We start from the raw sequence: 274,787 nt of genomic DNA on the forward strand, positions 1-274,787 counted from the left end.
GTGCACCAAAAGCCCCGCTTTGCAACAGGCATTTCACTACATCTCTTTCATGACTGATCACCCTGTAAAGTCCTGCTGCTTTCTCCCTTGCATTACTGCTGGGTACTGAGACAGAAACGGCCGTGTGCCGCACCAGGCAGGAATCATACAAGAAAGCCCAGCACTTTTCCTTCCTCAGAAATGGGCAGTACGTGAATCAAGAGCAAAATGTCTCATTTTTCATATGACACATGCCTGCATTTTGTTGATCTGGAGTGTGCTAGAAGATGAAGAGAGTAGTGTGCTCTTAGCAGGAGTTTTGCTGTTTCCCAGCCAGTACCGCTACACTCAGGTGCTCTGGACCACTGAGAATGAGGAGTGTAATGAGTGCCATTATTCCCGGAGGAAGGTGACCAACAGGATCCTGGGCATGCAGTGGCCACTGCCACCTCACTGGGACAAAGGCACCCACCAGGCATCTCACTGGGACATGGGCACCCCCTGGGAAGCTCAGTAGGACATGGGCACCCTGCTGGATGCGGGGCACTCCTCCTGGATTATGAGGGCCTTTGTGACATCTCACAGCCACGGATGCCCGTTCTCTCCCACGCCAGCTCTCCTGCTAGTCCCGCAGCGCACGTTGCGCAAGCTTGCGTGCAGCAGCCTGGCTCGCACCACTGCCCTTCATGTTGCTGCTTCCCTGGACCCCCTCAGTAGAGCAGTGACACGAGCTACAGGAACAATAAGATTTATTGATATGAAAAGTGCTAGAAGCCTGAGAAAGTAGGCTGCTCCTAGCAAGAGTTTTGCTGAGTTTCCCAGATGTCTCTGCTGCATGGGCATTGTCTGGCTGTCCCCTGCTGAGGGGTGGCTGGGGCCGCCCTGCAGGAACATGATCATTTGGGCGATAATGGCCTTCTGCCAGCAGACGAGGTTATAGTCAGCAGAAAAGCCATTAACCCAGGAGCCTTTGGCGGGCTGAAGCAAGTCTTGGCACACCAGCTGGCTGCAACCCTGAAGTGCATTCACTGGTACCTGGATGAAAATAAAATCATAGCATCATAAAATCATAGAATGGCTTGGGTTGGAAGGGACCTTAAAGATCATCTAGACTCAACCCCCTTGCTGCAGGCAGGGACAACCTTCCTCGAGGGGAGGTTGCTCAAAGCCCCGTCCAACCTGGCCTTAAACACTTCCAAGAATGGGGCATACACAAATTCTCTGGGCAACTGGATGTTCCAGCTGGAGTTGCCGTCCACCCTCTTCCATCCCTCTTTGTGATGTCACGAAACCCTTTCCTGGGCACCCAGCAGGTGATGATGGCTGAGGCAGAGCTGGGGAGGACCCATGTGGGTGGAGTTTGAAGCCAGCTGCTTTCGCTGCTGTGCCTGCTGGCAGACACTGAGCCCAGCAGTGGAGCAGTGGAGTTGCCATCCACCCTCTTCCTAACACCTGCCCCTCTTCCTGCTGTGATGCCCTCACACCAGCCTTGGACATCCTAAGACCCAGGGAACCGAATGGGTCATGGGCAGGCACTGGCCACTTCTCCCTTATGGGACATGGGAAGGAAGCACCAGAGACCTCACGGGACATGGGCACCACATACCAAGTACCTTTGTGGGACATGGAACGTCACGGGACAAGGGTAACCTGCCAGGACATGGGCCCCTCTACCTGGGATTGGACACCCATGGGGCACCTCACAGCCACAGATGCCTGTTCTCGCCTGCCTCACATCCCACCTCACATGGACAGCAGCAGTCACTTGTACCACTGCCTTGCATGTTGCCAGTCTGCCTGGAACACATGCTGGCTGGAGCTGCATGGGGAGCTAGAGAAGGCGCTCCAATTCTTACCGTTTCCTCGTGCCTTCTTCAAGTTTTGTACTCAATCACTTCCTGGGATAGGTGGGAGATACGCCGCAGGTACATGAGCAGCATGGCCTTGACGATTTTCAGCCGGCAGAGGAGCCTGTAGTTTTTCAGGCTTCTTTTTCTACAGCAGCATCTCCCCATGAGAGATGAGGCCGTCTGTCTCCTTGCCTGGAAACAAGAGGGCTGGGGCACAAAGAAGCAGGTTAGGCCTGGTGGAGCTAAAAAGTGCCCTGCTGGGCTTGGCTTCCTCTGGAAGAGGTCCAGCCTTGCAGGACTGCACAGGGTAATACGTTGAGCTGAGGAAACCTCCACGGGGACTGGGTTGTGCTGGGGTCTCTTGGAGGGTTTTGGCCCTGTGCTTTGGCATGTCCTTTGTGAACAGACAGAGGACCTCTCGGGGCCTCCTGAAGATTTCTTGCCCAGCATGGATTTTGTTTGTTCACTGCAAGCCTTCCTGGCCAAGGCTGTTGCGTTTTTTTTGCTCCCCACAACCTGTCCCCTTTGGTGTGACTGACCTCAACTGCTTACCAGTCCTTTGCGTATCCTCACATTTCTCCAGAGGCCAAGTACAGTCCCAGCTATAGAGAGCAGCCACACGGTTATCCAGAGGCAGGAAAGCAGCCAGGTCATCTTCCCCTGCTGGCCCAGAGAGTGGGGCAGCTGAGGGGCCATGATATTCAGGCCCTCAGGAATGACGTCTGTTCTAACCCGGACCCTGCCATGGGGGCTGCGAAGACCAGTGCTGCTGCTCCATTCAGCAGCCATGCTCTCTGCAACAATGGGCTTCTGCTGGCTCCAACGAATGGCGGCCATCCTGAACCGGACCCTGCCGTGGGGGCTGCAAAGACCAATGCTGCTGCTCCATTCAGCAGCCCAGGTCTCAGGGACAAGAGGCAGTTGCTTCAGGTAATCAGCAAAGTCTTTCCCCCCGCCTATGATGAAGTAGTCTTGGTAGAAAAGGTTAAGGCCGACACCGAACAGAACCAGCATGCAGAGTGCCGTGGTCAGGAAGAGAACCGTGCGGAGCTTCATCTTGGTTCCTCCCAAGGGAAAATAGTCTCAGTGCGCGAGCTGGCTTTTGTCTGTCAGGCAGTGTCAAGCAAGACTGAGTGTCTGCACTTGTAAAGGCTGCTGATGTGACGGGGCTTCGTGATGTCACCCAAGGCTTTGTGATGTCACGAAACCCTTTCCTGGGCACCCAGCAGGTGATGATGGCTGAGGCAGAGCTGGGGAGGACCCGTGTGGGTGGAGTTTGAAGCCAGCTGCTTTCGCTGCTGTGCCTGCTGGCAGACACTGAGCCCAGCAGTGGAGCAGTGGAGTTGCCATCCACCCTCTTCCTAACACCTGCCCCTCTTCCTGCTGTGATGCCCTCACACCAGCCTTGGACATCCTAAGACCCAGGGAACCGAATGGGTCATGGGCAGGCACTGGCCACTTCTCCCTTATGGGACATGGGAAGGAAGCACCAGAGACCTCACGGGACATGGGCACCACATACCAAGTACCTTTGTGGGACATGGAACGTCACGGGACAAGGATAACCTGCCAGGACATGGGCCCCTCTACCTGGGATTGGACACCCATGGGGCACCTCACAGCCACAGATGCCTGTTCTCGCCTGCCTCACATCCCACCTCACATGGACAGCAGCAGTCACTTGTACCACTGCCTTGCATGTTGCCAGTCTGCCCGGAACACATGCTGGCTGGAGCTGCATGGGGAGCTAGAGAAGGCGCTCCAATTCTTACCGTTTCCTCGTGCCTTCTTCAAGTGTTGCACTCAATCACTTCTTGGGATAGGTGGGAGATACGCCGCAGGTACGTGAGCAGCACGGCCTTGACGATTTTCAGCCGGCAGAGGAGCCTGTAGTTTTTCAGGCTTCTTTTTCTACAGCAGCATCTCCCCATGAGAGATGAGGCCGTCTGTCTCCTTGCCTGGAAACAAGAGGGCTGGGGCACAAAGAAGCAGGTTAGGCCTGGTGGAGCTAAAAAGTGCCCTGCTGGGCTTGGCTTCCTCTGGAAGAGGTCCAGCCTTGCAGGACTGCACAGGGTAATACGTTGAGCTGAGGAAACCTCCACGGGGACTGTGTTGTGCTGGGGTCTCTTGGAGGGTTTTGGCCCTGTGCTTTGGCATGTCCTTTGTGAACAGACAGAGGACCTCTCGGGGCCTCCTGAAGATTTCTTGCCCAGTATGGATTTTGTTTGTTCACTGCAAGCCTTCCTGGCCAAGGCTGTTGTGTTTTTTTTGCTCCCCACAACCTGTCCCCTTTGGTGTGACTGATCTCGACTGCTTACCAGTCCTTTGCGTATCCTCACATTTCTCCAGAGGCCAAGTACAGTCCCAGCTATAGAGAGCAGCCACACGGTTATCCAGAGGCAGGAAAGCAGCCAGGTCATCTTCCCCTGCTGGCCCAGAGAGTGGGGCAGCTGAGGGGCCATGATATTCAGGCCCTCAGGAATGACGTCTGTTCTAACCCGGACCCGGCCATGGGGGCTGCGAAGACCAGTGCTGCTGCTCCATTCAGCAGCCATGCTCTCTGCAACAATGGGCTGCTGCTGGCTCCAAGGAATGGCGGCCATCCTGAACCGGACCCTGCCGTGGGGGCTGCGAAGACCAATGCTGCTGCTCCATTCAGCAGCCATGCTCTCTGCAACAATGGGTTGCTGCTGGCTCCCAGGAATGCTGGCCATCCTGAAACGGACCCTGCCATGGGGGCTGCGAAGACCAATGCTGCTGCTGCATTCAGTAGCCATGCACTCTGCAATAATGCTTTGCTGCTGCTGGCTCCCAGGAATGGCGGCCAGCCTGAACCGGACCCTGCCGTGGGGGCTGCAAAGACCAATGCTGCTGCTCCATTCAGCAGCCCAGGTCTCAGGGACAACAGGCAGTTGCTTCAGGTAATCAGCAAAGTCTTTCCCCCCGCCTATGATGCAGTGGTCTTGGTAGAAAAGGTTAAGGCCGACACCAAACAGAACCAGCATGCAGAGCGCCGTGGTCAGGAAGAGAACCGTGCGGAGCTTCATCTTGGTTCCTCCCAAGGGAAAAAAGTCTCAGTGCGCAAGCTGGCTTTTGTCTGTCAGGCAGTGTCAAGCAAGACTGAGTGTCTGCACTTGTAAAGGCTGCTGATGTGACGGGGCTTCGTGATGTCACCCAAGGCTTTGTGATGTCACGAAACCCTTTCCTGGGCACCCAGCAGGTGATGATGGCTGAGGCAGAGCTGGGGAGGACCCGTGTGGGTGGAGTTTGAAGCCAGCTGCTTTCGCTGCTGTGCCTGCTGGCAGACACTGAGCCCAGCAGTGGAGCAGGGCTCTGTCCCACGTGTCCCAGGGCTGTGCTCGCTACTTCTCTTCGAGAAGGAGCTGTGCTCACACTCCATGCAAGGCTGTGGTCAGCAGTGGGGCAGTCATGACATGGTTCAGCTTGAAATCCGCTTGGGGACCAAGCGGCAGCCCACGTTTAAGAGGAAAGCCAAAAATCCACACGCTTGGAACATAGCCTGAACCCTTCCTGAACAGAGCATTGGACAACCTGTCATCCAGAGCAGCCTGTTATAAAAATCTAGCCAATCTGTTTTAATTATTATCGAGAGACAATAAGCAAGCAGTGCTGGGTGTGCCAGGGAGTCTCCGCTCCGCCCGAGACGCACACCGGGAACTTCTGGGGATAGTCTCTTATACTTCTTGGTTTCCTGGGCTTCTTGGGTTTCAGCCAATCCTGTTGTCTTCTTTTCCCAGGCTTCTCCACCTGTTGTTGGGGTCTTGTCTCTGGGTGAAGAAATATTATGTCTATCACAAGTCTGACCGCCATCTTAGCCCCCATAAATTCCACTCCTTATGTGTTTATTTGTTCAGCGCACAGATTTCACAACGTTCTGTAACAGGACATACCTCTAAGTTACCTAACCCCCCCCCCCCTTTTCTAAGAACATTCATGCAATTTAAACAATGAACAAAACATTTCTTTGCACAATATTGCAGTTGACCCAGGGGAATTATTCCCTTGTTTCTTCTTCCTCCTCACTGTGGTATTGACAGGGACACTTATCATACCCTTTGCACATAGCACAATGATCACATGATCACAAGGGATTCCATCTCCACACAAAGTGCAATGATCACTAGGACCCCTGAGTTGCTGACACGAATCACTCTGATGTAACTCACAAGCCGCCTAAGCTCACCTATTCCATGAATTTTAAAGTGGTTTCAGCATTAAGAAGTTGTCCTTCGTTCAGCAGTAGCAGTCATTTTTCTCCTTCTTGGTAGCTGGTGCAGTGCAGTGTTTTGACTTTCGGCCTGGGAACAGAGCTGATAGCGACGTTTTGGTTTGGCCAAGGACTTTGTGAGCCTCATGCTCTGCCAGGGAGGAGGGGAAGCCAGGAGGAAGCAGAGACAGGACACCTGACCCAAACTGACCAAAGAGGTATTCCATACCACAGCACGTCATGCCCAGGATGTAACTGGGAGTTAGCCGGAAGGGCTGGGGGACTGCAGGGTTGGAGGAGGTATCCGTCGGTGCTTGGTTGGGCTGGGGGGCGAGTTATCGGTCGGCTGGTGCTGAGGTGTTGTAGTCTCTTCTCTTGTTATTTCCTTTATCATTATTATCATTGGCGGTAGCAGTAGTGATCTGTGTTATACCTTAGTTACTAAACTGTTCTTATCTCAACCCGTGGGAGCTGCATTCTTTTTGACTCTCCTTTCCGTCCCTCCGGGAGCAGGGGGAGGGAAAGAAGCAGGGGGGAAGTGAGTGAACGAGTTGTCTGACTGGGTTTAAACCACGACAGAAGTGCGAAGGCTTTCCCTGCTCTCGGCCTCCTTAGTCACAAGCACGACCCTCCTGTGCCCACATGAGGCTCCTGGAAGACCCCAGCAATTGGCACTGGTGGGAAGCTGCGCTCCAGCTTCAGCTGGGAGAGGAGCTGGTGCCAGTTTGCTTCCTTCTCGAGTGTCCCTGAGCTTGGCTGTAAGACGTACCCTTGTCCCTCCTCACTGGGACTTCCCGCACAGCTCCCCGTGAAGTTTCACCTTAGGCGATGCCTGAACTGTACAACATGGCGGCAAAAGAGCAGCGTGCACGGGCAGGGGAAGGAGCGTGCACCAGAGGGAGCGGCCAAACGGTCTGGAACAGGGTTTAACGGCCGCTGCCACCGGCAGGCACAGGAGGGAACTGTCCCTCCCCAGCAGCGCAGCCAGCGGGAACACGCTGGCTGGCCGTGGGGGACCTGGGGCTGCTGGGAGAGCAGCGCAGCGGTGAGACAGGGGTGCGTGGCTGTGTTCAGGCACACTGTAGGCTCAGGTCTCCACAGCCACTGGTCTGTGGACACAGGGGTTTGTCTGAGGTAGCTGCTGCGCCTCCACAGAGGTCTGTTCTAACCCGGACCCTGCCATGGGGGCTGCGAAGACCAATGCTGCTGCTCCATTCAGCAGCCATGCTCTCTGCAACAATGCGTTGCGGCAGGCGCAATGGGAACTGTCCCTCCCCAGCAGGCGGCTTGGTGGCTGCCGGTGGAGGAGCTGAGGGAGTAGTAAGTGGCGAAGCGAAGTCACTGGTGCGTGGATGAATATTGGAAGAGTGGGGTTGGTTGAAGAATAGGGTTGTAAATAACCTCAAGAACGTTAGGCTTTGTTAGCAACTATAGAGAAAACGAAAATTACTAAGATAAGCTTTGCCAGAACCTCCTGGTGGTTACTGATATGACAATGATCCTAAAACAAAGTGATGAAGAAATAACCACCGGGGGTCCGAAAGCCCACTACCACATCTTTGTATGCATACAGGAGGCATTTTCTAAGAAGTATGATGTAATGTATGTGATCTAATGAATATGCATGTTTAAGGACAATATAATCACAGCCTGGTTGATGCCTGAGGGAGACACGCTTGGAGGAGCTATCCCCCGTGTCTCCCGGCGCCGCAATAAAGAATACCTGCTTGTCAACTTAAAACTTTGTTGGCGAGTTCCTGGAGATTTCTCCGATTCAATTTACTACATCTGGAGGTGCCATCCTCCTAACACCTGCTCCTCGTGTCATGTTTCCCGTCGCACTACCTCTGGAGATCGATTAGTTCGTAACTACTCGTGGAGAGAAACGACCTGTGGTAGCCTGGCATGTATCGTTTGCTGCCGCCTCACCGGTACCTGGGCTTGTATTTGGAACCTCCAAGGTGTGGGTGCATCTCTGGGGCACCGATTACCCGGCGGGATAGGGGTAGCCACCGGGGCCCTCGGCACAGTGCGTGCCGCATGACGCCGGCCGCCACGGACACACCGGCTGGCACGGACCCTGCCTACAAAGGACCAGCTCTGCGGGAAGTCGCAGCCAGCGGCGGGCTGCAGCAGCCCCCGCCTTCACGGGGCCGAGCCCGCGACCGCGGGGTGGGGACGGAAGGGGCGGGCACGGGCCGTCGCGCGGCAGCAGCGGTTGGCGGGGCAGTTGAGCGGGGTCGGATCATTTCCTGCCGGTAGGGAGGGGCTCGCTGGGTGCGCTGTGTTCGGCGCGGCTGTTGCGGGACCGTAGTTCGGTGGCGGATCCCGCGCCCAGCGTGAGTGAGAGCCGCTCGTGCTGTCCGGCGGTGTTGGGCTGGGGGCTGGTTCTCGCTGGAGCCCGCAGCTGCTGAGGGCCCCTTTGCCGCCGCGGTGCGGGGCCGGGCGAGCTGCCTTCTGCCGGTGCTGTTGGCATGGCGGGGCAAGACTGGCAGCCGTGCGTGTCGCGCTGTCTCGGCAGGCCGCCGTTGCAGCGTGGCCTGGGCCATTCGCTCCCGGGCCGGTGGGGGAGCGGCGGCCTGGAGGAGCGTGCCCGCCTCGGCTCGGGTCGGCTTCTTCTGCGGGCCTGGGTCCGCTCCCTTGCGCGCCGCTTACTGTCATTTGCCGGCTTGCTCTATCTCTGCGGGGGAAGGGGCAGGAGGGAGCCGTGTTCGTGAGGGAGGAGCAGCAGCCGCACGTCCCGGGAAACCTACTTGCGCCTGCGGGTGACCGAAAGCCAGGGCTACGCATTGCTGAGGAGGTTGTCATTTCGTCCCGTTGCTGCCCCGCGGAGAGCACCAAATCGAGAATCCCGAAATAAATGTGGTGGTTTTGGTTTTGTGTTTTTTTTTTTTTTTGGTTGGTTTGTTGGTTGTTTTTTCCCTCTCATGACTTTTAATGTGTATTTTAAGGGGTTTAAATCTGATGCAATCAGGCGTGTAAGAATAGCATCGTCTGTACTTCCTAGCGTGTGCAGAATGCTCTGAACAGCCTTTGAATATGTTACGGCACGCGGGCAGTTGTGGAGATGCTACTTTGCAGTGGGGCAGCTGGTGTTCCCTATGGGTGCATGCAGTGAGGCTCGCTTTTCCGGGAACCCCTCGATGCTGGCGAGAGGACGGATAGCAGAGTCTGGTGGGAGTGAGGTCGAGCAGTCATAGTTTGGATTTAAATGGGTATGCAGTGCCCTAACCAGGATGAATCGGCTGACTTTATTTGCAGGAAACGATGAACCTGAGTAATTTGCAACTGTGGAAGACAGCAAGGCTGAGCTTATTCTTCATTAGCTGGCAAACTGCTGTGTTTGTGTTTCTGAGATAATGTACTTACAGAATGCTGCATATAAAATAATGTGCTTCTTCATATAGCTAAATATTTATTTTGTAGTTAAATTGTGCCAAAAATTTTTTTGTTACTGTTGGGTGCAGGACTCCAATGAGACAATTTCAGTCTTCCAAAAATTATTTTTTCTTCCAGAATTTGTTTTTCTATTTGAATTGTTACTTCTGTTTATTGTCAGAGTTATTCAGTCTCATTCTGTCATTGCTTTTCCTATAGTTTCACTAGGTTCTGATTTCTCACCTCATTTATGAACGAGAAGAAGTCACCCTTCTGGTTTTTTTTTTTAGTATATGACTTAAGTTAGCCTTATTGCTTTAAATAATGATTGAATTAAGTGTACTCCTAATTGAGTCTACATTAAAAGAAAATTTAGATGGTTGATACCTTTGTAAAAAGGGTTAATCTACATTAGAACTGAAGTTAGTGGTTGAACATGGAAGACCTGTGGAGTTTGCAACTGTTATTCCCCTCAGAAAATGGATATTTGGAGTGGATATGTAGTGAGCATTAGGCAGCATCATTAATCTTTGCAGATGTAGTACCATTATTAGCATCCCTTTTACCTCTGGGGAACATAGTTATCTTCAGTTTCCAGACACAAGTTCTATCTTGCGTCAAATACTGTTTCCTCGGTGTAGCTGTTCAGCAGTGCAGTGCTGTTTGTGAGGTGTTTGTTAGGTGCCAGCCTGCCTTAAATCTGGTAAATGTATGAAGGAGAGATACCTCCTGGCTCTGGGGAAGGAGTGAGAGTAAACACCCTGTTACATGAGGTATTTTTTTCCTTTGGTAGGACAGTTTTAAGGATTCAGGGAGGCAGATGGTGTATTGACTTTATGATGTGTGCGTTCCATTTGCCTAAAGAATCGTTATGCAGCTGTGATGAAATGTAATGTTGATGTTATTTTCTTCTGTTTTATTCTCTGCAGTCCAAGACATCATTAATTTAGGCTGTGAATTCTAGCTGGTTAAGAGCTTGAAGGCGTAGTAGTCTGTGGATGTGGTCAGTTCTGTTGTCCTAGAGCCAGGATGAAGAGAGGAAAGAAGGTTCTCTTCCTTCAGAATATGACCCTTTTTTGTTCTTTTTTTTTCTTTTGGATCAGGTCTTGAAGAATAGTGTGAAGGTTTCTCCGCACAGTGCATGGACGGAAAGCCAATGCGCAGGTAAGACTATGAAGAACAATTGTCCTCTTACACAGATATGATAAATAACACAAATTGGTTTCTTAAGTGACTAGACAATTTCTTTTTATTTTTATTTTTATTTTGTTGTTGTTGTTGTTAAGCCCTGGCTAAGAGAATTATAATATAAAGTGTTCACTCTTAGTCTTTACTTAAATGTATTTATCTTTCTATATTTACAACACCGGAAGTCTCTAAATGAATGTGCTGTTGGAAAGAGTACAGCAGACAAGTTATCATGATTCTCCATACCCTGTTTACTATCCTATTTAAAATTCAGTATTTGACTACTGATTTAAGTGTGTGAAATAATCTGCCTGGGAATAAATTTAAGGGGCATTGTTTTTCCCCTTAACTGAAGAAGTTTAGTTGCTTTGCTGGGGTAAGGTCTTGGGTGAAAAGGAGATTTTGTTTTCAAATTATGAATGCCAGCTGCCTCAGTTCGAATGAGTTCAAGATGAAGCTGAAGTTTGATTCAGGGGAGTTTTTGCAGTGATTATGTTAAAAACATATCTGTTATATAGAGAAACAATTACCACAGTAAATCAGCTTGATGACAGGTTGGTGAACAGGGTTGTCTGCTAGTACTAGTTGCATTTCACTATCCAGTGGCAATCCCATGGAAAAACTTAACAGCAGATACATTTTTGTATTTGTGTGTGATACAAGCTGTGTGGAAGCTAAGTTTCCTGAAGTTCTATACCTCTAAATGAAGTAAAGACAACTCACACAAATTGCTCAGTCTGTCAGCACTCTTCAGGATGTTGAAAGCAAGGAAACTTTTATTAACAATAATTCTGTAAACAGTCATGTAGAAGTAGAAAATGAATTTTAATCATAGAAGAAATACTCTACGTATTAAATCTACAGCATTTGCGGAAACCATTAGCCCAGGTTCTATGTAAGAAGGCAATAAATGAATAAGTCATTTAAACCCTTAAAGAATGACACTGTATTGTTTAATTAAATGAACCTGTCAAGCACAACAAAAAAAAGGCTGTGCTGCTGTAGTTAAGCTAATGAGTAAACCTTGGGACATCACTGCTGTGAGGTTGTGTATTATTCAGTATTTTTGCCAAGATAAAAAATGTGGTTTAGAAAATGAGCTGTATGTGACTTTTACAGTGAGTTCCTTCTTTTAAGACGGATTAAGTAGCAGGTGAACTTTCTTCCATTTTAGTCTTCTACAATGTAGACTGTTTAAACATTAACCAGTGTAAAACCACAACTTTTCAGGTTCTTGTGTTGTACTCCATTTATCAAAATCTTTTTGCAAGATTACATAAAATAGGTGACTGGCTTGGCTTGTTTTCTTGTTTTCTATTTTTTTGTGTTCCTAATGGAAAAATGGAGGTTCTCAATTTTTTTTTTTTTTTTTGTCTGCTGTTTTCTGCATGTTGCATTGAGGAAGAGAATTGAAGTGCTGAAGTTCATGTCTTTTGTGGCTTTGTGGCCTTGGACTTGCTAGCATGGAAGTTGTGTCTGCTACTCAGGCTAGGTAGTTTTAGTGGTGAGCAGCAGCTGGGTGCTAAAATAATAGATGTTTTCTATTGTGGTGCTGATCCTGGCACTTCAGGCTTTGGGGGATTTTTTTAGATTTTATTTGGATAATGAGTGCAGAAAAGACCTTTGAGTACTTTTTGTTTTCTCTTCCTCTCTGGCAAAACAGGGTAAAGCGTAGATAACAAGTTTGACATATTTACATGCTTTTACTTCTGACCTAACTAGCTGATTACTGTACCTCAACATATTGTACTGCTGCAGTCTAGGCTTGTCAAGCAGAGATCTATCATAAGCTGTGGACTTCAGTTCTTGAATATGCTTGCATATTTTAAGGGCCTCTGTGTTGATTGTTAAAATTTGTTTGTTATTCTCCCACGTGTCTTAGCAGAAAATGATAAAAGATTCCTGATTGAATTTTAGGCTCCCAAATCTTCCTATAAAGTCCAGCTAAGCAAATGGTGGAGCACTTCCTTTTATCGTTTTATTCAGAGCTTTGCAGCCATTTAATATCACATGCAAGAGTCCTGTTAGATACTGCAAGAAGAGGGAAGTGAGACTTCGTCTGTACTCATTAGTAAGCATGGTGGCTTGGTATCAAATATGTACAGCATTCAGAGGATGGGAAGTACAATTTGAACAGAAAAGGAGTTGCAGATACTTCGGTCAAGGGTATAGTGGAGAAAACGCATTGATGTTGAAACAGGATTTATGTTGCTGTCCTGATTTCAGCTGGGACACAGTTAATTTTCTTCCTAATAGCTGGTGCAGTGCAGTGTTTCGGCTTTAGCGTGAGAATAATGCTGAACCCTGACTATTCTATGATTCTGTGTTCTAGCTGTTGCTAAAGTAGTGCTTACCCTGATCAAGGACTTTTCAGTTTCCCTTGCCTTGCCAGTGTGGAGGAGCACAAGAAGGCAGGAGGGAGCAGAGACAGAACACCTGACCCAACTAGCCAAAGGGGTATTCCATACCACAGCATATCATGCTCAGTATATAATATGGGGGAGTTGGCTAGAAGGGTCTGATTGCTGCTTAGGGATGGGCTGGGTATCGATCAGTGACTGGTGAGCAATTGTATTGCGAATTGCTTGTGTTTGCTGGCTTGGGGGGTGGGGTCCCCCTTTTAGTTTTATAACTCTCTCCTTGTTATTTCCCTTATTATTATGAGATTGTACTTTATTTTAGTTATTAAACTGTTCTTATCTTAACCTGCAGGTTTTGCATTCTTTTGATTCTCTTCCTCATCCTGCCTGGGGAGGGAAAAGTGGAGGGTGTGAGTGAGTAGTACCTGGTGCTATGTTTCCAGCTGGTCTGAACAATGACGCTTGCATTGAGAATGCAGTGACAGTTGGGGTAGGCTATACTTTCTCACTGTCAGGGAGCTGCAAGAGAGCATTGTTCTTCTGAAGGAAAAAGCAAGGCAGAGGGGACCTCTCAGTGAAGGGCGTAGTCCCACAGTACCTGAGTAAGGAGGGCAGGGCAAATCTGATGATCAGGGTCAGTCAGGAGTCTGGTGCTCATCAGGCAAGTCTGCAGTGATGAAGAAGGGCTTGAGGTCAAGCCAGGAAGCCTACTCAGCAGGTCAGTATCAGTGGAGTACAAGGTCAGGTGCAGATGTGCTCAGGCCAAGCACGAGGGCTTGAGCAGCTCCCAAGCAAAGTGGGGCGGTCCTCCTACCTCTTTCCTCTTCCTTGCAGCCTGATTCCAGGTTACAGCAGTGCTGTAGTGGAGGGGCCTTGAGCGCAGGCGAACAGACCATGCTGAGGGAGAGTTTTCAGACCCCAGCAGTGCGTTTGGGACCCTCGTGTGCACTTGAAGTTAACCAGTAGCTTGGACATAGCTCTTTCCCAAGATAAAATACAAAAGTCTTAGGAAGGTTTGGAAAGACTGCAGCAATAACTTCATCTTTCAGAGTATGGACATCCTCATTCTTGGTGAAACTGAGTTTTCTAGGATTGGTAAGTGGAAATCAAACTAAACAATGGAATAGGGACATATCATAGAAGCATAGAATGGTGTGATTTGGGTTGGAAGGGACCTTAAAGCTCATGTAGTTCCAATCCCCCCTGCCTTGGGCAGGGACACCCTCCAGTAGACCAGGTTTCTCAAAGCCCCATCCAACATTGCCTTGGATGCTTTTAGGTATGGGACATCCACAACATTTCTGGGCAACCTGTTCCAGTGCTTCACCACCCTCATAGTATAAATACGCAGCAGATCTTTGCTGCTCTCCTGTTGAGTAATGTAAAATACTGTTGCAGTCAGGTTTATCTGCTTGTTTGGGTGACTTGGTCTCATTGATAATGTGTATCTAGAACTTGCTGGCTAGGTAAGAAGAGGAATTGGTGGTATTTTTAATGATAACAGACTTTTAGCTAACTAATTCTTAGAGTATCAATTGTCACAGTAAAGCACTTCCATTTATATAGTTGCCAGTGGTGTTGTCACTTTTGTCACCAAAGGTATTGCATTTGGCCAGGCCAAATCAAAGGTCTTTGTTTTGGCAGTTTTGTAATCAGTATAGGAAATAATATATTCTTTGTGTATGTGTTAAATTCAAATCAAAGCGCTGACAGAAATTGCTACTGGTTTGGTTTGAATTTTCATTTGCTACTAGAATCTGTTGCTACTGAAATCCAGTAGTGATGTATGGTTTTGGATTTTAGTTGATGTTTTCAGTCTGAGACTTGTTCTGTTGCATAGGTCAGCCTATATTTTTTTTTTTTTTTTCTGAAGAGTGTGAAAGCTTGCTTATAATCTTATGCTAAACCAAAAACATATGTTAACCTAAACAAAACAAAAAAAACCCACAACAAAAAAAAGGCAGTCCAGTGACTTGGCAGTTAAGGAGCTCTAGGTCAGTATTAGAGAGAATTTTTTTTAGTTATGTTACTAGATATTTTTCTGAACTTTGGATGGATCTGCTATAAGCCCCTAGGACAGATGTTTTATAGATGTCTGTGTTAGTAAATAAAGTTTTGGCAAGTGGTGTAGCCTAGTAAAATGGAGGCAGAGCAGCGTGTTTATCTAGCTCACTTAGTGCTGCAGACTGCCTGTGTTCCCATTTGTACTTTGCAGCAGTGCGCTACAAAAACTGATCCTTTGTCAGCCCTTTCTTAATCCCATTGTATTTGCTGATTTCCCGAGCCCTGCATTTTGATGGAAGCTAATCCCACAATATCTGCATAGCTGGGTGTGAATCTTTTATCCTTGCATACACATTTCCTCTCTGATCCTCAACCCTTCTTAATCACCCTGAGTTCAGGAGCAGCTCTTAGCTTTGTGTGTGTGAGGCAGCTAGCCTGCCATGTGAGAATCAAGTGTTGCCTTCTGTCTTTCACACCTCTAAGCTACTGACTCATCATTTCATTCTCTATGCATATATATGCATAATGCATGCATAATGCAGTTCAATTATTATACCTGTGGACATGCTTGCTGTCAGTGTCCTTCTAATTCATGCTTTCATGCCTGTGTAAGCAGCAACCCACAGTGCTTAACATCAGGTATCTGATTTGATCCGGTATGAAAATTCCCAAGCTGTTGCATTACCCAGAGATAAGTTATGGATGAATGTGCTAATTTGTTTATTACTCTTTTTTTCCATCCTTTCAGTTTTCTTTAGTTATTAACCAGGACTTTCCTGAAGGAAGGAAGCTGGATGCAATGCAGGCGCCCAGATGAATGCTGATGGGAACAATGCAGGAACACCTCCAGATCTTACTAACCAGACTCTCTTTCAGTCAGTTTAAAGACTTGTTAAGCAGTCTCATTTGGGCAGAAGAATCCTGTTCTGTCCAGTCTTGGCTAGGAAGGACTACTGCCTAAATCTGGCCAGTCATGTGGCATAAGATGGTCTACCCCATTGCTTTGTGTCAACAGAGTCTTATGTGGTGGGATTGACAAGGTACACTGTATTCCTTGTGGCAGCATAGCCTTAATCTAATCTTTCTGTACTTAGAATCTGTGCCAGTCTAGAAAGTTCTGAGATATACTTTAGGGCTGTTTTTAGTGGGAGTTCTCTTTGAGGAAAGCCTACAGGTGTAGTAGAGGGATTTTGCTTTCTGGAAGCAGGTATCGTCTTGGACATAGGTCATCTCTTGTGGTATGTTAGTTACGTGGAATTTTTTTTTATTTGAAGAATGCTTGTTCTGTACTATTGTGATTTGACTGACCAAAAATTATTACAGTAAGTGTCTTAATAGGGCTCGTATTTTTCTTTTTTTCTCCCAGGGGTTGGTTTGACATAGCTTGAAGGCCCTGATGCACAGTAAAAATCTGTTTGTCTTGCTTGGCAAGAGCTAGATTCTGCAGGTGGATTTTTGTCACTAACTTTCTCCATCTCTCGGTAGAGGGTTTAAATTACTTGCCTTAGCTGCTGAGGCCATGAATGTAAGCTAATTAGGTAAATTGATCTTTATTCAATGTCTTGGGGGTGGGGGTGTAGGGGTACCATTAAACTTACTTTGTCTATGTTGCTGTGAGGAGAGCTTTGCACATTTTTCATGAGGAACTTGGCAGAGCTTTGAAAATGATTGTCAAACCCTACTAGGTGAATTTGGGTTGTGAGGGACAAGAGTGAGTGGAGGAGGGTGAGAGGCAGTATAACAGCAGAAGGCTTTGTTAGAGGTGTCAGAAAAGGAGAATGGTGATGGATATAAAAAAGATGGAATTGAGGTGAAACCCAAGGCATTTAAGGTGCAGAGGCTGAACGAGAGCAAGGAACAAAACCGGGAGGGGAGATCCAGCTGGTAATGGTCTGAAACATCGGAATATGATGACAGAGTGTATGGGGGGAATGAGAAAACAGGCTAAGATGCAAGTGAATAATTTGAACTGCTTCAAAGAGACTGGTTTCCCTGTGGTTAGAAAGTGCATTTGACATAATAATGAGAGGAAAAGATGTGAGTTACTTATTTTTAATTCTATCCTTCAAGCATGCTGCAAAATGCATTCAGCAATTGCAATGCAAAGTTAGATTTCTTTTTAACTCTTAATATGAACCAAGTGAGGTAGTGACAGCTCACAAAGGAGGTGGTAATGGATAGCATGTATTGGGTCTTTCAGTATATCTTCAAAGCTAGTGTACTAACTGTATAATTCATAACTATCAGTATTCTGATATTTTGTGCAGTATGCTTTAATTGATCTAAGTGGTGGTTTTCCTTTGAAGTGGGAAGAGGAAATAGTTTCCTTCATTTTCTTGATTTTCATAGTAATTGATATGTTACTGATGTTGATGCATCTTTTTTAATAATTGTGCATATGATATGTGGCAGAAATTCACATATGGTATGCTTGGAACATACAAAATGCCACCTCAGTTTTGTGTGTACTGATCTGCTTATTTAGTCTGATTGCTGAAAATAGAGTTGGGTTTAGTTCTTGTTTAGCACTGATTTCAGTCATAACATGTTGTGAAGCCTGGGGTGTAGGCAGATGTCTCTGCAAAGTGAGGTTTGAGATGTGTCATCTTGGTTCATCCCTGCAGAACTGCAGAAGGGTTTGAGGCAATACTGCATTCCCATTTGCTTCGGTTAGTGGAATATGTGGTGTGAAGTCTGATCTGTTGGTGCAGAGGCTGAACAGTGTTGTCATGTTGCTGTGCAGAGGGGTACTGCACCTGGGCTGTGGCAGAGCTGACATCTGCTCAGGGATGTGAGAGATAAAGGAAAGGTACCTGAACTTTCATAATGAAGAAGATCAACTAGTTAACACATTGCATGTGGAACTTGTAAGATAGTATGTTGTTCCTACTGTTTGCCAGAAACTTGGTTTATATATTCTCAAGTCATTCCTCATCTCTAAAGTCATCATCTTGACGTTATTTTCTTCCTTTTTCACTAGGCCGATAGTTGTAGATACTTTGATTGTTTTGACTTTTTCCTGATCAGTCTGATAATCCTGATTGCTTTCTGCAGTTCTTAGTATACCATTCTTGGGAAAGATTAACCTTCTTTTGAAATGTGTCAGGGAAGGTGGATTGAGTCAGAAGCCTCCATAATTCAAAAATAACTGAAGAGGTGATGATTAAATTGGTATTCTGTGAACCCAGAACACTCATGGTAGGCTGCAGGATATGTAAGTTACTGAAGTTTGTGTGACAGTTTAATATGTTCAGATATCACTGATGGGTGACCCTCTAAAAAACTGTAGGTAGAAGAACAGAAAAGTTTGGTTAAATCATGCAGCTGGAATTCTTCGCATTGGAAATCCATCTCCAGCTCTGTTAAAGAAAACTCAGGTGACAATGGGCAAGTGGGCTGATCTTTTCTGCTTTGAGTCACTCTCTGTGAAATGGGGATATTGCTTCTCTACCACACAAGGCTATTATGAGGTTCAGTTAATGAATATGTATGTGTACTTGGGTATTACAGCCATGTGTCATAGAAAGCATATAAAAGTAGGTATAAATATAAGCCTGTTGCAAGTTGACATTTGTTTACTTCTAGGTATGCTTTGGTTAGAGACAGATTCCTCTTTCACGTGATTGTGTGCTTGTTTCTGTGTTACAACAAGGAGCTACAAGCACTGCTGGTTTTGTGCTTGTAATCAATGAGAGCTGTAGAGCTTTGGCTTACAGTTGGTGGTAGATTAGTTGATGATGGTCCTGTCTTATGACTTCCTCTGCTGCAGGTGTAGCAGTACTCGACCAGGAGAGACCGGAATGGATGTGACTAGCCGCTGCACACTTGGAGATCCTAACAAACTGCCAGAAGGGGTGCCGCAGCCTGCTCGCATGCCCTACATTTCTGACAAGCACCCTCGACAAACCTTGGAAGTCATCAATCTTCTGAGGAAGCACCGGGAGTTGTGTGATGTGGTGCTAGTAGTTGGTGCAAAGAAGATCTACGCCCACAGGGTGATTCTGTCAGCCTGCAGCCCTTACTTCCGAGCCATGTTCACTGGGGAGCTGGCAGAGTCTCGACAGACAGAGGTAGTAATTAGAGACATTGATGAAAGGGCCATGGAACTGCTGATAGACTTTGCATACACCTCTCAGATCACTGTAGAAGAGGGAAATGTCCAGACCTTGTTGCCAGCTGCTTGCCTTCTCCAGTTGGCTGAGATCCAGGAGGCCTGCTGCGAATTCCTTAAGAGACAGTTGGACCCTTCCAATTGCCTGGGCATCCGAGCTTTTGCTGACACCCACTCATGCCGTGAACTATTGAGGATTGCTGACAAGTTCACACAGCATAACTTCCAGGAGGTAAGAAGCTAGTGTGTTGTAGTTAAGGTGTAAAATGTATGAATGTGTCCTGTGACAACTTTGAGCAGCTCTCATCTTGTGCTTCTTTCTAAATTCTGCCTTTACATTTGCTGTGTGCCCTAATAGTGGTGAGTACCAGTCATTAGGTAGGGAAGAAAGAGGAAAGAAGTACTTGTAAGACTGTGTTGTACTGATGGTTTGTATAAGATCCATAGTATTTCTTAAGTTGGGTGACAAGTGCTATGTGGAAGGCAAGGTTGCAGGTGTAGCTGGAGTTTGGCAGTGAATCTGACAGGACTGCATAATGGTATGACATTTCGTTCATATTTCAGAAATGTTCTGGATTCTATGTGATTGGAGGGGAGCCAGGTATTAAACGAAGGACAGCACATCAATAGAACCAAAGAAGTTTGATGTCGAGTTTAGGGATTGGAAAGGTGGGTGTATGGAAGAGCATACACCTACTTCAGTGGAGTCTTCAACTCCCTTGCTGTAGCAGAACTGGGGATTTGCATCTATTATTCAGCAGAAACTGTTTAGATTTTGTAGCTTGCCTTTCTAAACTCAAGTCTCTCTTCCTATGTTAATTCTGCCTAGATGATTTTTTTTTTTTTTCTGGGCTGGGGAATTGCCAGCAACGGGTTCAAGGAAGGATCAGCATAGTAGTTAAGAATTTTGGGAGCAGTAGTCTGAAAGAGTGGGTCTTTACTTTACTATTACACCCAGATGCAGAAAGGAGCCTAGTGCTTTTAAGTGGTGCCTTTCCTGAGCCCTTATTGGAAGGGTAAAAATTTGTGTGTGTTTGGGAACGAGCTGCTCTCTAGGAGTGCGCTTAGCATGGATGTCTTTTCCCCTGCTAAAAGAGATTAGCCTCTTGCCTCTTCTAGAAACTGCACTCTTCGATCCCTTGTAACATGTAGCCTGCTGTGGAGAAATCTCCTCTTTCTACCTTCTTCACAGGTAGATCTTTTCCAAAGGGGCTAACTCCGGTATCAATTCCTCATGCTCATTTAGTGTCCCCAGAGAAGCTGCAGTATGTAAATGCTGTGATTGATTGCAGCTTGCTGACTTTTCTTCCCCTGCAGGAAACAGATTGGAATTGTATTAATTTCAGTCAGTACTTAAGAAAAATATGAGCAGAAGCAAACACAATCAAACTTGACTGTTTGACACATTGAAGACAATACTTGGTATCTAACTGTAGGCACGACATCAGTTTACTCTAAAAGTTGCAGTTAAATACATCTTTCCTATCTGTAAAGGCTAGAAAATAGAATTTGCTGTTTAAGATGAGAGTTTGTGTTCTGCAGAATTTGGTGATTTCCCAAAAGCCCTACATGTTAGCTCCATTTCATGTGCTCAGTGCTTGCTCTGCATTTCGTTTCTTGCGCATTTTTTCAGGGGGGAGGAACAGGATGGTATAGCTATTTTATTTTTTTTTTCAGTGCTTGGTTGTTTTAATGGTTAGATCTGTGCTGCTTTTGTTATTACATGAGTAGGGCATGCTTACAAGTCTCTAAATAACTTTATAACAGCATAACAATTTTTGTTTAAAATGTTTTAGCATTAATACATGTAGCTGGCTATTAAGGGCTGCTTGCGATGGGGTTCTTTTCTTTTGTAGTCCCTCAAAAACAGCTTTCTGTCTGTCTTATCCCTGTTAAAACACAAAGCAAAAGTTTTGGACTCAAAACACTCCTCCTCAAAGATGATGCAAATTAAAATTGGCTTAACTGAATCACGGCTTCTGGAAAATAATTGCTTAGGTTAGAGCACTACTTTTTTTTTGGCCTGGGCAGGTTTTGATGTCCCTTTCAGTGACCTGGGAATTTTGCAGCTCTTCATCCTTAATGATAATTTCTTTGCTCCCACTGTTTCTCTGCAGACAATCTTAGTGATGCTGCTTGTTGGGATTGTGTTATATTCTGCCATTATTTTCCTTATGGAGGGTGGATTGATAATGTCTGATGGAAGCCAGTGATCTAGCTACTTAATCATCCTCTACTGTGGAGGCTGAGAACTGATAAAAATGTGCCTGCCTCTGCAGAGGCTGTACGCTCATCATTCCTTTGAGCTGGGCAGAAATGTGAGATGGGAATTTTCTGAATGACAATGTAAAATGTTAAGCACTAGGCATCAGGCCAATCCATGCAGTTACCCTGAATGCGGTTTGTATTGCTTAGTGTCCTCTGCTGCACTGACCTTTAGTTCTATTAATGTTTATGTGTATGTACCTGCATTATGTCATTAACTTCTTGGTAAAATATTTTTCCAAGTTTTCCATTCCCCTTAATTTAATTTGTTGCCTAAACCCCCTAGTTAATCTTGTAGACATAATGTGAAATGGTTCTGTTAACAACTCTGCTGTATATGAACAACTTTTGTATTTTTTTGTTTGGTCTCTGACACCTTTGTGAAGGGAAAAATATACTTGGGGATGAACAACATGTGCTTTGTATCAACAAACAAAAAATGCACTCTATATTGTATACTTTGACATCTGTTCTATTTGTAAAAGCAGCAGTGCACATGAATACTGTAGAGAAAATGAAGCCCATCCTATTCTTGTTTAGTAAGAAGTCAGTCTAGTAGACCACTAGTATTAATCAGGTAATTATTAGTGGCCTGATAATTAAGCCAAAATAAGCCAAAGCATTTAAAGTAATTTACTGTATAAACTAACAAGTTGCATAGAAGTAATGATTTGGTTTGCAGAAGTGCTTCCAGTACTTTGAGTTTTGTGAGGTTATCAATGGAGCTGAGTTTTCCGAGGGAGGATGGGAGTGTCTAGATGACTATCCTTAACTCGTAAATTTCCAGAGCCTCTGTTTTCAGGCTGCTTCATTTACAAACTGTCAGAGTGAAGTTCAGACATAAGCTAGTCAATGTAGAAAGGAGGGAGACTATGGAAAAATGCTGATAAAGATCTTTAATGACCAACCCAGTTCTTACTCTAAGGCTGAAGAAGTGTGGGTTAACCTGTTCCTGAAAGCCCATGGAATCCAAGAACAGTCTGGTAACTGATCTCATAGTTGTAGTCTTTTTTAACTGTATTTTCTGTTGTCAGTAACTTGCCAATTTTTATGTATCTGTTGAGTGCTTTTAAGTCATTTCTTTAGGTAGTTAAAAGGATTGCACAGCTGACTCCTGTTGAGATGGTTGTGTCAAGATATTTTTCTTTAATTTGTGCTTCAAATCGTGAAATAAGTCATGGAATTCTAATGTGCTCACAAATGATAAGAACAAGCCAATATTAAGTTACTTTTTGTCACTGAACCTCTTGGAGATTACAGTCTACAAACTGGGAATGCTTGTAGGGAGGCCAAGCTGGCAATTGTCAATCAAACCATTTCTGCAGTTCTCTTTATTTTGATTCTTGCATCTTTCCCATGCTACCTGTGTGGAAGGCATGGCTGTGCATGAGCTCTGTAACTTCTCAAGGCAGTCACAGACTGACTCACGTGTGCTCTGCAGTGTGTTGTGTTGAGCAGTCCTCAGTGACAGGTAAAGCATCCTGAGAAACTTGGTTGCTATCTTGCGTGCTGAAGGAATTATGTGTTTGGAGATTGTCAGTGGCTTGACTTTCACAAGAGATCAGTCTTTAGAGCCTTAGGAGGCTCAGATTCCCTCTTTAGTGCATCTGGACTTGTACATATATATTAAGAACGAATGAAAGAGGGAGGGGAGGATCAAATGAGTTCATCTCCTTTTCCTGAAATACTTTTGTTCTGCCACAAATCGGCACTCGGGAAGACTTTCCATGTTCTCTACAATGCCTCTGGTAACTTTTTTCTGAGACTTTTATTTTGTTCTCTGATTTGAATTTCTTGTGAATAGAGCCTCCCTATTCTGATAGTGCTTTTCAGTCACATATTTATCACCTATGCAACATTTTTATTTCTGCTTTGTGTTAGACATGCCAAACAAGGAGACTGATTTTAAAGAAGGGGTTTGTTTTTTTTCCTATATTTTGAAATCCAGTCAGTGCGTTCTGGGGTTTAGAAGTGTCCTACAAAAAAAAAATTTGTGTAAAGGTCCCTTTCACTTGCATTCTCATCTAAAAGTGTCTTTGTGTTGCAAGGGGCTGCATTCTGCTCTGTATAGGAAACCCGTCACATGGGTTGATGTCAAAACTGACAGTTATTTGGCATTTTACTGGATCTGTCCATTAGACTGTAATTCAGGTGGACTGTATCCTCTTTAGAGTTGCGCTGAAGTGCTGGTGTGGTGAATGCTCTGGTGCTTTGACCATTGTCCTTACTTTTTTTTTTCCCTCTCCCCTTCCCTTTCTGTTTAACCAGGTAATGGAAAGTGAGGAGTTCATGCTACTTCCTGCCAATCAGCTCATAGACATTATATCCAGTGATGAGTTAAATGTTCGCAGTGAAGAGCAGGTGTTCAATGCAGTGATGGCCTGGGTGAAATACAGCATTCAGGAAAGAAGACCCCAGCTGCCACAGGTAATCTTGAGCGCAGTAGCTTTTGAAGCTGCTTTACCCAGAAGAAGAGTAATGAGGGCTGAAACTGTGGTGCCACAGCAGTGTCAGTTCTGAATGTATGAAAAGCTCTAGTAAATATTTCTGACTTCCACCTACGTTAGGTGTCTTGCACTCTCCGTTCATCTAGGTTGGAAGGTGCACTGTCTGGAGCCATCAACAGGGGCTTTGTTGAATGGTTTCCAGGCAGGACTTGCTAAACTAGATCACTCCAGTGGTCTGTCCAGACAAACTTGTCTGCATTGCTTTGAGTGTTTATAAAAAACATAGTGAATAAAAGAAAAAAGCACTCATCTTCATTTATGATGTATCTTTAAGTTCTGCTGCTTGATGCCTTGGCCCTCGTGATCCTATACTGGAGCTTGTCAGAATGGTTTTGTTGAAATATGATGCTTCATCTAAGCCAAGCCATTTCACAGAGAATTAGCCATTCTGACAAAGCTCATCAGCCAGAAAGCCTCTGAAGTCTCAGGCTTTCTGATCAAAAGAAGTGAGAGTCTGCCTGCCTCAGTGTTTCTGCTTTGGAAATAGACATTAAGTGCAACTTTATTTAGTTGAAAGCTTTGGAAAACAATTTACAAGTATAAAATATTAACTAAACCAAGCCAGAAAAACCTGCTGTTCTCTTGGTATCTCTTAACACTCATATAAATGTTTGTCTTTTTAGGCCTCTCTGTCTATACCTGCTTTCACCTCTAAATTCTAAATGAATGTGAAAGGCATGTTGCTTGTTATTGTTCCTTTACTACACAATACCACTGTTGTGGTTTAAACCCAGTCAGGCAGCTTGTTCACTCACTCCCCCCCCCACTTCTTTCCCTCCCCCTGCTCCCAGAGGAGAGGAGAGGAGGGAGAGGAGAATTGAAAAGAATGCAACTCCCATGGGTTGAGATAAGAACAGTTTAGTAACTAAGGTATAACACAAATCACTATTGCTACCATCAATAATAACAATGATAAAGGAAATAACAAGGGAAGAGAGTACAACACCTCACCACCAGCTGACCGATAACTCGCCCCCCAGCCTGACCAAGCACCGACCGATACCTCCTCCAACCCTGCAGTCCCCCAGCCCTTCCGGGTAACTCCCAGTTACATCCTGGGCATGACGTGCTGTGGTATGGAATACCTCTTTGGCTAGCTTGGGTCAGGTGTCCTGTCTCTGCTTCCTCCCAGCTTCCCCTCCTCCCTGGCAGAGCATGAGGCTCACAAAGTCCTTGGCCAAACCAAAACATCATTGTTACCAGCTCTGTTCCCGAGCCGAAAGTCAAAACACTGCACTGCACCAGCTACCAAGAAGGAGAAAAATGACTGCTACTGCAGAACCCAGGACAACCGCTCACATTTAAGAGAGCTAAATGGTTGATAGAACTTCTAAGTTGTCTTGGGTTCAGCAGTAGCAGTCTATTCTTAGTAGCTGGTGTTTTTGACTTTCGGCCTGGGAACAGCACTGATAACACCAATGTTTTTAGTTACTGCTCAAATGTTTAGTCTGACCAAGGACTTTCTGAGTCTCATGCTCTGCCAGGGTGGAGGGGAAGCTGGGAGGAAGCAGAGACAGGACACCAACTAGCCAAAGAGGTATTCCATACCACAGCACGTCATGCCCAGTATATAAACTGGGAGTTACCCAGAAGGGCTAGTTCACTGCTTGATTGGGCTGGGTATCGCTCAGCTGGTGGTACTGTATTCTCTTCCCTTGTTATTTCCCTTATTATTGGTGGTAACAGTAGTGGTTTGTGTTATACCTTAGTTACTAAACTGTTCTTATCTCAACCCGTGGGAGTTACATTCTTTTGATTCTCTTCCGCATCCCTCTGGGAGCAGGGGAACAGAAAAAGCGGGGGGGAGTGAGAGAGTGACTGTGTGGCTAATTTACGGCTGAGCTTAAACCCCAACATAAGTAAACTAGTGTTTCAGGCAAATGTATTGACATCTGTAATTTTGTAAAGGTTTTTGATTGTGACCTTGTTTTCAGCTGTTAATAAATCAAGTGGGTTGTTCCCTTTCAAAGACTAATATTTTGCTGGGTATATAAATGAGTGTACTGAAAAGGTAAAGGTGCTGTAAGAGGAGCTAAAATGCCAGGATTAGGCTGTGTAAATGACTGTGTATGTTTGCCAGAGGAATTATTAACTCTTTATCAAAATCTGTTGGCCATTATTTTCTACTTTGCTTCTTGCATCTCTGTGGGTGTATGTGGTTTACCATATATGTTCTGTTTTGTGTTTTAGGTCCTGCAGCATGTCCGTCTACCACTGCTGAGTCCCAAGTTTCTTGTGGGTACAGTGGGTTCTGATCCACTTATTAAGAGTGATGAGGAATGCCGGTAAATATCCTCATTGGTTTACACAATGGGATTTCATTGCATTGCATCTGTTCTCTAAAATTGTGCTGATTTGTCAGTGGTAAATAGGTAATATCTCACAGTTTCCTCTCTTGCAACTGGGAGAAGAAGGCAAGAAAAAGTGTTTTCTGTTTGCATAGTAGTCAGTGGTGTGCCCTAGAAATGTTTTTGTTCTCTCAAGTTTCCAGTGAAATAGTAAACTTTAAGAGTGCAGTTTTACTGTTGGTAAAATACCTTTCAGTGTACTGTTTTCCACTTCATGTTTTTTGGTTTTCTAGTTATGGTCTTTCATTACAGCTTACGACTTGCATGGCATTGATGATCTCCTTAGGACTTAAAGTAGCTTTTCTGTGTAAAAAGTCTGCACTTTGATAACTTAATTGGATTCTGGGATTCGTCTGTTATTTCCCACAATGGCAGTGAAGTGATGAGTTTATGTTTTGACTTGATCTATTCATGCACTTACATAACTTGTGAATATGTGAAGTGTGTGACTATTGCTGGCTTCTACTGTCATCAGTTTTGATTTGTATCTTCTCCCAAGACTGGTATCAGGTGAACTTTGGGGATTAATATTCTCCTGTCTTGCACAGGGATCTAGTGGATGAAGCTAAGAACTATCTCCTGTTGCCCCAAGAGCGGCCACTAATGCAAGGACCAAGAACTAGGCCACGCAAACCCATCCGCTGTGGAGAAGTGCTCTTTGCAGGTATGTATAGCTCCTGCTGTCTTCGATCAGAAGAATCTGTTCTGGGTTTTCTGGTGGTAGTGTTCTTGGAAGGCCAGTCCTCACAACATGTTTCTGAAGTGACCTGTGCATTAATATTTGGAGGTTTGAGTTAATTTTCACATTCTTGCTTGTTTCTTTGGTGCTATGAGCACCACAGTACTTCCAAACTTACATTAATACTCTTGAAAATCACATTCTGTCTTCTAATTGTAATTCTTAGAATGAGTAACTTGAGGATGGTAAGTGGATTAAGACTCACAAAGTCCAGAGGGATAATTTGTACCAGGCACACACAGAGTACATGAGCTCAGTGCATTGTTATGATGCTGTTTCTTGTGCTTGTTTCTTACAGTGGGGGGCTGGTGTAGCGGGGATGCAATTTCCAGCGTTGAGCGCTACGACCCTCAAACCAATGAGTGGCGGATGGTGGCTTCCATGAGCAAAAGACGCTGTGGTGTTGGAGTCAGTGTTTTGGATGATCTTCTTTATGCTGTGGGAGGCCATGATGGTTCTTCTTATCTTAACAGTGTAGAAAGGTAGGTCTCCAGAAGGCCAGTGTACAAGATGTTAACTCTGAATGCCTAAATCTGGGTGAAGCCTCTTAAAAATGAATTCATTTTGCCAGCTCTGTTGTTGTTCTGTTGAAAACCTGAAATTTATACTATGTTATATACGTTTCTTCCTCCCTTGTGTACCCTTTCAATATTGTGTTGGTTTACTGCTGAACTGTGACTTAATGCGTAACAGCTTGTGTCAAGTTGTCCCCAGCTTAATGAGACAATACGTAGCCTTTGGTATAAGGAAAGTATATATAAGAGGTGGGTTCTCGGTATAATTGGTGGGAGGAGTGCTGATCCTGGTCAACCTTCTTTGCAATTGTGGCCTTGTTTTTAGCATTATTGAGGAAGGTGAGGTTACAGTAAGCATTTCTTAGATGTTGAGGGAAAGATCCTGGAATTTTATTGTGGAGTGAAAACTGAAGATTTAAGGAATCTTGGCACTTACACAGAAGAAGGAAAATAGGTCAGTTTTAGACCTGTGAAAGACTTAAGTCAGAAAAGCTTTACCAGGCTTCATATGGCAATCCCCATACCTAGAAGCTGTAAGACTCAAGCACTCCTAATACTATAAATCTTGGTCCTGTAACAAATACAGTGAACTATACTATACACATATGAATCTGTTTTCTCCTTGAGCCTTTCCTTCCCATCTCCTTGCATACTCCCAGGTTCCCAAATCATAACCCTAGCCTTACATCTCCTGTGTCCTGCACTTTTCTTCTATGCACCATATTTTCTTGTCTGTGGATTCCCAGGTCCATCTTGCTCTTTCATCCTTTTATCTTGAAATGCAGGTCCTAGTGCAGGCTGAGTTCTTGTGTGAACCTCAGAAGACATACAGCAGAGTAATTCAGGCTGCTGCTCTTTGCATAGAAGCAAGTTACCACATGTCAGCCAGTGTCTGGTAACCTGCTCCCTTATGGACCTGAACCTTTGATCTTCAGTTTGAATCATCTCACGCAGCAGTTTGAACATTCCTGGAATAACATGTATTGGATGCATTATATGACTCAGAGATTTTGCCTATCTTACAAATAGCTGCATTGCAGTCTAAGTTCAAGATAGGCAAGTTTGATTGCCTTAGTAGTTCCCAAAGCATGAGAGAGTCTGAAACATACCTAGACAAGCAGTTTACCCTGTTTGGTATGTTTTCTCTAGGTATGATCCGAAGACCAATCAGTGGAGCAGTGATGTGGCCCCCACCAGTACCTGCAGGACCAGCGTTGGAGTAGCAGTTCTTGGAGGCTACCTCTATGCTGTGGGTGGCCAGGATGGTGTCTCTTGTCTAAACATTGTAGAAAGGTACTTTCTGATTTAAAAAAAGCGGGGCTCAGGGAGAAGAAGGTCTCTTAGAAGGTGCAATTGATGCAGATGAGCTGGAGAGAGAGCAATTGCTGGACAGATCTCACAGGGATTTTTGTTTGAACAGAATAAGGTTCCTGTCCGTTTGTGAAGATGTAGACACTTCGCTAAGCTTTGTTGTTTATTCTTCTGCCAGGTATGATCCCAAAGAAAACAAGTGGACTCGAGTAGCTTCTATGAGCACCAGGCGCCTGGGAGTTGCAGTAGCTGTGCTGGGGGGCTTCCTTTATGCTGTGGGAGGCTCTGATGGAACTTCTCCTCTCAATACTGGTATGCCTATTGCTGTCCCTTAACTGCAATCAGCACTTGTCGTGGTCCTGTTTGTCCTTTATGTCACCAGATGGCTTTTGATTGTCTTAGTGATCAGTTTGTAGTGTTTTTTCTTCTTAAAATACAATTCTTGCCATACAGTAATTTACTCTGCAGGCTTGTGAGCTCCTATGGCCTGCTTGTATCTTGCTTTTTTTTTTCTTGTTGCTGCATTTGGCAGTGTGTCCTGAATACAATACTTTGATCATTTGCATAATAGTTGCAAGCATGTTTTTTTTGGTTCCCCCCCCCCCTCCCCCGCAGTAACCCTTTTCTGCTGTAGGAAGGAAATTGCTAAAGGTAAAACTACTGCAAGATGGTTATGCAGGTCAGTTTGCAGCATTGCCAGCTCCCTCTTGAGTGAAGATGCTGAATGTGATTGACTGTAGGGCTGGAGATAGGAGAGATAATAGCAAGAGTTCTGTAGAACAAAAGCACTAGAGTGAGAGATAACAAACTGGTTCGTCATATTTTTGGTGTGTGGAAATTGTAGCGTCTTTAAAGATTGAATGCAGGTTCAAAAGTGCTAACCCCCACTGTGCCATTTCCTTGGCAGTGGAACGCTACAATCCCCAGGAGAACCGCTGGCACACAATTGCACCTATGGGGACAAGGAGGAAGCACCTGGGCTGTGCAGTATACCAAGACATGATATATGCTGTGGGAGGCAGAGATGATACAACAGAGCTCAGTAGTGCTGAAAGATACAACCCTCGAACCAACCAGTGGTCTCCTGTTGTGGCCATGACATCCCGCCGGAGTGGAGTGAGTTTGGCTTGGTTTTCCTGTCTGTACTATACATAATCATGTAGTGAGAACATAGTATAGTGTCATCTTGTGAGGGTTTTCTCTTGCTTTCTCTGTACCTTCATCTCTCATCTGTGAGAGGAAAGGGGAAAAGCTTTGCAGAAAGTCAAAGCTCTTTAGCAAGACTGGAGAATGAAGTGGTAGTCGTATCATTCCATAAACAGCTGTTTAACGTGCCTGAGGATGGGGAAATGGAGTCATTTAGGGATCTTTTTAGTAGTTTTGGTCCCTTGTATGGAGTCATCTACTTAGGTCTGAAACAGAAGAGTTCTTCAGTTTTTTACTTGGTGATGTAGCCATACTTGGTATGAGATACTTTTAGAGAACAGTATCAAAACCAGTACCGGACTCTCTTTGGGTGAATTAGGAGATGAACATACTTGCATAGAAGAGCAAGCTAGGAAATCAGGCAAGCAGGTTTTCAGATACAGACTTCATCAGAGTCTTTTACTTGCCTTGAGATGTGTGTGGAAAGAAGGTTTCTGGTCTTTTGGTTAGTATGTTGCCTTTCTTCACTGAATCCTGTGAATATTGGCAGTTGCAGCATGTCATCAACTGCTAATCTTAGTGCTTTCTGTAGACTTATTTAAAAAAGAAGAAAAGTGGTTTAAGTAGTCATGGGGTTTAGGCACATGCAAATGCCATGAATATTTATCATTGGATAGAATCATAGGATGGTTTGGGTTGCAAAGGACCTCAAGATCATCTTCTTTCCAACCCCCTGCCATGGGCAGGGACACCTTCCATTTGACCAGGTCACTCAAGGCCCTGACCAGCCTGGCCTTGAACACTGCCAGGGAGGGAGCATCCAAAACTTGGGCAGCCTGTTCCAGTGCCTCACCCCCTTCACAGTAAACAATTTCTTCCTTATAGCTAAGCTAGATCTCCCCTGTTTAAATTTGCACCCATTGCCCCTGGTTGTAGCACTACAGTCCCTCATGAAGAGTACTGAATTCTGTAGTAAAGAGTGGACTAATTCTTTCTGTAAATTAGCATTTCTTTGTCTGATGAGGCAAGTATGAATCATAATTTGAGCAGCTACTGGTTTTGGAGGCAGAGAACACGTATTTATTTCCATCAAGAAATATAGTTTGCTGTCCTTTTTAGTTAATGATCAGGCATTGACTTTTCATGAGCTGCTTCTCTATGTGCTTTCTGTAAGCTGCTAAACAGATGCATCTGTATCTGCAGCCCTCCTGAGTTTTCTAACTTTCTCAGAGCCAAAACAAGCACTTTATATTGTGTTCTTGTACTTTCTCTGTTATGCCACAAGATGTTTTCACTGAAATGATCTTCCTAAACCACAGAACTATTGGAGATTTCAGTGATTTTTTTTGTGCTTCGGCAGAAAAAAGAGAAATGCTGGAATCCAAGATGCTTACAGATGGTCCAAGCCCCAGCCTGAGAGGAGCAAGCCAGGGGCTTACATATGGGTCCCTAGTTCAAGCAAGTGTTCCAGGCTGTAGGCTGGTAGATATTCTGGTGCATGCATGTCACACTTGAAGAATTTCAGTCCAGGACATAGTAAGTTTTGTCTGACAAAGGCTTAGATTCTCATGTATCTGTTATAATTCTGGCAGTTCTAGTTCTTTTAGCTGGTAATAAGGGGAACCTTCTGCTTCTCCTCTAAGAGACTCTCTGTTTTGAGATAACTTTTCATGTCTCATTATTTTTAGGCTATTTTATTTGCCCTTCCCCCAACCAAAAAACCTCTTCTGCAGACTGCCTTTCACCAAACATGATTATTAAATCCTTTTAATTCTAACCCTGCTTTTCAGGACCTGTCTTTGCAGGACATCCCAGCTAAGTAGCTGTTATCTGTGGTGCTTGTTTTGCAGGTTGGCCTTGCTGTGGTGAATGGACAGCTGATGGCAGTAGGGGGTTTTGATGGCACAACATACTTGAAGACCATTGAGGTGTTTGATCCAGATGCTAACACATGGAGGTAACTGTTAAGTTTGTAGAACAATCAAAAAGCAATCTTCAGCTGTACCTGCTGCCACCCAGCTGGAGGTGTCCCAGACAGATCAGAAGTGTGATGTACACTGTAGTGAAGAGCTCATGTGTGGTAGCCAGCATAACATTGACACTGTGTCTTGTTGGCTTGCATGGAAGTGTAAGAAAGAGAATTGCACTTTGAAAAATATCACAGTATGTCATTTACCTACAGCATCCCCATGTCTATGACTGTGGCAGTTGAGAAACATTTTCTTGCAGGTTTCTGCTTGAATTCCAGTCATTGACAGCATTTTAAGTAAAAACTGGAGTGAGATTTTGACAGTTTTCCCATCTAAGTATCCAACAGATTTAACCAACACCTGATGAATAAAGTTGCATTGCATCCTTTGCAGGTGGGAACATGTACAGGTTATTGAGACCCAGAGAAAATAAATGATTTGGCAGGCTTGTTGGGTAGCAAGCAAAAGGTCATACTAAAACCTAGTTTGTTTTTAAGTGCTGCTTTTGAGTGTAACACAAATGGACCACACTGAGAGATGCCCCTTCTGTTTATTTTGGGCTGAATCTCTTCCGCTGCTCAATAAAACTAAGCTTGCCCTTAACAGAAAGAGCTCACAGTCATGATGCAAAATTAAGCCTACTCATTTTTTTCTTTCAAGCTGAGGCTCTGATTTCCAAACCCTTTTGAAGGAGCTGAAACGGAACACTTCAAGCATATGATGCTCTTCCCCTTTAAATCTGCAAGACAGCAATTAGAAGAATGTCATCAGATTTATAAGCTGAGAGAAATAATATGAAATTGCTGATCAAAAATACATACTGAGTGGAAAAGAAACAGGAAAGATAGCCTTTTTAGTAATAACTACCTTGAAATCAATTGCTTGTGTATTTATTCCCAAATCTAATTAGTACAAAATTTCAAGCTCCCATGGGTATTCTTGCTGCTTTAGTAATCTGGCAGGAGTGGGGAATAGAAGTTAATGTCTTTATTGCTTCCAGCCTAGTACTACTAGTAGTCTAACTCTTTCCTGTTGAGATAAGCTGTCATAAGAAGCGGTGGAGAAATTTCCCCTTGTTTGTTGAGCTTTGGACAGTGCTTTTTGAACTGCTGAGAAAACAGTTGAGTAGAGAGCAATATGTACTTCATATTCCTTAGCTTGAATGGCTTCAGCTCTTCCCAGTGACAGTAATAACATGTCTAGAGTTAGGAGTTACTGCTTGGGCTAGCATTCACAGAAAGTTAGGAGGTTGTTCAATGTATTTGCTTGTGGTTATCTCCCACTAAATTCAGTATAGCTGATAACATCTGCAGTCCTTTCTTTTGTTTGCTGAACTTCTTGCTCTATGAAGGTTATTTTTTGCATCACCCAACTGAGAAATGCTTCTGATGCAATCTGGATTTAGCAAATTGCATTGGTAGGAGTTGTTTAAAAACTTGCTTCTCCCACTTCTGCCAGCAGACTTCAGTGGCACAGAGGGGGATATGCAGCTGAAGTGACTAGGGATCAGATTTCCATATGAAACGTAGGTACCATTCCGGTAACATATTTCAGAGAAACACAGATGGTGCTTCAGATGTGTTGTACCTTGGTTGGATCAGCTGAATTTTTGGTATTAGAAATATAAAAAAATATTAGTTGAATTGTGAATAGCTAAACCTGTTCTTGCTCCTGTGTTACCCAAAATGTAGCCCAAGGTCAGCTATAGTCTAGAGTTCTATCTTGTACATTACCAGATGGGGAAAGCAAGTGATTATTTGAGAAAAGTGCAGTGTCAAAATGAGAAGCAGTTTCTGCTTTGAGAAAGGAATGAGCAAATACTGCTGTTTACCTCGGAAGTACGCAAGTTGACTGCTACCCAGCCTCTTACTTGTCATGGTCCCCTTTAACCAGAGGTTAACAATGGTGTAATTGTGCTCACAATGGATGGTTCAGTCTTTCCCATGATGGCTCCATGAAGGACATAAACCAGTGACCACTGAAACCTTGTCTTTGCAGGTTGTATGGTGGTATGAATTATCGGCGGCTGGGAGGAGGAGTAGGTGTTATCAAAATGACACACTGTGAATCCCATATATGGTAAGCATCAAGAGGGAGGGAGACCCCATGCTTCTCATTCCAAGAAAAACTGAAGAGACTTGTTGACACTGGACCTCTTTGCAGCTCTAGTATGCACAGTCTAGATCCAGTATAACTCTTTGCCAGTGACTCTTTCTGTGGAATCGTAAAAATGACTTCTGTGAGAGCGTGCCCGATGGGAGACCATGTTGTCAGACCCCAGGAAACCACTGGACAAAAGCAGAGGTGTTGCTTATGTCCGTATTTTTTTCTAAAGAGTCTACATTTTTGAATAAACCAAACTGTAAAAGTTACTGTAATGTAAACAGTGCTGATGTAGAAACTATATGCTACACTGGGAGTCTGGCAAGGAGGAGGGTTTCCTGCCTTCCCTCCTGTTGTGTGAGCAGTGGATGTGGCAGCTGTGTGGTGTGCGAAAGAGGAAAGTGATACAGAAAACTTTGCTTTTGCCTTATTTACAGAGAGCTTCAAAAAAGTACTTGACCTGCAAGGTGCCACCTTTGCACGGAAGCTTTTCTGTGCACAGAGTATATTTATTTTTTCATTTCATTTGTATCATGTATTTTCTTTGTACTGCTCACAGTGATAATTCCAGCTTTTTATATACATATATGTGCATATATATATGTATTTTATATATATGTATATGTACATGTGCAATTTGAGTTCTGATAAACTGGCAGTTAGGGCAGGGCTATGTCCTGCCAGCTATTGTGGTTCCAGCCCTTGTGGTATGTTTTAGGGTCTCTTAAGAGAGTACAGGAGAGCTGTGAGGATGGGTGCCCCGAGTATCTTTTCAGTCTTGCTGGAGGCAAGAAGTAGAACTGGAACTCTCATCTATCAACTGAATCAGTGAAGTGCCCAAAAAGGGTGAGAGTGAAAAGGATTTCAAATTAATGCCTTTTTACTGTACAGTGTATGGTACAAAAGTTCAGCTTTTGTCTCTCCCCTCCCCTGTGTAAACCTAGAAACAACTAGTTGTTGCTTACTTATAAGAAAACATTTTCTCACATTGGCTGCTAGATATCAATTCTTGTCTGAAGCTGGGATGCAGGTGTCATCTGTTAATTTTGACTAGCTTAGATCAATGTTCACCTCTCAGGTTCTTGCTAGAATGCCAGACACACAGTCAGTTCCTGCTAAACAAAGTTTAGACCAGCATCTTAGCTGCCCTTCAGCCTGTTATCTGTGTCTTTAGAATTCCTGTTGTAAAACACTGGCCATGATGAGATGGTACCCTCCCTATTAGTGATTTTTATTATTTTTATGCACTTTGCCTGTGTGTGTTTAGAGCAGGAAAATGTAGGAAACTCATTACAGAGTTTGGAGGGGATGGACTCTTTGCTGGCACTACGAGTAACTCATGTTTCAGTGACTGTGAAGGCACCTGGGAAGAGAGGAAGGAGAAACTCTATAGACTCAAAGGTTCTGATACATTTGTACTGTAATTTCTGTCTAGTATGAAAGAATGATTTTCTGCACCTGATAAAAATTTGGACCTTACTAAGGCTGATTTTAAAAGAGTAAGAGGATTGCAAATTTTTGAGGTGGAAAAGGCAGTGCTGACATCTTAAGTTCTTTAACTTCATAGTTTGATTCATGTAACTCAAATTTTAATGTGCTTGAATATAGTAAAAAATACACTACAGTAATAAATGGGCCATTTAAAACTTTTTTAAAAGTCCCTCTTCCCTTAAGGATCGGTATTCTTGTGTTTACATATGAAGATCATTTGCACCTTTACAAGGAAAACAAGTATTCTGTAAACAAATGTTTACATGTATCATTTATGCTTTTTTCTAGCATGAGTAACTTGTATAAATAGCACTATCTTAATAAATTTCTTCTATGCTGTTCTTGGTTTGTTCCCTTGGGTGAAAGCAGTGGACTATGCTTTTGTATAGTTTGTGTGAACACAGATGCTGGTTTGTTTTTGGTGTTTTTTGTTTTTTTCCAGGTACTAGTCCAAGTAAAACTGGCTTAAAACTCTGCTGTTTATTGCTACCCTCAATTGCTTAGAAGCACATCATTCAGAAACAGCTTTTTCTCGAAGAAAGCAGCTGTACTACCTGGATGAATCTAGCTCTGGTCATTTTATTGCAGTTATTGAGGGCTATACTCCAAGTTGTAGATGTTAAATTGGAGAAAGTAGGTTTTCATTTTAGCACTACCTTAAAGCTAGGCTATAGTAGAGGTATGTATACATAGCAAAGCATCAGTTTTGAAAGCTGAGTGTGGCCATAGTTGATATATGCACTCCACTGGAGTTTCCCATGCTATTAGACTGGGTTCTTAAGGCAAAGAACTAGTTAAAAGAGGCTATATAGAATTTAGGTTTTTAGAGATTTATGCAAATTTCTTGGAAAGAGCTGAGCATTAGATTTAAAACTAAGCCATGGGTCTAACAGTCTTGTTTTCAAATCAAATACAGGTGCCAGTTATATCAGACCTCCTACTGCTTTGCCCAGTGAATCAAGATAGCAAAGTTTGTCTAAGACCTTTAATAAAAGGAAACTAAAGTTTAAATAGCTGCTGTGCTGTCAAAGCCTTCAGGAAATTGCTTAGCTGCTTCTATCAGGGTAAGAGCACTTTACAGACAGCAACCTCTACAAAAATAATCCAACTAGTAAACAAAAACTAGTTTTTGCACGTTTGTTTTAATAATCTATTTATAGAATTAGCTAAAGTAGATTAGGAACTAGTTGTGCAGTTATGTCACATTAGGTAGTTAATTATTTGCATGGCTGGTTCATCTCCCTGTGTGGGGAGAAGGAAGAATGTTTTTAGTGACAGCTGACAAATCCTAAAATTACATGGTTGGGCAAAGAAGGGAAACTTGTCCCTGTTTAGGGGGAATATCACAGCGCAAACTCATCAGACCTCAGAGATGGTGCACAAGTGTGAAGGTATTACAAGTGAGTTGTAGAAGAAACTAGACTTTAAATTTTGCTGCTCACAGAATTACTTAATAGGTAACAATGTGTAGTTAAATCAGGTAAGCACCATACAAGTATATATTTAAGCAGGCATATTTGGCCTTGTCTTAGCTCAAGACCAATGTGTTGGTAAAAAATGGCAAATAAAATTTAGTACTATAACACAAACTTATAACACTTGACATGTATTTGCTTACTTTCTGCTTGTTTAAGCTATGATTAGGGCACTGTCCGCTAGCTGTCTGAAATCCTACCTACTGAAGTATGGAGAGATCTAGTATAAAATTTTAGCACCTATAGCTCCGACCCCAAGAGCTCTGGAGCCTACAAGATTACATCCAAGATAACAACCATCAGGCATAGCACAGTAAATATCTAGCTTATCCACAGCCCTTAATTTCTGATGTATTAACTAACTCATCTAAGACAGCCAACAGGCTGGATACAAAAGGCAGTTGTCAGTCTCATGCTGTTCAACTTAGCCCAACAGGACACAGATGAATACTTTTAACTATTACCAACTGGCCTTAGCAAGCTAAAAAGGAAGTTAGAAACCTGGATTTTTCTGTCCTGGGTTGTAGAGCATGCACCCTTTCTCAGGGGTGTTTGATTCTGTGTTTAGATTGGCCCAAGAGTAGTCACAGTTGAGCCAAGGTTAAGGTCGGTATAGCTTAGGCTACCTACTTAAGTGAAAACCAACTTGCTATTTGAAACAACAGAAGTGTCTGACAGCAAGCTGCATCCAAGAATTTGCAAATTTTATCTCCTAGCCCCTGGCTGATACAGGTATCTCTGAATATAATACACATAATCTGATGTAATACACATAAATGAAGAGAATGACTATGATAAAAACAAAGGTGCTTAAAAAGCTACTAGTAGTTTGTAATGTAGCCCTTCTTTAGGGCAAAAATGTCTTCTTGTCTTTACTGTGCAGGACACTGAATTACATCTAGAGTTGAGTGCAGGAGTTAAGAGTCCAGTTTCTGACAGCATGAAAGCAAAGAAGATGCTGCAGGAATGACTTTCCACTTGATTTCTCAGGATGTATCTTCCAGCAGTAGCCTCTTCATGATTTGCTGAAGTGACTCTCACTGTATCTGAGAGATTGCTAGTTCTGTCAGTAGCATCAGCACTTCAATTACATATTGGCTTTGTAGAAACTGCAAGAAAGGAGAAAAAAAAAAAAAGCATGTAAAAAAATTACAGTTGCCAGATTTCCACACCTTTAAATGGCTGAAAACCAACTACATGTTCCATGTGTCTAGTCAGCTTCTCTGTTGTTTGTGCAGTACCTTTGTTACTGTTTTGACCCTGGATGTGGAGAAGATACGCTTGCCTACATGCTCTCCTTTCTGCTCCTGTCCCATGTGAAGCAGGGTATCTAAGAAATGTCCTGCTCCTACTCCAACTTTTTTGGAAGCTGAGCATCCTAGCACTTCTGCTCCTTCAGCTACCTCCCTTCTTTCGGAAGGCCAGGAAGGACATTGCCAATTTCCTTGAACATCCCTATTTTCCTATACCACATATATTCCTATTATGGAAGAGCCATAACTGAGTTTACACCACAGACATTCCAGAAGAGAATTTTCTTCAGAAAGCATATTCAGTTGAATACCATTTGTGTTTATTTAACTGCAAAGTGTTTCAGCCACTTTTAAACTGCTGCAGATAAAAAGAAGCAACGTAACACTAACATTTAGCATTTGCAGTTCTGCTGAAGGCCAAAATTGTTAAGAGATGCTTCCCAGCAAAGTTTATTATCTCTCATTTGATGAGCACATGCTCCAGGAAAGAGGTCCATGAGGGGGGTCCCAGTTACAGCCTCTAACAGCCTGTACCCAGAACTATAAGGGCAATGTGTCATAGACTAAATTTAAGCAATTGCATTTACACAAACTGTTCTTTAACTCAGACTGAAGAAACTTCAGAAAGGATTAATCCTCCATGATTTTAAAAGACATCGTAGAGACCTCTATAGGAAGACCAGTGCACCTTTATGAAAAGAGTTACAAGTGAAGTAGTTTTAAGCAAAACATTTCAACTCTTAAAATCATCTTGTCTTTTGGTTCACACACCAGTTACTTTTATATAGTAGGTTAATTATATTTGTCCTCTGCCTGTCTTAATAACTGCAGTACTAGAAAGCTAATAATTTTTTTTTTAAAGGTTTTTTTATTAAGTTGGGGATCATTTTAAGCTTCAGTACTGGGCAATGGGCAAAGAAATTTTCCTGTTGATACCACAGCTAACACACCTATTTCTGGCCCAAGACTAGGGTTAGTAGCTTCTGTTGCAATACAACAGTAAAATACTGTATTGATAGCCTGAACTACAGAACCAGTTATGACTAATAAAACGTGAGGGCTTAACAATTTCTTAAAGGAAATAATGCATAAGAAACATGAAACCTTCATTTTTAAGAGTAAGGCATTTCTAGAGAGGTACAACTATTTTTTTTTGTCACACATTAGTTAGGACAATGTGCTACTTTAAACCTCACCTTTATAATCCCATCACAGTGTGCTGAGGCAACTGCTGTAGAAACTTTCACCAGTTTTGTAGCTGACAAGTGGATCTTAAAGTGTCTGTGGAAGTGAGAGTAAAGGCAATCCATAAAGACATCCACCTCTTCTTGTGTTATCTCCCCTGGAGTTTTTTGGACTGTGTCCCACAGAGCTTTTGCATCCTCTGGATGAATGGCATATGAAATTTCCAGAGACTGGGATAGACTGGGGACAGAGAAAACAAGTTCCATAGCAGATGCATTTTCTTCCAACTTGGATCCAGTCCACATAGCTGCCATCCAACCGAGACTGAGAGGGCTAATGGCTAAACGGTGGAAGCAGCAATCAAAAGTCTTCTGAAACCAACTTCCAACAATGGATGTGTAACTCTCTGCCCCATTAGCAAGAAACACAGGTAAACAAGTGAAGTCTGCTGGCATGTTCTTGGAAAGATCATCTCCACTCACAGAACAGAACCAGCCCGACCATACCAGTTTCTCTTCTGACTTTTTTTGGGAAGCTTGTGATTCCAAAGAAAGCTGGGATAGGGAAGAGAAGCATTTGAATGCTACAGAAGAAGTTAAGACTTTTTTTAGCCATTTTTTTTGTTTGTTTTATAATCTCAAGCATTTGGTACAACATTTTTTCCTCAGGAGCCTCACATACAACATTATTTTCTGCAAAGCTCATACAGTTATTCAGTCTGTTACATCCCTAAAAGAAACGTGAAATTCTGTTGAAAACAGCAGGAAAAGCACTTAATTAGGAATGGTACTGAGATCCAAGCTTATGTTGCTTAATTCAGAAGAGCCAACCCATGGTACACACTGATCATTGCCATACTGAACTTGGCATTTCAACAGCATCTTTCACTTGAGGCAGGGCATTTCAGAAATGCTGATTAGACTTGAGCTAGGGCCACAAGGTAGGATTATGCCAACTTTACCCAGGAAGCTAAATAACTGGAGTTCTTGAAGTTAATTGACTGCTCACTAAAAAAATAGATGAGGATTGCGCCTTGTAGTCTTACTCTGATCTTATAAAAAAGTTTATAACTCAAAATTGCATTACGTGTGTTCCAGTTAAAAATAGACCAGGTTCACTTATATTAAATTTCAAGAGACACTACAGTAGTTGCCACACACAGCTAGGGTTTAATTGTGTTTTGTTTTTTTTTTTTTAGGAGTGGTGGTGGTTTTGTTTTGTTTTGTCTGTTTTTTTTTGTAAGAGGTAGAGCATTTTATGACGTCAAAAGCAACTTGTAAAATGCAAATCTCAATTACAGTTATCAATACTGCCAGGAAGACTCCTTACCTGCACGAGAACTGCAGCCTCGTCTTGGTCACTACCTTTCAGGTCTGGAAGGCTGGAGATAGCCACACTGATGTCCAGCTCAACCCCTACTTCCACCGCCAGCCCCTTCTGCTTCTCGGCAGCCATATATGCACTCAGCAGCTTAGCGTAGGCCTTCAGATGAGCGCAGGAGAACTTATACAGAGGGCTCACGCTATATAAGGCCCACGACTTGCGCAGTAGAAACGCTGGTGCCTGGGAATCTAAGTTTCTCTAAAGAAAAAAAAAATAAATAAAAATAAGAACACACCCCCCCCCTTCCCCCAGCAGAGGAACAGCTTCCTCAGCCTGGGCTTGCAGGAGGACCCCCAGCTGGCCCGGCCCGGCCCGGCTCGGCTCGGCCGCCGCTCGCAGTCTCTCTGCCCGGACACGCGCAGATTTCCCGCCTGGCAGCACCACGGCAGCGGTGCCGAGCGGGAGACGGCAGCACTGAGACAAGTCTCACATACAGGGGGAACAGCGGAGGAGCGAGCTCGGCCGAGAGCCGAAAGGGCAAGTAGGACCCACCGCATCCACCACCCGGCCCTACCTGCAGGAGCAGCCGACCGCTGGGGCTGAGCCCGCACCGCCCGTCCGCTCGCCCAAACGGCGGCCCCCACGACAGCCGCCCCATGCTGGGCAGCGTCCGCGCCGCCCCGTCCAGCGCTTCCATGACTCCAACGACCCGCAGCACCACTCCCCGCCAGGCACTGTTTGAACTGCCTTCCCGTCAGCCCCGCGGCGTGCTAGGTCGCCATATTTGTGGCGGCCGGAAGTGGAGAAGGACCCAGTCTTCTTCGATGCTGCTGGGCCTGAGGGCGAGAAGGGCATTCCTGGTGAGCTGGCGGTAGCAGGCCTTACCATGAGGTGACCTGCCTGCTGCAGCTGGGCCCCGCCTGGCCCTGGCTGGAGGGTCTTTGTTCCCCGCTGGTGCCCCAGCCTCCTTCCCGGGAGGTGGCGTCCCGGCGCAGGGCTCCCCTGGGAGGGAGAGGTTGAAGCTGGTGGGCTGGAGCTTTTCCTTCTGTGTCTGTATTCGTAACGACTCGCAGGTTTGTGACTGTCCCCTTTTGTCTATGGTTCAGGTGCAGCTGTAGGATGGCACTGTCGTGGGTGCTGCCCGAGCTGGCCCGAGGGCTTACCCGGGCGGGCTACGGGCGGGCTCTCCTCAGAGCGGCCTCGGCCTCTGCCTCAGCGTCGGTAGCTCCAGGTGAGACAGAAGCGTTTTATTTCCACCGGCGTCTCTGGGCTTTAGTTATCGCTTTGTCCCTGGGATCCAGGTCAGGGTAGTCTGCACGCACAGTTAAGGGCATACTTACGACAAATTGTCTTCCTTGGCTCGGTTTTTAAGCGTAATTTCTAAATCATGTTTTTATTTAACCTTTGTTTTCTCTTAATGAATTGTGATTTAAAGTATACCAAGACCATGTTTTTTTCTTTGAGCATTTACTTTATTTTTTGACCCTCTTTCTTACATAGCACACTATCTGTAAACAGGGGTAGTGGAAGACCCTAATGAAATAGTTGGAAACCAAACCTTTCTGCCCTTTACTTTAATCTTTTAACTGTAAAGCCTGTGATGTAGCAAGGAAGATCAGTTCACATAGTTACATATATGTTTAGGGAATAGTTTCTTTCAAATTTTTCTTTGTGAGCTGAATTTCTTGAACATTTTGTAAATGGTGTGCTTGGTTTTCTAAGTTGTGATGTCAGGCACACAGGTCTGTGGAAAGGCTTCTGTAGTAATGGTTCAGGCCTTTTACCAGTAGTTGCAGGCAGGAAACTTTAGCTTGCTCCCACATGGTTGGTGTATGTATGTTTCTGTCTTGGCTTGTCTGTTGTATTTTCTAGATTTGAATACGGAATTGTCAGTATGTCTCAGGACTGATTTGCAGCTTTCCTTTTTTTTTGCCCCTGAAATATTTAGGGCAACAGTTTGCAGCAAGACTGTTCAGATTTCTTTGTGAAAGTTTGATTGAGACATATAAATTAATTCCTTTTAAAAACTTGATTAGAATAATTTCGTATCATATGTCCTCATGCCTTATAGTAGTCCTGTTTGGGATATATAAAATAATTTGTGTACATCTAAACTGTATTTGGATTGGGGAGCAAAACTATCACTGCTTTGTCTTGCTTGTCTCCAAAAGCCACAAAAGGTTTTATTATTTTTATTCAAGACTTCAATAGTTTTGTCACTCGGACAAATACTTGTGGAGAGCTGCGTTCTGCTCATGTGGGACAAGAGGTCACACTGTATGGATGGATTCAGTATCAAAGGTAAATGCAAATGAAGGTGAAAATGGAGATGCTTGTTTTCCAGATTCAGTATCTGATGTAGGCCTGGATTCAAACACTTCTTTCTATGCTTCAGGCTGTAGAATCATGAAATGGTTTGGTTGGAAATAACCTTAAATAGCGTCTAGTTCAAACACCCCTGCCATGGACAGGAACACCTTCCACTAGACCATATTGCTCAAAGCCCTGTCCAGCGTGGCCTTGAACACTGCCAGGAATGGAGCATCAACAGCTTCTCTGGGCAACCTGTTCCAGTGTCTCCCTGCTCCCATAGTGAATAAATTCTTCCTAATGTCTCATCTAAATACCCCCTTTTTCATCTTAAAGTCATTCCCCCTTGTTGTGTCACTACGTGTGCTTGTAAAAAGCCCTTCTCCAGTTTTCTGTATACCCCCTTTAGGTACTGAAAGGCTGTTACAAAGTCTCCCCTGAGCCTTCTGTTCTCCAGCCTGAACAAGACCAACTCTCAGCCTGTCTTCATAGCGAGTGTACCATCCCTCTGATTGTTTTTTGGCCCTCCTCTGGACCCTCTCCAGCAGGTCCATATCTTTCCTGTACTGGGGACTCCAGAGCTAGATAGAGTACTGCAGGTGAGGTCTTATGAGAGCAAAGTATAGGGGCAGAATCCCCTCCCTCGACCTGCTGGTCACAGTCCTTTTGATACAGCCCAAAACATGGTTGGTTTCCTGGCTGTGAGCACACACTGCTGGCTCATGTTGAGCTTCTTGTCAACCAGCACCCCTGGGAAGGTCACTTGTTTTCTTCTGGAGAGGACCCATGTTTTCCCTTGTCTTCCTTTTATCCCCAGGTGTACCTGTAGAAGTTTTACTTGTTGCCCTTAATGTCCTTGGCCAGATTCAATTGTGTCATGGCTTTAGCTTTCCTAAGCTAATCCCTGGCTGCTCTGACTATATTCTGCCCAGGTTACCCGTTCTTGCTTCCACCCTCTGTAAGCCTCCTTTTTTTTTTTTTTTCTCCCTGGGGTTGATTCAGGAGCAATTTCATCCACATAGGCCTCCTGGTGGTCTTGCCTGGCATCTTCTTTGTTGGGTTGCATCACTTCTGCACTTGAAGGAGGTGATCCCTGAATATTAACCAGCTTTCCTAGACCCCTTTTCCCTCCAGGGCTTTATCCTGTGGTACTCCTCCAAGCAGATCCCTCAGGAGGCTGAAGTCTGCCCTCCTGAAGTCCAGGGTAATGAGCTTGCTATGTGCCCTCCTCGCCATCCTAAGAATCTCAAACTCCACCATTTCGTAGTCCCCTCAAGCTTCACATTCCCCATCAGCCCCTCCCTCTTGGTGAGGATAAGGTCCAGCATTGTCAACTCTCCTTGTTGGTTCCTTCCATCGCTTGGAGAAGGAAGGTATTGTCAAGGTGTTCCAGAAACCTCCTGGGTTGATTGTGCCCTGCTGCGTTGTCCCTTCAAGGGATACGGGTGTGGTTGAAGTCCCCCATGAGAACCAGGGCTGGTGAACATGAGGTGACACCTGTCTGACTATAGAGGACCTCATCCACTTTGTCTTCCTGGTTGGGTGGCCTGTAGCAAACACTGTAGTGTCCCGTCCCTGGCCTCCCTTTAATCCTGACTGATAAGCTCTCAGTTGGCTTCTCATCCATCACCAGACAGAGCTCTGTGCACTCCAGCTGAGCATTTGCTGTCACTGGCAGTCATTGCTGTTTCTCCTTCCTCGTCTCCGCAGCTTGCTTTTCCTGCAGGGCCTATATCCTTCAATTCCAACACTCCGTCTCCATGATGCCAGTGAGATTGTAACCCTTCAGGTGTATGCACACTTCTTACTCCTCTTGCTTGTTCCCCATGCGATGTACATTGGCATAGAGGTGTTTAAATTGGGCCCCTGATGATGCTGGCTTATTGGCTGAAGTGACTGAAGTCCTGTCTTTTCATGTCCTGCTGTAGTTGCTTCTGAAGTGAGTAAACCAGTTGAGAACTGTGCCAGATCAGTATTTAAGATTTCAGAGCTTTATACAAATCTTTATTGATCCTCATTACAGCACTTTAAAGCAGTTAAATATTATTACCCTTGTTGTATAGGAGAAAAAACAAATAATAGCATATTTATAGCAATTCTAACAGCTGTGAGCAAATAATGTCTTTTATGTAACATCCTTAAATTTTAAGCAAGTGATGTTTGTCTCTTCAACTACAGCATCTAATCATGCATATTTAAAGAATGCAAGTTTTGCTTAAGGAAATATTAAGGTAATGAAGCTTTTAAGAAGAGCAGCTGGTGAAATGTTAGTTCCAGTAGTTTGCTATAGGTGGCATGATATAATCACTCCCACTGAAGTTGAATGTTCTGTAAATATTGGGTGAAAAGCATGTCTGCATACAACATGGAGTTTCAGGAAGCAGGATTATTGCAGTGCAATTGTTGCAGTCTTGCTTTTAAAGATGGGCAAAGCATGTTCGATTTGACAGCTTCTTGATGGATGAAGTACAGTGGTGGTTGTCTCTGCTGCAGCTGAAGAGGTCAAGTTTTATAATTCTGGATCTAGGACTGTGGATTGTTCTTGTGAAACTTTTAATGGGACTAGTGTTCTTATTTTGTAGTTGGAGATTTTTTGGAGGTTTTGTATCCATGTGAACTTTAGTTTTATTGCTCGGCTAAATGTGATGTTTCCTAGGAGGAAATCACACATGTTCAGAATTCCTGCTGTACATGGATTTACGTTCAAGTTAAAATCCTGCCTCTCCTGGTTATTTGCACATGTTTGTGGCTGGCAAAATCTGAAATAAATTATTCAGTTTAGATTCAGGTGTGGAAAAAGTATCTGCATGTACATTGCTTGGAAGTGCTTTGAGGTTAGTCAAGAGCTACAGAAAGTAGCTAGTTGCTATGTGCTTTGGCTTAAAAAGCAGAAGACTGCTGCATTCTCAGAAAAAACTGTTTTTCCTGTTGTGTTTTTCATGGATCAGACAAAGCCTGTTTCTGGTTTTGAGGGATTTCCAGGGACTGATCCAGGTCATCATTCCACAAGATGAGGTAAGTGCTACCAAAATATGAGTGCCTCTCTTATTTTTACTTTTCCTTTGACAGCGTGGGTACAGCAGACACAGAGTACAGAATGAAGCACTTTGTCAGACTGAGTGCTCTGAGTCACAAGTAGGTTTAAGTGTTATAAGAGCCCTGATCTGAGATAGTAATGAAAACATCAGTGCTCTCCTCTGGCTTATGAGGAGTGATCCTGAAATCAAATGGGCTGTTAAGAAAAGAGGCTCTTGAACATGGTGTATTTGTCCTGTTTGAATTTCTGTGAGACATTGTCATCTTCTTGCAGGCACATTCCCATGTGAAAAATCTTTTGTCTAATGCCCCGGTGGAGTCTGTTGTTCGAGTGACTGGAATTGTGTCACCTCGACCCCCAGGGCAGGAGAATCCGGTGAGGATGCTGGGAACACTGGGGTTTTATTCCTTAGGGAAAAGAGCACTGGACAACAGAATTATGGTGGGTTTTGTGTCGTAGCTTTGCCATAGTTTCTGGGTGTGTGACAGCCTGTCCTCAGATAATGTGAGGTGAGAGAACTGCTATGACATGTAACTTAGAAGAATTTCAAAGCACACTACAGATACCGAAAAATTAAATTCTGTTCCAGCCCTTTGGAAGAATAATGGCTAGCTTCTTCAGGCTTTCAAAGTGTGGTTGAGAATTTCTTTTTTCTTGAAAGTGTTGTCATCACAAATTCCGCAGCATGCAGTGATCTGTTTTTCACTCAGAATAGATTTTGCTTTTTTCATTGTGCAGGAAACAGAGGTTAAATACTTTTTAAAATATTATGCATTCCTCAGCTCTCACTGTAATCAGCTGTAGATTAATCTGTCGGGATTGTATGTATCCTCTCACTGGCAGGCTTAAAAAGAGAACCTCGATTTATGACCATAACTTCTTTTTTTGCTCTGACCACTTACAGATGTGCATAAAGAATGCAGGCTTCAAACAATGCTTTTATTTCTTTTAACCGTTTATCATTTTATTGGAAGGTTGTATATACTTTCCTGTGGTAAACAGAGTTCTGTAGGATCAGGAGAACTTTGATGTGGCACAGTGCTGAGTGAGGGAGGCTGGCTGTTCTCCCATGGGATCTAAGAAAAAGAAGACTAGTTCTGAGAACTGGTATTCAGAACCAGAAGTTACTTACAAGTTATCTTTTTGGACTTGTATTAAGGTCTGATGGTGATGCTGCTAATCTGTTCTAAAATATATACTGCATGGTTTCCCTGAAGCAGAAGGTCCTTCAAGAAGAAGGTGAAGTAAATATATTTCTTGTAGAGATCAGTATGCTACTGGGAAAGAGCATGCTGTCTTTGGTGAGGCAACTTACGTTTTTCTCAACAGTTGGGAAATCTAGGAGGAATCTCTCCTTGAGAGAAGTTCTCTGAGTTAACACTGTATTAGAAGGCAGGGAGGATAATCACATCACATGGGTATTTTGGTGTCCCTGCCGTCTCCCCCCTACCCCATCTGTGAAACACCTTTGTCCAACTGATTTCCTTAAGTTTTGAGCCTAATTTTTTTTGTTTGTCTTTTTGCTCCAGAAAATGCCAACAGGGGATATTGAAGTGAAGGCAGAGACTGCAGAGATCCTAAACTCCTGCAAGAAGCTGCCTTTTGAAATCAAGGATTTCATCAAGGTGTCCATATTTGTTTCTTTGTTGTTTTTTGTTTGTTTGTTTGTTTGTTTGCTTTTCTCCAAAGTAGTGGCTTTTCAGTAAATCGGAAATTTGCCCAGCATGATGGCAAAACCTGTGAGCTGCATCTGATTCTCCCAGCTCTGCGTTGGGGGAAGAACAGTATTTAAAACAGGCGTTCTTCTTGTTAGCTGTGAGGATGCGTTTCTAATTAAAGTTAAGCAGAAAACAAGGCTTGAATGATTCCAGTGCATAGGTTGTTCAGATGTCACTGTAAGAATGGATGATAAAGGGAGGGTAAAAGAAATCAGACTATGCTAGCTTTTTTGAGTGTGAAACAGAACCTGCCAGTGCACTGCTGTGTTTTAAGGCAAGGGTGCTTAGTCTTGCCTGGACAAGTAGAATCATAGAATTCGTTAGGGTTGGAAAGGACCTTAAGATCATCAAGTTCCAACCCCCCTGCCGTGGGCAGGGACACCTTACGCTAAATCATATCACCCAAGGCCTCGTCCAGCCTGGCCTTGAACACTGCCAGGGATGGAGCATTCACAACCTCCCTGGGCAACCTGTTCCAGTGCCTCACCACCCTAACAGGAAAAAACTTCCTTCTTACATCCAACCTAAAAAGTAGGTAGTCTGGCAGACTTTCTTTGTAAGTAGAGTCTTACAAGAGTTTAGTTTTAGTACAGGCTTCATGGTGAAGGGGTGGCATCTCTGTTAACTTTGCCATTGAAACCATAGCTGATGCACAGGTGTTGGAATTGGAAGAACAGGGTCCTGTTCCTTCCAGCTGTGGGTCCTGGGCAATTCCCATCATCTGCACTACTTTAGTTTTCCTGTCTGTAACAAGGATGTTTCACCATTTAGTTGTTCCTTTAGATCTGTGCATGATACCACTCCTCTGATTAAAAGTTGTAAGGAGGTGCTACATGCTGTTGCAGTGGACTAAGAATAAGGAGGGCTGAAATTCTCAAGTGTATTCAACTTTACTGAAGCAGCTTTTGTCTCAGTAAATGTATTTTTTCTTTATTTGTTTTACTTTTTTAATTTTTTTTTCAGATTATGTCTTTTTTAGTAATTGTCATGCATGGAAACACTCTTAGTTTCATATTTGTAGGTTGGTGGGCTCTGGTAATGGAGCAGCATTGTTTTCTTCCTTACGCCTTTTGTTCTGTAGCTTCAAGAGCAGATTCATTTGAGGTGTAGTTTAAATTTTGTCTCTTAATCCTAATTAACTCATCCTCAGAAATCAGAGGCCTTACGGATGCAGTATCGCTACTTGGACTTGCGTAGCTTCCAGTTACAGTATAACCTGAGGCTGAGATCACGCATTGTGATGAAGATGCGGGAATATCTATGTAACCTCCATGGTAAGGAAAGTGCTTGAAGAACAACTGGTAGCAAACAACATTTTGGGTCTCCCAGCCTCTTTTTCGTATTGCTGAGAGAGATTGCCAATCAGGTTGCTATTCCAGCTGGTCCTACTTAATAAGGAGGAAGGATATGTCTACTTGTAGTGTGGTCTTTAGAGATGTTGTCAGACCTGAAGAACAAGTATGTTGAAATCTTACCCTGTGTTACAGACCAGTTATTTCAAATGAGCTATATCCAGTGAGAAAAGGCCTTTTGCAGATAGTTTTCCCTTCTGGTCAGCCAGCCTGAGGCATATCAAAGGGATGAGTTTCTTGTAGGGCTTCTGGTTGTCTTAAAATCAGGAAGTGCTTTGTGGAAAATCAAAGCCTGGTTTGAAATAGAAAGCTAGTAATTTTTCAGTCTGTATGGAGTCCTGTCATTAACAATTCTGGCAGGCCAGCAGGGTAACTCAGAGCCTTTAAATCTTTTATTACACAAGTTATTCTTGGAAGCAGTGAAATCTGTGCATTTTGGAGAGGCTACATGGTGTGCTAGATTACCTGTTTTGCTGACTGACCCTACTCTATCCTAGTCTGTGTCATGCTAGTTCTCCCTGATTTCTGCATATTCTGTGTCTGAAGCATGTGTTTATCCCTCAGGGTTTGTGGATGTAGAAACTCCAACACTCTTTAAAAGAACTCCAGGGGTATGTATTCTGTTAGTAGAGCCTTTTATCCTCCTGCAATTCCATAGGCAGTTCAGTTGAAGTATTGTCAATTTCCCCTCAGCCTTCATTGCTGTTTCCTCACTAAGTAACAGCTTCTGCAAATTTCTGATACAATACATGGATCCTTTTAAAAGTAGAGGGTGTGAAAAGGAAGAGGTGATACCATGGGTCTTGCTTTATTCATTTGAAGGTTCAAAATTATCTGTCTTGTAGAGCGCATGTTGAATGAAAGTCCTGTCTTGGGACAGGCAGATTATTATTTGGCAAAACCAAAAATCTTCCTCTAAGCACTGTTTCCCCAGCATTTTTCTTTTAATGAGTAGGTTACTGCAGTGGCATTACTCAATTTTAATTTCTGAGTCTATATTCTGTTCTTTCATTTAAAAAATAATCACAGAGAACTGTGGTCCAGGAATTGTTGATGCAGCTAATACTTGGAATTCTTGCATTTAAGCCCCTGCCTTGGATGGTGTATTGTTACGCATTAGTCTCTCAGAATAAAAGATGGAAAAATCCTCCTTTGGGATATTTTGGACTAAGCTGGTTAACAGATTTGAGTGTAATGTACAAACAGCCATTTCCTCATAAGTGAGATTTTATTATTGGGAAAATAGGTCCTTTCCTCTTGTGCTTTTGGTCTGTGCTCTCTGTCAGGAATTGAGGCCACTTGTTTGCCGAACTGTGTAAGCTTTTCTTTCTGATGCTAGGGAGCAAAAGAATTCCTTGTACCCTCAAGGGAAGCGGGCAAGTTCTACTCTCTACCGCAGAGTCCTCAGCAGTTCAAGCAGCTCCTCATGGTTGGAGGCCTGGACAGGTAATTGTTTCTTGGATTCCTGTTCTCCACATGTCACATCTAGGGTGTGCTTGCTCTGGTCTGAGGTTTTAAATACTTCCCCAAAAACATACAGCCAAGGGTTTTGTGTTTTGAAGAGGAATCCTTTATTCCTTCAGATCTTCCAGGCAGACCATGCTCTTTGCCTCCCCACCCAGCAATAGGATCTCCCAGTAAGAGGAAATGTATCCTGTTTGAAGGTTGAAACCTTCTGGGTTGTTTTAAATGGAAACCTGATCTGAAGCACAATCTGCCTGAAGAGCAGAAAAACTAGTGTGTGATAAAAGCCTCTCCACGAGCAACCTGTAGAACTAATTGAGATGAGTGGGCAGCTGAGCATGACTGAGACAAGGAACATATACTTTCAGGGTGCACAAGTACAAAGCTTTTAATTTGTCTTGTTCTCCAAATAGAATTGAAGGAGAGGATGACAATTGTTCACACAGTGAACTGCAGGCCAGGTCTGAACATGGGTGAATTTTGCATGGTTGTTAGTGGAGTCCAGGTTTGGAGCGGAACCTGGGAAAAGGGATTGTGTATGTCCCTGCTGGGAGGCAGCCTCCACATGCCTCTGGAAGATATGCCTGGAAATGGATACAGCTGCTGGCACAGTTGCTTCCACACAGAATTTCATGCCTTTGAAGGGATGGGAACAATCAGGGCTATGATCCTCTGCTGCAAAGAAAACAGAGGAACAGAGTTCTCTCTCTGCCCCCACTCCCTTCTTCTTTACATTATGATCAATTCTATAGCCACAATTTGATTCAGGGTACTTAAATTGTTACCTGAGTAAAAGTACTATTGCAGGTACTTTCAGGTTGCTCGCTGCTACCGAGATGAAGGTTCACGGCCTGACAGGCAGCCTGAATTCACTCAGGTAACCAACTCACACTGCCTTTCACCTTCCTCCTCGATCCAAATAGCAAATAGCTTGAAGCTGTTTTCCCTTCTGAAGGCTTAATTTCTCTTTGCTCTTGTGCTTCTTGTGGGGGGGGGTGGTGGAGGTGTATACAGTGTTGCTTGCTGCATGCTTCACAGACATGTCCCATACTAGCTTCAAAGGGCTGTGTACAGAATGGCTATTGTCCTTGGCTGACTGATCCCATGTACATTAGATGATCAGATGTGGGAATTGTGTTGCAGCAGTGATTGTGCTTGATGATGCAATCTCTTCCTGTCCTGCTGGGTCAGGCATCTCATTCCTCAGCCTTGAGATCCCAGGCAGAGTTAGCCTGGTTCATTCAAGGCTTCTCCATCTGTACTTGTCATCATTACCTCATTCAGTTGTCCGAGGAGAATGTTGCCTGAGTCATCATGGTGTAGGGAGACCATAGCATGTCCCCAGCCTAATGCAGTCATGCTATAATTTCACGTAGCATATTGGTTCTTGTTATGCTAGCTTCATAGTCAAGAGCTTCTGCAAGTAGCAGTGGAAAGGCAAAATCTAGCTAATGTGGAATCCACCCTCTTGTTTTCTGTTTTAAGATAGATATAGAGATGTCATTTGTAGATAAAGCTGGGATCCAGAAACTGGTGGAAGGCCTCCTGCAGTATTCCTGGCCTGAGGAAAGAGCCTCCATTTCAACTCCTTTCCCTTCCATGACTTACGAGGAGGCACTGGCTGACTATGGGACTGATAAACCAGACACTCGTTTTGGGATGAAGGTGAGGGTTTGCCCACTGGAAACTTGCATCTGTTCCTTTCTGTTAGTTTTGTGTTTGGATCATACATACATGATTGTTTGGGGTTCTTAATGCTGTACTTTTCCCAAGGTGTTTATCTCATCGTTGCTGCTTTGTACAGGTAATCGCTTGGAGAAGAGAGGGTTTGATTAGTTGGCTGTGGAAAATGTATGTTTTAAGAAAATGTTATGTTGAAGATAATGTAGTGTTAGGAACTGAAGCCCATAAGGAGTTCACAGGTAACTCATCAAATGCTTTTACCTACTGTACTCCATGGCATACTCCTGGTAAGCATGCTTCATGAGACAGGCTTCTCCACCCTTTTAATGACCTGAAGGTATTTTCAAGATAACCAGCTGTGGTTGTGTGTATACACTTTCTATATGAAATAAGAGTATGAAAGTATAAAATCAGAATATTGACAAATATATTGAGAGAACAGTGCTGAAAAGTACGAAAGCATCTTATTTTTCCTCAGGAATTAATTTGGGGGGTTTCTTTCTCAGTCTGCAGCTCCCTTCTCTGTGGTAAGATGTCACCATCTCAGCCTTGGATTTTTTCTGCCTGCCTTGTATTTCTGTTCCTGCAGTGTTCAGCCTCCTATTGGTTATTCCAGCTTGGCCTTGTTAATTTCTTTCTGTGAACCATTTGATTTCTCTGAGAAAAGAAATTATATCCCAGGGAATGATGTTGGAGGCTTTGACATAGGTACTGGATTTTTGTTTCATGTTCCTGAAGCAAACTGCTTTTTCCTGCGCTCTCTCCTTTCTTAGATAGTGGATATCGGTGATTTTCTACAAAGATCGGACATTCCGTTTGTACAGAATGCACTCAGTTACCCACATGGCACTGTCAAAGCCATTTGTATCCCTCAGGGAGTGGTAAGCGATGCATTTACATACTGCTTATGGTTTATATGAAATAAATAAAATGTCAATTTGAATTCCTTTACTGATATGGAAATGTTCCTTGCTATTACTGGGGTTTTGGTATCCTTTGGGATTGGCTGTAGTTGATGTCAGATTGGTCTGAGAGGTGTTGGAATGGAGGTGATCAGCTGACACGAAGAATATATCATCTTAGGAAGGGGAGGAAAATAACAGCTGCAAGATCCCTTGAGGACAGGGAAGCTTCCCAGGGCTTCAGCTTGCTTTTGTCAAGGGTTGCTTCTGATGTGCATCTCAATAATAAATCTTGCTCTGTGGCAAGAGATGGAAATTGAGCCAGATATGGTGCAGCTCTGTTCTGGACTACTGAGAGAAAGTTCAGATTGTTACATGCCCTTATGTTTGCTTTTGCTGCATTTGTGGGCACAGCTCATCTTGTGTAATGAGAATGTCACAGACCAAATCCAAGGCTCACAATAGGTGTAAATGATTATTTGACACAGCCATATATTTTGGAAGGGAAGCAGATTTAATTCTGGCTGTGTTTATATTTTAAGCTGGGACAGTATGGAAAAAATTAATCCACTAAGCCCTGACTATTATTTGGGGAATAGGACTTTCTGACCATGATTCTCTTGGGATTCTTTTAATTTTGGTACAAAGTGCAAGTTACTGGCTTCCCACGAGAGGGCACTAGGGTGTGTGTTTGAGCTGAAAAAACTGGAATCTTGAGCCTCTAAACATTAGAGTAGATGAAGAAGTCAAGATCCTGACACAGGTCCTCACTGTATTTCTTAACGTGTGAGAATGAGCCAAGTCCTCTGTTGTTACTCCAAATTGAGCTATGCCTTCTCCTTCAACAATGTAATGCTATAACCTTGTTTGTTTGGTTGAGGCAATTAGTTGTCATGATCTGACTCTCGTGAGCAGCTGTATCTGATTTGTGAGTCAGGAGAGAAAACTGCAGCTAGATGTAAAACCTAGAGAGGTCTCTTCCTGAAAGGAGCCCTTGGAGAAGATTCCCAGCTGCTGCCTAGTGCTGTGGGCCCTGTCCTGTTCCATAGCCCTCATAAGAACTTGTATTAAAAACAAAAGAGCTTGGGAAGTTTGGAAACAGCTCAGACAGTAGATTTGAATCCTGGTCAGGTTTTCCATAGGCTTTTCTGATGTTTAATGTGTCTTGTCTTGCTCTTTCCCCAGAGATACTTTAAAAATAAAAATTTGGAGTCACTAAAGGAGTCTGCAAAATCCCAGTTTAACCAGGTGAGACCAAAACACTGGTGAGGCATTGGAAATGGTAAATGACAAAGTATGTGTAAGGGCAATTGAAGGCAGAGGAAAGTAGAAGAGCAGTTTTTAATAGCAGTCAGTGCCTGAGCGTGTGATTCTTCAAGACAAGAGGGGGCAGCACTGAACTGAACATACTCATTTTTCTTTAGGAAATCGTGGAAATTATCTGCAGGCCTGATGGAAGCTTGAAGTCTCTGCTCACAAGGTTTCTTGGTGAGAAGCAGCAGTCACAACTTGTCCAAGCACTGAACATGCAGGCGGATGATGTGGTGCTGCTGGCTGCTGGTGAAGAAAAGCAAGTGGTAGGAAGCATTTCTTGGGTGGCTACGTGAGTTGACTGTTGCTGATGATGAATTTGTTATCTAATTCTAGTCTAAATCTATTATGTTATCTAAATCTAGTCTTAATTCTTCTTGGTGTTAAAATAGGTAATAATCTAATTCTAGTTTTTTTTGGAGCTGAGCTGTAGCAACAGCAAATAATGCATGTAATGTACCTATTGCTTTTATTTCTGTTAGTCATATTGTGGGTAGAACTTGTACCTGTAATGAAAGCTGGATTATAAAACAGGAACAAATTAGTGCCTTCTTTTCTCTCACCTTAGCTTAAGTTTTAAAGCATCAAATAGAGATTGGAAAACATGGTCAACTAAGTAATTTCATCTCCCATAGGCAGGTGACAAAGTGAAGCAGAGCTGTTTATTAGCAGCAGTGATAGGAGATTCTGTCCATACTCTTCTCTGTATTCTTGCCAGCAGATACTGCTTTCCAGGCATTGGTTTATGACAAGGTGTTATGCTTTGCGTGATTGTCAAAATGTTGTCATATTCTTCCTATGTCTTCATTTGTCTGTCTATAAAGTGCAGATGAGTGCTTCCTCAGTTAATCCACATTTGTTGTGTGGAGCTTGTGGTTAGTCTAGACAAGTTCTATGAAGGTGGAACAGTTGGAAGAAAATGGACTTTCTAGCTCCTTACTTGGTCTTTGTCAAACCCTGGAGTTGATGCTGCCTCAGCAGGAAGGTGGTATATTTCAGGATACAAGGCAAAAGTGTTCAAGGCAATAGTGCATTGACAGCTGATGCTGTCTGTGGTATAGAATCTCTCTATGAAACACTCTTTCCCTGGTCAGTGCTTGAGTCACAGTAGATTGCGTCATCTCATTCGCTCCATTCTGTTTTGCAGTGCTCTGCATTAGGAAGCCTCCGGTTGGAGAGTGCTGACCTCCTTGAGGCGGCTGGGCTGGTACTCCGTGATCCTGCAGCTTTTCACTTTCTGTGGGTGGTGGATTTTCCCCTTTTCCTCTCAAAAGAAGACAATCCCACTGAACTGGAATCTGCTCATCACCCTTTCACTGCCCCTCATCCTTCAGATACCAGCCTCCTCTATTCTGATCCCACAAAGGTAACTAAATTACAGCTGTGTGTTATGGAAAGCTAGGCAAGAAAAAGAGATGTTGTTTTATGGAACTGACTGCATATTGTATGTGTCTGTCTGGAAGAGATGACTTTGAAATTATTCCAAGTGGCAAATATCCATGTGTGCCCCTGATAAAAGGGATTTATGGGAAGCAGTTGCTTAAGGTGGAGTCTTGTATTCTGACCCATCTCATTTTGCTTCGTGTTTTGATAAACTTTGCAAAAGGATTTGTACTGTTCCTGTATCTCTCAGCAGCAGTCCATGCGTTGGATAAGACTGGTAGCTGAACTGCAAGATACTTTTGAGGGCAGTGTTGTAGTATGGCATGGCTTTGTTCCCAATGTCTTTGACATCTGGATGCAGGTCGCTGTTACATCCAGCTGTGCCCCAGCCTTGCTAAGGTGCTTGTTCATGTCTTTCTGCAGGTCCGTAGCCAGCACTATGACCTTGTGTTAAATGGCAATGAAATCGGAGGTGGTTCCATCAGAATTCATAGTGCAGAGCAACAGCGTTTTGTGCTGGAGAAAGTGTTGAAGGTAACACCTACCTAGAGATGTCTCTGACATTCTCCTGAAGTTTTAAAGGGCTAATTAAATATCCATTTCAAATTCTGAAAGAAACACTTGTGTGTTTCTCAGATAAAGACATGTAACTCCTAGCCCTGAGTGATGGATGACTTCATCATACCTTCCTCTTACATTGCTGATAGGAAGAGCATTGCTTGTCCAGTGACACTTGCATAATTTTACAGGAGGATTCTGAGGTGCTTTCCCATCTGCTTGAGGCTTTGGAGCTTGGAGCTCCACCTCATGGAGGAATTGCTTTAGGTAAGTGCTCTGTAGCTTACTAGATGCGGGTGTCTTGTGATTTTCTGGCATGTTAGATTTCAGGAACAAGTTTCATGCTGGTTAGCAAAACCCATGTCTCCTTCTGACAGAGATAGCTGTCCTGGTGTTGCTGTTTGGTACACCAATATGGTAACACTGTGTAGGCTTACACAGTGCTTACATCTCTGTAGCTGTTTTGTAGAAGGAAATGGGTCTCGTCACCATGTGCAGAATGTTTTGGTGTTCCTTCCCAGCATCAGTGTGATTTAGTTCTTATGCAATGACCAAATCATATGTTGGTGTGTCTAAGAGTGATCCTTATCTGCTGTTCTACAGTGTATTCATTAAGATTAGGTCACCTTTATTCTCATTCCTGTGCAGCCAGAGCAGCATTCCTCTACTGCATGCCTAGAGGCCTGGGACACCATGATACTTTGTTTTCCATGAGCTGGTTCATTGACTCGGTCTTGCCATCTCCATCAGTCTTGCTTCCATTCTTCCTTATCTGTTTTGCGTACTAACGTGGTGTCAGATTTTTTTTGTGGTTTTATAAAAGGAAAAAAACAAAATACCCGCACATCAACCAAAACAAAAGAAACCGCCAAAACTAGCAACCCCCTCCCCAAAAACCTACAAATAACAAAGGCAGCATTTTAACCTGTGGCCTTCCAGTGTGATTTCTTTCCATCTAATTACCCAGAGGCTCTTGTTCTTCTTTAATTCCTCCTAGTTGCTGTAATCCTTCAGAACTGGATGATCAAAATCTTTGAGCAGTTAAGCAGAACCCTAAAGCCCTCAGTCTTCTTGCCATTTAGCTTCCCTCATTTTGTCATGCTGCCTTTCTGTAGGCCTGTTTTTTTCTGTAGGCCTGTTTTTTTCTGTAGGCCTGTTTTTTTCTGTAGGCCTGGTTTTTTTTGTAGGCTTTTTTTTTTTTTTTTTTTTTTGTAGGACTTGATGTGTTGCAGAACTTTGTGTAATATTGAAAAGCTTTATTTTGCTAGGCATTTCTGGTCTTCAGGCAAATCTGTTTCTCTGCTACTAGTTAATATTGATTTATTTTTAGATTATTTTTTTGCCCCCTTGCTTCACTTTCATCTTCAGGCTCAGTAGTATTATCTACTACATCTTTCTGATCTTTCTGAATTGGAGGAAGTAACACAGGGCCATAACTCAAGTGGTTCACCAATTTGTTTTGTGCTTCTAGGACTTGACAGACTGATCTCTCTCATTGTTGATGCTCCAAGTATCCGAGATGTTATTGCTTTCCCTAAATCCTTCAGGGGACGAGACCTGATGGGCAATGCTCCAGACTATGTCACTCCAGAAGAACTAAAGCCATATCACATCCAGGTTTCCTGGCCTCTAGAGGAAAAAGAGGCAAAGAAAAAACTGACTTAAAGACAGTGATGTAAGCTGATCTGTATAACTAGAGGTGCTTCTGAATTAAGTTCAGAAGACATGAATGGGAGGGTGAGGGACAGTACAACTCACTGTACTATGACAGTTTCAGGATTGAATGGGAAATAGGGCTCCCTGATAGGAGTTCACCTTTAGTTGGTAATAGAAAGGAGAGCTAGAAATTAGCTAATTCTAACATAGGATATTGAGACTGTTGCCTTTGTGGTGTCATTGATGAGATCTGTATATTTTATCTCCCCCCCCCCCCCAGTTTTTACATGTTCCTTTCAAAGCATTTCTACTCCCATCTGGAGGAGATAATGTTAGCTTCCATGGAAGGATGGTTTATATTCCTGATGATCATTGAATCTGTTAGTTGAGGACTGTCACAATAAAGCAGTGCCGTGCTGGGCCAAAAGCTCTGGACACTTCACAGCAAAACTCTTATTATAGCCGGAAGCTTGTCTAATGTTGGGGAATACAAGATCCTCCAGAACTTGCCACATGGAGTTCATGTTCTGCTGTGTTCCCCCTTTAAAAAGGGGAAGTGTTCATAACATTGGCAACAATTGTCCTTGTAATACTTGTCTAAGAGGTGATGATCTGTGTTTGGGGCCTGTGGTCCTTGTGCTTTTCAGCACGTTAATTCTGAAGTTTGTATATTTCTAAATAAAGTTCATCTGGCAAAAGTGTTTTTGACTGAGCTTGGCTTTGGGCTTCCTTTACAAGATCAAGGTGTCAGTTTTTCTTTGTGACCCTCGATCACTCCAGGAGATGACAAGAAATCTGTGACAGCAGAGCAGGGTTGCAGCAGCAAGTTCTGCACAAGTGACTGTTCATTGCTGTCCCATGCCAGAAGAGCCGCAGTGCAGAGTGTGGGCTCTACGAGCATTGTACCACACCAGCTCTGCTCTGTAGTGTGTAGTGAGCCCTCTGCAGAGGCACTCCAGTAGATGTTCTTAACTCTGTGTTTAGGTTGAAGAAAGCAGAGAATTGGTGGGAGGAAATGAGGGAGGTGAAGAAGCTGTGGAAAAAAGAAGAGGTTACCTGAACAAGCTAGGAAGATGATGCAAAGGAAGAAGTGCAGAGCTACTGTGTCCCAGCTGGGAAGGACAGAAGGAAGACTGCAGTTCTTGGCTGAGCTGATGCTGAAAGACAGCCTTAGGGTCTCCTGACAGATCCTAATGAATTCTGGGCTGCTGTAAGCATTATCAGCTAATTCAGACCCCCCATTGTGGGGTAACATTGCATGGTGGTGTACACTGTTCCTTTTTATTAAACACTGGGCTGTTGTGATGATAAGAAACAGTAAGGGAGGTGGCTCTTCTTAAGATTGTTTTAGGTTGTGGTTTTTTTGGTTGGTTGGTTTGGATCATCTGTGTTCCTAAAGCAGGGGTGTCAGAGGCTTGACTGGGGACATAGCATCACAGAAAATAACAGTTACTCTGAGCAGCTCTTCATTCCCCCCCATTATTTATAGTAACTGTAAGCATAATGTGCTGAACTTATTTAATTGTGAAATAAGGAGTACTGTATTGCTTGGTTAGTAACCCTTTGCAAACGCAAATGTTTACATCTGAAGAGTCCCAGTTCTTTAAATTAGGATTATCATCGAATGTTCAAGGGGTAACTGATGCTCTAAGAGGCTTATGCAGGAATGTAAGACTGCCTGGAATGTTCTTGAGAGCACTTGTGAAAACGTGAGTAAGCTGTCTCTGAGGCATATGCATCTGCTGTCTTGTGCAAGTTATTCTGTGTGATTTTCGTTTACCCACTGCTATATTAAGGACTCACTGCCGTTGTAAGTGTGTGACACAGTTACAATTAGAGTGAAAAAAATGATGCAGCAAGTCATGTCATCTGAGCTGCTTCAGTCCTGCTGCAAGTAGGTCAGTGGAAAAAATGTATCCCAAATTTGTAGACCATCTGTGCTTGGATTTGTGAATGAAGGTGGCTTACTAGCATGTGAATTTGTGGTTGTGTGAATATTGCCACAGAGAAGACATTAATTGTTTGGGATTTTTTTATAGGTGTCCTGATTTAGGACAATCTACTTGGTATACTTAGCTGCATATTTTGGTAGAAGACACAATAGACAGGTATTACAATGAAATATGTATAAATAAGGGGTGGTCATATTGCAAACTAGTATCTTGTGTTTGCTGGAGAAAAGTTGCTGCCCTGTGATTCTGAAAATGAATGTTAAAAGCACAGCACAAAGTCCATCAGAAAGTCCTACTGAAAATAAGCTACAGCGTAACGGCAAACCAGAGTCTTTCACAGAGCCCTTGTTACTTCTATTCTCCTTTCTTTTTCTTTTCCCTGTTTGAGATAAGCCTATGGAGAAATGTTGCTATGTCCACTATGCTAGAAGGTGCAAAGTTCTGGATTCTTTTGCTGAGAGTTAATCTTTAAGTGATCTTTTCATTAGAGGTGTGATGTGTAAGAAAAGGTTGGTGGGTTTGTATTGCTGTATGGTTTGGGTTGGTTGGGTTTTTTTTTCCCTTCCTCATGCAGCAGAAGTCTCCAGGCCCAAGTCAAACTAGCAGTGTAACTCTGCTCATCAATGAGAGTTCAAAATCCTTGAGGGTGCCTTTATGCTATGCTTTTTTGTCCAAAGAGCAATAAATAATACAATTAATATGTGCAGGCTTCTCCCTGTGTTGGAAGTACTAAGACTGTTGGCTGTTGCCAGAAATGCTGCTCCTGCCCTGGCAGACAGAGTATCGCAGCGTGCTCCAGTATGCACGCATGTAAAATTGCTAACAAAACCCCATACCATTACTATCTGTGGATTCCTGCAGTGATCTCCATGTGTCATTGTGACTCTTCTGCTCTTTCTTCAATCTCTTTTCAGTATGTGTGTGTATGATGGACAAGATAACTGCCAAGCCTCTAGGCACTCTATCTGGAGAGCTGGATTTGTTGGAAGTAAGAATCACCAGCTGGATAGAGATGCTGCCTGAGGATTTGGTTTGGGTCTCTGCAGGTACAGATCAGCTTGTGATGGTTGAGTGTATTCTCTGATGTAGTCTACTCAACTCCAGAGAACTTAATGACTAGCATACGCAGAATTGTACAAGGAATGCTCTTGCGGGAGCCAGAGTTGTATGTCAGGTTTTTGTACCAGCTTGCTGATTTTCTGTTGGAACTGAAATAAACACTGGTAAAATGGAGAGACAGTTTATCCTCCACCTGTAGGGGACCTGGCTCTGCATATTTCAAAAGATTTAACTGGAACAATCATCTAGTAAGTTTATACCACCCATTTGTAACATCAGAGATGTTTCTGGTTTGTTTCAGTATTTTTTTCCCTGCCTTTCCAGAATAGAAATATAGCATGCTGGTGGGATTCTCAGCAGCTGAAGTGTGTTCTTTTTCTTTTCTTTTTGAAAAGTTTCCAAGCCTACCCAGAATATTTCAGATTGGGCCAAGCTGGGGGGAGATTGCAGTGCTGAATTTCAGCCGTCTCAGATGGCTTGGGTGAATTTGGCTGCAAGGGTTTTGTACAACTGCCACAAAGACAGGAACTGTTTTCAGAACTGAAGCTGAAGTTTAATCCTATACTGTGCTGGTAGCTCTCTAAGGTTAGCTAAATTATAATACAACTTCACAGCAGCTTTGTGTGATCCCAGGCTGCAGATACCTGGAGGTTCAGGGTGCTGAATAAATCCCACTTCTGGGATTTAATCAGACCACTGTTATGTAACAATGTTATAATTTGTTACAAATCAGAATAAATTTTCAAAGAATGATTTCAGCTGTTTAGTCACTCTTCTATAGCCCAAGTCTGATAGGAGGGCACATGTATAATTTTCCTCTGTCTTGGAGAGTATGGAGACCTTAGCTCAGACATGATATAAGGACACTCAGTGCGGTGGAAGCCAGAGAACATTACTTGGCTGTACTCCTAGAGCTAGACTGAATGCTAGAACCAGTGTTGTTTTATGTGAGCAGGAGTTGGTGGTTTGAATGGTGAATCTTCTCCCCAGGAAGGCATGACTCTACTGCTCTATTTCACTGGGGTCTGTCCCATTGAGAGGGATGGAGAAAGCACGCTGTCAGGTGATGCTGCACTGGTATCCAGCATCTGGTGAATACAGGCAGCCTCAGAAAAAAGTCCATAACGGTAAGAGTAGAAGGATAAAGAGAGCTTAAGTAAGGGTTTCTGCTTTTTCTCTGCTTACTTTATGCCTTTAGTTGCTTGCAAAATGATTTGTTTTGACCACACATTCTGGCTATTTTCAGTGTCAGTAACCAGCTGTCTTGTGAGGATACCTGGTACACTCTTTGGCCTGTGTGTTAATAGCAGCAGAAAAAGCATAGATAACTGACAGCCACCTTAATGGTAGCAGATGGAAATTCCTCGTGTAAGCCTCACATGACTTCATCTCTAAATGTCTGGATTCTTATTTTAGGCTTCTGTTCTAGTTTGTTGCTTTTTTTTCCAAAGCATTGTTTTATGTAATTAAAAAATGTTGATTACCTGCAGTCACCAGCTGTGCCAGCCAAAATTTTACATCAGGCAGAACTTTGTGACAGATACATTTAAAGGGATTGGTCACATTTGCCTTTAATAATCCATCAGGCTCCAGCTGTCTTGTTCTGCTTTCATAGCCTTTATGTCTCCTTTAATGCTGGACTTCAAGAAAAGCATTATAGACAGCTCTCCCGTTAATTTAGTCATATTTTAAATGTATTTGTATTTCTACAGCCATGAGTTCTGTTAAATTGTGTGTTATTCTAGAAAGTAATTCCTCTTGCTTAATTTAAATCTCTCATCCTTTCACGAGGTACCTTCCCATGCAGGTTATTAGAAGGAGTGAATACTCAAATTTTTTGTGTTTTCAATTCTGCCCATTACTTCATGAATTAATCTGTTTTTCAGTCACATCCATTTTAAGCTGTACAGTTTTAGGGTGATTTCACCTGCCTGCATGCCTCCTGTGCTACCAGCAGTGACTTTCCCTACACACATCAGCAGCTAAAGTGGCCAAAAGCTGATGCTGTTTTATGCTGTTTGGAGGGTGTTTCCCCTTATGTGCTACTGTTTGTATTTATCAACGTTCACTTTCTGGTCTGTACTGTGTAGAGGTACTAAATAACTTTTTTGGTACAAAACCTAGTATTAACTATGTACTTCAGGTAATACTTAAAAAAAAAAAAATAAAATGAATTACCAGAAAGATCACAATGTACCTGAAAAAGAAAAGTAAGTTTTGGCAATGCTCTGTGCTTTCCCAAGTACCAGATGTATACCAAAGTGAATGATATAAAAACATTTCTGAGAACGGTTAGTACAAGGGGCGGATACAGTGGTGGGTTTCTCTGGAGCAACAGTCACAGTTACTATTGGATTTTTTTATATTATCCTTTATTTGGAGAATGCTAGACTTAACACACTTCCAATCCTGAAGATTTTACTTGTTTACTTAGCAGTTTGAAGAGAACTGTACTTGAAGGTTTCAGCAATTTGATGGTGTCCCTTGAAATGTAGGCTCAGTTGTCATCAGTTCGATTTTTCTTGTCATTATATATGTATAAAGAAACAGATGTCCAGTATGGTTCTGTAAAAAAAAGCCTTAAATATGTTTTTTCTTGTAGCATGAACAGAACTAATTTGACAACAATTACAGTGCCAGGGCTGTGAGTAGGGTGGTACAGAGCAACGCTAATCCTTTCAAACAGCATCACTTCACTTTGGCAAAACAACAGCGTCTAGATCAAAACGGATGTGATATTTCCTCTGTGTGATACAGCCCCTGCTAACTGTAGAATGGCATTTTTTCGCAGCTCTGCACAAGCATATTGTAGAACCAGTAGGAGAGGTGGGTGCATGACAGGCTGACTAGCTCAAGGTCACACAGGGTATTTTCCAGATGGAACATCCCAGGAGCACTGTAACAGTTCACAAAGAAAGCTTACTCATCTTTAACCTCGCATGCTTCTTCACAAAGGAAAATGCTGGAGTTTAAATAAAAGAAGTACTGTTTCATATTTACTATAAAAATTTAAAAAAACAATTATGGAAGGCAAGAGCTTAATTTGGATATTTAGGATGTCTTGTAAAAATCCCAAGAATAATTTACATAGATTTTTGAAGTGAAAGCGTGAATTCTTATTACATATTTTCGATGTTAAAATTGTATAGCTAAAGCCAGATCCAGAAAAAAAACACAGATTCTTTTAATGGGAAGAGCGTAATTTTAGCACAGTTGCCACAGAAATACAAAAGACCAAGCTCTGCCCACAGTTGCCTTTGGAGATAGATTGCTGGTTTTAATGCATTTGCAGGAGCCACATGAAGATATCTGGCATGCTATTGGTAATTGCATTTGTGGAAGATGAGATAAATATTGATGAATATAAACATCCATTAAATGTAAGTTCACTAGTTAAATAACTACACTGATTAATATGAAGTACTTTGCAGTCATGAGGACATTAAGATGGAATGATGCAGAAATTGACTTTCAGAAAGTAAGTTTATAACTTTATTAATGCTATCTGAAAAACCTATTTAAATCCAAGCTGTGAGCTTGCAGACCATTTTTTATGTCAAGGACATTTCCATCCCTCTCTTCTGTTCTTCACTATTTCCTTGGCAGCACCAATCTAAGCGTTTGAGGGATGCCCGGTAACCAGCATTATTTCAGCTAGGACCAGTTTCTGGATCCAGCACACTGCATGGCCTCTTAAACAGCTGCTGCAGCTCAGGTGAGCAATAGGAGTAGGTGGCTGACGTTTGGAGAAAACGGGAATGAGCTGATGCTGAAGTAAAATAACGTGCGGTTAAATCATGCTGCCACCTTGTGGCTCCTGTTTAAAAAGATTTAAAAATACTGAAAAGCGTTAATCAGAATCTATCATGCAACAGGAGGAAACACCGAAGCTGTTCTTTAAATAGCCAGTGACACAGACAGAAGATTTTTGTGTGTTTTCCTAGGTGTTACTGTTCCCTTTGAAACCATAAAGTACGTTGCTGTCTTATTCCTTAGCCTTTCACAATAGTGTGAACTAAAAACCTGGAGGTGCACAGCGTGTAATATATGTATCTTCTGTGATACTATCCATCTTATTGTGGAGAACAGACATCACATAATATGCTGTTATAGAAACTTGAATGCATTTATGCATTTAATAAATTCATAAACCAAAAATAGAGTTTAATATGGAAGTTGATTGGTAGTGTTATTTATTAAGTATACCTGGAGGATAAGTAAAATTGGGGCTGAGAAGTCTCTCCAAAGTTTGTTGAAAGCTGTGTCCACCCTGGTTTCATAAAAGAAGAAACAATGAGGGTGAGTTACCTTAACTTGCCTTGCTTTCAACAGTCAGGACTTGAACATGATTCTACGTTCCTACATGAACAGTAGGATGTTTCTAATTAAGCTTAATACTTCTATGACCTCTTTGGCAGCTCTTGTTTCACTTGACCTTACTTTTGAACTGCTGTAGGTTTGTTCTGGATTTTTTTCTCTCCGTGGATCTAGGATTGCTCTTGCTAGTGTCTCAGATTTCTTCTCTGTCTGTAGATGACTCAGATTCCCTTAGTCACTGTGGTCCCTGTTCCAGGCACAGGGGTCTCAGGAGGCAATGCCTCCTGGCAGCTCTGTGTGCTTATCCAAATCTTTTTTCAGGGCATTCTGAGACTATACAAATAGTACTTAATAGTTGCCATTTGCCACTTATAACACTTCATGTCATGTATGATAGAGGGTGAGCTGGACTGTGCTGCATAGCTTGAATGGCCAAATGAGACTTTATTCCTCCCTCTCCCTAGCCTGGTTTCTCTGCCAGTATTACAGCTTGGTTTCTTGCAGGCTTTCTAACTTAGGGCTTGCTTCTTGAGCAATGGGAGCGAGCTTTTGGTGACACTGACCTAAAGTGCCATGACTAAATTAATAACCACAGTTCTGTCTTTGTAACTGTGAGATTAGTTTATATCTTGAAGTCTGCAGGACAAATGCTCCTTTGCTCTGTCATGACCCCTTAATATAAAAAATAGTTGTTATGACTGTGACAACCCTTCCTTTCAGTAGTCCTGCTAAGCACAACAAATGAGCAGGTCAGCACTTTCCTTGGTCCTCCTCATACTATTAATACGCATGTAGGATAATCATGGGAACAGAAAGACCTATTCAAAAATGTCAGGAAGGCTGAAATGCTTAGTGCTTTATTTCCTCATGCTAGGGGTTGTTAGAAAGTTCAAAAGAAAGAAGTGCTGACTAGCACTGCTGATGATAATGACAAATAGTGACATCTCTGCTTAGAACAGAGGAAAAAAACAATACATTCAAGAGGGTTCTTGGGAAATCAGATGGTCTCAAGCTGTCTGGGTGTCCGGAATTTTGATAAAAAGTTAGCTGAAGTGATTTCAGAATAATTTGTGGATATTTTTGACAAATTATGGTGGACAGGTGGAGAACCTGACTGCCATAAACATTGTGCAGTACCTGTATCTAGAAGGAAGACAAAGAGGACCAGGGTAGCTACAGATCAGTTTAATTTTCATTTACATTTGAAAAAAAAACACAAAAAAACAAAACAAACACAACAATCTGAAACATCCAGCATCTTCCAGGCTGCTTTTAAGTTTGAGGGGTTTTTGAGGAAAGTCAGCTCAAGCCAAAGTATTATCATCCTATGACAAGATTAGAAGGTCTTATTGCTAGGGGAGAGGCAGTACATGACAAATACACAGTCTTTCTGGCATAGTCATACCTGATGTGACTCTAGATGAAACTGGATACAGAATGGTTTATGATTCTACCTGGGGAGGGGGGAACATAAATGTGTATTTTGAGGTGCTTGTCGGAGGAACCTTTCTTTCAGTCTTGGATGGTGAACAGAAAATGTAATTTTAATATATTTATTAACAAACTATTACAGATTTGAAGAATCTGTAGGGTATTGAAGAGTGGTATGGCTGGAATTCAAACCTTGACAAATGCAGAAATGTTCATGGGAAAACTACGATGCCATGCAGTGCAGATAAATGCAAGTTTCTGTATTTAAGAGAAAAAAAACCAGCTCTGTAGACAGCAGCAGATGCTGTCTGTTCTGACAGCAGAAACTGCTGGTGTTTATACTGGGTCACAAGCTAAACATGAGTCAACAAACTTGTCCTATTGTGAAAAAGCAAATACCACGCTGGGGTGTAAACAGTTATTCAGAAAGCAAAACAGGCATAGCTGTCTCTTTCTGCTCAGCATGGTGTGGTCTCAGCTATAATACCTGATTTTTGTGTTTACAGCTGTGCTCTTGAAGAGAACCTGCATGCTGCCGTAATTCTCAGTCTGTGCTTCTGGACTGGCAAAAAGCACTGCTGTTTGCTTGCTGCCTTGTGACTTGGGTGTCAAATGATTCTCTTTTGATACAGAAAAGCTGTTTCCTCCTGTCTGCAAGAAGGGAAGGCAGAGACTGATACCAGAGAGCTGACTGGGTGAACAACTTGGGTTCTCTTTTTTGGTGTCAAGTATGGTGCAGCCCTAAAGCTCAATTCCTAGCCCATGCAGAGTTGACCTGTTATGCCAGTGTGCTTTGACAGTTAATACTGGATTTTTTTACAGAGCAGACGGGCTATTCACATCATGCCTTTGTTGCATATTCTGGGTGCTCCCTGAAGTCCACAGGATTCCTAGAATTTGCATCCATGCTGCCTTTGTAGGCAGTCTGAGCTCAGGATCATCTGGGTCTGGATCAACTTCACTTGCCCATGAAACTGTGGGGACTTCATCTGCCTGCTGTCAGGCAAACAGCATATTTGCAAAGGCAGATGATGGGAAAATCCTGAAATACAACCCACTTTCTGTGGGTCACCTTATTTGGACAATTTTAGTCATGCATAAGAAGGCTGCAAGCAGGATATACACAATTTGGCTAATAAATACAGCTTTATGGCTTTAACACAAAGTGAGGAACGTAGTTTTTAACACACTGGTAGACCAAGCATTAGTACAAGCCGCTATGTCAGGTGCTAGTATGCTTCTACCGTCCTTTTCCAAAGACATCCAAAGAGCCTTTGCTGGCCCCATAGGCACTGCCAGAAGCAGAAAGGTTGGTCTCCAGTGCTCCCTGCAGCAGATCCTTAGTGGTGCTCAGTTGCTGTCCTCTACCTCCATGAGTATTTCTTATAGAATTTTCAATATTGATGTCTTCCCCTTGAATCTTTGAGCTCCTGGCTTCCCCAGCTGCAACAATTCTGTAACTTTGTCTTATCTGGCATAACTCTGGTTTATATATTTTTTTTTTTCAGTTCTCAGCGATTTCTCCCTATTTTCCAGAGCTGGGCTGCATTGAAGTTAGGCATTAGGCCGTTGGACACTGAATCCCTTGGAGAAGTGGCAGAAAATTAGAGAGAGAGGATTACACTGTTCTCAGTCTTGGAGGCAGTTTCAGTGAAAGCTAAGAAGGTAGCACGGTTGATGTCAGACAAGTGACAGGTTAGGCTGGCAAGGAGGGAGGAAGGTAAGAGTCAACCTCAAGCACCAGAGCCAGCCCTGTCTCACCACTAGCATTGATTATGGGGGCTGCCTTGACTGCTGGATTTGTCCCATAGGGGAAAGATCTTCCCAGCTCATGGCTACTTATAAGGGACTTTCTGCTGCCTCACAACATGGCTCCATGTTTTCCTGGGCTGCAGTGATAGAAGTCTGAAAGATAAATTAGACAGACATCTCCTCTCGAAGTGCACCACTCTTTAAATAGAGGCTCATCAGTTTTCCCAGATGTTAGTTTAGCAATGCAAGGGCTAAACAAACGGCAGCAGATGGGAAGTCCCCTGTTGTTGTGCACCACAAAGCCAGAATACAAATCCAAAACACGTTTTGCAGTGTTGCTGCTCACAGCAGGTTAGTTTGAGTGAGCAGTGAGCTACAGCTGAAGGAAAGGAGAGAGCAGCAGGAAGGTTGTTATATCATTCTCAGCTGTGATTAGGAAGGAGCATTGGAAGATGATGGCTCACCTCTGAGTTCTGTGTGCTGCTGCTGCTGCAGCAGCAAGGGTAAATGCAGAATTAACACTTTTGTTTGTTGGTTGGTTTTTTTTTTTAAGACTTTTTCCCCAGAAATGCTTTATCAAGAGTATTGCTCTCAGGGCCATTTATTTTAGGGGAGAGAGACAGGTTATCTCAATAGTCTTTCCTAAAAGAGTTGTTATGCGATGTTCTAGCAAGATAGACTTTCTCCAGAGACTATGCTTTTCCTAAGGAGATGAATCTATTTCGCAGAGCATTTTCTTGTATGTTTCAGAAAACTTATTTCTGTCTCCATTTTTTTGAAAACAACACAATACTCTTTGAGGCCTTGGGTCTGTTGGTCCCCTGTGACGTGGTTGTCTCCCTTACCTCCCAGGCACACAGAAGTTATAATACAGCTGTCTGCGGTCCATGCCTTTGTTCATTACTACCCTTGGCTTGGACTCTGCTTACAGACATTCAGAGTCCTTCATCACCATCCTTTCTGGAAGTCTCCTCCCTTGCTGTTTTCAAATAGGTGTTCAGGAACATGGCCCCAGGATGTGGGACTAACGGAGCAGAAGCCACAGAAGCATCCACGCTTCTGTGGTTTTTCCCTTCATTTCCCCATAGGAGTGAGCTTGCCTTTTCCACCATTTTCAAGACCCATTTAGCCAATAAAAGGCATTCCCAGGGTCACACATGCAAAATCAGACAAGTAGCAGCATCATGTTGTTTCCCGCAAGTGCCAGCACTGCCACATGATTGTTTCTGGATCTCTTAAAGGTGTGGGGTGTCTGAAGAACACCTGGGTGACTAGCTCTGAGGTTTATATTTCTAGGCTGGGTATTACTGGATTCACAACCTGGTTTAAGTAGGCAGAATATGTGTGTGTGAGGGGAAGGGGAGAAAAAATGTCACTGGCAAGCAGCTGCTGGTGAAGCTGTCTGTCCCTGCAAGTACCAGGGTTCCTGAGGTAGAACCAAGCCATCAGCTTTCACAGCCAGGATGAGCTGCTAATTTCAGTCTGCCACTGCCCCAGCTGCCTGCTTTGCAAGATGCTTGGGTTTTGTTTATTCACAAGGGAGCTATGTTTTGTGAGTACCCCATCCACCACAGGGGATGTCTCTGTGAGCAGAGGGCCAGCACTAATGCCATCCTGTATGGCTGTGAATGAATTTGCCCTTTATTCAGTGCTCTCCACCCCTGCTGAGTCAAAGGCCCTGCACTGCTCATAGGCATGCATGGATGCTGCCATTTGCAGCGCTGGTTCAGCTGGGCTTCCTTACCCTGTTTCCTCTAATTCTGGACCAAAAAAGGGTCGTGGAGCAGCAAACACAACAAGACCTCTATTCTTAGCCTGGAATGCCTCAAAGCCGTTTCTCTGGGGTGTAGGGTGATGAATATGCAGTTACTGAAGCTCTCAACAAAGCCGAGTGCATAGCAGCGTTTGTCATTAGCTCTGAACATACACTCCTCTCCCATTGGATCCGTAGCCTTCACTGCAGCTTTTCACAGTTACATAAATATGGCCTATTTTCCCCTCACAAATTAATCTTGCTAAGTTTAGGCTTTTGCACACATACAAAACAAACCCTCTGATTTTTCACATGCAGCTGGATCACCCAGGATCCTGGATCACCCAGGGAGAAGCCATCCCTGATGGTATAAAGCCTTTACAGTGGTGATGGACATTGGCACAGCCAATGTCTCTTTGTGAGTGACGTGACTCTGCGAAGTCCTGGACACTGTGCTGCAGATCATCTGAAATGCCTTGTCCTTTTTTCCCCATGGAAAGTCAGACCCCAGCTGCAAGGATGCTGGAGGGTCTGCCTTCCTGGCAGGCTGCATGGCATCCTGGAAACTGAAAGTTTGGCTGCATGCTTTGGGGCACAGAACAGATGTTCTCACTCTCCAGAAGCCACAGATATGGGTATTATTTTCCCCAAAGATGGTTCATGCCTACCCTGCTTTCAACTAGGAGATTGCACTGCAGCATATCTGCATTAAAACAGCCCTATAGAGAGCAGATGTCATTTGGAAATCTCCCAGCCTTGGGGTATAAGACAGCTGACATGCACCCACTGAGACTCCAGCAGGCTTTATTAGTGATATATATAATACACATGCACAGAGCTGGGAAAAAGATGTCCATGCCCACAAAAAAGATGTCCGTGCCCACCCTTGCAGTGATACTACTCTCTACTTCAGCAGCCTCAAAGGATCCAGCTCCCCAGTGCTGCTGGAGTTTCTGCATACTGGGGAAATGGTCAGGATCCTGGCATAGCTTTACATCTCAGCCTCTTACTCCTCTTGTGGTGGGAATAAGGATTCCTGATTTTAGGTCCTGAAACCATCATCCCCTGAGACAATGTATCTGCTGCTACAGACAGAGGAACCATCCGTAACTATGGATCTACAATGAGACCTTTACTGTTCTAGGGCTGATGGCATGCTGTGACTGAAAATATATTCTGACAGCTCCTGGCAGAGTGACTCACAAGAGAGATGTTTCCTGGAGCTGGGCACCAATGTCCTGAGGCCAGCTGAGCAGGTAGGTGGCTTGTGTGCTGGATTTTGGCTCAGTAGGACTGTGTCCTATCCTGCTCTGTTGCACTGTGATCTCAGGTGAGTCCTTAAGGTGTGTTAGAGATGGGCTTGGCAACGTGGTGTACTTTTAGGTTAACTGCTGTAGAGAGTATCGACTAGGAGACTTCCTGCACTTGTAATTCAATGCATGCCATACGTTGATTTTTATTAACAGCAGCCTTATGGCTAGATATACACGCATCTCTGAAATCACCAATAGGAGACGGTAGAGTAGGGAGCTGCAGTGAACAGGTGACTTGGGTGTTTCAGGGGAGCGTATAGTACCTTAGGTATCTGACTTTGCTGTCATTTTAATCCTTCTGACCAAACTGAGCACCCCAGGCAAGACCCAGCCCCTCTGAGTGGTAAGCCACTAAGGAAGGAAGAGGGGAGGAGGTGTGGGTCTTTCACAAAGCTGAAAAAGGAATCAGGGCCAAATCTCTTACTTCCTTGCAAAGGGGCACCAGCCTCTAAGCATGTGATGCTTTAGAAAAGCACATTGTAAAAATCTGTGGATTGAGGAATTAGTGCCCCTTCGGGGAGGATTACACTATGTCTTTGAATCCCTGGCATTTTGGGTCTGTCACTGCAGCAGATCAGCAGTGTCAGGGACTGCAGGCAGCTCTGTGCAGCATGCACATACATACAGCTTTCTGTGCAACATGCAAGGGGGAGGTATTATGGCTTGAATGCCTTTCCACACTCTCCTGCCAGGCCTTTGGACCTGTATTGACATGACCTGGATAATGGGAATGAGAGGGGAAGGGTGAGCTTTATGTGATGCTGGTGTTTTGGATATTTGCAACCCACTTTCTGTCTGTCTTGGTGCAATACTATCTCCAAAACCTCTGGGTCAGGCTAGCCTTACAACATCCCTTGGTGCAACTGCAGAGGACTGGGGCTGGGGCTTCTTTTTATGTTCAAAGGAGAAAGGAGTCATCAAGGAAAAGCTGAACTCCATCACTGCAATCCCTTCCAGCCCTTTGGCATGGCATTTCCCCTCCCAGGTAAAAGCAAAGACAGAAAACAAAACCCCTGGTGCCTAGGTGGTAGTTTTCCTTGCTCCAATGGTCTGTGAGGTCTTAATCTCTTCCCTGTCTCTTTTCCCCACCATGCCTCTGGCCAGCAGCAGATGCTGGCAAGTTCTCCACGGGCAGCAGCCAGCCTGCAGCAATAATGAGAGCAAGTCAGGCAGTGCCATCCTATACAAGCCTCTGTCTGCTCTGTGTGTGTGCGTTTGCGAGAGTGCGCGCTCTTGTTCTCCCTTCTCCCCCTTCCCTCTCTTTCGTAACCCCCCTCCTTCCACCAGCTCCTATTCTTTTCATGAGATACAGGGCTAGAGAGCCAGGAAAAGTGGCACAGTGCTGCTGCTCCTCCAGAGATAACTGTGGCAGGGCTGGGCCCTTCACCCTCCCCGATGCATCGGGAGTCTGCAGACACTGTTCCTCAGGGTTCCAACCAGCTGTGTCCATCAAGCACCAAAAGCCACGTAGCCACCACCCTACTGCCAGCTGCAAGACAGGTAAGAGCTAGGAGGGCCCTCGTGGGTGATGAAAGACCCTGTGGTCCTTTGCTTGCTTATGAGTCCCTGGGGGGAGGGGTTTTTACTTGCCCCAGTTTTCAGTGGGAAAGATGGCTCCACAGGCAAAACAGGAGAGGAAGGGTGCTGCTCAGATGTCACCCCTATTGATGTCATGGCAGTGCTTCTCCCAGCACATTAATCTCCTGTGGTGTCTTATGAATGGTCAAAGGGACACAGGCACTGCTTCTAATTAGCAGGCAGGGAAAGAGAGCAGCATATTTCGTAAATTAAGCCCAGCCCAGATCTTTCTGGGCTGATACAGGAGCACAGGACTCATTCTAGGGTAATCTCCGTTTCAATGGGATTAGTGGTGGGCCTTTGATGCTGAGAGAAAGCATCAGCCTATGCTGGTGCCTGCAGCTCTTCGATCTTCACCATCCTTTCATCCATCCATCCCCCCCCCCCTTGTTATTTTAAAATGTTGGATTGTATTTCCTCTGGATATTTGGATATCATCTGTGACATTGTGACTAACATCGGGGTTAATGCTGCGACTGAGCTAGTTAAAAATAAGACTACTTGGAGCAAAAAGACAACATGTTGATGGCAAGAGAACAGCATTGAGTAAAGACTGTAGCAAAAACTTGCAGATGGCAGGAGCATGTGCACTCTTTGGGGGAAGAATGGGGAGTTAACTGGTGGGGCTGCTTATTCTTCAGCCCTGACTGCAGGGATGCTGTAACTCACAGAGGCTGCTGCAGCAGCAAGGGTCATCTCTTTGCCATCATTTGATGGGTGGGGGGAATAGACTGGTAATTTGGCACAGCTATGATATACAAGGCACCCACTGTGCTAGCATCTTCTCTCTGTCTGATTATTGCTGCACCCAGTCCCAGAGGAGCAGAGCTGCATTCCCCCATCTGGGGAGTGTACACATTGCATAAAGGGCTGTCCTTTCGCTGTCCTGTTGTGCTGCTCTTCTCTGAGGCTCACTTGTTCCTGCAGTCCCGGGCTCCTCTGAAGCAGCACAGTCTGCCTAGCAGGACAAGCCTGGCCTTGCCCTGCAGTCCTTCCATGTGGCTCTAGAAACACTGCCCATGCTTGACTGGTGCAGGTGCTGGCAGAGGTCAGTGTGCATCTCTATCTAGACTGGCAAGACACAGGTTATGATTGCAGGACAGTCTCCTGAGGAGAGATTGGTGCTGGATGCAGCAGACATTTTTATGAAAGAATCTCCATTTGCCAGAGAATGAGGATGAGCCCATCTAACTCAATTCATTTATGTTTTAATTACGGCTAGAGCAGCAGCCTCCGGAGATGAAAGAGAAATCCCAACTCAACCATGCAGTTAACTCTGTATTTTATTGTATAAATATCCATTCAACTGCTCACATGTTTAAATTAAGCACGTGCTCAGTGGGAATGACCTCCTGGAGCCACACTGTGTATCTATATACTAGTTAATAGCCCCAGTAAATCCTTGCTGTGGGACCTGGATGCTTTGTTGAGCCTGAGTTTTTGAAATAACAGTGATAAGAGCGAAGAAGCATAGACCTTGTCCATCATAAATGGATTTATGACTGCAACCCTGAGATCTTGGGGCTCATTTCTAACATTCAATAAATTACTAGTCTGTTGGGGTGGATCTGTCTTGGCTTCCCAACCATACACACCGATGGCGTTACAGATGCTGCCATACTGACAGCAGCAGTGATGCTGAAAATTGAGAGGACTCCAAGGCTGCACAGAGCAGTTCTGTGTCAAGCCTGATCCTTTCTGCCTCCCTGCTCCACACTAACAGCATCCTCTCCAGTGCGCATACAGAGGCACTGACTAGCTTCTTTACGTGTAACTGCTCCTGGGCATGGGAGCATGTTTCCTCAGAGAACAATTATGAAATTGTAATAAAGGGCTTTAAAGGGAAAATTCTTCCCTTGATTCCTGTCTTGCATGTTGTCTTTCTCAGCCTCGAGCCTCCCACACTGCTTAGCTGTTGGTTTTGCTTGCTACCTGCCTGGAGGAACTGGGGACGGAGTGGAGACCACACAGGCTGGGGCCAGGAACCATCTTGCAGCAGAGGCATCTGTTCTGCTGCAGCAGTCGCAGTGCCTGAGAGCCACAAGCATGTCCAGGAGACACTTTTATCATTGATGCAGGGGAGAATTTAAATAGCCATGCTCTCAAGCTAAGCCAGAGATAGAACTGTGGATTATACTTTATGTAATTCACTTTTATTTTTAAACATAGTCTTTTATTTTCAAGGGGAGTTCAACTCAGTGGGTGTCTCCTCTTTCCTGCACTTGTTAGCACATGTGAAGTGGCTTCTTCTATCAATCCCCCATCTGTTATATCTGCTGCTTGGTTTCCTCACCTACACCTGAAACTCAAGCTCTCCTTGTTTCACCCTTCAGGCTCTCATGCTTGCCTGGCCTGATGTGGAGAATGATTTGAGGTTTAAGGTGAATAGAAAAAATAATCCCTTAAAGACACTCTGAGCTACATGTCTGGATATTTCATGGAGCTCCTTTTTAGGAGGGGGAATCTGTTCTTGTGGCTTTCTTCGTGAGTAAGACAAGTCTGTGATTTGTTTTGCAGTTTAGGAAGGTATCTATGTCAGTTGTAATTTCTTCCTCCCCAGACAGTCACCTTATGCTGGACCACGTGTGTTTTCTAGTGGACCCTCAAACAAGCAGGCAGGCAGCCTGCCATAGTGAGCATAACATTGCATGTCAAATGTCTGTTACTAAAAATTTTCTTCCAGCTTTAACTGCAAATAGTGTTAGAGAACAGCAAGCTCTGGAGGTAATTAACTATTAATCTGAATTACCTTGGGGTCAGGCCCATATAGGTAGCAGTCTGGATTCTGGATAAATTTTGAATGACCATATGTCAGAGGACATCGAATGACACTTAGTGTCATTAGAGATTTGCTAGGATTGTCACTCCAGGTCAAGGGTGGTTGTTCTTTCCAGTCCTCCATCAAGCCCCCTCATATCACACCAGAAGTGGACCAAGTGCTGCAGGCTTGTAGGTGAGATAAAGGCAGGCTTTGCAGCATGCAGGTCACCTGAATTCCCAAAGCAGTGACTACTGTGGGAGGCAATCAACCTCATGTAGCTGGCGTTTTGCAGTCACAGGACCTACATGACTGAGCATCTTCCAGAGAGATCATAGAGGCAACAGGATCTCATGAAAACATTCCAAGGAATGATTCCACCTGTGAGGATGTATCTGCCAAACATCACAGCAGTCTGAATAAGCACTTTCTTGGCACCAGGGAAAACCTCTTGGGCTAGGAAGTTGTGAAGCACACCCTTGAACAAGCTCCTTGCAGCACAGTACTAGAAAAGAGAGATGCTGGCACAGACCCAGGAAAAGTCACAAAGGAAGAGAGAATGCAACCCCAAAGAAGTTCAAAGCCCCTGTGGCATGGATCACTGTAAATATGACAAGGGCACAAAGTCAGAAATGAGAAGGGGAAGTGACAGTGGCAGGCTTGGTGTGACAGCTTGTTAAGCATAGAATAATGGAATCCTAGAGCAGCAGCGGACCCTGTGGAAACAGAGCAAGAGTGAGAAGACACAGAGAAGTCTGCTTAAATGTCAAGGTGAAGGAGTTTGTTTAAGGCAAAGCCACTGGAGATGTGAGCCAAGCAAATGAGCTAGTCAGTGTAGGCATCCTCTGATCTTCCAGCTCCCACCTGAGAAGGGTGATTAGCTGCCAGCCCTGGGAGGAGCATCTCTGTATCTGGAGAGGCAAAAGCCACACAACTACCAGCCAAAGCTGTCTTTGTGATCCTGCTGGATGTGTAACGACAGACGTACTGGAAGGAAGAGATATCTTCAGGCCATGCAATTCTATCTAGCAGTTGGGTGGCAAAAATTGCAACCAAGTGAAACTGTAGGAGGTGTTTGGTCCAGGAGTTTCTGTGTAGAAAAGACTTGAATGATGATCAATGAACAAAACACATGGAATAGGCAGGGAGGTACTTAAAATAATAGGGAGGGTGAAAACAACCCTGAGATGGTGGAGAGAAGGTTAACATCCAGGGAACAGGCTGGCAAATTCCCTTCCACCCTGTCCAGTGACAGACCAACACTCCCAATGCTGCACATGTTCACCACTTGTGTTTTGCTGTTAGCAGGTCATGAGGAAATTGCTTCAATGTATTTGTTGGAGAGATTTAAAATTTTGGATGGGATTCAAGCCTAATATCAAAATGAGTTTTTTCATTAAAAGCTTTTAAATAGAAGCTACAGAGTAGTGAAAAGCAGGAGAGCTGTTTTAGAAGGAATTTGCCATAAAACTCTTCTGCTGCACAGAAGCTTTCTAAAATATTACCCTGTAAAAAATGTAATTCTCTTTACCTGCAATTTAATTACATTTCCCATAGTGCCCGTGTCACCACAGTTCACTTCTTTTTACTCTGCATTAACTCACACCTGGCTGCAACAACTAGAAGAAAAAACTTGATGTTCAGAGTTGTTTGTGGGTTGTTACAGGATCTCACTGAGGTCACAAAAAAGTTTTACTTATGCATTGGAGAAACAGGAATATAGAAATATGGTCTCTGTCTAAGTTGGTGATGGCTGTGAGATGGCAATATAGAAAACTGGTGTAAAAGCAGGAGACGAAGTGGGAGCACTCATGCGGTCCTCTGATTTATCCCATCCAGAGTTAGTGGATCAGAGTTTTTGATCTGTTTGAGACTGCAGCAAAGTCCAGGGACCAGAATTATCTAGAGCTTTGTTGAATAACATTTTGTTGACCTCCTCCACCCCACAGTGTCTGTGTGTGTAAATGAGATCTGAGAGTTGCCCTGGAAGTATTATAAAAACAACACTTGTGATACCCTGCAATTGCTCAGAGAGAACCTGGAAATGTGGAAATGCATTAGAACAAAAATGACACCACAGAAGTTAAACCCTTGGTGATGTTGTATTAAATTTGCCTTATGTTCAGGGCAAGGGCTGAAGCTGAGCGTTATTTAACTTGAACAAAACAGCCTGTCATAGCAGAGGCATAAGATGAACCTCAACCTTTGACCTGGGCTGAGAGGAGATTGTATCTGCCATGGTGTTTTCTCAATGCTTGTCTTCTGATAACTGGAGACATGATTAACCTGAGTCAGGATGACCTGGGCTTTGTGGTGGGAGGATGCGAACAAGGCAAATATTTCCTTTTCACATTGAGCTGTGAAAGAGGGGATCCAAGTTGATGGAGAGCTGGGATCATTACTGCAGTGCTACTAATCCCTTTGTTTTTGTAGTAAGTTTTGCAAGATTCTGTTTCTGCCTAGGGATGTTGCCTGGTGATAATGTGCTATCTCAAGACATGCTTCCTGCTAGTAGCACCAGGATGTTAGGCACAGCAGTTTTTTAGCAGAGGAGAGGCTACATGTTTCCAGGAAAAGGACGATGATTTGTTTAACTGCAGAGGGCCTTTTTTGTTTGTTTTTGTTTGTTTGTTTGTTTATAGTTGATCATTATGTTCAAGAAAGCAATAAAGCAACGGAGATCCCATGGCTTGAGCTCTCAGTGAGTCAGTGACACACAGCAGTGGCTGTGCAGCCTGCGTGACGCCCAGATGTTGTGCTAAGCTGAGAGTTGGGGCTGTGCTGCAGCTGCACTGTGTCGGAGCCCTGGGTTAGGTTGTTGTTAGAGTCTCTGGGGTGAGGCACTGGACATCCTATATGCATCCTTTGAAGGATGAAGGTGTGGGTGTAGGAGTGAAAAGGGAATTGGAACCTATAACGATGGGGTGAGCACACTGAGGGAGGTTGCAGGGAGTGAGCAGGACTGCACACATCAGGTGAGAGAAAGGGGGAGGTGGATGCAAGGGGTCAGTCACATTAGTGACTTGCCAAGTGGATTTTTTTTCTTCTGTCATCCCATACCCTGCAGAAAGGTCCTCCCTTGCCTGTTGCCAAAATTTTATTTGGCCCTGCTGACATCTGGTCACTTTAATTAAACTCTCCCATCCCTAATGTCTGTGGCAACTCCTGATGATCTGCGATCTGAGGGCAGCAACCTTCCCTAAACCTCAGAGGAGCCGATTAAAATGGTGCAGGCGGATGCTTTTCTCCAACATACCGAGGGTGACAACAGAGAGTGCTTTTGCAGGCATCTCCCCCTCCCCACCCCCAGATGCTCCCTGCCAGACTTTGGCATCCACCGCACGTGCAGAGCAGTCCCCCATCTCCAACGGGGGAGAAGCTGGGCTTTTGCTGCCAGGTGGGTGCGGAGGGGATGCAGCGAAACGTGCTGCTCTGGTGGGCTCCCCGGCAGTGCCGCTGATGAGCAGTGGGAGCCAGCTGCACAGCAGAGCATCAGTCTGCTGGCTTGAGGCTGCTGTAGGGGTTTGCTGGATGTGAGAGAGCTGCTCTGAGCTGCGCTGCTGCTGGCCGGAGAGAGGTGGGGAGGGGAGGGGTGTCAAAGTGAGACTTTCACCCTGTGCAAGGGGTTGTCTCTGAAGAAGACCATTCTGCTCTCTCCCCAGAGCCTCTCTGACCACGCTGTCGGCACAGACCCACTGGCAGAGAGGACAGGTCAAAGGCAGTGAGTATCTTTTTTTCTGTCTGCAGTGCCTCTGTTCAGTTTTTTCTGGCTTTTGCTGCATTTGAATGAATGCTCTTAATATCTTGAAGCCCCTGAGATCTCATGGTTTGTTTTGTTTAGGTTTTTTTTGTTGTTGTTGCATTTGTTGTGGGGTTTTTAATCTTTGTGCTGCTGTTTTTTTTTCTATTGGGATGGTTTCTTTATCTTTGCTCAGGTGATCTCCTGGGGTGGCTTGATAACCTGCATGTCACAATCATACCCTTTCTGTCTCCCAAGGAGAAAGCCCAAAACACATTCATGTTGAGACTGGCAATTCTCCTTGAGTGGGGTCCTTTTGTAGGAGGGGGAGGTAGGATGAAGGATGGAGTGAGATGCAAAAAACCTCACCATGGACATCTACCAGGATGCCTTTACCAGACAGCACAGATTGTATTTTTAAAGTCAAAATTGACTGGCTTTATTTGCAATCAGAGGAAATATCCGTGGGTATGTCAGCTTAGCAGTGGGATTGCCTTCACAGGAAATGTAGGTCTTGGCATCTGTGAAGTCATACAGACTTTGGGATCACAGGGAAGTTTGATGCTGCCTAGCTGTGCAGGTTGTTGTTGCGGGGGCTGGCAAGTGGGTGGGAGCAGGGGCAAGCAGAAGGCTATTTCCTAACAGTATCCCAAAAAGCAGGCTGCTAGAGGAGGCTGCAAGGGAGAGGGCACCTAGCTTTGCTTCCAGCTGTCGCTTTGCAATAGCAGCAGGAAAGAGGAGTAGGGGCTGCTGGACTCTAGAAAATCATGTGCTATGGCCCCACATGCGGGTGAGGCTGTTAATGAGAAAATTTGAAAGGGCTTAAGGAATTACAAGGATTGATTTCAGTTAAAGCGCATTGAAGCAGCCGGTTGGGGGAAGGATTAAGGAAATACACTCACTGGCATGTAGCACAATCCCAGTTCCATTAATTTAGTTGGGAAGAGGCTTTGTGCATTTTTAATGTAATCAGATTTTAAAAGGGACGTTGCATTGGACAGCCCAAGCTCTAGGATCTCCCCTGGCCCCAGCAGAGCAGGGTCCTGGTTCCTTTGCACACAGCCTCTACTTTTACCAGTTCTTTTGTCTCCTCCTCCATTTATTTCTTGTGACAAGAGGACATGGAGGTTACCTGGAGCTTGGCCCTGTCCTGGCAAATAAGAAACCTTTGCCCTTAGCTCACCATACAGTCCTGCTCTATTCCATTGGTCTCCTGGCTGGTGGACCTCACCTTCACACTCTGATGTGAGATTTGTTCAGTCAGCTAACCATGTGCCAAGGCTCACAGGGACTTTACCATCCCTTCCTTCCCCTGTACCTCCCTCCTTCCTTCCTTCCCCTTTGCAGACTGTACATCTCCTTGGTGGCTCCCCAGAGGCTCCCACCACCCCAAAGAGGAGATGCTTTCTTTGAGTTATTTTTGTATGAATGCTTAAGCCTGTGATGGTGAAAGGACCAGCATCTGCAGACACATGAAAGTCCTCCTTTATTCTATTTGCAGTGCCAGCTTTTCCATGATGCCTGGCCAGTAACATCAGCCATGACCTGGAAGGACAGGGACAAGAGGTAGTTTGGTCTTCTTAGCGAGGTCAGCCCGGAGCTCTGCCTGTTGAGGAAAGAGACCTTCAGAGGTGTTGAATGATGAGTGCGATAATGCCAACTCCTGCTGCTCCATGGTGAGCTGTGACACCAAACTCAAATCACTTTAGACCTGAAGTTGGACTTAACCTGCGGTCTTGGTCTTAGAAGGAAATGCTGTCTCTCCGCTGTGATCATCCCTTAACTCTGAACGTCTTCCGCTGAAAAACTGACCTTCTGCGCTAGGAGGCAAGGATCAAATGGGTTGAGAACAACTGGCCCTCCTTTTGTTTTCCAGAGAATCCTTTGGTACATTTTTAAGTGCTAGGACATGAAACAGTAAATCCCTCCTTCCTGCACTCCTGCCTCCTGCAAACAGCCCCAACTGCTGTCCAAGCCAGCCAGTTAAAGGATTAACTATAACTGGATGCCTGAATGGCTGCCTTACTGATCCCACGGAGGTAACTGAAAAGACATGATGCATCTCTCCTCCCTGCCCATCCTGTCATTGCCTACCTTGTCCAGCAAGCCCTTCAGCTTGCTGTGGTGCCCCTCTTCCCTCCTGCCCTTCCCTGCCCTCTGCACCTCCCACAGACCCAGATTTTTTTTCCTCTCTCCTGTGTCCTGTCTTGGAAGTCCTCACCTAGAGATCAGTGTTCCACAAGAGACAAGTTCCTTGCAGGTGGCGCAGTGTCTCTGTCCCTCAAACACTCTGATTCCCTGCTGCAGTGCCTTGATCTCAGGCATCAGAGAGAAATCTGAGCAGCACTGCGGTAATCTGTGTCACACCTTTCACTGCGAAATTCGTGAGCTTGCTAGAAAAAAATAGTGCAGACAAGACAAAGGTTGGAGGTGGGAGGTATCAGGAAAGGTACCAGAAAGATCCTATAGTGGGCTCAATGTCTGTTTGAGCACAGCAGGTCCAGCATGCTCAGCCAGGAACACAGCACTTTACACACACTATTGTTGCACTGATGTTTGAGGTTTATGTAGTGTAGCATCCCAAAACCACTAACCATGGGTCCATATTTTGAGGCTGTGCAACAATTCCTGCAACGGAAGATCTCCAGGTTTTTGTGCTTGTTAACTGCTGCGAGCTGCCTGTGCTGCGCCAGGGAGACACTCATTGCATTTAATTAACATTTAATTTGCTTTAAGATTACATTAAAATGTGCAATAATAGAAACTCTCTGAAGGGCGGGAGGAGAAGGGGGAAACAGGCATGCTACAGATTGGCTCAGTTGCTGGTGCTGAAGTGTTCTGCAAGAATTACATATGGAAGAGAAAAATAATGTACTTCCCTCTACAGTCACAGAAAGTATTTAGCATCTGTTTGGCAGCAGGGCTCAGGGAAAGGCTTTCTTCAGCTAAGTGTGTCTAGCAGCTGAGAAGTGGAGAGTAGGTCACTAAATCTTCCTCCTGTGGTCCAGAGGCTAGGATGGCCTTTTTTGATGTCTTGGGAATCTAGCAGAAGAGATGACCTTGGGCTGGAGAGGCAAACCACATGCTCTTCCCTTCTAGAGACCATGTAAAGTCATTAACAGGCATCTCTGTGTTTTTGAGAGGAAATGATGCCAGTCCTGTATAATGCATGTATGTGTTTTTTTTCCCCCTTTCCTTTTGTGTTCTTCCATGTCCCAGGATTATGTAATCAAGGATGCTGTGGAAGCATTTTCTATCCTGGGAAGGGGCTGGCAAGGACATGAGGGGCTGATGGAGGCACAAAGGCTCTGAGTCTGGTTTGAAATTCAGAGGGAAAAAAGCAATAAAGCCATTTTCTGCCTGGATAAACCTGTCAGGAAAGAGGCAGTTTTAACCTGCTTATGTAACCCTGAGTCTAAAGAAGCTACTTGGGATTGATCCTAGCCACAGTTTCATGGCTCTGCTGCACAGGCTCACCTTGTAGGTGCCTTACTCCCTCTATTTTTCCTCCCTCCCCCTCCTGCCCTCAAACCCTGGTATTTGGGCTTTTTCTGGTGCTGCTGGATCATGGTGACTTGTTTCCGGTATTGCTGCCCTTTGCTCTCCTTCCACACCTCACCAGAGCAGGATTTCCAAGAAACCATCCCAAAGCGCAGTCTTTGAAAGTCTTTTTGCCAGTCAGAGCAGCTGAATGACTGGTGTGGGTGAGCCTTCAGCTGCTCTGGTACTGTCTGTCCTTAGAGACTGTTTGGCATCTCACTGAAGATGTTTCAGGGTCCCTCCCACAGATGAGGGAACCAAGGACACAGGTCTGATGAGGCACAGAGACACTGTGTTTTTTTTGTTCTATTTTATTTTGGTTTGGTTTGGTTGTTTGCTTTTTTTTCCGCTCTGGCTAGACTTGTAATCAGTGTCTTTTTTGGTTTTCCCCTGCTTACACCCCTGCTCCCCCATATTGACCACAGGAACAGAGGAATGAGGACTCGCCTGGGCTGCCTGTCTCACAAATCAGACTCATATAATGATTTCACAGCTATTCTTCCGGACAAGCCCAACCGGGCTTTGAAGTGAGTATAGCTGCAGCATCTCACCCCAACCCCATTTCTGTCCTTCCCCTCCCTGCCCACCACCTCTTCCAGTATTATCTTTCTTTTGTTGTACTTTGTATAAGCTTTGACTGGTTCTTTTAGCCACAAGGAAGAAGGAAAACAAAACTGTGCTGATACAGAAGGAACAGCGTTTTCAGAAAATACCCTGATCATTGATATGAGTTCTCCTGTGAGACAGGACATGTGCACTGTCCCCACTGCTGTACATGGAACATGTTTGCACATATTTGAGGATGTAATTTACCCCTCTGTCATCACAAATCAAAGTCTGAACAGTTGACTCGGTGTAAGTGGTGACCAGCAATTTCAGGTCACTGTCTGCTTTAGCTAAGCCTTGCTATTAAGCACTACCCAGAAAGTTCTGTGTTAGTCTGCACAACAGTTAAGATAGATGCTTCAGACAATCCAGAGTCCTGATTTGAGATGAGTGGGATGGGATTAATGTGTTCACAAGTCACTGCTTAGACCTGAACTGAGACTTTAATCTTCTCCTGAAAGTCAAGAAAGAGAGATTAACAGTCCTGCAGGGATGGGTTTAATTTTGCTTGACTTTTGGCTTTTACAGTGTAAACATCTACATCTGAACTTGTTCTCTGGGCCTCTGCTTAGAGTCAGTGAGGAAAAATTAGTCCTTTTTTGGGTGTGATTCATCTGGCCTATTTTACCCACTTACCTGGGGATGTGAGCTGAAGAGAGTCAAGTCCCTGTAAGTCCCTCTGTTTCCTCTCACTGATTCTAAAGGGAGCCAAGGTGACTTGCTCACCTGGAGACCTTGACATTGTAGACCTCCAATGTTAAGTGAGAATTGAGCCTTCCTTGGTGTCCTTGTCAAACAGCCATAGAGGTAACCAGTGGCCATGGGTTGTCTGTAACTTACCCCTTCCTTTCTTTACAGAAGGCTGTCAACAGAAGAAGCATCAAGATGGGCAGACTCTTTTGATGTCCTTTTGTCCCATAAATGTGAGTAGAGATCAAATTCTACCCTTTTTGCCCTCGTACCCTTGATACTGGTTGTAGCTAGAGCAAACAAAATATGCATTGCATAGAGCAGAAATGGTCCTTCAGATAGCTCCACTAGGCAATGCTCGCAATCATTTATAGGCAGGACTTGTCCTCTGGTTAAAAGGAATGAATTTATGTGGGTTTCCTTCCTGGCTTTGCTCTTCAGTGATTGATCACAACTGATAAAGTCATTAGCCCAAGGTCTAGCCTTCTCCAGCTCATGGGAATGTGCTAGAGGGAGGACCCCAGGGCTGTAGCCATGTGTACCATCCTTTGGAATGTACTCCTGGATCCAGTCTTTCCACACAAGCAAACGGCAGGTTCTCAGCTGTCTAAAGCCCCCTGAGATCCGTGACACCATTTTGTTTCTCTCTCCCTCCAGCTGCTCTTCTGAGCTGCTGTACAGCTATGCTGTGTTGAAGTGCAGCCTTTTCTACAACACAACGGTGTACATGGTTCAGTAACCTTGAACAACTTGCTCTGTAAAAGAGAAATCATGCGTGGTAGCCCTTAGCAGAATCCAATTTACAGTTGCCAGTGCAAACTTGAAAATTTCACATCCCGAAACCTTATGCAAACGTATAATCAGTGCACCCCACTCCATTCAATAGATCAGTTCTGTTCAGAAAACATTATTCAACTTCAACAACATTTTCACACTGGAAAATTATAAACAAGACAGAGAAGCTCACAGTATAAGTTCATTGATGGTTTCTATTGGAGAATAAAACAAGAGAGAGGGTTGGAGAAAAGTCAATGTGGATAGTGAACTGGTTTATTGCAACAAGGAACTGTCTGGCTTTCTTAGAGATTCAGATTTTTCTGCACTTAATTTTTAAAATATAAGTGTAGAGTAATATTATTTTTTATATAAAGTGTAATTTTGCTGGATTTCTACTGATATGACAACAGTTTTGGCAGGAAATTAAGTGAACACTTTAAACAGGCTGGGTGACCAAGGCAGAAAAAGCAATACACAATTTTAGCAGCAGTATCTTGTTGAGATTGTTGCTCTTGTAGCCAATAGGGAAAAAAAAATAAAATATGGTGTTGCTGGGTATGGCTAAGAGGAAATGTTTATTTTGTGGAAATTCAAAACAAGAAGGGAAAAATGTACCAGTTTGACTATTGGGTGCCTGGGGAATGAGGAGGGGCGAGGACAGGATATTCACATCAGCATTTCAATTCTGTACTCGAGCCCCTGTTCCACCTTCACCATTGTAAAAGCTGAAATTTTCCTTCTTAGGTATAGACTGCAGCAAAAGTTCTTTTGTTACAAAAGCCAGTGAATTTGCACATCTGTGAACTGACATTATACAGATTGTTCCCTCTTCAGCTGACTGCTGCAAATGCTAAATCACACCTTATTTCAATTATTTTGTCCAACAGCCTCCACAAGAGTTTCTGGGTTTATTAATAGATTAGCCTTATAGAGTGATGAATTATCAGAATTTTTCCTGTCTCTAGAGTGGAAAGTATCTGTGATAACTCTTGTACCTAATGAAAAATATTCAGTTCCCAATAACAATAGAAGGTGATCTTTAAAATTTAAATTAGTCTTTTTCTTTCTTTCTTTTTTTTTTTTTTGTTTTTTTTAATCAGCAGTCACAGTGACATTGCCTGGTGATTGGTGAAAAAAAAATGTTGTTTAATAAACTAATTTCTAAAGGAATATATTACAACTGTTCTGCACCTGAAGTTTCTGGAATTGCAAGCCTGGCAGTCAAGGGTTATAATGATGCAAATGCAGAAAGCTCTGTTGAAACAAAAGTGTTCTTCTAGTTACACTGGTTTAAAGGAGACAAAAGCATGTATCCATAAATTGAGTTATATTGTAAAGCCATTGTGGTTTTACTTATCTATACTTGTATCAAAACCACAGAGCAATGCCAGAGATCTGCTATGAAAGCAGAACAAGAGAATTGCATTTTTGCTGTTAGAGATGTGCTGATGTTAGACAAGTAAGGGTGTCTTTTGCTTTATCTGAACAAAATCTGAGAGTAAGAAAAGCAGTGCCTGGCCTGGCTGCATCTGTCTGTAGTGAAGCTGCCAACTAATGTTGTACTTTAGGTGGTGAGAGAAGGACAGAACTGTCTCAGTGTAATTTCCCTGTGACTGCCCAGGTGAACAATATTAGCCAGGGAAAAGCTGAATTCATGCTTGGGGGCATGGGCTAAGCAGCAGCTGGGCTCAGGGAGAATTTTGCCTGGGGCTCACAGCATCAGCAGGTAGACCTCTTCTGATTGACGTATCTGTCATAAAATCTTTCTTTACTAGATGGACAATTCATCTATTTTGGAAGGGAGATTGTGATGCTGATTTCAGGGGTTTGAGTGGTGCTTTCTGCTGTGGTCAGATGTTAAAGTGGTTTAGGGTCCCCTCCAGCCAACCTGTTCTGGGGGAAAAACCCAGAGTGCTCAAGTAGCACACAGGGGATGGATGTAGCAGCTGAAAATGAAGCAATTGTTGTGGGTAATATTGCAAGGGGTTGGACAGTGCAGAAAAGAATTCCAGAACAAGAAAGTGGATCAGAGCTCCCTAAAAGACTCTCTGAAGTGCCAAGACGAGCAGGCTGCCTTTGTATATGGAGGAGGTTCATGGGGCTGCAGTACTCTTTAGAGGAAAGGCAAACTGTACTCTTCCACTTCCTATTTTCACGAGTCTCCAAAAGATTTCTAAATGGAAGGTACCAGAATAGGTACCATGCATTATGCAGACTCTATGGAGAGTGTCATTATGCTAATTTTTGTCAAATATCCTTTGAAGTGTGATGACCCTCTGGAGCCCTCCTGCCCCTCCTCTCTCCCCACATTGTTGTTTTAATAAATTACCTCTGTAGGTAATGTTTGATCCTGACATACTGCTGTCTGGCAGTATCTTGAGCAGAGGTTTGGAAACTCTTAGGTTTTGAAGCAGTTCTGTGTCTGCAGAGATTCCCAGTCTGGGCAACATCCCTCTGTACAGAGTGATCTGATTTGAATTAATTCCCTGGTCATTTAAGGAATAATTTGTGTTGACATTAGCAAGAGATTGTGAGTAGGGAAGGCAGAAAGGCTCTCTCTGTTAAACCCCTACCTTTCTTTGCACTGGCACTGGGACTTCAACATCACAGCCTAGTAGGATGCAGCTCAGTTCTGTTTCATTGATACCTCTGGATGAATAAGTCAATATAATGATATCCTACTTGTTTTTGCTAATGGGTGAAGCAAATCAACTTGAAACTGGCTGACTGGTCAACCAGTCAGTCCCCTTTGTAGCAGGAGCCTTGTCTGAGTTCACTGCAAGAGACACAAGCACAGTGTAGCAGTGTTCCCTGGGGTCAAGGCTTCTGAGTGTGGCAAGCAACAGGAGAGAGGAGTTTGATTTTACTTACAGCAGGAAACTGGGAGACAGATCGTATGCAGCATGCTTCCTTGGGTGTCCAGGAAGCAAAACCAGTGTTTTTTACATGCTAGATTTTGGCATCTTTTCCCATTTTGTGCCAGTGCAGATTAGTGAAGGCTCCCAGGGACTTGGAGCTCAGTGTGGTCTGCATAGTCTGTGTGCGTTCATATGAGTAACTGCGTAGTAGTCCCCTCTCTGTACCCATGCCCAGGAGGTACAGGCTGGTCAGCTAGATGGAGATGTCTTTTGACAGGCTGCTGGAGGGAAACACAAGCAATAACATGTCTCATTTTGCATCCCTTACAGGCTGGACATGCATGGCTTGACATTTGTCCAGAATCCAGCCGGACAGTTTGTCCTCAACCTTTAGTCACTTTTCAATGAAGCATACAACACAAAAAACCTTTGCCCTGAATTTACATTTTTTATCTCAATCCCCTCTCCCCCATTTTTGTGATCTCTGTACTCTTCTGACCAAACTTTATTGTTGTCCTCCTCCTTCTGTTGTCTACACATTGCTCCTCTTCCTACGCAGCACAGGAATATCCCAGCCTACTCCTAGTTCTTTCTAAGCCAGAACAGCATTAGCATTAGCATTGTGCTGGTGACAGGCACCTAACGTTCAATGAAGCAATGCTAAGCATCATTGAGAGTATGAACATATGCTACACAGAGCATTGCAGCCTTGCCTCTTCAGGCCTGGACCAAATAGGCTCCATAGAGCTATTCCATCTACCAGCCATAATGACTCCACTGTTATTCCCTGTTTGATTGCCCTGATGGTGTGAAATGCATGCATTAAATAAATTACTGCTGATCCCTTTCTCACTCTGACAGTGGCTAATATTTGGTTATTAAACTGTCTGCCTGAATGATTTAAGCCACTAATCTCGGCTCTTCCTCATGTTGGGGAAGCTTGTGTTAGTTAAGACCTCTGTTGTGTTTTGTGCTAGCCACTTCAGTCCCTTCCTCCACAGCCCTTTTTGCTGGAAAGATCCATTCTCCATGGCCCGAAGAACATCATTTGAATGGGATGTCACGAGCATCTGAGTTGAGTCCCTATCCAATGACATAGTCATTGACCTGCCTGGCAGTCATCATCTATAAATCAAAAAATTCCTGTCATTGTTCAATTCACAGGTGACCTGCAGAATTATAGCTGTACAGTGCACTGCAGTATCGTGGGATAGGGTAACGTACAAGAACTTGCCCAATCCTTCCTGTCAGTCCTCTTGTGCATTCCCTTGGTTTATCTGAATGGAGAGTAGGCATTTCAAAGCTTACATTTACACTGCAAAAGTAAAAAAGCAAATGTCTTTCATTTCTCTTTCAGGCTTTAGACACTCAACAGAAGAGCTCATTTCTTTGCCTTCATCCTATCTACTCCATCAGTACTGATATACTTCTTTGGCTTCACACAAGGCTCACCACTGTTGAGTCTAATTCCTGAATAATAGGTCAATAGTTGTCTTGAAGGGCTGTGGATCTATATTAGTATATATGAGTATATCTCTGTCTTCTCAAATGGACATACCTTTAGGCTACACATGTTAAGGATATCTTATGCTGCTGCATCTGAAGGCCTCTTATCCTGCTTTTCATTTTTATGCTTTTTTCTGTAAAACATCCCTGTGGAGTCATATTTTTGGGTTCTCAGATCATCTTCCAGGATATTTCAAGAGGCTGCCTCAGTAGGTGATGCTCATACCACACTGCAATTCAGTGCTGGTTGCCCCAGTAAAAACGCTGCCCAGCTGGGTGAGATGAGCTTTAAAATACAATCATTCATGAGCAATGCTTCCTTGATAGCCTTCCTGTGTAGGACGAGATTAAAGTCAACATCCAGGTCAAATTCCAGCAAGGAATTCCCAGGTCCAGCCTTATAATTTCTGGCTCCTCAAAGGCTGTGAGGAGGGCACAACAGGAGCATATAAAGAGGAGAACTGCCAGACACTATTAATCTATCTGCTGCTTAAACTTACTTTAAGATAAAAAGGAGCTGATTGACATGAGGACATGAGGCAGAGCATACACAAACCTCCTGTTCCCAGGGGAGACCTGCTTCAGCTGCTCTCCAGTGCAGGGCTGAAGCAAACTCCTTCCTCACTGCATCAATTGTAATGTCCCCTTCTTTTAGCCAGTATCGTATTTTACAGGTGGTATGTTTTGCAGGTATTATATTTGCCATGCAAAGCTACCGTTCCTGCTGATCCTTTGTCAGTCCTGGTGCTCAGGGGCTGTTGTAGGGGAAAGGGGAGGGAGGAAAAAAGACCAGGACAGAAAAAGGGGAGCAAAACCTCTACAGGGACACACAGTAGAGCATGTATAGTCACAGCAGTGTGCTTGGGTGCTGGAGTATTTGTCAAACTCCCTAGGATCTGATGATAGATAAAATGACATACATCTCGGGGAACTGCAGTTTTCTCACTTTTGTGCTTTCTTCTTTCTCAAACCTGTCAGTCTGCTGCTATGTCTTCTCCTTTTCCTCCTGCAAAGAATTCCTGCTCCTCACTCCCAAGTCCTCCACTTGCTCCCACCACAGAGCCTGGGAATTTTGTAGGTGTTAAGGAGGACACAGGTTTTGAAAATTTTTTCTTCTAGGTTACAGGAAGGGGAACAGCCCTAAAATATCTCTCATTCACTGCATTTGTCTACTCACTGAAATGCTCAAAGCAACCACAGGCAGCATGATCCTTACAGGGACCCTGCGCCCAGACATGCCTTTGGCACTCTGCAGGCTTTGCCAGGGCTAACGTCACATTATTGCCTCAGGCTTGAGCCCACAGTTTGCGCTGTTAATTGTTCTGCAGTGCTCATGGACAAGAGCCCTGTTTTTGTCCACAGTAGCAGTCCGAAAACCTGATCTCCTAAGAGGGCATTAATTAAGAAGTGGCAGGACAAGTTGGTATGATACAGCTATTTCTTGCCCTACTGGAGCTGACAGAATAAGCAAGCATAGCTGAGATGGGATGTACCTATTTTAGTCACCGATTGCTGTGCTCTTTGCAACGTGAACTGCCGATGGACTAGTTAGCAGTACAGAGCCCATTAACAAAGTAGCTTTGAGAAACAAAAGGTTTAGCCTTTAATTTGCTCCTGTCTGGCCTAATATCTTTTCTGCCTTTCACTTCCAGAATCTGGGCAGTTGGACATCTCCGCTGACTTATGCGCAGCCAGAAATAGCATTGTTAGTTGCTGTTCAACACCCAGGGCCTTTTCTTAGGGCTTGAGGCTCAGGACATACAGCTGAAAAATATCTCCGTATTCTAAGTTATTACCAGAAACAAGAGAAGCAGGAGCAAGATTAGGACATACAAGGGAGAAAAAGGGCAGTGTTACATTACTTCTCCTCCCATACTTAGTGTAGGTAAGAACAAAGCTGCTAGGGAATTTATGATGGATCCTGTGACATGGTCAGCCGCTGTCTCTAGTGGGTTTGGGCTTGGGCTTGCTGTGGATGTGTGAAAATGACCTGCACTAAGCATCAAGTATTGCCCCTTGGGGTTCTCTCTCAGCTCCCACGCCCCCTGCCAGGAGAGACAGGAGGGAAGGCAGCTCTGCCAAGATCTCTCACAGCAGAAAGAGGACACGTGGAGCCTCCAACCCACAGCATTGCAGCAGTTCAGGTCCTGCAACCCCCTATTAGCCTTTGTCCATCCCTGCCAGGCACACATGCACTTGCTCCTCTCATCCTTCTGGGGAGTCTGATCTTGCCAAGTGCATTCCCAATTCCATCAGTATTTTTAGACACTTGCTTGGAAATAACCAGTGTTGACTCAAGAGGTTTCCAGTCATGAAGTACAAATACTCAGACCCTGTAGAAAAAGACCAGAAAAAGTTAGAAACATAATACTGGGAAAAAAACACAAAAACAAAAAACCAAACAACAAAACCACCAAAGCAAAACAACAAACCAAAATTTAGGAGCCAAATTTATCCCAAAGCTAAAGGAAAGAAAAGGGCATGTGTGAATCCTTCAGCTACTACAACTCTGCTGGTGCCATTCAGGGAAAGGAAATAAAATACAATAGCTGTGTCCATAAATACAACCAAGCAGGGGTTTAAGAGGACACAGACTGCCTAATAAATCTTTCCTTATTTCTAATCTGTCCTGGCTAACTCGGATTACATTACTGCAATGTCACAATTGCTAAGCATTAGCAACTGATAAGAACACTTTTACCCCCTACTAGACAAGTAGTAATTATGCCATGTCCTTTCCCTCTTCCCTTTATTGTAGCTGTAACAGACTCTTCAAGATCCTTCCTCTTTTTAAATCTGAAGTAAAAATATGTCACAAGGCAATAAAGCAAAGTGACAGAAAACATAGGAGACAAGTCTACAGATGTTATGTTTTATTAAAGGTTTTTCTTAATGACAGATAGGACATTACAAAGTGTTGCGTTAACATGCACAAGATGCTGTGGCAAAGAGACTGTATCAACTGAAGCCTGACGTTTTCAAGAAGAACTTTACAAAGGTTAGGTGCCCCAGTCTTGAAGAAAGCCTTTTGCTCTGGTAGCTAGCAAACCACTTTTTCAGAGTGACAGCAAAGGATGTTTGGCGTTGTGGCAGCTCACAAGAGTCCAGCTGATGCGACGGTGTAAGTTATGAACACATCCTGGGATCACAGACCTGGGGAGAAAAATCAAATGGTCCTTAGTAGGCAGGGTTGGATGGAAAGATGTCTGTCCTGGGTTCAGCTGTACCAGCTGTTTTTCTCCTTCCTAGCAGCTGGTGCGGTGCTGTGTTTCAGCTTTAGTCTGAAAACGATGCTGACAACACACCGACGTTTTGGTTGTTGCTAAGCAATGCATACCCTGATCAAGGACTTTTCTGTCTCTTGTGCTGTGCCAGTGAGCAGGGGCACAAGAAGCTGGGAGGAAGTAGAGACAGGACACTTGACCCAAACTAGCCAAAGAGGTATTCCATACCATAGCATGTCATGCCCAGTATATAGTGGGGGGGAGTCACCTGGAAGGCCCAGATCACTGCTCAAGTTGGGCTGGATATCAGTCGGCAGCGGGTGGTGAGCAGTTGTATTGTGCATCACCTGTGTTTGTTGTTTTTTTCCTTTCCCTTCTTAGTTTTATATTCTCTCTGTTCTTTATTTCCCTTATTAGTGGTAGTGGGTTTGTATTATACTTTAGTTACTGGACTGTTCTTATCTCAACTAGTAGGATTTACATTCTTTCAATTCTCCTCCCCATCCTGCCAGGAGCAGGGGGGAAAAGAGGAAGGTGAACGAATGGCTGTGCAGTTCTGAGTTACTGGCTGGGCTAAACTACAACAATGTCTATTAAAGAGACTGCTCCCCACCCTCTTTCTTCTCCTGCTGTAATTCCCCATGTCTCTCTTGCAGATGGGCTGGCTGCTTTCCGTGCTTTCTTGAAGACGGAGTTCAGTGAGGAAAACTTGGAGTTCTGGCTTGCCTGTGAGGACTTCAAGAAGACGCGCTCAGCAGCCAAGCTGGCCTCGAAGGCTCAGCGGATCTTTGAGGAGTTCATTGATGTGCAGGCTCCTCGAGAGGTGGGTATGCCAGCACCCTGGGAAGGCAGAGCATCCCTGTGGCACGAGAAGCAGGTTCACTTCCCCCAACAGGGACTTGCAGGGTGCCGGGGAGCTCTCCCTCTCCTCCCAGAGGTGATGGTGAGGAAAGGATAAGAAGGATGGGAATGCCATCCTTCTGCTATAACTGCCTCTGCTCACGGTGACTCATCCCATGGTGAGGGCAGCCACTTGGATGATGCTAAATTAGTCACAGCCAGTGAGTTCACTGGCAACTGCAACCTACATTTCGTAACCTCTATGAGCTTCCTAGGAGTATTTGACCTTGCTCCTCTCATTTACTATCAATCCCTGAGCAGGCTATTAGGCTCATTTCTTGCAGGACATTTTGCAGAGAAGCATCCCACAAATGACTAACTTGTTGACTCTCTGGGGAAGGGTACTTATCTGCTGACTAACTCCCAACTCAATTAGACCTCCTAAAAGATGCGATCAATAACTCAGAGCTGAACAAAAAGTGCAGTCATAGCCCGAAGCTTGGAGTTAAGTCCTCTTTCAGGCTATGTGACTGTCAGATCCTGCATCCTGATGTTGGGCTGTGTTATTGTATTCACAACACAACCAGGAGGGTGATTACTGCACCTGCTCTCTCACGGTGGTCCTCTGGTAGACTGCATGGGTGCTTGTCACAATACACATGCCTGTGAGGGGATTCCCCCATAAGGACTCTCTTTACTCCATCTTTGAACTAGAAAGGCTATTGCGAGGCCATGAGGAAGCACCCACAGCAAGGGGATGTGGGCGTCTAGGGACACGATTCAATCCCCATCACCCTCAGTGAGCATCTTCCTGCTGTTATTCCTGAAGCTGGGTGAGATTTTCAGGATTGCAGGGCTGAATCTGGATTAGAAATGTGAGTGCAGGTTGGATGCGGTCTTTCCTAAAATTTGGTCCTGTTTTCATTATTTTGGCATGCTGGAATGTGAAATGACCCTTAAGTGATACAGAGAGTTAATCTATATAGCTGTGATCTGAGCTAAGGCAGACAGCTTTACTTTTTAGACACCTTGAAGACTGGACACTGGGTTAATAACAATAAATAACATATTTTCACCCAGGTTTTAAACCGTAACCATAACAAATGCTGACTGCTTCAATAGGGAAAGAAAACAGGAAAACTCACATTGTTGGCTTTGCAAACAAACGGCAGTCATAATGTGAGCGCGGTTTATTTTACCAAGTCCTCACTTGAGATACTGTAACATGAAGCTGTTAAGGGAAAAATCAAACAATCCATAACAGTACAGTTTAAAAACATTTAGTAAGAATGTAGTAATAGTATAAACCCAGCTAAAAATTCAGTCACCCTTATATTGGGCTGTAGTGAAGAATAAAGGGACCAGAGAAATCTTGATCAACAGGAGAGAGGTTAGGCTGACTCAGCATTTCTTAGAAGATGTGCTACATAAACCTGTGCTGAAGAGCCTGAATAAAAGGAATTTGATTTCAGAAGTGCTCAGGTCACTATAAATCTCATTCAGCTTTTCCAAATTTGGGGCAGGATTTATATATGTTGGACTGCTAAACCCCTCAGAGTTCGAGGGGCTGTTTAGGCATGGATGAGAGCAGGACATTAGTTCTGTTGCTGCTTTTACAGCTATAGATGAGACAAATGTGCCATTTGAAGGAGGCAAACTGGTCACTCGGAACCAAACTCTCTTCTGCTGCTTTTCCCAGGTGAACATAGACTTCCAGACACGGGAGCTGACAAGAAGAAATATGCAGGAGCCCTCCCTCTCTTGCTTTGACCAAGCCCAGGGGAAGGTGCACAGCCTGATGGAGAAAGACTCTTACCCCAGGTTCCTGAGGTCCAAAATTTACACAGACCTGCTGTCTCAAACCCAGAGGAGGCTCAGTTAAAGCAGCGATGGGGCCCTGAGAAACCATGTGCTTCCCACAACAGCGAGAAACCATGTCTAAATGTGAAACTTTCTTGGTGTTAAAAACAGTGGGAATGAGAAAAGAGGGAGAAAGGGAAGAAGAGGTTCCAGAGTGTGATCCAGATGTGGTATTAGGACTCTTTCTGTGCTTTGTTTTTTGGTTAGTGGTAGCACCTTGCAGTTGTTGCCCCTCTAGCACAAACCCATAATCCTTTCTAGTCATGGGGTCATCTGTTGGGAAGGGAAGTTTCCTTTGAAATTACTATGCTGGTTTGTGTGTAAATAATGCCATTGCACCTTTCCATCCTTCCAGACCTCTCCCTGGCTCTCACCTCTCCCCTGTGTTTGGAAGGGCCCTAAGGGCAGTTGTGAAATGTGTGAAGCCAAGTCCAGTCTGAACATTGTCTCCCACACTGGCTGCTGGCGTCTGGATCCAGGGACCATGAGGAGGGGGAGAGAAGGCAAAGGCACATGATTCATGCTGCTTCCCAGAGTGGAAACCATCAATGAACTCAGCTCACCTTCCCATTTTGATTGCACACCTTGTAACACCAGCTGCTACCCTGTCACAGCCCCTTATCTCCCAGGGATGGAGATTAAGAGTTATTTTCCTTACGACTGTCAAGAAGCTAAATTTTTCTCATGAGGAATGTAATCCCAAAAGCTCTCACTAGACCTGGTCAGGCAAGCCTTCTAGGGAAAATGCTTGTTTTTCATTAATAGCATTTATTTGTGCTGTAGTTCAGCCTCAGGACCCCTGTCATCATTCAGGCTCTATTGTGCTAGGCACTGCCCCAAAACCTAAGACAAAGAGGTTCCTAGCCACCATTACTTTAACAGGCTTGGTGGCTTCTCAAGAATGACCTACCATTAGGAAAGAGTTGAGAGAAGGAATGTCCCATCTGCCCCATGCTGAGATGTGCAAAGAGCACAAGACCTGTCTTCTATGGTAGATAGCATTGTTCATGTAGTATCTGTAGGGAGATACTACATCTGCATAGCAGGGAGAGATAACATGAAAAATCACAATTACATTTTTGTCATTTGCTGATTATTGACTGTAGTTGTTACCTACGAATTTTCCACTGCGGGTTCAATACCATGTAAAGATCTGCTAAAACAGAGACTTTTCTGCATGATGCTTGCTTAAAAACAGGACACAGGGAAACATGCAGTGAGCAGGATGAGTGTCTGCTTGTGAAGTGATGTGTGAAGTGTTCTATGGCCCTTCTCCCATAGCTTGGATAGGCAGCTGTGGGAGAAGGCTCTGTGCAGATGTCAGTTGTGTAGCAAGCACCTCCTCTGTGCTGTGCAATAATACCATCTGAAGGCCCCATTTCTTCGGCATTGCTGTTCTAGCTTATCAGCTGCCAGATTCTTGCAATATTTTCTAGTGGAGAAGCAGACAGCCTGTCCGTGCATTTGAGCCTACAGACCAGAGGTTTATTTACTTAGTTTTATGAAGGCCTGGAGAGTGACCCCTTGGATCTTTTCCTTCTCTCAAGCATCCACAGATCAGAGGCTATAAACCTCTGCTCTAGTTGAGGGTGGTGGGTAGGTTGGATACATCAGAAAGCTGGTGATACTTAGTGTAATGTGGTGTAAACAAGGTAGAGTGAATTCTGAAGTTAAGCATAATGTGTATGGAATGAGATACAAAAACCTGCTTGGATAGTAAAGCCTGCTTTAGGTAGGAAACGGGTTTTGAGGCTTTCTGTAAGGATGCTGAGCAGGACATTAGGACAAATAAGTTTAGAAGCAAGATAGAGGTGGTAAACATACTTGTTTATTTTGGAGGTGCATTCCTGTGGTCGCTATGACACTAAAGTCTAAATTCAGTGCAAGTGCAAGATTTATATCAGTAGGGAAACCTGCTTTTCAGTACCTGCTTGGTCATCTCTAGAATTCTCCAGTTCTTTGGTAGGCAAATACCATCTCCAGTTACCTTTTTCCAAGGACTGGCCAGAAAGAACAGCATGCTCTGGCGTCCTGAACCAGTGTTCCTGGCTGTCCTCTGCCCCTGCAAGGTAACCTGAGAAGCAGGGTCTGAAGCATGTTGAGAGATGTAGCATTCTGTAGCCATGCTCAGGCTTAATGGCACAACTCCTGAAATTGCTGAGGTACGTGAGGTCCATAATGCCATGTGTTCAGAGAGACAGAGCTCCAGATCTGGACATTACTTTTCCAATTTCACTGTGGCGGCTCCATGCAAACTTCTTTGCTGCTTATTTGAAAGTGCAAGCAATGAGCAAGGTCTGGAAAATGCCCCAGATTTGCCATGATTCATTCAAGGGGTCTACATTATGCAGCAACTCAACTGGCCACCTGTTCACAGGCCCATAGCTTTATGTCAAGCAAGGTACCTTGCAAAGAAGGTCTAGTGGTACAGGTGTCTGGGGAAACCTGTGCAATGCTTTGGAAGAAGTCAAAGGCAGAAGCAAAGGATATAGAGGCAAGCATCCAGTGGCTGTCGCTGATGATACCTGGACTACAGGAAGTGGAACAGAGTCACATCATTTATACATATTACCTCCTGTTATAGGTGAAAGGGAAAGAGGTGGGCAAACCACCCCACATTGCGGTGAAACAATGCTTGACATGCAAGAGAGGATGCAAAGCCACTGAATGTGAGGAGGAGCTAGAAGAACTCGCCAAGGAACACTGTGTCTACTACACCTGTATAAAACAGGCTGGACTGGGATCTCTTGGGTACAGGTTGCTTTGGCTGAAATAGTTCCCCCTGAGATAGCTCGTGGTACCAGTTGTAACCAGTGTCAGTGTGACCACAAAATGGCACAGTGACTGGTGATCCAACCACTGCAACACAGCAGCTCAGCTTCCCAGTGCTGTGGTGTCAAACAAGTTGTGTTGCAAGGGATGAAGGAAAGGCCCTGCCTTCCTCCATTTCAGCCTCCTCTTGATTGCACATGCAAAAACCATTTCAGTGCTGCCCTGGATGTGGGGGACAGCTGCAGCAGGCTTATGCAAGTCATTGCTTTTAAAGAGAAGGCAGAAACATCATGTAAAGTGCTTTATGGTATTCTTAAAGCCACTGATACGTCTTCTGGGTGGGCTTTGACGATGCTGACCTCTAGTGCCAGCTGACTCATCCCAGACAAGGTTTTTCAGCAACGTGGCCTGCAGCCACCCATGATGGTGAGGGTCACAGAAAAAGAAGGCAATGAGGAAACAGCAGAAATAAGATATTTGTGTCAAGGAATGAGGAACAGAAACTCAGAAGTGAGGCTTCCCTGATGGCTACAAAGGCTGGTCCTGTTCAGAGTGTGACTTCAGAAGCCCAGGAGGTAACATTTCTCAGCAAGCTCCTCTAGTGTTGGTGTTGTCATTCTTTCAGTTCATGACTGAACTTGTGAAAAAACTTTAAAGTAACCGACATCCTATAAAAACCAAGCTCCCCTCTCTCCCCATCTGTCCTGGGTTCAGCAGTAGCAGTCATGTTTCTCCTTGGCAAGGACAACCTGGGGGGGCCACCCCCACGCTCACGCTGCAGCCCCCCTTGGACAGAGACAGGCTGTGCTGTTGCAGATGCGGCCCCGGGTGCCCAGTGAGCCCGTCTTACGGTTAGCCGAGCAGAAATCCGGCGAGTTTGGGTCGCCGGGGGAATAGCTTTGAGCAGGTTTATTCAGAGACACAGTTGCTGAGAGACAGGAGCTCTGTCATGCTGGCTGATAGGAGAAGTGTTTTTCCCATTAAATTGGTGCCAGATAATATCATCCATGGCAAATTTCCTATAAGCATAGAGTAGACCAAACGGATTGTCTGATGCACGTGAGTTTATCACGGTTATTTTTGTTGCTTCTCTTACAGTTTGTATTTCTTGAAGGAAAACAGACTAGTTATTTAAAGTTTGTTTGTTTGGTGGTTTTTTTTTTATACCAAGAAATTGGCACCAGCTGCTTCTTTCATACCGAATGTCAGTCTGAAGTGAATTAAAATAGGCAGCTATAGCTCTTCCCCTTAAACCAGGGGAAATTAAGGAAATAATGACTGAGCCAAAGCTTCAGAAAGCACTGAGTGATGACTAATCCCCTTCAAGGACAAATATCCTATCTTTGATTCATCTCTTACTTATGTGAACGGGATATTCATGACTTACAAACCCTATTTCCCCTCTCCACAAGCACACACCTCCAACATTTTCTTCCAGTTTCAAGTAATGTCAGTGTATGCCATCACACGAAGAGAGGAAAAATAATTGTTTCGCTCAGCTCTTTTTATTCTGTATGTTTGCTGGCACGTATCCAGTCAGCTCCCAAGTCCTTTGACAGCAAAATGGAAGAAGTGTTTAGAGATTGTCTATAAGCTTCAGGTGTTCTTAACTCCAGAAGCAGATGCAGAACTCCAGTCTGCTTTGACTTTCTCCTACTTTGGTCCATCAGCCAGGTCTGGGACGATTTCCATCGCTTTTACTGGACTTGTTAATGTACCAGTGGGTTCTTGCCCTCCATGCTGGGAAGATGTGAAGGGCAAAGTCCTGCTAGTCTAAGCAGGAGGTGGAAACAGGTATGTGTGTCTGCAGGTGTGGGTGGGTGAGAGTGCATGTGACTTCAAGTGTATGTTATTTAGTGTCTCCTACTAGAGAAACTTTTCCAAGACATAGATGTGCATGTTAAAATAGGAGAATTAGGCATAAATAACGTAAAAGAAGATTTTTAGCCCAGTGTTGTGTTTGCCTTGTGTGTAAGTTTGACTAGTAGTAAGAGATGTAAAACTCTGTTAGGCTTCCAGTTACCCATAAGAGCACATGTATCAAACTGAACTGAATGTTCACTGATAGACACAAAACCAAAATGTTTACAGCATTCAGAGCAATAGCAAACCATACCTCATGCCAGCCCTGGAGTGCCTCTCACCCGCTAGTGCAAGCTTTCCCTTCCCTGGGGGCCTCTTGCTTCTCCTTCCAAACTCTTCTCTCCCTCTCAGTCCTGTCTACACGGTCTTCCTTCTTCCTCCTTCTTAGAGTTTACTCCCTGAAGCACTCCTGTCCATGCAAATCTTCCACCAGCACTGTTTGCCTCCATTCATCTGAGCTTGAGTCTCACATAACCTCATCCCATGCCTCCCTGTTTGCATACCCTCCATCCCCATCTATCCCTCCACTCTCCTTTACCTTTTACTTCCCAAGACACTTGTCTCTGATCTTGCCATCTCTCTCCTACATACCTCCTACTGTCACTATGAAGTTCCTAATAACTATTCCTTTCCCATTATATAAGAAGAAATTGCTTCACACAATTTCTACATTATCTTTCATTCCTGGGGCTGCTGTCTTCTTCCTTGATACTGTTTTCTCTGGCATCAAAGCATTATATCACAGAACTGGAATTAAAGTACATTTTGCTGCTAGACCAGAATGCTTTTCTCTACCACACACCCCTTGGGCTTTGCAGAGGCTTGGCTTGTCCCTGGAATGGTGTCTTTTCCATCTATGCTCCATGTGCTGCACTTGTGGAAAGGGCTGACTAGTTGAAACAGCAGCTGGGGTGCGCAGAGGCAGCAGCTGCTTCAACAAGGTCAATGCTGTGCTTCCTCTTGGCTTTCTGACATAAAAAAGAGTGTAAATAAAGGGGTGTGTGTTGCATTTACTTAGTAAAGTCAGTTGTTCTGCTCTGTGCCTCCTCTTGGTTTTACTGGAGGGATGTATCTCTAATTTGACACTGCAGTAAACTCAACTGGATTTCAGGGAACTGAGGGCATAGCAAAAGGGGATGAGCTCATTATTGGAAAAAAAAATAAATATTTCTGGTAAAAAGGTACAGAAAAGGCAGTGCCTGCTTCTGGAGGGACCTGGCATATCAGAAAGGTATGGGGACCAAGTCCAATGTGAACTGTTTTGTCTCCAGTAGCCTCACAACTCATAGTTTGCATCATGTGCTACGTGCCCCAGGCTAGGTGTAAAACATGACAGATGAGGGCGGCTCATCTTTGCATTTACAGCATAGATAATGGTGTTATCCTAAGATAAATGTCTTCACATTGCTCTATCAATGCCTGCAGTCACCAGCTAAAAAACAGCAAGGGGAAGGAGGCATCTTGTGTCATGTTTATTTACGCAGACCTCTGTAATGAAGAGATCAGGATACAAGCACACCCTTGGGTAGATCCCCCTTCCTCAAAACCCATGATTGAAGTAGCTTGTCTTCCTATAACCTCTCTCCCATTTCTTCTACAAGCAACCCAAATCAGACATGCACAGTTCAGATTTTTCTTTAAGCTCTCAGGCACCTCCATCTTTGGTGGGCTGGCAGCGTCCCATCAGCCAGAAGGGGCCCTGAGGACCAGACTCCAAACCCAACGGCACCAAATAAGGGTGTCTAAGACAATAAAGATGTTATTTTTTCTTGGGAAACATGCTTGTGGGTGGTTCAAAAGAGATTTAGGAAGGCATTACTCCATAGAGTAAACTCAGAAGAGAGCCACCAGGTACCTGAGTACAAAGATCAGCTTTTTTAAGACCTCTAAGCCACATTTTAATTTTAATTAGGTCCTGATGCTGTAATTGCCTCCAAAGTGTCTGAGTGCTCCTGGTATTGGTAGATAACAGCAGGAGCTGTGTGAGCAGGACATATGGGCTGTTTAATCTGATTCCTTCCTATTCAGGGAAAAGGCAATGACTTGGGTTCAGTTTGACCTTCCCTCTGCATTAGCTGCTCATTTCTAGGCTCACCTTCACCTACAAGGCTAGAGAAGCTCCTCAGCCATACCAGATGTCCAACTGGCCATGATATCTCCACTGAGTCTTGTCACCGCATTATAAAGTGTTATTCATCTGTACTGTATAGAGACCACGAGGACGTAATAAACAGCCTGAGACTACTTGCTCTCTGCCTCAGTGTCTGAGCACGTTTTCCTGTGTGAAGAGGAAAGTGGGAACTGCAAGCCTAGGGATGGAGAGCTGTCTCCTAGCAGAATTGTTGAGGAGGAAAAGGGTGGGAGAACCTTGTGTCTCGTTGGACCCTGCCCTCATCTTTCTGTGTGCTGGTTTCACCTGTGCAGACATGCTGGATGAGGTAGTGAAGGGATGTGTTAACTCTAAGCAGTCAGCATTCTCTGTTGAAGCAATTTACGTCTCCCTAGACATATGATTTGGGGAGATAAGTCCAAACTATTGTCAGTAGGATTTAGGAGACTACAAGGAAGACAAATATGAACAGACTTCAGGCCTGTGAGTCAGCAGTAAAGCCCACAGTGAGGGCTGGCAGTGGGATGGGGGCAAACAAATAATGAATGGGAAAGGCAAGGGCCAGCTCAGCAAGCAGTGAGAGCGCAGATGGGGACCAGGGCATACATGAGCTGCAGAAGTCAGAGCAACTCAGTCAGTCCCAAGGGCCAATTTAGGGAGTCTGGAGGAGCCTGGGCTTTCTGGGGAAGGGGTAGGCAGCAGCTGAGAGCAATCTTGGGTGCTAGAGGAGGAAGGGGAGGTGTTAGCAGGGGCAGAGATTGGAGTGAGGACAGCTGGGGAGGTTGTTTGTGTATTAGAAAATTGTGTAGAGGGAGAGTTGCTGTAGAGTGCGGCTGCAAAAACTCTATGGAGGCTGCTGCCCAGCTGGAGAGAGGGCTTCAGTGGGGGAGGGTTGAGGCCACACAGAGCATCTTCTGAGCAGGTCTGGTAAGTGAGGGCAAGCAGTAATGTGGATCTTTCCTGGCCCTGGGTACAACAACAGCACTCCTCATCTGGTGCACAGCCCACTGTCCCTGCCAAAAGGTGAGTGTTTGCTGCATGATCTGCACAGGGTTGCATTTAATAGCAAAAATTCAAATTTGCTTGTTTTTCTCTGGAAATTGGTGCAGTGGAATTTATCAGTACCTTTGTCTTCTTTCTACCCCCCTTCTTTTTGCCCTAATTCCCTTCCTTTCTTTTATTGCTTTTCCTTTTCATCTGCTGCTTCTTCCCTCTAAGCCTGTCCCTGAGCCAAAGCAATTTGCATGCATCCAGGGAAGGATCTGCCATTAGTGCTGCTCTGTCTCTCCTCTTAGTTAGGATATATTTAGCTATTGCCTTTGTTGTTTGCTTTTGGGTTTTTTTTGGGTAGTTTTTTTTGTTGTTTTTTGCTGTTCAGTTGCTTTAAAGAGCAGGTGCTGGGAACAGAAAAAGAAGATTAAAAATACCTGCTGTCAGATACCTCTCCCTACGCAGATGTGCTCTGGTGCTGTGCAAAGTGAGCATGTGAGCAGAGTGGATAACAGCTGCCCCTTGAAAAGCTCATTTGTAATTCTAATTTTTTTTTTATTTCAGTAATCTCTTTCCGCACTGCTACAGATTTCCAGAGCAGTTATTTCCTGTCATGCTTCATGTGAACACAGCGTGCGCTTTTGTTGGGAATCAATTAAAAGCCCCATGGGGTAGGGTGAGGGCTTGTTGTTGCACAGGAGCTGCCGAGCAACAAGCGCTGCTGCCTGTCCTGCAATGCACAGGGGGTTATCCAGGGTGGGGAGACACAGATGGAGCAACGCTCACCTGCAACCACATGGACATGGCATCCCACAGCAGCCCCTGACTGTCCCTGTCTCACAAGCTGTGTCTGTAGCCAAGACCCAGCTGCAGTGTGGCTCCCTGGGGAACCCCTGCAAGCACTCTGCTGCTGTCATAGTCTCAGCAGTTTCCCCACTACTCTCGGGCACCTTTGCCAGCTTCCAAGCAATGCTGCAGTCCTGCCTGCACAGCAACAACCTCTCATCACGAGTAATCCCTTGCCAACACCCCTTTCCCCATCTCTTTTGCCTACACCTCTCCTTACACAACCAGAGCTTAACAACAGACTGCTGCATGAGCAGAGCCTTTAGATCTCTCTTTTCTACTCCTTCACATTCAGCATCTCCCTGATTTCCTGCAGACAGCCCCAGGGGACTTGTCAGCTCCTGGCATTCTCCACTGAAGCAATATAGGGAACATACGATGCTGTCTTCAGGTTTTACCCATGAGGTTTCCCATCAGTTTAGGATAAATCAGGTGTCAGGCTCCACAGTGAGCTTGCCTGGCCCACATCTATGATGCAGCAAGATGACAGCATCATCGTTTGGCCTAGCTCCCCACCCCCTTCTCTTCCCATCCATTGCTGTATCTTCCCCTTCTTATTCCACTCAAACCATGTAAAAATACAAACATACCTGGTACTAGAAACTCCTCTCAATGCTTGGCTGTGCACTGGGGCACATCTGCAAGGGCGCTTTTCACTCTGTCACCAGTCACTCCTTTTTTCCCTGCTACCTGCCTCATTTGTTTAGTTTTTGGGGCTGAAAATTTTATTTTCCTATTTTTCAAGGTTGCCCACTCACCCAGAAACAACAGCAGCAATACCTGATGCTGAGAGGTTTTGTGTTTTGCTTCTGATGGGGAAGCCATAGCTGTACCTTGGCAAACACTGGCATACCTGCCCAGTTTCCCTGGTGGAAATGAAGCTCTGAGAGGACTGGTCCCCATGGATGGGAGGTGGGCTTCATGCTGGCACAGCTGCAGCATGAAGGAGCCGTGCCTCAGGCGCTGTGACACTGATGAGGTTTCATGTTCCAAAACAAGGACTGATAATACAGGCAACGGAGCTGGGGCTGCAGGAGGCTGCTAAGCTAAATAAGACAGGAAGCACATAATTAAATTAGATACAGAGTGGCATAAAGACATCTGAGTACACATACATTCTTGGGCTCGGAGGCTATTGCATAACCCTACTGAAGAGCTCTATGCTACAAAACGTTGTACCTACTGCATCTCGTGCTGGCAAGATGCTTATCTTCCACCCTATCAAAGAGGAAAGTTAAACAACCTGCCCCAAGAGAGCAGAGCTGCCAGGCAGTGGGTTGTGCAGGGAGCTGGTGCCTGTAGGAGAGCTGTCACAGGGTCTGTCCTAGCCTTGGCATAGAGAATATTGCTGAACAGGCTGTTCATCACAGTATCACAGTATGCTAGAGATTGGAAGGGACCTCAAAAGATCATCTAGTCCAATCCCCCTGCCGGAGCAGGAACACCTAGATAATGTTACACAGGAATGTGTCCAGGCGGGTTTTGAATGTCTCCAGGGAAGGAGACTCCACAACCTCCCTGGGCAGCCTGTTCCAGTGTTCTGTCACCCTCACTGAGAAGAAGTTTCTTCTCAAGTTTAAGTGGAACCTCTTGTGTTCCAGTTTGCACCCATTACCCCTTGTCCTATCATTGTTTGCCACTGAGTAGAGCCTGGCTCCATCCTCGTGACACTCCCCCTTTATATATTTATAGACACTAATAAGGTCACCAAATCATGATCTCATTCCTGCACCTAGGCTCAGACCCGTACGCATGGTACTGGCACTGAGAGTCAGACCAATGTCCCAGAGCCACACACCAGTCCAAACACCTAAGTGTGGGACTCCCTCTTTTCCTACGAGTTTGTGTATCTCTGGCTGAGTAAATGCAGTGCCTTTGACACAGAGAAGATACAGCCTTTGACTCTTTCCCTCTCACTGAGGTTTTACAGGGATGTCTATAAAATGGGAGGTTGCAGGGACCAAGCTTGCACCACAGACTTTTCCTCACTTCTGCCTTACCAGCAGTATTGCTTCACCTGAGCCATGTGCTTCAAAAGCTGTTGCAGATGGGACAAGGTAAAATCATATATGCGCTTGCCCAACACACTTTATTTATATGGGATAAAGCAGTGGGGAGACAGGATCTGAAATGGAGGCTTCAGCAGACTTTAATGCCGAGGCAGAGGTGTGCAGAGTTTCTCCACTCTGGCTCACATCACCCATGCTCTTCTTTCATTGGCTACAGCTGTTGCTGCCATCCCAGCTGCTAGAAGTTGTCTGTCCTGTGTATCTGTAACATGTGCCCAGCCTCCTGAAGGTTTTCGTCTCAGCAGAACTTTCTTGGGGGATGCCTCAGACATTGGGGAGAATCACCACAGCATCCTGTGACTTTGCTGTCTACACATGGGAGAATGGGCTTCAGTGTGTGAGCACGATTTTAAAGGCAAAAAGGACACACATGGAGTCCTGCTTAACTCCAGGCATGCCCCAAAATGATGAGACAAAACAACTAGGGCATCACTGAGCACTGCTTCTGTGCAGAATGGGTGGGCGGTGGAGATTCAAGTGGTGGAGGAGAAGGAATGTTACCACCCCAGGTAGCCGAACGCTACAGCTGGGAGGTGAGTGCAAAGGGTACGTGTGTATGGGCAGTGCCAAAATAGCTGAGTGTGAACCTTTCCTGTGGATACCAGGAGTCTGTGCCCATGTCAGCATGGCACTGCCGCTGTGACACCAGTGTTCGCAGCATGGCCGTGAGCTGGGATACACCACCAGTCTTACGCGGCCAAGCACTTCCAAAACCCATGTTAGACCAAGTGATGTCCATTCTGCAAGCCTGATGTTGGCATGGGGGACTTCTTGGCTGTCATGGAGCTCTCTGCCTGTTGCACCACACCTTGCTGTTCGTTGGTGTGCAGTGTCTCACACTGGCTTAACTCTTTCTCTTCATCCTTCTGTTTTGCCATTTCAGTCTTTCCCTTCCAATTTTTATCTCTCCCTTGCTTTTAGCCTCTTTTTTCCATCCTTAGTTCTCATTAGGATCCACCTTTATCAGATGCTTTCCCATGCTTGACTCAAACTGTCTTTAATGTGCATCCTCTCCCCTTGTTTCTTCCCACCACAGAGCAAGCAGACAGTTTGTGATGAAGTGCAACTTCTGCCAGTACATGGGATCAGACATCAGTCCTTATGTATTCTAGCTGTGGACCAGCAGTGTAATCTGGGGGGACGGGGAAACACTGCACCCTTGTGCTCTATCTGCAGTGCAATGGCAGGTGTACTGCATTACTCTGGGGAGTGCAAACCCTTCCACCAGGCTTTGCACATGCCCTCGGGATGCTGTAAAGCAGCCTGACTCTGATGGGGACCAGCATCCCCTGCTTACACCAGCTGGGGAAAAGCATGCTGCTGCAATGCCACCACACCAGCCCTTGCAGCGCTGGGAGGATCGGACGTCCTCGTGCCACAGAACAGAGCTGACGAACTGGCGTGAATTACAGCGTCTGTCCTGTCCCTCTCTCTCTCCCCATCTGCGTACTCACCCGCTGGCAGTTACTCAGCAGGCTCCACACGTCGGTGGAAACGAGCCTGTTTTTTCCTGTTATTGAGGAAGCAGTTATGACTGTGATGCTCAAGGACAAGCCTGGGCCTCCCACTCCCCCTCCCTTAACAGCACAAAAGAACCCTACCTAAGCCGTTATCTTCACTGGGCTCTGCTATAGCAGGTTTTGGTTGGCTGGAGGCTGGAGCGATGCTGGGCCCCCCTCCCAGCTCTCCCACCTCCAACCTGATATAAAGCACGGCTCATTGCCGCTTTTCCAGCCGACAGCACATGACTGTGGGTGCAGGTGGTGCCACAGCTGCCTGTTGCACACCACTGCCACCGCCGTAAGGACCCGATGAGTTGCTGGATGCCTGGGTGCCCAGCTTTCAGCATGTGCCAGGGGTTAGCTGCGCTCCCCATCGCTTGCCTGGAAAGGTAAGGGCCTTCGCCACACTGCAATTCTGGGATGCAGAGGGTTACCTGGAAAAGATGCATCTAACTTAGAAGTGGCTGGACCAGCATCTGCTGCTGTGGCCATGACGTTTTGGCAGAAACTGGGGTGCAGGCTGCAAGGAAACACACAGTGAAGGATGGCCTGATAGATTTGGTTTGGCTGTATCTGTTCTGCTTCCCAGGAGGGGAATATAGAGGTAAAACACGAAGAGGGAGAGGAGGCTGGATGGGGCTGCCCTGTTTGTGTCCAGGCGCACATGAGGGTTGTTTCTCTGGCTCGATTTCTGCAGAACTTGCTTCAAGTTGACAGCAGCAGGACTATTTTCGTCAACACAGTTGAAACATTAAGTGACATGTTGCTCCTCCTGCCAAACATGGCTACAAAGCCCCATGCTGCCGGCTTGACATTTAAACACTTATTTTTGTACGAACGCCTTGGGATGCCTGAATGAGCTGCAGCACACAAATAGCAGCGGGGCCATGCGCTGCCTGGGGAGGGACCCAAGGGAGAGGAGTCGATTTAGCAGCAGCTCCTACTGTATTGCTGTAAAGACCTCCCGGTAGGGAGGTGCTTCTGTGTCACCACCACAGAGCTGCGGTAGCAGGCAGTAGCATCCCAGGCTCTTACAAAGGAGCTCTGGCACAGGAGCATCGTGCTGCTACTGGGCTCGCTGGGTCTCAAAGGCATGGGGTAGGTGGATGGTGACACTGGGGAGCACAGACATCCCCATGGCATGGTAGCAAGCTCCTGGTGATGCAGCCCCCCCCCAAAAAAAAATAAAGCAGGGGATCATCAACCCTGCTGCAGCAGCCTTACAGCAGGGAGATACTCCTATTCTGCTGAGCAGAAAGCAATCACTGTGTTTTCTCAGTGTTTTGAGAGCAGCATAGCACTGCTCAGAGAGGGGGGTGGGAAAAGGGGCCAGGTTAGCTCCAGGAGGATGGGGGGCTCCAGCTGGTTACTCAGCAGCTGCTCCTGTCCCAGAGGAAAAAGCTCAATGTGCTTTATAAATGCATGCGACACTACCTGAGAAGAGAGCAGGAGGAAACAGTCCCCTGGGCTTTATGCACTGCTGAGTGTGGTTGCCAGGGAGCAGAAAAGCAATGGGAGAAGCTTTTATTTCATACATCACAAGGCAAAAAAGCAGCTGAAAGTAAGGAGTGAGGGCTGCCCCTCTGAGCTGTGTTGGGTTTGTGGGGTTCAGCCCCTGCAAAGCGGGGGTTGGGCAGCAGTGTCGGGTAGTCCAAGAATCCTACTTCTCCTCTTCCTTCCAGAGCCAAGGACCTGAAGACCCGCTTAGGGATCCTGCTTCATAAACCAGACCTGGGACACAGGACTGACGCCTCCAGCAAGCTACAGCTGGGCTCCAGGCAGAGGTAAGCCAAGCGGTGCTGTGTCCTAGGTTCAGCCTGCGACAGGTCCCTGCGGACCAGGCTGTCCTGAGGGATGCTCCAGCCCATCTGCGCAACGGAGAGAAGAAAGCACAGCTCGCCCTCCCCACAGTCCCACCCTGGCAGGCAGGGAAGGCGGATCGTTTCCGAGCTTCACCGGTTATAAAATCAGACAGGGGAACTGATGCTCCCGCATTAGGCACAGGAGAGCAGGGCCTCAGCAATAGGCAAGAAACCTAGAGGGCTCCCACATTTTCTGGCATCTCATACTAGTGCCTGGGACCCCAGAGGAATGAAGGCAGCATTAAAAACAAAATACTAAATATTGCTGTTGAAGGCGGGGTATCATCTTGCAGAGGAGGCTCTGCTGGGTTTGTGCCAGCAGAAAAGAGCTCTTCTGCATATCCTTTAGAGAAGATACTTGGCCAAAGCTGCACTATGGAGCTGAGGTCTGGTGAGCCATCAGGGAAGTTAAAAGAAAGGGAGAAAGGAAAGCGAGCCCACAGGTAATGGATGCTGGATTCTCACTTTGGTTTCCTACTGAGTGCTGCTGCCTCCCTTCTTGCACTGTCTCCTATTGACTGGGCTGCTTGACTGAACTGCTTTCATCCTTCACCATGGGGCAGAAGATGTGTTGTTGGTGGCACAGTGAGCCTTACATCATTTTGTCTTTTTCAGAAATTCTTCACAAGAAGTACTTGAATGGAGGGAGTCCTTCGACCAGCTCCTGAAGAGTAAAAGTAAGTAGGACCTTGTGTTCTTCTCTTGGTGAGAGCGAATAGGACAAATATGTTCCTAGTGAGCCATGGGGTGGCTGTACGCCTGGAGCCAGTGTGTGAGGAAATCTTGTCTCTTCCTCAGACAAGATAGTTTAGGATTTAGAAAGAAGCCCCTTTCTTGCCCTGACAGAGCTGATGTATAGGGGTCAGTGCCTGGCTTGTGAAGCTGGACTCTTTTTCTTCTGACTGGGTGCTTTTGGGAGGGCACAAGTGCTGTCTTGCAACCCCTCGCTGCTGCCTCGGGACAAGAGCATCATTGTGGGCATCCCATGTACAGCAGTCCTTCAGGGGAAATGTTGTACCATGCCCTGATAGTTCCTTTCTCCACACTTAGGAGAAGGAAATGTCTCTGCTTTCCGGAGTTCTCTTTTGCACAGCAATGCAGCCACCTCCCCACAGGCTTTTGTTCCTCAGAAAACTACACTGCTGCCCTCTGTCTGTCTGTCTGTCCATCCTATGCCTCTGGGGATGGCTTTTCCAAAGGGAGAAGGAATTCAGCTGCTTTACTGAGTTACACGTAGCCATTTTCCCCTCCAATATTTCCTATAAGCATGGTGATACACAGGGTTCCTGTAAGGTGCTGTCTCCCTCTCCCCCATGCAGACAGTATCTCCAGACCCAGAGAGGGGACTTCTTTTTGAGTCCCACATGTAATCCTTTCCTTACACTGGGCTGTACAGCAGCTACACAATGGTAGAAGTGCCAACTTTTAATACAAAAGAAGTTACCTAGCTTAAAAGCTATTCCACAGCAAGAGAAAAACCTTCCACGGTGCTAGTTTGGGGTTTCACAGGGTTTTTTCCCCAGTTTTCCTCGTGTGCTGTGATGGCTTACAAGCACCTCCAGCTTTGTAACTTAACACTTCCCCCCCAGCCTGGCTCTGAAATCCTTGCTGCAATTACTCTGCCGTACTCCTCAGCATCTTGTTCCCCCTAGATTTCAGCTGAGAAATAAAAATAAAGCCATTGCTGCTCAGTTCGTGCAGGCATGCTGATACGTCAGTGGATTTCTCCATAGGTAGAATTAGCTCTTTTCGGAAGCTGTAAAGAAAACACTCTGAAGCCTCATTACAGAAAGGTCAGATAAATAAAACCAGAGGATTACTTGTGTGTGGGAAAGTATTTTATTGGAGTCTAGAGGCCAATTAGCAGCATTTCGGAGGGTGGAATTTGCCTGGAGGGAAAGGAAGAAATCTGTCGATGTCAAGGTCTGAGCTCCCAGGGGGATGCTCACAGGCAGTGTGGAGTCTGGCTGTCCTCTTCCTACCCCCTGCTGCCCCATTAACTGCTCTTCTGTCCCTCCACAGGTGGAGTGACTGCCTTCCACACCTTCCTGAAGACGGAGTTCAGTGAGGAGAACCTTGACTTCTGGCTGGCATGCGAGGACTTCAAAAAGACCCGATCGAAAACCAAGCTGGCTTCCAAGGCCAACAGGATCTTTGAGGAGTTTGTCCAAAATGAGGCACCCAGGGAGGTGAGAGCATTTCCTGCCTTTGCTCTGTGGCATCAAATAGAGTGGGAAAGGAATGAAATATCCTGGTGGGTTTTATTAAAGTGCTCTCTTTTCAGTGGGAATCTGCTTACATTCATGAGAGCTTTCATTTTTAATATCATGTAGTCTACCAATGTGAAGGGATATAAAAGCTTGTGAGCACCTTCACCCTCATCTGAGGATGGAGAAAACAATTTTTGTCCCCCCATGGGAGGGAAGTTAACACTGAGTTAATATTCGTGGACACTGCTTCTTTGCAGGTCAATATTGACCATGAAACCAGAGAGATCACCCGCAAGAACCTCTCAGGTGCCACCTCCGCTTGCTTTAACGAAGCCCAGGCTAAGACCCGCACTTTGATGGAGAAGGACTCCTACCCCCGATTCCTGAAGTCCGCCTCTTACCAGGACATGACCAAGCAGGCCACCAGCCGTGGCATCAGCAAGCGGTCACATACCTGACCCATGCCCAAATTTGCCATGGGGGGACAAGCTGGGGCACCAGGCAGAGACTGAGAGACAGTTTGTGAGGGCTGAGGTCTGTGCAGCAGGGTTTCGGTTGAAGTCCTGTCAATTTAGCAGGAACCCCAAGACCTCAAGCGCTCCCTGCTTCCCACTGTGCTGCTGAGAAAATTGCTCCTCCCTCCCTGGAGCAGCAGAGTGTGTGGGAACCCGATGTCTCTGCTTGCAGCATGGCTGGAGACCGGCATCACCACAGGGACAGAAAGAAATCAGATTTGAGTTGCAAGCCCAGGAAACGGAGATGGGATTCCCCGTAGCATCTGTAACCAGCGAGCTCCCACCTTTTCTCAGCACCCTGACTCTGATCTGCAGCACCAGCTGCTGGCTGCAGGGCCAGCACAGGAGCCTGCAGTTCTTGCAGTGCCTGGGACAACCACCCCAGACCTGCTCACAGGGCCCACCCTGTGAGGGAATGGACAGAATAAAAATCCAAAGACTACATGGCATTTTCAGCTGGAGGGAGCCCTTCTCCTGATCCTGGGATCCTTCTGCCATTTCCTATGCATGCTCTGCATCAAAGCTTTACACCTTCTTCCATACAGCATATCCCTAGCGGTGATGTTTTAATCCTTTGCTTAAGCTATGTGACCTTTAGATCGCACAAATCTTAGGTCACATGCAGAAGTTTTTACTACTATTATTGTTATTTATTTTATCATTATTATTATATATATATTTATTAGAAGAGCACTGCTGAAAGCATACACATGTCCCTTGCTCTGAGGAGTTTCTAAATGAAATTATATTCAATATTGTAGTACTTAGCATGTCTCTCATTACTTCTGTATAATAACTTAAGATTGATGACCAGACAGATATGTAACATGACTGTGGAACCAGGGACATGAACAGCAGAGTTGCAGTCCAGCAAGGCTGCTAGAGGAGTCTAAGGTGGCAGGTATCCTGTGAGCTTGAAGGACAACTGATGGCAGTAAAAGGATGCTTTGCAGTCAGTGTCGTTTCCTTTCTCCTCTAAACTTGTCCTAGACAGAGTAGCGATGGGCACTTTGGTGAGTGATCCTACTGAAAACTTTGTGGTTTTTTTTACACATTTTCCCCCTGGTTTAAAATTCAGCTTGGTGTTCCCTTGGCCACTGAAACTATTCTGCAGCCACAGCACTTTACCAGAAACCCACGGAGCCAAGTGAAACAGCAATGCATGCTGTGAATTTAGTGTCTCAGGATGCTGCAAGATATTTTAGCAGCTCAGAGTTGTGGGGTGAGGTTTTCAGAAAGCACTTCTAAGCAGGGATTTCTGGGTTCTGCAGCTGCTCTGGAAAGCTGTTGATCCCATTTGCCAGCAACGGTGCCAGCAGGCACTTGGGTGGGTGATGGGGAGCTCACAGTATCCCATGCTGGGTCATGAGGAACATGCTACCAGCATAGTTTCATACTGAGACAGCCTGGGGCTGCACATGTGCCTCAATTTATCTTTAAAGATCAAACCTGGTGGTCCTTATCTTGCTGGTGCTCACTACTTGCCAAGGGAACCGTCTTTCACCCACCCCTTCAAACTTCCACTGGAGCACAGGATAACTCGGGCTTTTCGCAGCTGTTTGAGCAGAGCAAGGGATGGAGGACCAGTTTGGGATGTTATTCTGAGTCCTTTTCCACTTTCCCCATTCTGGTTCTACCTCTGAGCTTCAGTGGGTCCTGACTGGGTTTACAGGGAGATTTTAGCTGCTTTCTTATTTATTATTTATTTTTACAACTGGAACCAGCTTCGTTGTGTTACTGAAATGAAAGATGCACCATGGTCCATTTTCATTACTGACATAATATTGTCATTATAAAATAAAATGTAAAAAGGAAAATACTGTGAGAACATGCTTTTTTTTTTTTTTGGTAGTGGGTTTTCAATTAATTTTTACATTCTAATTTTGGATGACTTGCAAGAATGCTAAGAAAAGCTGATTGTGTTGGATGGGTCAAGGTGCATTCACAGTTGCTTTAAAAGTTGCAGTGTCAGGAACAGAAAAGAAAGGGGAAGACTTGTGAAGAGTAAAGCTTCAAGGTATTTGGCTTACTTAAGAGAACTGAACAGCTCACAGCAAGAATGGAAGCAGAGATTAAGTTTTCAGTATATTAATTGCTAGGGTGTTCAGTACTGTTTGTTTTGCTCACCATTTTCTGAGCACTTTACAAGACTGCAGATCCTAGTATCTATTTAGTATCAGTAATACACCATTGTCTCAAAAGCATGGGAGGATTCAAATGAGGGCTGCTATCTGCAAAAACTGCTTTTGGGTCAATGTCATAAATAATATTTGATTTTTATCAATAACTCAGCTGATGACTGAATTCATTTACAAGGGACAAAGGATCTGATATTAAAGTGGTTATTAGAAGACATCCTACCTCTATTACAGTGCTGCTTCTGAGGTCTGAGCAGTCCCGTGTCCCTATGGGATGCTTTAGGGAGGGGAGAGGGGTGTGTGGTGTGCAGAACTCCAGGGACTGCGGGGTCACTGCAGGGCTTCCTGTGGCAAGAGCATTGCAGGGAGGTGAGTATTCAAGTGTGGCTCAGAGATGCTAATGCTCTGAATAAAAGCAGAACACATTTTTAAGTTAAGTTATCTTCTTATTGTGTGTTTTGAAAGCCAGCATTAACTAGCTTGTGTCAGTGGAGGAGGAGAGTGGGAAGAGCTGGCATCACAGGTGTCTGTAATTCAGGAGCACTTAGGTCCCAAGGTATGACTGCTAGCACAAGCCAGCCTCTGCCATTAAAAAGCCATTTTACAAGCAACTGCATCTATAACAAAGCCTTACATTCCTTCTAATGCAGCCATGCAGAGTCCAAGGTTCATCATTCATTGTAAGATACAGTGTCTCATCTCCATCCCTATTCCCCGTAGTCATCATCCACCCAACTGGAGGAAGGCAGTTTAAACTTTCCCTTATCTTTTATTCAATATTCATTAGACATGGCCCTGTCTTACAAGACAGGTGATTTGTAATCGCAGTAGTCTGTGTGTATACCTTAGTGCCTGTCAGAGGAAAGAAACAAGCTGAAAGGTGTCCAGGAAGCATTTAAATTATCTGGCAAGAAACACTTAAGAGTAGTAAAACAGTCTAGAAGCATCTAGAAAGAAAAAATAGTGGTTTTTTTTTTTCTAAATGCAGCTTCTAACTGAAAAAAATAATATTTTGTCTTGCATACCTTGAAGCTCTTTTAAAGTCAGTTCTCAACTGAAAAAATATTTAAGTTGACCAACAAAAAATAAAGTAAGAAAAAAATCGGAATTAAAATATTTTGAGCTTTCTTTAGATGGAAATCTGGGGTTATGTCCATTCTTGATGCTCCATGCATAGAGATGGATGGCCCAGGCCAAGTCTCAACCTAGGTGGTAGCACTCAGACTTCACAAGTGATACTGGAGTATCCCATTTCTAGCACAGTTTCATGTCTGCAAGTCTGAAATGCTTCCCAAAGAGAAAACTCAGCCAATAAAACCATGCTTGCACCTGGCATATCCTCCGTGATTGCTGGCAAAACCCGGTGGTAATACAGCAAAACCTTTAAAGCTTTGGGGGCATAAAAAACCCCAACTCACAAAATCTCATTGAAAAAGAGGAGCTGAAGCTTCCCATGACTTCCTTTGGGCACGGCTGGCTGCGGTTGCTTCCAATAAACCACGGCTGAAGTTTCCCAGGGTGGAGGCTGCAAATTTGGAAGCAGCAGAGATCTGAGCTCCAGAGAGCAAATGTGGGGGCTGGGGCTGCCTCCCCCAGGCATGACACATACTTGCTCCAGGGCCAGGTTTCCATGAGCTAGGATGGGGGGGTGGATTTATTTGGTGGAAAAAAACACAGGTTTCCCTCTGCCCTGGGCCCCAGTGTGTTCCCAGTAGCAGCTTGCTGAGGTGACACTGTCCCTCAGGCATCCTGTCTCCTCCTATGGCCAGGGTCACCACTCCGGCAGGACTGAGCAGCCTTTGGTGTGGCCTTAGGGCATATGCATAAGTGCAAGAGTGGCCCCATGAAGAGAAGTATTTGGGCAGGTGTATGGATGCTGAACTTTCGGTGCGTGCGCATGCACAGCAATGGGTACACATGCATAACAACACACATGCAGGCAAATTTTAAAGACAATCTTCAAATAAATGCTCTAAAATGTCATTTAAATATATTTTTGAAGGAAGCTGACCAGCAAATGGGATGCACTATTTGAAATACCACAAACACCTTATCCAGTGGTCTGCAGTACAGCAGCCTCTGTGCCAGCTGGCAGGAAGGGAGCAGCTGTATCACACTGCTTCCCACTTTGCAGCTCTTGCTTCAAGGCCTTAGTCTGAATAAAGCGTAGAAATCACGTGTGATGTGTTTCCATACGGCTCACCCTCCCTCCCAGTACACATGCAGCAAAATGTCAAGGTTACCAATCAGGCTCAGCTGTGTGCAGGGATTCTTATCCACATGGTGCTTTGGGAACTGAGAAAAGATTGATAATATTTATGCTTTCTGCCAGTGCTGGGGTGCTGAGGGCAGTGCTGGGCTCTGCAGCCCTCCTGCCTCCCTAGGGCTGGGCTGCCTGTGCTGGAGGCTGCTCTGATATGGTGCAGTTGCAGCCTGGTCTCAGCCTGTGGGGAGAAGCTGGGGATGAGCAACAGCTGGGAGAAATGCTGCTGTAGAGCCACCTCTGCTGCTTAGGAAATGCATTTAAGCTCAGGTCCTCAGCCTGGTTCCTTGTATGACCTGTTTTGGCTGATCTGGGATGTTTCTGATGGATCCCCTCTGCTCTTCTTGCTCGGGGACTGGTACACAGTGCCCTACATGGTAAGGTCCTAACCTCTTCTTCCCAGCCCACTCCTGCTAGCAGATCCCCTGGTCTTTTTTATTTGTGGTGATGAGGACTGAACAGCAGTCTAAAAACCTAGCAAATGCAGATTAATAAATGTAAAAATACTCCACAGTAAAGTGAAATGTGTTTGATGCTCCTGTGTGGACCACATCACCTGTCAGTGTTTAAATTGTATCTCTCTGTGGACTATTTTTCAGGGCTGTGTTCCAGCACTGAAAGTCACATCAGTGTGGCCAAGCATATAAACCCTGGGACATTCCCTTTTGGAAATAAAATAAGGAAGCAAATACAGGGAACATGAATTAAAAAAGCCATGCTACTATTCCTAGATACTTTTAAAATTATTTTGACTTTGGCAGGCAGTTTTTGTGGCTGTGTTTTACCTCATGTTTAATTGTAGCTGTTGGTCAGGGCACAGATGCTCAGAGATGTTATCTCTGGGAAAAGGTTGCAAAATGGGTGTAGGTCCATCAGGATGGAGGAAAAAGAATTGCTATGTTGCACCCTTGATGTCGCTGATGACTGTGTTTCAGCAGCTTGTCTTCTGGCTCCCTGTGAATGGGGTGGTAAATAAGGAGTCTGCATAAGGGCAAATACAGCAGGAACTACACAGCCCAGAGACTACTGGAACGGTTGTAGAGAGTAGCTCTGTGACTCCTCTGCTCTAGAAACCCTCTGAGGCCCTTCTATTCCCCATAAGTTGTCTGTCACAGGGACAAAGAGTTTAAAATTATGACTCTGTGGAAAGCAATTTGGATCAGCCATGAGAGAGAGGGAAAGCGTTACCACCAAATCCTTCTTTGCTCGGGTACAGGCACAGGACACTTCTGCCTGTTGCAAAAACCTTGTTCCTAGCATCCTAGAATTTGGGTTCCTACCATCCTAGGGTTTCTTATCTTCCCACTATAACAAACTACTTAAACTAAATCAGCAAGCTGAAGAAGGCTTTTGTACTTTTGTGGCTGGGTGACATCGTATTGTTGTGTATCATAATGCTGGGGTTTTGGTTGTTTTTTTTTTTTACATCTTTATTGTTGGTTCTGAACCTGTGATGTGCCCCTGCTCTGCTGGTTTATCTCTTTTACAGCCTGTGAAGAGTGGTAGATGATTAAACACTGGCAGCCTAAGCCCCAGCTCTGGTTGAACCGGGAGAGATGCTACTGAGTTCAGCAAATTTCTGTGAATTAAAATGGCATCCTGACAGCCTTGAGCATCATTTGAGATTGGTCCCTGAGTTTTCATGGTCTTTGTCCCTGTGTGGCTGTGTCAAGGTCTCCTGTAGTAATACAAACCTTATGAAGTTCCATCCAGAGGCTGCAGGATATTCCTAGACCTTGCTGATGCTCTGCATGCTGTGGAAAGCAGGTTATACAATATGATGGTTAGGTACAAAGACTATGTGACTCATGCATAGGTGGAGCTTTTGTGAAAGCTGGCATGCAGATGTGAGCAAGCAATGTAGATGTACATGGAGATTTGGATATGCTTGTAAAACTTGCATCCCTGTACCCCTTTAGGGTATGTTTCTGCATTCACACCCTTGTGTTTGTATCCATCTGTCTCTCTGTGTACATATGTGGATGCCAGTTTGTGCATGCAATAATGTTGTCCAAAAAGCGGATTCATGCCCAGTGTGCAGTAAACCAATTCCACACTCTTGGAAGTGATACTGAGTTGATTCAGGCTGGGGTGCTGGGTGGACTGTTACACAAATCAAGTCCATGAATGCAGACCCTCTTTGTTACGTTTATACACAAACGTTATAAGGTAGTACACTCCCAGATACAGTGATTGGTTGTAATCTACATATAATTATAATATCTGCTGTGTCATTCCTTCTAATCACCACCCGTGCTCAGAGGAGGGGTCTTCAACTGGCCCAGGGTCTTTTTGACCTTTGTTGTGATTTTAAGTATTATAATGAAGGTAGTTCACTTTAGGACCTTAAAAGTTGGCTCTTTTGCCAAGTTAGGTAACCAAATGGTCACTTTGCCAAGCTGTCAGATAACTCATCCTTTAGTGCTTTGATTGTTCTCCTTTGTTCCCTCAAACACAACCAGTATCATCAGTGTACCATGAAAAGCCAGGCATGAATTCATTGGTACAATTTCAGCCCTGTTTCAAGTGTGGCATGAATCTTGCAGCTGGCACAGCTGGGTGGAGGAGGCTGCGGAGGCTGCATGAGCTCTGCATGCTGGTGAACTTACCTCACATTAGAAGGCAGTGGGGGAAAGTGGGTGGCATGTCACAGCCTGGGCTCTGTTACACGTTTCCTACACACACTTAGCATGCAGGGCTGGAAGACTGGACTTCCTCAGGCAGTACTTGTTTACACAGAGCTGCCTACAAGAAGGACAGTGCCTGGGCAGCAGGGAACTGCCTGCTTGCCAATGTGGGTAGGGTTGGAACACATCAGCTGAGGTATAAACGGACCTGGAGCTCAGTGGTTCCCTGGATGAAATTTAGCAGCATGGCAAGTTTCCTCATGTGGATGGATTTACCAAAAGGTGAGGAAATGCTTAAATATAAACCCCAACCCAATTTCTTGCATCCCAAAGAAAACCCCAAAACTCCTGACCCTCCCTCTGTCGTGGTTTAAGCCCAGACAGTAACTCAGAACCAAGCATCCGCTCACTCACTCCCTACCTTCTTACATCCCACTGCTCCTGGAAGGATGGGGAAGAGAATCAAAAGAATGTAAATCCCACTAGTTGAGATAAGAACAGCCCAATAACTAAAGTATAATACAAAACTACTACTACTGTTTCCACTAATAATTATAAGGGAAGTAATAAGAGGACAGAATATAAAAGGGAAAAAGAAAACAACAAACACAAGTGATGCACAATACAACTGCTCACCACCCGCTGCCAACTGATACCCAGCCCAACTTGAGCAGTGATCTGGGCTTTCCGGGTAACTCCCTCCAGTTTATGTATTGGGCATGACATGCTGGAATACCCCTTTGGCTAGTTTGGGTCAGGTGTCCTGTCTCTGCTTCCTCCCAGCTCCTTGTGCCCCTCCTCACTCTCACAGCATTAAGGACTCAAAAGTCCTTAATCGGAGTAAACATTACTTAGCAACAACTAAAACGCTGGTGTGTTGTCAGCACTGTTCTCAGAGCAAAGCAGAAAACACAGCACTGCACCAGCTGCTAAGAAGGAGAAAAATAACTGTTACAGCTGAACCCAGGACACCCTCCCTCCCCCAGAACTCCAGCACTGGCTCATTTAATGTCTGAACCTTCAGCTCCTGAACCACTGCTGAGCATACGTTTGCAAACAGGATCTATGTGTGTGGGACTGTTCCCCGAGAGCATCTGCTCATCAGCGCTCTGCTGTGTGTTAAAAATTGTTGCTAAACACCCTGCAGAACTGCAGCACCCCCATGTAAGTGGATAAAATGCTCCTTGCTGGGAGAAGGGACAGCACATACTTGCAGACTTTGCTGGGAAGCAAATACTATCTGGAGATAATTGCTAGGAAACAGCAGCGAAAAGCGGCTGCTGAGAAAACCTGCTCCTTGGCTTTGAAGGCATTTTAAGCCGTGCCTGGGGTTTCGCCTGGGCAGAGAGTGCCTTTCTCACCTTCCCTCGTGGGTGGTGGCGTGTGACGCTAGGCAGCATTGCGCGACCCTGGTGCTCAGACGCAAACAGCTCCTGGCCAAAAGTCAGCGGGGCGGGATAGAAACGTTTAAACGTTTCGTAGCGTAGGGCGTCCTGCGGCTCGGCACAGAGGGAAAGCGCGCAGCTCCTGCCTTCCGCCTCCCCAGGCGTCTGACTTCCCAAAAGAAGCAAGGAGCTTGAGCCCCGCCGTGCGCAAGGGATGTTGTGTTGTTTTTCCAGCCATGAAAGAAACCTTTGTTTTTTCTGTTTTTTTTTGTTTTTTTTTGTATGTGGCAAAAGGCATAGAAGTTACTTCATGGGAATGAAATTCATCTAAATCAATGAAATAGGGTATTTATTTTCCGCTGGCCTTGGCTTTCCTGAGGGTCAATCCTTGTGAATTTATACTTTGCCTTTAAAACGTTGGACTTCTCTGTCCCTTTTTTTTGATCGCCTTAGATAATTTATTTCCAGTTCAGCTTGTCAAACAGTGACTCCTGGAAGTGCTGATCACTTGGACCAGCCTTTGCAGTCAGGAGAATGGGTACTGGAGTTCCAGCTCTTCTAGATACTAGATAGATAGAAAAAGATCAGGTTCTACCTGACTAACCTCGTAATGTCATGAAAAGCTTAGGAAGGGCTTCTACTCAGATAGGGTCTCCTAATTGCCTATGAAAGCAGGAGGGATTAATGCTGGCTTTTTGTCTCATTCCAGGTATCAGACTGGGGACTCTTCAGGACTGTGTGTGTGTCTGCCATCCAAAACTGAAGGGGAATGCCCGTCTCTGCCTGTCTGCTGCGTTTTCCCACCTGAAAGCATCGCTGAGGGATGATTTCTTAGGTAACCTGTAATAAGTCTGAAATAGCATTTATAGCAAGAAAACAGTGGGTTCTCCCCCATCCCCTTCACCCAGGCACCCCAAGGGATGTCTGCTTGGGCTGTAATTAACGCTGAGACCAGACAAGCAAACTTGATGAGTACTTATGTCTGGATTAGTACTAAAGTGGTGATTCTCACCAAGACATAGTTCTCTTGGCTGGCACTTAGCATTGCTGTTAGTTGCTTCTCAGGTAGACCTGCAAGACATCAAACATAAATGTTAGATTTCACAGTCTAATGAACTTTTCTGTTTACTAATTAGTTTTGAGTCCACAAAGCCCTTGAAATAGCAGCCTATCCTACACAGTGTGCTTCAGCCAAACCCAGAGCATCCACCATGATGAAAGTACTGAGCATTGCACCAGTCCCTTCCTTCAGTGGGATGCCTGAGCTCAGGTGATGAAAGTCAGAGGTACAGAGCCCTCCCTCTGACCACCATGGAGGCTACAGCTCACAGCCAGCAGGAGGCATCGATCCCTTCCAGCACAGAGACAGAGGAAGACCTTGCCTTCAAGTTAAATGCTGCTGTGAGGGATAGTAATAAAAAAGATGTGCTGGAGCTGCTGGAGAAAGGGGCAGATGTGAACTCCAAAGCAGAAAGTGGCTGGACACCACTGCAGAGTGCCGTGCAAGCTAATGAAGAGGACTTGGTCCTATGATTGGCAAACTGAAGACATCAATATATCCAGCAGAGAATTCAGAATACTTCTCAAGGTGGCATCTACCTTGGGATCCATAGTGGGACAGAGGTGGCAGTAAGAATAAGCTCCAGTACAGAGGGTGACAAAGAGAAAAGGTTCTTTGAACAATGTAGTAACTGTGAACTGAAGCTCTTCCGGTTTGAGAAAGCAGAAGGCTACGTGTACTTACGCTTCCCCCTCTGGGAGAAAAATCTTGAACAACATCTGCAGGAACCAGAAGGCCAAATGGATTGCAAAGGTGCTCTGAGGATGATCTTCCAGGCAGTGAGGGAGCTGCACTCCCTTGGATTTGCTCACCAGGATCTGCATCCCAGAAACTTTTTGATAGGTTATCCTTTGCTTTCTCAGTGTTTTCAGTTTGCTTTCTTGATGTCTGTAGTGTAGAGAAGATGCTTCATAGCTGTCTGTAAAAAAAAAAAACAAAAAACAACAAAACAAACAGATGTCTTTATGCAGAATGGGATGTCTATGGCATTAGAGCTCCTCTTTGAGTGGGTATAGATATGTTTGCGGACAGCCAAAGAACAGAACTTTGCATGTCTCAATAGACCTGTCCTTCTTTCCAGATCTTTGCAGTCAGATTAACCCACAGCAGATCTCTTCAGAGAACTGTTTTCTAAAGAAGGGGCCATCCAGAAGTCAATGACTGTTATATTTTCCACCATTAACATTTCCCCCATAAACTTTGTTTATTATTTCCTCAGATTTAGGTGGCAGAATTTACCTTGCTGACTTCAATAATAAAAGGAGGTTGATTGAAGACAAACAAGAGCTTGTAAACTCAGATTTAGAGGTAACTTCTCTGCAAATCAATGAATGGTTTAAAATGTCAGGTATTCTCCGATATTTTCTGTAGCTGTGAAACCTAGGGGGAAGCCTTTCTGTGTCCTCAATTAGAAACCATTTTGATTTCTGGGAAAGCCCAAAGCACTGCCTCAGGATGATAGTGGCTAGGATGCAAGGCTATAGCTGGTGATAGGATATCCAGAGAACCCTGTGAACATGATTATGGTGCCTGTCTCCTCTGTGCATACAGCTTCCAAGTTTGTGTTTCTATGTATTTGCATACTTCTGCACATCTATAGGTGCACATGCGTGTTCACATATACAGTCAGCTTATTTAGGAATAACAGTCCTTCTCCATTTGGTAAGAAGTTTCACACATCTGGCATGTGAACAGTGATGTGTTTCTTTGCAGGCCCTCAGCAGTCTTGTGCTGTATGTTTTAACAGGGGGTAGGAAGCCCCTTCAGCAAGTCAGTGCTGAAGATTTAGTTGCTGATTCCCCAGATTACAAGGAGGCTCTGGATCTTGTAAGTAGCCTGGTGTCTCATGATGAACGAGGCTTGGAAGGTTTGAGCATACTTCCGTATTTCTGGAGCAAACAGATGTAAGTCCTGGGAGTACAAAGGGAAAGTTTTTGGTAGGAATTTGCCTGTAGTGCTGGGAGCAGCAATGTCCTGTTGCAGCTAATGAATCATCTAATTCCACAGCAGGTTCAATTTCCTGAAGACTATATGGAATAAAGTCAAAGATCTCCACAATCAGAAAGCTGTCTTTCAAGCTCCTAATGCTACTGAAAGTTTTCCTTGTCCATGGTGGACCAAGGAAGTAATCCTCTTCTCTTTGAATTAGTACAAGGTTTGAGTGAAACACTTAGGCACAAGCTTTTTCTATTTAGGAAAAAGCCCCATTTAAAACTTTAACTGAAAAAAAAGAAGCTTCAAAAGTAGCAAATACAGGTAACTGAAGGAAACAATTAAATTTAAGCCACGTAATCAGAGTACCCAAGACTAAAAGCATTGGTGGTAAAGGGAGCTCTGTTGATGGGGGTGTTAGTAGGGGATGCTCATGATAGAATTAGCTGGCAAACCTTCAGGGGTGTTTGTTGGTGACCTCTGGCCCTTGCTGCCAGCAAATTCCTGGCAAATATGTTTTGTTAGATTGGCTCAAAAGCAGTGAGACCAGGCTTGTTTTTGCAGGGAGCATCTTGGAAAGACATGCTGCATGTGTTTGAGATATGACAGTCTTGGCTCAATGCAGCAGCCCATGTGGTCCTTTCACCAGTGGCACAACTGGATCAAGACTTCCAAGTCTCCCCCTGCCCTAGAGGCATGCATGAAAATCTCCTGTTCCATGTTGACATCCTAGTGCAAATGCCATAGATGGGAAACAGCAAAATCAGGGGGTCTGTGTGGTACCTGCCTTGCAGAGTGAACTCTTCTGCTCGTGTTGGGGAATACGCTTTTAAGAGTTACAAGATTTACTCATGCAAGATGATGTCTCTGCAGAAAGGCAGTAGGTGTGGTGAGTGGAGGTAGATGTGCTGCTTTTGTGGTGTGTGAAAGGTAGAGAATCATCTGTGTGTTTTTTTTTTCAGATTAACAGAGATGTTCTGAACATCATGGAAAATCCCAAGAAAGGAAGATCATTCAAATATAGCAACAACGTCAGTGACCTACTGAGGTTCATCAGAAACCTGAATGAACATCCAGATATCAGGTACACGTTCACGTCCGTGCCCCTGCCACAGTTGCATTGCAGGGAGCATATGGGTATCTGGAAATGTCAGGGAGTTTGAGGACGAAAATCTTCAGATGGTTTTCGGGAAGGGAGAACACAACTGGGAGGTGGGAGAAAGTCCATTAGAGCTCATCTCCTTAGAGGGGTTATCTCTTCTGGCAGCACAGTAGTGTGTGAAGATCGTGTGTCATGGCTGCAAGCCATCTGGAGTCAGTCCTCAATATCACCTTCCAGAGGGTAAGAAAAGGAATTTAGATCATCTCTCACAGATGAACATCCTCAACCAGAGCCTTCTGTTCCAGAGGGATGGCAGCAGCTACAGAGTTGATGGCACTCCCTCTGCATCTTAGCCTTTGCAGAGCAGGCTGTGGGGTGGAGAGGTGTCCATGACAACTAAGGCAGGTCATGGCTCTGCAGCAGAGGACACCATGAACATGTCTTCTGGGCTGTTATTGTTGCTGCAGGCTGGTGTTTCTTGCTGTAACTCCAGAAAGGTTTTTAGATCCCTCTTAAATATTTGTATTTTCCTTTATACTTTTGAAAAGCCTTCTTACCTACCTTTCTAGTATTTCCAAAGTGCTGATGTTTACTGTGCTGAAGTGCATTGAGATATGGATCACATAACAGCACAGCTCCTGTTAGAAGATCCTATTAGGAGGTCTTGACTCCTAAAAAGCTGCTAGTCTCTAACCCTCCATAGTCATGGGTGCTTAAGCATGAGGTTAGAGGTGGTGTTTGCTCCTGAGACAAAGAGGCACAAAAGTACAAAATGTAATCAGTTCTAAGTAATGTTAAGTTTGATGGCTTTGTAATGGAAAGTGACTGTGGTGCTTGAAGGTAGTTGACATAGTTTCAGGCCCTCAGGACCCTAGTACAAAAGGTGTGAGAAAAGCAGAACAGAAGGACAGGACCTGGGGATGGGGAGTATCTGGGACTAGCAGATGTCCAGGGTGGGCACAGATAAACTAACTGATAAGAAGAAGGACAGGATGATCGCTATGTTTGGGGTGTTAATAAAGCCATTAAACTGGTGTAAGCATCTACTCGGGAGTATCCGGGACTAGCAGATGTCCAGGATGAGAGCAGTTAAACTAACTGATAAGTAGAAGGCCAGGATGATTGCTATGTCTGTAATGTTAATTAAGCTTGTTGGGAAAAGTCAACGACCCTTAAAGACCACCACATTTTTGGAAAATGAGGTAACACACTCAGTGACCATGTAAGGATGACCTGTATAGCAGTTCGGGGGCACACGTTAGGAGGAGCTATCCCCCGTGTCTCCCGGCGCCAATAAAGAATACCTGCTTGTCAACTTGAAACTGTTGGTGAGTTTGTTCCTGGAGTTTTCTCCGAATCACTCCTAGTGATGATTTCACTGAGGCTGGTAGCCAGCACTGCTCTTCAGTGAAGATGCAGGTAGGATTAGGCAGATGGAGGTGCTGGAGAAATAGTGAAAAAAATGGATTGAGTAGTTTAGGGAAGGTATAGAAAAGTTGCAGCTCAAGTATTTATAGGAAACCTTCCTGTGTTATCAGAAAGCCTCTGGAATGTTGTGGGGTTTTGGGTTGGTGGTGTTTTTTTTTAGTTTTTTTTGGGGGGAGGGTTGGTGGTTTTGTTTCTGTTTTTGTTTTCTCTGCAAGGGAGGAACCAGGGTATCCTGGATATTTGAGTCTTCAGGCAAGCTTTAAAAACCCTTTTTGGGTTTGTTCTCTTTCAGGATCAGCAACAAAACAGGAGACCATGCTGAATATTTCCTGAAGCTTTTTCCAGCACTTACCATTTATGTGTACAACAGTTTATGCCAGAATCCTGAATACAGTCACTTTGCAGACATTCAGTACTCTTTTCTGTAGGATGTCATTGCCTCCTGTCCCATGTCCAATCCCACCATCGCTGCCTCATTTTATGCCCTATTTCTTCGTCTGCAAAGGAGTGAAGAAAGTGGGTAAGGAGATGGGAGAGAGCAGATGCAGGGACAGAGTGTGCAGGACTTAAGCTAAGAAACTGAAGATGCTTTCGAAGTGTTTGGTGTAACAGGTTTTGGAGAGGAACCAAGTTGAGTGCCAACCCATGTCCCCCTTGACTACTCCATCCCTCTGGACTTAACCTGCATCTGTAAGGTACAGATCAAGGCCCTGATCCTTATGGAGAGCAGGGAGATGTGGGACAGCCCCCATAAACCTGATGTGTCTGAGAGGCAAGAGAAGAGCTCGGGCATTGCCAGATGACATTGGACTCTGCTAAAGGAAAAAGTTCAAACTCCTTGCTAGGGCAAATATTCCCTACAGTTTGTACTAATGAGCTGCTCATCTAACCCTAGAAAGACAAGAATCCTCTCTTTTCAGTCTTTCTGAAACACAGCAGCCATAAGATGCCTAGGCAACGGCTCATTATTCATCTGATCTGTTAAAGGTGCACTCAGGCCAGCCTGCTGGGACCTGAAGGACTTCTTTTGAGGAACACAGGAGATGTTTCCACAAGGAATGGGTGCAAGGAGCACAATTCCATGAAACTGCTACTGTTCCTGACTCAGCTGAAGAAGGTCACTGACATCAAAGGGACTCCAGGGACTGGTTCCTCCTGGAAAGGACAAGCTCTGTTGTGGCAGGCTGCATCTGCAAGGCTTCAGCACTTCTGTCTCCAAACCAGTGCCACTGCTGGGGTATTACTGTCCTGCTAGATTTGGCTCACTTCCACAGTGCTGGTGCCCATACAGCTGCAGCATGCAGCCACATCAGAGGTCTTGTATTGGAGGCTCATAGCACAAACCCATTTCTGAAATCCTACAGCATGCAATGTGTGTCTGATTGTCCAAGGGCTTGCTTGTTTCTCCACTAATGCTCTGATTTGCACAATGATTACATGTTGTGTATGGAAATATTTCTCAGCTGTTGAAAAGATTCCTTAATTTTTTTCAGACTGAGATTGTTATTCTTTCAATTAGCCTGTGGAGACCCAAACTTGGAATAAACTTGCCTGGAAAACTGACTGTACACTCATTTATGAATGAGGTTCCTGCATCCCCTTTGCACAGAAAGAGATAGTCTGCAGCACTGTAAAATGCTCAAAAGGCTGGGATTTTTGGTCTCCCTGTGGAGGTGCCTCTTGGTTGCTTAGGTAAGGTGGTGGATGGTTTTGTCACTGTTCAGATGAACTGCTTCTAGTCTATATGGGTATTTGATGGGAAAAGATGTTGGGAAGTACTGAAGGCTTCCTGTCCTCAGAAGCAAGCTGTCTCTTGTGAAGTAACCCCCTGAATGGTGGGGGGTTTTGCATTGTTTTTGTGGAGTGAGGGTGAAGATTAGCGTCAATGCTTGCATGTGTGTGTTTGCATACATGTAAAAGTCTGGGAGTGGATGTGTTTGACCCATCTCCTCTACAAATTAATGGCTGTCCAGAATGTATCGTTGAGCCTACACATCTGTTTTAGCTGTGTATGATTATAGATTTATTTAGGATCATAGAATCATAGTTAGGGTTGGAAGGGACCTTAAGATCATCTAGTTCCAACCCCCGTGCCATGGGCAGGGACACCTCATGCTAAACCATATCACCCAAGGCCTTGTCCAACCCAGTCTTGAACACTGCCAGGGATGGAGCATTCGCAACCTCCCTGGGCAACCCATTCCAGTGCCTCACCACCCTAACAGGTGTGAATTTCCTCCTTATATCCAATCTAAACTTCCCCTGTTTAAGTTTTAACCCATTATCCCTTGTCCTATCACTACAATCCCTAAGGAATACTCCCTCCCCAGCATCCCTATAGCCCCCCTTCAGATACTGGAAGGCTGCTATGAGGTCTCCATGCAGCCTTCTCTTCTCCAGGCTGAACAGCCCCAGCTTCCTCAGCCTGTCTTCATACGGGAGGTGCTCCACTCTCCTGATAACTACCTGCAAACCAGGAGGCATTGCTGTGCATGAATTGGGTTGCAGACTGCCATACATATGGCTGGTAAGGTCCATGTGCCAGCCTGCATCAGTGGTCCTGGCTCAGAGCAAAAGGTCCTTCTGATAGTCTTGGGAACCTTTTAAAAAATATGTGAATGCAACAAGAAAGCTTGACTGTGCCACTATGAGGTGCCAATAAGAGAAAATACAACCAGGAGAATATTGACTCCTCTCATGTCAATATTTTTTTCTTTTCTACTACTCCTCGCTCATTTTTTCTTGCTCATTGTCTCTTCTCATGGTCAGAAAGCAGGAGGACGCATAGAGATGTATGTCCAAGTCTCGGCAGCATTGGGAGCAGGGATACTATATGAAGCACTATGTCACCATGCAAATGTGGCTCAATGCCACAGCAGTATGTTTCTGCTCTTGCATAAGGAGAGGTGAGGCAATGGGCTGGGCTCCTTCAGCCTGTTGTAAAGCACCACATTTCTGGCTTGCTTTGACCTTTGCATCTTCTTGCATTGCTCTGCTGTTTTGCTAAAGGGCTGTGACTTGGCAACCTTAAAAGGCTGTGGAAAAGCCTTCCTGAAAGTGGGGAGTTCTCAAGGATGTCCAAACCAGAGCAATGATCAAACCCATGGAGGCTGTGACCTGTCTCTCTGGGGAAATCAGGCTGCTGGGAAGAATGTCCAGGAAAGGCTTGCGTGGTCTGCAGGGCTGTGTCCTGCTTTCCGAGAAGCCAGAGGTGTACCGGGAGGCTGCTGTCAGAGAGGAAACTTGATCCATGTGTAGTATCTGCAAAGCTTGCTCACAGGGTGTCGGCCCACATGAAGAAGGGGGCATGTGGGACTGGACCAGTGCTGGGGAGACCACCAAGCCATGCAAGGCTGCCTCTCCTCCTTGCAGGATCAGGGAGGATGGGTGAGTGCTCAGTCAGAGGCCCGGCAGGATGGAAATCCAGTGGCAAGGTCAGCTGGAAAGTATTGAAATGGGGTAGTATGGCAGTTTCTGAGGGTGCAGCCTGGGGACAAAGGTGTCCTGGGGAGCTGGGGGGTAGAACCAGCTGCCACAGTTAATGCTGCTTGATGTGCTGATGGCTCCCAGCATCAGTGCCCACCTGGGAGGTGCTGCCTGCCTTTGCCTTTTACAGGCAGGCTTGCAGACCATGCGTGGTGCCCAAGGGCATGCTGATTTGGCCCTACACGCTTCATTCCCCTGCTGTCATGCCTGTACATTGTCTATTTGCTGTGCCTCTGCCTTTTATCTCTGCTCCTGCAGGCAGCTGGCTTAACCCCATGTGATGGGATCAGGTGCTCCCCATCCTGTCACTTTTGTGCTGAGGATATGCTTGTGCACAGGCATGGTCCCAGGTCAATGTGTTTCATCTGCTACACTGGGAAAAAAAACCCAGTCTGCAGATGCAGTGGAGTGAAGATCATTTTGGCTGTGGTTTTGCTATGTGGAGCTTCAGGCACATCCGTGAAGCCTTCTAGAGAGTGGGCTCAGCTGGGCTCAGGCTGCAGAGCCTGAAGTGTTAGTGAAAAGCACATAAAAATGCAGCTAGCTTTTGGGGCTGAAGGTTTTTGGAGCAAAATCAAGTTACATCGCAAGGGCAATTCTGAGGATCTGTTTAGGTTGTAATAGTGGCATCAGCTTCCTAAGTCCTTCATTTATAGAAATCTGCTTAGATTTGTCCAGGTTTTCTGATCCTCCAGAAGCAAAGTGTTGATAATCATAACTCACAAATATGAAACATGTCAGTATCTGCCTTAAATACACCTGTGTTATTCCCAGGATGCAGTCTTCTAGGATCTAAGGGTTAAAAAGTGGCTAAAAATAGCTCAAAGTTACAAAGCTGGGAGCTTGCTAGGGAGCTGTCAGAGTCAAGGTGTGATAAAGATCATGGTCTTTTCTTCATGAGGTCCAAAGAACGTTAGGGATTTCTGTGGCTTCCTGGTGACGAGGCAAAGCCACTCTGACTCAGTTTCACCTGGGGAAAATGAATATGGTATGATTTGGTTAGTGCTTTGTAAACATACTAGCTGTTAAAAAAACATTCTGAGGCCTTGAGTCAGGCATGAGCTGATTTTGATTGGAAAATCAGAAAGGCTGTGGCAAGGCAGGCACCATCTCACCGCTCAGGGACAGATGAGTAGTAAGCCAGGTGGGCTCTCTTAGCATTGCCACCCACAGGAGGTATTTAAGAGTGAAGAGCTGAGATGAGGTTGTGAGCCATCCAGATCACAGCAGTCTCGGTGTTTTGTGGGAAGCGTGGCTCTCTGCATAGCAGGGCTGGAGCAACTTCTAGGGGTGGGTGATGTTTGAGGAGCCTCTTTCTTAGGCAAAGTATTTATTGTGACTGCTTTCTGGCTGTAAGCACCTTCCAGATTGGGAAAGACCTCAAAGGCGCTGGTGTGCTTGGGCTACGTGTAATTTGTTTACACTGTTGGGGGGTCCCAGCTATGTGCAATGCAGTCTTTTACAGGTACATGTAAGGAAGGAGACTATTGTGTGGATAAGGGTATCAGATCAGGTGGAAATACACGCTGTGGCATGTTCCTGGTGTAGTTCCAGAGGTGCAAGCTGCTATGCTGTTACCAGGCAAGCTGGAGGATGCTGTGAATATTTTTAGGTCTTACTGCTGATTAAGTGCAAACTATGCAGTGTGATTGGGCTGTGCAGAGCTTTCTTGGAGCATGCCCCTGTCCTGCTCAGTGTGCACATTATGTTGGGAGTTCTGTCCTTCCCCTGATGTCTGCAGGGAAGGGAGAGATGTTGCATGAGTGGCCATGGTGCAACTGCTGATGGAGGCAGGGTGCAGGTGATCAGAGGTGAGCAGCATGGCTGTGTGCTCCTGGGAAGTTGCTCAGGGTATGGAGAGGTGCAGGAACTGGACATTTTCTGTGAGTGTTACTGGACATGGTGGGGGTGACCAGCATACTGCAGAGACCCACCCAGTTGGCCTTTAGGTTTTAAGGGGTGTCGTGGCTCAGCTGCTCCAGATGCTTATGCTGGTGTGATCTGGGGGAGGTAGACTGCTTCTGTGACCGCCTACCTGCTCTGAAGGTAGAGCCTTTTCTCAAGACTTTAATCTGAATCTGGGGAAAACAACATATACAAACTTCCTATCATGGACCAGTGCAGGAAGCCCTAAACCCCAGCTCTGGTCCTGGGCAGCTGGAGCTCCACTTGAGAGCAGGAACACTCCTTTCAGCACTTTTTTGCTCCTTCTGTTGTTCCATTGTCATCTGGGGTTGTGGCAGCAGGATCTGGATGCCTTGTGTGAATGATAAGACAATGATGGCATGATTGCCTGGTGAGGGAGATGAAGCAGTACTGTGTGGCAAGCGCTCTGACAGCAAATGAGGGAGGACACCAGGATGCTTCTTTGACTCCTATGGGGCTTATACAAAGGTTAAAGAAGGGTGGCTGAGCAAGCACTTGGATTACCCAAATCTTGACTGTGGAGCAATTTGGGGGCTGCAGGGCAGGGGTGATATGCCCCACCCTGGCTCTGTTGCAGTGTTGGGGGGTCCTGGGTGGCAGATGAGGGGCTTGCAAGGAAATGGCACTTGGAAAAATGGGGACACACGTTTGCACAGCTGCTCCCACACACAGACATGCTCCCAGCTTTGTGCCAGTGTGGGCAGCTTCTCCCAAGAGGAGCTCCATGCTCTTGCTCGTGAAGTGGGGTGCAGGTAGTATTCCCAACCTCAGCAGGACCGGCCCCTCCGCTCTGCGTAAAGGCACAGACAGCACCACAGTGACGCCTGGTGATATAGATGGATTTAAGTCTGCCACCTTCCCAGTGTGCACACACTGCATCTGCACAAAGCAGTAATCCTCAAAATCGGCAAAAAGCAAGGCGTGGACGATAAGAGGTTTTCTTGGAGTTATAGGTATTTTCCCTAACAATTTTGGTGCCTTTAAGAGACAGCACAACCATATTTCTCAGCTGAAAAGCAAGCTTTTTATCTAAAGGTCGGAAAAGCAAGACTCACAGATAAAGGTCATTGGTGAAACTGTGATAAGGTGCAGAAAGGCGTTCCAAGCAAAAGGTACCACTTGCATTATTGCATTCAGAACCTGCAGCTATTTTGGGGTTGCATGCTGATTTGGTTTGCTTCTCTGACAGGGTACTGCAGTCAGGGCTGCCTGTGGGCTGACAGGTGATGCAAGAGCAGGAGGCAGCCTGTGCTGCATCCTACAGGTACAGATCTGCCCGATGGTGTCTACCCTTCCTACTCCACCAGGCTGAATATGCCAGCCATGCAGGCTAGGACAGGGGAAATGAGACGGGTCTGAGAGATCACACATGTATTCCCAAGACACATCACTCGAGCTGAGTGATTTTATCTGCCTGGCTCTGGTTATTTGTTCCTGAGAGGCGCTGCAAGAAGCTGTGGCTCGGGGAAAATTATCCCAGGGACAGTCATTGCAGGATTAATGTCCATGTGAGGAAATTCAGTCTTTTTTACACATCCATGGCCGTCTCTCCAGAGCAGTATCTTAGTGGGGCTCTGTGAGCTAAATATGGGCTGCATTGCTCAGGCAGCAGTGGGGATGGAAACCAGCTCCCCACTGGTTTCCTGAAAACCTTGGCAAACGTGTGTCTTTTTACCAGATAACACATCTCCTGTGTAACGTATTACTTCTGGTTTACTGCTAGCTGAAAATAGATCTGTGATAGGTTAAGTTTTGCTTGCTTTTTCTGGGGGCAATTAAAACAACTGTGTTTGAGAAGGACCTAGAATTGCAGTGAGGCTCTGTAAAGTGGAGACTCAAGCTGAACACTGCTTATTATCCAGTGGAGATACGTAAGGTTTTGGGGTTAAGTTAATTGATGTGGCTTGGCAGTCTTGGAGAATGCAAGCACAGGGGTTTTACCCCAGCTTGGCTGTGGAGCAGCAGCTCAAGCACCTGCCTGTAGGTATCAAAATTGTATAAACCTGATTTTTAACCAGAACTTGACAGCAATAAATGACAGGGAGCTGAACAACAGCTTGATAACACCCACTCGACCGTCAAAGCAAAATTAGTATGTGCCTATTTTGGTTTCCCCTTTAATCAAAAATCAATTAGACAATTTCCAAATGAATATTCAGTCAAGGAGCTGGGTTGTCAGGCAGACTGACAGCGCTTAGCACCACTTTCTTTGTGTTTTTCAGTTTAGAGTTACTCAGTGTACTGAAACTAAACAAGTGGATGAGGAAGGAAAAGTATCTTTCCCAGTGAGTGTCACCTCAAATCCTGATGAAGCTTATTTTCCATTGAGGGTGCTCAGAGCATTCCCCGTGTAACACCACTGAGCCTGGTGTGTGGCTGTATAGTTCTCCTTTTCTTACTCTCATTTGACTTGCAACCCAGAAGATTAGTTGCTTTATTTCTATTTTAGGAGGTGTGTGAGAATATTTTTTAACTGTTTATCAGTGCAGACAAGAGTTATGCAACAGTTTTTTGCTCATGAAGTCTCTGCACCCACTTCCCTATTCCTGAAAGAAATTTCTAAAAACCCACTGGGAAATTTTGACTGAATCTGCTGGAAAGGATTTATTTCAAAGATGCTTCATTTTCCAGTCGGTTTGCACCACACGCATCCTCATGGCTGTGTGACGGAAAAACTTCGGCTCTTTTAAGGTGCACCCTGTGGGACACCAAAAACCCAGATCTGGACATTTCTGCATTAGAAGAACAAGCCTAAGGACAAGTGTGGAGCAGGGAGACAGGTGCTTAGGTTACTTGGACTGTAGATACCATGATTTGGAGGAGGTTCTTGTCCTAAGCAAAGAGATTTGCACCCTGTCCTTCTTGGAGACTTGAAAGCTCCTCATCACCTTTCATGTGCAGAGCCTGTATGAGAAACCCTGAAGACAGCAAATCCAAGCAGACATCTGCAGCTAAGCTCCTGGGGAGTGTCTCATCTGCATTTCACCATGTCAGAGAAACAGGTGACTGGAGAAAAAGGCTGGCATCCACAGAACCAACCGCACTCTGGGAGAGAGGGGATGGTGTCTACCTTCTCCAGGAGTGTATCAGGACAGGGAAGATGATGACCTTAGTTCTGTGGTAGATGACAGAGTTTGGTAGCTCCTTGGAAGGTAAATTCCAGACAAAATCTCTCTTCTTCAGAGATGTTTACCTGGCCACAGAAGAGACCCTGCTTGACCAAAGGAGTTTGTGGCACCTCTGATGGGCCCTAGAAGTATGTTTCTCTCCCTGACCCCACTTGTCATTTCAGCAGTCTCCAAGGAGAGAGACTAGTTACATCCTAGCTGACTGTCCCAGATAAAAGGGCAGGATCCCCCCTGGATTTCTGTGGAAAGCACTGTGCTGTGCTTTCCAAAGGGAAAGATATGGCTATGGCAAGGGGAAAAGGTGGCTGCAGTGGGGAGGGGATGATGGTGACCTTTTTCTCTGGAGAATGAGAGGACTGAATTGGTGGCATGCAGCACCCATCCTGGTGCTTCAGCTCTGGCATTTCTCTGGCAGGTAGGAGATTTTACCATCTCCTTGTCCACATGCTTGTTCTCAGTCTACCTGGGTCAAGCGCTAGTGTGGGTATGGTGATGGATTGCTTCCCATCCTGTGGAGCCCAAGTGGAGGTCCCAAGATTCAGAGCATGCTCTGAAGATTCACAGCATGCTTTGCTGGAGCAGATCCAGACCTCTGCCTGGTTCCCCTTTCCCTACAGTCACTCACAGCTGTGATGCAATGGTCTTGAGCAATGAGCAGACAGCAGCCTCCAGCTTTCCTGGGTGGGTCCCAGGATCTTACCCACAATTTGGGCAGAATGTCAGAGTTCAAGAAGAGTTTGCTGATGATGGTGACTTTCCTTTTGAGAAAAGTAACTTCCTTTTCTGACTGTATGTTGCTGGCAGCCAGATGCATGATGAGGGCAGAACTTTCGTGGGATGGCGGCTAAGTTGAGGGAGCAGCTGACAAGGGGGTAGCTCTGAAGTTGGGGTCCCACTGGACTCCTATGCTTGGAGAAGGTTGGAGAATAGAACATGGTGGGGGGGAAATGGTAAATCTCCTCCATGGGCTCTGTTCTTGCACATAGCAGGCTTGGGAGTGTCTGTCCTGCCTATCTGCAGCATGTTGCCTCCTCCAGACCAGCATCCTGGAAGCCAAACAGTGATTTTGTCCCCATAGAACAAGCCTTGCTGGCCTTGCTCAGGTAAATTTATCAGCAGCTTCAGCAGCAGTTTTGCTGGGGTGAGGGCCTGGCTGCGATTTTGATGGATCAGCTGACAGTTCATTGGGAAATATGTTTGCAGCAGTTGCTGTCTGTCACCTTGGGGTGGGATGGACGGTTGGGAAGGATGTGTTTGTATAACCACTGGGCTTAAGGAACCAGCTTGACCTGGGTGCTCACCATTGTTTTACCATTGTTTTCTGGACAAAGATCTGTGCTGTCATCAACGTGTGGGGGCTGACTGCTTCAGCCTCATTTATTTCTTTGGTGGTAGAAGTGTGGCAGTTCAGCTCCTCTTCTGGAAGAGAAGTGTGGTCACTGCCTTCCCCTGACTGCCACCCACGAGCCACTGTGATATCTCTTTCTACCCTCACCCTCTCCCACCATTACCTGCCCTGTCTGCTGTTTGCTGACTTGGGTTTTCATTCTTTTTCTTTTCTGTACTGTGCTAATTGCATACTTTGGGAGTGAAGCTGTGACTCCAAGAGCATCCAAAGGAGATAAGATAGGGAAGAGCTAATGCTGCCGCCACAGGAATTGCATGTTGCAGGTGTTGATCTATAGATCCTGACGACAAATAAGCCACCTTTCTAGAACTGTAAGTGGCAGTGGAAGGCCTCAGCAAATAAACGCTCCACTGGATGGGAAAGGGGAATTGGCAAGTCCCTGCAAGAGGATATAAAATCTGCAACTAGCATCTAGCTCAGGAAGGAGGATTTTATGATGAAAGGGGTAAAGTATGGGATGGGAGGGCGCCTATCAGCTGGGGTTTCAGCATGAAAGTAATTTCTGACAATGCTGTTAATATTGAAGCTCTTCATCTCTGGGTTGGTCTCTGGCTAGCTTCTCTACAGCCATCCAGAAATGCAGTAGCTTATCTGTGTTGTGCTCCTCAAGGAACTGCTTGAAGAACTGCAAGTGGTCAGGCTTGTGCAGTATTTTCATTAAGTGCCTCTAGAGGAGGAATCACCAGGAGATGTGATCTCTGTGCCACCAGTGACCTGGAAAATACCCAGGACCTCTGTGCTTGCTTTTCCCACAAGAAAGACACATCTGAAGAAGAGCTAGAAATATGTGGATAAGTGGTGTGTGGGATCTGTAAACAGACGGGCCAGCAAAGGTACCAGTAGAGCACAGCCTCCCTTGTCTGCCTTACCCATAGAATTGTTTAGGTTTGGAAAGACTTTAAAGGTCATCATCCACTGAGCCACTGGGAATCCAGAGAGGGAATTCTTTTGACAAGCTGATTCTTTTCTGCTATAGGTGCACCTGTCAAACAGCTTTGCTTGCCATATATCCAAAGGAACTGGTCTCAGCCTGAAGAGGAGGCTGAGGCTTTAGGGAGTCAAGCAGAAGGCAGGACTTTGGGACTGTGATGGGCACCTCAGAATCTGCAAGTGAACTGAGCAGCCCCAGAGAGACCAGGGGAGGGAGGAAGGTAAGGAGGGGGCACGTGGAAGAACTAGTGGGAGAAGGAGCCTCTGCTCTTCTCTCACTGAGAATAAACAACAGTTTGCCTCTGAATGGCAGAGGGCTTCATGCATTTGGCCAGGAAGGGGGTGTTCTGGAGTGGAAAACCTTCACCTGTTGCAGCTGGTATATCAGGAGATTATCGACAGATGCAAAGCCAGAGGATGGCAACATTGAAAAGATTCATCAGAGCTTTGGAAAACCAGAGCTCAGAGTGGACTGGGATTTCAGGTCATTTATGAGGTTAGAAAGACCTTCTTTGAAGTTCAGTGGATTGGGTTAAATATTTGCTTTAAGCGTGGCTCCTGAGACTGACTTCCACAAGTAACAATAATAGCTGCTCTTACTTGGGATTTGTGTCCTGGTTACCATTTATATCCCTGTGTGGAACTGCAAGGACTCATGCCTGGAGTATTCCCAGGAGGTGAAACATGAGCCATGTGGACATTCATGTGGTCAGTGAGTATGGAGATTTAAGTTGTGGTCACAGAATGATTCTGAATGATTTTTCTGGGAATCTGAGAGCTGCCCATCTGTAGTACAGGTGGCATGCCAGAGTGTGATTGAGGATGAATTGCATGAGGCAGGCAGAAGATGTGAGAAATAAATCTGATCTATATTGTGTGTGGGGGGTTGTTAAAATAGTTTTCTTCTTTCCTTGATAACTACAGTTCAGACCCATGGGCCACTTGTGCCTACATCTGAGAAGGCCCAATGAGGAAGCAAGGGAGCAGTGACACTACAAGAAAGCACTGGGGAAAATCTGCTTCCTGAAAGAGTGGAAGTAGCAAAAACCAGCAAAGCCCTGTGCTGCAAGGTGCCAGACCTGAATCTTCTAGGTGGGTTATCTACTAGAGCAGAAGCAGACTTCATTATGTTTGATTTGTTTTTTCTCACTGGAAGAGTCCTTTTTGCTCTTGTGTTCAACAGCTGTGTGGACAGAACAGGATTGGCCGCTTCCTCAAATCACAGCCAGAGCCTGCTCACAACTGGCCACAGGGCAAAGGACCCCTGAGCCACCATGCTGTTGTCTGCATGGTGAACCCAGTGCAGGAGACACTGGGTGTTGTGGGAACTCTTCACCTTGCATGTTTTGACCTCCTCAGCATCTGCTTCAGAGAAGCCTTCACACTTTCCCTGGCTGGATTAACACCCCAAAACACATGCCTTTCAAGGGTGGCTAGGCCTCTCCTTCTGGAGATGTTCTACTAGATGACGGGATACAAACAGGGAAGACCCCTGCTAGTCCAGTCCCCTAAGGGTATGCTGGAGCACCTGCAAGGGCATAATGCTTGGAGCCCATCCTGCTACCAGCCTGCTCAAGATTGGAGTGAACAACTGATGGGCTTTTGAGACTTCAAAGCTCATTTTCCTTGCTTAGGCTATCCAAAGTCAGTGAAGGTTTCTGAACAGCCAGCTTATTTGACATCATCTTCTGGGAGTCTGCATCAGATAGAGAAAGGGGAATCATTCCTTCTGGCTTTAACAGCCCTTCAGAACTTGTTTTTAGTTATGTATTGTGATCATTATTCACCTTTTCTTTCCCCATATGTGTCTTGTTCCTATGATCTGTCTGTGAAACTGCATTTCTCAGGTATGACTGAGGCCCCACAAACTAACTGAGGGTTGCTACGGGTGACTGCTTTCACTCTCAGTGCACTGATAGGTGCCTAGAAACTTGATGTCATTCTCAAAAGATAATTTGAGAAGACAAAACTGAGGTGTCCCACCAGCATGACCACAGGAGAGTGTAAAGATGTGGAAATGGGGTGTGACAATGGCTGTCAGTGGCTTTGGATTTCAGTTGCTTTGCTGCAGATTTCATTTGATCTGGTGACACAGGCTAGAGTAGGGATGTAGTATTTGGTACCTCTGGTACTGCCAGGAGTGAATTTGGCCCATAGGTCACTGCCAAAGCTTGGATTACAGCTGACAGCTCCTATATACTCTCCCAACCTGCTCCATGATGTCCATGCCCAGTCAGCAATACAGTAATGCATCTGTGTGTTACAGACATTGGTCACCACGGGTGCACAAAGTATGCTTTATCAGTTCAAGTCAACATGAGCCACAGCAGAAATTCAGAGCCCCCTCTTACTGGTATTGCACAGGAGAGGTTCCACCTCTGCCTGGATGGAGCCCCCATTCTGGAGGTCCCGAGTGGCAATTAATTGCCAGTGCTTGGAGGAGAGACCTTCCAAATTCCTTGTGCCATGCAAGGCCTGGCTCAGTTTCAAGGACTGGTTTATCCGCTGGGACAGGAGGAAACGTTCTTCTTTCCCAACAGTATGGTCTTGCATCTCGGGCATCGGGACATTGCTCTGCAGAGACTACAGGGAGAAGAGAAGAGGCTGATTGCACAGAAGACATACCCCACCTGAGGAGCTGCTCCTGCACTGTGCCTCATGGGCTAGCTGCATGGTTTACTGTGCTTTAGAGTGCAAAGCTACCCAAGTTAGATCTCTGCTCTAGCTTTAAACTCTCAGGAATTTAAACTCTCAGGAGTTTAAAGCTCAGCACAGATCTTAACCGTATCTGTGCTGGCCTGCAGCTGGGTCATACTGGGGACATGCAGTAGGTCCTCCAGGTAGTCCAGACAACAGCTTGACAGTCAAGGCAGCAGCTTTCTTGAAGAGATCAGTGTCCACCAAGGAGGGCTGAAAAGAACCCTGGGCAGACATAACCTCATCTGCCTTTTTGTTTGGCTGCTGTGTCTGGCTCTGGCCAGTGCCATGCAAGTGCCTCCACTGCCCACCACTGAGACCCTCCTGCAGGTTTTGGCCCTCCCCACTGGTAAGGAGTTTGCATGACTCGCCAAGCAGCAAGGTCAAAGTGGCTGGTTTTTGACCAAGATACATGCAGCTGAGAGCAAGCACCAATAATAACCTTGCTAAACCCCTGAGCAGTATCCCTGACATCACTGTGGTGACACCCAGGAGGAGTATGGCTTAGGGAATAGTGCCTGCAGAGAGCATGGCCTTGACACCTGCTGAAGTGCTAATTGCACTCCCAGACCAGCCCTGTGCTCTGAGCAGTGATTTCCTTGACAAGAGCTGCTTAAAAACCTGGACAGCTGATTAACTTACAACCAAGAGCATTTAATGAATCAGGGTCAGCAGCTGCCAGCTGACTTCCAAAATGCTCAGCTTTCGTTGACTGGGACACTAGCATTGCTGTGAGCCAGGTCTTTGGGGGCACTAGCCCTGACAGCCTCTCCTTACCATTTCCAGGATCATCTGCTGATTTTATGTTGCAGTTTGGTGAAAGGTCTAATAGTTTGAAGAACACTGTCTGCAGTGAGCGAGATTGCCTGTGTGGGTTTATGCGGGGACCCAAGCAGGTGGGATGCTTGGGGGTTTCTGTCTGCAAGGAGGCTTATGGGTGTAAGGCTGGTATTTAGGCTGTTAATAAACATGAGGTATTAGTGGGATTTCCATTGCCAGGAGGGGTAACAGTCCACGAAGATGAGTGCTTGTGTGACTGCTTTCTTAAATCATCCCTTTACACAGTGGAAAAAAATTCGTGGAAAACTTGAGTGTAGTTGAATCATAGGCTAACAGGCTGCATGACCTCTTCCCCCAGCCTGTTGGCCAGGTGCTGGTGTGTGGACAGGGGCATACACATGTGTGTTTGCATGAGTCACATTAATAGTAGTATTTGCTGCGGGCAAAGAGAAAAGGGAAGAGTTAATTCCCAGAAGTGAGGATCCGAGTACATTGCCTGCTGCTGGTCTCACCTCTGCCTATCCTGAAAGACTGCATTTAAGTTTCTCCCTGCATTTGGGCCAGGTCATGGTCCATCTCAGGGGAGCTCTTCCAGGGTGTGCCTGAAGTGCTGTTGACTTACGGGATGCTGTGGTGGAAGAGCTAAGAATCACTGCTCCAGGCAGCCTGCGCAAGGCAGGTTTTGCTGTATCACCCTGCAACAGCATCGGCTAGAGACACTGGGGGTGCTAGACCACTGCAGGTAATTCTTGGCTTCTCCTCCTTCTCTCTCTCCCACTTTTCATCTCCCCACTGGTGCCTGCTCACCCCGTGAGGGTGCCCATGTCCCCTCTGCATCGCCTTTACCATAAACTGAAGGAACGTTCTGTCATCATCAGCCAGAAATTCCTCGTAGAAGCCGTAGAGCACCTGCAGAGAAGCAAAGGTGAGCTATCCTCAGTCAGTGCTGCAGCAGCAATTGCCTACTGTACCCTGAGTTGCAGTGGTGATGCTGTGGGCAGGCTACACCTCACTTAGGTGCCCAGGACAGCTCAGCCAGGAGCTGTACATCCAGAGGAGTCCATTGGGCTGCTCAGAGGCTGCCCAGAAGGGCTTGGGTTTTAAATGTGTTTTACTTGTGTTGTGCTGGAACCACTAACTCAGATGTGAAAGTACGGCCTCTGCCCTGCCATCCCCCTGGCCCTTAGTGTATGCATCTAACAGCTAAGGTCACCATCTGCTAAATGACTTGCTCATCTCTGCTCTACTGCCCAGCAAGCCAGTGAGGATGCTCCTTTCCACTGACCTCGTGCATCCTGCTCACTGGTTCTAGTGCAAGGTGGCTTGTGTCTGTAAGTTTTTTCCTTTCCTAATCTTTTTTTTTTCTCAAATACTTCTATTCTAATGAATGCCCAGAGCCCTCACACCAGCCCAGGGGTGCCAATGCCAGCTCTCCCTTCCAGCCTGACCACTGCCAGCACTTCTCTGTACCTTGCAAATCTCCTCCTGGGCTCTGAATATCCAGGGGGAGAATTCTCCAGACATCAGATGGTTCCGCAACTTCCTGAGGGTCCTGGTTTCCAAGGGAAGCTGCTGAATGGTGCCCTCCTCCAGGTAGGTCTTGCATATCTTCTCCCCAGTCAAATGACGCAGGAAGAAACTATTTTCTCTGCTGGGGTCCAGCACCGCAGACAGAAATTCCTCCAGGTCATGCCACAGGTCCAGGAGAAGAGTCTCCATGGGCCGGTCCTGGCATTTCAAGAAATCCCTGAAGGGCCGTCCTGCACAGGTCTCAGCGCTAAGGGCCCAAGGAAGAAGACCCAAGGTCTTCACTGGCTTTTCCAGGGATGGCAGCTGGGCAACGGGTGCAGAGGAACACAGGTTAGAGAGGACTTTCTCTTTAGAGAGGTCTTTCAGGTGATGAACCTGCTCTCCGTTAGGTCTGGGTCGTTCGTGACAGGTTGCTCCTCCTTTGCCTCCAAAGGCAGGGTCTGCAGGGTGCTCTGACTGCTGTGGAATTGATTCCAAAGCATTCTTATCCAGAGTATATTCCTTTGTGCTCCCAGCTGGTCCTGGTTGCCTTTCTGGTTGCACCTGAAAACTGGGCATCTTCATTTCTTGGATGTCTCTTACTTCCCTGACTAGAGCCCAGATCTCCACTTTGGCCTTCTTGCTGCAGTAGGGCCCTGACAAACCCTGCCTCCTTTTAATATGCATCGTGAAGAGATTTTCTGAAAAGCCTGAGGGCTCCTCTGATTTGGCCCATAATAAACGCTCCTGATATTCCTGCAGCAAAGGCCAGCACAATTTCTCTTCCTTCATGCCCATCTTGCAGTGGATGAAGAATTTAGGGAGCCAGTAACTCTGAATTGTAAAAAGGGCCTGTTCCTGCATCTTGCTTAGGATCTCTCTCCTGGTGCTGATGGACTGAATGTGCCTGGCTTTCAGCAGTGGTCCTGAAATAGATACAGGTGATTATGATGGGGAGATGGCTCCATTCAGACCGCTCTCCAGCCAAAGAAAACTGGTGATGGTATCCCGTCTCCATGGGAGCATCCAGGAAAGGTCACCTCTCTGGCAGGGCACTGCTCATCCCCAGCTTCCATGCTTCATACCAGTGATGGTCCTGCAGAGAGTGATGACACTGGAGCCTTCACGCAGGTGAGTGGCTTTCAGCCTGTGGAGCAAGGACAGATAGAGATCCCTCTGCCTTTCATCTGACTCATCCATCCCCAGGAGCCTTTCAGTGGTGAGCCAGAAGTTGGTCAGTTCTTCGCCTATGGATCAGATAAGGGACAGGATTTGGAGGGAGTCCCTGAAAGCTCCACTGATGAGCGAAGCAGCTTGTGTCTTTTAGAAAAAGAAAGAAGGAAAGATTGCCTGGATGGCACAAGGGAACAGTGTAGAGAAGCACCATGGTTATATTTCCGTAGTATACACAGCCCATGCTGGAGCTCTGTTGCTGGCACATCTTCAACAGCTTTACTTGGGTTTGCAGTGTTCCCTGTCCCACTGGTCCTTACCCACTGCCCCCAGCTCTGTGCCTGTGTCCCACTGGGCAGCTTGCCAACAGGTGGGTGACGAGGGGCTGTGGAGCATCCTGTACCCACCTGCCATTCCTCGGATGAAGGCCCGAAAGTGCCACATGGCCTGGCTCCCACTGATGCACTTTTCCAGTAGCCACCAGTCAGCGCTTTGCCAGTTCAGCAGTTTTGCTGTCAGAGACAGTGCAGAGCACAGCATCAGGGGTTGCATGCAAAGAAAGCAGCAGTGTCCAAGAAAGCCCTCCAGGTCTCATCAGCACCCCCCAGAGGGCCTCCCTGACAGAGGCTGCTGTAGGGCAGCAGTGCTGTGAGGGACGATACCAGCAAATCGCACTGAAATGTGAGTTTCAGACAGGTTGTGGGGCACATGTGTGATGTTTGCAAGGGCAACCTGCTTATGTCTTTGATAGTCTGCCCAGCTATCATGCCTCTTCCCCTTGCAAACATCCATCTTTTTTGCTTGAGTTTGGGGCTTGCTCTCAACTTTCTTCAGCTTGATGTTCTACCCAACTGGAGGAGAAGCAGCAATGCACCCAGAAACAGCACAGGAGCAAGCTTCATTGACTTACTTGTTATTTTTTTCAAATGAAAATCTGCATACCTGCTGCCACAGCTTGCTTTCCAGTGGCCTTCTCTTGTGTTGACATGTAAGCTGGCAAAGTAGTTGGCTCATTTTAGGGGTAAACTGAGCACAATCCGACTTGCTACTGGTAAGGCAAACCATGGCATAGGCCTGTTTTCGCAGTGCAGCATGCATCAGACAAGAAGCGTATTGTAACACAGTGTGAGAGCCCTGGGCAGCCCCACAGCAGCAAACCTGAAATGTCAGCACCTCAGTTTCCCATGCCCATGCTCTCCAGCCCTCCTCCACCCATGAACAGCACGGTAAACCCTGCTAAGCAGTTATCTCAGCTCAACTTCACAAAGGAAGGGCGCAGGGTAAAGCCCCATTCATCTTGTGGAAATCCTGGGCCCTGCAATGGCTTTTTAACCCAGAGCAGAGGCAGGACCCGCTGGGCAGGCACCAGGTGGTGACAGCCCCAGTGAGAGGAAGCCCAGCTGTGGTGAAGCCAATCCCATTTTCCTCTGCTGCAATGACTCACCTGCTTCCCCCGACCGAACGAAACCCAGAAGCTTCTGGCAGAGGACGAGGTGGAGGCAAAGGCTGGATTTGCAGAAGTGAGGCAGCCGGTGCTTTTCCAGCCAAGCCAGTAAAGCCGGGGGGCTGGGATTCTGCATTGCAATCCCCACACCCAAGGAGAGGATTAGGCTGTGAGCAAGGAGCTGTCTCTTGCCTGGGGATTACGGTAAGTAAAGGGCTGCTGCTATGGCAGAAGGAGGCAGGGGAAGGTGCCCTGTTGTTAGATGTTGAGTGATGCAAGCCATCCCCCTGCTGAGAAAGAATGGGGATACTCAAGCTATAGTCCCTGCCCTCATCTCCATGAGCTCTGCCTGCAGACCAGGGAGACCTGGGGCTGCGTGCAGCCTGCCTACCTTCCCAGAGCCCAGACAAGAAGGCACGGCAGCTTCCCAGCAGCACCAAGAGGAGCAGGTTCCCTTTTGCTACGGGATCTGAGCACTGCAAATGATGCTTATGGCTGTGGGGAAGTGGGACGTCCATGGAGAGAGCTGAGCCAGTCTGAGCATCAACGGGACTTCACTCCTGATGAATTCAGGAGGGATATAGGGTGCAAAGGGATGATGCTTGTGTTGTCCTCTGCCACCACATATGCTCTCAACTCCAACTATCAGTGTTTATGGAGGGCTTTATAGACCCCATAAGCTGCACCAGGATTTTAAATGGCTTGTGCTTCTCCCAAAGCTTAAAGGCAAACTGATGCCTGCGTCTGAAATAATCCCCCACTGCATGAACAGGAGAGCCAGAGAGTGGCCTTTGTAATGAGAGGACAGCTTTTTCCTTCCCGTGTTCTCTGTCCTTCCTCCTTCTTCCCTCCTCACAAAGAGGCATTTTCTCACCAGATGGCTTGGCAGCTCTGGCCAGAGGTTCCACTGGCCTGTACTGCTGATGTAAATGGGTGTCTGGCCAAAAACCTGCATTGAAAGGAAAGAGGAGATCTGAAAGAGATGGAGGGTGGCATGGGAGCCCATAGCCCAGCTGTTCTAGTTTAGTTCTTACTACAGGGAAGGGCATGACCTTCCCTTTCAGACCTCTATCTCCAAGCTGAGGTGCTTAGGTTTCCCTCATTTTCCAGCCTGAATGTGGTGTATTCACAATTTTCCTGGGGCCTTTACCACCACAGAAGCTGGAAGTTCACATGAGAAGAGCTCAAAAGGGCTTCATGGTGCAGAGTGTACTTACAGGAAGGTTCAGAAATGTGTTGAAAAAGTCGACAAAAACATCATCTCTCAGCAGAAGCCTCATGTCCATGGAGGCGATGGTTGCTACAAGTGGGAGAAGAGAAAGTTACCTGGGCTTTGTATTGCCAAGTGTGATATAAATATGAACCCAAGGATGAGTTTTGACAGGGACAGCTCTAGGGAATGTACAGTATGGGCTTGTCGTGTGCACACAGAGGAGGATTTGGACCTGGGACAGTCCTTGAAAATTGGTTCTTAGTGCATCCATCTGCTCGGGGCGGGGGGGGACAGACGGGGGGACGGACATGGACACAGGGTTTTGGAAAACACTGGGTTCAGCTGCATGCAGGAGCTGAAAAGTTCAAACAGCAGCTTACTGAATAGCAAAGGTTCATGATTCATGGATGGGGACAAATGCAGTAGCATCTGTAGGACAGGAGAAAGGGGTTGCTGCGGTGGGAGGTGACAAACTCTACTCCTCCACTTTACCCAGACACCAGGCATAACTGCCACCATGCAGAGAAACTGTGCTTGGTGCTGCTGTTTCATCCCCACTGCCTTGGTGCCCCGAGTCCTCCTGTTCAGGTTTTTGTAGCAAATCACCCCAAATTAGCAGGCAATCAGGCCGGGACCAGGTTGTGCCTCTGGGTAGAGTGACAACCGCTGCAGACAGCCACCCCCTCCACCCAGGACATCAAGGCAGTGTGTCAGTACCACCCAACACCTCCTGCTATCCTGTGAAGTTTTACTCAAGTCTGAAAGATCTGGGTGCAAAGGAGGGGTGGGCTGGAATCAGCCTACTGATGGGTGGGTGTCCTTGAAAATGTCCACTTAAGTGAAGGCACAGATGTGTCACAGGGAGAACACACACTTGGAAGGCTAACACTGCTTTTTCCCTGCTGTTCCCTTTGGGGCATGCTTAGAGAGGCTGAAGCCTTCAGCAAAGGTAACTCACCAGTGGCCATCATGATGTCATGTCCCAGGGATGCGTTCTAGAATTCCACGCTTACCTAGTGAGTTCTCAGTGTGATTATTGAGGACTCTCAGAGGACTCTCGACGACCACAGAGCTCTCTGCACCTCCCTCTTTGTTGCCCTTCAGGGAAATACTGCTTTTGTAATCTCCAGCACTGCCAATGCACTTAGTCCTGGAATTAAACCCTTCCCCTATCTCCACTTCCTGACTTCAAACCGGGTTCTGGGTAGTACCTCAGCACTGCGTATGGTTACTACCAGGGCATCTGCTCAGGTAGTGATGGAAATTTCACGAGACCCCCCCATGTCTGCCCCAGACAGAGCAACTGCAGATTTCTTATTAGTCATCCTGCTTTATCAGATCTGGGCCTGAGACCCCAATCTTGAAGACCTTCCAGTGGGAAGAAGAGAAAGAAAGAACAAACTGTGTCTCTCTTGAAGCAGCAGTGACCTATTTCCCTGGCCTGAGGAGGAATCTGCTCCCCAGGTGGGTATTTGTAATGCTGTGGCGTCAGGTTTTGGGCACCATCGTGCCTGGCGTCTTTGATGTGCCTTGCAGCAGACAGGTGGGTGTGCTTGTCTGTGGCTTCTGTGCTGTTGGTGGGAATGGGAAGGGGTCTGTGGTCTGTGGAGAGTGTGGAGCAGAGGTTTTGCGGCCTTTCCTATACTGGACATCTCTCTGTACTTGCCTCAGAGGTTGGCTGCAGGACAGATTCTGCCAACCTTTCAGCCCTGAGCTTCCTTGCTCTAGCCATTCACAAAACGCAGCTGCACTATGTTGAGCGTCATGTCCCCTTCCGTCGCCGTGCCTGCAGTCCCTATGACTGTCCCCAGCATGGGCATAAAACACACATAGCAGTGTGCAGCCTCCCTGGCGCACCCGCAGCGTCCCCTGAAGCGAGGACACGTCACCAGGTGGCGCTGTCAAATCAGGAACGTGAGGCTGTCCTCGGCAGCAACACGGCTCTGCAATTCAGACTTGGGACTCCGCAGCCGCAATCACTACAGGGCCAATAATTAATTGCGGGGCTGGCGCTGGGGACCCCAGGGTGTCAGTCTTGGGCTACTGGCACCGACTTGCTCTCTAACCCTGAGTAAGTCAGCTCATTCCTTTGTGCATCACTGCGCTGTTCTGTGCAAAGAGCATAACTGGTGCTATACCAAGCCAGAAGGGACATGACAGACTTGCGAAGGCATGTTAGAGATCATGCCTGAACTGCCTGTGCACACGTGTGACTTGGGGAGGTCATGTTCTGCCACACTGCAAGGCACTGGCTATATTGTATTAGTTCACGTGGTTAAAGCTGTTGGGTTTAGCAGCAGTTAAGTGGTGTGCATGTCCTCAGGGTTCATGTGAGATGCATGTTCTGGTGGTGACAATGAAGGGATGTTCTCCTTTGGGTGATGTTTTGGGTTTGGGAGGTGAGGGTGATGACTGACTTGTGCACTGCTGCAGGATAGCTTGGCAATGCCTGCCCTGCATCAGCTGCTGAGCAGGGACAGCTCTAGGATGGGGCTGAGCACAGCCCCTTGGGGATGCACACTCACCTTCCTTCCGTCACAGCCTGGGGATATGAGCTGGTCACTATGCCATACCCCAAACTAACATGGGGAAGGAGCAGCCATGAGCCTTAAAACATCTGCTTGACCTAGTGGTGCTAGGCAGAAGGAGTTCTGTGAGACCCTGGGGAGGTGTTGCTCTGTTCACAAATTCAAACCTATTTGTGGTGCTAAGTCCGAGAGATGAAAAGAGCATTAGGGATGAGCTGGTGTGGCTGTCACACACACGAAAGACTCAAAAGTCCTCATGAAAAGGTTGTAACTGTCAAAAAAGTACATTTTCCAGTTGGAAACTGAACAGATGTCCATACACAGAGACTGATGCAGCTCTGCTGATGCCTGTTCAGCTCTGAACTGACCTCACTGGGGCTGTTCTGGTTTCTGCTGGGAAAGGACCAAGGTTGTGAGCAGAAACAGGCCAACACGGTTACTCTGGGAGTGTACAGAGCAATTTCCATGGAGACTCTCCCCAAGAGGTCTGGCAGGATGGAGCTCCACTCAGCCTAACCTGCAGGAAAAAAAAAAAGAGGCTTTAAAAATAGGTAGACACACGAGTACAGACCAGGAGAGCTGCTCCCTGTGAAGAGATCTCAGAGAAGAGTGCAGAGTGGCTGGACCCTATTTATATGTAGATAAGGGTAGGGTTGCAACAGCAGACACGTCAGAAGGGCCTCACTCCCCCCGGTCTGAGTCCAAATTACCTGCGTCCTGCATTTACTGTGGGGGTGGTGAGGCACTGGAATGGGTTGCCTAAGGAAGCTGTGAATGCTCCATCCATGGCTGTGTCCAAGGCCAGGTTGGAGAGAGCCTTGGGTGACATGGTTTAGTGTGAGGTGTCCCTGCCCATGGCAGGGGGGTTGGAACTAGATGATCTTAAGGTCCTTTCCAACCCTAACTATTCTATGATTCTATGATCCCCTAGCATGGGGAGCAGCCCACCCCTGGCAGACCTGAGGCTGCCTCTGCCAGGGCAGAGCATCACACTTCTGGGGTGGCAGAGGGGATGGGTCTGGGTTTCTTATCCTTGCCTAACATAAACCAGTATGGCAAAGTCCAAGGCTGACTGATCACAGGGTCAGCCTCACTGCCTGCAGTCACTGGCTGCTTGCAGCCTCCCCAGGGAGGCCAACCTGTCCTTTTTGGGGCGGGAGGGATGGTGGGGCTATTTCCCCCACAGCTCCAGTTGGTACCCACCAACCCATGGCAACCCTGAATACCTCGACACTGCTTTTGGTCTCAGCTGATGGTCTAAAATCCTTGCAAGCTGAAAAGCCCCAGCACAAGGGAGTGGTGCAAGCACCTTGCTGCACAAACCCGCTCTCTGTCTAGCATAGGTATTACATGCTCAAAGTGATCTTTCGGGGAAAGATTGTTTGTTTTGTTTTGTTTCTCTCCATACAGCCTCAGCCTGTCCTCATATAAACAGTTCAGGACACCTCAAAGACTGTTAGCAATGGGTGTATTACCTTTTGGCCCATAGCACGTTAAAATTTAAAGTTTTTAAGCAATTGTCTGAGGTTTCAGGTATCACAGTTCAACTTTAAATATGAATTCCTTTCTTGAACATACTAGAATTATTTTTAATGTATGATTTTCATGCTCAGTCCCCTGGGTGTGTAGACTTGTTTGCTTAGCAAGGACATCTCTGGTATTTCCTTATATTAATTAGAGGCATTTTTGAGCCTATTGCCATCTGTCTGTAGTTTCCTTGCTTGGGGCAGACCATGAAGGCTCGGCTCTGACCTGTTACACCTGACAGCCCCTGCAGCATGCTCTGTGTTTGCCTCCCTCTTCTCCAGCCAAGGCAAAATCACTTGTGTAACCTTACATCAGTGTCCGTGTGTGTTGACTTTACAGGTCCAGGTTAAATATGTGTTGAGGCAGGATGGGGACCTAGTTCAGTCATAAGGAAGGGATATGGACAACAGCACTTTGCAGTTCTGTTTTATAATTTACAATGTTGGGCTTGGATCCTACCACTTAATCCACTTGGGCAGCAATGTGAGGATTTCTGCACTCTCACTTACAGAGCTGTGAAGTATATTAGGATGAAATTATCTGCCAGCCCCAGCTAACATGGCCCTGACCTAGCCGGGAGTGCATTTAGCAGTGTGAACAACACTAATAAAAACAGACAGAAAAACCCAACAAAAACAACCCTGCACACTGTGACTGACTTCCAACTGCAGGGAAAGACATGTGCTGAGTGCTCCCTGGGATATTCTCCACCCTTGTACAGAGCAAACTGAGCCAAGCAATTTCTAGGTCTCAAATCCTGCCTGCCCCGGACGTTCTCATCTTCCAGCTTCCCCGGCTGCTTTTGAAGGCAAGCACGTGCTTCCCGGTGGCAGACCCTGCTCACTGAAGACGCTCAGCCTCTGTACAAGGTCTGCACGTGTGCAGGGCACAGCCAGCAAGAGGTAAGTGCTGCCTGCTAGAGTTGCTGCCAAAACAGCTTGAAGCTGGCAGCCGCAATGCCCCTCCTGTAAAGAGCCCTCCTGGGGGAGGCAAGGGAGGGGGACTGCTGCAGGATGAAGCAATGCCATGGTTTCCTGTGAGGGGTGGCAAAGTGGGCATCCAGCACAGCGACCGTCACCAAGGTGGTTGAGAAAGGGGTCAAGAGGGAGGTGCAAGCAATGGGAGAGGAGGAGGCTGGGCAAGGCTTTCCTGGTTGAGGCCCCGGTTCCCTAAATATGTCATGGGTGCTGAGCTGCACAGGGAGGGAGCTTTTTTTGTTTTCTTTGCATATGCTTCTGCGTGGTTTTATTTATTATTTCTTCAATTGCCCTTCTATGCAGCCCAGGTAACCTGCTCTGCCTCCAAAAGCCCCCCGGGTCACCAGACCTCAGCTGCCCTTGACCCGGGCAGCATCTTCAAAGAGACCATGAGCCTGCTACGGAGTGTGCAATGTTTGTTCTCTTATCGGGCAAGCAGCTACCGCCTCCCCGACTTGGGGGGTTTCGTCAGCCTCCTGAAGCGCTCCAGGGGACACCCATCAGCTGCTGCTGTTTGCACAAGGTCAGTCCCCCCTCACCTTCCTGGTGCATGTTTCCCCAGCCCATGGTGAGCTCCCTGTCCTCAGTGACTGCTGTTCCAGTCTTACCTGGGCAACTTGTAAATGAAGCACCTGCTTGTCTTGATAAGGCACTAGGTTTATTTTTCCAGCCCTTGCTGGTAAAAGGGGCTGCATCTTTAGTATCTCTAGCCCCATGAGCCCACTTCAGAGCTGAGGTCTCAATAGCAGTGGGCACACTGGGATGGGTCCAAGCAGAGGCAACTGTGCTCAGCAGTAAGTAGAGATGGAGGTGGTGCAGCATCAGGACATCCAGCCTATGTCTTTATGCAGGCCCTTGAAGCCCAAAGTGCTTTCCCAGATGTGCCTGAAAATGGTGTATCTGAATTCAGGAATGTCTTAGCTGTTGGGCATGGGGAGAGGAGAGATGCTGAAGATGTCCCTGCTGACCTTTAAAGGTCCCTTCCAACCCAAAATATTCTATGATTCTATGATCCTGTGCTCATCCCTCCTTCCAGCTGTGTCATTGCTGGTAGCAGGCCCATTTTGGGTGCATCACACTTCCTCCTGCTATCTAACCAGTCACAACAAAATGGACCATTCCTCCTTCTTGTGACATCTCTATTTAAAAAAAAAAAAAAAAAAGAAGAAAATTCAGTCATTTCTGTTTGAGATTTTTTTGTTTGTTTGATTTGGTTGTTTGGTCTTTTTTTTGTTAGTGCTGCTGAAAAGCAAATGGGTACCTGGGCTTTGCAGGACAGATCCACAATCTGATCCCAGAGTTGACAAGCTCTTCAGCTGCAGGGTCTGGCCACCCTTTGAGATGGCCCCAGGGTGCTGGGAAAGAGTCCTAGCACTGCAGCAGCAAAACCAGCAGCCACATGCCCCAAGGCCTGAGCCACAGGGAAGTTTAGTATCCTGCCTTTTGACGCTGAATTGCATCCTGTCCTCCTCATGGTGTGACGTTTCTGCATTTTAAGGTATTCCCAAATTTATGAGGCTACACTTTTGGGGTGGTAGGGGCAGGGGGGGTGGGTGCAAGGCAGCCAGGGCTGCCCAGGGCAGCTCGGCGGGAATACGAGGTCAGGGATGGGGGGTGCACATGGACAGGGACAGACATGGACAGCAGCCCCAGCAAGGCACAGCACATGACCCCTTGCTGCTTGGCTCCTGGCTGGGGTTGGAAAAAGAGATGCTGGAGTAGTAATGGACTGGGCACACGTAAGAGCAGGCACATCTCATGCCAACTGTGAGAGACTCAACAGTCCTGGTCCCCAGACCTCTCCTGGAGAGACCAGAGACTTCTGTTCCAGCTGCGTGATGTCCCTTTCGTGTTTGCATTGCTGCCTGGGAGGCAGAAGCCTGGCCAGTCCAGCCCTAACCCACGCACGCAGCTCACCAGGTGCTTTCCAACCCTGGCGATTGTCGCAGGATATAAACCGTGCCGGAGGGAAGTGCCGGGGCAGGCGAATAAAGGTGTTCCCACGAATTAATAGGAGGAAGAAAGAAAAAACGTGAGCCAGCTTGGGCTTGCCCCTGGAGCGGCTCATTGTCTCTGGCCGGCTCGCTGCGTGTTTAGAGCGGGGCCCTTTGAAGGCTGATTTAAGTCCACTGCTGGGAGGTGTCACCTGTTGGCACCGTGCCTTCCACAGCTCCCCGATGAGGTTTTTGTCTCGTTGAACGCTGGCGACAATAAGGGTCACTGGAGCACGCAGCTGGCAGAAGGCACAGGCTGAGCCGTGTTTCCCAAAAAAACCCCGACAGCCCGGAGAGGAGGTGGGGACGGCAGGCGGTAAACAAGCTGCCGGGAGCCCTGCGAGCCGGGAACGGTACGTTTCTTCCCCGCCGGCCTCCCGGGAGAGGGCGCTGGCCCCGCGGCGGCGGCGCCCGGCTTTTCTCCGCCGGCTGGTAAACACGTACAGGGAGAGGGCAGGGGCCTGCCACCAAACCTCCCCCGGGGCAGGGAGCGACATGCTCCCACCCAAACCAGGAAAGTCTTGCGCACGGTGCGGGGCCCTCCCAGGCAGTGGCTTGATGGCCGGAATGTATTTATCGGATGGAGAGGAGATGTTTACATTGCAAAGCTGTCTCTGCCTCTTTGCTTCTCCTCGGGGTGTTTCAGAGCTCAGCAAGTGAAAAGAGAAGCTGCCCAGCCCTAAGGCTCAGAGGGTCACCCTGCACTGCAGGGATTTCCACCTGGGAACGCCCTGGGCTTGTTAACTGGTGCCAAAGTTTCTGGGAAATTTGCAGCTACCAAGTACATTTCTAAGAATCTGGAGCTATTGGAACTGTCAGTGTACTGATTAAACAAACTCTCTCAGCAAACCTGGGGAAAAGCGCTGGGAACAGCTTTACACTGTGGCTTGACAGCCCCCTTTTATGGGAGCTATTTTGGATCTCTCCTGGCCTGACTGGGTCTCAGCACCAGTTCCTCTCTCCTTTTGCATCAGCTGAGCTGCTGAATTCAGGTAACCACATTCAGGTAACCTGGCCTGAAAGTAAGATCCCGAGCTAATTTCTATGGGTAAAACATAGCATTTGTTTCTGTATTGACATCTTCATACATAGGAGGTTCTGGGGGCAGGCAGTTTCTGTCATGCTTGGTAGCACTGCCTTGCCCAGTCAATGCAGGGAGGTGAAAAGCACTTTATCTGGGTTCTGGACAGCCTCGGGGGATTAACACATGCTGCTGCTGATCCAAGGTGCTGTTAAAGAATAAGAGGGGTTGTCCCCAGAGGGAGGGTGCAGACCTGGTTCTTGAGATGGGCAATAAATCAAGGTGAAGCTTTAGCCAGCACTTCCACCTCCTCCTGGCTGAGGATCCAGTGCTACCTGTCCACTTTTCTCCCAGACCCTGGCTGTTGAGAGGCTGTGTCTTCAGTAAGGTGATTCTGACAGGAGGGTCCAGCTCCGGGGACAGCAGTTTGAGTGCCAACCCCCGAGGCACTGGGCATGGGGCTGGCATGGGGCAGCCCAGCATCCTGTCACCCCGAGGCAGGTGTGTGGGTGGTACTTGGCCTGATACCTGTGTGTGCATGCAGGTATGTGCCCATGGGTGACAGCTCATTCTGCTAGTGTTGGCATTGCTCTTCCCCCACCGATTGGGCCAGGGTTGGGAGGTGCAAAGAGCTGAACAGGAGCGGGGTGGGACAGCAAGAGCAAGCTGCTGGGGTGGAAAAATACTGGGCAGTGCCTGCAGTTTGCAGGATGGCCCCTGCCACCTGGGTGCCTCTGTAGTGGGTGCTCCTGCACCCGCGGTGGGGCTTGCAGATTTCTTCTCCCTTGTGTGACAGGGACCAATCCTGTTTCCTGGAGCGAGGGTCTTAGCTCGGATCCAGAGGATTCAGGTGCCGGAGCCTGTTACTTACTCCAAGGGGCAAGGGGCGATTGCGCGGGCACTGCCTGTTCCCCCACCCCCAAAAATTATGCACCAAGCCTGGGCCAGGGTTTAGAGGGGGCTCCAGTTCCTCCCCCTCTTTCTTCCCCGCTGCCCTGTTTACCGTCGGCGGCTGATTTCCATCCCTAAGAGTTATGCAAAGGCAGCTGCTAATGTAAACCCCGCGGAAAGCCCTGGACCTACTCCCGCTTTCTCAAAACTCTGTGAGGGGTTATTTTTCGGGCCGAGAGGATTGCAGAGGACCCAACGCTCCACCCTCCTCCTCCTCCTCTCCCCGTGCGGGGCGAAGCGAGAGGCTCCCCCATTCTCCCGGGGACGAGGGGGCATGGCTCGGCCCCGCCGCCGCCGCAGGAGGAGGAGGAGAGGGGCGGGGTGGAGGCCCCTCGTCCACCCGGCCAGGCCGCCGCCGCCGCTGCCCAATCAGTGCGGCGGGGCCGGCGCTGTGGCGCCATAAAGCGGCGGCGGGTGCGGCCCTGTGAGCTGAGCGTGGGGGAGTCGCGCCCGCTGCCGTGGAGCGCAGGTAACGGCTCCGCGGGGTGGGAGGGGGCCGCCCGACCGACCGCGCCTTCCCTGCTATAGCCCCTCGGGGGGGGGGGGTAGCGCCGCTTTGTGCCGCGCTGCCGGCGGGCAGAGCTGTGAGGGGAATGCTCCTGTTTGTGTGTGTGTGTGTGTGTGTGTGTGTGTGTGTGTGTGGGAAGAGGCAGCTCGAGTTTTCTCTTGAGAACAGATGCTTTTCGCAGGTTTCTGTTTTCACGAGGGTACTGAGCTGCTTGCGTAAATTGCCTCCCTGTCGGGGAACGAACGTGTGGGTGACGCTGCTCGCAGGGGAGTAGGGCTTGTGGGGACCGTCCCCGGGCGGGCAGCGAGCGCCACCGTAGCAGGGTGGGCTGGCCCGGGCAGCCGAGCCTCCCTGCAGAGATGTGCCTACGTATTGGAGTGACTTTTCAAGTCATTTCACATTTACAAGTCGATGGCATTTCTAAGCTCTTGCAGACACTGCTGCTTTGGTCCTGACACGCATGAGCTGGCTGTCCCCGGGATCCCCGCTCCAGGCTGTGCCGGACTTCCAGAGATGCAGCAGTTCTCGATGTGTGGGATCAGAGCCCCTTCAGTCTCCTTCCCCATCGCTGCCTGGAGGCTGCTGCCGGGGTTGTTCAGAGGTTGCTTGCGCTGCCTGTTGCTTGTATTTGCGCTTCCTCCTTTTTTCTAGACGAGGCTTGTTTAACTTTAGGCCAGCTGATCTGAGCAAGCAGCTGGGGCTGGCAGGTCCTCCTCGCCGAATGTTAAGAAAGCTCCAGCTAAGCTTTCCTATTCAGTAGCCTGGCTTTGGAGCCTGATGAGTGTGGAGGTGAAAAGTTCACACAGGGCTGAGGAGCGCTTTTGAAGGCTGTGAACTTGGTGGATAAGTGATACTAGTTTATTTTAGTTATAAGAGTTTGAGTATTAATGGTACTCTGAAGGCATCACTTATGGAGCAGGGCTCTCCTAGCTGCTTGCATCTCTCTGGGCTGCTGTTTTCTGTCTGCAGAATGGCATGGAACTGCTGGATATGGCAGTGAGCCCTGTGGCCAAGCTGTCTCGTGATCCTCCCTGGCTGGAGGATCAAAAGTCTGGGAGGATAGGGAAGGGCTCACCTTTGGGGTTGTGTTTTGTATCATCCCTGCAGGAACCCCCTCATCCAGACCACAACCATGGCCACCTCGGCAAGCTCCCAACTCAGCAAAGCCATTAAGCATATGTACATGAAGCTGCCGCAGGGAGAGAAGGTCCAAGCCATGTACATCTGGATTGATGGGACAGGGGAGCACCTCCGCTGCAAAACCCGCACGCTGGACCATGAGCCCAAGAGCCTTGAAGGTGAGAGGGCAGGTGCAGGATTCAGTCTCTTGCTGCATGGAGAAAGCAGCTGTGCTTGGCTGTTCCAGAGAAGGGTTGCCATTTTTCTCTTCATGGTGGAAGAATGGTACTTGAAGAAAACATTGCTCCTCACCCCCATCCAGTTACCTCTTTCCCCAGATCGCCCAAGGGAATGTTCCCAGCCCTCCAGATGTGGCATTTCAGTGAGATGCCTGGGACTGGGAGCCAGCCCCTGGCACTGTCCTGCTGTGGAGGGGGCTGTTGGCAGGGACTCGGCGGCTCATTGACTCTTGAGTACTCGTTTTGGCCGGAAGTAGTTTGGCAGAAGAAAGTGGAGGGGAAAGAATGGAGCTATCCGGTGTAATTAAGAGCCTGTGTCCCTCAGAACAAACAGTCCCAGCTTACACAATAATAGCATTAGGATTTTCCCCAGGTTGCCATGGTGCTGGCAGGAGATGGTTATGAAATGAAAATGCTGTGTGTGACTGAGCAGAACTATCTTTTTTCTTTTTTTTTCCTTCTTTTTTTTCCCTTTCTCTTCTCTCCCCTTCCCCCTCTAAGGGAGTGGTTGGCACAGCTCCTTTGAAATCTTTGTGTTTCCCATCCTCCCACTTTCCCCCTAGGGTATGGAGGAGATAACATTGCCTAGTGGAGTTCACTGCCCCTGCTGTGCTTTGACCTGGAGGGCAGTGCCCAGCCTGGATGGATGGCTGAAGAGGCAAAGCTGGCCATAGTTCTGCTTCATATGAGATTCCACCTACATGTGATTTGCTGTCCCACCTTCTGCAGACCATGCAGCATGAATACGGGATATTTAATGGCTCCTCTCCTTCATACAGCTTGAACATGTCTTATGCTCTGACCTTTTCCAGCTTGCCCAGCTACCTCTGTGAGGAGACTGGGTATTCTGCTCATCCTCATGGTTATTGTGACATGGGAAACATTCTCAGCGCTGCTCGGTTTGCTTGAGTTTGGCCAGCAGCCCAGCTCATCGTGTTTTCCTGGGTGGCTGGGAAGTTGCACTCCCTTGTTTTTCTCTTGTTTTGGTGTTCCGTGTTTTTGTGAGTTGATTGTTGGTTTGTTTTGCTTCCCCCCTTTGGAACTAAAATAGCTGAGCTGGGATTAAACCTATCACAGGCCTGTTCCCTATAAACATCTTCACCCTTGTACTACTGAAGGACAGCAGGGGGACCATCCTCTTGGTGCCTGGGGAGCTTAGGTCACTGTGGCTTCTTCTCTGCTCCAGATCTCCCTGAGTGGAATTTTGATGGCTCCAGCACCTTCCAGGCTGAAGGCTCCAACAGTGACATGTACCTGCGACCTGCTGCCATGTTTCGGGACCCTTTTCGCAAGGATCCAAATAAACTAGTTCTCTGTGAGGTCTTCAAGTACAACCGTCAGTCTGCAGGTGAATGGACCTTTTTCTGCTGGAGGTGGTGTTTCTGGGAAGGGGAGAGGGAGACATGTCCAAATGTTGATCATGTCCTTAGTGTTATGCATGACACAGTAATAATCCCTGCCCTGGAGGTAAAAGGCAAATGAAGTGATGGTGGTGGAGAAAGGGCTGGCCATGGGATTCTTCACTGATATTGCTGGGAGTCAGACTGCGAACATTGTGGAAATGGGGATTGGAGGTGAAAAATGCTAATAAGTCTTATGTTGCTTTTTCATTCTAGAGTCAAATCTCCGACACACCTGCAGACGAATTATGGATATGGTATCCAACCAGCATCCCTGGTTTGGGATGGAGCAAGAGTACACTCTTCTGGGGACAGATGGACATCCATTTGGATGGCCTTCCAATGGCTTCCCTGGACCCCAAGGTAATCTTCATGGAGTCTGCGCTGGATCAACTCAGGAGTGCTTGAATTCTAATCAGTACAACACGGCTTAAGTGGTTCAGGCAAACTGAAAGATTTGTAGGGGTTTCCTGAGCTGAAGATGGACAATAGCAAGCAGGATATTAGCAAAAACTAACCCATGAGATTAAGATTGTTACGGAAAAGCTAAGATGGTGACTGTCCACAACCATATTTGCTGCTTGGTTTGGTAGTCTGCAGGTGACTTAAACTCATGTCCAGCACTACAGAGCACAAGCCCAGACTCTCAGAGGGACTCGCTCTCATCAGTGCTCTGCTTTGTTAGTGCTTCCATGAAAAACAGATTTTGGGACTTTTCTACGCATCTGAAGCATTTGGAGAGTTCTTCTCTCTGTCCTCAGTCTTCACTGAATTTAAGCCTTTTTCTTTCTAGAAACTCACATTCCCCTTGCTGTTCACCTGTGCTGTTGCAGGTCCATACTACTGTGGTGTAGGGGCAGATAAAGCCTATGGCAGAGACATTGTGGAAGCCCACTACCGAGCGTGCCTTTATGCTGGTGTGAAAATTGGAGGAACCAATGCAGAAGTGATGCCAGCCCAGGTAAATTGTTTCAGATGCCTCAAATAATGAACTAGTACAGAAAAAAATCCAGGCAGCAGATTGCTGCGTGCTCTGATTTGTTTTGTTCTATCAATGATCGGAGCATAAGGGGATGGGAAATGCCTCACAGCAAGTGGCTGCACCACTAAGTCTGTGACTCCTCCTCCTTGTAGTGGGAGTTCCAGGTGGGACCATGTGAAGGGATTGAGATGGGGGATCACCTCTGGATTGCACGCTTCATCCTCCATCGGGTGTGTGAAGACTTCGGTGTTGTTGTGTCTTTCGATCCCAAACCCATCCCTGGGAACTGGAACGGTGCTGGCTGTCATACCAACTTCAGCACCAAGAGCATGAGGGAAGAAGGAGGTCTCAAGTAAGTGTTTTGAGCTGGGCTGGTAGCATCTCTTCGCTAGGCTTCAGGCTGGACTTGGTTGCTAGCAGTGAGCTTTTTGCGGAGCTTTTGATGACGTGGGAGATGTCAGTTTGGCATGTTTGAGACTTCCTTCTGGATGCTTGTTTTTTTGGTGGGTTGTTGCAAGTTTTTTTGTGGGTTTTGTGTGCTTCTGACAGAAGCACAGGTGGCCAGGGTGCAGCTGTTCATAACAGGCTGTCCAGTTCTTGATCTGCCAGTGCTGGGAACAGACAAAAAAATAAACTCAGCATAGTTTGGTGGGTTTTTTTGTTTGTTTGATTTTTTGGTTGTTTTTCTTTTTTTCTCTTTTTAATAACCATGATGAAAGAGAAGGACCATTTGCTTCTGCCTGGACCAGGCTGTGGAAGCAAATGCTGTGTTTTCTTAAACATGAAGATCCTGGAAATGTAAAACCCGAGTTCCTGTATGAGACTGATGTACTGACAGCAGGCAGGGACCTTACAGCACTGGGTTGCAGTAGAGTTCTATGAAGGGATTACTTCTAGCAGCTGTTTTCTTGACTTAACCATAGTGATGTCTTGAGATAATGAGCCAGCCTGTGACCAGGTTGGCTTGTGAGCTTCCTGAATAGAAACTTACCTGTTAAGCAGTCTCTGTTCTGAGAGCAAGTTCTCCAGTGGCAGCGTGCCTTTGGGATTTAGCAAGGGATTGAGCTGGTCTTGTCTCACACACAGCACTACTGAAGGACCCTGTGGGATTTGGCCATGGGGATTCTTTTCCAAGAACCAGCCTGGGTCAGTGGTAGGAGTGGAGAGAAGCCCTGTGTTGAGGTTGTAGAGCTTAAGGCTTCATCATGAAATGGCTTGGGGACAGCAATGACTCTCTTGGCACTTTGACACAAGTCAAGTGGCTCAGTTGTACCATCCATCAGACACTCACTGTGTCTTCCCCTCTTCCTTGCTTCCTTTGCAGGTACATTGAAGAGGCCATTGAGAAGCTGAGCAAGCGTCACCAGTACCACATCCGTGCCTACGACCCCAAAGGGGGGCTCGACAATGCCAGGCGCCTGACTGGTTTCCACGAGACATCCAACATCCATGAGTTCTCCGCTGGCGTGGCCAATCGCGGTGCCAGCATCCGTATCCCCAGGAATGTGGGCCAGGAGAAGAAGGGCTACTTTGAGGACCGTCGACCCTCTGCTAACTGTGATCCGTACGCTGTGACAGAGGCCCTCATCCGCACATGTCTCCTCAACGAAACTGGAGATGAGCCTTTTGAGTACAAAAACTAAGCAGACTGCGCCCATAGGCATCACCTCCCCTCCACACTTCCCACACCCCTAAACTTCCCTTCTAGGTGTAATCCCAAGGGTACAGGATAACACATTTTGTGTCTCAGTAACTCTTGTTGTCTTGAGGTAGGGAGGAGGGCAAATTTAGTTATATCAATTTCTGCTTGTCGTTGACTCTTCAGAAGACAAGAAAAGGAGAGGATGTTAGAGAAGTTTTAACCACTGTTTTATTTTTTGTCTAATTCATGTGAACATCTTACGAGATCCAGTGGCTTCCAGGAACAGACTACACAGGCAAAAAGCTGGTAGGTGAGTGGAAAGCTTAAAACTACAGTTGACTTCCCCAAGGATCAAATTTGGCTTGTTGCCTCCACTGCTGGCTTTCTGCAGACTAATGGTTCTCTAAGGTTGGTTCCATTCTGTAGAGAAGGGAAGACAGGAGCTATGATGTAGCCTTATGTGCTCCTAGCTGTATTGTGTGATGGGGAGATCTTCACCCTCTAGTTGCTCTGAGGTTCCAGGTAGTTGTCTGGCACATTGAGCTACGCACAGGAGTGGTTCTGTCACTGCAAGTCACCTGATCTCTGTCTCATAACACAGAGTGAAGTAGTATTTTTATATTTAAATATAAAAACGACAAAAAAATTATATATAAAGTGTTTCTTTAAAAAAATACAAAATAGATGGCTTACCCAGTTGGAGCAGGCAGAGCTGCTGTGGATGTGGTCAGAGGGCCACCAGGTGGGACTGAGGGTGAGACGAGTGGATGAGACTTGGATGAGATTTGTTTCGGCATGGATTGGAATTTGCAAGAGGTAGTTCCCAGACTCTGGAAGCCCGTAACTAGAGCAGCTGCAGTGTGCTCATTAGCGTGTAGATCAACAGGAGGAAAGTTGTCTTGAACTGAGAGCTGACCAGTCGACTGCATTCTGGTCAGAGCTGTGGATGTTTTACCTTTCCAGCAGGGTTAGCATGTCACTAAAGCAGGGCTTTTGATAAAGGAAAAAAAAGTTTCAGATATTTTTTTTTTTTTTTTTAATTTCCAAGGTTCTTAGTTTCTAAAGCTGAGTGGTTTTACCGAGACCATTAATGTCACTGTTGTATCTTGGCTGCTGGGCTGCCTGCTTTCCAGCTGTGATGGGGGCTAGGAGAAGAGAGAGGCCACCTGTCCCTCCTGGCCAGCCCGGGCACCTCCCAGCTTGTGCTGGTGAGTTCAGACGTCCCAGAATTTTACATTCGGGTATCTTAGATGGTGCCATTTCTATTCTGTTGCATTTGGACTTCTGCTGAATAGTTGTTGGGTTTTTTGGGGGGTTGTTTGTTTTTTGTTTTTTTTTTTTTACAATAAAAAACAAAATCTTAATTCTGACTTGTGCATCATTCTTGTGATTCAGCCTGGCAGCTGCCTTTGTATGCATGTTGCCTTCGCTGTTTGAAGGGAATTTGACCCTGATAGTGGGTAGGCTTTGGCTTTCATTTGTGGGGTGGGTTTTTTGGGCAGTGGTCTTGCAATCTATGTGTGCTCCCCAGAAAATGGGGTTTTGTAGGTGATGGTTGTTTCTCCAGCTGTGACTGGAGTGGGCTTTTCTTGGTGTGGGAAAGGGACTGAGCTTGTGACCATCCATAGAGAGGGTTATGGGATAAGTATGGGTGTTTGTGAATCTTTCCAGCCTCCTCCATAGAAGTTCTACAGGATTTAGAAATCCCACAGAAAACAAAATTCCAGCAAACCACAAAAAAAAGGGTTTGTGGAAGAGGACCCTTTCCCGCTCTCCCTATGGAGAAAATGCTGCTCCATAAACAACATTGTGCTGCAAAAAGACTTTCCAGATAATGAATAAAAAATACGTAAAAAAAGGTAAAATGAATTAGAAGGAGAAAGAACTCTTTAGACATTGTTTTCTGATTTTTCTTTTTTTTTTTTTTTTCCCTAAAGCCTCCTGTTCAGTCTGCTTTGCAGTTACCTAAACACCATTTCCCAGCTATACAGGGTAGAGGGGCTCCCTCTTAAGGCTGTGGAACTCTTGCTAAATTGAGCCTGAAACTTTCAGAAACTAAATTTGCTGCTTATGTATTTATATAAAACATTTTTACTTTTAATCTTAGTTTTTCATGAGGAAGAGAATCCCTTTTTCCTGTTTAATCACACATCCTTAAAATGTGAACAATGGTATAGAAATGTTCACTGAATACAAGAAAATGCACATGTTGGCCCCAAAGGGTTTGCTAGGCACATTGGAGCATGAGGAGCTGCTGTGAATGAAGGAGTCAAAAGTAGCACCAGCTTTTTGAAGTGCATGTTGGTTTTGTTCCCTTTCAACCAAACACCAGCTCAGGAGACAAGGCTGCTCCAAGACGATTAATATATCTGCTCACACACCAGACTTTTCCTCATAACTGAATTTTAAGGCAATCAAAATAAGATTAGCCACAGCTCCCTTCAAATATAGCCTGCAGCAAATGAGCTAATCAAGATCTTACTTGCAGCATCTTTTAACACTGAACTGTGCCAGCCCAATTACCATGAGGATATGAGGGCTTTACTCTTTCTGAAAAGCCTGATGAATCAGGTGTGTCTCCTTGGGTTTCTTCTACCTTTACACACTCCCAGAGTGCCCTGATGCTGCTCCAGTATCCATATACCACTTCCTTTTTTCTTTTTTCCCTTTTAATAATTTTTAGCACTATTTCATCTTTGTTGTAGATCAGCCTTTTCATCCTTATGCAAACTCTGGGTCTGACCACCTCTCTTCCTGAACACAGCTTCTAGAGGAGAAATCAGCTAGTGGTAGGTGGGTAAGGTTTTGCTGAGCTGTCTTCTGGATGCTGTTACCTGGCAGGGAAGAAAGGCACTTCTTGTTGCTAGAGAAAATAGTTTTTATTTCTCTACATCTCTGTTTTTCTCTTTTCCTAGGATGTTGATATTGGCCTGTGTGACTGTCCTGCATCTCTTTCTGCAGTGGAGGATGGGAAGGGTTTGGTCCCAGGAAGGGAGCCAGACACAGGCTACTGAAAGGGTGATTTGCATAGCTCTGCATGTTATGTTTATGTTTGAACCTCATGTTACGAGAGTAGTCCTACTTTGCTCTCTTGAAATGCCTCCTGGAGACAGCTCCTCCAATACAGTGTTCAGAAAAGTCATGGCTGAGATCTATGCTCACTGTTCATCGGCATTAGTGTGGAGTCATAGAAGAGGAGCTGGAGGTCCTCTGGCCTTTTGAAGGAGGCCAGGGCATGCTCTGTAAAGGTGCTGTAGCCCAGCCCACTTGAACAGGTCAAGTGTAGTGGGTTGGTAGTTTCTTGTGTGAGCCAGATGAGAAAGGCAGTAGAGCAGGAAGGGAATCCTGCTGTCATGGATATCAGTAATTTGGCTTCAGCTGAGCTGGGATTTCATGCCACTTGTACAGTTACTGATTAAACTGAGGACAGCTGCTTAGGAAACAAGTGGCAGCTCTTGAAAGGAGAAATCTCCTCAGGTCTGACCCTGCATCCCCAGCTGACTGAAAAAGCCAGACAGAGCTAGGGTGGCTCATGAGTAGGTCCTCCATACACAAGTGGCTCTCCTGGCTCTGCTACTGGGACTGCCCACCTATGTGCAGTGTCTGGTTTCACTATGCTAGCTCTAAATTGAATCCTGACTCTTTGTTTGCTGATAAAGGGCAAGTCCATCTGTAGAACTTGCAATATTGGAGACAAATAGCTTTTCCTGAGGTCATGTAGACTGTGTGGGACATCAGTCACTGAGTAATGACCCATCTGGAATCTTAAAGGTGTTTCTTATTAATTGCCTGGTTCATGAAGAAATGGTGATCTCAGTTTGTTCCTTGTGACTCTGCTATGAGCTAGTGCTGCGGGGTGTTTTGGGACTGTCCCCCTCTCTTGTGCAATGATCTTTGATGAGAACATACAGAGAAGAGCTCTGAGCAGACCCAACCCTGCTGCTCTCCACATTGAAGAGTTTCCAGGGTCTCCAGCCCCAGTGGGAGGAGACCAGTAACGAGTGGCGTCCCTCAGGGATCGGTGTTGGGACCGGTCTTGTTTAACATCTTCGTCGCTGATATGGACAGTGGGATTGAGTGCACCCTCAGCAAGTTTGCCGATGACACCAAGCTGTGTGGTTCTGTTGGTACGCTGGAGGGAAGGAATGCCATCCAGAGGGACCTTGACACACTTGTGAGGGGGGCTGATGCCAACCTCATGAAGTTTAACCATGCCAAGTGCAAGGTCCTACACCTGGGTCAGAGCAATCCCAGGCACAGCTACAGGTTGGGCAGAGAAGAGATTCAGAGCAGCCCTGCGAAGAAGGACTTGGGGGTGTTGGTTGATGAGAAAATGAACATGAGCAGGTAGTGTGCGCTTGCAGCCCAGAAAGCCAACCGTATCCTGGGCTGCATCAAAAGGAGCGTGACCAGCAGGTCGAAGGAGATGATCCTGCCCCTCTACTCTGCTCTTGTGAGACCTCACTTGGAGTATTGTGTGCAGTTCTGGTGTCCTCAACATAAAAAGACATGGAACTGTTGGAACAAGTCCAGAGAAGGGCCACGAGGACGATCAGGGGAGTGGAGCACCTCCTGTATGAAGATAGGCTGAGGAAGTTGGGGCTGTTCAGCCTGGAGAAGAGAAGGCTGCGTGGAGACCACATAGCAGCCTTCCAGTATCTGAAGGGGGCCTATAGGGATGCTGGGGAGGGACTCTTCATTAGAGACTGTAGGGATAGGACAAGGGGTAATGGGTTAAAACTTAAACAGGGGAAGTTTAGGTTGGATATAAGAAGGAAATTCTTTCCTGTTAGGGTGGTGAGGCACTGGAATGGGTTGCCCAGGGAGATTGTGAATGCTCCATCCCTGGCAGTGTTCAAGTCCAGGTTGGACGAGGCCTTGGGTGATACGGTTTAGTGTGAGGTGTCCCTGCCCATGGCAGGGGGGTTGGAACTTGATGATCTTAAGGTCCTTTCCAACCCTAACTATTGTATGACTCTACGATTCTATGATTCTAAGACCTCTTCCAGCTGCTCCTGGAAGTGTCTGGCTTGTGACCGAAAGAAATGAGATCTGGGGCTGGGTGCTTCTTGTGGGTTAGCCCCAGAAACTTGAAGTGGCCTTGTATGCAGAGCATACATAGGTTGACCTCAATGGGAACCTGCCTGGCTGTGGAGAAACCCAGGGTCAGCGGGGGAAATTAGGAGGAAAATCCATATTCTGTGGCTGCAGAATGACACTAGGGCTGCAGCTCTTCACAGTCCTGTAGGACTAGGCCCTTTGCCTCTCTTAAGCCTTCTCCCTCGATGCTCCTTTCCTCCTCCCTGGGTGAGATGGCGCAACACTGCTGCATGGGTAGCAGTGCAGGGGTGTAGCGAGGCCTTACCTCAGCCAAAATATTACTCTTTTTTCCTCTCTGTCCTAGTCTGCCCGCAGGCTGGCACGGCTGGGCTATTTGCTTTCATAAGCTGCGTTATGTAAGCCATGTCTTAAGTGGGAATGTGGTGCCAACTTGGACTCCGCAGGGGGAAGGAGCTGCATTCCTCTGCCGGTGGGTTTAATCCCTGCCTCCAGCCACAGTTTGTTTGCTTGGAGGAACAGAAGGGCTGTGCCAAGGTTTCTAATCCCTTGCCCCAGGTGGAGCCAGCTAGTTGCCACGGCAGCCCTGCTTTCCTTTGTGAACAGGTTATGCCCATGGCTCCTCTCAGCAAGCCCTTTCCTTGGCTGCTACGAGGGTTGCCCCAGGCATGCACACCACGTCTTGAGAGGCCTTCCTCTCCTCCCCTTGTTTGTTGAACTCTCTGTGCTCTGTGGTTTGATTGCACTTTCTCAGAAAGGCTATTGGGGGAGAAAAATGGAAGTGGAGATTTCAACTATTCTAGCTTGAAAAACAGTGGCAAAGGTGGGTTGCCATGCTGGCATGGAAAGCAGGCAGGTTGCAGAGCCTGGGGAAGACCACATTTGTGCAAGCAGCTTCTCCGTCTGTCCCACCACTGACTGCCCTCCAGAGTGCCACATCTGCAGGATGTGACCCTTCTCCACCCAGGGCCTGGGGGAGCCCTGGAGATCCTGCACCCACAGGTCCCTGAGGCACCAGCCTGTCTGGGTGTAGGGTGCAGGGCAGCAATGGCTGCTTGTCAGGGTATTTGTTGGCTCCCCATCAACCTGAGCCCACTGCCTGTAGCTCCTGAGCTCAGGATTGATGACCTTCAGGACCCAGTATGATTGGGCATGGGTTGTGTGGGTTCAGAAGGAAACTTGGGTTTTAGATGAAGCTGATAGCAGCAATGCCTTGATGTGTGTTTTTATGTCCTGTGGGTGGATGAGATATTAGACTCCACAGTTTTTGCTGGCAGCTTTCCCCAGTGCCAAACACACTGTTAAAATGAAAATCATTAATAAGGTCCAGGTTTAGGCTGCTTTTTCTCATCACAAAGCTGGTGGCTCAAACCCATCTGCGTTGCTCATGGAGATGCTGGGCAGCTGGCTGTATTGCCCAGCTACTTCTGGGCAATGAAGTCCTGAGATGATAGAGCTTGGCCAAGATGCCTAAAATACTGGGAAAGCAACTGAAAAGGATCCTCCTCTCCTACTGAGCTGAACCCATAGGATTCTGGAAAGCATGCTGGCCAGCAGGTATTTGGTAAAATGCTAGGACCAGCATTTCTGTCAACGACAAAATCAGTCTATTCAACATCTTCTCTGTTTTAAGGGGATCCTAAGCAAGCCACCAAGTTCAAGGTGGGAATAGCTCTGCTCAGGGCTATGTTGTCTGAATGCTGTTTCCATTTAGAAAGCTGCCTGGGAACAGCTGGGCTTAGAGATGGGCTTAGCCTGTCTCTGAAAGTTGGAGGCCATGGCTTCAGCTGGCTGAATCATTGAAAACTATGCGCTTGCTCTGTAATAGCAGATATTTTCAGACTATTTTCCACCCAGACAGATAACACATGCAGGGTGATTAACTGGCTCCATTTTTATCACCTCCCCTTGTGGCTGGCTCTCCTGGCAAGATCTCCATCCGCTCTTTAAAATGTTTTCACTGTAACATGGATGCCTTCCCTCCACAACTCTGCCAGTGATCAGTGGGTGACACTGTCAATATGAGCTGTAGACCTGTGAGGAAGCATTTCATTAAGAGATGGAACTGCTTTGGCCTGGAAGGTTTTTATCTGTAATTCCTCTAGGATGAAGAAAGCTGCTTGTGAAGCTGGCTGCGGAAGGAGGTAGTCTCTAGCAGGGCTGTCCTCTGCACTGTTTTGTGGGTGTGCACAGATTTGGAGGTGTGTCCCGTGTACCAGGAGCCAGGAACACTCCAGGGGTGGTGGTTTGGCACTAAAGAGCATCCTAAAGTTTGTGGCATGCTAGCAGTCTGTGCCATGGACATGTCCTGGTCAGAGTGGGGTGTTTCATCTGGGCTTTGGCATGCTAGGAGCAGAAGAGCTCTGAGTCACTCTTGTGAGCCACCCATTGTGCTCCAAAGCACCTGGGAAGGAGCCAGCCATGCAGTTTGAGCCTGTGCATGTGTAGGCATAAGTCTACATGGTTCCTCTTGAAATAAAAGACAGCCCTTCTCCATGTCTTGCAAAGAGGCAGCTGGGGCTTGCTGGGGAGCTTCTGCTGGAGAAGGTCATGAAGCTCATAAAATGGGAGCTTCGTCTGGAGGATCTGGTCTCAGTAAAGCATAAATCTCCATGCAGAGATTGGGATGGGGAGAAGGCAGTGGTGCCACATGGGTTCTGTACAACACCTGCAAGACCAAGGTGAATGGGTTTCTAATGGGCTTTAGCTGAGCCGTATCACTCTCCAAGGCGCCTGTGCAAACAGAGTGGGCCCCTGGTGTCATGGGATGTCTTGGGTGGGAGCCAGTGACACCTTAGCCAAAACTGCTCTCGACACCCAGTGGTTCACTCTGTTCATCTCCCCCTCCCATCCAGCCAGCGGAAGCTGTTCACATAAATCTAAAGCAAATGCTGCAGTACTTCCCTTTTTGTTGTGAATAATGTCAGGCCTTTTTGTCTGCATGCACTATTGAAGCAGCAGCTGTATTTCAACCATCTGTCCGTGCTCTGGGAGGAAATCAAGTGTTCTTAGCAAAGTTGGGGTAGATTATGGCTGGTGGAAACTCGTGTAATTCTGGTTGACCTCAGTGCTGATCTGCTTTATACCAACTTTGAACCAGGCTCCCAGACTGAGGCTCAGAGGGATTTGGAGGGGAGAAGAAGTGGCCTTTGTAGAGGTGAAACAGTCGTGCATGCTGCTACTGGTGTCTGCTGGAGCAGGAAAGTGAGGAGCTCCCCTGTGCAGTCAGGCAGCAGCTGCTGCTAGGCAGGATTTTGGTTATGTAGAGAGGTCTCTATGCACTTGCTGTTGGATAGTCCTCTTCTGAAGCATGCAAAAACAAATATGAGACACTTCTGTGTCAGCTGGATCTGTGTATGTGTGTATTGCTACACTCTGCCTGTGCATGCTGCAAGGTCAGAGCACCAGCCCTGCCAAAGCATCCAGCCCTTCTGGAAAGTGTCCACAGCACCATGTGCTTGTCCCACAGGATACACTGTGCCTCCCTCTGCCAGGTACCAGGAGGCAGGCACCAGCCCTTCTAGGCTCTGGAACAGCTTGTTTTGAACATCAGTGTCATGGAAAATAGAAAGCAGGAGCAGATGTCCCTGTGGGCACCACTGGTCCATCTCCCCAGCACAGCAGGAGTCATCCCTCTGCCTCAGATGCCTGCAGACACTTGCCCCTCTGCTGCTGGACCCGCAGGCCATGCTGGACCCCCCCATACCAGCACTACCCCATACTCTCATTCAGACCTGTCCTCTGCACAGAAGAAAGGACAGGTCAGAGCAAAGCGGCTCTGTGTGCTGAATTAGTTAAAACAGTGACTCCTCTCAATGCTCATCTCAACTTTCCCATCCCTCTGCTCTGTCTGTCCACTAATGCACTAACTGTTAGCTCAGAGTGGGATGAGAAGGATATGGAAGATTGGAGAAGGCTGAGAGGAGCTGAAGGGGAAGGAACATGTTCAGATGTGAGGATTTTTGTCTGGTTAGTTTTGCATTTGGGGTTTTGGGGTGTTTTTTTTGTTGTTTTTTTTTTATTATTTTGTTTGTTTGTTTGTTTGTTTGTTTGTTTGTTTGTTTTTCTTTCTTTGGGCCATTTGTTATATTTTGATAATGAGGAAACATGCAATCTTCCTCCATAGGAAAACACTGATTTTTTTTGTTTGGTTGTTTTTGTTTGCTTTGTTTCAGGTGTTTTGTTTGTTCCCCTCACCCTGTGGATTTGGTTCTTAGTCCTGAGGAGCTTAATGGAACTTTGCTGTCAGAGGCACTGTGTCCATCATCTTGCTACTATTGGAGATTTTCCTCTGCTTTGCACATCCCTCTGCCCCTTGCTGAATAAACAAATGCTTCAGTCCTGGCCGTGCTGTCCCCAGTACCTGTGCTGGTTGGCTCTGGCTTGCCATGTCCACAGCGACCAAGGTGGCTGCTCCAGAGCAACGTGGATATCCCCTCAACACAGTGGCAAGTGGAAAACAGCAGTGATGGGAGCAGTGGGGGTGAGGGGAAGGCACTGAATAAATCACGCACACGGATGGCCTTTTCTGCCTGACTTGGTTTCTCTTTGCTAGGAGCTGCACAGGGTTTATTGTCTTGTACATATCTGCTCCGTCTGTAGGGTCAGTTGGGTGTGCTGGGCTTATGACTCATTTGCATGGGTGCACTTTTCCAGTGCTGTTGACATCTGCTCATTTCAGATTGCTTTCCAACCATTAAACCTTATGTGGCAAGAGAGAATTGAAAACGGGGAAGGCACCTCATTAATTTTTACTCCACCCTGTATCCTTCCCATCTCTTTCCTCTTGCAGAGACAGGGAGAAATATTGTTTTGCTTGCCCTAGGGGGAAATGAGATGCTATTTAATTGCCTACCACCACGTAACATGGCTGCTGGAGACGGGCTAAAGGATGCTTTACTTGGCTGTCACTGCATGGCACTTCAGGCAGGATGGTGCTTCATGAACTGCAGTTCAGACTGTGTTGGGGCTACTGCTCTGATTGAAGTGGATTGGGATTTGGGCAAGGTGTGCTCTTCCTTGCTTCCCGGATTACTGCCCTGAGTCCCCGGTGTTGGACATAGCTCCTGTTTCCGCCTTTACTAGGACAGGGCCACCAGACTGATCTAACCAGTCTCGTGGGCAGGCTCCCAGTTTAACCTCTTGCCTGCCTTGGTCCCTGTGGCTTGCGGGATACTCGCACAGTCTGTGGGTCCCTGCAGTGGCAGCTGGGTACAGGGAAGTCCCCAGAGGAGAAGGGCCAGGAACTGCTGAGTAACAAGGCCAGGCAAAGGGCGAGCTCATTTCTGTTTCTGCAGTCTGTTGTCAGCGGGATCAACGAAATGATTAACTTGGGGGGGGGAAGTGCACTGCCTGAAAGAAGTCTCTCACCAACTGCTGGAGCTAGAGCCTGTCACCAACCAGCTGTACGCTGTAGTTTTAACCCGTGAGGGCACACACCGTCCGAGCTCTGCTTTGGCTCCTCCTACCCACACATCACCAAGTCCGCCGCAACCAGCTGTGCGTGAGGCAGGCTGAGACCCAAAGCAGACCCCTGCTGTTCTAGAAATCAGCCTCTGTAGGATTAACTGTGTTTAGCAAGGCCACCTCCTGTGGGGGTTTTGGTTAGTTTGGGGTTTTGGGGGAAGTTCTGGGTTTTGTTTGCTTTTGGTTTCTTTTTGAGTCTGGTGCTGTTTTACAGATGGTGTAGCAGACAGACCGGCTCTGCAGAGCAGCTCTGTATTTAAAAGGAAAAGTGAGGCATAGGACCCATGTTTTCAGCATCCCAATTATACTGAGATCGAAGGCAGTTTGCAAGGAAAATGATGGTTATTGCTAACCCCCCAGAGCACCCGTGCAAACTGGGATCTGAACAGCCACGTACACAACCTCACTGGGTCCTAGCTTGGCTCACGCTGCTCTCCTGAGTGTGGGACAGCAATGGGGATGGCCAGGATCTGGGCTGCCTTGGGAGCTTGTTCTGGTGGGAGAGGCATGAGCTTCCATCCTAGCCTAGCTCACAGTTTCCAAACTGCCCGACAGGGCTGAGAGCAGCCAAGGAGGATTCAAGAAGCAAAGTTCTCCACTGATTTGCATCTACTTTCCTTTTGAGTACCCCCCAGCTGATGTTTTATAAGAGCTCCAGATGTTTAATATCCAAGGGCAATTTTTTTTTTCCAGGTGGGCTTTTTCTAAGCAGGGAGGTGAGAGTGTGAACAAAGATCATGATGATCTTCTGAAAGTGATCGTATTTTGCTGTAGCTAAGTCTAGCTGTTGTGCCAAATGGAGATTTATTTCTTAGTGAGATCGTCTGCAAGAAAGCAGACCATGCTTTCCGAGCAGTAGGAGCATTGTTGTGGCTGCTGGGCAGGTTTCGGGTGATGGCAAAGACAGTGATTCTCAGGAAAGGCAATACTTCCGTTAGACATACCTCATTGCTGGAAGAAAAACAGATTACCTGCTGGCACAAGAGAAAGAAAACAAGAAATGTGTAAGCAGAGACATGGCCAGCTTCAAACTAGGTATGTGAACTAGCTCTGCTCCTGGTCTGTCCTTGCTTTGAAGACTTCTTGCTCCATCTCAGACCTATGATAGTTTTGGGCCTGCATCTCTGTGAGGTTTCTCTAGCTGTCTTGATAGAATATAATTCCTTTCCCTACAGACTTTAAGGACTTGACACCTGTAGTTTATCCATCTTAACTTCCCTACATAACAAGGCTGAAAGAGAGAAGGTAAAATGCGTATGGTGCTTTTCGTAGCTTCCCACCCCACAGCGCTGGGGAAGATGTGCACCGGGTGGGAGATGAGCCTAGCTCTCAGGGAGACAAGCAGAGATGGGAACAGGAGTCTGCTCCAGAAAGAATTAATACAAACACGTGGTCAAGCAGATAGTGGACAAATCCTGCCTCGATTGCTCCTGGGTTGGTGTCAGGGGAAGGGGGGGGGATGAGGAACCCTATCCTGCTGTGTTGATGCAGCATCCGGGAAACACTGCTGGAGGCTTTCTGTGGAACGATGGCTCCACCTCTTAGGTGCCACCCAGCGCTGCGATGAAGTAGCAAGCAGACAAGAGAAACAAAGATGCCTTTGTCATCGTTCCTGTGCCCTGTGGAGCTGCCTGGCCCTGTGCCATGAGGGTGCCTAGGTCGCTATTGAGACAAGAGGTTTTGGAAAGGCTGGCTGAGTAACCAAGAGCTTCTCAGCTGAAATTTGCTGGCAATTGCTCTCTCACCTGGAGAGAGCAGCAGTGTAATGGGGCTTGGATGGGGTAACCTCTAAAACTGCTGATGCGGCCAGCACCTTCCCTGCCAGCCCACCTTGATGTAGCAGAGATGTTTATAGCGGGATGGGTGGCCTCTCGAGGTACATCTCTGCAATGCCTGGGGTGGCCCTGGTGGGCAGGGGGGTGCAGACATGCCATGTAGCACAGAGCACAGGTGAGTGCCTGCAGGCTGCCTCTGGGACAGGACAAGCATCAGGTCAGTTCGTGGGTCTGCGGCAGGCAGGTGCATTGCCAGTTTAGCACTGTCTCTAATCACCAGCACTCCAGCCTCAGCCAGAGATGCCCTTGGTCTGGCCTGGACCAAACCGACCTCTGCTGAGCAGAGCCATCCCCTTGCCGGGCTGAAGGGAGAGCTTGGGGACCCACGTGCACAGGTGTCAGGACTATCTTTTGCTCTAGGAGGGAAGACGAGTCCCTCCAGGTCTAGGATGCAGCCTCAGAAATGCCAAATTGTACTCAGGGGATGGAAAATTCCCATTCCCTGGGATCTCCAGGCAGTTTGTTCCACCAGCACGAAACCCATTTAAAATCCATCTCCCTTCTGGGGGTAGGAGAGAATGCATCTATCCTCATACATGTGTTTTTTTCTCCTGTTCATCACCGCAGGGCAGGTAGGAAGCAAGATCTGCTTGTACATTCCCCCTTCCCCATGTTGTCACTCCTGTTTTGGAAAGCCCCTGGGACCACAAGAGTTAATTCTTCATCCCAGCTGCTTTCCTCCTAGGGCTCAGCAGGAAGAGGGATTGTGCTAGGCAAGAGGCACCATTTCGTGGGGGGAGGTGGAAAAAAAGCTTCTTGTTTAGACCTTTTACCTAATTTCCAAATTTTCAGACCTGAGGGCCATAGCAACAGGAGCTGCTGGCGGTGTGATTGGAGGCAGCAGGCTGTGCTGGGCTGCCCTCCCAGCCAGCATCGTTGCGGGTGGGATGCAGCCAGCATCGAGGCCACTATTAGCTTTCTGCCTCCCCTTCCCCTGGTCCACTCCACAGGATGAGCTTGAGGCATGTGGTTGTGCTTTTTTTCAGCTGATTGCCTTTGCTTGTTTCAAGTTTGTTTTCCCTAGTTTCTATGGGTTGTTTAAAAAGGTGTTGGCACTTGTGAAACCAGAGGGCATCCAGGAAGGGCTGTTTTCAGGAAGACCTGCTAGAAATTAACAGTGTAGTAAAAACTCAGAGCGTTCTCATGTATATTTGTATAACCATGTGGAAGTGAGAGGGGGTGGCTCTTGCAGGCAAAGGAAAAATTTGGCCAAAAAAAATTGCAAGGAAAAATTTGGCCTGAAGGAGCTTGAGTCCAGTGATACATTCCTTTTACTGTGGTCAAATAAGCCTTTGCAAAAATACCAGGGATTCATGCAAACCAAAAGCAAAGGTGTGACTTTGGGCAATAAAAACTACAAAATGTTCTTGTTATGCCTATAGCTTTCTAATTCTCCTTTTGGATTCATTAGGATGGTTCAACTATTTACAAGTGGAGCCCATCCTGAAGAAACATCACAGAGTCTCTACAGAGAAAAGACCCAATGAAACTTGGATGTGCTGCCCATGAGTCTTCTGAGCAGAAACCTCTTGCTTTGGCGGCACCATCCCCTTCTACTTCTTGGTAGGGCTGCAAAGCTGATGCTTTGTATGACCAGTTTCTGCAGGTCATTGAAATCAAATCCCCTTCAACACTTCCACAGCTGCTCTTCAGAGAAGAACTGGATTTTAATCTGAAGATGTGAGCATTTCTGACAGTGCTGATCCTGTCATGGCAGTGACTGCTCAGGGAAAGGAAGCAATAAAAGCGGTTAAAAGCAAAAGCACTTGCTAGGAAGAATATGGGTATTGTAGGAGCAATTGAGTTGATTTAAATAGAGCTAATCTTTATTCCCCATATCTTCAGGGTCACTCAAAGCTTCAGCAGAGCAGCTAAGTTTGATTTCATCTGTATTACAGTTCTCGTGCAGTGGGCAGCACCTTTCCTTGATCCATCTTTCTCACTGAGCCACAGGTTTAGCAAAGCATATGCTTAAGCAACTCACTGAATCCACTTGATTCTCCTTATGCAGGCAGCAGGGAAAAGTTTTTCAACATGAAGCTGATTGCATTTCTGCTCTTCCTAGATTGTGCATGGCAGTGTGTGTTTGCAGTTCTTTTCCTAGACAGGAGCACATATTTCCATGTGTGTTATATATTTACCTTTAAGTCAGAATTAGTATTTAAGAAAAAAGAAGGTAGATATACTCCAGACAAAGCTACCTTTGTGTTTGCTGAAGACTTTCTGTGCTCAAAAGCTTTCTGTGCATCCCTGTAGCATTTTAGCCCTTCCACAGCGAGACAGTTCATCCCTAGGGAGCTGTGTGCAAAGAGGATCAGCTTCCCCTGGATTTTAATAAGCCAAGAAACTGGGTGTTTGGCTGTTTGCATTATTCTAGTACTCTGTGTATAAAAAAAATTCGCAATTGGTAATCCATTCATCTTAAAGAAGGTCTACTGTGATATATTTATTCTTAGGTGTCCTTTAAAGTTAGGTTGTTTCTTAAGCCACACACTACTTCCAGTGCTTATCAGCCAGCCAGTGGTCACATACAGCAGCTCTGAACAAATCCAGAGGTCTGGATTTGGGGCTGAATAGCTTTTTGGGGAAAGCAGTTGCAGGAGAGCCGCTGTATGAAATGACCTTGTGTCATGTTACATCAGAGTGATTCCCCACCTTTCCCTGTTCCTTCTGCCTCGTTTATAGGGTACTTCTCATGTAGCACTGGATTTGTGCGGAAAAGCCGTGAAAGCTTGGAGCATCTCTCTTTTCCCAGGGGTACAAGCCTGGAGGCACGTTTCCCTTGCAGGCAACAGACAAGCACAGGTCAACTTTCTGTTCTTACGGAATCATTGGAGTATGAATAGGATCCTTATCAAACCAGGTTCATCCAAAGGACAAGGCCATATTAATTGTCTGCAGAACTCCAGCAAATAAACAGAATTTCTCCTGATTTCTTATTTGCTGGCTTTTACTGCAATGGCCAACCCAAGCAGAGGCCACAGAGCTTGGCCGTGGGTAGGTGACAGCATTTGGCAAGTATTGGACAATGCCCAGCTTCCCAGGTGGTATGATCAAGCACTATGAAAAAACTTCTGGTTGGAGCCTTTAAATTATGTATTTGGAAGAAAAAAAAAAGTGTCTAACACATCTTTAGGGGCCTAAATGCAGAGGGGAGACCTGCTGTGACCAAGGCTTTTTTAACTTGAAGCCATTGACCATGCCCTGGAGTAAGGTGAGAGAAATGAACAGCAATAATAGTGATAAAATAGAAGTGTGGGCTTGGTTCCCTTCCCAGGCAAGGACTAGCATCCTAAGGCTTGAGGACTGGCATTCTAAAGCTTAAAGGCTGGATACAAGAGGCCAAAAGCCTAATGACTTTCTGTGCCCCAGGAAAAAAGCAGGTGGCACAGGGCACAACCAGAGCTATCAATATCTGACATCTCTATTGCTTCTGGAAGGTTCTCTTTGGTCAAGCTGGTCATCTGCCTTTGTCTCAATGCAGACCAGACAGCCAAAAAACCCTTGTCTGCAGAATTTCAATCTAGGGCTAAATTTAAACACCAAAATGTAGCATTTAGAATCCCAGCCCTCCTCTCCAGTGGCTGCCTCTAGCCAGCTCTCCCTTTGGCAAGGAAGAAGCTTTTGTTTTCCTAGGACTTGAAGCCAGCTTGGAATAATAATACCAGCGAAACCCTCCCTGCTCCAGTGCAATGAAACAGCGTTCTCAGTTCCCAGATTTGCAGGACGGAAGTACCCAGCATGTCTGTTTCTGATGCTTCCCTTCCAGATGTGGAGTGGCAGGGAGCCAGAGGCAGTCCTGCTGTTTGGAAAGTGGGCTGGGGAGCAGGCAGTGGAGTTTTCCTCTGGAAACCCTCTGATCTCACTGCTCACGGTCAGGGGAAGCAGTTTAGGCTGCCCTGGTAGCTATTCAGCTGGTTTCCAACAGCTTGAGTGGGCCACTTCTGTGCTGCAGAGGAAGTGCCCCTCCAGCAAAGTTGAGGATGCTTTCCCTCCCAGATATGTCTTTAGCCTCAAAGAGCCCACAGTCCCCACCTTCTCCTCCTGAGCAACCCCACTGGGGCTGGACTCTAGTAAAACTCTTGTAGGCAACTTGATGGAACAGAGACACCCATCACTGAGAAAGCCATCCCTCTGCTTAGTCCTCATGTTGTGAGGACAAAGGTCAGCATTAAACCATTTCATGCATGAGGCCTTGTGCCAAAGTCATTCTGAGTCTCAAGTGAGCTAGTGGCCCTGCAGGATGAATTTGGAGATTGGAGACTGTCCCCCTTGGTCAAGGTCATGGATGTTTCAGGTTCAACTGGCCCATGAAAAGTGCCTTTTTTGGGCAGTGGGATTTAGGCAGTGCAGGAAGGGGCTGCCCATGGGCACAGCTGCCTCTCATGGTGATGGCACACAACGCAAGCCAGGGCACCACTTCGCATGACCAAGCTTGGCTGTACCTACCTGGTGGAAAATTCCTGTCCATGGGCAATGGTCTTCTGCCTTTATTTTTAAGCAGTTCACTAAGGACGCAGCTAACACACAGAGATAACAAGTGCTGACAGGAATCTGGCTGCTAACTGGGTTTTTGTCTGGGCTTACGTGATGTTTGTACTTAAAAGAAGGTGGGAGGGGGGGGGTGTGATGGAGGAAGGGGGCAAAAGCACACAGATATGATGGGAGAGACAGAGCCTGCAGAGGAGCTGAGGCTCTCTGAAGAGGTCACAGGAAAGGATGCTTACACTAAAAGTCAGCGTTGAGATTACTCCTCCGTGACATTCAGTGTGGGTTCCCTCCCACGTCATTGGTGTGCTGGGCATAGGGTGTTCATATATGTGGGATAGGGATCCAGACCCAACATGGTATTAGAATTGATCCATCCCCATGTGGCAACAGAGCTGAGCATTGGGAGACTTCACCTCGAAAGTGGGGTGCTCATGGAATTTCTCTGCAGTGCTGCATAGGCTTCCTACTCTTCTTTTTCACATCCTTCCCTTTCTCTTTTTCCCTTGTTTTTATGCAGCAGTACTCACTAGCTGTGTTCCTACACTCAGTTGAGCTGAATGCTGTCCTGACCCTTTGCAAATCCAACCGTTTATTTCCAAAGTTCTTTGTTTACAAGGGAAAAATGCACACACACACACACACACACACACAAATAAAAAACATCCAACCCAAACAAAAAAAAACTAACAAAAGAAACCAAACAAACCTTAGGTGTAGGTAAACTTTCAGCTTGAAGCTGTTTCTCTTGCCATGAAGGAATGGTACAGGTGTCTCAAGTCAAATACATGCATGAGTCTTTGCAAGAGTAAATCTTCCTTATTGTCTTCTTGAATGTGTAAATATATCTGAGGGAAACCTTTGCCCTGGTGGCAACTCAGGATAGATTCCTAGTTTTCCTATCTCAGAAAGAAATCTTGAATAAAAATAGATTTAGACACACAACCCCCTCTGAAAGACATAAATAATATGTCTTAAGAAGGGATGTATTTAAAGCAAATCAGAGAGCAAGTAATGGGGGTGGGAGATGGAGTTGGTCTAGGTGACCTTTGTAGGTCCTTTCCAACCCAAACTATTCTATGATTCTAATAGCAGGAGCCCTAAGAGGATGCTGGACACCTGAAATCTCATGCCGGAAGACATTACACAAATGAGGGTAATTAAGGTGGGATACCTGGTAAAGACCAGCTGCAGATGATGCTGCTCCAAAAAAGGAAGAACAATAAACATTTTATACTGGGTTGTAAAGCCAGGGCTGCACTGTGCCTGGCCATGGACTTGCATATTGCTTGATGCTAGTTATGTGATCCCCATCCAGAACAGCTCATATGTGCAAACAGGGTACAACGGCATCTGCAAGCACTCATCTCCCTCTGCCCTGCACTGCTGGGATCAGAGGCATGGAGGGGCTCAGGGAAAGGGGAGTGCAAGCAAGCTTGTGGCAAGCTGTGTCTTCTGCATGCCTGTGAGCACTGAGGCTAAAGTAGCTGGATCTCAGAGCAGGGGCACAGTTCCTGGCTGGGCCAACCTTTCCCATTTCTTAGGGGTGTTGCTGGGATGTTGATGGGGATGCAGGAGAGGCTGGCTAGGAGAAATCCAAGCCTTTTCTCAGGCTCCCCAGCAGTGATGTGTCTGCCCATTCCCAGCCCTTCCGCCCAGTGTCACACTAGGCAGAAGAAGATCCCCTGTGCAGTGTTATCACCAAGAATGGGTGGTAGTCCTTGGGCACCGTGCCATCTTGCTGAGTCAGCTGGCCCAGATATGAAAGACAGAGGTAGCACCTACTGACCCAGCAACTGTCACCCCCAGATCTGCTGGCAGGGAGAAGACATGTTGGTAGGGCTGCAGAAAGAGCCTGAACTCCATATGAGAGGATGCCTTTGGGGGTTGTGCATGGAAGATATCCAGGCTGAGTTTCTGAGTAGCAGAGTACCGTATCAGAGATGTGTAGTGTGTCAATGTATAGCCCAGCGGAGCCAGGAAAATCTTCCTGCTCTGTCTCCATCCCTACTTGCCAGATGAAGGGAAGGTGTTGCAGCAACCTTAGACCCCAGTGCCCTGGTGCTGGAAACTGCTGTCCTAGTGCCTGGGTTTGCAAATGATACTCTTGCAACTGACTCACCATGGTGGTGCATTTCCCCCTGCCTCTTCTGGGCTGCTCTATCATCTCAGGAATTCCTGTCAGTCCTTTGCCTTGTGTAATGAGTTTGGTGGCCTACTGGGAGCTCTCACATGGCTAAGGTGGGAAGTGGCACGGACCACACCAGGACTCCTGTTGCCTGGTTAAGGTGGTAAACGAGAGTGGGATAATCAGTCATCCCCTGACAGCCTTGGAACATTCCTTCCCTTGATCATAGCCCAAGAGGACTGGTACCATTCTCACTGGAGTTTTGAAAGAGTTTCAGTAATTACCAACTCAGGTTGTGGCCAGGATGGACTTTTACTAATAACTAAAACAAATCATCTTGCAACCATATAAATAGTGGTCATAAGTGAGATCCTTTGAGCTCTTCTGGACCGCAGTGGGCTGCGGCCAGCACCTCTCTCTGAGTGGGACACCTCTCGGAGCCTGCAGACTCTCCAGTCTGCAATAATGAGAGGACTGTTCCCAAAAGCTGTTGATGGGACCTGGGCTGAAGACTCTCCACTTCTAAAGGCTCAACCGTCACCTGTTGAGTAATGTGAAAGCATTTGACGTGAATATTGCAGTGAACTCAAAGGGAATTTTTAACAGGTAGGGGTTTGTGTGTGTGTGTGTCTGTGTGTCTGTGTTGGATTGATAAAATGATTCTTTATGTGATCCTAATTGATAACATATGTAGCCCTTTAGATATAAACTGTTGACCAAATCTGAGACTAAGATTATACCCAGCCACACCTAAATTTCACCAGGAGTTTAGAGAGCAACTGGGTCTATTCTAAACCTAATGACTCAATGGGAGGGTCTCCCTTACCCTTTTGTATATTTGGTCTCTGTATCAATCATTTTAGCTCAATTTTAACTCAATTTTCATAGAATCATAGAATGGTTGGGCTGGAAGGGACCTTAAAGATCATCTAGTTCCAATCCCTGCCACAGGCAGAGACATCTTCCACTAAATCAGGTTGCTCAAAGCCTGAACTTGAACACTTCCAGGGATGGGGCAGCCATACCTTCTCTGGGCAGCCTGTTCCCGTGTCTCAACACCCTTACGGTAAAGAACTTTTGCCTAGTATTTAATCTAAATCCCTCCTCTTTCAGTTAAAGGCCATTCCCCCTTGTCCTGTCAGTACATGCTCTTGTAAAAAATGGAATAAAAAAAGGCATGTGGCCAGCCCTGTGCTGCAGATGGGAGGCGTACAGCCAGGGGAGGATGAGGAGAGCAAGAAGGGGGTGGCTGCTCCTTGCCAGCCGCTTGGGTAATAGCAGCAGTGGTCACGTGCAGAGATCAGCCTTTGGCATAGCCTGTGTGTTTGTGCAGCATGGGGAGGGTGTGTGAAATCAGCTCCTGCTTCCAGGAATCCTCCCAGTACAGGATACGCAGCAGGGAGCTGGTAAACTTGATACAACTTCTGGCCTGTAACTCAATCAGCTCCCTGCATTTGCTGCTGCCTGCCTGGGGACTTCACTAGGCTGGTGGCTCCTTGGGGTGTCAGTGCATGGAACAGCATGTCCCTGGGCACGGGGCATTGCCAGCAGGGGTTCACGAGTGATGGGAAGGGTGAGGGGAGCTTGCTCCAAGGGTCTGAAGACAGGGCAGCTTCTTCAGTCCAGGGTGAGTGGATATTCCTTGAGTTGTAAGCATCCAAGTGCTGATTGTAAACCCCCTCTGGTCTCAGCTGAAGGCTCTCAAAGTCAGAAATAGCCATTGGCCGAGGAGCAAACATCTCTGCCCAACCTCCCCTTCCCCACCTCCCTGTTCTGGCAGCAGCCGGAGCTGCGGGTAACAGCCTGCACCCATTCACAGATAACACCAGCTCTGCTGTGCCTGCTGCCAGCTCCTAATCTGCCTGCTTGCAAAAATACATCTTGCTTGGGCTTTTTGCCCTCCTCCCTCCCCTGCTACTCTGGAGAGCTTATTTACTGCTGGGCTCAAGGGAAACCATGACCTCCGCTGCCTGCTGTCCCCTTCAGTTGCCCATTCCTGAGACTGGTGGCATGCTGGCTGGGGACATGCAAGGGGACATGTGCTGCTGTGCATCTGCAAAGGCAGAGCAGGGCACCTCCGTCCTGATTTTGCTATGTTCCCGGAGGTAAGAGGAGGAGGGTGGGAAGAAAAGATTTCTCAGTCACAAGTTATATTAATTAGAGCAGTATGGGGCTTATGGGTGGTTTCTGGTAACAACCTCCAAGTGGGGACTGAGTATTGATGAATCACAGAATCACAGAATCCTAAGGGTTGGAAGGGACCTCAAAAGATCATCTAGTCCAACCCTCCTGCAAGAGCAGGGTAACCTAGAGTACATCACACAGGAACTTGTCTAGGCGGACCTTGAATATCTCCAACGTAGGAGACTCCACAACCCCCCTGGGCAACCCATTCCAGTGATCTGTCACTCTCCCAGTAAAGAATTTTTTCCTGATGTTCACATGGAACCTCCTATGCTCCAGTTTACACCCATCGCCCCTTGTCCTATCACTGGACATCACGGAAAAAAACCTAGCTCCATCATCCTGACACTCACCCTTTACATTTGTAAACATTGATGAGGTCACCCCTCAGTCTCCTCTTCTCCAAGCTAAAGAGTCCCAGCTCCCTCAGCCTCTCCTCATAAGGGAGATGCTCCACTCCCTTAATCATCTTTGTGGCTCTGCGCTGGACTCTTTCAAGCAATTCCCTGTCCTTCTTGAGCTGTGGGGCCCAGAACTGGACACAATATTCCAGATGCGGCCTCACCAAGGCAGAGTAGAGGGGGAGGAGAGCCTCTCTTGACCTACTAACCACACCCTTCCTAATGCACCCTAGGATGTCATTGGCCTTCTTGGCCACAAGGGCACATTGCTGGCTCATGGTCATTCTCCTATCCACCAGGACCCCCAGGTCCCTTTCCCCTTCACTACTGTCCAGCAGGTCAGCCCCCAACCTGTACTGGTACATGGGGTTGTTCTTCCCCAGGTGCAAGACTCTACACTTGCCCTTGTTGAATTTCATCAAGTTCCTCTCTGCCCAACTCTCCAACCTGTCCAGGTCTCGCTGAATGGCAACACAGCCCTCTGGTGTGTCAGCCACTCCTCCCAGTTCAGTATCATCAGCAAACTTGCTGAGGGTACGCTCTGTTCCCTCATCCAGGTCGTTGATGAAAATATTAAACAGCACTGGTCCCAGCACCGACCCCTGAGGGACTCCACTAGTCACAGATCTCCAGCTAGATTCTGCCCCATTGACCACAACTCTCTGCCTTCTTTCTTCCAACTAGTTCTTGATCCACCTCACTACCTGATCATCAAGCCCACACTTCCTTAGCTTATCTATGAGGATGCTGTGGGAGGCAGTATCAAATGCCTTACTGAAATCAAGAAAAAACACATCTACCGCTCTACCATCATCCATCCACCTAGTTACTTGCTCATAGAAGGCTATAAGGTTGGTCAAACATGACTTCCCCTTGGTAAAGCCATGTTGGCTGCTCTTAATGACCCCCTCATCCTTGATATGCCTAGAGATGGTGTCAAGAATAAGTTGTTCCATCACCTTCCCAGGGGTGGAGGTAAGGCTGATCGGTCTATAATTACCCGGGTCCTCCTTCTTGCCCTTCTTATAGACCGGTGTGACATTTGCATCCTCCAATCCTCAGGCACCTCTCCTGTTTCCCACGACTTACCAAAGATGATGGAGAGTGGTCAAGCAATGACCTCCGCCAGCTCCCTCAGCACCCGCGGGTGTATTCCATCCGGACCCATCGATTTATAGATGTCCAGATTGCTTAACTGATCCCTAACCCAATCCTCATCTACCAAAGCAAACTCCTCCTTTATCCTGACTCCTTCCGGGGCTATAGGAATCTGGGTCCCCCGAGGAGAGTCCGCAGGAGTAAAGACAGAGGCAAAGAACGCATTCAACACCTCTGCCTTCTTTATATCCTCTGTCTCCAGGGCACCCACCTCATTCAGCAGTGGGCCTATACTGCTTCTTGTGTTAGTTTTATTTGCTATGTATTTGAAGAAGCCCTTTCTATTGTCCTTGACCTGACTTGCCAGATTAAGTTCCAAGGACACCTTAGCTGTCCTAATTGCTTCCCTACATCTTCTAACAGCTGTCCTATATTCCTCCCAAGTGGCCAGCCACTCCTTCCATAATCCATAGATTCTCTTTTTCCGTACGAGTTTGCCCAGCAGTTCCTTGTTTAACCATGTTGGTCTCCTGGCTCCCCTATTTGACTTCCTACTCGCTGGGACACTCTGATCCTGAGCTTTGAAGAAGTGGTTCTTGAATGCCGACCAACTGTCTTGAGCCCCTTTACCACCTAGTACCCTTTGCCATGATACTTCCCTTAGCAATTGATTGAAGAGGCCAAAGTTTGCCCTTCAGAAATCCAGAAATGTGGCCTTGCTAGGTATTCTATTCCTCCCACACAGGATCCTAAACTCCTCCATCTCATGGTCACTGCAGCCCAGGCAGTGACCATGAGATGAGCCTAAGTGTGGCAGCTGGGGAGACCTGGGAAGGTAGGAGTGGGGATGAAATTAGTTAACACAGAGCATGAAGCTGCTTAGGTGAAGATGGGGAAGAAGAGGTCTTGCTGAAGTGGCAGGAGATGTCTGAAGGCAAGGACACTATGAGAGTGAGGTGCTCTTGGTGGGTAGGGATGGTTTTCCTATGGCATTGGGGGGGGTGCTGCTGCACCCAGCCTGGACTATCTGCAGTAGAATGCTTTGGATGAGAGGGACACCAGGGTAGTCAGAGGGACAGGAGGGCCCAAGTGAGATAGGAAAAGTCTGACTGGTCTGGCTTAGCACAGCAAGGAGTATAAGGACATGGAGCCTGCCTTCTTCTCCTGACCCCACGTCCAGGTATTCAGCAAATTGGCGCAAATCAATTTCTAAATATACTCCTCAGCTTACATCAGGGAAGGACAGGATCTGGCCTTTCCATTCCCCCCCCCCCGCTCAATTTCTTTCACAAAGGAGGAAGCAGCCAGCGCAGGGAGGGCCTGGCTGAGCCACCCTCTGTGGGAATCAGGGTGGGTTTCCTGCTGCCCGTTAGTTTATTTGTATTTTTAGGGTGTGCTGGAGGCACGAGGTCACTGAAGTGAAATTCCACCCTGGAGCCCGGAGTAGCTCCTGGTCCCCATCCTTCTCCTCAGGGGTAAGCTGGAGTCAACAGCTGAGCCAGAGCTCGTGTCCCAGCCGTGGTGGTGCCCGGCTAAGGTGAGGGGCAGCAGGGTGGGTGGGTGCTACGGCTCTGTGTGGAAGAGCTGGGGACCAGCAAGGTGGTGAGCAGAGGACAGCCCTCCTGCTGTTACTGCTCCTAGAAGAGCACCCTGGAAGTCAGGTTGTTGAAGACCCTGTCCCAGGCTGGCACAGGGTGCCAGAGGCCTCTTGGTGCAAATGATCTCAGAGGGGAATTTTTTTTGGTAGGAAAATGTCCTCTCTCTTTTCCACTCCCCCCCCCCCCCCATCCCCTCCCTCCCCCCCAGCCCCAAGGGAGCTGCGTTGTGGGGATGCTGAGATGAGACTGGGACAAGCTGAGGAGGGGTGAGGAGCTCAAATACATCTAAGAGGAGGCTGAGGTGTACCATGCTTGCTGAATGGAGTGATGAGCAACGTAGTGAGTCAAAGCTGAGGAGGGGGAAGAAATCTAGCAAAGAGGAATGTGTGGGGGCTTAAAATGGTACAGCACATCTTCTTGAGAACATACCTCAGATCTCTTCATCATCTCCAGCTACAAGTGATGCAAAGGAAGTATCTCACTAGGACTGGGGCATGACAGCAAGTGAGTCAGGCGGGTGGAAGCCCCACCTTCTGAATCACCGCTGGCAGCTCTGGGAGCTTCCACTGGCTGCTTTCACTTGCAAGGGGTGATGGAGCCACAGCCCCCCACGGCAAAATTGCCACTTTATAAGTTCAACTTGAAATAAAGAGAGAAACTGTCCCCTTGGATGCTTACTCAACTGCAAAGCATAGCAAGAGCAAAGAGCGTCAGATCATTGCTTTGCTTGCTTTAAGGCAAGCAATTTGCCCAGCAATTAGGACAAGCACGATGTGCTGAGAGCTGTTGTTTGAAGCTGCTACTTGGGAGGTGTGAAACGTTTTCCTCTGCTTTTCCTTATGATCTTTAGGAGATGGTTTTCCCTGCTTGAGCTACTCAAATGTTTGGCATCATCTGGTTCAGGTGGCCTGAGCACCCAGTGGTGATCACATCCACATGGGGCCAGTTGTTTTCATTCAGAGATACATACACTGATGAGAGTCAATAGGATCAATATTCAAACCACAGCCTGAGCCTCAAAGGTAGGATCTCTGTGCCAGGGAGCCAAACCCCAGGAGAAGGGGATGCAAAGCCCTGTTGGTATTGCTAGAAACAGGGCACAATCTGTGGCTGCCAGGGCTGCTGTGTGGGCTAGCATCAGGGAATACGTACCTTGTTATGTATGGCCTGTTGTTTCACCTCAGACTTGGGGACTGGGATCTCTTTTTCTGAGCCACCCTTCCCTGGTGTGGTGGCACAGGATGATGTGATGGGGAGAGGATGGCTGCCTCCATAGGGCAGCAGAATAGGCAGGGGATGCCCCACTGGCATACTGAGTCCTTTCTGCCTGTCTGTGCTGAGAGCAAGGGCTCCCCTCACCCTGTGCTCACACTTCACCTCCAACACTCTACAGTTTGGGGGTGATTTTTTTTCCCTCTAGTACAGAACCCAGTGACTGCCTGCACCTCCAGGGTGTCAAACTGCTGCTGGTCCATGGCTCTGCTCTGAGGCGTCCTCTCTGTTTTTCTAGGCCTTGTTGTCAAAGATTCATTCCCTTTTTTTTCCCAAAGCAGGCTGTTCCACTAATAGCAAGCACCCATCAACCAGCAGCTGAAGGCTCAGTTGCTTTGCCTAATGCACGGAACTTTCCACTTGTGGTTTTCCTCTTTCCAGCCAAGGGAAGCGCCTGCTTTCCACAGTCTCTCGTCTGCAGAAGCATGCGGGAAACATCTGCCCTCCTGTGTTCAAAGTCCCCTCCAAAGAGAAGCCAAGGGTACAATGACCTCACAGAGTAAATATTTTCCATGCCATCTCCTTCCGACATCTCCTTTCAGGCTCTCTACCTATAGCTGACCCAGCTCCGGGTTTGCAGCTATCCTGCCCTGGCTTCGCTTGTGTGGGGAATGGGGCTGGATTCTGCCCTCTCCTTGCCTCCCTGCATGTCCCCATATAATGTCACTGCCTGAAGGTTTCAGTGACCTCTTTGGATCCCCCTCCAGGGACTCTGCTTGCAAATGAGGTGGCTTGTGGGCCAGCACTGCTCCCTGTAGACACCAAATCCCGGTGGCTTGCTGTGATGGTTTCTCCAACACCTCCCTTTGTCCACTCGCAGCTACGAAACGCCTGTGGCTATGGGCTGCTGTCAAGCCAGCTGGGATGCTGCAGGCAGCAGCCTTAGAGCAGGAGCGAAGCATCCATGGGCCAGAGGTGGGATGCAGGGAGGTTGTGTTGAACTAGGAGCAACTTGTTGCCAAGCAAAGGGGGGATGCATATTGACTTTGTATCCTTGCTGCTTGCCCAGCTGAATGAGAAGGGGTGAATGATCCAATGGGTATTTTCCACCTCCAGGTTCTCACTGATCATATTTTGGTTCTCCCTTACAGATTCCTTCTCCCAACAGCATTCTTCTCATGGGGTCAGTCACATCTGGCACTGATCCTGAGCAGGTCTTGGCAGCTGGATTTACAATGCGGATAGATACTGCAGAAGACAGGACTCTTCATGGTTGAGGTCTATTTTATTTGCAAACACAGAAAGCCCCACCAATGATTTGTTAAGAGAAGATGCTTTGGTCATTCTCCTGCTGGGGCTTTTGAAACCATGCACTACTTCCCAGGCCCAGAATGGTCTCCCAGGTGGGACTGGGGTATTTCATGCGGTTGTATATAGGACTGGGCCCCTACCACCCCCCTCTTGTGGAACAGGGAGAAAACACAATATGCTGCCAGAAATAATGTCAAGCATACGGCACACACCAGGAGGTGTCAACACTCCCGTTGGCCTCACAAGCAGCCCTGTCCCTTCTGCATTGGCCATGTAGAGAAAATTACCCAAGCAATTTGCTGTGGGTGTTTCAGAGCCTGTTAATTCTGGGGCCAGGTCTCACCTACAGCACAAGTGCTTCTGCAAGTGAGTGAAGGAGCACAGCTGTGCTTGTCCTTCTGGTAGCTCCTCCCCAGTTTGTATAACATATACTAGTGTTTCTCAGTTCTTCATGAGAGAAGTTCTGTTCTTACCTATAGGGTTATTATGCTAAATTGAAAATGAGTATTTGACATCTATTAACTTTTGTGGCTTTAGGGGTTCTTTTTTTTGCCTTTTTAGCAAGGTGATTTTTTTGGTGTTTTTTTTTTTTTTTGTGATTTTTTTGGTTTTATTTTTATTTTAAATCTCTCTCTGGTAGCCAGGGAAGTGTTTTCCACTTGCTCCATAGCTTGCCTGATGGTAGCTTTACTGAAACACTTAAGGATGCAGTAGAGTGCTTGGCTGGACCGGGACTGTACCAGCCTGTGATTTCCAGGTATTGTCCCGCTCCTGCTGCAGAGCAAGTGATGGGCCTTCTCCCTCTATGACATGCCCTTGAAGAAATGTGTGTATATGTGTGGTTCTGCAGCACTCTTGCGCTGAAGCATCAAATGCACAGGCTGCTTTCACGAGCTGTAAAAGGGTGAGCTCATTGCCTGTGCACTGAAGGTGCACATGTTGCTGGCACACTTTTGCACCTATTTTTGTTTGCTTTTTGGAGGAGATAGTATCCTTGCTCTTAAGCAAGTGCTGCACTCCTCCTTGCAAATACCAGTGTGGATCTCTGCTCCTGGGAGGATGTGAAGGATGTAGCACATCCCTGCTGAAATGGCTATCAGTGTCGAGGAAATGGCTCTGTGCTGGAAATGCCTGCCTATTGGACATGGCAGGCTTTTGGAGGCCATGCTGCATCTTATGTTGGAGGTTGACACTAAGCTGGATGTGTACATCTTGGCTTTCCTTGAGGCTTCAGTCTTCCCTGGGGCTACTGCTCTGTCTCCTTGTATTTCTGGGGAAAGGAAGCTGTGGCCAACCTCATCACAAACACAAATTACTTGGGGGTTTTGTTGCTTTCTGGGTTGGGGTTTTGGTTGTTTTGTTTTGTTTTGTTTTTTCTTTCTGGTTTTCTGTGTTCATTTTGAACAATAAAACATCTGTTCCTGAGCCCAGCAGCTGGACCAAAATTAAATGACGTTAGCATCAATTAATCCTCCGGGGTGGGGAGGCTGATGGGGGAATGGTACAGATTTCCTTAACACTGAATAACAAATGAGAACAACAGCTTGGCTAGGTGACTCGTGTTCCTGGAGACCATCCAAACAACCCACCTGCTCGAGCCCTTGTGTTGGGGTGCCCACTGCTGTACATTGCTGCTCCAGGTACCAGCCGTGGGGTGCATGGGGGAGACATTTCTGCAACAATAACAGAATAAGACCCATTTTTGGTGGAAGGGCTTATGGATACTGCAGTGACAATGATTTTTCTGAGTGCACCATTCCAATACAAACACACTGACACAAAATGAAAGCACTTGGGGGAGGAGGGGGGGGGTGTGAGGGCAGCTTGCAGGGCTGGATGTGTGCGCGCTTCCTGTAGAGCCAGCATGGAGAACCCCAGCTGGGACATCGTCTATGGTGGGCACCGGCAGGCTGAAGCAGAGCTGGGGTTTACAGAGGGATGGGATAATGCAGAATCATGTTCCCTGGGTACAGAAAGGGGCTATTAATGGGGAGAAAGAGGGGGGAGTGATGGAGCACAATGGCTCTGATTTGTTGGCAGTGGAGACCTACAGTCCCTGGCAGCACCTCAAAGCAGCTGTGAAGTGCCAGTTGGTGGTGATGCTTTGGCGCGTGATGCGGGCGCCTGACCCTGGTGTAAGGCTGGGACACAGGCTGCCCAGTGGGGAGGGCACTGACCTGCTTCTTGTCCCTGGGGCCCTGCAGAGGAAACCCTAGCATTCTTGTGATATGCTGAGTGCTCCAGAGACATGGTAGTTTTGCTTTCCAGGGCTCTCCCCACCTGCCCTGCTAGCCATGCCTGGGTAAATTTTACCTCTTACAGAACTCAGGTTGCCTTTCTGCCCAAGGTCAGGTGAATGCAGCTGCCACCATGGACAACATGGTGTCAGGATCAAGCCAAGGATGGGCGTGCATATAGCTGTGTGTATGCACACAAAAATCCCCTCCTGTTCCATCCTGAATAAGGTTATTTCCTCACATAACGGTAGTACAGGGAAAAAACATGACTGTGGGAAAAATCAAGAAAATGATCAGAGAGTACCATTATTATGAGCAAGCTTCTTTATACCTGTGCAGCCAGATTCCTGAATAACTTAATGCAGGCTTCAGGAAATAATTTAGGCTGCTGCAATTTTGAAGACTGAAATAGCTTTCCTGGTCCCCAGAGAGCTGTGAATTTTCAAGCTTGACAGCTTCCAGCACCCTGCGGGTGAGGTACAGCTGCTCACTGCAGAGAAGCCCCTTGTAGGGGAGGGCTGGGGGGAAATGGGGCTTATGGGGCTCACTAGCTCATGTGATGTGATTTTTTTGGAAAAAAAGTGAGTGTTTGGGGTGAGCAGCAATGAAAGACCCCGTTTGAAAACTACTGCTTGCTCCAAAATCCAGACAGCACCAAGCACCCATTTTGTCTGGCTTCTTCCTTGAATGTCAAAGGTACAACCATGGGACAGCATGACTGTGATGGGTGTAGGTCCTGGGCTCTGTTGCTGTACATCTGCACACCCAGGTGCACTCCAGTGATGCAGCTCTCATGGGAGCATCACCCATATCATCCAGCAAACACACTGCTGAGAAAGACCCCTTGCTTGCTTGCCTGACCTGTTTTAATCCTTTATTGCCTTTGGCCCCCAGCCTCAGTAAAACTACCCCAGATGTCATGTCCAATGTGCATTGTCTCTCTGTTCCAAGTCTGGGCTCTGCAGGTGCTCCTGCCATTTCCTCTCCTCCCAGAAAATGGAGTCCAGCTGGGAAAATCCCTACAACTTCACTCAGAAGAGACTTGGCAGAATTAGAAGCAAAAGTAAAGGAAGCTTTGGCTTTAAAAGGGAAAAAAAAACACTTTGTCCCAAAGCGACTGAACTTACCCCAATATGTCTATTTTCTGTCACGTTATGTACTGTACTCCAGCCTGTTTTCTCAAGCTTTACAAAAGTGAGTGTATCGTCATTCTGTTTGCCTGTCCCTTCCCTCAGTAACGTGCTGAACTGGCTGATTTTGCACAGATCTGGCAAAAACATTAATTCCTCCCCAGTATTCAGGTATTTGTGGCTGTATGAAAACAGGTGCCTGTACCAGAAGCCTGGCTGATCTCTTGAAGAGAGGGAAAGGCTTGTTGGGTCCCCAGTTTCCTGAAAACTCATGACTGGCAGTGACCCCATCAGCTGGAGCATCTGGCAGCTGGGGAAATGACCAAATTGGCAGGCAGCAGCCTGGATGGGAAGGGGAGCAATCCAGGATATCCCATGCAGGACTGGGGCAGGCAATGGATTAAATAAGAAAAGCTCCCCCTTGTCCCCACCTGGGGCTGCATTAGGGAAGAGTTCATTAGACAAGACACAAAACCTGGTAATCCCTTCATGTCAGGGTGAGGCAGGCTGTACTGAAAGACCAAGGGTATGTGTGCAGGAAGGGGCTGCCCTGATTGCACATATCTCTTCCCCTCCCAGCCTGGCAGCAGAAACAGCCTGGAGAGACTGTCTGGTGCATCAGGATTCAGAGGGATGGAGCCAAGATAAAGGCTGGGGTCCTGCCTGATTCTCCAGTGATCCAACCAAAGTCTCTCGCTTTCTTCTAGGCCAGTGTGCAGTGGCCTGCTTTTCCCAACCTGGTTGGTAATCCTAATACGAGGCAGATGCCTGAAACTCTCTTGAGGAGTTAGACCTTAATCCCTACCTATCACTGGTGCTCTGGCTCCCTATAAGCTGTCTCAAGGACTGAGTCTCCTGCACATTACCTTCCCCTACACAGAGCAAAATGGGCCAGGGGTGGTGAGGAACAAGGTTTTGAGGTCTCCAGGCAAGAAGTCAGCAGGGCAGGGCTGGGATATACAAGCAGCCATCTATGGATTGTCAGATGGAGAAGACTTCAGAGAGCTGTATGCAACAGAAAACGCTGAACAATGCACAAAAGGAGCATGAGGCATGTGCAGTGCAGCTGTCTGCCTAGGAAAAAGGAGGTGGGGTGGGGGAAGATGGGGAAAAAGCAAGGCAGGGGTAGCGTGCTGTCTGCCACACCGCATCTGAGACATTGGTGGAATGCTCCATGTGGGCAGTGACAGGGCAAGGGATGCACAACTTTGTCCTGGTGGCTCTGCTGTGTGTCTCTGGAGCTCTTCCTACTGCTGGGGTAGGGCATAGCCTCAGGATGAAGCTGAAAATGCTGTAATAACATCTGGATTCCACCTCTGTGGGGATTTTTTGCTCTGCAGGGCTCCCATTCGGCCCTGCTCATCCAGAGGCTGCCCCTACCCCACAACCCAGACTCAGCATCGCTGCCCTGGGCAGCTCTGGCAGTGCTGGCAGAGCTGCTGAGGCAGAGAGATCTCCTCCCCCTGGTCCCCTCACCCTTCATTTCAACACACACCTCCACCTCTGGCTTGTTTGCACAGGTCAAAATGTTCTGAGCATTATCAGTGTTTGCACTTTTGCCACTGTTTGTGCTAGTTGCACTTTAAAGGCAATAAAGTCAAGCTTTGTTTGCTTGCAAAGAAACTGTATTTTTTCCCCTTATTAGACAGCTAGAGCTCACCGTAAAACATGGCACCAATCACCCCTGTAAGATTTGGGCCTGCTTGAGCTCCTGGAGACGATGTCTCTGGAGGAAAAGGGGCTTTATGTGTGCAAACACACCAGGCTCACGCTGTACCTCACCCCATGTCTCTGCCTGCCAGGTTTTATGCTTTATGGAGGAGTGTGAAGCCAGCATACCCCCTTTTAACCTTTTGGCTGGTCCCCTGGGGTTACACAGCCCCAGCAGGCCCTTTACCAAGTGAACTGGCATTACCGCCACAAAACCACTTCACCCCAACTACGTCCTAGTGCTTATGAAAACAGCATGAGAACTGGGTTCGCTGACGACACCGGGCGACGCAGGCCCCACCAGCGCAGGGAGGTGACCTCACGTGTGCTCAGCTACCCGATGCCGTTCCTGCGTGCTGACACCGCCTCCCATGTGCTGGCTCCGACATGCTGTCCCTGTCCAATGATTTAAACATTAACGGGCTGGGGCTAGCGCAAGGCCAGATGAGTATCAGGAGTGACTTGGGGATGTTATTTCTGGAGAAAGCAATGCTAAGAAAGAGCCTTCCACTGTGTTGCTCAGGGACCCTCTCCCATCTGGCTGCTCCACCATCCATGTTCACTGAAAGCCTTCCTCAATCATCATGTCTCTGAATCTTCTCTTGCCATCTCTGCCTGGTTAAGCAGGGGCGTGCTGAGCTGCCCAGCAATCACTCCATAGGCGGAGTTACTTCACGCAACACCTAAGGCTGACCTGGCCAACGAGATGCTGCTGGGGTATGTGCTAAGCCTCTTGGGGTGATGCCAGCTGCACTGCTGGCCCAGCTGGTACCATTCCGGCATCCTTGCAATGCCCATTGCAAACCCTGCTGTCCACAGCCCCCAGGGCTCACTGGCTGGAAGGCAACACTATTTGCAACCAATCCCTCGATTAATGTAAGGCATTTTCTCTGCCCCACCGGAGCACACGTTGCCTCTTGAAAGAGCAGCCTCAGTGATGTGATGGCTCAGTACCAGGAACACAGGGTAAACAAGGTGCCTGCCGGCCCCTGGCTCTGCAGGGACAGCCTGGGGCTGGAAAGGCAAAAAACTGCACAAACCACACAGCTGTAAGTGGGGTTTAAGCTCACAGAAAAAGAAGAGCTGTAGAAAAGGCAAAGCTCTCTCTGAACTGGAAATAATGGCAGTGGCAGGCTCGCTGAGATCTGAAATGCCGGGGCTGTGCTGCAGTGCGGGGCGGCTAACCCTGCCCTCTCCTGGACACTGCCTCACTGGCAGCCGTCCCCCTTTTGGGAAATTCCCCGAATTTTGAAATTCCCCTGAGAAATGCAGCCTTAGCTGTGTGAGGGGTGCAGCTCACACAGCCCTGTTGGGCCAGGGAGGTGGTGGTATCCTGGAGTGAGTTTAAGATGTGAGACGTGCTCCCTGGGTAAGCAAGGAGGAAATGTGGAAATGCCATCTGCCAACCAAGACTGAGGCACGGGGAAGCCCCAAGAGAGAGGGAGCATGTGGAGGAGCCCTGCAGGATGTGTAGTAGGGACCACAGTGGGGATGACGTCTTGCAGCAGTGGGACACGGCCGTGGGGGCAGGATGGGACCAGCTGAATTAGCATAACCCCTCTGGTTACCTCTCCGCTTCCCAGAGAGGAGTGAGTGGTGCTGGCACAGCGCTGCAGGGAGCCACGGGGAGGTGACTGCTGTCCTACCATGCTTTGGAACTAGGGCTGGTTTTGCCTGGCATTTCATTTGGACTTTGATGGCTGCTGGTGTTATCTGCAAATAAAGCAAGCAGTGTGCCCGTTTACTGAGATGGCCGTGAAAATTTGGGCTGGGTTCATAAGGAGAAGCACAGCTGGGATGCATCATTTGGTATGTCCTGATGCCTCCTTGGCAAGTGAGCACTGGTGGCTCCCTGAATTTCCCTTGTTTTTCATGGGGACCATTTTCCAGACCAGGAAGAAATGGCCACAGTCCGCCATGTCATATCTTCCAGCTGCACATTCCATCTCAGAGGGGATGGACAGTACAAAGCAGAGCAAGGCTATGTTATAAGCCTTGCTGCCAGCAAACCCAGTGCTGCAGCCCCTAGCTCCTCATTCATGCTGGGGGGATTACCTGGCAAGCCAGGGTGGATGTGACTTGCTCTGTGGAGGATTACACAACTGTAAGTCGCAGGTCTGGAAAGAAGCCCAGGACGTGCCTGGTGCTGTCTGCTCCCTCCCAGTGTAGGCTGAGCTGTGCAGGTGGGCACAGGCCACCTGGCACATGCTGGTACTTGGGGAGCTCATCCTTGCCCAGTGCAGCCTTGGCTTCGGCTCCTGTTTCCATCCTGCTGCCCTGGAGCATGTCTTCTGCACATCCTGCTGCCTTCAACAGCTCTCCCCTGCTCACAGGTCCAGGCCAGCACTCCTTGGAGTCCTCCATGCTCTGCGGGTGATAATTTCCCTAAGAAACTGATATGCCGACATGTTGCAGGCACCACAGCATGGTGCAAAGACATGGGACTAATCCTGCCTTAGCCCAAACCCCAAGACTGCAGCATGGGGTGAGTTTGGGTAGGAGACACAGTCTGGTCCCTGTATTGTATCCCAAAGCCCACAGGCAGGGCACACAAGAACATACCTACAGCACTGATTGATGCCTATAATCCCAAAATTATGTTTTACTGCTTGTATGTCCCTCTAGCTTAGTTCCCTACTCCAGGCCAAACCAGAGCACAGCAGGCCTTGGGATCCTCCTAATTAAACGGAATTAGTGTTTTTTCACATTGCAATTTAAAACACATGACACAGAGACATAGCTCAGCTCAGAGACCCACATCTGTCTTTCTCCCAGCCTCCAAAACCACCCAGTGTGTCCCTTGGGATTAGACACCAAGTGACAAGCCCAAGGGGACAACTGCCACCAGGCTCATGATGGATCCATCCCCCATGCCACCACCCGGGATGGGTATATTGGAAGTGCTCTTTTTGGGCTGTGTCTGGAGCTGTTGGGGTCTGTCCTACAGCTCTGGGCAGAGAAGAGCCCTGCTTATACCAAACAGAGCAGCTGTCTGTGGCATCCATCAGAATGCAGGCACCTCCTTGGGAATGGCCATATTTCATCCCTGCATCCAGAGCCATTTATGAAATTATCTGGGCTAGATGAATGGTGATTTTTGTTTCAGCAGACACTCTGCATGCCAGGCACCTTGCAGGAGATCAATCTCTGACCCAGTAATTGTGTTTCTCCTCCTTCCTCCCTGCCCTGGCTTCAAATAAGCAGGTTTAAACTGGTCCTAGCTCTCTGAAGAGGTGATGCTGAGAGATGGGAAGAAAGGAGGGGAAAAGGCAGTAGAAGGCTCTCCCAGCCCAGTGTTTGGAAGGTCCTGAGGGCCTCCTGAGCAGTTTCACCAGGAACCCAGCTGTCTCCAAGATGCTGCAAGGGACCATGTTCACACATGCTTTTCTGTCCTTCCCACCTCCATGATGGGCCAGCAGCAAGATCTGCTGAAGTCTGGGAGGTGGGACTGGACAAAATTTCTCACCAGCTCTTCTTGCTCTTCTGCAAACATCTTTCTGGCATCAGCAACAGCAGCTGTGCTGTGGCTGTTCTGCTTGTCACCTTCTTGCTTTATTTCTTTTTAACAGGTCTGGTTTTAATGGATATTTTTGCCTTTTATGTGGCCCAGTACTCAGAATAGTTCATTTGGGTAGTATAATTCTGGTAGTATAATTTGGGTAATATATATTTGGTCGATGAGCAACTTAACATGAGCCAGCAGCGTGCGCTCGCAGCCCAGAAAGCCAACCGTATCCTGGGCTGCATCAAAAGGAGTGTGACCAGCAGGTCGAATTAGGTGATCCTGCCCCTCTACTCTGCTCTTGTGAGACCTCACCTGGAGTATTGTGTGCAGTTCTGGTGTCCTCAACATAAAAAGGACATGGAACTGTTGGAACAAGTCCAGAGAAGGGCCATGAGGATGATCAGGGGACTGGAGCACCTCATGTATGAAGAGAGGCTGAGGAAGTTGGGGCTGTTCAGCCTGGAGAAGAGAAGGCTGCGTGGAGACCTCATAGCAGCCTTCCAGTATCTGAAGGGGGCCTATAGGGATGCTGGAGAGGGACTCTTCATTAGGGACTGTAGTGATAGGACAAGGGGTAATGGGTTAAAACTTAAACAGGGGAAGTTTAGATTGGATATAAGGAGGAAATTCTTTCCTGTTAGGGTGGTGAGGCACTGGAATGGGTTGCCCAAGGAAGTTGTGAATGCTCCATCCCTGGCAGTGTTCAAGGCCAGGTTGGACAGAACCTTGGGTGATATGGTCTAGTGTGAGGTGTCCCTGCCCACGGCAGGGGGTTTGGAACTTGATGATCTAAAGGTCCTTTCCAACCCTAACTATTGTATAAACACAGGGGATAAGGGGATTTGGAGTACATAAGTGAGAGTGAAGCGGGGGGTGTGGGGTGTGTGGGATTTGATTTACATTCATGCTGTGGACAATGGTGCTGTGGGGCACCAGGAATAGGATTTTAGGATCTGTTCAATCCAAGACTGCAGGCTTCTAAAAGGCTTTTGATGTTGTCTTCTGCACAGCTCCAGAGTCCTTTCGAGCTTTGCTTTCAGCAGTGAAGAACCCCTCAGGAAACCACAGTGAAAACCCTTACATGTATGTTCCTAGAGTAGGGGTTAAATAGCAGGTCTTTCTTACACAGCTTCATGTACTCCTGCCTGCCTGAACACTTGGCAATAGACTGTTTGGTCCATGGAAGTTTTGTCCCCATGAAAGCAAACTGGTCATGTTTGCAGAGGTTCACTGAAGAAGCATAAGACTGAGGACAAAAGCTCACCTCATGACAACAGCTGCCTGTCTTGCTGCTTGCTTGGTTTGCCCATGCTGGTTAACTCCTCAAATTATAAAAGCTTTAGAAAGCACTTCTCTAAAAAAATACATGTATTTTTTTAAATCCATGCATTAATATCTTTGACATAGCAGCCAATGGACGTGAAAATGAGTTTTCAGCTCAGAAAAGCTATCAGGGTTGGTCTCTGCTCCCTTTTCCTCCACGTGACAAAAATTACTTGAATTCTTCTCATATAATAGCCAGCTAGCGGTCTTACACTGCGTTGGCTGAAGAGCAGATGCAGCTCTGGCAGGCAGTCAGAAAAACACTATATGAGCAATTTTACTTCTGCTTCTCGCATCCACACCATTCCTCAGTGCTTGCAAGTGCGTGGTGTAATCATCCTCCATTTGTTTTTACGGCTTCAGTTCCAGAATAGACGGGAACAGAAACTACCGTAAACTCTGCTCCTGCTGCTGGGATCTGCAAGAAAAATGAGACGAGGAGGGTGCAGTTACTACTCTGTCCCCTTGAGCTTCCTCTGTTAAGCACTTAGTAACCGAGATACCCCAAGTCAAGCCTAATGAGTGTCAAATAGCAAAGGTGCTTCTAGATAAACTCTTTACCATGGAAAACACTTACAGACACTTGCTATGATCTGAATATCCACAAGCTCAGCTTGCTTCTCTGGCTCATTTACTTTACCAGCTAAAATAGATCACCCCTCTCAACTTCCCAGCATCTGGAGAAGGGAAAATAAGCTGCATTTGCCTTTACACAGAGCACTATACTCCCGAACATCCTGGGAACATTGGTGAGGCTGTTGGACAACAACCCCATTCACCCAAAACAGACTGGGATGGCACAGCATGCAGAAGCACAAAGTAAAAGATTTCTTACATGGAAAGGAAAGAAAACAACCAAACCCCAAAACCCAACACTTCTTGCACCAGTGATTGGAAGATGCTTGAAGAAAAAACTTGTCTCTTTTCTTTTTAGTTGATTTACATAGTTCCCCTAGTACCTGATGGAGAGCATTGGTGCAACCCAGGTGCCAAGGACATGGCAAATACTGCAGAAGCAGAAGCTGGACAGTCCCTCCACTCCAGCAGAAGCTGGAGAGTCCCTGCACACCACTGGCTTATGCTCTGCTCCCTCTCCCTGCTGCCACCTCGCTGCTGTGGACTTGCTCTTTGGGCTAACATCATCTTCCTCTGAGGTCAAGGCCAGTGTAGGGGATTTGCTCATGCTCCCACTACATCCATGCAGCTGGCCTGGCAGAGTTGCCCTGTTTAGGCAGGTTTGGCATGCTGAAAGCGAGCTGTTCGCAAACACACACAGCCAATTTCCTCAATTCCCAGTGATTTATCTGCAGAAGGAAAAGCTAAGCTCAGCCTTGACATCCCGCTTTTCATTCTACTCAGTTTTCCAGCCAGACAAGCTGGGGCCCGAGGAGTTCAATGAGTGTGGCTGAGGATGGACCACAAATCAGGGCTCAGTAAACCAGGGCATGCAGGAGCCTCCTGGCTCAGCCTCCCAGCTGGGGGCCCCTGCAAGTGATTTATTTTTCACCTGCTGTTTCCTTATTTTTAGTGCATGTGCTGGAGTTCCTCACTACTTCCAAAGAGCTTACTTGGAACTCCCTGTACCCGGGCTGGAGGGTCATTCATAGCCTTGCAGGGCAAGCTGCTCCCTGCTGTGCACCTTGCAGAGGGGCTGGAGGATGCCCAGGGTCTCCAAGCAATATGAATATCTTTGTTCATCCAACTGACATCCGTAAGCAGCCAGACACCAAGCAAAGACTTGTATTTTCCTTTGCTGGGATTGTGTTTTCAGGGCAGTATGGTGGGGGCTGAGTCAGTGGGGGCTTTGCAAGCCTTCCCACACATCCTGGGGCTGCAGAAAAAGGGAGAAGTTCCACATGCCCGTGCAAGCATAGTCTTTACCTCAGCCATTGCACAGCCTGAGTCTTCAGGAGATTCATTTTGCCTGTTTCTGCCTCCAGAAACGTTTCTTTTGAAAAGGTTCATCTTTGGGACAAAGGCTGTTAGGAGTTAGCTTTGGCCATTCACTAACACTTAACAACCAGCAGCAGCAGTTAATGCTGCACTGCTCCAAGCACAGCTCCACCACAGCCTTTGCATAGGAACACAGTTAATTTTAGCTCATCTGAATGTGCAGCATGATTGCACAGCTGAGACCAGCTGCAGTTGAAGAGATTCTGATGGAAGGGCTCAATTTCTTAACATTTTTCAATATTCATCCTCCTTAAGTCTGGCTAACAAGGTGCTTTGTGTGTGCATCCTCAGAGACATCCTCTGGACTCAAAGAAGAGGGGCACAGAGAAGGCACTGTCTTGACAAGCAAGACCTGTGCGAAGTGGAGGGTGTAGGCCTATGCCTTGTGCTACTCACTGTGGCTGAATCAGCATCACAGGGGGACTGCTCTCTGGGTCCGCACAAATACCCCAAAGCTGGATCAGGATGAGCAGAGGGTTTGCCTGGCTCCCTCTGTGGGCAGTGAGGCTGGCACCTGGCATGAACAGGATAGTCCTGGGGCGCAGGCTGTGTCACAGCCCTGGAGCTGATGCCAGCACTGGACTTTGGCCAGCTATGGGAAGGTGTTTACTGATGCCATAATAACAGCAGCTAAACTGCTGGCAGCTTTCCTCAGAGCCAGCACCCCTCCTGCCTGCCAGGCTGCTGGGGAAACAGGGACCCCCATGGGCAGAGCCTGCCATGGGGAAGGTGGAGAGGCAGCTTTGGGGAGGCTGGCAGGGTGCCCTCAGGGCACTGGGGCATGGAGCTGTGCTTGCAGTGGGGCTAGGGTGTGCATGGACAGGCTTTTGCACTTGCTTTTTCAAAGCTGGGATGTGTGGCAAAGTTTGTCTCAGTTCTTGAACATGGCTTACATGCGCTGGGATAGCACCAGTGTGTGCCCCAGCATCGCCAGAAGTGCAGAGTGCCCACCTTGCTGCATGAGTAGAAAGCCCAATGAGGCAGGTATCTAGCAGGTTCAGCAACCCAGGCTGTGACAAATTACATCCTCCAGTCACTGAACACACAGGGTTTAAACATTTCTTTTTTCAGCTCCTAGGCTTGCAGGAACTGACAGCCGTGTGAACTGCCCCCTCTTCAGGCAGAAGAGTTTAGGATCTTCTCCCTGGCCCTATTCCCCTAAATCAGATTATTTTTGGTACACTACACTGCTGTCAAAATAAAATTTGAGGTGCGGGGAAGTGGGGTTTCTGTTTGCCATGCCAAATGCTGCCCTGCAGGGAGATGCCAGTATGGTCTCCTGGAAGCACTGGTACCGATGAGTGATGCTCTGCTTTATCCAGGGTTACTTTGACCTACAAGGTCCAGGGCTGCAGACCTTAAAAGTTGTACCTTGATTCTGCAGCCCTATAAATATGATCAATGCAAAACAGTAACAGTAACTGAAGTAACAGTCATCTAATCCAGTTAAATATAATGACTATAATGCATCAGATTACCCAAGAACACATGGGGAGTCATAAGGACCACAGCAGGAGTCTCTGCCCAGTGCCGAGTGCACAGTGGGCAAGGAGGAACACCAGCCAGGTCTTTGCTGCTGTGAAAACACACCAAGAATTAAAAGTTTTGCAGTGGTGAAGATCGCATATGGCCATACAACAGTCCAGTTCCCAGGGAGGTTCATGAGGAATTTGCTGTGCATCCTTTGGGAACAGAGTCAGCTCCTGTTGTGGCACAGAGGTTGCTCTCTGTTAGGAGCATGATCTGTGTCTGGCATCTGACCTCCCCCCGAAGCCACTGTGCCCTGGCACGTTACCAGATAAAGGCTTGTTAGCTGCCTAGGAGCTGCACAAATTGTTCAGCTGGTGCCTCCCTGGCACAATCCATCCATCCCGTGGGTTTTGTACTGGGAAGCTGCTTCTTCCCTTTATATAACCCACCTAAGCACAGATTCCTATAGCAGGGATCAGATGATACCAGGAGGAGGACAAAGGGTTTGCAAACATGTTTCAAAGCCTCCTTTTTTTTTTTCTGCAAGAAACAGGAGGCTTGCAGCTACAGGCAGAGTGAAGCAGCGGAGAAAACTCCATCAGTGGCTCTTTCCCAGCTAGAATTACCCCTCTGTCACTGATTTACCTCTTAATACCCCCACTTGCCCCTTTCTGCTGGATTAGCTGGTGCTAAGGCTTTGACAGCCTGTGAAGAAATGTCACTCTTCATCTGAGAAGGAATTAGAGACCCTAAGACTCCACAGCCCTGTAACACTGACACCTAGGCTTTGCCAGACCTTCCTGCAGAGGTAACCACATGCTTTCAGGGAGGAGTGTGTGAGGTAGAGTCATAGGGCATTTCTAAGTTGCAGCACAAACCACATTTTCCCTTTTTTACTACTGTAGGAAATTTCATTTGGAAGAAAATATCATAGCACATTGCCTGGCTGCAGAATGTGGAAAACAAGCAGGAAGGATAGGAGCAGCAGGGAAGAACAGGCAGACCAGAAGAAAACCGCACCTCAGGCAGAACAGTGCAAGAGCCGGGGAAGTACTCTCCACATGCCATTTGCACCCTGGAAACAAATACTGGATTCCACAAACACTGCTGGGAGAGAGTCTGTACCATGGATTTTGAATGTAAGGCAACCCTGAAGAGGCAGTAAATATGTTTGCATGAACACACACAAGCTAACTTTCTCACCTCTTTCCACTTTGACACCCAGACATGGTGTCTGACCTATGGGATATATACTGCCCCATTACCAAAGGCTCCGCCTGATTCCTGTCCAACATGTCATTCCCAAAGTTTACCCTCCAGTTAATTTTATCTCTTTCTCTGATCCTCCTGCCCTGCCCAGGCTGGTTCCTGTCTGAGTGTCCAGGGCAAGAGCAATCCGGAGGGCATGGGAATCACAGGACTGATAGCAGCAGTTTATAGCTCACACTGCACTGGTTCTGAGCTGAAGATATTGACTGTAAGGGCAGCTTAGTAAGTGCAAAGCATTGGGCAGCATGAGATATTGAAGCTAGGAAAAAATATCAACCTACTAAATAATTTTCCTTTGACTAGGAATGTCCTGCAGTCTCTAAATCTTCCAAATTTTTCCAAATTCTAAATTCTTCCAAAGGATTTAATAAGTCCCCTGCTTTCCCCATTCTCCCAAACCAGACACTCCTGTGTGGAAGGTGAGTCCCTACGTGTCCTCCACAGTCCACAGCAAATGGATGGGAGCTGGTCCCATGGTCGTCCTGGTGGGTCTGTCACACCATTAGCAAAGAAGGAACATGGGAGCAACATCCCAGGAAGGTCACTGAAGCAAGGCAAGGGGATGGAGATGGGAAAAGCCATTTGTCTGGCTTCTGAGTTGCATTGCAAGAGAACTGGCATGGAGATGAGAAGCTGGTGCAATGAAGGCATAATGGATACCATAATGCATCTTTGAACCCATCTTGCTTCCAGAAACTGGAAGCAAATACTCTGGCAGACACTGACAGGATCCTGCTCTGTGGATCAGCTTCTCCTGATCGTACTTGGCCCATAAATAAGACTCAATGTCATAGCTGTGGACAGTGGTTTCCTGGCCAATAGGGCAGAACTGACAGCCTTATTCCAACCTTTCTTTGAAAGGGAAGAGGTGTGAGTGGCTCTTTCCCCATGTGCACTGAATAGGTTGTGCAACACTGCAGGATGGTGATGGCCTCAGTGCTGCCCTTTAAAAGCCTGAGCAACCCAAAGACCCTTCAAGGCACTACTGGCAGCGGGCAGGGCTCAATACAGGCAGTATTGCTTGCTCCTTGCTGCTGCCTTGCTTTATGCCTTGAATGGATTTCAAAGCTCTTGGCACCCCCTCTGAAGAGACGCAAAGACTCGGTCCTGGAAGAAGGCTGTGGCTAGAAGAGCAGATGCTATATCACTCCTCTTTGCTGGAGGATGACTGGGAGAGAAGGCCCAGGAATCAAGGGTATATTTTATGTTGACTTTGCTATTTGGTGCAATGCCAGAGTATTCAGCAGTGGTGGAGGAGGGGAAGATTATCTTTGCTCCAAAGAAAACTGAATTGCTCTGCGAGGGAAATCTCTGAGATTTGAAAACCAATGGGAAGGTTTCCCTTGATGCTTTGACCCAGCACGGCAGGCCCTGCCACAAGGCTGCTGCCCTGCAATAGGTATAGCTCAAATCACTGGCAGTGGGGAGGATTATCATAACTCCAGGGCCGTGACATAGTGAACACCCTCCTGAACATGTTTTCCATCCCATAAACTTGATGAAAAACTGGGTGAGTCCCCCTTGCCAGTCCTCCTGTAACAAAAGGCTGAGCTCAAGCCCTACCCCAATTGCCTCATGGATGTGGGGCTGCCCAGTAGAGAGAGACCCTCATCCTACTACTAAGCCCTACCACATCCCTAACCTGAACCTAAGATGGGGAGGGATATGACTGGGCTTATGGTTTGGGATGGAATGAAACTCCTCCCCTCTCTTTTCTTTGGACTTGGACAAACCCAGCCCATTTCCTAACACTGCAGCTCTTCCAACATCCAATATGAAATTCAGGTCTTGAGCTGTTACTTTGTTTTCCACAGCAAGCTGTAGGCTATGTCTGTATCCTATGCCATGATACCATACAGGCTATCCTATATATTGTACCTGCATCCTATTTATCACTCAGTAAGAATCTCAATGAGCAGGTGACCAGGAGGACCAGTTTGTCCAGTGAATACCATAACCAGCTCAGGGGAAACCAGCACCTGCCCTCTTCCTGGCTCTGCACCCATGGGTGAACAGAGCAATGAGTTTGCTGAATGAACCTCTATCCTGGCTACAGTCAAGTCTACCTGAAGACTGCATCTGACTTTACCTGACTTCACTTTCCAACGTGTCCTCACTGGTGGGGCCCTGGCTGCTCTTCTGTTACCTTGTGGGGATTATCTCCAAGGGTATAATTCAGAAGGGCTATAAAGGTTAAAGCTTGGGGTTTGGGATCTTCCAGGGCTCTTCCTCTTCACACCTGGCTGTGTGCTGGAGGCACGCAAGGCCAGGAAGTGATGGTGGTGCTGGTTATTCTTGCAAGATGTGTGCTTTTCAGGCCAGATATTCTGTATTTGCCAATGACACCAATCTGTGTGGTTCTGTTGATACGCTGGAGGGAAGGAATGCCATCCAGAGGGACCTTGACACGCTTGTGAGGTGGGCTGATGCCAACCTCATGAGGTTTAACCATGCCAAGTGCAAGGTCCTACACCTGGGTCGGAGCAATCCCAGGCACAGCTACAGGTTGGGCAGAGAAGAGATTCAGAGCAGCCCTGCAGAGAAGGACTTGGAGGTCCTGGTTGATGAGAAAATGAACATGAGCCAGCAGCATGCGCTTGCAGCCCAGAAAGCCAACTGTATCCTGGGCTGCATCAAAAGGAGCGTGACCAGCAGGTTGAAAGAGGTGATCCTACCCCTCTACTCTGCTCTCGTGAGACCTCACCTGGAGTATTGTGTGCAGTTCTGGTGTCCTCAACATAAAAAGGACATGGAACTGTTGGAACAAGTCCAGAGAAGGGCCACGAGGATGATCAGGGGAGTGGAGCACCTCACGTATGAAGAGAGGCTGAGGAAGTTGGGGCTGTTCAGCCTGGAGAAGAGAAGGCTGCGTGGAGACCTCATAGCAGCCTTCCAGTATCTGAAGGGGGCCTATAGGGATGCTGGAGAGGGACTCTTCATTAGGGACTGTAGTGATAGGACAAGGGGTAACGGGTTAAAACTTAAACAGGGGAAGTTTAGATTGGATATAAGGAGGAAATTCTTTCCTGTTAGGGTGGTGAGGCACTGGAATGGGTTGCCCAGGGAGGTTGTGAATGCTCCATCCCTGGCAGTGTTCAAAGCCAGGTTGGACAGAACCTTGGGTGATATGGTTTAGTGTGAGGTGTCCCTGCTCATGGCAGGGGGGTTGGAACTACATGATCTAAAAGTCCTTTCCAACCCTAACTATTCTATGATTCTATGACCTGACATAATTTAGTGGAGTCAATGAGAAGGGCAGATGCTGAGAAACAGAGGAGGGAAGCAGGGCACAGGAGAAAAAGATCCTGAAGTCTTATGAAGAAAAAACATTTATTGACACAGCCCATGCCTGTGCTGCCTGTCCATGTCTCTGGAAGGAAGATCCTACAGAGCTGAGCTGACCCTGCTTGCCCAGTAATGCCCTCGTCCCCTGGGAGCTATAATCCATGTTTCCTTCAGGCAGCTGCAGCATGGTCCCTGCCCAGCTCCAGCAGCTGTTGCAGGACGGGTGCCACAGGACGTCCTGAGCTGCTCCATGCCCCCAGGCCCCGGCTTTCCTCACCCTACACAAACAGTTTGTGCAAGAAGCCCTGGGCTCAGCCTCTCCCTGGGGTGGAGCCCCACCAGCACGCACACGGACATGGTGCCCTCCCCTGCCTTCCCAGACACCCCCAAAGATTGGCCCAATTTATCCTGCCATACCCCTGGCTGTCTACAGTCTGCCCAATCTCTGTTCCTGCAGTTTACTCAATGACTGCACACAGTGCCTGCAGGATCTGGCATGCCTCCTCCTCATTTGCAGCCCAGGGCACCAGCTTGCAGCACTCTATTTTCTCCATAGCCATTTGGGGCACCTGGAGCGAGGAAGATGTTTATTCCATCCTCCCTTCAGCCAGTGCTATGACACAGCACCCAAAATGACCAGGGGAGCATGACACTCCTCTGGAGGTGCCTGCTTCCACCTTTCATCAGGCCCTGTTGCATCGCAGCACAACTGTGCATCTGAGCCTGCAACACAGGACATGTTATCCTGCCTGCCCTGCCAGGCCTGGGTCCAAACACCCATCCCTTACATTAGGCATGGGCACTGGATATCCCTGATACCTCTGTGCTCTAAGCATGGCTCACACCTTGGCAAACTCATCCTGAGGTGTTGTGAACATGCCAGAAAGGACCAAATGGGTTTATTATTTTGAACCCAGGAATCATCAACTCATGCCCTGTGGCTGCTCAGCCCAAGGGACCTGCAAAAGCTCTTTATGCAGGGAGGAGGCACAGGGACTGGCAGCGCCTGTGCAAGGCAGCTGACATCCACCACCAATTAAACCCCCTGAAACCCAGCATATTTCATTTTCATCCCTGCATCTACCCTAACTGCTTCCTAGGGAGTTTCAGAGGGCAGGAAGCCGAAGCCCAACCTGCAGCCAGCATTCCAGGACCTCTGGATTTACACCAGCCCTGCCTCACCTTCTGCAAACACGGCAACTGCTGCAAGCACAGTCAGAGACGTGAAAACCCAGCAAAGCACAGCTGAGAAGGGAAAAAGCCCACCCTGGAGCAGGCAGGAAAGCCTGAAAAGGTCTGGGTGGACCCAGGGAGAAGGAAACCCTGCTTTCCTTGCTGTGCCCCTCTTGCTTCGTCCCACCCCTAAAAAAACACGCTGATCTGCCTGTGATTGAAAACAAGGCTCCCTTGAGCAACAGTGAAATCTCATCGGATTTTTTTCGGGTAGGCTGTGTTACTGGGAGAGGAGGGGGGCTGCCTCCAAGCCCTGACCCACGCCTCCCTGCCAGCCCTGAATTAAAAAACAAGCGACTCCGGAGGAAGAAAGGGAGAAGGAAAACATGCCGTTCCCTGCAGCTCCACCAGCTCCTCGCAGCTCAGCAGCAGAGGCCCTGGGCTATTGGCAGTGCGCGGATTGGGTGGGGGGGTGGGAAAGGGAGCCCAGTTTGGTGTTACCGGGCAGACTTGGAGAATTAGGGGGGATAGAGGGAGGAGGACACACACACGCGCCTGCGTCAGGAGGGGAACATGCACAGGGCTTGTTTTGTGATGCTGGATTCCAATTCGCCTCCGCCGGCGCGCTGGGACACGGCGTCAGCTGCTTTGTGTCTCACACTGCTATTTGGGAGAGAGCAATAAGGGGGATGGGGATGGCGAGGCAGGGGGAGGTCTCTAGCTCTGGGTTGGTGCTGGGCTGCGTGGTGCCCGCCTGAATGTCCCCATTGTGCTGCCAGCGAGGGAGCAGGAAGTGCTGGCATTGCCCCTCTGTGCTTTGGCACTTCCTCGGCACCCTGCCAGAATTGGGGACCCCGGGAAATCGGATGGGGCCATGCCCCAGAGGGTTATTGGGGGGGGGGGGGGGGAGGGAAATAAGAGGGGGAAAAAGAAGAGGGGGAAAAAAAAGAACAGGTTTTGGGGAAAAAAAAAAAGAACAGGTTTTGGAAGTAGAAAATGTCACCATGCAGAAAGGGAATTGAAAGGAAAGGGAAAAACACCACCAACCCTTTTGTCTGCTACACTTGGGCATTAAAAATGGCATTTTTCTTGGGGAACAGTAAAAAAAATCCCCTGCCACTGCCTCAGAATGCTAATTTTATCCCAAAAGCTGGGTTTGCATAGGTGGCTGGCCCAGCACAGGGCTAAACTGATTCCTGAAGGATGTTTCACCCAGCCCCAAAGCCCACTGATGACCAGCCCCTGGAACCACCCCTGTACTTCATCACTGTGGCAACCATTTCCCACTGCCAGCTACTCGAGCTTCCCCCTCTCCCTTCTTGCCTGCAGGATGGGTGCCAGACGGTCACAGTAAGCACCTACACTTACCTAGCTATATGCAAGTGTATCTGAGCTGAAGAGCCTGGAGTCACCTGGACGACGTGTCCTCCATCACCAGCACAGGCTAAAAAACTCCAAAGCTGCTCAGTGCTCCCACACAGCTTGACAGCACAAGATTAGACCTGAAAGCAGGAGACAACACCTTAAATGGCAGCAGGAAAGGATATTTTTTTTTTTTTTAACTGTAAAACATGTGAAAGCCAATTTACTTCTCTAGGGCAGAGACAGAAAAACTAAAACCTTTTCTCAGCTCCCTGTGCCAGATGCCCACTCCATCCTCCTGCACGAGGGTCTGGGGTACCTCTGGACAGTCTGTGCTGCGCTGAGGGAAAGGTGCAGAAGTCAAGGCTTACTGCATAGAACCAAGGGCCCCCAAAAGTTACCTTAATAATCTTAGAAAAAATAAAAGAGATTTTTGAATAATGCTTTGAAAAACATCTCCATGGATTCAGGGCCCTGGTACCTTGTTAAGAGTAAACATGGGCTGGTAGCATCCTATAGAATAGTTAGGGTTGAAAGGGACCTTAAGATCATCTAGTTCCAACCCCCCTGCCATGGGCACGTCACCCAAGGCTTTGTCCAACCTGGCCTTGAACAAGTTCTGCAGCTAGTGACCATTCAGCTTTTAAGATTTCTTAATTTTGCTTGCTCATTAGCTTGCAAACAAGAAAGTCCATCACTGTGTCCTGAGCAGAGGGAATATAAATAGGCCCACAGTGCTGGCTACCAGGAAAGCTAGCAGGACTCGCTCCATGTGAAGGACAGTGTAACCTACCCTGGTTCCAGCTTCCTGGTGCTTAGTGACTTCTGCATTAATTAATGCACTTTGACATGGGGAGGAGCAGGCACTTGCTCATTAGAGTAGCACCTGCAGTTACAGCATTGGTGGACAACACTACACACTAAACAACATGCCTATTTGTCCAGAGCCCAGCACATCACAGACAAGCACATGGAGGGCAACTTCCACTCAGGTGAGGCTGACCAGGGCCCAACACATCCCTGCAAGGGGGTTTCTCACCCTCCAAGGACTTTGCTTACCCGTGCCACCATCATAAACACGCAGGGCTGCTGCAGGTCTGCCTTGGGCACCCAGCAGAGTGAGGTACCTTACTGGTGGCCATCTGAGAGAAGATGGCGTATATGACAGCAGCTTGGAGTCCAGCCTGGAAGATGCAGCCCTGGGCAGCTCTTAAAGTCAAGCAAAGCCCAAGACAAAGCATCTGAAGAGCCACACTCATTAGAGAAGACAGTGAGGTGGTTTTTATTTGTGTGATGTGAGCTTTTATTCATGGCACCTCATTAGGATTAAAACGACCTCTGAACCTATCCCAACTTTTGGCTGCTAGTATCTGCGCTCCTGTCAGCTTATAATCATCCATTGGGCAGGTCACTTGAGGGGAAAAATAAAAAAAAAAGCCAGTGCAATTATAAACCAAGTTCTTCCTTGTGTTCAGTCTCAGCTAAGTGGGCACTCTCCTAGGGTGACCCAAGACACTGACCCAGGCCTTTTGGCCTCTTCCCATTCACTCCACAGTCTGGCCAAGGCCAATACCAAAGGATTTTAATTAAAGCTTCTTTCCAACCACAGTGGTAGGCATTTTGTCTGTTAATTGCAAAACAGACAGCATCTCAGAGAACCGCATGACTGTCCAGTTGGCCAGCGTACCCTTTCCAAACCAAGAATTGGGAACATTAGCACCAAGCACAAGAATGGATTTTCATATTAAGGACATGTACAAAACAAGAGGTAAATGGTCATCATTATCATTAGGAGGCAAAAATGAGAAGAACATTTTCTTCTGCTGGCTAGGGGTGGAAACTGGGCTCAGAGCCTGTCTCTCCCATGTTGAAAAAACAAGGTGGGAGAAGAACAACCACATCTGACCCTCACACCTATTTTACCCTTGCAGCAACCCAGACAACTGATTTTCTTTGCACTTGCTCTATTCTACCTTTTTCTAGGGAAAGGATGATAAGATTTGTACCTGCTGTTCCAGCGAATGTCTTGGTGGCTCTTGCTGTGAGCGTTTTAAGGTCAATAGAGAGGCCTTGTCATGAGAGTCCACAGAGGGTGCATCTGCTGTTTGCATGAGCATTATCACAGTGGCTCACAGGCAGTGTGATACCAGTGGATAGTTGGAAGCCCTTCTCTGTTACCTCTAGAAAATGTGAAGTCCTATCTTATGTTGTTGCTCCTCAAGCTCAAAGACTTTGTGTTTTGTACTGCTGAGCTTCATATTGCTGTTTTTGTTTGTCTTCCAGGTCATTCAATTATATTTTTAGGACACCTATAATCATAGAATCATAGAACTGTTTGTGTTGGAAGGGGCCTTAGAGATCATCTAGTTCCAACCCCCCTGCCACAGGCAGGGACGCTTTCCACTAGACCAGGCTGCAGAAAGCCCCATGCAGCCTGGCCTTGAACACTTCTGGGGATGGGGTAGCCACAACTCCCTACAAGATAACTTCTTATACTGTTGATACCCCCTCAGCTCTGCCTCATTCACACATCTGAATGTTGCTCTTCTACTTTTTTGGGTCATTCACAGACATATGAAACAAGACAAGCCCTGAGGCTGATATCTGGGTAGCTTCAGAGGAAGCCTTCCCTTCTGCCTAACGCATCCCCTTTCAACACCAGCCAGGGACCCCTGATGTGTAGTCAGCCCAGACCCACTCGCATCCCACTGTCCAACCACATACAGATAATTTTATTCTTCAAAATCCATTTGAGATCTTGCAGTTTTTCCTGAAGTGGAACAATTTGGCTTCTCTAGTGCAGTCCAACTGTTCACAGCAAGGATGGGCACCCTCTGCATCAGAGGATAGGCTTTGGTGGGAATGTCGGCCATGAAAGGAAATCTTCCAGCTATGGCATCTCTCTCTCCAAAAAGAACCCAAGGCACACATGTGGTAGACTTGGGCTGTGTTTGTTGATGCAGCAGCCAGCTCCAATAGCATGGAGCAGCATGCAGAAAATCCAAACCGCCCTTGCTAGGGAAGAGCATAGTGTCACTCCCTGTAACAGCCTACCTGGGCTGGACCCACTTCTTCTGGGGAGCAGTAAGCTCAGAGATGCTATTCCTACAGAGCCAGGGAAGCTACTGGTAATCAGAGGGATACTTTTATAACCTACACTGGGTGCCTGAAATCAAGAGAGTAGATCTAGGCATGCAAAAAGATGTGTGTAACTAAAGCATGCTGCTCATGCTCCTCATGATTAAACATCACCATTAGCACAATTCTCTTGGCAGACAGAAAAACCCCAGCTTCTGCTGTCATGCTCTGCAATGGCTGTAGCTTCAAATGTGACATGATTTCAAGGGTGTCGTGGTTGGTTGGTTTGCTCAGATTTTAAGCCTGGCTTTGCCTACAGAGGGTAGTGCAGAAAAAGGGCATGTTCTTTAGTGAAAGCATAAAAAATCCTCACCTTGAAGATAAATAGACCCCTCCTCTCCATTTCTAAGCATGGAATATGCTTCAGGAAGCCATATCTTGGTTTTTCTGCTGTAAAGTCATCACCAGCTCTCCCCTTGAAAACAATATGAATGTGTTTGCAATTGAAGGACATTGACCAGAAGATGAAAACAAGCTGGTAAGGAAAGTTTTCACTTTCAAATGCTACAGCTTTGCTGTTTGGCAACTTCCTCTATTTCATGTTCTCCTTTCCAGCCGAGTCACATTTTTGTTTCAATCTTTACAGCCCCAGCCAGGAACTTCTGTGCAGAGCTGTTGTTAGTGTGTCATGGATAGCAACACATACTTAAGGGAAGGAGTCAACGTTTGCTGGAAACAGGCCTGGCTGAACTCCCTTTCCCCCTCCCTAATCCAAATTGCCCCCAGCTTTGGAAAAGTTTGCCTCCAACTCTGAACTTGCTTGGCCCCAACTGCTATAAATAGTCGGAACAAAACCTCCTGGGCCAAATGCCTGAATGTTTAGAAAGCTTTGATCCCACATTGCTTTTTGAGAGCTTGAGCCTTTTCAAGTTGTGCAGCTTGAGCCCATATTGCTGCTCAAAGTGGGGCCAAGGAGACCTGACCACATGGCTGGAAAGCGGGAGGGTGTTGAGCCCTGTGTGCACCCCATGTGCAGATTCTCCTGTGACAAACCAGCATCAGTGCAAGAGCGGACGACAGGGTGCTGGACTGGAGCAACGATATCCACTTTGAGTCCATGGAGTTCCTGAGGAAAGCCATCCCTTGGCTGGATCCAGAAAACAAATCCTCTTCACTCTGAGCTGCCGTGTTTGCTTTCTGTTCCCGTTTTCCTGCATGTTGTGGGTGCTTGGCTTCCCTCTCTCTCCCTCTGGGTGTGCCTGGCCCTTGTGCCTTGGCACCACTCGCCTTGGCCAGAGACGGAAGTGGAAAGACACAAACACCAGGGGAAAAAAAATAAAGCAAACCAGAAAAAGGGCTGCTCTTATAGTATTTCCAATCCATGAGAAGGCCAGCTCTCACAGAACCCCAAGCCAAGCTGCTTGGACAAGTGGTCCCAGGGGTTGTGTATCCCACCACCACCACCAAGATCATGCCGGTTTTGGAGGAGCACAGCTTTGGTTCTGCTGGCCACAGGCACTTGCAGGGGTGCTCAGTATCCACAAGCAGGCAACTGGATCAGCACCCAGGCATGCTGCTTCTCAAGCCTCCTATGACCAAAGCTGGCGTGGCTGCAGGGGAAGGCGGCCCCACGTACCTCCACAGCCTTCAATGACCCCAGCCCTCATACAGCTCCAGCCACCAGCTTGGTCTTCCCATCTGGGCACAAGAAAAGGAACCTGCCCAGCCCGGCTTTTCTGGCTCAGCGCGGCAGCAGGCAGCACCTGCCTTTCCTACCTCTGCATTTCCAATGTGTGCAGCTCAGAGCACCCAGATCCCAGCCAGGAAAACAGTTCTCTGCCCAGGCAGCTTTTTCCCTGCCAAAGCTCTTCCTTTTGGGAGCAGAAGTTGGAAACACCATTGCACACGGCACATGGAGTGTGGCATAGCTGGGGCAGGAGACCTTATTGTGACCTTTCAGTTCTTGAAAGGGGTCCATATAAGATGGGATTGAATTTCTAGCACGGTCTGTTGTGATAGGAGGAGGGATAATGGTTTAAAACTAGGAGGGGGAGATTCAGGCTGGACGTGAGGAAACAATAGTTTATTTTGAAGGTGGTAAAATACTGGCACAGGTTGCCCAGAGAGGTAATGAATGTGCCATCCCTGGAGACATCAAGGCCAGGCTGGATGTGATTCTGGGCAACCTGTTCTACTTGAAGGGGTCTCTGCCTGTGGCAGGGGGGTTGAAACTAGATGACCTTTGAAGGTCCCTTCCAACCCAAACTGTCCTATGATTCTATGAACTCACCAGCAGTAGCTTGGAGGAGAAGGGGCTTTGCTGGCAGGACAGACAACCAGAATAGAGGTGCAGCACCAAAGCATTCTCCCTTTGTGTTGCTTTAGCAGTGATTTCATTTCCTAGGAGTTTTGCTGCAGCCTCGCTTTTGCGAATGCTTTTCCCCAAGCAAGTGACTTCAAGAACACTTTGCTCCAGAGCAAACCCCACTTGAAACTCTTAGAAGTGTTTCTAACCTCAGCAGCAAGCATCTGCTCCCTGTCTTCTCACCTTGCCCTGCAGCAGGCTGACAGTGGTGAAGTCATGGCCATGTGGAAATTCAAGGGAGCTGGCATGGGCTTGGGCTGGCACATCTCTGGGGACCCAGCTTAGCTAATACTGTGTTGGGAAAGGGCTGAGGTCAGCCCCATCACCCCCTGTCGCTGACATGAGGGTAAGAGAGCCAAGAAATTACTCCTTAGGGGAAGTTATAAATAAAGCAGCCCAGCTTTAAGGGAGCATTGAAACCCACACACAGAGCCTATTGGAGAGAGGACTCACTCCACCACATCCCATGGTGCATCAGAAGGGGCTTGGTCCCACCGCCTGGGACTGTGCCTTGTGGGGCAGTTGGGTCGCAGCAAAACCCTTGCAGGGGACATCTAGTCCAGCTGATGTCCACACAGTGCCCAGCTTGGTGTCACTTCTGGAGCACTCATCCTCAGTTCTCCAGGGGCATTGGACTTGATGTCTGAGCCCTGCCAGGGACCTTTGCCACCTTTTTCCTTCCCACTCCTCACCAATGCATGGGGCAGCCATCACCCTGCTGCAAAAATGGCTGCAGTGCCCTCAGACCTCCATGGGTGGGCTGCCATAACCTCCCTGCATCCCAGGCCATGTCACCCTGGATGGGGTGGCTGCTCCCCAGGGAGCACATGGTGGGACAGGCTGCCCTGTGGGGAGTTTGGCAGCATGCTGCCTTGGAGGCGAGGGCTGGCTCAGGGCTTTGTTTTATGTCCTGTTTATCCTGCAGAGAGAAACAGAGGAGTTCAGTGTGCAGGAATCTCGTGCCCTCTCCTCGCTCCCCTGCCGCATGAAAGCTGCTGAGCAAACAGGAGAAAATCAAAGGCGATTGCACCCCGTTGGGTTTCCGCACCACCGGCCCCTCTGCCAGCTCTTACATAAGCTGCCGGCTCGGCCCGGTGCTGTGCTCAGGGCTTTCTTCTGGTAAACCAAGTAGCTGCCACAGCAGAGCCAGTCCAGAACCCTGCAGCTGTGCTACCCCCTTTGCTTATTGGGGAAGACCCCTCCCCTGCCTCCTTGCCAGCCTGTTGTTTTCTTTTCTCCCCCCTGGAAGTAAGGCGTGAGACCTGGACAGCCCCTTGATACACAACTATGCTACGTTCTGCTGGTTGTTGGCATGGCAGGGCTATCCCCATGGCATCCTGCAAAACCAACGCCATAGCCACCACCATCTCATCATCTCATTTCATCATCTCATCCCATCCCATCCTCTTCAACACTCAGCACTGGGGCATGTTCTCTTCTCCTGCTCAAGAAAGGAGATGCTTTAACTCAAATCTACCTCAGTAACATCAGACGTCATTTCTCTCCATTTCACACCCAGGGCATCACAGAGGCAGTCACATGAGGTTTGGCACCAGTGGTGTGGATGTGTGTCCTCTCCAGCAATCACATACTGGAGCACCAAGGCAACCTGTCCCTGCTTTCATAAGGGCATCTTGAGCCTATCATCTTTAGCTGTCAAGCAGTCCCTAGACATAAGGGCATCCCCAAACACATGCCCTGCAGGCTTACAAGGACTCATTTTCCCATCTCTCCTGGGCATGATATCTCTACAGAACAGGAATGAAAACCCTACAGATGTAAAAACACACAGGAAAGAATACTGAATCCTCTATGCATATGCCCCTCACCAGCAGTCATGGCCTCACCTTCCCTTCCAACAAAAGATTATTCTCCAGTTTTGAAAGGTGACAGCTGCCAGAGGAGGACTAGGAAGAACAATCTCACCCTATCTTCTCTTTTCATCCCTATCCCTTTTTTTGCTCTCTTGGCCTGCCTTTCACTGAGGAAGAAGGAAGAAATCGAAGTTTCATGCTTTGACAGGTCACAAGGAGCCAGTGCTCATGCCCCCAGCTACCCATGCAGTCACACCAGCCACCCAGCTCTGTGGGGTGCTGTAGGAAGAGCTCCCCAGACCATTGCTTTAGCAGCTCCATCCAACACACCTAGACCTGCGATCCGTCAGTCTTCAGCAACACACTACTATCCTCTACCATGCAAAAGTGTTCTTACTTTCTACTATTTTTTTACTCTGTTGAATAATTTCTGATTAAAAGCAGTAATAAGAAGTGTCAAAATGCCATTTTCCTGGGCTTCATCATCTTTCAAACCTAACAGCATGGCAGCCCTACTTACCTCCATGCTCCCTGACCCCTCAGAAGGGAACTCCTCACTTTCTAGCATGCACAGCAGAGGGTTTAGATCAAATTAATTCATACTTGGACCTATGTCAGGATCAGGCAAATCCTGGCTTGGCTATCTCTCTTTAGAGTACATCTTGCAAACAGAAGGGCTGGAAACAATTTTGCTTTAATTGCTTTATAAAATGCAGCCAGCAGATGGTTTGGTAACCCAAATTCATGACTCTTTCCATACCTCCAGGCTGATGGCTTAGAAACCAAACCCAAGAACAACCCAGGTAGCAAGGGACCCTCCTGCCTCTTTTACCAAAGTTCTGGCCATGATGCCCAAAGCAGGACTGCCCAGACTGGCTGAGAACAACACCTCAAAGCTGCCTTCATTGCATGTTCTACCTGCAAGTCCCCAGCCCCAGTGGAAAGTTGTCTTCATTTCTGGCTGTTGATCTCAGGTCAAAACTAGCCAAATGGCACTTAGACAGCCATCAGACTAGGAATGGGGAGTGACAAGGCTACACACTGCTTGCAGACCTGTGCACTGCAGCAGGGTTTTAATGCATCCAGGCTGACTTTCCTGATCAGTTTATTCTTCACATGTTAATTCCCACCTCTTTATGAACATGCATACACTCAGCATCCCACAGTTCCTAAATTGCAGAGCTCTGCCCCAAAACCAGCCACATCACAGTGTGGAGGAATTAAGGCTGTCCCAAGAACCTTGCAAACATCTCGTGAAGCAGGCTTGTTTTTCTGTTACAAAGTCATTTGAAATTCTTGGAAGGCAATCAGGAAAGTACAAAGTATTCCAGCTCAGGACAGCCTGGGACGCATTCCTTAGAGGCACAATGGCTGTTTACTCAATCCCTTGTACATTAATGTCTAAAAATTCATGAGTTCAGTTGTAAGCAAGAGGTACTAGCTTTACAATGCTGTCTATTCAGCAATAGCGTCTCCAGTCTGAATGCTGTTTTTTTTTAATTTTTCTTCTAATCTTGCTATCAGAGGGTCAAGATCCTACAAATTATTGGAAATATTTCAAGCCCATTTATTTCTGGTTTTGAAACGCATCCCTCTGAAGCCCAAGGCCAAAGAAAGACTATTTTGAATCAGAGTACAGGCAGGGAGAAGAGCTGTTTGTGCCAGCACTGTCCTCTGGCTCAAGAACAGATGAAGAAGAAGCTGGCCACAAATACATTTGTGCTGGCAATCCATAGAAGATCCTGAACATTGAGAGGGAAGGTCCCCAAGGCAGTCTCCTAAGAGGACCATCGGACACAAAACAGCCCAAACTCAACCTGTTTCCAAGACAAAGCACGACTGGTCTCTGGAAGCGCTTTTACCAGTGGATTGCCTGCAGTGAGCAGAGGTTTCATCTGCATTCATCAGCCTGAGGACTCATAAGCCCAACAGCCCAGGGTTTTCCTAACACTTCATCTGAGGAAAGCCTCTGAAACTGCATCCTGACAGCAAGCTAGCGAGCCCAGCTCCCTCTCACAGGAGGAACTGTGGGGAATGAGCTGTGGATGGCCAAGCTCAAAGAGTGGTGGTGAATGAATTTAAACCCAGTTGGTGACCAGTCTGAAGTGGTACTCTCCAGGGCTCAGTACTGGTTCCAGTTCTGTTTGGTATCTTCATCAATGATCTGGATGAGGTGATCAAGTGCACCCTCAGTAAGTCTGCAGGCGACACTGAATTGGATGGGAGCATCGGTTAGCATAAGGGTAAGGAAGGCTCTATAGAGGGATCTGGACAGGCTAGATCTATAGGCTGAGGCTAACTGTATGAAGTTCAACAAGGCTTGGGACTGGATACTGCACTTTGGGCCACAACAACCCCATGCAATGCTATAGGCTTGGGGAAGAGTGGCTGGAAAGGTGCTGGGAGGAAAAGGACCAGGGGATGCTGGTCAACAGCCGGATGCACATGAGCAGCTTGTGCCAAGGCAGCCAAGAAGGCCAACAGCATCCTGGCCTGTATCAGCAATAGTGTGGCCAGCAGGGCCAGGGCAGTGATCATCACCCTGTACTGGGCACCGGTGAGGCCACAGCTTGAATCCTACGTTCAGTTCTGGGCCCCTCCATACAAGAGAGATACTGAAGTGCTGGAGCATGTCCGGAGAAGGGCAATGAAGCTGGTGAAGGGCTTAGAGCACAAGTCTGATGAGGAACAGCTGAGAGAAGTGGGGTTGTTTAGTCTGTAAAAAGGGATTGTCAGGAAAGAACTTACTGCTCTCTACAACTACCTGAAAGGAGGTTGTAACAAGGTGGGTTACACCTTGTTACAGAGAAGAGTTAGACTCTCCTCCCAAGTAACAAGTGATAGAACGAGAGGAAATGGCCTCAAATAGCACCAGGAAAGTTCAGATTAGGAACCTCCTAGGTTCAGTTAGGAAAACTAGGAGGAAGTTCACCTCCCATTCCCTTTTTGCTGATTAGCACTGCCATAGGCCCTTCTCATGTCAGGTCTGTGCAACCTCAAACTCCCCAGCTGGCCCCACTTACAGAACTCTCTGCCTTTTGTGTCCAATCTTGCCAAATGGAGCAAGCTGAGACCATGGCTGCGGGCTCTGGGAGGCTCACCAGGACATTCATGGCTAGGCTGGCAGACTTTCCTGGCTCTTTTTTAGTCTTACATAAACACACTGTTGTTTCAGGCATTATCATGCCAGGGAACATGGTTTTAAATCATCTCTCTTCCTTTAAGCAACAGCTACTTGTTTAGGTTGCCTAGACGAGATCCATCCCTCTTGCTTGCAGTCAGAGCAGATCAGCCAGCTCCACCCCCCTGCTTTCTCTCACTTGTGTGGAGCTCAGACACCTTCACACAAGCCCTTGCTCCAAGTGGTTGAGGAGAAACAAGTCAGAGTACTTTCACAGATGATTAGGGCTGTATGTGAAATCCCAGTTGCTTCTTCTGATAGAGCCTCAGGCCATAAAACAGCAGACTGCATGCTAATCTCAAGGAAGTGGTGCAAGAGGAGGAAGGAGCTTCCTTGAGGAGAAGGTTCATGTATCTTTATCTTTGCTGCTGTCAAAGGGCAATAGCTGAGATTGCAGCATCCTGGAAAGCCTCCATGCAAGCTGTTTCCTGAGGACATCAACAAGTCTGGAAAATCACCTTCACTCTCTTGATAAAGATTTCGGTGAACAAAGGAACTCCCAGGCAGGTTCTCAGGACGCCATCACCTCTACTTGCTAGAAATATATCGGCTTACACTTGAGTGAAGCCTTTGGCTTGCTCAAACCACAGGTACTGCCTGGAGAGGCACAAACCTTCTCTCCTATTGAGGTTCACCACTGTTCCAGCTGTAACTTCTGCTTTGCAGAAAACAGTCAGACAGGTGGGGTTTATGGAGTGGTCATCCAAGCGCTGCCAAATCACTCTCCAAGGGCAAGAGCTCTCTCACAACACAGATTTCAAACAGTGAAGAAACTGGAGAGGAAACACACCACAATTCAATCACTCTGTCTTCCTGCCCCACAAAAGACAGCAGGACATGTCATCTGAGAAAGTCTATGAGCCTTCAACCTTTACTGCTGACTCTTCAGCCAGAGACGTCCACTGAGAAGTCACTGCTGCATCAAAACCTGCAGTGCTATAGCAATGCAGAAGGCAGCATCTGTCTCCCTGTTCACTCCAGCAAGAAGGCACTTACATGGGCATCATAGGAACATCACCTTTGGAGCATTTATCTCTATGTCTGTACACAAGTATTCTTAATGAAAGAGCCCAAAGCCTGTCTCCAAACACTGGGCCCCAGGCCACCTCACCAAGGAGGACATGATCTGCACCAAACCTGGCTGGGACCATGCTGATGACACTCAGGCTGATAAATATCCTATTCTGCTGAAGGAAAAAAAATCCACCAGACTGCCTCAGGCTATGGTGGGAAAGGCTCCTTCTGCTCCCTGCATGGGCTGCGGTTAGTGTCCTTCAGACTGTGGGCAGGGTGGGAACTCCTCCCTGACCGCCTGTGGTGAACTCAGCGGAGCACAAAGCCAAACTGCTTTTACAGCTTCACCTGCCCAGATCCCTAGCTCTCACCCATCCTGCCAGTTGGCCAGTCCACCCCAGAAGGCAGCTGCCTGTTTGTCTTGGATGACCTCCTGCCAGACCAGAGCTTTGCACAGCACAGCTCTTCTGTGCTGCTGGAGAGCAAGTTTCCTGCTGTTTGATCTAAATTTGCCTGTCGTTTCACCGAGTGCTTAATGATTTACTTCATCAAACCCAATCTTTCCATGAGTGAAGTGGCCCTGCCGCCCAGGGCTCTTTGTAGGCCAGGTAGTCAGAGAGCAAATGCTGCAGGTCCGTACATCCTCCGTCCCTGGAGCTGGAGAGGACCTTCCCTCCCTTCCCAGGTGGATCAAGCATGGACACGCAGTGCCCTCTGCTGATCTGGCCACCGAGGGAGATGCAGGAGGGAGCAGCAGGCAGGGCTCGACATCTTTGCAGACTTCTGAATGAGCAGCCAAGCCTCCAGCCTCCCTGCTAGCATTTTGCTGGCAAGGCAGGGACAGTACATTTCTCTCTGGTGATAAATTGCCATTAATGACAGCTCTGGGAGCAGCTGTTTGAAAAGCCAAGCTAGTAGAAGAGGCCCAGGTCGTCCCATCAGCCAACTCCACACCTGCAGATTATAGCTACCCAAAGAAACTGAGACATCTTCACTATCCTCTGCAGTCCCTCTAGGCCTGAGCAGTTCTTTCCTTTCCTATGCAATGGGGAAGGGGACAGCCTTGCAAGACCAGCAGAGCATTAAGGGACAAAAAGTCAGCATGGGGGACTTGTTTGGCTGGAGTTGGTAGAGCCCTACAGAGGCCCTCCAGGTATGATGGACCTGGGTTGCTTCAGCGCAGAAGACAAGAGTTTGACACAGCCCCCAGATCACTCTGGGTCCTCACCATCACACTGGAGCAAACCTGGAGTTGCTCCTGAAGCAGTGCCCAGGCATGGGGCTGGCAGGACACTCATGGCTCACAGTAGCTTGCACTAGAAGAAACCACTTTGTTTTAATTTTCCTCCACCCTGTCAAACCCTTTCTGATTCATTTGAAGGTGAAGAACCTCAAGTGAGATTTATAGGCCACAATACAGGCAGCAAAGTCTACTCCTAGTTAATAAAATTCACTTTAAGAGATAGAAGCCTATTAGCACATGGAGAATAATAGACGTTTATAACGTTGGCAGCAATCTGACCCCCAGCAGGTTTACGTGGCACAAGCAATGTCCAGCTAGATAGTCATCTCCTAGTCTCGGACTGGAATCAGCTCCTTGCCCTGACTGCAAAGACTGCATATTCCTTATCTCTGCTTATCTCACCACCAACATGCAATGCATTCAAGTTTTAATTGCTTTTCCCTCTCCATTATTTTTTTCCAGGACTACTAGGTGATCAGGACACAAAGCAAGTGGAGAAAAATTTGCCTTAGTACTGCACTTGATTCCAAGGCAGGGCTTACTTCCTTCTAATTTCTAGCCATGGCTTTTCTAATGCTGCCAGTCCCCTTCTCTGGGTATCCATGCCCCCTCTCTGCCATCAGTCCCACATATGACATACGATCTTCTTGGACAGAAAAGACCTCTGCACCTTCATACTATGCCTCAGTCTCCTTATTCTTTCAGCTGAGAAAAATGTCACAGCTAAGGGCTAATGAGAAAAGTCAAGTCTCTCCTGCAAACCAAAGCATAATTTCAGAGGGGAGGAGCACATGAAACCACACACAGCATCAACACAGAGCCAGCCTGAAAACCTCAGTGCCTCTCTCAAGACCTCTCATTTAGTGTGATCTCTCTCTCATGAGCACTGCTGGAAGTGTTTCATGGATGTATCAGACCAGAACACTCCTCCTTCCCCAAAACACAGCCACTACTGCAACAAAGCCTGGCCTCTAACGGATGACAACAGTGGCATGCTTTAGGTAAAGCAAAAAGAGAACACACAGCCACACAAATTCTCCTAAGAGGAAGAAATTATGGTCAGGCTACACATGCCTGATGCCTTCTGGCATAAAGCCTTGATTTCTGTAAGGGGCATTGCAAAACCATCCTTTTGCAAGGTGCTCACATCCTTTAGGAGGGAACCAGGGATACAGCTGAACGTCAGTGGCAGAGGCACCACAAGGAGCTACCCCTGCTTCCATGACCCACATACCCTTTTGCCAAACTCCACCTCTGGCCCTGGCATGCTGAAAGCGCATGGCTGGTACCTCTGCACAGCACCTAATCAGGAGATACCGCTGGGACAACCACCACCCCTCTGAGCACAGTATCTTCTTGTTATCTCACAGCCACTGTAAAGTGCTGGCAGGAGAAATGCTGAATCAGGAGTGCTCAGCTGGAAGAAATTAGTTGGTTTTTTAGCACCAGCATGGCCCCATTCCTACTTAGGGAGAGGAAGATGGACCCCGTAAGTGCACTTCAGTGCCTTGCTCCCTGGGGAATAGCTTGGTTCAAGCCTAGATGATATGTGCTGGAGCCAGGCAATGAAGAGGCCTAGGGGACCCACAGCACACCTTTTGACAACTCAGACTTTTTCCTAGTACCTTCTGGCCTCTCCTTCATAGGCCTGCAATGAGGTACATTGGCCACTGATGTTACTTCCAGCAGCAACAACCAGGAGCTCCCACCTGATTAGGGTTGAGCTCCCAACCCTAATGCCAGCCCCATGTTCTGTACCACTGATGTTTTGTACCACCAGCATGTTGTTAGCCTTGGGAAGGCAGCAAAACCCACAGCCACTCCTCAGGAGCCTGCCCTGAGCAGGCAAACTCTCCCATTTCCCTGAGCTCTGCAGCCCTGCCTGATAAAGGATGAGAAGGAGCCGCTCAGAGAAAAGGAGAAGAAAACACTTTCAGCACTGGCTCTCCTCCCATCAGACAGAGAGTACACAGCTGTACAAAGTCCCCAGGGTACAGCCCTGGGATGGCCCCATGACATGGCCAGGCCAGTCAGTGACAGCTACAGGGAACAGCCCAACTTTCCAACCTGTCAGGGCTCTGTGGGGCACAGGACCAATCCTTGAGTTCAGGGAGGAGATACAGCCATCCAGGCCTCCCACTCTGCTGCACCCAGAAGATACCCACTGGCACCAGAAGAGTTGGGGAGAGGAGGCACAACACTGTTGAAGCTCATGTCCCAGCCATGCCAAGGTTTTACCAAGGCTCAGCTGTGGGAGCAGCTTCACCCCACTGCTGACCAGTTTCAGTGTCCCCAGTACCTGTTCACAGGCACACTCCCTGCCTCAGTTTCTCCAGGTGTCAAAAAGTATACCCCCTGGCAAGAGCCAGCCTGGGCTCTTTCACATTTTGTGGCTACTCCAACTGTGACCACTTGGTCTCTGCCGGGCAGGATAGGAGGGCAGCAGGCAGAAAGGGTGCCCCTGCCTGCTCCCTTAATCACCTTTTCCACCTGGGTGGTCACAGAAAGCAGCCAGCTGAGCTAGCCTGGAGCCAAGGAGCACCTCTACCAGGTACCCAGTGCTGTTTGAAACTCTCCAGCTTCTGCTAAAGAAGCTGGACACACTCCAGAGGGGTCAGTTTATTCACTGTCTCCAAGCCGTCAGCACAGCCGGCATCTACCTGCATCCCTGCCTGCCTGCTTCTCTGCCTGCGGCTCTTGCAAGGCGACATTGCCATCTGCTGCCTGCTGCTCAGCAGGACATGCCAGTCTGCCTCTGCCACCCAGGCCTGGCCCTCCTCCATCTCCACCAGCAGGCGACTGTCCCTGCGGGGACCCTCCAGCACCGAGATCCACAGGTACTGGGGCAGCACCCATGCCACCATCCCCAGAGAGAGCTGCCTTTTGCAGATGCCCCACTGGCACCAAACCCTGTGGGCAGCACAGAGCTCACAGCTCCAGCCCAGCAGTGAGGAGCACAAGGCAGCTGCACTTCAGCATCTCCAGGTCTACCCTACTCAGGGGCTTTGTACGTGGCTGGTACACTGGTTTGCAGCCAATGAACATGCAACTGCACAGCAGCACAGGGATGGCAGAGAAGTGTCCCAAACTAGCGCCATGTCCCTTACTGACAGCCAAGCTTTGCAAGTGCCAGCCTCACCATTCAGCTCCTGTTTAGCAAGCTCCTGTCACGGAGTGCTGCCCTCAGCTCTACGGATGACTCACCTGAGGAGCAGGAACACACACCACCTCTTCTGCCTTGGGTTCTTCATCTGGAAACACAAAGATTTTTCTTTAACTCACAGCCACACAGAGACACATTTGCTTATTTTAAACTTTGAAGCACCTACATATTGTTTCTACAGCCTAAAGCAGAAGATGACACCAAAGGGAGAAGAGTAGTAATTATCTGCACTTTAGTTTAACCTTTAGAGAAGGAATTGGGCTTCCAGCTATACTTATTAAAGGCTTTTAAATGATCTTTTCAAAGGGGCCATGCAGTTTATAATTGAGATTATCCACCTGAGGTTTGCCAAAAGCAGGCCTGGGTTTATAGGTCACCAACACAGACTAGGGTTGATGGTTGCTCTGATCTTCGAGAGGGACAAGGTCACAGCAGATGGCATAGTAACACAGTGCTGGAGTCACTGCAGGCAAAAAAACAGGAGAAATGTGGATTTTCCTTCCCAGTTACTTACATGATGCTGGGGACTGTCCCCAAAGCCTGGCTGAAATTTAATAAGAAGCATCACACCACGAGACCTCTGTAGGGGTCTAGATGACTTCTTACAGGAACTTACAAACACAGCAGTGCTTCTGTAGGAAACAGCATACACCAGTTTCTTGCATTAACTGGTGGAGAGTGTTGGGGGTGAACAGCTACCAACATTGATGCAAGAGGGGGAAGGAGATTTGTGTAATTGCTGTTGTAGGAGGTGGAAAGTGGTTGCATGTGAGGAATCACTAATCTTTACTCAGAAAGCAGCAAGGGCTGAGGAGAGCTCAAGTGTGAACGGATGAGATCCTTGTTATTGATTCCTCCTTTATATTAGAACAGCAGTTGGATCCACTAAAGTGGCACCTGCCAAAATACAGTGTGCCTGAGGACCAGCCAAGCCCAGCAGGCCTAGAAACTTGATGTCTCTGCTTTGAAATTCACTGGTAGGATCTAAGACAATCAAGTGCTGAACAATACACTCAAAAAAGAAAAGTTATCCAAGATGTGGGACCCAGCCACTGGACTGAGGGTTCTTGCTTTGTAGGTTGGGTGCCATGCCAGAAGTTGGAAATGAGAGAACCTTGGACAGAGCAGGAGTGTCAGTACTAAACTGGTTCTGAATTTAAAAGAAAATCTAATTTTAAAGAGTTCTCCATCTCCAGACAAGAGAAAATGCTTTCCTCCATGGGGATAAATATGTCTCATGTTATCAACAGTGAGCACAAATCTAGCAAGTGCATCTGTCACCTCCACTTTAGGGCTGCAGTGAGTTACCACAAGAGATCGTTAACATTCACACTCCAGAATGCTGAGATTAACTAAGGTATCTGAGGTCACATTGCTGCCGGGTCCTAACGGGTGCAGAAATGCATAGCCAAAAGCAGCACAGGATCACCAACCTAACTGTGGCCTGGGAGACTTGAGGGAAGCTGGGAGCCAGTGTCCCTTACCCTATTCTGGACAGACCACAAGACACACTCTCTGCTGGACAAGACACTTGGCCACACACCTTGCAGCTGGTCATGAGGGACAATGTGAATGAATTAAATCAGGCTTGTCTGAGAGCAGAATTACTTTCCCCTTCTGTCAGGGATGGCACTGAGATTTGATGTGCTGTTGCTGCAGTATTATTTCCTGTGTTTTACACCCATGTGGCCTCAGACACACAGCCTGCTCAGTAGCTGCCCCGAGAACCCAATCTCCCCAGTTGCTGGCACCATTGCTTCTCTGTGGGCAGGCAACATAGTATTTATCCCTTAACCTAATGATGGTAACCAAGGAAAATACTAGAGGGATCTCAGATCAGTCCAGGGACTGCAAGGATAAAGGGAGCACTTCACAAAGAAAAAATAATTAAAAAAAAATGCACTTACCTGTGTGCTGTAGATTTTGTGACATCTTTTTCTTCTTAAATCACCATTTTCTCACCCAGGTCATATGACTAAACTTTCTTAGTATATGGCATAAGACTTTTTCTTGGCTGCATCTTCAGCATGGAACTCTGCTGCAGTGAAAAAACAGTCCAGGAGAACTCATTGCCCACAGACCTGAGCTGGGACAACAGTTTACTGTATTTTTCCCTGACAACATTTATCCCCTATTTCAAGAGGCTGAAGGGGAGGCTGCTATTCATCAAAATTACCTTATTCTTCTGCAGGATGTATTTTTCTTTCAGGCTGGCCACAGCAGCATGCCTGCCCTGGGCAGGGAAAGTGCTCTGCATGGGGAAGGCCACCCCCCTCTCCCTTCACCCCAGCACAGCTGGAGGGAAACCAGCAATGCCAGGGTCACCATAGGACCATACAAGCCCAGCACTACTTTCAGCAACCTGGATTAGAGAGGGAGCTCCAGCCCTGGTCCCTGCTTTCTTCATAGCTTGTGAATGAGCCCATTGATGATGCTCCTCTCACCATAATGAGCTGAACCTGCCTCCAACCTCTGCAGATCTCTTTCCATGACTTTCTCCTGCCCTCTGGTCTTTAAACCATCCCTTGTTTGCATGCAGTGACAACTTCCCTGCAAGTTCAAATCCTACCTCTATTCACCAACCCAAGCTAAACCTCTCTCCTTCACAGAGATGCTGCCAAGACATGGCAAATGATTTTTGCTGGTATGGTATGGTTTGCTTCAGTGCAAAAAGAGGCTACATGGGAAAGACCATGGGAATAAAACTGATGGGAGGAGTATTGCAGACTACTGGGTGCAGGGATGCTAACATATAGAGAATACTATAGGGGTGGATAATGTCCTGGGTTCAGCAGTAGCAGTCATGTTTCTCCTTCATGGTAGCTGGTGCAGTGCTGTGTTTTGACTTCCAGCCTGGGAACAGTGTTGGTGATACCGATGTTTTCGGTTGTTGCTAAGTGATGTTTACCCTGATCAAGGACTTTGTGAGGCTCATGCTCTGCCAGGGAGGAGGGGAAGCCGTGAGGAAGCAGAGATGGGGCGCCTGACCCAGGCTAGCCAGGGAGGTATTCCATACCACAGCACGTCATGCCCGGGGTGGGGGGTAACTGGGAGTTACCTGGAAGGACAGTGGCTTCCGGGTGGGACTTGTTTCTTGGCTGGTGGTATTGTATTCTCTTCCCTTGTTATTCTCCCTTATCATTGTCGTTGGTAGTAGCGGTGGTGATTTGTGTTGTACATTGGTTGCTGGACTGCTCTTGTCTCAACCCGTGGGAGTTGCACTCTTTCGATCCTCCTCCCCGTTCCTCTGGGAGTGGGGAAGGGGAGAGCCCGGGGGGGGGGGGGGGGGGGGGGCCTTGATTGTTGTCAGCCCGGCACCACTCATTGGGAGTGAGTGAACAAGTTGCCTGACTGGGTTTAAACCACGACAGTTCCTCACATACACAGTCACACAGCAGCAACCTCATGGCCCAGCTGGCTATGACTCCAGAAGGAAATAGGTTTATATGTCTCTGGTTTCCTGTGGGCACCACAACATTAATTCCATTGAGTTACTGGATCTAGAGCTGTCTCCAAGACACATGCTGTCATTTACTGCATACATGAAGTTCAAAAGATGAAAAACAGAGGAAACAAGCACCTGGGGAGCAGACAGTGGGATGGCAATGGCTTTGTCATTGTCACCACCTTGCTAGTGGTACTGTGCCGGGAATTATCTTCAAGATGCTCCAAGTGCAGCCTAGGGGTAAGCACCCCTTCCCACATGCTCCCCCAGTTCCTGACAACAGGATCATATTCCCGTATTTGCACGTGCAAAGCCCTGATCAGCAGTACAAGTCTGAAGGCTGCTCTGTAACATTTTTGTTGAAACATTGCCAGGACTTTGGGGGATTTAATTTCTGCTAATTCCAAATAAAACAACTGTAGGCAGAGAGTCCTCAGTGCTGAGACTGCCTACAAAGTGAGCAGCTCAAAACAAAGTGAAAGGTTTGATTTCGATGCCAGGGAGGACACAGAAATACTCAGCGTGAGGAAGTGAAAGCTAAGCAGTGTGTGTGAGACAGGCAATAAGAGAAATGGGGAGGAAATATCCCTGTGGGAAGGCTCCCACACCAGAGACAGAAACACACAGTGGACTTGGAAGGAGGGAGGGAGAAACCACTTGCATGGTGGTCAAGACCAACTAGATAGTGAGAAATACATCTTGAAGAGGAGGAAAAACAGAGGTTAAGCACAGTGCACCGCGGACAAATTGAAGGTCACAGCATGAAGTCCTGGGAGAAGAAGCACCCAGTGAGCTCTACTGGAGCTCTCCCTGGCAGAAGTGGAAATAGCATCTAAAAGCCAGGATCAGGCAAAACTCTCCAGGTGGGTGCACCAGGAGGCATAACTTGAGCAGGCAGGGCAGGCAGGTAGGGCAGCCTTGCTGCATTTCCCAGGCTGCTTGCTCAATGCAGGCAGCAAGGCTGGGGCGAGGAGAGAGGCTGCACCTCTAGAGGCTCTCCAGCTGCTCCCACTGCACACTAAAGGGCAAGCCAGACACTGGTGGATTTGCATGGGATGCTCTCATCTCCCATGCAGGGTCCTGTGGGCTGCTCCTGCTGGACTAGCTGCCCCATCGAGGTAAGTCTCTGCCAGGTGGAGTTCGGGGGAGGCACACAGGCCTGAGGGTGATGGGGAGCAATGTTGGTGGGGGGGACCCAGAGAAGAAACAGGCAAGAGGCCACTGGTGACTGTCCCCTTCTGCAGTGAGACCTCCAGATGCCCCTGGCATCACTCAGTGTAGATGACTGTCTTTGGAAAGTGGCTTCAGGGAAACAGGTTCACTCTTCTGACATGTGCATGAGCAGCTTTCCTACAGGTGCTCTCCTGCCTCTCCACAGCAGTGGACTGAAGCAGGCTGGACAGGCCATACACCATTGCCCATAGCTTTCCTCCTGGGGAGCAAGGAAATAGATAAAAGCAGCACTGGCATTTCCCAATGCTCACAAGTGCTGTCTCTGTCAGCAGCAGGCTTGCTCAGGCTCAGCCAGCTGGCTCAAAACTATTCAGCAGCCTCTGAACAAGGGTGCTGGGGAATGCTAGTAAAGCTGCATCCAAAGGGGAATTCAGCATACAAAGAGTATTACACTGCACCTCCTGGCAGTGAGAGGAATAGGGCTTCTCCCTTTCTCTGCTGGGGTTTGCAACAGGCTTTGTCTTCCTGAGAAGCATGCCCTCATCCTCCTACCTCCCCAGCCTTGCAGCAGCATGGGAAACATGTTGCTCTTCAGACACCTCATGCACCATGAGCTCCTTGGAACATTTTACACATGCACATGAGAGCAGGGCAGAGCTCTCTAACCTGCTTGCAAAGAGCACTGGAGGGTCTCGGCACTGCATGTCCCACAAACAGCAAACCCATGGGTTGCTGGCTGCCTCTGGCTCATTGTCAGGGTCTGACTCTAATTGTCTTTAAATGTTCCACATGAAAGAGGGGAGTAGAAATGTGGTTGCACTGCTGCTTCCATGCCTGGGGGCAAGAAGGAGCTTGGCTTGCCCATAACCCTGCCAGCAGGACATCTGCTCTGCTGAGCTAGTTGGGTGGGCTGCTGGACAGCTTTCCCACCTTCACCATCACAGCTCCAAACCCTCACTCTCACCCTCTTGCTATTTTTAGTTCTCTAGAACTGCTCTGTGTGCCCAGGTGACCTTTATTAAAACTGTATTTTTTAATACTGCGTGATTCTGCATTAATATGGAGCTCTCTGCTGGGCCCTCCAGGAATGGAAGAAGCAGCTACTGCTCGCTTGGCATTCTAACATGTGAGCTCATTATCTGTCAAGAGAAACAGTCACTGGATCTGAAACCTGGCAGAGCATCAAGGTCTCTGTAATTAATAACGTCTGCATTTTGTTTCCTGATGGTTCTGTATTTAGAAAAGCAGAAAAATAGGGTAAAAGTGCAGAATATAAAAATCCATGCTTTCAAATAAGCACTGTAGCCATGAGAAAAAAGGAAAAGGACATCAGATACAAGCATAAATCAATGTGAGTAAAGACAAAATCAGCTACATTAAGAAACAGCTGCCTGGGTGCTTTCTGCTCCTCATGCCTGTTGTTCCTTTCTGCTCCAAAATCCAGGTCCCCTACTGCAATGGTCCTTAGGGGTACAAGAGCCTTAGAGGTGTCCATTTCACCTTCCCCACTGCAAAGACCACATATCTTCCTGGCATGGCGTGGAAGAACCCTGACTCATCCTAAGGACAAGCAGTTGAGGGAGAGCTGCACAGCCAGAAGAAAACCAGGTTGCAAGTTTCTCTGTACCCCAGGGAGCCTCCAACACAGTTTGCAGAGAAAGAGGAGGTGGTCAGCAAAATGCAGGCTGATCAAGCACAAGAGAAAGAGGGAGAGCTCAGTCACTCATGCATTATTTATTTCTGATCCCTCTCCCTCCAGGAAAAGAGGATCCCAGCTTGGCCAGCATGGTATCTATCCCCTTGGCAAGCACCCCGTCCTGACTGTGCAAAGGCGCCACATATATTTCATGGGATGGTGAAAACCCATCACCCTTATCAGTTAAGTAGATACACAGAGTTTAAATTCCCTATGGAAATGGGCAAGGAAAACCAAACTGAAGCCTGAACCCACCTTTTCTGCCAATGAGATGAGCACTGCAGAACACAACCCTTTCACACAGAGTATGCTGGATAGGGTAATTACAGCCAAAATATTTGGACCCCTTGTTCTCCTCTTGGGAGAGCCCTTTCCTGAAGCACTGAGTGTTTCTACAGCAATAAGCTGCTTTCTGAGACCAAGAATAGGGACTAGACAGTTGGTAAAAATGGTTTCTCTCAGGTACCTGATAGCTGAGGCAATTAAAAGAAAATTAAACTGACATTTCTAACTTGCAGTGTAAGAGATGTGCAGTGGTGAAATAATTAAAAGTTACTGCTGGGAACATACTGTTTTCACCCATCTGTTGCAAAGAACAAAAGGGCAAGAAGTATTTCTGGCTTTTTTTTTTCTTTCTTCTTTCTTCTTTGATAATTGCTACTATTGATGCATCCCCAAATGCTAGAAGTGAAGGGTTTACCAAATGATGGCAGACATATTTGTGATTGGTACCTGGTCTGGCCTCGCTTGGTGATGAACAACATTTTACCAGCCAGATCTCCCTGCTCAAATTATTCACATGAAGGGCTCAAGTCTTCATTTTCTGGCATATAGCGCTTGCCTGAAAGATCTTTCCATCAACTGCCTGGGGGCAGCTCCATGATGAAGCTGTACTCCCACCCCTTGCTGTCTCTTACTGTCCAGCATCATTTGCTTCCCCACCAGCTACACAAATGTACCAACTGTATCTGAGCCTTTCATACAGGGGAAATGGTTCTCTGGATGGGAAGACCCACCTTGCATCATCCTCATGCAGATAGGACCACACTGCCAGCTCCTCCCAAGAGCTCAGCTTGCCACCCCTGCAAAGGGACTTCCTAGCTGTTTTTCACAACTCCACAAAACACAGTGGTCAGGAAGGAAGATTCACCCCCTATCTGAGTGTCCTGTAAGACCTGAAAGACAAGGAATGGCCAGGGGACACAGCAGATATGCTTTGCCAACCTCTTCATTGCAGTAAGTGGCCTCACATGTGCGAGAAAACAGAAAGCCCCTTCCACCTTTTTCATAGCTAAAAGAAGAGTGATATTTATTAAGTGCCTGCTGACCAGATGCCAGTATGGTCAGGATCCAAGTTCCAAAATGCTCTTCGCATGAGCCTCATACTTCTTGACAGAACCCCAAGTCATCCCTGCCTTTATCATTACCTCCAGCAGCCAAGCTTGGCTTACACTGTAGCCCATCACCCACAGGCACCCCTCTTCTGGCCCTTTCTTCCACCCTTCCTGCTATGGCAGCCTGATGCTGGGTTCATTTGCAGAAGGCAACAGTAGCATCAGAAAGTTTCTGATGTTTCCTAAGTCAGAGTATCCCCAGATTTTAGTCTCTCTCATGCAGAACAAGGCTTAGTATTACCCTGGGCTGGTGTTTAGCACTGACCTTCTGGAAGAGACAACAGGGCTCTGCGTAGTTTCAGGACCAGCATCCCCTTTCCCCACAAGATAAGCAGGTAAAGGATGAGGCCCAGAAATGTAGCAGGTGTGCGCTGCTCCAGAGTCCACATCAGTCTGCTTCAGCCTGTCCAACTTCCCATATGCAAGCTCTTCCAGGAAGGGTTTGGAGACCAGTCTGGAAGACTAAGGAAGATGCATGCTATGCTGACTCCATCATTTCCACTACCAGGAATGGTGGTCATGTTTTATGGGTCTGTACACAGCCAGCAAAATCTTTACAAAGCAGGTCAGAAAAGTAATTTAAAACTCTTCCTCAAGTTTCCTGATGAAAGAAGAAAAAAAAAAAACAGTTACAGCAAACTGTGAAACAGAAAGGAAGTCAGGTCAAGACAGGTGCACAATGCACTCAGCAAGGCTCTGCACTGGAAATTGCTAAAAGCCCACCAGATTTGCTTCCCCATTTCAAGTATGAACAAAACAGATCAAGCTGGGCCCTTCCCTGCTCAGAGCTGGCTGTCTTCTATATCACAAGAAATCACATCAGTTTGAGGAAGCATATCCAGAAAGACAGCTGTCCTTGTTTCCAGTTTGGAGAGGAGCAGAGGTCCTTCACCCTTCTGCCTTGGTGGGTCTGACCTTCACAGCAACATTGCTGGCAGCACTACTCTGCACTTTAGAAGGATGTCCATCCTGCACTGCTGGGATATTGCTTCTGGATTTCTTATTCTGCCCTTCACGGTGATAAAAACCTGCTGAAGAGCTGAGCCCTGGTCCCAGGTCACTTGGCCATGCAGTGCTACTGAAGACATGCAAATATATCTGTAACTGATGATATATAAATGCACTTATAATAAATATCCTTGTATTGTAATAGTACTGTAGCTGCCAAGCATAGGGGGGGAACCTAGCCTTATTTTTCACTCTTGCAATGATTACTGTCTGATCATTACGAGCTTGATGCTGTGTCATAGTATGCAAACAGAGAAGGAAATAACGTAGTTAAAACTGGGGATATTCTTTTTGTTTACATAAACTCCCCTGTCCTGGAGGTATTCTAAAGCTGCTCTTGTATCTAAAGTGAATACACTGGAAATAAATACTACCTACTCATGTATGCCACAAACAAGAAAATCTCTTGTGCTTTTAGCTCACGTATGCTACTGTGGTCTCGAGCAAATCCAGGTATTTGTATAGATGGATAGTGTTTCAGTGTCTACTACTGCATGCAAGGACTGTACATCTGCATATGTTCAGAAGTAATACAAGACATGAGGTCTTGCAGCTACCCACAGATGTCTTCCTGTACCTCAACCCAAGTCAAGAAATAGTTCCAGTGTTGCAGACTCCTGGCCCTCTCTGATCTGGAATCACCAGCTAGTTCTTGGCAGCTACAGTACTGTTTTCTTACCTTATTAACAAAGGTATTGCATGGTAAATATGCCTGTGCATGTGGAACACAGAACAAAGGAAAAGCTACTACTCTACAGCCTTTCTGACCCTCTGTGATGGAAATAAGTTGGGCAGAAGGAATGTAGCAAGGAGACAGGAAAATTAGCAAAAAGCCATTCCACTGTTCCTAAACACCATGTAGCAATCAAAAGTACTTGCACAATCAGGATCCCCTGCCTAGCTCAGAGCTCCATCCCTATGCTTGTGTCCAAGTGCTTGCTGTAATGCCCTGGCAATGGTGGCCTGTGAAGGAGTCCTTTGGACAGCACAGCATCAAAGGGAACCACTTCTTCCATGGCCTTTACAGACAAAATGAGCTACCAGATACACTGGCCATTCTGAACAAAGAAAAGTTACTTCTGCTGAAACCACACACTTCGAAACCTCTCTAATGAAGCAATGCTGTAGAGCAGGTATATTTGCTCACTATTTCTCTTCATGCTTCAGCTAGATACTGTGACTAGCTATGTCTGATGTAGACTATCAGCATCTCAGTCTGACACCGTTAAGAGTGTCAGGGCCATTTCTAAACCTTTATATTAAGTGACAGAAGTGACAGTCTCTGGGTTAAATTAAGCTCCAATGGATTTCCTGCAGCTTACACGGAGTTAGTGGAAGTTTCTTTGAAGAGGGTTCAACACGCTCTTCCCAGAAACCATCACATTTTAATTACTCGTTTCACACATCCAAGCACCTTACATGCAAGTCAACCTTCCCGGCAAGTCAACCTTCCAGGCAAGTATCTTTTTAATAACCTTTTAGTTAAGCCTAGTAGTTTTCATTTCACCAACCATTTACTCTTCCCATTAAACAGACCTTTGTTCAAAACACTTACACCATTATGCTCTTACAGATACAAATTTCACCAACTGCTTACACCAAAAAGCAGAACAACTAGATGTTCCCAATTACAGCTGTCTAAGCAGAACAGTCACACAACATAAAAGTACACATATTAGTGCAGTTTAATTGGATATTAAAACCCACTGCAGAAAGAGCACTGCATACCCGAGGGGAAAAGCGAGATCCTGAAAAAGGGAGATTGTAGCCAACAACTTCAAAATGGGTTTAGGTTAGGGTGGAAACTTAATGCATGATAGCCTCTGGAATGGCTTTGTCACCTTGATATCTGCCCTCTCTCTAGGTCACTTCAGATTGTGTTGAACAGCACGGTCCCCACAGAAAGGGCACTGATGACCTCTTTCTGCAGATTATTTAACCACTTTTTACACACAAAGATATTTCCTCTTAAGAGAGGCTAAGCAGCCCTCAGCAAGACTGACCCTTTGCTAAGGAGCCCCATCAAAAGCCCTTCAAGAAACCTAAAACTGTACTGGAACTACCTGCAGAAGGGAGTTTGGAGACGTCTCACTCACAGCTGTAGTGAACGCACATGGTATGCAGGGTTCAGCCATCCCAGCAGAGGTATTTGCATTACAAAAGGACATAATTTCAGAGACAACAGAACACATCCCCAAGAAGCGGGATGCAGATCAGTTCCATAATCTGGAGACTTCTTTGAGGAATTAAACTGACCCATGAGTGAGGCTGGGAGAATTAGTCTCCCATTCATAATCATGCTAAAGTGTTGCTGTGCACGGTGGTTCAACTTGGTCTGAGCCAAGGACCTCACATCAAACACAACAGTACTCACAACTGCAGAATGCCTGCTCAGCTGTTGCATGGGTGGAAGGTGCTGAGCAGCCATTGCCAATTTTTACTCTATGAAATATGCAAACAAATGGCACAATCAATACTTTACACTAAACAGCCTAACAGTAAATGCAAAGGTACATTACCCTGAAGCTTTACTTTCACTCTGCTGTACAACTTTCTGCTGAAAAGGCAGAATGCATTAGAAAGAAATTAGTGAAATTATGGCAGCTGGCAGAGGAAATGAAGAAAAGCTTTCTGACATGGAAAGGAAATTAAGCCTGCAACTTAAGGACAAACTGGATGCATCCACCACAGTGGTTAACAGAAGATTAAGTGTCACTATTAAGTTTCAAAATTAAAAAACCCACTTCTATAAATGAGGCAATACATACCTCTTTGGAAGTTAGAGCCCTAGGTTATTTGGCAGCACCTGCTGAGTCTGCTCAGCTAGTTTCCATGGAAGTTTTTCTTCGCTAACCAACAGAATCTAAATGAAAGTGAAGAGTCTAGCAGACACTTGGGGTAGTACTCAGACACATCACAGAAAAAAACACATGCTTTTGTTATGAGAACCTTCCATGTGTGTGAAAATGCTTAAATGAAGAAGATTTCTATGCAGTGAGTAGCAAAGGTGGCTTAAATTTGTTCTTCTGCTCTTTAAATGTGTTCTCAAACATTTCCTACTGTAATACTCAGCTGGACAGATTCAGAGTGCACAGTTCCACCAGACAGAAATGTATTCAGATCCCTCACCACAAGAACATCCACTGTCATAGCAAAAATAGAGCTTTTTCCATTTTTAACAGACATTCACTAATCACACAAAAGTGCATAATGGATCAGTACTCCCTTAGATAGAAACATCTATGACATACAGCTGGCACCTTGAGTTTATTAAGGAACTGGTTTGTGGTTGTTTGTGGGTTTTGGTTTGTTTGGGTTTGGTGTTTTTTTTTTAATAACCAACACAATACTTCCGCTCTAAACAAAAAAAAAAAAAGAAAAGTAACAGAAATTAAAACTGGAAATTGCAAGGAGAGAAGGGACAGAACAACAGCTCTGGACTGTTCTAACTTAACAAAGACCTGCAACAACAGATCTCCAAACCCAATGCCAAACAGTCATCACACTTAAGAAGGTAGGGCAAATTTATCCAGTGACCAAGACTGCAGAGAGAAGTCTCATAGTTCATGCACCCTTGCAAAAAGCACAAGCTGATGTATCACCAGTTCAGTGAATTGAGATAGCACTAGCACTTGTGATTTCAGTCTTCTCAAGTCTCACATTTCATTACTCAGTGGTAATTAGGTTATTTTTTTTTTGTACAAAGCTAGTTTAAAGCCAGTAATTACAATCTCTACCAAGTACAAGTTCCAGAGATCCCCATGATGCAGTGTTGCCCGTCAGCCACTGCTGGGAAGTGTGTCTGTACCGGCCAGAGTGCATGCAGGGGAGTGCTTTCTCCAGCCCAACTGAGCAAGCCTCATTCAAGGAAGAAGCAACCAAGGAGACCACAATCACAAATGAACTAAGAATTATGATTTATCCACTTTGTGCGTGCGCTCATGCCTCCGTAGGGTACCTGACTCAGTGAAGGAATGACCACAGTAATTGCAAGAGTAGGGCTTCTCTCCAGTATGGATGCGGTGATGGCGCTGGAGCGATGCCAGCCGGGTGAACGACCCTCCACACTCCTCACAATAGAAGGGGCACTCCCCAGAGTGAGTCTGCTGGTGTCTTTTCAGCCTCAGCAACTGGACAAATGCCATGCCACACTCCTGACACTTATAGGGTTTGTCTTGTCGGTGAATCACCTTGTGTTTGGAAAGCAGGTTAGGCTTATCAAAACCTTTGCTGCATGTTGGACAGGAATAAGGTTTATAGTCATCCTCCTCAGGCTTGTGGTTCTCTGCACAAGGCTGATCAGTGTATTCAACAGTGTGTTGGTTACGGTGTGCTACTGACCACGGATTCCTAGCCATGCCATTTCCCAAGATCACCATGGAGCGCTCTATCTTGTGCACATTGCGCAGGTGCCTCCAGACATCAGCTGTGCGAATGAAACCCTTGTCACACTCTGGACATTTGTGTGGCCTGTCACTAGAATGAATGAGCTTGTGCATTCGCAAGTTTGCTGCACGGAAGAACTCTTTGGCACAGACAGGACATTGGTATGAGTTTTCCACAAGGTGAATTCGCTTATGTTCCTGCAGCTCACTCATACCCTGGAAAGTGGAACCACACTTCTTGCAACCATATGGCAAAGCTTCCTCAGGGATAGGCTCCAGGTCTTCATCAAACATGTCCACAAGAATGGTATTTTTGTTATCAGCACATAGTCTTCTCTGTGGCTTCTCAGACTGCTCAGGGGAACAGTGCTGTAAATCTTTATCTTCATACTGCAGGTCAGAGTTGGTACTGGAGGGAACAAATATCCCAGCTGTACTCTCACCTCGTTTCTGGTAGTAGGTCTCATAGGATTCTTTGTCTTCATACTGCAACTCTGCAGGAAGCTCCTGCTTACCTGGAGGTCCAGCAGAGTTGCAACAGGGAGTGCATGTCCTCGAGTAATTCATGTCTGCCTCCTTCTGGAGGCTGGATATGTGGCCCACCTGCTTAGAGGTCTTCCGGGAATAATCTGAATGCTTCGTACCTGTGTCACAAATGTTATTCTCAGAGTCCCAGACCACATGCATATCCATCCTCTGAGGCATACACTGTGTTCATCTGCAGCTCATCAATGATATGTATGCCAAGAGCTTCAAGTCTTTCATGGGAAACTCATCTCATTCTCAGCTCTCTTTACTGTCCTCTCTACAAAATAAAACACACATTTAATCAGTGATTTTTCTGGTAAAAATAAAGTTATCACAGTGAAGATTTTCTCCTGATTAAAAGAATGGGGAAGACTATTAATTATGCAGTAGGAGACACAGAATCATCTACTATTATATATTTAGAAAATATACATTCAGCATACAAAACAGAAACAGACCACATTTAAATCCTCTATCATAATCCAGCCTTCACTACAAATATAAATTGATCATTTCCATTCAAAATTCACCTAAAGATGAGAAAACTCCAGAACTCTGGGATTCAAGATTTTTGACAAAGTCCTACACCATAGCTGCCTCCATCACAGCTATTTTTCTGAGGATTCATGCTTAATGCTTGTTTTTACCTTGCTAAATATTAACTAGGAGTACCAGTCACAAGGTGTTTCTTTTAGAAACTTAAGTGATGCAGTGAGACCCAGAAACTGTGTCAAAAACCCAAACCAAAAGTAACGTACGGAAGGGGGTCTGGAGAGCTCAGGAGTGCCTTTGGCCTCCCATCCTGACCAGCATTATTATAATTGTCTTGAAGATGTTTTGGGTCCCTGTGCCACTACCAGTTAGCATTATGCAAAGAAGACATAATGCAAGGAAAGGCATGAAAGAACTGTCCAGAAAGCCAACCTACCCTGGGCTGCATCAAAAGGAGCGTGACCAGCAGGTCAAAGGAGGTGATCCTGCCCCTCTACTCTGCTTTTGTGAGACTTCACTTCGAGTGCTGTGTACAGTGCTGGTATCCTCAACATAAGGACACGGAGCTCCAGAAGCAAGTCCAGAGGAGAGCCACGAGGATGATCAGGGGTTGGAGCACCTCCCATATGAAGATAGACTGAGAAAGTCGGGGCTGTTCAGCCTGGAGAAGAGAAGGCTGCGTGGAGACCTCATAGCAGCCTTCCAGTATCTGAAGGGGGCCTATAGGGATGCTGGGGAGGGACTCTTCATTAGGGACTGTAGTGACAGGACAAGGGGTATTCTATGATTCAAAGTACAGCTAGTAATCCTCCAGAGCTGGCCCACTGGAACAACTTACAGCTTCAAATTCTCTGGCTAGACTCCCTTTCCAGACCAGCCTTGCTAGCAGAAAATATAAGCAATGGTAACTGGTCAGAAATAGCTGACTCCAACTTTCTTGTGAAGAAGATGCCATTGCTCACGCCATACTAAAGCACGGATTCACAAGGGGTTTTCTAGATTTGTCCCAGCAGCCCCTGTTGACAGCAACTCCACATGGAGCTTTCACTCACCTTTTTTAAACACTGAATTGCTAATCTAAGATCAGAAATTGCATTTTTCCCATCCTGATGGATGGATACCTTGACAGCCCCCATCTTCTTCATACCTACTTTTCATATTCCTTTTACTCCCACTTTGATTTCCTCTTAACTGCTTCTGTCTAGGTAAGACATTCCTGAATACAAAACTATATATATATATAAAAACACATATATGTAAAAATATGCATTTCGGTATTTCTATGTGTACATGAATATAAAGCTTGTCTGTTCAGTTTCAGTGGGTTTAAATAGTTATAAAGGACTATATCAGTGTGCATAAAGAGATAAGTCTTGTTCACAGAAAGGCCAGCTTCATGAGACACAAGGTGCGCTTTCTTCTGCTCTGATACAGAAAACATGCTGAATTAGTCTTCTTCACTAGTCACTGCCTGACAGAATGGCTCGAGTCACCCCCCAACTTCAACCATTCCCGTTAATTTACTAACAAGTGTATGAGAACAGGAACTATTCCTCACCTCCTGCAAGGTGCTGAGCATCTCCCGCAGCACACCGCCAGCTCGGTAACTGATCTGCTATTTTCTTTGTCGAAGAAAAACTTTTCACGGCAGACTGGCACTGCTTGGCTTATGAAAACTCCCGGACGAAGGCCAGTCCGGGTGCCACGGGGGGATTTGTAAATCATGATGTAGGATTAAAAATAACAGCAATAATTTAAAACTGAAGGGGTGGATTTTGGCCCTGGCAGAACGAACCCCAACTTCTCCCCGCGGCACAGCCGGGGGCCGCTCACGCCGCCGCTTCCCCCACCGCCCGGCCTCGCTGCCACCGCGCAGCCCCTCGCGCCGGCGCGCAGGCCCCCGGCTGAGGCGGCGGCGGCGGCGCAATGGCAGCGCTGAGAAGCCCGCAGCGGCCGCCGCTGCCAGTAGCGGGGCGGGACCCGGGCGGGCCGGGAACCCTCTCCAGGCCCCGCCGCCCGAGTCAAACTGCTGCGGCAGCGGCCGGCGGGGCCGGGGGATCCGGAGGAACGTCCGGGTGGGACAAGCGTTGGTTCCACGCGAGCAGGTGCCCTTCCCGCCTGTCTCTGCAGAAAGGCGCGCTCGAACCCCCGGTGCTCCGAGGACTGGAGCCGCCTCCCCAGCTCCAGCCGGCCGCAAGTCACAGCGCGGTTGTGCCCCCTCTCTCTCGCTTCACAACGGCAACAACAGCGTCTTCCCGCAAAAGTCTGGCGGTGACTGGATTCACTTTCAAGCCTTCCTTTGGCAGACGGAATAGGCTCTGCTCATACGAATAAGGCTCTGTCCATGTCCCCAACTTCCGCCTCTCACTTCCAACTCGAATAACTATTTCTTCACCCCGAGTGCCCAGAGCTGCACTCCTTGTGTCTCACCAGGGCCTTTCACAGCAGCATTATTTCCTTTTTCCTAGGCGAAGTCCTTTGCCAGAGACAAAACAGGATCCTATTTGCCTTTTCCAAAACCACAGTACAGCCACATTCCATTGGCCTTCCCAGGCTACTTCTCTCCTTCCCGTATAGCTGATAACCCACCAGTCTGGAGCAGAAATTGCCCCCATTTCTCTACTGCCATTTCTGGAAGACTTCTCACTCTTCCGTGGTTCTGCAGCCCTCCCCCCCCAGTCACACTCCTTGTCAGCAGGGAGAAGCACCACTGGGAAGCTCCCAACAGCTTCTGTTCAATTACAGCCAGTGGTCCTTGACCCACTCCCCTCAGCACTCTGCATTTGTTCCCCCATTATTGTACTGACCAGTTCTACGCTTCCTGCAGTTGAAAAACTGCTCTCCAACATCACCGTGCTGCTCCCATTTCTAACACTGCAGTTGTATTGCACACTGGACGCCTGTCTTGCTGTCTTAACAAAACTACAAGTTTGGGAAATGGGCTTCTACAATTAACAGCAAATACAGAAGTGAAATTAATATTGAACAGGAGTGTATATTATTAGATGTAAATACGGTATATAAGAATGCTTCAAGTTCTACATCTTTTTGATCTTGCAACTCTTTCTAAAAATAGGCAGGAAGAAAGAAACTGCTGAGAATCAAGGGTGAGGAAAAGAAACGTACCTACTCCCTTCACACAGAAAAGTGAGCTACTTCTGAGAGCAGAGTAAGTGGCAGTTCAGTTCCTTCAGACTAGGCAGTTAAAAAAATAAGCAACATTCCTTTAATGACAGTCCTCGAATCCATGAGCAACAGTTCTCGAATCCATGAGAAACCCACATGCTGCTTAGCATGGCGAACCTTGCAGATAAAGAACCACCACTTCAACTCTCAGAAACTATGAAAAAGACCTCAGATCATTTTCATTACTTTTATTATAATTTTTTGATTTTAAAATTCTTAAACATTTCTTACTGCAATGCAATAGCTGGGCAAGATAAATGCTTTCTTCCACCTGGACCTAAGATGCATGGAATCACATACTCCTCCCACTTCCCTTATGGAAGACAAGCATACAACCCTCCCCTCGTTCATCAGTTCTCACAAGGAAAGCTCTAGTGATACATAAGCACATACAGCACCGATATCTCCACAGCCAAGCATGCCTGTGTGGGTGCAGATGATGAATGGCTATTTAAAAAGAAACCGAACAAACCATGCTTTATCAGACCCAGTACATTCAAACAACATGAAAGGATGTATGGAGAGAAGAAATGGATGCATCGTTCTGGCCACGTGGGCTGTGCAGCCTCATAGTGACTTGTCTGAAACCCAGTCCCAGAGGGTGGTGATGATCTAGACAGGAACACTGTAACTTAACAGACCACTTGCACACCAGAGCTCTAATTTAACACATCCACCTGAAAAGCACCCATGTCCAGAAGAGTCCAGACAGTCCTAATTGTATCCAATGGCTACACAACTTTCTTGACTTCAATCTGGTACAACAGCAGCATTTCCTCTTGCAGCTGCCAACCAATGGTGTAATGCGAACAATCAAGAGTCTTCCTCATAAGGATAATGGAGGAATGATGAAAGTATCTCCAGATGCTCTAGATCCTCCTCATCCTCAAAAGCATCAGTAAGAATGATGCTTTCATCATCCTCCCTTGTCCTTTCTTGAGGTTCCTCACTGTGTTCAGAGGAAAGGCATTTTAAATGTTCATCTTCACACTGCAGGGAAGGTTGTGGCATTGGTTGAATTATGCATCTGGTAATGAGTTTCAAAGGTTTCCTCTTGTGGAAATCACGTAAGTATTCCTCAGCTGTGTGACAACTGTCATTAACAAAGACCCAGTTCATCTCCGTCCTATAATATCATATAGTGCTTACTTGTTAGTAATTGTGGAGATGGGCAGTACAAACTCCTGTGACGTCTCATGGTTGGCTTCTTTCATCTCAGCTTCCTTGGAAAATAAACAAGAATTTCAGTATTTGCCAGACAAAACTAGCATTTAAGCTGTCAGCCTAACTGAAAATACTTTAGTGGTAATAAATAACACGGTAGACTCCATTTGGTGTCTCATCGGTTAGATCAAGAACCCAAAGCAACTCTGTTGAGTGCACTGTGTCCTCTGTTACTGATCCAAGATGAGACAGAAAAGGGCTTCTACGGCAAGGTGATAAAAGCAGCATGTACACACTCCAACACTTAAGACTGACAAAACTGCCAACACACTCCTAAAATGCATAAGCACAGTCCCAAAACCAGTCTCTTGCTTTCACTAATGAAGAACAGGCCAATCTACTAAAGTTTCCCTTTTAACCTAAAAAAAAAAAAAAAGGAAATTCGGAGGTCTTATTTCCTGTTCATTGGTCTTTAGACAAATATACTTAGTTCTACCAAGTTCCATATATTTTATTTTTTACTCCTAATACTAAGGTATTTAAAATGTGCTCTGCCTTCTGATTCATATGTTGCATTTATAAGCATACAATTTTACTACATTCTAAACCTTTCCCATCAGCCTTGATGAATTATTCCAGCACACACAAAAAAATAAGCTGCAATCCTCAGGGAGAAGGAGGCAGAAAAATAAGTGAAACACCCATCTATTTACAGTCTATGATTCCTTACTGAATAATAATAATAATGGCAATTATGACGATTATAATAATGATGATGACGAGTTATGTTATTGGTGCTTTGTACCCACCCTACATTTATATTCCCAACACACATATATGGATGCCAAATCCTTTTTATTTATGCTACCTTACTTTTATGTCCTTAAAATGTGAGGAGTCTGTCAGGACACATGAGCATCTGTATTTGTCAGTTTGATCTGCTTTGGAGTCATTTTTAATTTTTTCTTAAAAAAAAAAAAAAAATAGACTCTACACTCCCATGTTTCCATTATATTTGCTAAAATGTGCAAACTCGCTCACTGTCACAGTGGGAGCTCAATATATTTTATTAAAGGCTTAAAATCACATTCTATCAAAGTTTATGTTTTATTATATGTTTTATTAGTCGCATAGTTTTCTCCCCTGAAACTTTAAACATCTGAAAGCTTCAGACTCTTCTACATAAACAGATCCCCCAGGTTTTTTTTTCTGAGTAGGAGCTGAATTCATAGAGTCTTAACATTTTGCTGAACTTTTAACACCCCAGGGGAAAGTGGACTCCCCTTAGCACACTGAACTGTGGTGAAAGAGTAACAAGAGCTGTTGTTTTTTGCTTTTGCAAGAACATTATCACAGCACCTGACAGCAAGTTTTGTCTTACCAAAGCTGATTACACCACCTGCAACCTGCTACAGCCAGAGAGAACAGCAGTCAACACTCCAACAGTACCCTGCTGAAAGCGCAACTAAGAGAAGGTTAAGGATCTCTGATGGGTCCTCTCTCAAAACATGCGAGGCAAGGAATTGTCACACTATCCCTAGCCGCCTCCAGCCTGCTATCATAACATGATTTTAATGTGAATCTTGCCAAAGTCTTTGGGAACTGTCATCTGTCATTCAGCTGGCATCTGTCATTCAACTGGCATCTCATGAACAAAGCATTTGGAAAAAATTAACACATTGAGAAACCAAGTCCTAACTACAGTAAAAGTCAGATACCTTTACAAAATCTAGAATCAAGCTGTAAAGAACATGGAACAATTAACAGAGAGAAACTAAGCAAGGACTGCAAAAAGCTGGCTAGTCAAGTACCAACTTTCTGGCATGCTTTAGTTTTTCAAACTTGCATTTTCCTTTATACCTATTGATCTAGACTGTCAGCAAATTTCTGGGCAAAACTGTTGCAAACATCTGATTTTACAAACATCCCCAGCCCAACTCTGACAGCTCAATTCAGGTGCTGGACATGCAACACTGCAGAGTCTGCAAAGTAATACCTGACCCTTCTGGTGCAAGACGGTGCAAATGCACAACCAACCACACTCTACGGCTGCCTGCAATGGCTGGAGTTTTAGAGAAGTCTCTTACCTGCACATGCACCTTACACAGCTTTGGAAACCCTCAAATTGAGTACATAAGAGTTAACGGAGAAATCTCCACCTACTGAGCAGTTCTCTTAGTACACCTGGCCTGTAACCAGTGGTTCTTTTTGTAACTTTTGGATTAGTAGGCTGACTCAGAAAAGCATTTGATAATTTACTCAACCATTTTTACTAGAGTACCTGATTAAGCCTAAGCGGGACGGTTTTAGCAGTGCCCCAGTAAAACATAAACTCTCTCCAAGATCTGTTTTGACTAAGGACGCTGAACGAGCAGCTCCGACCGAAACACGGCACTTCACCGGGGCCACCCCAGCACCCCGCGAAGGGAATTTCCCAGCCCTCTCCCCTCGCTCCTCCCAGGGCAGAAGGGCGATGGGGAGGCTGGAAGCTCACATCGCCCGCGGCCGGGAGCTGCCCTCCCTGCAGCAGCAGCAGCACTCCCGATCCGACCTGGCTGGCTGCAACCAGGTTATGCTAGCCCCCTGAGCAGGGAGCGAGCACGCCAGCCGCCCCCGGGATGATGCGGCTGTGGCCCCGCCCGGCTTGACGGACAGCTCCCGCCACCAACCGACGCGAAGGACTGTCCGGTGCTACACACTGCCGCGCCCGGGGGACCGCGGCACCGGAGGCGCTCCTCCAAAGCTTTCGGTGGGCGCTGCAACCGGAGACCGGCCCCGTCACTCCGCCAGGGACCGACACAGCTAGAGAACTGCCCCGTCACACCCCCGTGGCACTGACACTCAGAGACTCCAGTGTGGCTGACACAGCCGGAGGCCAGGTCCTCTCACAACCCTTTGTGTGAGTGAGTGACCTGCTCCTGTCACATCCCCAGTGGGATTGATACCGCCAGGGATCTCCCATGTCACACCTCCAATGTGACTGACACCACTAGGGGCCTCCCCTGTCACACCTCCAATGTGACAGACGCAGCCAGAGGCCGGCCCATCTGATCCCCCAACGGGCCTGACACAGTCACACACCAGCCCCCGTCACTTCCCCAGTCTGACTGACACCCAGATGCAAGTCTCTGCTATTCTCCCAATTTGACTAATAAAGCGAGAAACAGCTCCCATCACATCCCCAGTGTGACCAGCGTAGCTGGAGACCGTCCCTTGTTACACGCTAAATGTGACTGACACCGGCAGGGACTGCCTCTGTCACACCCCAGTGTGACTGACACTGACAGACACCACCCCTGTTACACCCCCAGTATGACTGACACAAGCAGGGACCGCCCCTGTTACAGCGTAAACGTGACTGACACTGTCAGGGACCACCTCTGTCACACCCCCAGTGTGACTAACATAGGTGGGGACCACCCCTTGTCACACACTAAATGTGACTGACATCAGCAGAGACTGCAGCTGTTACACCCCAAATGTGACTGACACCGGCAAGACTGCCTCTGTCACACCCCCAGTGTGACTGACACTGTCAGGGACCACCCCTGTCACCCCCACCAGTGTGACTGATACAATCAGTGACCATCTTGTCACTGTTCCAGTGTGTCTGAGACCCTGAGGCTGTCCTGCTGTCAGATACACCTACGTGACTGGCACAACCAGACACCAACTCCTGCTCCAACCATCAACGTGACTGTCATGCTTCCCTTATGCATCACAGTCCCATGACGCTGACATAACCACCCCAGTGAGACTGTCACTCAAAACCCAGCCCTTGTCAACCCCCCGAGTAGGGCTGATCCAGCCAGAGCCCAGCTCCCACTACCACCCGTCAGCATGGCTGAGTGGTAAACCTTCCCACAGCTGTAGCCTCACCGACATCCAGGGCAACCATCCCATCAGCACCCTGTATGAAGGCCCAAAAAACCTGGCAGCAAACAGCACTAGTGCGTCTGCCACTCCACCAGATTGCCTGGCAGGGATTAGTCACCTGTCGCAGCCCCTCATGGCTGTCATGTCCCCTCTTCTCACACAGCTGGTGAGCCCAGGCCACGTCCCTCCATGGGGCCAAGGAAGCCAGAGAGCAGCCTCAGCTCACAGGGAGTCTCACTAGACATCAAAAAACACAACAGGAGATGGCACCACCGTGCTCACAGCAGGAGCACACTGTTCTGTAGGGTGCTTAGCAATGGAAACACCTCATTAGGGCACAAAGGCCTCCAAAATGAATAAAGGTGCCCTATCTCCATGTTCAAGCCTGCCTGCTCAATCCTTCTTCAAAACACACCCATTGGGCGAGAAGGATATTTGTCTTTTGGAGATCTTACATGCTCATAAATTCCAGGCTGCCAGGTGAAAATCATTGACATACAACTGTAACAGGGTTAGGGATGCTGAGGCATGGTGTGACACTGCTCTTTTTCTTCCACCTCATCCCAGTTTCCTGCTGACAATCTGCATCCGAGATTTTTCCCCCTCCCAAGAGTCTTTTATAGGTTTAACAAGTAAGGACAAGTTGTCTGTAATTCCTAATCAGAAGTCATGGCATTTGGGAGATTGAACACTATCCTGGAACATCAGTTCTGCCAGTTTATCAGTACAGCCTTTGTCACTGCTGTTTACACACAGTCAGTGCAAAGCTTTTCACACAAAATCTTCTGGCTGTACATTAACATACATTTTTTAACAACACAGAATGTCTGGATACAGCATGGAGATCCAACAACAGCAGCCATGCCCCCAAGCCAGGGTCTGCCATGCCTGTTGCATGTTGTGATTTATTCTGAGACCTGCTGAGCTGCCCACAGATAATGGTGAAATGATGGCACGAGAGAGCATGAGTGCACAATATATATGAGATATCCCCTAAATATACTGGCTATATGGGAGAAGCCTCCAGATCCAGGACTCTGCTAAATCAAGCCAGGGGTATGCTGCTTGTGCTATGCAGATGAGCTATCATATTGTCTCCCACACAAGACCATCTCCAAAGGAACCTACACCTACTGCAATTATCCTGCAACATACAGACATTTATAGGTCAACCTGGAAAAAGTGAGAGTAATGATTGTCCAAAAAAAGCAGGAACCCAAATAATTTTCCAGTGTTATTTTGGAAAATGCAGGCATGGAATGGGATGAATTATATATACCTGAGAGCCATTAGAAAATGTCAGATCACCTCTAAAATGCATTAGAAATAAAAAAAAAAAGCCTCCAGCTTTCCTCTGCAAGAAGAGAATGCAGTATGCAAATAAGATTCCCTAATAAAAATCAGCACTGGAATGACCCTGCAAGCGTATTCCTAATCCTCTCTTGTGATGGGGACACAGGCTGGGGTTTTATCCTAACAGCTAAAAGCACCATTGAGCTGAAACTCTGACAGAAGAGCTACACTTTCACTGCAGGTGCAACCTCGCTGTATAATACAGGAACTGCTCATGTAATGATTCCAGAAGAAACCCAGAATATTTGTCACCCTTTGAATTGAGCTGAAAAAAACACCCAAACAAAACTTCTGGTGCCAAGTCTATGAAAAGAACGTACGTGTCTTGACAGAACAATCCTGGATAATTTAAAAATGAAGACCAACCAACAATGCAATATTAAGGTGTTGCTGGAGGAAGTGGACTGGCAAACCCCAAAGTCTTCATTTCCAGACTCTCAGCATTCACCTTCAGCATGTACCTGCCACATCTCCCAGTTGCATGCACCATTTCCAGTATATTTTTCCAAAGCTTCAGCTTCTGGAAAGAGCCAAACCCTCTGTTGACTGATGCTTCTGCTGGAGAGCTGAGTTTTCTATAATTAGCATCAGAGAGAATTTCGGAGGGAGCTGTCTCTTTTAGCTTGGGTTTGTGTTTTGGTTTGGGTGTTTTTTGTAAATTTGGATGTTGCACATTTTAAAACAAAACATTTTACTTAAAACATCAGCACATCAATTCATAATTGCAGAATGGAGACAGGAGCATGTCAGTAGCTGAAAAAGCATTAAAATAGCATGGAAGTGACTGAAATGTTTGCACAGAAGGGGGCAAATGGAGATAAGACAAGCAATCTGATTGCATTCAGCTGTTGGGAAACTTGTACAGCACAGACTTATCCTTTATAAGGGGGGGGGGGGGGGGATAAAACTATAGAAACACCTGCTCTCCATTCTCTCCTATGTGTGCAAACTCTCTTTAGATGAACTACTGGACCACAGCTTTATCAGTGGAAACAGTACTTTGCCACCAGAAGAGATCCCTCTCACAATCTTCCTGTTGCAGGACTATGCTGGAAACCGTATTCACGAAGGTCAGATTGCTCAAGGGGGAGAAACGCTCTGCCCTGAACATTTTGGTCACTGCTGGGATGACCAAGGTTGCCGTCTTTGCACATTTGTATGAATTCCTTTTCATTTGTCTCTTTTTCAGTTTTCTTTGTCATAATCCTCAGGAAAAGTGAAGACATAAAAATCCCTTGCCAGTAGGCAGCTATTGAACCCAGACTGGCCATTTTTTAGCTGCTGCAGGCTGTTGTCTCCCTTGAAAGAGGAACTTGGAGTGAATATGATCCTGTGGGACTAGGCACAGTTGGGGCTGCAGAGAAGCTTTGTTTTCAGCACTGTAAACACTTCGTAAGAGCTGTTCTTTGACAGGGAACTGAATCTCTACTGCCCCATGTGTATGAGGTGGCCATGTCAATAGCGGCAAGCTTTGTGCCAGCACCATGGCTTTCCAGGATGAACTGCTCCAGCAAAATCTCTTTGCACTGCCCACGTGACTATGCAAGAAGGACACCCAACTTATATTAAAGACACAAATGTCTCAGCAAAACCCCTCTAACCCATGAGGCACAAAAGGTCTGGTTTGGTTTGCATTTTGCGGCTTTCCTGACATGAAGTATAACAAGCACAGTATCATCTTCTTACACTGGGGAGATACCGCAAAGCACTTACCTGAAATAGAGGCGTCAGTTCTCCATCTGGTAGGAAAACAAGCTTAACATTTAAAACACATTGCAAATGGAAACAAATGAAGTCCTGAATGAGTGCAGAAAGGAACAGAACGTACTAAAACTAAACAGGTAATTGCTGATAGATTATCTGGAAGCACAGGTTGACACCAAACAAACCGGGAGATAGAGCTAAAAAATTGCCGATAACCAAAGCAGAGCTCCAGTGCAGAGTGTGGTAACAAGCAATCTTGTTCTTGACACCTCTGTATTTGCTTTCTTAGGAGCTCAAGAGTTATTCAGATTAAAAAACATGACTCGCATGAATCCAGTTAGCATTATTCACACCATTTTGCACACAGATACTCCACAACTGCCTCTGTGACTTTGCATAGAAACTATACCTGATTTTGTATAAAATGATCAACTTGCCAAGTAAAATATACGTTGTCCTATTTTTTTTTCTTTTCTCCCAGAGAACTGAAACTTGAGGTAATGAATCAAAAAATGTAAAATGATCAGAAACCTCCTGGAAAAAGGGGATAAATAAATATTATTTTTGTTCAGCTGAAGAATCTATTGGTTATCTGTCCTAGATTTAATTAGGGAAAACCACAAAGTTGGCTAGCTCAGCACAAAATTACTGACCTGAGCCAAGTTCATATTTGACAGGATGAAATACCACTACTTAGAAAAGTTAGCTGAACAACACCTGCAAAGTGTGAATGCTGATAAGCTTTGAGAGGGGAAATACCTTTACAAATCCAGGCCCATTCTGAGGAAACGTTTGAGAGATTCAGGAAGCGTGAGGAGTAATGAGGGTGCAGCCTGGGTGCCTTTGGGTACCCAGGACTGCCTTGGGGTGAGATTCTGCTGTTGTACCCTTTTGAATGACTTTTAAACCAAATGATCATGGGCAATGCAGACAAGCCAACATAATCAAAGCCACTCTCATAGGTAATAACTTCAAGATTCCCAAACCGCTTGTAAGTATGCGATACCCGGATAAAAATTAATGACCCATTAGCTGCAAACAGCAAAGTACAAGGGAAAAACAGATCTGCTGATGTATCTATATGCCATTTGCTGCCTGTCCTACCACTAAATATGTTTCTGGTTATGGTTACTGTTAATTGCTTTTTATCTAGCAGTGGAGCTAAGAGGTTTCAGCTGAGACGGGTTTTTCACAGTGTTAGGCAATTACACAAACATCCAGATGCACAAAAATTCCCTGGTTTGTAACCTGAATGATGCAGAACACAGAGCTATATTGCACCTAAAGAGAGATTTCTGGTCTGGAAAAGGTCTAACTGACCAAGAAAGCATCGGAGAAGGTGAAAAAATGAATCACTGCCTCCTTGTGCTTCACCTGTTACAGCTCACAGATTAAAAATTCAGCCACAGTTGCCAGAATTTTAACACATCAACAGGAACACACAGAAGCGTTGTATTTTCAAATACTCCACATCTTCCGAATACATTCCTCCTAAGGAGGGCTTCCTTGTGCAGTGTCATTATCTCCGACAGATATGCTTTGGAAATTTTCTCTCGGGGCTCCTCCAAGTTGACAAGTGAACTCTCTGCATCAGAAATATTTGTTCAGAGGCTGCCAGGCTCATCAGTCATTTCCCTGAGAAGGAGGCGGACCAGAGGGGATTCTGCTCTCCCTGCTCCTATTGCCCTATAAAAATGACGTTATTGAGGCAACAATGAATACAGCCACATTCCAGTGCCACTTGTCTCTGTGACACTGCTCATTTCTCTGTGTCAGGGTTAGGAAGAGCATTATTGCCTGGCCTTAGCTCTCACAGCCAAATCACAAGCATGGCAAAGGCAAGAGGGTAAATGGACTGGCCTGAGCAGGACTTCAGCCCCTTGGGCACCCTCCTGCTCTGGGGGTTAGGAGGGACAAGACATCCCTGCTGGTTGTCATCTACTGGCACAGGGCTAATTATTTGAGACCTATAGAGGTAGAAGGGAAACACAAACATCCCAGCATGGTATTGTTTAACACGCGCCTTTGCTCAGATGACAATTCTTCATGGAGTGTACAAGTGATTTATAACATCTCTGTGTAGCATCATGGATGGATGAGTAGAGAAAGGCTGGATCTCAGGCAGCATCTAGACTTGTGGGTTGCCAAAGGTCTCTAACAGCTCCTGATTTACTTAACAAAGAGCTCCTTCCTACATCTCTGACTGCCATTTCATCCATCATTAACAAACCACTTAGGTGTCTTATCGCTGAATACTGAGATTTCTTGTGTACACATAAATCAGTCTCTCTCTAGCAAGAAAGCTCATTTTTCACCTAGCCAGCTCTGAAAGCAAAGGCTCTGCCACAAGAAAGAAAGATACCTTCCTCTTTTCATTTTCAGACGTGATACATGACAGTCTTCTGCCTTTCAAATGTTATTCACTACTTTTCATTCCATGTTCACCAATTATTATAACTATTTTGCTTAGGCAGACACAGGCAAAGTACAATGTCGTTTTTGAGGGTTTTTTTCATCTTTCATGCTTTTGTCACACAAGTGAGGTTTTGATTTGGTCACTTTGAAAGATGGTTAAGGACTAATTTGTAATGATTATTCCACTTTTAAACTGTTGCTGCTCTGCTACACATTTGAAATCAGATGAATCCAGTGGTGAGCATGTCAGGTTTTGAAAGGTGTCACAGGAGAAAAAACATTGTTAGTTCATCCTGCCAACAAAGGTATTATGCTGAATTTTCAGGCTTACTGTTACTGCTGTGTCTACGGTTTCTGAAGCCAAAAGATGAAGACTCCTTAATTAACAAAAGAAGCTGGGAAATAATCTTGTGATAAGTTATTGGAGTAGGACCTTGGAGAACTGGGTTGATTTCTCAGTCCTGGACTGGTTGCTGTGTGATCTTATTCAAATCACTGCATGGAGATAGATGCAAAACACTGGTAGTGACAGCTCTGCACAGGCTGCAGGCAATGCAGGCAGGGGCTGCTGCACATTGTATTTTTCATTATTACTAGCTGGAATCAGTTCTGCTGTAGCACAAATAGAAACAGCACACACACATATTCCCCCCCCAACCCCCCACCACCTCCCCCCACCCCCCCGACTCTAGGTGCATTTCAATTCTGCAACTGGCCTTTGCTGAAGCTTGCTGTTTTTCCAGAATCTCCTGTAGTTGACTCTTTTTAATGTTTGGGGCTTCCCCCCCCCCCTTTCTTCTGTTTCCTAGTAAATGCCTTTACCTTCTGTCTGTTGCAAATGCTAACAGTTTTAATTAAGTGCTGTTGAAATGTCTTTTGCAGTTTGGCATCCTGTTTGGTTTCGCTCCTCTCGTTCTCTTTGCAGTTCTGTTCCTTCCCACATTGCTTATGTTTTCTTGTTTGTAGAGACTCTTCTTCATATGCATAACTTAATCATGCCACACTGCAATTTCATCTCTAATAAGCATAAATAGGGAAAAGGGCATCTAAAGCCCATCTCTCCAGATGCTCCTTAAATAGTCCTCTTTTCCTCTAGTGTGTCCCTCAAATGTTAAGTTTTTCCAGCTAATCTCAAGGACAAAGCACTCAGTTCAGCTCAGTGGATTTGTTGAATTTTTAAATTACGTTGTTAGATGGCCTCATTTTTTCTACAACTTTAGAGATCATACTGAGCCTACACCTTCAACTGAGGGCCAGAATAGCAGGGAACTGCTCAAGAAACTCAACAAAGAACCAGAACCCTAGGGGTGGTGCTATTAAAGCCAATTCCTCACCCTCTCCATTTCCTATTCAAGGATTGAACTACTGGACTTTGCTTTTGGCCAAGTTATCCTTGCTGTGTCAGCAGCAAATCTGCATGGTCTTCTTTCCCCATGGAGATTCGCTGTTGGTGTCTCCACCTCTAATCTGTGAGCACTAGGTATGGCAAATCGTTTTTCTGTATTAACCAGATCACTGTTGATCTAGTTACATTCAGCTTCTCTTGGGAAGTCAGTAATTTTAGTTAAGCTGTGTTATGCATTTACTTCTACTTTTATCGGATGAGACAGACTTTCCCTTTTATTCTTCCTGATCTCCAGCAGGAGTACTACAAAAATCATAAGAAATAGGGCTGAAATGAACTGCAGACATCTGGCATTTCACCTCTCTAACACAAGAGCATGGTCATCTACACCTAAATCCACTCCAAAGATAGAATTTTAACAGGCTACACACACAAAATTTTAGATGCAGTCTCTGTAATCTTTCCCAGAATCTGCTTTAGCATTTACGCTATACCTGTCATGTCCATCTTTTCTTTCTCTCTTCTGTTGTGTTCAAACTGCATCTGCTTTGCTGTTGTTTAGGCCTACTACTTCTTCTCCCACCCAGCCCATGTGTGGTGAGTGTGATTTTTACAAACATGCAGTCTGTTATCACATATCCCCAGTTATTCCCTTCCTTGACTGCTAACCTGGGCCATAGAGAAGTGGCAGAGGGCAGGCAATGCACCCTCTGAGCAGCTTAGGTTTAGGATGAAGTCAATCCCACCAAAAAAAAGGTATCTGAGAAGCAAGGATTAGCAAGATGAATTTTATGAGAAGTGGATAAATTAATATCGACACTTTAAAATGCATTTTTCTGAGGTCTGATGTAAGCCAGTCAGGCAGCTGCCTCCTATCATGTTATCGGGAACAACTGCCTTGCAATGAAATCATTTAGCCATGCATGGAAAAAAAATGATTAGACAGAAGAAGTGTTGTGTGACAAATGGAATTTACAGGCAAACCTGCATACTGCACAGTCGCTGCCCTGCCACCATCCATGGGAGGCTGACTAACACAGTAGTGATCTCTGGTGAGCTTAGTTCTGGTGCCAATTCTAGTCAAAAGGTGAACAACATTACCAGGCTTTCCTTTATGCTTTGCAATACCAACAAAACCCTTTGAAGGTGCTCTGAGGTGGGACACTTGGCTTTATCCTGGCCTTGGGAAGCACACAGGCTTGTCTCTTCTTCCACGCCCTTTTTGTGGGAGCACTCCAGCGTGGCTGTCCACAGCTAACTTGGTGCAGCAATTCCATCTCTGCAGGTAGGACTTGTGTTTTAATGCTTTCCCATCACAGATGAAGAAATTGGGTTTCATTCCTGTGTCTTTCAATAAAGACACACGCACACATAAATGAAAATCAGTATCCTGTAGCTTTTTCCCCAGTGAATAGCAGTTCATTCACCAAGTGCTCCTGGTCCAGTCCTGAGGGGACACCTGTTGAATTTGATTCCCTTCTGCTCTTAACCACTTACTGGAAAAGCAGCAGCCCTGCAAGGTAAACTTAGAGCTCTGTTCTGGTCACACAGCAAAAATTCCAAACCAAATCCAAACTATTAACAAGTGGCCTTTCAGCTACACCAGATGAAAACTGTACCCTAAAAATCAATTCCTTCAGCTGCATTTTTCAGGCTTCCTTTGGACATTTTGGAGGACTCAAAGCTTTAATCTGGCTTGAGTCTGCTTCTCCAAAAACTGCACATGTCCTTTTTAAAGCAGGCTCCAGCCCAAGACAAGAGGGGCCAAAACACCAGAAAAGGCTCTGGGATTGGGTGGCTCAGACTGGAGTGAAAGACTTTTCAAGGAACCCTTCTCAGCACAGCCTCCTGCTCAAGTTTTCAAACCCAGCGCTGAAGCAACCTCTGGAATTATCCAGCACGTTGTTTACCTAGTGCAGGCTCTGACACATTATAGGTTTGCTCATGCTTAATTGAAGTAGGAGAAGCCCTTTGTAACTTAGCTCTGACAGGCACCGTGACATTTTCTTTCTACAAGGGGAAACCTCAAAGACTCTCATGCCTTATAATGTCTGACTGTTTCCATGGTTCACATTTACAGAGGGAACAGGTAAAATCTACAGCTACTGGAGAAAAATAAGTCTTTTTAATGTGTAGAGTGGAAACCCTAGCTTCAAAATTAAGAGAGCTAAAATCACTAGTTGCTTTTCAAAATGCTGGCCAAACAGCTGCTGTTTGACATTTCTGTGTGCAAAGTTAGTGTACAAAAAAAGGGAAGAGGAGAGACATGTTTGGAAGCACAGCAGTAGCTGAACGCAGAAGAAAATACATGGCTCCTTCCAGCCCGGATTGTGTCATTTAGTGCTTGTCTGGGTGGCAGAGATGAAGGCATCGAATCCAACATGCTCGTTGGCTGTAGAAAAAACATCCGGGGTAAAGCAAGTCAGTGATGCTAATGCTAACAGTGGGTCACCCTGGCTGCACTGCTGGACTGCACCAGCTTTTGGTCACCTCTCATCAGTACAGGAATGCTCAAGACAGGAAGCTGTGTAATATGTGTAATATGGATGGGGGACTTTTTTCTGATCCTGGGTCAAAGCGAGGACTCCTCCAGCCCTCATGGTAGGTCTGTTCAGCATTACCATGTCTGCTGGGCGAAGTTCACTTGTGACAGTGGAGATGCAAAGGTTGAGCTCCAGTCTGGTGGAAGGCCTGAAATGTGCCATGAGAAAATCAGAAGCCATGGCAGAGCAAAGCCATGCCAGCAGCATTAATATAATTGTCAGGGAATCCTTACAGATGAAGATGACGTGGTTAGATAAATTCATGGCGGTACTGCAGATGAAATGCATGCCGCTAAGCTAATGAAAGCACAGCCCTCATTTCAAGAGGGCCTCAATGAGCCATCAGCTCATTTTTGCTGGTCAAGATAATGGTGATAGTGGGGCAGCAATGCCAGCAAGCAAGAAATACTCTGAGAAATGGTGACAGATGATTTCACGAGCCCCTTAAAATAATGCTAAGATACTAGAGCAGGAAAGAGGTGTAGATTAAGCTATAAAAGCTGACCTGTTGGATCAAGTCCCTTCTCCATCACAAAAGGAAGTCCCACGGTTGCCAAGTTGTTCAACTACAATGAAACAGGTTTGATAGGCACTTAATTAGAATGATAGATGGGGAAAATAAATAAAAGGTGAAATCTTTTAAATGAATGGACAGCAAACCCCAGCAAGCAAGGCCGCTAAACCTACACCAGAGAGAAAACAGATGCTGCTGCTCTGGCAGTGGAGGAAAAACAGAGGAAAGAATGCCAGGTGCTCCAGACACACTGAGCTACATCAGTACCTGGAGTCAGGCTTCTCCTGCTGCTTGCTCCTGGGAACATAAGGTCTATCCTTCGAGAACAGGAGGGTCATCCTGGCCGTGGCAGTGGGGTGAGGCTGTGCAGCTCTCTCCTCCCTTCAAAGTTATTCCCCGACTGCCAGCTGGAAACCAGACACTGCAAAGTTCTTAGCTCATTTGCCTTCATCAATATTTTAATAGATATTGGGTTTTACTGTAAAAGACATCACTTCTTGTTAATTTGAGTGGTGGAATGACACTGGCAGGCAGAATACCTTGGCTCCAAACAAACCTGGAGGGGAAAAGGAAAATATATTCCTAAGAACAACAATCGAAAAGAATCTAATTCAATAATAGATTTAGTTTGATATCATTCTGGCACCAGCAGTCATCTTCCTGTTATTTTTAGGTTCTGATGATGCCAACAGGTTTTCTTCTTCATGGGGTTTTATTGTTGCTGTTATGCAAAAAAAAAATCCCAAGGAGAAAATTTCCATAGTTTAATCACATTGAATGAAATTGCAATTATTTCTGGAATTTAAGACTTTGTACCTCTAGATCCTCCGCAAAATATGTGGAGGTTTGCTTGAGTCCACAGAGGAGGATAAGGACTTCTTGGCTGGCTTTTGGGGAAGGATAGAGGGATGGGATGAGGACAGAAAGCAAACACATATTTACCTGGTGAGAGACTGAGAGGGTTTTCAGATGAAGCATACTACACAGCCCAAGAGGTAAAATTTGGGTTTATAAATACAAAACAAACATCAAAAGCATCTTGTTTCATGTGACAGCTTCTTTCTTTGTGTTTTTCTTTCCAAAGGATTAGTCACAGAAGTATTTATTTGGTGATAGTAGCTGCAGTATCTATACAAACTAAGCACCAAATGTTATGAATTCCTGGTCCAGTATTACCTGCGATTTTCCCTAGGTCGTGAAATCCTTGATCTATAAAAAAATGTGTGTTTTGAAGAGCTTTTCCCCATGATTTACTTTGCGTTGTGCATCATGAAGACTAATTTTCTTGTGTATGAAGTGACTTGATAGCAGGGTATGGATTGCAAATAACAGACTAAGTCAGAAGGGGCTCCCAAGGACAGCAAGGATGAAAAGAAGCATATCAGCATCAGCTGTGTGGCCTCCACTCAGGGTGCTGTGATGGGGAAGAGGTGTACCTGTTGAACCCTTACCTTTGTTGACTCTGAATTCAGGAGCTATTGCAGATACGTGTGGTCAATTGACCCTGACAGGGCCCTGTGTTTCCTGAACCATGTTGCCTGACACAAATGCTTGCTCACCAAGGTCCAAAGGGATGCTCGCCTAGCTGCAAGCACACCTGCAGCATAGCTCAGGGTCACCAAGAAAAGATGTTATTGTTTCATGTCTGGTCAAAATGAAAGTTAAGAAAACCTTTACAAATGAGGGAATCTGTACTTAGGGACAGTAGGATCTATATACCCTCACTGCACTTACTGCCAGGATTGAGGCATTTTCTGTTCTTGCTTGAGCACTTGGGATGAAGAGACTTTGATTATAAAACTGCTTGGCTATGAGGAATAAGATGCAGCTATAAATTCATGTTTTCAAGTGTTTGTTCAGCTTAGATATCATTTCTGGGCTCTGAATTATACAATATTCCGTATTTTTCAATGTTTAATAGCTGGTGAATTCTTTCTAGTTGGTTTATTTATAAACTTTTTATTTTTTATTTTATTTTATTCTATTTTTACAATTATAAAAGATATTTGCAAAACATTTTTTTTTCTTCCCAGATAGCTTCTGGCTCCTTTCAAGATGAAACTTGGCAGTCAGCATGCATTTCTTATTCAATAACAGACACAGATTCTGCACTTTAAAACTTGTGGTGGGTACAGACCCAAGAGATGTTTTTTTCTTTCAAATCTGCATTAAAATCACACATGACTTTTTTTTGTTTTGTTTTTAAAGCGAAAGCTGCAACAGAAAACCCTAGGATGTGTATTAACAACAGCCAATTAGCTGCATATTGCCTGGGTGGCTCTTGTGAAAAGGGGTTTTATTAATAATAAATTCGTGGAAGATGATGAATTTGACAGTGGGACAATTTGATATTGGGGAACCAGATTGCCCTGGATGCAAAACAGAAGTAAGCATGTGTGGCTTTTTGTGTTTCTCTAGCACTTTTCCAAAACCAGCCCACATGAGCCCTGCCTGGTGGTTTTACTGTTTACCAGTCAGTTGAGGTTTGATGATGGGTCCCTGTGGGGTGAAGGACCTGAGAAGGACATTCATTAGCATTGCTGGATGAGAACCCTTGGCTGATCCTGTTTCCTTCAGGCTTCTGCATGCATCACCTATTTCCCTGGAGGGAGGTGCATCAGAGAAGAAGGAAATGTGCACATCAAATTTTAACTTTGAAGTGGGGGAAATGGTGGCAGATTTTTTTCCTGGAGCTCCTTCTTATTCCCCCTTCTCACCCCAAATATCTTTTCAGACTTTAAAAGCTGGTTGGTTTAAATATGCTCAGTTTGCTCCGACCACTGCCTTTGGGTGGCTTTTTGAAAAACATGAGAAATTAACATTTGAAAAGGTATTCCCACACACTCTTTGAGAAGGAAATGTGGCTTCCTTCTCCACCCACTTTATCACTAAGCAGCTTGGAGATAAATAATAGAGATTTTCATGGCCATTGTCGTTAAAAAAACATCACCCGCGCTGGGGTAATCTCTCAAGCATGTCTTTGCTGAGATGAGAAATTGGACGGGGAGCTGCACCTAGATTATCCATATATTGTCTCAGCTATTGCAGACAGTCGCCCACGGACCTCTGCTTCAAAGAGGGGGAAATGAAAGATGGACTAAGTGAAGAAAGCCACGTCCAGAAACACTCACCTTTCAGCCAGTGCTGGCCCTGCCTGGCCTCTGTCGCGGGACACCACAACAGCCACTGGCACTCGGTGAGGCTGGAGAAGATGCTCTGGCTCCTTCTTGCCTGTTCTTCTTACACACATCTTTGGGTCCAGACACACAAACAAGTTATTAGCAGCTTTAAGCTCTCTGTATGGGCAGGTTGAGCCTGCAGTGTGCAGGGCAGCTTGCTTTAAATCATTAACCCTTAGGGCATCATCATGCGAACATGCAGGGTTTGGATCTAGAACCTCAGTACCTTTCCTCAGACTGTGTATCTTGTGCTGGCGGACCAGCTTGCTTTGGGGTAGCATGGGGAAGGGACTAAAGGCTTTGCAGGAGGTATGTAGCTTGAGACACAAGGTTCAGGGAAGGGTCATGAGAAAGCTTTCTGGGTAAGAGGCTAATAGGTTAGGTGACTTACTGCACCAAACATGGAGACAAAATTTAGACTGTTGGAGTGCAATATCTGGGAGCCAAAGCTCTCCTGAAGGGCCCGCTTCAGTGCAGCTTTAACCCGGTAACAGTGAGCAGCACCTTCACAAGAGATGGGAGAAAAATCAGATCCAGTTTGCCATCCAGGCCTCAGTGTTTTCTTGCCCATTTTTGCATGTGCACCAATCTGCCAAGCCAGATGTACAAATGTGTTGTGTGTGCAAACAGGAACTTGTATGGGGAAACACTGACATGCGTGTTCCTGTGGGCAGGAAATAAGGTGCAGCACAGAGGCAGCAAGTAGAAATGGGGCTGAGTGAAGCCTGGCCCCTCTCCCTGAGCACAAACACCCTTCCTGTACTCCCTGACACCTAAAAGCCCAGGTAACTAAGCTTAAGAAGACTCAGAAAGGTGGTCAGTGCTGCAGGACCTCCTTTCAACCTGTTTCCCCAGCAGGCTGAACCACCCTGCCTTGCTGGTATTGCCATGGGGTTTGACAGGCTGCAATGCCTACCGTGAAAGTCGTGATTGACTGTATCACATCCAAGGTGATGTGATTAGCTTGGATGTGAAATGAATCACATCACGTACTTACCTCATCTCACTTATGAATTCCTGCCTTCCCCAGGCTAAGAAAGGACACCCAAAGAAGCAGGAGTCTAATCTGACATGCAACATTGTTTATCTTCTACTATCTATGAATAACCTTGTATGAGCCATTAAAAACAGGTGTGAAGTAATGCATTTGCTATGCTTTCACAAGCTAATTGGGAGCATTACAACAAATGACTATGTAATTAACCAGTTCAACCCCAGTAGTCAGGTACTGTAATTCCAGCAGAGCTACAAAGACTGTAATACTGAGTCCTTTTAGAAGAAAGCATCATTATAGTCTGAATCTCTGTTCTTAAAACAAATGTAATTTTCACAGAAACAGGAGTGGGAAGGGAGCCTTTTCCACGCTTGGGGTGCCCTAGAGCTGATGATCTCCAAATACCAGCCCTGAGAGCTCCAGCAAAGCAGCCCTTAGGCTGTGCCTCTTGGCAGGGTGGGTAGGGGAATGAGTGAGATGGATTTCATCTGGAGAGATGGATTTCCTCTGGAGCAAGCCTTAGCTGCAGGGTGGCTACACACAGCTGGTTTGGGCAGAATACAATTACTTATAGAAAAGCCGGGTGGGGAGAAGAGAGACCTCTTAAAGCACGTCTTTCTACCCTCCGTGGGCCAGAGAGCCCCTGGCTAGAGTGATGGACAGCAGGACTAGCTCTCAGGGGGAGAGGACACCAACTCCTGGTCAGGGTGGAAGACCCTTCATGGTGCCAAGTGCCATGATGGACTCAGTGCCAAAGGCCAGTTATGTTTGTGTCAGGGCCCAGTTCACTCTGCGTGGAAAACAGAAACACCTTAAAGTGTCCTAAAAAAACACCGGATCTGAATATTAGGCTGCTCCAGGTTGGTCTGAATTTAGTAGCACCTGAAAAGGCCCAGGGTTGCTGAATATCAAGGGTGACATGCAGCAGAAGGAGCTGACAAACAGCTCCTTCCTGCAGCTCTGAGCATGCTTCGATGTGCTGCTGTGTCTGATGCAGAGAATGCCGATCTGGCACTGAATTTCTCCTTTAAAATATTCCTCTCTCAGCTCCTAAAACATCACCCTCCCTCCCCAAAATAAACAAACAAGCTAGAAAGCTCATGAGCCTGGGAACGGGCTGCAGGCAGGAAGCTCTGCAAGATGACAGAGCTCCAGCATCCCACGAAGGCGGGGGCTTGTGCATCCTTCTGTCTCATGGTGGTTTCCGGACCCTTTGCATCACACCCCACAGCTCCCGCTCCCCCCACACAGCAGCTAGTGTGGAGGTGGCTCACATGTACCCCATAGCAATGTCACGGTGGATGTTGTCAGGATGCCAAGACAGAACTAACACCAGGTGACCTTCAAGAGAGCCAGGGTGCTGTAGAGCTAGTAGCTCACTGGGGAGGCATGAAACCAGTGTTACTAACTCTGGGCAAGAATGACTGGCGCCCCACTCAACACCACAGTGCTCCCCTCCATCCAGCTGGAACTGAAAGAAGGGCTGTGTAGGCCAGGCACTGAGACCTCACCAAAATTGAGGGAGCCAAGAAGGGGTCTGGTTGAGCACAGCTTCCACCTCCCATTAGCAAGGGCAGGACCAAGGGCTGCTAAGACTGCTTCCATCTGTGCTAAGGGCCAAGCCAGCTGAAACATCTCTCCCAGCCTAAACCACATCTGCCCGTTCTAGGTTTCTGCCTCTCTCCTTCCTCAAAAGCAATAAAGCAAAGTGAAAAACAGAGGCATTATTACAAACACTACCACTACATAGAGATTTGCTTATTAAAATACACAAGACAAAGATGAAGATTAGCAAGGAAAACAAAACCTTGTGCATCACAAGCGATGTCTCCCCCGCCTGCATTCAGCAGCCTCCATTTTTCTGGTTGGGGGCTGAGTGCGGGTGCATGACAAGACCACCAGCCCCCTCCACTGGACACAGGAGCTGGTGTCTTCTGCCACAGCAGATCTTCTGGCAGGTCCTGGCACCCTCTATGGGGATACCTCCAAGTCAACCCACTCCAGAGCTCAAAGGTAAATGAGAGGAGCCTGGCTGTAAAACAGCAGGAGGATGAAAGGCAGAAATGACATCTTCTTAAGGGAGAGGATGAAATATGAAGTAGAAAGCTGCCATCATGCTGCTGCCGGCAAGGAGTGTGGGCAGCACAGGGCTTGCTTATCTGGCAGACACAAGATCCTGCCCCACCATTGCTGCATCACCCTGCAGCACAGCAGCTGCTGGGAGAAACCTTCCTGCATCCTTACCTGTGCTCAGCATCACTCAGCCTGTGATTCACCAGCTGTGTTTGCTGTTCTGTGTGGGACAGGACAGGGATCAGTGGCCCTCTCTGCCCAGCTCTCCCTTTGCAGGATGTCTGCTGATGAGAGCCTTGCTCATCTCTTCTCACATACTTGATGCAAGCCAGGCCAAATTCACCCCAGTACAACTCTGCCAACAACAAAGGCATTATCAGCCCAGTGAGGGTTGATGCTGCTTCTGCTTAACAAGGGAGCTTAGAGAAGTTTCCTTGACCTCGCGAAATCCAGGATTTTTTTGTTCTCCTGCCAAATCGTGATGCCTGAAGAGGAGACAAAGGCAGAGATGCAATTAAATTCTCTCATATTCACGCTCTCAGAGGAAACAGGCTCTGTAGAAAATATGTTGCAAATACTTGATTATTTCCACAGCTTTCCAGAGGAAAGAAAAAGTTGCAAGACAGACAAGCAGGGCAGAGGAGAAGGGAAGGAGAAGGCTTGTGGGACCCTACACTAGTTCCTGCCAACAACAGGTGATATTGGCTGAAACTGGGAAATAGCAGTGATTCCCCTCACCAGGTAGAGGGGTGGAGATATGCTGGTCCAGCAGATTTGGTAAAGTATATAAGGGGATACAAGCAAAGAATTAAATAGATGATTTTTTTCTTAGACTGTGATATATTGTCTTGAGGAGAGTCAAACAAACCCAGTCAATAAAAGAGGCCCATTGCCAGGGCAAAGGCAGTGGGGTTGGGCTTGGGGATGCTGGCACCTGGCTATCAAAGCTGGACAGCCAAGGCATGTGCCAAGGGAGAGGTGTGCTCATACCAGTATGGGATCACAACCTAAACTGCTTTCATTTACACACCTACTCCTCAAAGCAGAGATCCTTCCTCTGCACATAGACTGAACTTGGAATGGCTTCTGTCCAAATGTCCTGGTGTGCCTTCCAGGCGGTGGGTCAGCCTTCACCATCACCACACCAACACTTTCCCAGCCACCCTGGAGCCCTTGATGTCACTTTGATCCCACTGCTCCTGGCAGACAGCGTGGCAGCAGGGGTAAGCCCAACTGCTGCTAGTGCTACCCTCTGACAAGCATGTTTGCAGGCACACACCACCCACGGAGGGGGAGAACAGTAATGTGTCATCTTTCCCCAACAGGCTGGGAAATTAAAATGCAAACAGGATTATTTGGTATTATCTTAGCTGGGCACATTGAGAAATCATCTGGCTTTCACATTCCTGCAAAACAAGAGATGTTTTCCCCTGGCATGGCCTCACAGCGGCCTCTGCATTGCCTCTATTTAAAAAGAAAGAAGTTCATCCACCCTTGGCTCAGACTTCAAGATCAGTGCCTGAGTAGACACACAGCAACAGATACTTCCAGAGCGATAGAGCATCACTTCAGGAAGGGCAAGGACAAGCCACTCTGCACATGCCTGCAGGCTCATGATACCCACACAAGACAGCAGTGGCATCACAAGGAGCAGACCAGAAATTTTGGCCACTTGGTCCTCCAGACAGCAGCTAGTACTCCCAGGCGATGAGAGCTATGAGTCTGGTTATCTATCCATGACAGTCCTAGCACTTAGCAGACACATGGGGACAGCTGGAAGTGCAGTAGACCAAAAGAAAGAACAGGTTTCATTTAAAAACCACGGACATTACGTTCACTTGAACAGTTCAGCTGAAGTGACCAAAGCCCAATAGGACCCACAACTGGATGAGCAGGCTGTCAGGCACACACTGTGATTGCCGCTGTGATTCAGCCCTGAGAGCTCCTCTTCCTGACTCGGTGCTGAAAGATCACTGTCAGAGAACTATCGGGGTCCCTGCTAGAGAGCCAGTTATGAGACACTCATGCTGCTGCTGGAGAGCTTAGAAAATGCCAGAATCCCTTTTACAGGGGATGCTTGCCCTTCTGCTCCATGAAGCCCTCACTGAGTGAGCTCGCACATCTGCAGGGCCTTGTGGAGCACCTTGAGTCATCAATTTTAACCACGGCTGAAATTAACAACGAAAGAGACAATTGCCATGCAGCCTTTTTTTGTTGTCTGGGGAAGCTGCACAAACCTCCATGTGACAGAAAAGCTGCACAGGGCTTTTCTGACTGGGAAATGCTGCATGCATCTCCTGAGATGCAGACCCCTGTGACACGCCATGATGTCCCAGATTTGGTCCAGATTTTGCTCCCAGATTTGACCAAGCCAGAGCATGGGCCAATTGCTGGGTGCACTTTGATTATCTGTGGAAAGATTTTTGATTTCATCAAAATGTCTTCAGCTGTACCAGCCCCAGGGAGCATCACACCAGCCAACACGAGGCACAGACAGCCAACCAAGCATGCAAACAACCAGTCTACAGGGAGCCAGCCCCATGCCAAGCAAACTCAATCTGCAATGGGCAGGCAAGGCAGGCAACCACTGCCTGTGCAGCAAGCAAGCAAGCTGCCTGCAAGCATCTGCTCTCACCAAATCACACTCTGCACTCTCCAGCACTGAGACCTCATGCCATGAAGTAACTCATGTTTGGAGCCAGAGCCAGGATGCTCAGGACCCAATAACCACCTCTAGAAAAGTCTCCTTCCACAAATGAAGCTATTCATGCCTCCATAAAATAGGATTTTCTTCTCTCACCCTGAGCTGGGGGTTTCAGGGAGCAAAGGTTGTCTCCTCCTGGGTGTCCAGATGGCACCACCCCCAGGAGGCCCATCTCCACTGAGAAGCAAGATGTTACTGCAGCACATGGCAGCAGGGAGCCTGGGGCTTCTACACAGCATCAGAGGAGCACTGAGAGCACTTCTGGTGTAAAAGCGGCAGTACCTTGCACACATCTGCCACCATGACCACGGGAGCCTTATGCATGAGCATCACAGCTCTATGAAGGTGTGTGTAAGAGAAGCTGTTAGGTTGCAGCTCCCTCCTTTTATTTTTTCTAAGAGCAGTTCATCCTCATGCTCCTGGGGACCATGTCTCTCAGGACAGGGCCTGTATGAGTCACTTCCAGCCTTGCTCCTCTTTCCCCTCTGTTATGCTTTTGCCCTCCCTTCCTTTCTACACCCATCACACATTTGGTTGCACAGGGACATTTAATCCTGCATTGCAGCCTATTCAGCCAGTGGCACTGAAGAAGTCAAGCCAAGCTGAGGTTTGGATTAATAGACCAAAACCCATTAAAAAAAGCCACCAGCTAGTCCGTCCGCCAGTTCGGAAGCCACTACTTACAACCAGCACTACTGTGTTAACACCAGGAGAACTACTGGGTCTGTCAACTGCCCAGATTGTCCCAGCAGGTCAGAGATATAGAAACTCATGGCCATTTAGTTCATCCATTGCTGAGTACACCACAGGACCCAGGTTTCTTCCAGAGCCCTAGAAATGCATATTAAAATATGGCTGTTCAAGGGAGATTTTGCTATTCCCAGGCTCTAAATGGAACCACATTTCAAATCTCTCCCCACATGCTGCAGTATCAGGCACAAAGCACAAGGATAGGTATAAAATTCCAGCTGCATATTGAAATAAATCTATATGCAGTTTTACCACTCATCTCTCAGCTGTTCCTGTGGTCCTGCCATTATCTGTCTTGCTTCTCCGACCTCCAGGACTGAGGTGGGTTGGTGGGTGCTGCCAGGAAATGACCCTGTTCAGAGTAAAACCTTTCTCTGAGGGTGCAGGGGGGCTGCTGGAGCAAATGGTGAGGAACAAGGGAGCTGAGCAGGAGGAAGATGCCAAAGAGGATCCCCCTTGGTGACCCTGGCAAAAAGAAGCCCTTCCTCCTTCTTGCAACATATCCTGGCAGGGGCCCATGGCATCAACACTGCCATGGGAAGGTTGGTGACTTGGCCACCAGCATTACTATATCGCCTCTCAGCTTTGTGGCATTAGGGCATGGCTTTGTGCTGTAGGACCAGGCAACACCAGACCCATCTATTCCCGGTACCTCATGGTAGTACCACTGCATAAAATGCCTGTCAGCCTCCACATCACAAGGATGCCAACACACTGTATCTTGGCTTCCTCTTCCAGGACACAGCCTGCAGGTGATGGGGTTCACTCTGGCATTTCTACTGTGCACATGGGAGCCCTGGCTTTGCTTTGGGCTTCTGGAGGTTATCACAGTATCACAGTATCACAGTATGCTGGAGATTGGAAGGGACCTCAAAAGATCATCTAGTCCAATCCCCCTGCCAGAGCAGGAACACCTAGATAACGTTACACAGGAATGTGTCCAGGCGGGCTTTGAATGTCTCCAGGGAAGGAGACTCCACAACCTCCCTGGGCAGCCTGTTCCAGTGTTCCGTCACCCTCACTGAGAAGAAGTTTCTTCTCAAGTTTAAGTGGAACCTCTTGTGTTCCAGTTTGCACCCATTACCCCTTGTCCTATCATTGTTTGCCAGAAACATGACATTCCCCCTTTATATATTTATAGACACTAATAAGGTCACCCCTCAGTCTCCTCTTCTCTAAACTATAGAGACCCAGCTCCCTCAGTCTTTCCTCATAAGGGAGATGCTCCGCTCCCTTAATCATCTTGGTTATGAGGATTTACAGAGAAACATGAATTTATAGAAAAATACAAACACTAAATAAGCTCCCTCTGCCTAATCCCCTGCTTATAAAATAAAATCATAGAATCACAGAATAGTTAGGTTTGGAAAGGATCTTAAGATCTTCTAGTTCCAACCCCCTGCCATGGGCAGGTACACCTCACAGTAAACCATATCACCCAAGGCTCTGTCTAACTGGGCCTTGAACACTGCCAGGGATGGAGCATTCACAACCTCCCTGGGCAACCCATTCCAGTGCCTCACCACCCTAACAGGAAAGAATTTCCTCCTTATATCCAATCTAAACTTCCCCTGTTTAAGTTTTAACCCATTACCCCTTGTCCTATCACTACAATCTCTAATGAAGAGTCCCTCCCCAGCATCCCTATAGGCCCCCTTCAGATACTGGAAGGCTGCTATGAGGTCTCCACGCAGCCTTCTCTTCTCCAGGCTGAACAGCCCCAACTTCCTCTGCCTGTCTTCATACGGGAGGTGCTCCAGTCCCCTCATCATCCTCGTGGCCCTTCTCTGGACTTGTTCCAACAGTTCCATGTCCTTTTTATGTTGAGGACACCAGAACTGCACACAACAGTCCAAGTGAGGTCTCACGAGAGCAGAGTAGAGGGGCAGGAGCTATCAAGCTATCATGACAGGAATTTGTCAGAAACAGAGGATACAGCATTCTCCATCTGCAATATGTCTCCTTATGGCAATGCTGGCAAAATCAAACAACTTGTTCTACTACTTCTGTGAAATTCAGCCTGGGAGGTCTGTCCAGCCCTCCTGGCCTCCAACTTCCCGGCTAAAATAAGTTTTTTGTTGCTAGGAGAAGAACCAGACTTGCTCCCAGCACTGCTGGAGCTTCTCCCCTGCCCCAGCCCTGCTGTGAGGGACAGCATGCTCCCAGCTTGCCCTGGCCTGCAGTGCTGCACAGGGGTGGCAGAGCCATCCTCCTGCACCATGAGCCAAGGGAAAGGGCAGAATATGGAAAAAAAATCTTATTTTCTGGCCTGATTTCAGTCAGGAGATGATTGTAGAAAATCATTTATTTGCTTCCTTCCCAGACTGAAACCTGACCTGTTCTCATGGCCAGTAATAGCATCTCCAAGTTAATTGACTGAAGCAGTAGTCATTTGTGTCCGAAAATATGGCTTAACCTCTTTCCCTTGATAAGACACTGGTCCAAAGGGTAAGAGCTTTGGTGGCAGTGTGGGCAGAAGCTCAGCCCCAGTAAGCACAGCTCCAGCTAAAAGCCTCCTGATCCCTACCAGATAACCTTTGCAAGTAGAGTAAAAAGGGATTCTACAGGGGAAGCTTTAAGAAACGTGATTAAAGCATTTGGTCAGTGAACTCTTGGCAAGACCAGAGGAGCAATGTCCAGCCCACTAGCAATTGCTATTCTCAACCCTATGATCTTGTGCTTCAGTTTCCCCACCTGCAAGGACCAGACTCAAGGACAGTGAAGACTTGTCCTGGCCAAAGGACAGACCCATCTCTGCAGTGACTGGCTGCAGCTCCCCTGTGAGAAAAGCAGGGAGACTAACTCAGCCTCATCGCCACTGTTTAAGAAGTGGCTTGTAGGCCACAGCCAGGGACTGTAGCATCTCCACCCTCACAGCTGGGAATGGGCATTCAAGCTTAGAGCCCTCTGGCAGAGCACCCCATGGGAAGCCTGGGGGCACACTCAGTACCAGCAGCTCTTTCTCGCAAGCCTTGATGTGCCACGCGTGCATTGGCTGAAGGTGTGCGTGCATGCAGCAAGTACAAACAACAAGGCCTGGGAACAGCTAATCCCAGCAGGGGCTGCAGATTTTATCTGTAAAATCTCCTGCTACAGCCTCCTTGCTTCGGTTGAATGTTTTGAAGGGATCTTTCCAGCATGAGGGGTGTGATGGAGCTAGAGATTCAGAGGGCAGCAACAGCTTTACAGCCAGAGGCGAGTAAGTAGTTGTAGAATAAGCCTGTGCTGGTTGTTATTGTTGTGCAGCAGCCAGAGTCAGCAGCTAACCCCAGCTTTGAGCCAGCCATCTCTATCACCCTTTTCCTCAGGCAGGCATGCTAAGGGAGTGCATACAAAGGAGAAGCAAGTCTAGCAAAGGCTGCCTGCTGTGGCTGAGATGACTTTCCAGCCATTAGCTACAGTCACCAGAGCATATCTCTAAAGTTCTTCCTAGGGCAAGTATCACTAAATCAAGAGCAATGCAGGAGAGGGGAAAAACAACAAAGGAAATTAGGCAGGTCAGCCTCCTTTTGTCATGCAGATAGTGGTGGGCTGCGTCTGGAACTCTGGGTGAGTGCGGCCAAACAAGCTGCAGAGGTCCTTCCACCTGCCAGCTGCTGGGCTCTCCAGTGCCCAGGGAGGCTTTCCTGCCAGGATGCTCCTGGGATATGATGCGGAGGAAGGCCAGCCTTGCTCAGAAATGTCCCGTTGGGTATGTTTAAACACCCACCAGCTTCTCACAGACAGCGGGAAGAAGCCGATTGTGACAAGCATCAAATCTCTGTCGCTAGTACAGGCTGAAAACCCACTTGAGGAGTTAATGCAGGGAAAAAAGAGGCTAAGACAAGAACAGAGTGGCGGCACATGTGACTGATTATCCCATCTGCCTGTTTCTCTGTCAGCCATGGGTCTTCATCCCCGCCAACACTGCTGAGAAGTTGCAGGCACAGAAGAGCAAGCTGGTTCTCTGAAGCACCAGTCTGCTAAACTCAGGGTGGGAAGGTGCCCCTCTTCTCAAACCAGCACCAGGTGAAGCAGAGATTTGCCAATACTCATTACAGAAATGCCCCCTACCAACAAAGGAGCAGGTGGCCATGGGTGGTTTCTCTGCCTGCCTTGCACCTTCCATTGCTCTTCTTCCCTGCAGCCTGGCCTTATGGATCATCTTCCACCCCTAAGTGATCACTGAGACCTAGGGACAAAGATGTTTGTCCTCGGATCCATGCTGCGACATGCGTGGCTGGAGACAGCAGGCATCTGGGGATGTGGGGACCACAGGAGAGCCTCTATTCCCAGGACTGGTGTGGATACCCTGAGCTGTGGGTAGCAGACTGGCTGTGACCTGAGGCTGTGTCCTTGAGAGAATGCAAGGATTCATGGCCTATCCCACTGTCCCCCCATCTCCATTGCACCCCCTCTTCTTTCACTTCTGCTGCAGAAAGCAGCTGTAGCTATTCCTGCTTGGAGGTGTAAGACAAGGCTGTGCCAAGGGGCAGGGGAGGCTTTGCTAATTCACAGCTCCTTCGCACAGCTCACACTGGTTTCCTAATGCAATCCTAGCTGCTAAAAGAGGTGAGACTTGCTGATACAGCACAACGTCACATGCTGGAGGAAGCATGGAACAAGCTAAGACAGGTCCTTAAAAAATTATGGCTGTGTAAATGAAGCCCCCACTTTGATCAGGGAGAAAATATTAGCAATGAAATAAGGCCATCTGCGAGCCCCTGTCAACACTTCAGAGGCCAAGCCAATGAGGCAGCTGGAAGCTGTGGCTCTGGCTGAAGGTTCTGCACCCTCCGTGCTTCACCTAGAAGTCCCAGGGGTGTGACACTGAGGCCCAAAGCCTGTGTATTTGCCCAGATACCATAGGATTAAACTCCGCTGGGAGGTATAACCCTTGGACTCATTTCCTTCTTCTGCTCCTCCCCTTTAGGAAAGGTAAAAACTCCACATCATTTTTGATGCAGATGTGTGAAAATCAATCTGAAAATCACATCATCTATGGCAGATTGCTCCATAAATTGAATGACTGGGTCCCAGGGGAGCACGTGTGGGAGGGAGAGAGAGTGTCTAGGTTAGGCCTGGCTTTAGCAAACAACTGCACATCTTTTTCCTTATTCCTTCTCCCTTGCACCCCAAGCAGCACTCATGCCTCTGCTGAAGTCTGCTGGAGCAGCCTGCCACGTCTGTCACATCTATGCCCTTGTCCCTGTAGCAGCTTGCTTGTTCACTGGACCACTGAGGAGACATCCAGTGCTCAGCCCTGCATCAGCTTTGAGCTGAGCATTTTGGGTGATTCTGGCTGCAGCTCACCTCTCATGGGTTTCCAACTGCTGAACCAGACCTCCCAGCACCCAACTGCCCATTGCCAGGGGCACCTGGAGAGCCCTGCTTTGGTGAGAGAAAGATACCAGCTGGGGAAGGGGAGCAATTAGTACTTTCTGCATTCATTTAAAAGGCAGAATCGTGTTGATTTGTTGGTTGGGTTTTTTTCTTTTTTTTTTTTTTATATATACTTTTATTTTATTATCAACACAACAGCAAAGAAATAGCAAAGGCAAATGAACAGTGGGCTTTTTCCCACTCTGTGGCATTTAACCAAGAGATGGTGTGGTGGGTACCAAGACAAGCCCAGCCCACTGGCGAGGCAGGGGTGAGACTGGCCGTGCCCATCCCTTGCTCTCTGCTGCCTGTAAAGCCAAAAGTGACACAACGCAGCTCTCAGAAATCTCCTGGGAGACAGTGTTTGCCAGTGTCCTGGGTTCAGCAGTAGCAGTCATTTTTCCCCTTCTTGGTAGCTGGTGTAGTGCAGTGTTTTGACTTTCAGCTCGGGAACAGAGCTGATAACAAGGATGTTTTGGTTTGGCCAAGGACTTTGTCGAACGAATTACCTGACTGGGTTTAAACCACGACAGCCAGCTTGCCCTTCTGTGCACTAGAGGGGGGCAGTTTCCAGGGCAGTCCATGGCATTTCACCTGCTTGCATGGGGTCTGGCAAAAACAGCCACTGCAGATGTGCAGCACTACAGCACCAAGTGAGGAAGGTCAGTGTCAAGAAACATAAATAAATGAGAAGAATAAAAAGTAAGGTTGCTGAGCCAGGCCAGGCTGTTCAAGCCCTTCAGGGAGGACAACCCTCATGAGCACGTCCCACTTCCCTGGGGAGCCATGCTGGTGCTGGAAAGAAGCTTCAGTTGCATGTGCTTGCTCGTGGATGGGGGATGCTCACCCGTGGGGGGATGCTTGCCTGAGGAACTATCGATGCTGACAGCCCATGAGCCAACGACGCCACGTGGCTCCCAGCATGAGTAAGCACCAGCCCCACTTCAGAGCCCCCACACATCCTTGGCACCAGGAGAGCGCACTTCTGAGTATCGCTGGAGGAATGAAAGGGAAGGGGAGATGAAAGCCACCCTCAGCATCTCCTCTCTGAGCTATCAGCTGTCTTCTCAGAGGGAGCAACCCCCTGCCTGCCAGCTTAGCCTTGTGCATACAGATTTTCAACACCTTGTTGGGTCTGGAAAAAGGAAGAAAAAATGTTTCATTCTTTCAAGTTTCCTAGTTTCACCCTCTTGTCCCTTCCACCACCAGGGGCTTGGGTTTGACTCCAACATAGAATCATAGAATAATAGCAAGGTTTGGGTTGGAAGGGACCTTAAAGATCAGAGTTCCAACTCCTCTGCTACAGGCAGGGACACCTTCCACTAGACCAGGTTGCTCAAAGCCCCATCCAACCTGGCCTTGAATATTGCCAGGGATGGGGCAGCCACAGCTTCTCTGGGCACCCTGTTCCAGCCCCTCACCACCCTCACAATAAAGAACTTTTTCCTAATGTCTAATTTAAATTTCCCCGCTGTCAGTTTAAAGCCATTCCCCTTTGACTTTTCAATATATGCCCTTGCAACCCCCGAGGGTTGCACAATTGCTGGCATCCTGCCTTAAAAAGAATTTGGGGAGTCCTTACTGAAGAGCCAGTGCCCACAGAGTTGTGGATGCACCCAGCACCATGTGTCTTCATTTGGCTTTGCAGGGGGCAGTAGGAGGAAAGCAGAGCAGAGATAGAAAGAAAAAGTCTGATGAGGCCTGTTCCTGGGAAGGGTCTCTTTCCAGGAAGAAGATCCAAGTAACAGGGTGATGATTTGCAGCAGTCCCAGAAAAAAGAACTGTTCCTATCCCCCCTGGTACCTGGATGCAAGACAAGATGAGCACAACACTTGCTGTGATGCCAGTAACTGCAGGCAGTGACTGCTTCTATGACCCTGGAGATTTCTGGGCAGCTCCACTGGGATTTAGGGCTAGAAGGGTCCTGGAGCATCCATGGGCAAGGTGAGGGGAACAAACACAGGACAAGATTTGGTGCTTCTGGTGGCCCCATCCCCCATAATGTCCCAAGCCTTGCGAGCACTTCTGCCAGCCGCACACCAGCATCATCTGTTCCTGGGGTACTTTTGTTCCCAATTTATCCCCTGTCTCCTGGAGCTATTATAAGCAGGTACATCTGCATTGCCATTGTTATTCAGATGATGTACAGATAATTTTAACCTTTCTGTTCCATTTGTCAAGGGGCTTTTTTTAGCCAACACGCCTGCCAGGCAGAGTGCTGGCTCTCCGACAACGAAGGCTCCCTGTTTAGCAGCACCAGTTTCCCTTGCTATGATAAAGCTCTGCCTTATCTGCATTGCACTGGGTATAGTTAGCATGGCCCCAGATACATGTGCGATTTGGGGAAAGGTGACAGAGGAGGTTAAGCATTCAGCTTGCCACATCCATTGCTCATCCTGGCACCAGCCTCGCGGGCAGAGCTCCATGGCATGTCCATTAGAGACTTGCCACACTCAGTCTCAATTTCAAAGCTTTTGGGGCAGTTCATACTTAAGACACTCACTTCAAAAAATGTTAATACAGGTCTTCTGGCCCTCACAGGAGGAGAAAGTCTTCTCCTTAAACTGCTTTCAGTGGCAATGCAGAGCCCTCAGTGATGAAGAAGGCATCACCTTCTTCAGAAGGCTTTCCCCACAGCCAGGGATGCAGATCACTTATTCAGCTATAAAATGGGAACGTGCTTCACAGGCTGAAAAAATGCTGGGCTTTGTCTCCAGCCCCTGGTTGTCCCTATATCCATTGCCTGGCCAAGGGCCCTCAAAGCTGGGCCATCTCCTGGGTAATGTTCTTATGGAACTGTACACTTCCCACCAAAAACATGCTTTCTAGCACTTTGTGAGCCAAAGAGTTGAAAACCACACCTGACAGCATCTGGGAAATAAAAGAAAAGATCCACAAAGTGAAGAGCAACAAAAAGCCAGTTCCTATAGGTCATAACATTTGGGTTTGCTTCTTGGTGGCACCATGCAGAGAGGGGCAGCAGCACATGGGAGACACACAGCACAAGCTTAGCTCAAAGTGGTTCAGATGAGCAGAGCAATTGTCTTCATCCTTCCCTGAGCTCTTCTTGGCACAGCAGCCTCCCACCACCGGGAAGGAAAAGGAAGAGTGCTGTTGGAAAGCTATAAAATATCCCTGTCACCCATGCTCAGCCTGCAGACTGCCATAGGCTGCTGACTCACCTCTGACTGCTGGAGAACTTTTTGTACTTTAAACAGCTCTGCAAAAAAAGAAATATAAGACCTGACTTCAGCATCTTTGCTTGACAACTCACCAGTGAGCTTTGGACCAGGGAACAGAATCTGAATCCACTTGACGTCTTCCAGGCGCAGGTGTGGAGGAGGTATCCAAGCTATTTAAACCCCTCAAAGACGCAGATCCCACATGTTTTCCAAACCCTGGGTTTACAGGCTGGTGCTCCCTTGCATTTCTCCAGCAATACAATGGCACCACAATGCTCTTGGCTTCACCATGCCAGTTTGCTGCGGTGCTGCTGCTAACAACTCCTCAGGCTCCTTTCCCCAGTCCCAGACCCCTGG

The 274,787-nt window shown here is 46.9% G+C and overlaps 10 protein-coding genes and 4 long non-coding RNA genes across 37 annotated transcripts; 8 read left to right on the forward strand and 6 right to left on the reverse strand.

The window, feature by feature from the left end:
- Positions 1 to 8,253: 8,253 nt before the first annotated feature.
- KLHL20 (kelch like family member 20) lies at positions 8,254 to 36,426 on the forward strand. Of its 4 annotated transcripts, none has more exons than XM_062602346.1 (13): positions 8,254 to 8,396; positions 10,539 to 10,599; positions 18,757 to 19,330; positions 23,632 to 23,790; positions 26,061 to 26,155; positions 26,767 to 26,882; positions 27,256 to 27,439; positions 28,622 to 28,765; positions 28,962 to 29,095; positions 29,691 to 29,899; positions 31,780 to 31,886; positions 33,898 to 33,978; positions 35,936 to 36,426. In XM_062602346.1, exons 2-13 carry the CDS (start codon positions 10,577 to 10,579, stop codon positions 35,940 to 35,942), a joined length of 1,833 nt encoding a protein of 610 aa, XP_062458330.1. In that variant the 5' UTR covers positions 8,254 to 8,396; positions 10,539 to 10,576; the 3' UTR covers positions 35,943 to 36,426. The 4 variants fall into 4 exon arrangements, with proteins under 4 accessions (XP_062458330.1, XP_062458329.1, XP_062458331.1 ...); XM_062602345.1 differs by lacking the exon at positions 35,936 to 36,426 and adding an exon at positions 34,063 to 35,834; XM_062602347.1 differs by lacking the exon at positions 35,936 to 36,426 and having other exon boundaries at positions 33,898 to 35,834.
- Positions 36,427 to 36,922: 496 nt separating this feature from the next.
- Positions 36,923 to 41,426, reverse strand: CENPL (centromere protein L). The gene is made up of 4 exons (XM_062602252.1): positions 41,304 to 41,426; positions 40,736 to 40,987; positions 39,418 to 39,960; positions 36,923 to 38,077 (listed from the first exon to the last, which is right to left on the reverse strand). The coding sequence occupies exons 1-4, from the start codon at positions 41,424 to 41,426 to the stop codon at positions 38,006 to 38,008; spliced, it is 990 nt and encodes a 329-aa protein (XP_062458236.1). The 3' UTR covers positions 36,923 to 38,005.
- A 228-nt stretch (positions 41,427 to 41,654) lies between these two features.
- DARS2 (aspartyl-tRNA synthetase 2, mitochondrial) lies at positions 41,655 to 58,294 on the forward strand. Of its 2 annotated transcripts, XM_062602250.1 has the most exons (17): positions 41,671 to 41,960; positions 42,931 to 43,030; positions 45,988 to 46,054; positions 46,350 to 46,451; positions 47,606 to 47,701; positions 48,945 to 49,068; positions 49,711 to 49,757; positions 50,486 to 50,592; positions 51,418 to 51,487; positions 52,096 to 52,275; positions 53,067 to 53,174; positions 54,381 to 54,443; positions 54,620 to 54,772; positions 55,654 to 55,872; positions 56,313 to 56,423; positions 56,639 to 56,714; positions 57,919 to 58,294. In XM_062602250.1, exons 1-17 carry the CDS (start codon positions 41,849 to 41,851, stop codon positions 58,110 to 58,112), a joined length of 1,929 nt encoding a protein of 642 aa, XP_062458234.1. In that variant the 5' UTR covers positions 41,671 to 41,848; the 3' UTR covers positions 58,113 to 58,294. The 2 variants fall into 2 exon arrangements, with proteins under 2 accessions (XP_062458235.1, XP_062458234.1); XM_062602251.1 differs by lacking the exons at positions 56,313 to 56,423; positions 56,639 to 56,714; positions 57,919 to 58,294 and having other exon boundaries at positions 41,655 to 41,960; positions 54,620 to 54,798; positions 55,654 to 55,814.
- Positions 58,295 to 58,298: 4 nt separating this feature from the next.
- LOC134155273 (regulator of G-protein signaling 8) lies at positions 58,299 to 96,822 on the forward strand. 16 transcript variants are annotated; one of them, XM_062602256.1, is made up of 8 exons: positions 58,299 to 59,313; positions 71,512 to 71,623; positions 72,968 to 73,180; positions 79,679 to 79,737; positions 83,721 to 83,822; positions 84,760 to 84,824; positions 93,613 to 93,779; positions 95,496 to 96,822. In XM_062602256.1, exons 3-8 carry the CDS (start codon positions 73,076 to 73,078, stop codon positions 95,676 to 95,678), a joined length of 681 nt encoding a protein of 226 aa, XP_062458240.1. In that variant the 5' UTR covers positions 58,299 to 59,313; positions 71,512 to 71,623; positions 72,968 to 73,075; the 3' UTR covers positions 95,679 to 96,822. The 16 variants fall into 16 exon arrangements, with proteins under 16 accessions (XP_062458240.1, XP_062458237.1, XP_062458242.1 ...); XM_062602253.1 differs by lacking the exon at positions 58,299 to 59,313 and adding an exon at positions 59,483 to 61,101; XM_062602258.1 differs by lacking the exon at positions 58,299 to 59,313 and adding an exon at positions 59,483 to 61,101 and having other exon boundaries at positions 84,763 to 84,824.
- A 6,338-nt stretch (positions 96,823 to 103,160) lies between these two features.
- On the forward strand, positions 103,161 to 114,212 carry LOC134155296 (regulator of G-protein signaling 16-like). 4 transcript variants are annotated; one of them, XM_062602339.1, is made up of 6 exons: positions 103,161 to 103,424; positions 107,343 to 108,197; positions 109,491 to 109,592; positions 110,286 to 110,347; positions 111,693 to 111,859; positions 112,138 to 114,212. In XM_062602339.1, exons 2-6 carry the CDS (start codon positions 108,118 to 108,120, stop codon positions 112,336 to 112,338), a joined length of 612 nt encoding a protein of 203 aa, XP_062458323.1. In that variant the 5' UTR covers positions 103,161 to 103,424; positions 107,343 to 108,117; the 3' UTR covers positions 112,339 to 114,212. The 4 variants fall into 4 exon arrangements, with proteins under 4 accessions (XP_062458323.1, XP_062458324.1, XP_062458325.1 ...); XM_062602340.1 differs by lacking the exon at positions 103,161 to 103,424 and having other exon boundaries at positions 106,863 to 108,197; XM_062602341.1 differs by lacking the exons at positions 103,161 to 103,424; positions 107,343 to 108,197 and adding an exon at positions 108,233 to 108,906.
- A 7,305-nt stretch (positions 114,213 to 121,517) lies between these two features.
- RNASEL (ribonuclease L) lies at positions 121,518 to 127,893 on the forward strand. The gene is given in 8 exon segments (XM_062602343.1): positions 121,518 to 122,334; positions 122,337 to 122,357; positions 122,359 to 122,711; positions 123,088 to 123,176; positions 123,582 to 123,772; positions 123,876 to 123,993; positions 124,763 to 124,884; positions 126,623 to 127,893. Coding segments are annotated over 8 exon segments (1,245 nt in total). The 5' UTR covers positions 121,518 to 122,119; the 3' UTR covers positions 126,759 to 127,893.
- Positions 127,894 to 131,924: 4,031 nt separating this feature from the next.
- Positions 131,925 to 146,121, reverse strand: RGSL1 (regulator of G protein signaling like 1; the record flags this gene model as incomplete). Its single annotated transcript, XM_062602199.1, is given in 17 exon segments — positions 131,925 to 132,132; positions 134,813 to 134,917; positions 134,919 to 134,935; positions 135,571 to 135,697; positions 136,172 to 136,292; positions 136,755 to 136,828; positions 136,830 to 136,945; positions 138,449 to 138,602; positions 138,826 to 138,937; positions 139,560 to 139,791; positions 141,532 to 141,594; positions 142,156 to 143,120; positions 143,280 to 143,441; positions 143,775 to 143,879; positions 144,812 to 144,941; positions 145,686 to 145,760; positions 146,029 to 146,121. Coding segments are annotated over 17 exon segments (2,859 nt in total), but the record flags the coding sequence as incomplete, so codon positions are not given.
- Positions 146,122 to 152,026: 5,905 nt separating this feature from the next.
- LOC134155294 (uncharacterized) lies at positions 152,027 to 154,466 on the reverse strand. Its single transcript, XM_062602337.1, has 2 exons — positions 152,957 to 154,466; positions 152,027 to 152,193 (listed from the first exon to the last, which is right to left on the reverse strand). The coding sequence occupies exons 1-2, from the start codon at positions 153,545 to 153,547 to the stop codon at positions 152,149 to 152,151; spliced, it is 636 nt and encodes a 211-aa protein (XP_062458321.1). The 5' UTR covers positions 153,548 to 154,466; the 3' UTR covers positions 152,027 to 152,148.
- Positions 154,467 to 155,466: 1,000 nt separating this feature from the next.
- On the forward strand, positions 155,467 to 162,797 carry GLUL (glutamate-ammonia ligase). The gene is made up of 7 exons (XM_062602334.1): positions 155,467 to 155,491; positions 156,638 to 156,828; positions 158,075 to 158,236; positions 158,505 to 158,651; positions 159,122 to 159,249; positions 159,423 to 159,622; positions 160,595 to 162,797. The coding sequence occupies exons 2-7, from the start codon at positions 156,663 to 156,665 to the stop codon at positions 160,911 to 160,913; spliced, it is 1,122 nt and encodes a 373-aa protein (XP_062458318.1). The 5' UTR covers positions 155,467 to 155,491; positions 156,638 to 156,662; the 3' UTR covers positions 160,914 to 162,797.
- Positions 162,798 to 174,500: 11,703 nt separating this feature from the next.
- LOC134155295 (uncharacterized) lies at positions 174,501 to 175,037 on the forward strand. The gene is made up of 2 exons (XR_009961485.1): positions 174,501 to 174,603; positions 174,683 to 175,037. It is a non-coding gene; the product is annotated as an uncharacterized LOC134155295 (long non-coding RNA).
- Positions 175,038 to 185,721: 10,684 nt separating this feature from the next.
- On the forward strand, positions 185,722 to 189,124 carry LOC134155314 (uncharacterized). The gene is made up of 2 exons (XR_009961489.1): positions 185,722 to 186,939; positions 187,532 to 189,124. It is a non-coding gene; the product is annotated as an uncharacterized LOC134155314 (long non-coding RNA).
- A 7,826-nt stretch (positions 189,125 to 196,950) lies between these two features.
- LOC134155313 (uncharacterized) lies at positions 196,951 to 233,909 on the reverse strand. The gene is made up of 7 exons (XR_009961488.1): positions 233,362 to 233,909; positions 231,940 to 232,275; positions 225,874 to 226,004; positions 224,305 to 224,429; positions 209,168 to 209,317; positions 208,115 to 208,248; positions 196,951 to 198,014 (listed from the first exon to the last, which is right to left on the reverse strand). It is a non-coding gene; the product is annotated as an uncharacterized LOC134155313 (long non-coding RNA).
- A 138-nt stretch (positions 233,910 to 234,047) lies between these two features.
- LOC134155312 (zinc finger protein 501-like) lies at positions 234,048 to 237,772 on the reverse strand. The gene has a single exon (XM_062602383.1). The coding sequence runs from the start codon at positions 237,770 to 237,772 to the stop codon at positions 236,594 to 236,596; it is 1,179 nt and encodes a 392-aa protein (XP_062458367.1). The 3' UTR covers positions 234,048 to 236,593.
- Positions 237,773 to 241,448: 3,676 nt separating this feature from the next.
- LOC134155240 (uncharacterized) lies at positions 241,449 to 244,965 on the reverse strand. Of its 2 annotated transcripts, XR_009961474.1 has the most exons (3): positions 244,702 to 244,965; positions 243,887 to 243,992; positions 241,449 to 242,496 (listed from the first exon to the last, which is right to left on the reverse strand). It is a non-coding gene; the product is annotated as an uncharacterized LOC134155240 (long non-coding RNA). The 2 variants fall into 2 exon arrangements; XR_009961473.1 differs by lacking the exon at positions 244,702 to 244,965 and having other exon boundaries at positions 243,887 to 244,059.
- Positions 244,966 to 274,787: the final 29,822 nt, after the last annotated feature.

The sequence above is a fragment of the Pezoporus occidentalis genome, unplaced genomic scaffold, assembly GCF_034315485.1.
Source record: "Pezoporus occidentalis ecotype Australia unplaced genomic scaffold, CSIRO_AGI_Poc_V1 ctg76, whole genome shotgun sequence".
Classification (NCBI taxonomy): domain Eukaryota; kingdom Metazoa; phylum Chordata; class Aves; order Psittaciformes; family Psittacidae; genus Pezoporus; species Pezoporus occidentalis.

Bases quoted from the DNA above. Each gene is read 5' to 3' on its own strand.
- KLHL20 (XM_062602344.1), top strand. From the start codon at position 18,722: ATGATGGTCCTGTCTTATGACTTCCTCTGCTGCAGGTGTAGCAGTACT. The intron at 29,096-29,690 runs GTATGCCTATTG...TTTCCTTGGCAG, and splicing joins AACTTCTCCTCTCAATACTG to TGGAACGCTACAATCCCCAG. The intron at 31,887-33,897 runs GTAACTGTTAAG...TTGTCTTTGCAG, and splicing joins CCAGATGCTAACACATGGAG to GTTGTATGGTGGTATGAATT.
- CENPL (XM_062602252.1), bottom strand. From the start codon at position 41,426: ATGGAAGCGCTGGACGGGGCGGCGCGGACGCTGCCCAGCATGGGGCGG. The intron at 39,961-40,735 runs GTAAGGAGTCTT...TCCCTATCCCAG, and splicing joins AGGCTGCAGTTCTCGTGCAG to CTTTCTTTGGAATCACAAGC. The intron at 38,078-39,417 runs GTGAGGTTTAAA...CCTTTCTTGCAG, and splicing joins ACTGTGATGGGATTATAAAG to TTTCTACAAAGCCAATATGT.
- DARS2 (XM_062602250.1), top strand. From the start codon at position 41,849: ATGGCACTGTCGTGGGTGCTGCCCGAGCTGGCCCGAGGGCTTACCCGG. The intron at 43,031-45,987 runs GTAAATGCAAAT...TTCATGGATCAG, and splicing joins GGATGGATTCAGTATCAAAG to ACAAAGCCTGTTTCTGGTTT. The intron at 51,488-52,095 runs GTAACCAACTCA...TTCTGTTTTAAG, and splicing joins GGCAGCCTGAATTCACTCAG to ATAGATATAGAGATGTCATT.
- LOC134155273 (XM_062602256.1), top strand. From the start codon at position 73,076: ATGCATCGGGAGTCTGCAGACACTGTTCCTCAGGGTTCCAACCAGCTG. The intron at 83,823-84,759 runs GTGAGTATAGCT...CTTTCTTTACAG, and splicing joins AAGCCCAACCGGGCTTTGAA to AAGGCTGTCAACAGAAGAAG. The intron at 93,780-95,495 runs GTGGGTATGCCA...TGCTTTTCCCAG, and splicing joins ATGTGCAGGCTCCTCGAGAG to GTGAACATAGACTTCCAGAC.
- LOC134155296 (XM_062602339.1), top strand. From the start codon at position 108,118: ATGAGTTGCTGGATGCCTGGGTGCCCAGCTTTCAGCATGTGCCAGGGG. The intron at 108,198-109,490 runs GTAAGGGCCTTC...TCTTCCTTCCAG, and splicing joins CCCATCGCTTGCCTGGAAAG to AGCCAAGGACCTGAAGACCC. The intron at 111,860-112,137 runs GTGAGAGCATTT...GCTTCTTTGCAG, and splicing joins AAAATGAGGCACCCAGGGAG to GTCAATATTGACCATGAAAC.
- LOC134155294 (XM_062602337.1), bottom strand. From the start codon at position 153,547: ATGTCGCTCCCTGCCCCGGGGGAGGTTTGGTGGCAGGCCCCTGCCCTC. The intron at 152,194-152,956 runs GTTAGGGCTGGA...TTTTAAATAGAG, and splicing joins CTGGTGAGCTGCGTGCGTGG to ATGTCACAAGAAGGAGGAAT.
- GLUL (XM_062602334.1), top strand. From the start codon at position 156,663: ATGGCCACCTCGGCAAGCTCCCAACTCAGCAAAGCCATTAAGCATATG. The intron at 156,829-158,074 runs GTGAGAGGGCAG...TCTCTGCTCCAG, and splicing joins TGAGCCCAAGAGCCTTGAAG to ATCTCCCTGAGTGGAATTTT. The intron at 158,652-159,121 runs GTAATCTTCATG...GTGCTGTTGCAG, and splicing joins TGGCTTCCCTGGACCCCAAG to GTCCATACTACTGTGGTGTA.
- LOC134155312 (XM_062602383.1), bottom strand. From the start codon at position 237,772: ATGCCTCAGAGGATGGATATGCATGTGGTCTGGGACTCTGAGAATAAC.